General features: G+C 45.4%; 3 protein-coding genes across 3 annotated transcripts; all 3 read left to right on the plus strand.

Moving 5' to 3' along the window:
- The first annotated feature begins 1,376 nt into the window (after positions 1–1,376).
- LOC142249051 (olfactory receptor 5I1-like) lies at positions 1,377–2,315 on the plus strand. Its single transcript, XM_075320672.1, has one exon. It carries the CDS (start codon positions 1,377–1,379, stop codon positions 2,313–2,315), a length of 939 nt encoding a protein of 312 aa, XP_075176787.1.
- An 80,779-nt stretch (positions 2,316–83,094) lies between these two features.
- LOC142249142 (dehydrogenase/reductase SDR family member 4-like) lies at positions 83,095–226,758 on the plus strand. The gene is made up of 10 exons (XM_075320780.1): positions 83,095–83,199; positions 85,990–86,094; positions 86,364–86,470; positions 86,592–86,769; positions 90,556–90,656; positions 141,759–141,830; positions 182,543–182,594; positions 195,679–195,813; positions 195,956–196,008; positions 226,595–226,758. Exons 1-10 carry the CDS (start codon positions 83,095–83,097, stop codon positions 226,707–226,709), a joined length of 1,023 nt encoding a protein of 340 aa, XP_075176895.1. The 3' UTR covers positions 226,710–226,758.
- A 41,818-nt stretch (positions 226,759–268,576) lies between these two features.
- Positions 268,577–269,524, plus strand: LOC142249232 (olfactory receptor 11H4-like). Its single transcript, XM_075320882.1, has one exon. It carries the CDS (start codon positions 268,577–268,579, stop codon positions 269,522–269,524), a length of 948 nt encoding a protein of 315 aa, XP_075176997.1.
- The last annotated feature ends 18,834 nt before the right edge of the window (positions 269,525–288,358 follow it).

Consider the following 288,358-nt stretch of genomic DNA (forward strand, 5'->3'; position numbering starts at 1 on the left):
CTTCATAAAAAAAATGCAGAATTTACGCTATGTGGGAATATGGCATAAGGGTTATTTATTATTATTATTATTAATAATAATAATAATAATAATAATAATAATAATAATAATAATAATAATAATAATAATATTAGGGAATTGAAATGTCAGGAATTTTATAATATTATATGTATACAGATTACATAGTTACATAGGTTGAAAAAAGATATAGGTCCATCTAGTTCAACCTTCCTCCACCAATTATACATTTTGTCATTAAAATATATAATTGTCATTTATTAAAAAAAAAAAAAAATCTCAGCACAATTGGTCCCTTTGTGATTCATGATTTGGGAGTCAATTGTCTAGGGCAAAATGCGATTCAGAAAGGTATTGCAATCATTTTATATTCCCTCTTGATGAAGTCCCTACTGTTCATGAATCAATGTATATATATTGGACACCTAGCATTCACAGTAAGAATTGATTTTGTATCTTCCAGAGAGCATGTGAGTGTTGTTATGTAGAATATTGTCTTATATAATCTCTCAAATGGCATTTTTTAATAAATATGGTAGCATCTATTATAATGTCTTTGGTATAGTATTCGTGATGAGCGAGCACTACCATGCTTGGATGCTCGGTACTCATAATGAGCAGTTGAATGCTGGGATGGGTGCTACTAGAGTACCCGAGCATAGTGGAATTCAAGGGCAAACTCCAGCATTTTTCCAAGAAATCTTCAGGAAAATACTCGAGTTCACCATTGACTGCCATTATACTTGGGTACTCGAGTCAAGCCCATCTGAGCGTCCCACTGCTTCGTACGAGTAACAAGCACCCAAGCATGGTAGTGCTCAATCATCACTATTAGTAAGTTTTTATTGATGCAACTATACAAACTGTTAAAATATATATGAATCCACTATGTCAATCTACTGATCATGCATCAATAACGCCTGAAAAGAAACAGCCCTTGATTCAAACTAATATTTGATTTAATACATTTTGTTGTTTTTAATATATTTGTACTTAATCAATGTTCTAGCAAACATTTTGACAAAACCTCTTACTATTGTAAGTCTTATGTTTTGCTAAAAATACTGCAAATTTGTTAAAGCTTTACTGCTTAGACATTCCAACAATAAAAAGAAAAATTATATTCTGTAACTATTCTTTGCATTTTATTGGTAGAATATCTTTTTCATACAAAGTTGTAGGTCATAATTTGATTATCTCCATTATAAACTTAAAGAAGTGATGGACAATTTTAGACGAATTTTATTATATACAGTATGTTGAACCTGATTTATGATGATTATAAAATTAATTTAGAAAATAACTTTTTTTTCTGTTTTTTTCTTCATGTTTACTTATCTATCAAAATAGACTATATGATGAACAATGGGTCCCGCATTTCTGAATTTATTCTTCTTGGACTTTCCAACCCTCCAGAATTGGGAATCCTTTTGTTTTTGGTATTTCTTACAATGTACTTAGTAGCTATAGTCGGTAATCTGCTGATTATTTTTATCACAAATTTAGACCCAGCATTAAACACGCCAATGTATTTCTTCCTTGGTAATCTCTCCTTTCTGGATATAATCTGCACTACGTCAGCTGTCCCAAAAATGTTGTTCAATTTATTTACTCAGCAAAAAGGCATATCTTTCAATGGATGTATTGTTCAGATGTTTTTTTTCACTGTTGGTATGGACACTGAATTTCTTCTGCTAACATTTATGTCACTTGATCGATACTTGGCTATCTGTAATCCTTTAAGGTACAAGAGTATTATGAGTAAACAATCTTGCTTTGCTATGTCAGTTGCTGTTTGGGCCTTTGGTGTTTCGAGTTCTTCTTTTCATTCTTCTAGCACTTTGTGGTTGTCATTTTGTGGACCAAATGAGATCAATCATTTTTTTTGTGAGGTCCCCCAAGTACTGGCATTATCCTGCTCAGATATTTCATTAAACAAAAACGTACTTATAGTGACAGATCTTATACTTGGACTTATTTGTATTATTCTAATTTTTATTTCATATGTATTCATAATGTTTGCTATATTAAACATCCGTTCAGCTGAAGGAAAGAAAAAAGCCTTTTCTACTTGTGCCTCTCATATCACCGTTGTTCTGTTATTTTATGGAACTTTAATTTTTGCCTACTTTAAACCCTCTGATGAAAATTCAAATTTAGACAAAGAGATTGCTGTATTTTATACCATTGCAATACCAATGCTGAACCCAATCTTATACAGTTTAAGAAACAAGGAAGTGAAACAGTCCATTCAAAAAGTTATTTTGAGAAAAATATTGACTACAAGAAATTTCTAGTCTGTAACACCATAATCCAGATTACAAACAAGATTTGTATAAATATTGCTCAATCTATTGTCTCATCGGTTCTCCATGCTCTTTTTTTGAGAATTGTTTTTTTTTTTTTTAAAAAAAAAAATGCCACTTACTGTTAACAAAAGTGTGTTATTCAATATCCAGTATTATAAGTATTTATAATCAAAGATGGGAAAATATGAAAAAAATAAATACAAAAATTATAATGTGCAAATTACACTACTTTTTAAATATTAATTTAACATTAAAATATATTTTCGCCCTTGTATTTTAAGTGTTCTACTATTTGTGATTATACTAATTTATAAGAAAAAAGGAACCCAAGTAATGGATTCATTTATTTTGTTTACATTGTTTACTGGGTGATTTCATCTCCTATGGTTTAGTGCTGCCATCCTGTGTGCCATCCTGTCATGACACCTTTTGTATTGCTTTCACAATAAAGATTATTTGTTTTACTCTTACGTGGGTTCCTTTTTTCTTATAAATTGGTTTGGTAATGTTTTTGGAACTTTCTGTATAACCATTTATTTTTGAGTTTGGGTAATGGATATTATTTTCTTATGTTAACATTTTCTGATACTTTATTAATTCGCCACCCTTTCCAAAAACTGTTATGGTTGAAATTGGTAGTTGTTTATTTGTGATATTTAGTATATGTAAAGCAGAAAGAAAGGGTTATCCCGATATCACTTGTAGAAAGAGTGGATCACTCGGGAATAGAATCATGATTTTATTATTCAACGCATTTCAGAGTCTTGAGAACTCCTTTTTGTCCATCAGTGATTTTGATTCCTGAAGAAGGAGCTCTTAAGACTCTAAAACAGATTGAATAATAAAATTACAAATCTAATCACAAACCCTTTTCTTCTGCTTTGCGTATACTAATTCATATTCAGGGTCTGCAGCAGCCATCATGGTATTTAGTAGTTGTGACTCTCACAACTACCTCAAGTGAGTGTTTCCCTGTTATTTTACTCTGGTACCACCATGATAACACCCTATTTTGCCTTTGTCTCTTCCAGCAATCAATATTTGTGATTATAGTAGATTTAAAATGTAATTTTATGTAATGAAACTGGCAAAATATATCAAACTGTTACAGTGGAAAGTAAAAGTGTTTTGTTATAAATTTAAATACTTGCAAACTGAAAAGTTGTCAGTGCATAATCATTCACCGCCTTTACTATGAAGGCTCAAAATAAGGACTAGTCAAGTTAATCAATTTTGGAAGTCACATAAATAGTTGAAAGGGGTCTACTTGGGTGCAATAAAAATGCCCCATCATGTTAGAACTAGAGTTGAGCGAGTTCCTAACTATTCATATTCGCTATACTCATAACGAGTACTTTCTAATACTCGCATATTCATTCCGAATAGCGTGTGCAATGCAAGTCAATGGGGAAAAACTTGCAAAGTAATGAGTACAGCCGGTTTCACATTTGCATCATTTTGACTGAAACGCAATCCAGCACACATGCAGTACAGTTCATATATTTACAGTGGAAGCGCGACACCATGTGGACACATACGGTAGTGTATGAAGCAAACAACCCGCATAGTGTTGCACTTCCACTGTAAATAAATGAACTGTACTGCATTTGTGCTGGATTCCGTTTCCGTCAAAATGACGCAAATGTGAAACCGGCCTAACAGGATTGCCATACTATTCGGGCGAGTAGCAAATAGTGCAGAATTCGGGTTACTCGTTACATTGCCAGTATTCCTCATTGACTTGCATTGCACATGCTATTCGGCATGAAGACGCGAGTATTACACAGTAGTCGTTATGAGTATAGTGAATATGAATAGTTAGGAACTCGCTCAACTCTAGTTAGAACCAGTACTCCTGTTGTAAAGTCCACTGCATCTGTAACATTATTAAATGAGCAAAAGATAAAAAAAATCCTAATCTTTAAGCATCACATCGAGTACATTAAATCCAATATAGCAAAAGACAAAATTTGAAACAAATGTAAATATGACATGAGAAAGCTGCAGACCAAAATTTACTGAATATGCAAGTAAGGCATTTAACAAAGACCAGTAATAAAACTGAAGGCGCTCCAAAGATCCACAGAAGTGTCTGTATGTGACTCCATTATATCAAATACACAGCGTAGAGCTTTATAGACGAACAGTGAGAAAAATAGCCGTAGCTTAATAAAAGCCCCATTTGAAGCTAATCAAAAACAATGTGGTAGACTCCACAAACATCAAGAAGAAGGTGTTTAGATATGTTAACCCATTCACTCCCAAGCATGTTTTCACCTTTTTTATCAGACAAAATTTTACAACAATTCTGACTAGTGACACTTTATAAAGAAATAACTCTGGAATGTATCAATATTTAACAGTGATTCTAAGACTTTTTTCTTGTGACGCATTGTACTTAGTGTTATTGATAAATTTTGGTTGATATATATGTTTGTTGTATATATATGTTGTTGAAAACAAACATCTTTTAAGATATAATTCAAAGCTCTGAAAGGAAGGAGCACCATACTTGAGTTCAGATTTAGTGGGAATGATTTGGAGGTGCCATGTCATATTGGCAGAGCCCCTGCCATGCCAGAAAAGTAGAACCCCATAAGTGAAACCCTTTTACAAGCCACACTCATCAATAAATTCATCTAAGGATGCAGTGAGCATTTTGACACCACAGGTTTGCGAATTAATTTGATTCCATTGGACGATGAAGACAGAATATTTTTTTTTTCACTAAAATGTTTTTTTAGCTCTGTTTTTAAGTAAGAAAAAAATGGACTATTCAGTTTATGGTGTAAAGTTTCCTGAGCCCATCAACATCTTCCATGTAATCAGGAATTACGTTTGAAGTACAGTGCAAAGCTGACAAAGGAAGGAGCACCTTATTGGACTTTAGAATTTGCTGGAATGTTTTTTCGGGTACCATGTCATATTGGCAAAGCCCAAGAGGTGCTAAAACAGCAGAAATCATTCACAATTGATCCATTTTACAAACTGCAAACTTCAATGAATTTTTCTACTGGTCCAGTGACCATAGTGACACCACAGGTGAGTCATAAAAGTTTATACTATTGGGAGGTAAAAAATACAAGTTCATTCTTACCACTAAAATGTTGTTTTATCCAAAGATTTTCAATTTTCACAAGGGGAACATAAAAATGGCCCCATAATGTTACACATTGTCTCCTAAATGTGGAAATGCCCCACATGTGACTATACAGTATTGTTGGGCCACACAGCAGGGATCAGAAGGTGAGGAGTTCCAGTTAACTTTTGAAGCATAGCTTTTCCTAGAATAGTTTGCAGACTCCATTTACAGAGCTCCTAAGTGTCAGAACAGCAGAGACACCCTTCAAGAACCCACATTTAGGAAATCACAATCTTCTGGGAATTCATCTATGAAGGTAGTGATGATTTTGTCTCTGGAAAACACTCATAGAGTCAATAGCAATGAATGTTGCAGACTTCAAAATTGAATATAGTGCCCATAAATTGTGCCCAGCTCTTGCTTTTGGAGACACAACCCCATACATTAAGCTGGCATTCCTCTCTACTACAATGCCAAAGAAGTTGAATTAATTTTGTTTTATGTCCATTGTGGTGGTCAGTAAGGAGGGGGAATTTGATATTAGAAGTGCAGATTTTGCTGGATTTCTTTTTTTGCAAGTGAGCCATAGCACTTTTCCAGAGTCATTGTACTACAATTACCGTTAAAGTCTACTATATTTCCATTAACAGATGACGAATCTAAGTTGGGACTTGTTTTATTTTAGGTAAGGTGAGTGCTATTGGTAGCAACTAGAGGTACAGAACATTTTGGATCTGTTTATATTTATCCTGTGCTCCATGCTAAGCACTTACATTAGAGTTTCCATCTACATCTCTGAAATATGTGATTCAGGTGACATCCTTTATGGATACATTTACTAATGTGGCAGCAGAGCTTGGCTTTGTTTCCATGTCATGTAATCATTCCATTTTTGGATCCGTTTGGAATTTGTTAAAACGGATCACTTTTATAACTGACCCGTTAATGGACCCATTATAATAATACTCAATGGTTCAATTAGCGGATCCGTTATGGTCTTATATCGCTAGCTAGCTACATAGATTGCTTGATAGATAAAATAGATAGCTAGATAGATAGATAAATAGATAGCTACATGAATAGATAGATAGATAATAGATGGATAGATAGATAGATGATAGATAGATAGATAAAAAGTTTGAAGCAGCACAAAAACAAAAGACTTTTTTAGGATGCAATGTTCCCATCTTGCGATTTCTTCAGATAACCATCCATGAAAAAGGCAAAAATAGGCAGGCAGCACTCCACAGATTTTTAAATTACCTGACCTTTATTTGTCCCATAGTTATAGTCATAGTCATAACTATGCACCTATGTGACCAATAAAGGTCAGGAAATTTAAAAATCTGTGGAGTGCTGCCTGCCTATTTTTTTCCTTTTTAGATTGATAGATAAATAGATAGATAGATAGAACAGATACATAGATAGATAGATAGATAGATAGATAGATAGATAGATAGATAGATAAGAATAGAATAGAATAGATTGATAAATAAAAAGAGAAAGATATAGCTAGATAGCTTGGATAGCTGAATAAAAATTTATAAAAAAAAATTATATGAGGTTCCCCCCAATTTTCATATCCAGCACAGGTACAGCAGCAGCTGCGGTCTGCAACTCCCAGCTCTTAGCTGTACCTTGGTTGGTTATCCAAAATGGAGGGGATTTCACACTTATTTATTTAATTATTTGCATTAAGAATTAAAAAAATGGTGTGTGTTCACAAAATTTTTCCAAAACCAGCCACTAGACAGCAAATAGCTGGGGGATGATATTATTATAGTGGCAAGGGCCATGAATATTTGGCCCTTCCCAGCCTAACAATAACAGTCTACAGCTTCCCCAGAAGTTGTGCATCCATTAGATGTGCTAATTCTGTACTCAGCTCTTTCTATTGCCCTGGTGCAGTGACAAACGGAGTAATATATGGGGTTGAAGCCAGCTATTAATTGCCAACTGGCATCAAGTCCTGGTATTAGTAATATGTGGGCATCTAGCAGACATCCCCATTACTAATTATAGTTGTAGTTAAAAGAAAAAAACATTTCTTTGGTCAAAAAAACCCGACCCAAGCCCTCATTCACTAATTTATTAGAAAAGTTCCAATGTAATCAATCTCGATGTCCCAAGACAATCCCCAAAAGCATACCTGAAAGACATGAGGAGAGAAAATTAGTAAAGAAATAAAGACAAGAAACATCCTCTTTCACTAAATTATATCCCTGTCAAATTCCTAATCCATGTCCGATGTAATCCAATAAGGGAGTCCCACAAAAATCCTATACTCACCATCGCAGTCAATGAAGAACAGAGCCTTTTCCATTTACTGTCAGAGCACTCACTGAAGGCTCACACACTGCTGTGCCTTTTGAGCTAGTACATCAATGAGTCTTCATGTGAATGATTTAACAAGTTTCTTACATCTGGATTTTGGGATTATCTGCCATTCATCCTCTCCAGTTCCGTCAGGTTGGATGGTGCACGTTGATGGACAGCCATTGTCAGGTCTCTCCAGAGATGCTCAATTGGGTTTAGGTTAGGGCTCTGCCTGGGCCAGTCAAAAATGGTCACAGAGTTGTTCTGAAGCCACTCCTTTGTTATTTTAGCTGTGTGCTTAGGGTCATTGTCTTGTTAGAAAGTGAAATTTCGGCCAAGTCTGAGGTCAAGAGCACTCTGGGAGAAGTTTTCTTCCAGGATATCTATGTACTTGGCCACATTCATCTTTCCTTCAATTGCAACCAGTCATCCTGTCCCTGTAGCTGAAAAACACCATCCTGGCATAATGCTGCCACCACCATGTTTCACTGTGATGAGGTACCTGGTTTTCTCCAAACATACTACTTAGAATTATCACCAAAAAGTTCTATCTTCATCTCATTAGACCAGAGAATCTTATTTCTTATAGTCTGAGTCCTTCATGTGTTTTTTTACAAACTCTATATGGGTTTTCATAAGTCTTGCTATGAGGAGAGGCTTCCGTTCAGCCACTCTGCCATAAAGGCCTGACTGTTGGAGTGCTGCAGGGATAGTTGACTTTGTGCAACTTTCTCCCATCTCCATACTACATGTCTGGAGCTCAGCCACAGTGATCTTGGGGTTCTTCTTTAACTCTCTCACCAAGGTTCTTCTCCGATGATTGCTTAGGTTGACTGAATGAAGAGTTTTGGTAGTCCTAAACGTCTTCCATTTAAGGATTATGGAGGTCACTATGCTTTTAGGAACCTTGAGTAACTGCAGAAATTCTTTTATAACCTTGGCCAGAGCTGTGCCTTGCCACAATTCTGTCTCTGAGCTACTTGGGCAGATCCTTTGACCTCATGATTAGAGATGAGTGAACCTCTAGAGGCTCGAGTTCGACTCGGTTTGTTGAACGGAGGCCGCGTTCGAGTTCGGTTCTGCGAGCCATTCGACGAACCTCTCGAACCCCATTGAAAACAAAGGGAGGCAAACAGAAACACATAAAGACACATTATAAATGTAAACATACAGTTAATAAACATTGCCATAACACTTACCTGTCCCTGCGATCCGTCCTGCACTCTGTCTCCAGCCGCTGTTCCTTCCAAAATCACTGCGTCCTTCCTGTAACAAGCACTGATGATAGGACCTATTGTGACGTCAAAATAGCATGTGACCAGTCATGTGTCTATTATCTCATTGGCTACAGACTGGTCACATGGCTTTGACGTCACACTAGGACCTGTCAGTGCATCTCTCCAGTACGTGGTGATCGTTTGTGTATCTCTGTGTACCGGCGACATGCTTTGACACACGGTCGACTCCCCGTTCTACTTCCCCATTCCATTATTCACCTGCTGCCACAACCGGTTAATAACGGAGATCATCGTTATTATAGCAACGCGCCTTTCAGCGGTGACGTCACCGCTTACAGCCGCAGTGGCACCGGGAATCACGTGATCGGAGCACCGTTGCTATAGCAACGCGCCTGTGGGGGGTGACGTCACCGCTTACAGCCAGCAGCACTGATAACTCACGGAGTGAAATCTGCACGGGGAACAGCAGCATCTTCCCTCATGCAGTGCTGCTGATGTAGCAGAGCTACATGAGTTGAAGGAGAAAGAAGACAGAAGACCATGGATCGTGGAGGGATAAGAGGGAGTAATAAACATGGAGTCTCTAACTGTGTCTGTGTATTTATTTCTATTAAAGTATTTTTTTTCTGTGTGGTGTCTTTTTTATTAACCCTTTATTGGAGATTCTTAATGGCTGGGTCAAACCTGCCTGACATTAAGAATCTCTGGCTTAACACTAGCTAGTATAACAAAGCTAGTGTTAACTCATAATTACCAAGCGAGCCACCGGCATCAGGGCAGCTGGAAGAGTTGGATACAGTGCCAGATGATGGCGCTTCTATGAAAGCGCCATTTTCTGGGACGGCTGCGGACTGAATTCGCAGCAGGGGTGCCCAGAAAGATCGGGCTAACTTTTGCTGCGGATTCCAATGCCCAGCTGCCTAGTTTGACCCGGCTGGACACAAAAATGGGGCGAAGCCCACGTCGTTTTTTTTTAAATTATTTCATAAAATTCCTGAAATAATTAAATAAAGGGCTTCCCTATATTTGTAGTTCCCAGCCGAGTACAAATATGCAGCTGGGGGTTGGGGGCAGCCATACCTGCCTGCTGTACCTGGCTAGCATACAAAAACATAGCGAAGCTCACGTCATTTTTTTGCAGTTTTTTGGCAAAAAAAATTAAAAATGCCTCCCTGGATTTTCCATTGCCAGTGAAGGTAACACCAAGCAGTGGGGGTTAGCAGCTAGTAGCTGCTTGGATTACCCTTAGCTAGCAATACAAAAAATGCAGCGGGAGAATATATATATATAAATATTTTTTTTTTTTAATTATTTACTTAAATAACTAAAAATAAATGGGCTTCCCTATATTGCCTGACATCACAGTGCTGTAAAAATAAATATTTTTTTAAAAAAAATGACGTAGCGCTCCGCGGTATTTTTGATTCTCAGCGCAGATAAAGCAGACAGCTATGGGTTGCCACCCACATCTGCCTGGCGTTACCTTGGCTAGCAATCAAAATACAGGGAAGGCCATTAATTATTCTTTTTTCAAAAAATAGTTAAAAAAAAAACGACGTGGGGTCCCCCCATTTTTGATAGCCAGCTAGGGTAAAGCAGACGGCTGTAGCCTGAAAACCACAGCTGGCAGCTTTACCGTGGTTGGTGATTCAATGTGGAGGTCACCCCAGGCTCTTTTTTCATAATTATTTTATAAATATTAATAATTACAAAAAAAAATAGGGTCCCCCCCAAATTGGATCACCAGCCAAGGTAAAGCGGACATTTGTGGTCTGCTATTCTCAGGGTGGGAAGGTCCACAGTCATTGGCCCTTCACAGCCTAAAAATAGCAGGCCACAGGCACCCCAGAAGTGGCGCATTCACTAGATGCGCCAATCCTGGCGCTTCACCCCAGCTCATCCCGTGCCCTGGTGCGGTGGCAAATGGGGTAATAAATGTGGTTGATACTAGCTGTAAGGTCACCTGACATCAAGCCCAGCAGTTTGTGATGTCATGGCGTCTATCAGATACCTGACATCACAAACTGTCAGTACTAAGAAAACAAAGACAACAAAAAATGTATTTGAAAAAACACTCCCCAAAACATTCCCTTTTTCACCAATTTATTTTAAGGAAAAAAAATAAGGGGGTCCCACGATGACTCTGGACCGTCTAGAAGTTGGGGGGACATGCTCAGAGAACGTATCCCCATTTTCTAGGAGTGCAGACCCTCCATGTGAGGAGTGTGGGTGTAATGAATCTGCACCCACTCTCCCCGGGTCCACAACAGCAGAGTCCATGTCGTAACTGTTGCTACCAAAGCTGCAATGCCCTGCTCATGAGGTAAGGGCATGCCTAATCAGGAGAACTATTCTACATTTCCAAATATTGCTATTTGCTGATATTTTTGCTATTTCACCTACGATATAATGGGTATAGGGTCTTGGTGATGGAATACCCCTTTAAGTCTAATTATCCATCTGAATAAATACTAAATAACAGAGATCGCTATTTGGACATGTTTTCTTGTGGCGTATAACGGACTCTCATGTTTGTCAGTCATTCAGCAGGGCAACTATAAAATCAAATACCTCCATTTGGAAATGTAGTATAGCTCTCCTGATCAACTATGTTCCTTACCTTATGAGCAGGGCATTGCAGTAGCTTACAGATGCATGGTTACCGCCACTCACTGTGTCTGAACACAGGAAGCTGAGCTGACAGCTGCTCTGTGCATGCGGCAGTGTCTATTGTGAAGGAGGGGTTGCGGGGGATCAACACTGCACAGGTACCGTGGGACACCGGGGAACACCGGTGGTTTTATAGGGGGTGACCTGGCAGGGCCTGGGGAGGAGTTTTCTGTCGCATGTGTCATGGCACATGCAACAGAAAAAAGAGGAGTAGGGTGAATGCGGCTGGTGCGCTGCTGTGCGTGCGGCCATCTTGGATTTCCGGGAGAGCATCGGGGAGGGGCACTTTGTTGACACTGGGGGACCGGGGAGGAGATTTATCTCCCATCTGACATGTTTGTTCATGCCAGATGGGAGATAAATATTTTTTTATCGGCGCTGTCATTTACTGTAACATGATCATCGGTATATGTGGTATACAGGTGATCACATGAGCTGGGACCGGAAAAACAGTCCTGAATGATGATCTCCAGAGTTTTAGCTACCCCCTGAAACACCGGAGATTTTCTGACGCCGGGGGCGCTATTCACTTATTTCTGCCTGCTATTTATAAACGGCAGATCAGAATAAGGTTACATTCACACGACCGATCCGGTTTTGCGGTCCGCAAAAAACGGTCCTTTTTTTCACGGATGCATCCATCTGGCATCTTTTTCCGTTCCATATACAGTCCGTATGTCATCTGTTTGTCATCCGTGTGCCTTCCGTTTTTTTTGCGTACTGCAAAAAAACTGATGGAGGGAAAATACATAAATTTACCTAGGATCCATGGCTTCAACCTACATGAGGCGGTCACATGTTCACCTCAGTGTTATTTTCTTTTGCTTTTCACAGCGTAGAGCGCTCTGGTGATTTTCTTGTGCTTATACACTTCATATCAGTCTTTTCTGTCATTATAATGGCAGAAAGACACAATGTCCCACTCTCCTGCATTTTGTAATTTTGCACCCGTTTGGTGCCTTTCATGTGGCACTAAGGGGTGCTTAGCCTTGTATTTAGCCAAAAAAATAAATACATTTAAAAAACAAAATGACGTGGAGTTCCCCCTATTTTTGATAGCCAGCTAGGGTAAAGCAGACGGCTGCAGCCTGCAGACAACAGATGGCAGCTTCACCTTGGCTTGTAATCCAAAACTGAGGGCACCCCACACTGTTATTTTAAATTAAATAAATAATTAAAAAAAAAACAAAAACACGTGGGGTAGATCACCAGCCAAGGTAAAGCGGACAGCTGGGGGTCTTATAGTCTCAGACTAGGGATGTCCATGGTTATTAGACTCTCCCCAGCCTAAAAATAGCAGGCCGCAGCCGCCCCAGAAGTGGCGCATCCATTAGATGTGCCAATCCTGTTGCTTCGCTCCAGCTCATCCCGTTGCCCTGGTGCGGTGGCAAACGGGGTAATATATGGGGTTAATACCAGATGTGTAATGTCACCTGGCATCAAGCCCTGGGGTTCATGATGTCAGGCGTCTATCAGATACCCGACATCACCAACCCAGTCAGTAATAATAAAAATATAGACGACAAACACATTTTTATTTGAAAAAACCCTCCCCAAAACATTCCCTCTTTCACTAATTTATTAGAGAGAAAAACACATCCAGGTCTGGTGTAATCCAAGGGGGTCCCATGACAATCCATACCATAGTCAATGTCCCAGTCAATGAAGAACAGAATGTTCCATATTGGCTGGGAGAGCAATGCAGTGACCTGAGCTAACATCAATAGGTCAGCCCAGGTCACTACAGGGCATGAGAAGTGCTGCTGTCAGGAGGATAGCAAGGTACATTACCTGCGGTGATCGCTGCACTCCTTATAGCAGAGCTGTCACTGAGTTCAATGACCGCTGCCTTCACAACCAAGTATCGCGGGTGCCTGTGACATCACCGCTAGTGACAGTCTTTGGTCGGCAGCGAGAGGAGATGTGACAAGCGGCGGCCATGGAGGAGAGTGACAGCGCTGACGTCGGGAGCGCAGGACATCACCGCAGGTAAGGAACTTCACTAACCTCCTGACGGCAGCGCTTGTCATCCCCACGGCTGCTATCACTGCAGTGTGGGCAGCTGCGGACACAGTACAGTGCGGGCAGCTGCAGACACTGCTGAGTGGGCAGCCGCGGGGCTGAAGCTGGAGCGGAACACAGACTGCAGCGGCATCTGACGGAAGTCACACGGAAGTGCTTCTGTGTGGCTTTCGGGGATTTTTGCACACGTAGCCAGGGTAAACATCGGGTTACTAAGCAAAGCGCTTTGCTTGGATACTCGATATTTACCCTGGTTACCAGCTTACCGCAGGCTGCCAGAGATGGCTCCCTGTGCACGTAGCTGTAAAAACCCACGCTTTTGGTGATCGAACCGTTCTCAAACGTAACTCAAACTGCCGAACTTTTAGCAAATCGTTCGAGTTCGCTAAATGACTCGAACACCCCCCAAAATCACTCGAACATGAAATTGGCGAACCTCAAACATCACTCATCTCTACTAATAAACTGCTGGACTTTTGGGAAAGACTGTCTTACTTGTGTATGCCCAAGCTACCTCGCACCGCTGCAAGCGAGTGAAACCCCCAGGTTGCAGTGTGCAACATCACAATATATATACAGTATGTATTATACAATAGGAACAAAACAGAATGAAACAGGGGTTCTCTTGCTGGTTTCCCACGCTGGTACTAACCTGACTGTACTGGCAGCACCTTTAGAATTGTGAACAGGTGCGTATCTGGATGATGTATAATATAAGAAAAGAAAGGGGACCAGTCACACACTGTGAAAAAACAAAATAAATTCTACCTTAAACATAAATGGAGGTATTTAGAATATTATAATGGTCATTGTAATACTAGCCCAGCGCCCCTTCACGGCAGTAGGAGGTCTAATGTACCCTTCACTCAAGAGTGACCAACTAAAGAAGAATTGTGGTGCTCCCCCAAAATCTTAAGCCAAATGTTCAGAGACACAAATAACTTGTTCACAGAAACTCCCAATGGTGCCCCATCCTGAGCCTCAGCAATCTCAGCTTCCACCTCAGTACTGAGTGCTGACAAAACTACCCCTTTCTGTAGGATGGGCAATGGTTACTCCTGAGGTTCTCTCCCAGGAAAACACCTGGGCAAGGCATCTGCCTTGGTGTTCTTAAAACAGAGGTGGTAGGTGACAAAAACGTTGAACCTGTTAAATCAAAGAAGCTGTGGAGAGAAAGCGCACATAGGGTCTTATCTGATAACAATGCTGTGGATGAAAAGACAAAGAGCGTAACAATTAGATTCCCAACCGAGAGCAGAATGCTTTCCAACAGTTTGCAACAAAGTACCCCTATCAGATATGATGTCAGACACAACTCCATGGAGTCTGACTATCTAAAGAATGAAAATCTTAGCATTAGGCAGAGATGGTAGGGCAACAAAGTGGGTCATTTTAGAGAACTTGTCAACCACCACTAAAATAACCATGTTGTCAGTAGAGGGGTGCAGGTCTGTAATGAATGTAAAGGATAGGACAGGTGCTCACCTGTGGTGGTTGTGACATGCATAACTCCTATGAAGGCATAAAATAAATGCAGAGATGGTCAAGCAGCAGCCACGATGATACAGTGGAAAGGCACAACGGTGGATAGGAGAGTCGGGTTCACGCTGCGCTAAAAACCATGATATCAGACGATATGATGAATTCTTTTCTTTATTTAGGACAAGTCAACACGTTTCAAAGGCATGTCCGCCTTCTTCATCAGGACAAGGAAAAGAAAAGCGTAATACATGTTGCTGCCAGGGGATACATATATACTACTGAAGAGAGGTGCCACGTATACGAAGATGACGTCAGCCAGCCAGTGACTAGTAGAGTTGAGTGCGGTTCGTGGTTCGTGGTTCTCCAGTTCACGGTTCGAGTGATTTTGGGGGGTGTTCTAGATCGAACTAGAACTCGAGTTTTTTGCTAAAGTTTGTTAGCTCGAGTTACGTTCGAGAACAGTTCTATCAGCAAAAAGCCTAGCTAATTACTAGCTGGCTTTTCACTGTAAAAGTGTAAGTCACTCTGTGACTCACACTATTATGAAATTTCAGCGTATAGTGTGCGGGGGCTGTGCGTTCAGATCACTGCTGCAGGGATAATGGTGATTTTTTTCTTCCTTCCTAAGTGTGCATGTAGTGGGGCGGGCCAGCATGTCAGCCAATCCCAGACACACACACAGTTAAGTGTACTTTTTGCCAGAGAAGCAAGAGCATGTGTCATAGGCTGTCCATGTCACATGTCCTTGCATTATAAAAATGGACATTTTGTTCCAGCACGGCATTATCTGCCTTCTGCGTCTGGGTGTCAGTCACCTCTCATGCAGCTCCTGTTGCCGGTCCTGTTGTGTACGCTATACACACAGCATCCTACAGATTAGGGACAGAATTTTATTTCAGCCCTTTTAAGGGCTAATTACAGCTGGCTCAGAGCCACAGGTGACAGTCAGGTCCATGGAAACAGTTTTTAACAGCTACAGATAACAGCGTCTGTGTAGCTAAGCTCAGGGACTTCCTTGCTGCATTTCACCATTAGGAGGGATAGAAAGTGAGACTTCCTTTCCTCTACACTGACCCACAACCCGGCCACTGTACCCTCCTGCCGTTTTTAGCAAAGCCATTTTAATTGCAGAGTGCTGCCAGTTAGTGCCATCCAAAGAGTGGCTGCTGTCCTCCATTATTGTGGCACTTGTGCCAGCAAGTCGCACCACCTCTGCATTCTCCCCGCCTGCACATTTTTGCAAAGCCATTTTAATTTAAAAGAGTGCTGCCAGTTAGTGGCATCCAAAAAGTGGCTGTTGAACTCCATTATTGTCTCACTTGTGCCAAGCAAGTCCCACCACCTCTGCATTCTCCACTCCTGCACATTTTTGCAAAGCCATTTTAATTTGAAATAGTGCTGCCAGTTAGTGGCATCCTAAAAGTGGCTGTGGGACTCCATTAGTGTCCCACTGGTGCCAAGCAATTTCCAGCACCTCTGCATTACACCCTCCTGCTCATTTTTAATAAGCTATAATAATAGCAAAAAATGCAGAAACTCTGCCTCAGAAAATAGATAAAGAATAGCAAGCCCCCCACATTCAAAGACTGCGGTGATATAGGAAAACACAATACACAGATAGATGATAGGATTAGCAAAAAGTGAGGCCCCCACTGACTAAAATAGGAAAGGACAGGAAAGGGGCTGATGGTGGCCAGAGAAAAACCCTGCAAAATTCCAAATTCCTGATAGTACAAAAAGGCCCTCAGATCGCACGATCTGCACTCCGTCCTATACCAGGCGTTCTTGTCATACCAATGAACAGAAAACAAGAATCATTACAAATTCAAAAAGCCACAAACACATGGACATAAAGGAGCTATACTCCAAACATAACTGCAGGGAGTTTCCCAGCTAAGCAACTGAAAGGGAAGATCCCTGCATGCAAATAAACTGAAAACAACCCCAGCAAATGACAAACTCAGATAAGAGTAAAAGAACCAAACAACAAATAAAGAGCAAGCACTTAACTGAGGTAGATGTGGTGTGGAGCAGAATGAAGCAGGCTGATCATAGTATCATAGTTTTTAAGGTTGAAGGGAGACTCTAAGTCCATCTAGTTCAACCCGTAGCCTAACATGTTGATCCAGAGGAAGGCAAAAAAACCCCAATGTGGCAAACAAGTTCCAATGGGGAAAAAATTTCCTTCCTGACTCCACATCCGGCAATCAGACTAGTTCCCTGGATCAATACCCTGTCATAAAATCTAATATACATAACTGGTAATATTAAATTTTTCAAGAAAGGCATCCAGGCTCTGCTTAAATGTTAGTAGTGAATCACTCATTACAACATCATGCGGCAGAGAGTTCCATAGTCTCACTGCTCGTACAGTAAAGAATCCTCGTCTGTGATTATGATTAAACCTTCTTTCCTCAAGACGTAGCGGATGCCCCCGTGTTCCAGTCGCAGGCCTAGGTGTAAAAAGATCTTTGGAAAGGTCTCTGTACTGTCCCCTCATATATTTATACATTGTGATTAGATCCCCCCTAAGCCTTCGTTTTTCCAAACTAAATAACCCCAAGTTTAATAGCCTGTCTTGGTATTGCAGCCCACCCATTCCTCTAATAATCTTGGTGGCTCTTCTCTGCACCCTCTCCAGTTCAGCTATGTCCTTCTTATATATCGGTGACCAGAATTGTACACAGTATTCTAAGTGCGGTCGCACTAGTGACTTGTACAGAGGTAGAACTATATTTTTTTCATGAACACTTATACCTCTTTTAATACATCCCATTATTTTATTAGCCCTGGCAGCAGTTGCCTGACACTGTCCACTAAAGTGAAGTTTACCATCCACCCATACACCCAAGTCTTTTTCTGTGTCTGTTTTATTATTATTATTTATAGAGCACCATTGATTCCATGGTGCTGTACATGAGAAAGGGGTTACATATACAGAACACATATACAAGTTACAATAGACACACTAGTACAGAGGGAAGAGGGCCCTGCCCTTGCTGGCTTACATTCTAAAGGATTTTGGGGAGGAGACAGTAGGTGGGGTGGGGGGGGGGGGGTCGGGCGGCAGCTCCGCACGGTGGTCGGGCGGCAGCTCCGCACGGTGGTCGGGCGGCAGCTCCGCACGGTGGTGAAGCAGTGATGTCATTGAAGGTTATAGGCATTTCTGAACAGATGAGTCTTTAGGTTCCGTTTGAAGTTTGCAAGTGTAGTAGATAGTCTGACGTGTTGAGGCAGCGAGTTCCAGAAGACTGGGGATGTTCGGGAGAAGTCTTGGAGGCGGTTGCATGAGGAGCGAATGAGAGAGGAGGAGAGAAGGAGATCTTGTGAGGACCGGAGATTACGTTTTGGAGTGTAGCGAGAGATTAGTTCAGAGGTATATGGAGGAGACAATTTGTGGATGGCTTTGTAAGTCAGTATTAGTAGTTTGAATTGGATACGATGGAAGATTGGGAGCCAGTGAAGGGACATGCAGAGAGGAGAAGCAGGGTGGTAGTGAGGCGAGAGGTGGATCAGTCGGGCAGCAGAATTAAGGATGGACTGGAGAGGGGCGAGTGTGTTAGCAGGGAGACCACAGAGGAGGATATTGCAGTAGTCGAGGCGGGAGATTATGAGAGCATGCACTAGCATTTTTGTAGATTGAGGATTGAGGAAGGGACGGATTCTGAAAATATTTTTGAGTTGAAGACGACAGGAGGTGGTGAGGGATTGAATGTGTGGTATGAAGGACAAGGCAGAGTCAAAGGTCACTCTGAGGCACCGAACTTTGGGTGCTGGGGAGAGCGTGATGTTATTTATTGTAATAGATAGATCAGGTAGAGAGTGTAGGTGAGATGGAGGAAAGATGATCAGTTCAGTTTTGGCCACATTGAGCTTTAGGAAGCGAGAGCAGAAGAAGGAAGATATAGCAGATAGGCACTCTGGGATTCTGGACAGCAGAGATGTGACATCTGGGCCAGAGAGGTAGATCTGAGTGTCATCGGCATATAGGTGGTACTGGAAACCATGGGACTTTATGAGTTGTCCCAGGCCAAATGTATAGATAGAAAAAAGTAAGGGTCCCAGGACAGAGCCTTGAGGGACACCAACAGAGAGAGGACGGGATGAAGAGGTTGTGTGGGAGTGGGAGACACTAAAAGTGCGGTTGGAGAGGTATGAAGAGATCCAAGAGAGGGCGAGGTCTCTGACACCAAGGGAAGAGAGGATCTGTAGTAGGAGGGAGTGGTCAACAGTGTCAGTGTTTTACCCAGTGTTCTACAATTAAGTACATAATCATAAATGTTATTTCCTCTCCCCAAGTGAATGACCCTACATTTATCTACATTAAACTTCAATTGCCACTTTTCAGCCCAATCCTCCAATTTACATAAATCCCCCTGTAATATAAAATTATCCTCCTCTGTATTCATTACTCTGCAGAGTTTAGTATCATCTGCAAATATTGAATTTCTACTCCGCATGCCCCCAACAAGGTCATTTATAAATATGTTGAAAAGAAGCGGGCCCAATACTGACCCCTGTGGTACCCCACTATGAACTGAGACCCAGTCCGAGTATGTACCATTAATAACCACCCTTTGTTTCCTATCACTGAGCCAGTTTTTAACCCAGTTACACATATTTTCCCCTTTCCCCATTATTCTCATTTTATGTACCAACCTTTTGTGTGGCACCGTATCAAAAGCTTTTGAAAAGTCCATATACACAACATCCACTGCATTTCCCTGGTCCAGGCTTGAACTTACCTCTTCATAGAAGCTGATGAACAAAGAATAACTGACATCCGGCATAGCCTGCTATCAGACCAGGATTTAAATAAGCAGAGAGTTAGCAATGGAAACGCCCATTGCTCAACACACCTGTCTATGTCAAACCATTCCTGGCCACAAGAGGGAGCCTCCCAGGAGTCAAAGCATAACTGACATTCACAACATGCCACACTAGTGCCAAGCAATTTCCAGCACCTCTGCATTACACCATCCTGCTCATTTTTAATAAGCTATAATAATATAAAAAAATGCTGAAATTTAGTGCCATCAAAAAAGTGTCTGTTGTACTCCATTTGAGTCCCACTGGTGCAAAGCAATTTCCAGCACCTCTGCATTACACCCTCCTGCTCATTTTTAAAAGCTATAATAATAGCAAAAAAAGCTGAATCTTTATGGCATCCAAAAAGTGGCTGTTGTACTCCATTTGTATCCCATTGGTGCCAAGCAATTTCCAGCACTTCTGCATTGCACCCTCAAGCTCATTTTTACTAAACCATTATAATAGCAAACACTGAGGAAACTTAGTGGCATCCTAAAAGTGGCTGTGGGACTCCATTAGTGTCCAACAGGAGCCAAGCAATTTCCAGCACCTCTGCATTACACCCTCCTGCTCATTTTGATACGCACATTTTATAGCAAACTCATGGAATTCCTTGCTGCATTCATCATTAGGAGGGATAGAAAGTGAGGCTTCCTTTACTGTCCTGGTACCCACAGAACACAGCCACTGTACCCACCTGCCCACTTTTGCCACGCTATTTAATTTGCCCAAAGAGCTGACTCTTTTGCTGCCATCCTAAAATTGTTTGGAATACTAAGTTAGTGTTCCTTTGCTGCCAAGCAAGGTGCAACACACGGGCATTCTACACTCCTTTCCATTTGTGGAACACATTTATTAACTGCAGGTAGACCAGCCAATCTTTGACGAAGGTGCAAGCGTGGATATAATGTTTCCTTCATCCAATGGTGGTTATCTCGATATCTGACAGCTCAATAGTACCATCTGTTTTCACTTCCAAAACAAGTGACAACCTGACAATCACACTCCAACTTACGGGTATGCAGTTGGGTTAATAAATGATTGTTTAACTTTACCAAAACAAGCAATAAGAACCATGCATAAAATTGAAATAATAGACAATCTATTCAGTTGCCTACTACCTGCTAATCCCTCTGCGTAGCAGCAGTAATAGCGTGTGTGTGTGTGTGTGTGTGTGTGTGTGTGTGTGTGTGTGTGTGTGTGCGAACACGACTTACTAGTGGTGCATCACAAGAGCTTCCCAGTTATCTACCTAAACATAGACAAAACACATGACCCCCACTGAATACCCTTGTTAGCTGAAGCCTCACAGATAAGGCAGATGATAACAGTGTGAATGCAAACCACACAGCTCTGCAACACAGTCATGGAAATCTTGAAAAGCAACAGTCAATGCAAACATGTGTCGCTGTCCCTCTATGATTTAAACTGTACGTGACAATTTGACAGTGCAGAGGCAGCAAGTCTCATTGTCTATATAGTCTACCCAGAATAGATATGTGTTTTCATAATAAAACAAAGTGTTGCGTGCACGCATTACTGTCTGGGCACAGCCTAACGTACCCGGGTACTGTGATGTCCATTTGCCATAAATACAGACTTTACGCTCCTATCATGGTAAACAGTATAGACAGCACCGAAAGAATGTTGGTATGTGGCACAGGATGCTGATCACTGGCGTTACGGTACTCCTCACCAAACTCCAAAACGACTCCCCTAAGAATTGAACGAAGTGTTTCTGCGGTTGGTCCTTGCTGTAACACACACCTTTATCTTTTCATTCTGTTCATAGACAGCATCTCCAAGTCCACATCCGAAGATCGTTTTGCTATTACTATAGTGACCAAACAGACAAAGGCAGCTCCAAAAAACCAGCAGCCCCTTGTGTGTAGTCTGCAACAATGCATGCAATGAACGGCAAATAAGCATGTTGCATTGACAGTGGCTAAAGCTGAGCAATACATCCTCACGCTATCAATTCATATCCATGTGACACTTCATGGTGGAAGTACTCAAAGTTGAGATTTTTTGCCTTCTACTTAGAGATTGTTACAGATTACATGACTTGGGTGATCCATTGCTATGTCGAAAAAATTACCAGGCTAGGCAAGGCTTTCAGCCCATGCGAACTGCATAGCCAACATGACTTATGCTCATAGGCAGAGTTGTGGCCGAGGATTCAGTTGTTGACGTGCTTCCAGTACTTTGTCTCTGTAAAGGAAGGCACAACGTAAACTCGTCGTCAGTAGCATCCTCCTCCACCTCCTCTGCTGACGCCATCAATTGGCTCACTTTGGTTTGACAGTAAGTGGTGTCTCCAACGTCATCATCACCCTGTGTGTTTTCATTCACCTCGTCCTGAGTCCTCCGTGACAACCTCTTCCTGCCCTGACCGAATAGCAAAGTTGACGTTACAATCAGGTATCTGAGTCTCCTCATCATGTTACCCATTGTCTCCACCAGGATGATGTACGGTTTGGAAATGAGGGTGTACATTATGCTCAGCACCTTCTTCATCGGGGCCTGGATCCGACTCACAAACCTTCTGGCCATCTGTGCAGATAATTTCCCCTGTCTCCTGTAACTCGCTGCCTCAACACGTCAGATTATCTGCTACACCCTCAAGCTTCAAACGGAACCTGAAAATTCATCTGTTCATAAATGACTATAACCATTAAATGACACCACCACCGTGCGGAGCTTCTGCCCAACCTACACCCCACCTACTGTCTCCTCCCCAAAATACTTTACAATGTAATCCCGCAAGGGCTGGGTCCTCCGCCCTCTCTAAACCAAGCTGTCTTTTGTTACTTGTATATGTATTCTGTATGTAACCCCCTTGTCATGTACAGCCCCATGGAATCAATGGTGCTCTATAAATAAATATTAATTATAATAATAATAATAATAATAATAATAATAATAATAAGAAGAAGAAGAACTTCTTTGTCTATACTCACTGCAGCTTTGAGCAGACCTCTGAGTCCCAGGCTATAGTGTGACTGAACGGCTCTGCAGACTCAAAAATTTCTGCTACCCCATATTCAGCAGGGCTGGTGGAAACTTGATAGCAGTTATGAAGCAAGTGCGATTGGGTTTACACCACTGTGGAATGTAGTATTTGTGATATTGAACTTTAGGTGGAGGAGAGCCCACTTTATGGCGCACTTGACATCCATTGAAGCAGCTGCTGTTTTGGTGCCTCATCAACTTTTGTTAACGATGGTCGTGTCCGTGAAAAAATGATCATATCAGATTTTCTACGGGAAGAAGTACATCTGTTATTTTAGCTGTTATTTGTTGTTACGAATTGGTGCCGCCGTAAACGCAAGCAACCTGCTGCGGTTCCAGTTGCGCCCAGGCGTCAGCTGCCATTTAGGGCTGTGCCTCGGTTTGTCCAGCTGGCTGCTTTCTCAACCACGTGTAAGTGTGGAGAAGCAACCAGTGCGCATGCGTGTGCCGATTTACCCCAGCCACGGCCTAACTACAGTGTTTCGTCTACTGAGTATGCACTGCCTGACTGTGTCATTCCTGAGGCTAATACCTAAAAATAAGAAGCGCTAATAATGTAACACCAAAAGGACAGTGTGGTATATATAGAAAATATACACTCACCTAGTGTAGTTGTGAAAGTCACAACTACTAATACGCATGAGATCCTGGCGTCTGCTGCAGCCCCACGTGGAAGAACATTCAAGAGATATATAGAAGGGATTAAAACCGCGCATCAGCCACATATAAAACTGTAGAAACGTTGATGAAGGATAATAATCTTTTTATTTCATCGGTCCGATGAAATAAAAAGATTATTATCCTTCATCAACGTTTCATATGTGGCTGATGCGCGGTTTTAACCCCTTCCATATATCTCTTGAATGTTATTCCTGAGGCTAAGTCTTCATTTTGGGCTACAGTGCATGCTCGTTTGGACTGTGCCTGAGTCATTCTGCGACCTACGGTTCCACACACTTACACAGGGCCCTGGGGCTTGCCTCACTCTCGGGAGGCCACTACAACTAACTGCACCCAACATCAGCCCCAGGTGTCCCCTTACACTGCAGTGGCGGTCCCTACTGACCGCAATACCAAGAGTGGCGTCACGACAATACATATAAAGAAGCAACCTGCCTGTGACCAGTCTGTTCCTCCACGTGGAGTCCCTGAAGGTAATGCACCAACACAACACCTGTGGGGCTTCACACTTAGTGCGAAAAGCCTCTTTGCACAGGTACTTGCACTCCATGACGGGTCTAAGTTCTGTGTTGTGCCTAGACAGCATGCTGAAGCGGATAGTTTTTTTTTCTGAGACTGTATTTCATGCTACTGAGCATGCTCAGGCACTTACTGCATCAGAGGCTAGGTCCAGTAATGAACTCTTTGGACCTGCCCCTGATGTAGGGGCCCATATATACCACAGGGCATCAGGTGTCCTAACGATGTGGTCAGGCCACTCCCAACTGGCTTGCAGAGGCCCGCCCCTATGACTTGTCACCTTATTATTGTTGGTCAGACGATGACTGGTGAGGTGTTTGGGTCGTGGAAGCCATGAGGTCATCATTGAAGTGGAGGTTCCGAATAGGACGCTAGTTATGCCACTCATCACGTGTCACTCTGCTTTTGTCTCCAGGAGGTGCATTGTTGTCCACCCTGGTTTGGGGTGGACCCAGGTTATAAAAGGGGCTGGAGCCAACAAGAAGGTGCGTAGTCTTCTATTATGCTCCGAAAGAGCACACCTCCATGTGTTGAACCCATTGCAGCTTTAGGCCAGAGGTAGGCAGGGATAGGGCGTCGATGCAGGCCGCCACCACAGTTGGTAACGCAGAACGTTTAAGACCAGCTCCTGTCCTACCAGTCCTGCTAGTGCAGCCCAGTGGCATTAACAAGCCTGCTTCTGCTAATGCGCCTGCTGCCCACAGGTGTGTCCCCTACGCACACGGACAGCGTACCCAATGGCCCCTGTGTTGTTAACAGTGATTTCCTTGGCTGGGTGGACGTGTGGACCCTGTGACGCTAACAGGGCTCCCAGTCTCCAGATCCGAGTGGCGTCTAACTCGGTTCAGACTACTATTTGTTTCAGAGTCAACCTGCTCTGTATCCTCCATCTAACCTTCCAGTTGCCAACCTCTCCTTTTCCATCTGGGAGCACGGAATGGCGATTGGGATATATACCTTTCTCTTTCTTTTCTTCTTAATTTTTTTATATAGCGGTAACATAGTATATACCACCTTATCCAAATCTGCCAGTCCCACCATAACAGATGTTGTTTATTCAGCAAATGTTACTGTTGCTTAACCACCAAACCCACGGACACAAACTTTTTTCCCCTTTCCAACACACCTATTCCCCTTTCCACCAGCATCTGTCCTTTTTCAACTCATTTTGTATATGACCAAAAGTGCAACTCTACAGGGACACCGTACTCAATGCCGACTCAGCACAGCAGCCAGCCCTCGGTCCCTCAGATGTGGACAAGTAAAAGACCATTTCATCCTATCCATGACAAAGCGTTGAGATTCACTCTGTGCACCACTGGGGTTTAGTGGAAAAGCATATCTAAGATTGGGTACCACCTTCTGCTGATACTCCTGCATACATGCGTCCCTTTCTATAGCAGGAATTATTTCGCAAAATTTTGTGTTTTACTGGGGATCTAACAGTGTGGCAACCCAGTAGTCAGCATTACTTCGAATTCGTACAATCCGAGGGTCATGTTGTAGGTAGTGCAGCAAGAAGGCGCTCATGTGTCTTGTGCATCCAGGAGGGCCAAGTCCTTGGTGTGTTGGTGGCAGAGAGGTGAGAATCATGCCTCCTTCCTCTGCCCTCTCCCCCCAACCTCACACAACCAAAATGTGAGCAAGCTCTCATTCATCTGCTGAGTCTTCCATGCCCATCGCCAGTTCGTCCTCCGTTTCTTCCTGGGCTCCTGCACCTTCCTCAACAGTTTTGCTGATACTATGCGCCCTTGATAATCACTCTCCCCCAATGTACCATGACTGCCGCCTAGGTGCCGCTGACCGTCTGGACCTTGGAGATCTTGTTATCCCTTACACATATGACTCCTCCTGTACTTCCTCCCCTTCTATCTTGTTCCAACACCTGACTCCGAATAATGCTTACAGTGTGCTCCATCATGTAGATGACCAGAATTGTCACGCTGAGAATGGCATCGCCAGTGGTAAACATCTTCGTCGACATTTGTAAACTGTGTAGAAGGGTGCATAGGTCCTTGATCTGACACCACTCCAGCAGCGTGATCTGCACCACCTCTGGATCAAGTTAGCCCAGGGTATACGTCATAATGTATTTCAGCAGGGCTCGGCGGTGCTGCCACAGACGCTGCAACATGTGCAGATTCCAATTCCTGCGTGTCGGCACATCGCATTTCAAGCGTTTAACTGCCAGACCTTAAGACTTCTGTAGCGATGAAAGATGTTGAGCTGCTGGGTGCGAACGATGGAAGTGAGCACATAGCGAGCATGCCCGCTGCACAAGGCCATGTAGCCTGGGATGGTGTTTTAAAAATTGCTGGAGAATCAGATTCAACACGTGAGCCATACAAGGCACGTGTGCCACATTGCCCTGAAGAAGGGCCGCAGACTGTTTTGCATCATTTTCGCACCCGGCATTCCCTGGCTGCTGGTTGAGTGGAGACAACCATTGATGAAACTTGGTCTCACTCTCCATAGCTTACCGTCCACAGCTCCTCAGCGGTGTGACTCACATTATCCAGACATTTCTAAGTAAAGAGTCGACCGCATCATGCTGTTGAGCTCTGCTGCCAGCATAGTAAAGAGGTGTGTGGGATTCCTTGGGCGCAGTTACAAGGAAGGGTGGCTTGAACACACAGGGTTTGGCCTGAGGTGCAGGACCAACACGAGGTTGAGGAGGCAGATGCAGTGGAGGAACTTGTACATACAGAGGAAGGATTGACACACAACTCGTGGGGACGGAAAGACTTGTACAGCAGACTCTTCTCCATCTCTCACCATAGTTACCCAGTGCCCAATCAGCAACATGAAACTCCCCTGTCCATGCTTACTTGTCCAAGTATCTGTGGTGAAATGCACCCTGTCAAATGTTGTGTGCGACCTGCTGTGGTAGTGCTATGGTAGCACGGGCACCCCTTTCTTGGAGAAGGAGGGCAAATGGCCATCGGCTCTTGGGGCACTGCAATGGGCATGAGGTCTCGAAAATCCTCGGTCTCAAAAGGGTGTAAAGGCAGCCTTTCTGTAGCCAACAAGTTTGAGATGCTGAAACTCAACCTCTTAGGCATGTCATGCCCTTGGAAAATCATGTAAAACACAGTGAGGGGACTCCAACCACAGTCTCTCTCGTTGCCACTAATTGGGCCACACCCCCCCTCACTTGACTGGCATCAGTTGACCCCCTATTCAAAATGAAAAAGATGCTTTGCATGAAGCACTCTCAAAAATACGCATTCCTTTCGCCTCCCCTGGATGACCCAGGGGAAGAAAAGTCCTCTGAGAGCCATGTCCACATTGTCAGTGGACAGACTCGTGTGCTTATTTGTCAGCAGACCCCCCAGCAGCACTGAAGACAGTTCCGAAAGAACGCTGGCTGCAGGACACGACAAGATTCCCAAGGCGTACGTGGCGAGCTCAGGCAATTTATCCAGATTGGAAGCGTAAAATGAGCAGGGCTCAAGTTGCACAGTAATGGCATCGATGTTCCCTTGCATATACTCATATATCTGTGTCTCCTCCTTTTTTTCCTTGACCAGCTCTTTTGTTTTCGCATGAGTATATGTCCTTGTCACTTTCCCATGTGTTTGTGTTGTGTTGTGAGTTGTTTGTCACCTTTTGGACACCTTTGAGGGTGTTTTCTAGGTGTTTTTATGTGTTTGTGATTGCTTCCTATTGTTTTCTATGGGTTCTGTTCGGTTCACCGAACCGGTTCGCCGAACCGAACTCGAACTAGATATTCTATTTAAAATATATATTTTTTTTTATACCATCAGACATTTTTTTTTCATCCTTGATCATGTATCATTGGTATATAATTAATTCTCTAGATTATTCTATTTATCTTCTTATATAATTTATCTCCCTATATACTCTAATTTTTCCCTTACCTATTTTTCTTGTATTTTTTCATTCCCACTCACTGAACCCTGTTTCTGCTCCTGCTTCTGCTAGCTTCTTGTTTCTTAGACAGATACAAAATTCTTTCACCCCGTTCTGGCTCCTTTCCAGGCGCACGCATGCGCAAAACCTTTTTTTCCCACGGTTTGAACTCATTTCACCTTTGTCAGTGCCTCTCATTACACAGTGGAGTTTGCCCGCACATGCGCGGTTTGGTTTTTTCACACGCTACTGACCTTTTTTTACCTTCTACTGCCGGATAATCTCCAGAGGAATTCCCTGCATTATATGCAGAGTGTTTCTTGCTTGCGGTCTGACACTACATGCTCTTGTGGGCTTAGACACATGATTATTAAATTGAACACACTTTTTTCACTTTATATTTGATATATAATTGTATTATTATTTGTTGCAACACATTATAAAGTCATTTTTCACACTCTTCTCATTTCTCCTTTCGGGTTGAGTAAAATTTAACCATTTCTCATCCCACTCCTCCCCTCTTTTTTCTCTTCATTTTTTTATTTCTTTCACTGTTTTTTTCTACTCCTTCCTGCTTTTCTCCACGTGACGCCTAGTCACTGGCTGGCTGACATCATCTTTGTATACATGGCACCTCTCTTCAGTAGTATATATGTATCCCCTGGCAGCAACATGTATTACGCTGTTCTTTTCCTTGTCCTGATGAAGAAGGCGGACATGCCATTGAAACGCGTTAACTTGTCCTAAATAAAGAAAAGAATTCATCATATCGTCTGACATTGTGGTTTTTAGCGCAGCGTGAACTTGAACCTGTTAAATAACACCAGAATTGCCTCGGGGAAAGGCACTTAGTGGTCTCAAGATGCCAGAGATGCCTATCTTAAGCGGGCTTTACACGCTACAATATCGCTCAAGTGATCTCGTTGGGGTCACGGAATTTGTGACGCACATCCGGTCGCTTTAGCGATGCCGTTGCGTGTGACACCTATGAGCGATTTTGCATCGTCACAAAAACGTGCAAAATCGCTCATCGATGATATGGGGGTCCATTCTCAAATATCATTACTGCAGCAGTAACGAAGTTGTTCCTCGTTCCTGCTCACACATCGCTCCGTGTGACACCGCAGAAACGAGGAACCTCTCCTTACCTGCGTCCCGGCCACAATGCGGAAGGAAGGAGGTGGGCGGGATGTTACGTCCCGCTCATCTCCACCCCTCCGCTTCTATTGGGCGGCGGTTCAGTGATGCTGCTGTGACGTCGCTGTGACGCTGAACGAACTGCCCCCTTAGAAAGGAGGTGGTTCGCCGGTCACAGCGACATCTCAGGGAAGGTAAGTCCGTGTGACGGGTCCGGGCGTTGTTGTGCGACACGGGCAGCGATTGGCCCGTGTCGCACATCCGATGGGGGCGGGTACGAACGCTGGCTATATCGGTACTGATATCACAGTGTGTAAAGCGACCTTTAGTCATATTGGCCAGAGGGGTCTGGCAGTGGCAGAAAAAATTCTTGATACATTTTCTGTAATAGTTAGCAAACCATAAGAACCACTGTAGCGCCTTAAGGTTCTCTGGATGGTTCTAATTTAATATAGTCTTCACCTTGGAGAGATCCATCCTGATCCCAGATGCAGAAATAATGTAACACAAAAAAAGGTAACTCCTGAACCATGAAGTCACACTTTTCAAGTTTAGCATAACGCTTGTTTATCCTAGGTACTTGCAACACTTCTCTAATGTGTTCCTTGTTTGACTCTAGATTTTGAGAGTAAGTAAGGATATTATCCAGGTAAATTATTATTATTATTATTATTATTATTATTTATTATTATAGCGCCATTTATTCCATAATGCTTTACAAGTGAAAGAGGGTATACGTACAACAATCATTAACAGTACAAAATAGACTGGTATACGAGGAGAGAGGACCCTGCCCGCGAGGGCTCACAGTCTACAGGTAATGGGTGATGGTACAATAGGTGAGGACAGAGTTGGTTGCGCAGTAGTCTACTGGACTGAGGGCTATTGTAGGTTGTAGGCTTGTTGGAAGAGGTGGGTCTTGAGGTTCCTCTTGAAGCTTTCCACGGTAGGGGAGAGTCTGATGTGCTGAGGTAGAGCATTCCAGAGTATGGGGGATGCACTGGAGAAATCTTGTATGCGATTGTGGGAAGAGGAGATAAGAGAGGAGCAGAGAAGGAGATCTTGTGAGGATCTGAGGTTGCGTGCAGGTAGGTACCGGGAGACTAGGTCACAGATGTAAGGAGGAGACAGGTTGTGCATGGCTTTGTATGTCATGGTTAATGTTTTGAACTGGAATCACAACAAATCTATCCAACAGGTGAGAAAACACATCAATCATAAATTCTTGGAATACTGTAGGAGTGTTGGTTTGCTCAAAAGGTATAACCAGATTCTCATAGTGATCCTGTGTATTACACGCAGTCTTCCACTCATCCCCCTCCTGGACCAAGATGAGGTTGTAAGCCCCCAGAGATCGAGCTTAGAAAACTATGAAGCACCAGTGATCTGGTTAAAAAAAGTCCAGATTAAGAGGCATGGGATATGGATTACGAACCTTGTTTTTGGTTCAGCTTCCTAAAATCAAGACACGGTTGTAATCCACCATTTTTTTTTTTTTTAAAAGAAAGAACTCAGTCACTACCGGAGAGGACGAGGGACTAATGTGCCCAAGCTCTCAGTAATATACTCCTTGAGAGCAAGTCTCTACGGACTAGACAAATTGTATAGTCTGCACCTGTTCTTTGGCTTTAAAGTTATCGTGCAGTTGTACGGTCTGTGCGGCGCCAACTCCTGACAACCCTTCTCTGAGAACACATGACTCAGGGATATTCGGGGTAACTACAGAAACACAGGTCCCCAAACAGGGAGCCTTATAGTACAGGCTCCACTGTATGATATCTTGAGTCTTCCAGACAACTACAGGGTCGTGTAATGTCAGCCACGGGTACCGCAGCACGACAATGTGGACAACTCCAATGTGGAGTTCCAAATCGTGAACACACTACTTAAAGATCCCCTGAGACAGAGGAGACAAGTCAGTGGACATGATCCATATAGTTTTGGGTAACTCATCCACCGTTAACCCAGAAGAGCGGGCAAAGTGATCATCAATGATATTTGCCCCTGCACCACTATCCAAAAATACCTTAATAGCAACCTCATGGCACCAAATCTTTAGCTTGGCAGGTAACAAACACTAAGTAGCCATTATGGAGGAGATGCATGGGCCCAGGCAGGAATTCCCCAATCCCCCTGAGCCTATCAGTTTTTTGACAGCCGGCACACAAGTTAATGAAGTGACCATTTCTGCCACAGAACAAACATGCCACACCAGATTTATAAGCAAGGGACACCCTCTTCATCTGAGTCATCCAACCGAGCTGCAGAAGCTCACCTGAGGTCTCCAGGGGTGTCCAAGGGGATGTTGCCCCCAAGAAAAATGTAGTATCATGAGTCTTCTGACAGAACTTGCGATCTGTATGGATTATACTAACGCTATCGCAGACTACAGAGATGGAGGAGTCTCATAAATACCAAGGCCTCCTTAACCCACTCCAAAACATCCTAAAAATCTAAAACTGTCTAGCAACCAGTGCCGGAATTTGGCGCAATAATAGTTCATTGGTCAATTCCCCTGTTTAGGTGAATGGATCTGGGACTCAGCCAATGACACCTTATTGGGGTCATCACAAGAGACCGAGTGCCTCCGTAAAAGTTCACTGAACCAAACACATGAGAATCATCGAGTAACAGAAAAGCCCATGATTGTGGATCACCACTTAGCAGGGAAACTACTATACCCACCCGTTGGGCCTTGTTCCCCGAAGAGAGAGGACGCAGTGGGAAGTACAATTACAGGCCATCATGGAAGAGACAAACCGATTGTAATCCCCATTAAACAACTCCGGAAGAGGCAGTTTGGGCTCTGGAGCGTTGGCCATCAATCCTGTCTGCACTGTATAAAGATTGGGCTTGCAGCTGAACTGCCCACTCTCAGATCCACTACCTGGAGTGTCAATGCCTGCATTTGTTTAGCTAGGCTGGTGACAGAATCCATGGTTATATTAGGTTGGGCCCATAATGTCACAACATATGAAATGACTGCACAGGGGCTCCTAAACTGATGCTCAGACTGGAGACCCTGTGCTTCCCTTAGTTCAGAGGTATGCTTTATGGGGAAATGTTTAAGGATATATTGCTAGAGTCCTGTAAAAAACTTATACCCTCTGGTAATAAAACGTCCCGGAATAAAAAGAAACCACTATGGATAAATAAGACTGTACAAAGTATAATAAAACAAAAACAAAGGGCGTTTAAAATCTTGAAGGCTGAGAATACAGAAATAGCATTGCAGGAGTATAAAGATATCAATAGGCAATGCAAAAAAGAAATCAAACAAGCAAAACTAGCTACTGAAACAAAAATCGCCAATGACATTAAAATAATTCCCAAAATATTTTATAAATACATTAATGCCAAAAGGAAAACAAAGGATAGTATTGGCCCCTTAAAATATAATAACAAGTTAGTTATAGAGGACAAACAAAAGACTGAGATATTAAATAGGCATTTCTCATCTGTGTTCACCAAGGAACTGACTGTACCAGGCATCATTCAACAAGTGAAAAATCAAAGTTCACCACCCGATATAATTAATTTAACACAAGAAGAAGTACGCCTACGTCTGAGTAAATTAAACATTGACAAATCCCAGGGGCCAGATGGCATTCATCCACGAATATTGAGGGAATTGAGCTCCGTAATTGACAGACCGCTGTATCTCATCTTTTTAGACTCTCTTGTAACAGGGTTGGTGCCTCAGGATTGGAGGATTGCTGATGTGGTACCGATATTTAAGAAAGGTAAGAGGGTAGATCCAGGCAACTACCGTCCAGTAAGCCTGAGATCAGTAGTATGCAAAGTTTTTGAGGGCATTTTAAGGGATGACATGCAAAAATATGTTGCAGAAAATAATATAATAACTGACAGACAGCATGGATTCATGAAAGATAAGTCGTGTCTAACCAACCTGTTGGGGTTCTATGAGGGGGTAAGTGCAAACCTGGATATTGGTAATGCAGCTGATGTGATTTATTTGGACTTTGCAAAGGCATTTGATACTGTACCACATAATAGGCTTATACTAAAGCTCCAGAAGCAAGGACTGGGGGAAACTATATGCAACTGGGTAAGGAATTGGCTAAAAGATAGGAAACAAAGAGTAGTCATAAATGGAACAGTCTCTAAATGGGCCATAGTCAGCAGTGGAGTGCCGCAGGGATCTGTGCTAGGACCAATTCTTTTTAATCTCTTTATTAATGACCTTGTGGATGGGATTGATAGTAAAGTGTCAGTCTTTGCTGATGACACCAAACTATGTAGGATATTAAAAACTGACCTTGATAGTATAATATTACAAAAAGATCTGGATAAGATGTCAGAATGGGCAGATACTTGGCAAATGAGATTTAATGTTGATAAATGTAAAGTAATGCACCTAGGACGGAGTAATCCTATAACTGCATATACATTAAATGGAAGTAAACTCGGGACTACAGAACAGGAGAAGGACTTGGGTATTCTCATTACAAATAAGCTGAGCAGCAGCACTCAATGTCAAGCAGCAGCTGCAAAAGCAAACAAGATTCTAGGGTGTATAAAAAGAGAGATTAGATCCCGCGATCCCAACGTATTATTACCCCTCTATAAATCACTTGTAAGGCCACATCTGGAATATGGGATCCAGTTTTGGACTCCACATTTTAAAAAGGATATTCAGAAGTTAGAGTCAGTTCAAAGGCAGGCAACTAGACTACTACAAGGAATGGAAGGCCTCCCATATGATGACAGGTTGAAAAAGTTAGATATGTTTAGCTTAGAAAAAAGACGTCTCAGAGGAGATCTCATTTATATGTATAAATATATGTGTGGTCAATATAAAGGACTGGCACATGACTTATTTCTTCCGAAGACAATACAAAGGACCAGGGGACATACAATGCGAGTGGAAGAAAAGCGATTCCGGCAGCTAAATAGGAAAGGGTTCTTTACAGTTAGAGCAGTCAGACTGTGGAATTCCCTACCACAAGAAGTAGTAATGGAAGATACTTTAACAGCTTTCAAAAAAGGGCTGGATGATTTCCTCAGTACACACAACATTGTTGGTTATAAATTACTTAGTGACCAAATGTAGAACTGGTGGAGGAAGGTTGAACTAGATGGACCTAGGTCTTTTTTCAACCTTAGTAACTATGTAATTATATGTAACTATGTAACTATGTAGCAATTAGAGATGAGCGAACCGATCCCGGTTCGGCTCGAGGTCGGTTCGCCGAATGGAGGTCCCGTTCGAGTTCAGTTCGTCGAACGTTCGACGAACCGAACTCGAACCGCATAGGAAACAATGGCAGGCATTCACAAACATATAAAAACACCTAGAAAACACCCTCAAAGGTGTCCAAAAGGTGACAAACAACTCACAACACAACACAAACACATGGGAAAGTGACAAGGACATATACTCATGCGAAAACAAAAGAGCTGGACAAGGAAAAAGAGGAGGACACACAGATATATGAGTATATGCAAGGAAACATCGATGCCATTATTGTGCAACTTGAGCCCTGCTCATTTTAGGCTTCCAATCTGGATAAATTGCCTGAGCTCGCCACGTACGCCTTGGGGATATTGTCGTGTACTGCAGCCAGCGTTCACTCGGAACCTGTCTTCAGTGCTGCTGGGGGTCTGCTGGCAGATAAGCACACGTGTCTGTCCACTGACAATGTGGGCATGGCTCTCAGAGGACTTTTCTTCCCCTGGGTCAGCCAGGGGAGGTGAAAGGCACGCGTATTTTTGAGAGTGCTTCATGCAAAGCATCTGTTTCATTTTGAAAAGGGGTATCAAGTGATGCCAGTCAAGTGGGGTGTGTGTGGCCCAATTAGTGGCAACGAGGGAGACTGTGGTTGGAGTCCCCTTGCTGTGTTTCCGAAAAGAACCAAGATGAACAAGTCATGGCTCTCAGAGGACTTTTCTTCCCCTGGGTCAGCCAGGGGACGGGAAAGGCACGCGTATTTTTGAGAGTGCTTCATGCAAAGCATCTTTTTCTTTTTTAAAAGGGGGGTCAACTGATGCCAGTCAAGTGGGGTGTGTGTGGCCCAATTAGTGGCAATGAGGGAGACTGTGGTTGGAGTCCCCTCGCTGTGTTTCCGAAAAGAACCAAGATGAACAAGTCATGGCTCTCAGAGGACATTTCTTCCCCTGGGTCAGCCAGGGTACGGGAAAGGCACGCGTATTTTTGAGAGTGCTTCATGCAAAGCATCTTTTTCTTTTTCAAAAGGGGGGTCAACTGATGCCAGTCAAGTGGGGTGTGTGTGGCAAAATTAGTGGCAATGAGGGAGACTGTGGTTGGAGTCCCCTAGCTGTGTTTGCGAAAAGAACCAAGATGAAAAAGTCATGGCTCTAAGAGGACTTTTCTTCCCCTGGGTCAGCCAGGGGACGGGAAAGGCACGCGTATTTTTGAGAGTGCTTCATGCCAAGCATCTTTTTCTTTTTCAAAAGGGGTGGTCAACTGATGCCAGTCAAGTGGGGTGTGTGTGGCCCAATTAGTGGCAACGAGGGAGACTGTGGTTGGAGTCCCCTCGCTGTGTTTCCAAAAAGAACCAAGATGAAAAAGTCATGGCTCTCAGAGGACTTTTCTTCCCCTGGGTCAGCCAGGGGACGGGAAAGGCACGCGTATTTTTGAGAGTGCTTCATGCAAAGCATCTTTTTCTTTTTCAAAAGGGGGGTCAACTGATGCCAGTCAAGTGGGGTGTGTGTGGCCCAATTAGTGGCAATGAGGGAGACTGTGGTTGGAGTCCCCTCGCTGTGTTTCCGAAAAGAACCAAGATGAACAAGTCATGGCTCTCAGAGGACTTTTCTTCCCCTGGGTCAGCCAGGGGACGGGAAAGGCACGCGTATTTTTGAGAGTGCTTCATGCAAAGCATCTTTTTCTTTTTCAAAAGGGGGGTCAACTGATGCCAGTCAAGTGGGGTGTGTGTGGCCCAATTAGTGGCAATGAGGGAGACTGTGGTTGGAGTCCCTTCGCTGTGTTTCCGAAAAGAACCAAGATGAACAAGTCATGGCTCTCAGAGGACTTTTCTTCCCCTGGGTCATCCAGGGGATGGGAAAGGCATGCGTATTTTTGAGAGTGCTTCATGCCAATCATCTTTTTCTTTTTCAAAAGGGGGGGTCAACTGATGCCAGTCAAGTGGGGTGTGTGTGGCCCAATTAGTGGAAACGAGGGAGACTGTGGTTGGAGTCCCCTCGCTGTGTTTCCGAAAAGAACCAAGATGAACAAATCATGGCTCTCAGAGGACTTTTCTTCCCCTGGGTCAGCCAGGGGACGGGAAAGGCACGCGTATTTTTGAGAGTGCTTCATGCAAAGCATCTTTTTCTTTTTCAAAAGGGGGGTCAACTGATGCCAGTCAAGTGGGGTGTGTATGGCCCAATTAGTGGCAACGAGGGAGACTGTGGTTGGAGTCCCCTCGCTGTGTTTCCGAAAAGAACCAAGATGAACAAGTCATGGCTCTCAGAGGACTTTTCTTCCCCTGGGTCATCCAGGGGACGGGAAAGGCACGCGTATTTTTGAGAGTGCTTCATGCCAAGCATCTTTTTCAAAAGGGGGGGTCAACTGATGCCAGTCAAGTGGGGTGTGTGTGGCCCAATTAGTGGCAACGAGGGAGACTGTGGTTGGAGTCCCCTCGCTGTATTTCCGAAAAGAACCAAGATGAACAAGTCATGGCTCTCAGAGGACTTTTCTTCCCCTGGGTCAGCCTGGGGACGGGAAAGGCACGCGTATTTTTGAGAGTGCTTCATGCAAAGCATCTTTTTCTTTTTCAAAAGGGGGGTCAACTGATGCCAGTCAAGTGGGGTGTGTATGGCCCAATTAGTGGCAACGAGGGAGACTGTGGTTGGAGTCCCCTCGCTGTGTTTCCGAAAAGAACCAAGATGAACAAGTCATGGCTCTCAGAGGACTTTTCTTCCCCTGGGTCATCCAGGGGACAGGAAAGGCACGCGTATTTTTGAGAGTGCTTCATGCCAAGCATCTTTTTCTTTATCAAAAGGGGGGGTCAACTGATGCCAGTCAAGTGGGGTGTGTGTGGCCCAATTAGTGGCAACGAGGGAGACTGTGGTTGGAGTCCCCTCGCTGTGTTTCCGAAAAGAACCAAGATGAACAAGTGATGGCTCTCAGAGGACTTTTCTTCCCCTGGGTCAGCCAGGGGACAGGAAAGGCACGCGTATTTTTGAGAGTGCTTCATGCAAAGCATCTTTTTCTTTTTCAAAAGGGGGGTCAACTGATGCCAGTCAAGTGGGGTGTGTGTGGCCCAATTAGTGGCAACGAGGGAGAGTGTGGTTGGAGTCCCCTCGCTGTGTTTCCGAAAAGAACCAAGATGAACAAGTCATGGCTCTCAGAGGACTTTTCTTCCCCTGGGTCAGCCAGGGGACGGGAAAGGCACGCGTATTTTTGAGAGTGCTTCATGCCAAGCATCTTTTTCTTTTTCAAAAGGGGGGTCAACTGATGCCAGTCAAGTGGGGTGTGTGTGGCCCAATTAGTGGCAACGAGGGAGACTGTGGTTGGAGTCCCCTCGCTATGTTTTACATGATTTTCGAAGGGCATGACATGCCTAAGAGGTTGAGTTTCATCATCTGCAACTTGTTGGCAACAGAAAGGCTGCCTTTACACCCTTTTGAGACCGAGGATTTTCGAGACCTTATGCCCATTGCAGTGCCCCAAGAGCCGATGGCCAGTCGTCACTCCTTCTCCAAGAAAGGCGTGCCCGCGCTACCACAGTAGGTCGGACACAACCTCACCAATTCCTTGAGAAGCTCTGTGTGTGACAGGGTGCATTTCAACACAGATACTTGGACCAGTAAGCATGGACAGGGGAGTTACATGTTGCTGACTGGGCACTGGGTAACTATGGTGAGAGATGGAGAAGGGTTTGCTGTACAAGTCTTGCCGTCCCCACGACTTGTGTGTCAATCCTTCCTCTGTATGTACAAGTTCCTCCACTGCTTCTGCCTCCTCAACCTCGTGTGGGTCCTCCACCTCGGCCCAAACCCTGTGTGGTCAGGCCACCCTTCCTTGTAACTGCGCCCAAGGAATCCCACACACCTCCTTACTATGCTGGCAGCAGAGCTCAAGGCCATCAGGCGGTCAAATGTTTACTTTGAAATGTAGGGGAAATGTGAGACACCGCTGAGGAATTGTGGACGGTTAGCTCTGGAGAGTGAGACCGAGTTTCATCAATGGTTGTCTACAGTCAACCAGCAGTCAGGGAAGGTCGGGTGCGACAATGATGCAAACCAGTCCGCGACCCTTCTTCAGGGCAATGTGACACACGTGCCTTGTATGGCTCACGTGTTGAACCTGGTTGTCCAGCAATTTTTAAAATACCATCCCGGCCTACATGGCCTTGTGCAGCGGGCACGCTGCTGTGTGCTCACTTTCATCCTTCGCACCCAGCAGCTCAACAACTGTCATCGCTCCGGAAGTCTTAGGGTCTGGCGGTTAAACGCCGGAAATGCGATGTTCCGACACGCAGGAATTGGAATCTGCACATGTTGCAGCGTGTGTGGCAGCACCGCAGAGCCCTGCTGAAATACGGTATGACGTATACCCTGGGCTAACTTGATCCAGAGGTGGTGCAGATCACGCTGCTGGAGTGGTGTCAGATCAAGGACCTATGCACCCTTCTACACAGTTTCCAAATGTCGACGAAGATGTTTAGCACTGGCAATGCCATTCTCAGCGTGACAATTCTGGTCATCTACATGATGGAGCACACTGTAAGCATTATTCGGAGTCAGGTATTGGTCCAAGAGGAAGGTGAGGAAGTACAGGAGGAGTCATATGCAGAAGGGATAATAAGATCTACAAGGTCCATACGGTAAGCGGCACCTAGGCAGCAGTTATGGTGGGGGATAGGGATTAACAAGGGCGCATAGTTCTAGCAAAAATTGTTGAGGAAGGTGCAGGAGCCATGAAGAAATGGAGGACGAACTTGCGATGGGCATGGAAGACTCAGCAGATGAGTGAGAGCTTGCTCACATTTCGGTTGTGCGAGGTTGGGGGGAGAGGGCAGAGGAAGGAGGCACGATTCTCACCTCTCTGCCACCAACACACCAAGGACTTGGTCCTCCTGGATGCACAAGACACATGAGCGTCTTCTTGCTGCACTACCTACGACATGGCCCTCGGATTGTAGGAATTCGAAGTAATGCTAACTACTGGGTTGCCACACTGTTAGATCCCTGGTACAAGACAAAATTTGGCGAAATAATTCCTGCCATATAAAGGGACGCACGTGTACAGGAGTATCTTCAGAAGGTATTACGCAATCTTCGATCTGCTTTTCCACTAAACACCAGTGCTGCACAGAGTGAATCTCAACGGTTTGTCATGGATAGGAGGAAATGGTCTTTTACTTGTCCACATCTGAGGGACCGAGGGCTGGCTGTTGTGCTGAGATGCCATTGAGTACGGTGTCCCTGCAGAGTTGCACTTTTGGTCATATACAAAATGAGTTGAAAAAGGACAGATGCGGGTGAAAAGGGGAACAGGTGTGTTGGAAAGGGGAAAAAAGTTTTGGTCCTTGGGTTTGGTGGTTAAGCAAAAGTAACATTTGATGAAGAAACACCATCTGTTACAGTGGGACTGGCAGATTTGGATAAGGTGGTATATACTATGTTACCGCTATATAACGAAAATTAATAAGAAAAGAAAGAGAAAGGTATATATCCCCATCAGCAGTCCACCGTGCTCCCAGATGGAAAAGGAGAGGTTGGTAACTGGAAGGTTCGGTGGAGGATACAGAGCTGTGTGGCTATGAAACTAATAGTAGCCTGAACCAAGTTAGACACCACTCGGATCTTGAGACTGGGAGCCCTGTTAGCGTAACAGGGTCCACACGCCCACCCAGCCCAGGAACTCCCTGTTAACATCACAGGGGCTATTCAGGACGCTGACCGTGTGCATTGGGGCCACACCTGTGAACAGCAGGCGCATCAGCAGCAGCAGGCCTGTTAATGCCACTGGGCTGCACAAGCAGGACTTGTAGCACAGGAGCTGGTCTTAACCGTTCTGTGTTACCAACTGTGGTGGCGGCCTGCATCGATGCCCTATCCCTGCCTAACTCTGGCCTAAAGCCGCAATGGGTTCAACACATGGAGGTGTGCTCTTTCGGAGCATAATAGAAGACTGCGCAGCACCTTGTTGTCTCCAGCCCCTTTTATAACCTGGGTCCGCCACAAACCAGGGTGGACCACAATGCACCTCCTGGAGACAAAAGCAGAGTGATACGTCATGAGTGGCATAACTAGCATCCTATTTGGAACCGCAACTTCAATGATGACCTCATGGCTGTCATGACCCAAACACCTCACCAGTCATCGTCTGACCATCAATAATGAGGTGACAAGTCATAGGGGCGGGCCTCTGCAAGCCATTTGGGAGTGGCCTGGCCACATTGTCAGGACACCTGATGCCCTGTGGTCTAAATGGGCCCCCACATCAGGGGCAGGGCCAAAGAGTTCATTACCGGACCTAGTTTCTGATGCAGTAAGTGCCTGACCATGGTCAGTTGCATGAAATACAGTCTCTGAAAAAAGACTATCAGCTTTAGCATGGTGTCTAGGCACAAAACAGGACTTAGACCCGGCACGGAGTGCAAGTACCTGTGCAAAGAGGCTTTTCGCACTAAGTGTGGGAGCATGCGCTGTAGCCCGAAATGAAGACTTAGCCTCAGGAATGGCACAGTCAGGCTGAGCATACTCACTAAGCGAAACACTGGAGTTAGGCTGCGGCTGGGGTAAATCGGCACACGCATGCACACTAGCTGCCTCTCCACACTTAGACGTGGAGGAGAAAGCAGCCAGCTGGACAACCCGAGGCACAGGCCTAAATGGCAGCTGATGCCTGGGCGCAACTGAAACCGCAGCAGGCTGCTTGCGTTTAAGGCGTCACCGTTTTGTAACAACAAATAACATCAAAAAGAACAGGTGTACTTCTTCCCATGGATAATCTGATATGATCCCTTTTTTCATGGACACGACCATCGCTAACAAATGTAGATGAGGCCAAATCAGCAGCTGCTTCAATGGATCTGAATTGCTCCATAAAGTGGCCTCTCCTCCACCCCAATTTCAAGATCCCAAATACTCCATTCCTCTGTGGTGTCAATCCAATAGCACTTGCTTCCTAACAGCTCTCAAGTTTCCACCAGCCCTGCTGAGTATGGGGTGACAGAGATGGTTGAGTTTGCATAGCGGTTCAGTCGCACTATAGCCTGGGAATCAGAGGTCTGCTCCAAAGCTGCAATGAGTACAGACAAGGAAGTTATTATTATTTTTACTATTATTGATTTATAGAGCACCATTGATTCCATGGTGCTGTACATGAGAAGGGGGTTACATACAGAATACATATACAAGTAACTATAGACAGACTGGTACAGAGGGAAGAGGGCCCTGCCCTTGCGGGATTACATTCTAAAGGATTTTTGGGAGGAGACAGTAGGAGTTGTTTAGGTTGAGCGTCAAGTACGTATGGTGGTGGTGTCATTGAAGGTTATAGTCATTTCTGAACAGATGAGTTTTCAGATTCAGTTTGAAGCTTGCGTGTGGAGCATATAATCTAACGTGTTGAGGTAGCGAGTTCCATGAGACAGGGGAAATGATCTGCGCAGATAGCCTGAAGCTTTGTGACTGGGATCCAGGCCCCGATGAAGAAGGTGCTGTGCCTAATCTACACCCTCATTTCCAAAAATTAAATCCTCCTGGTGGAGACAATGGGGAACATGATGAGGAGCACAGATACCTGACTGGAAGGACAACTTTACTATTCGGTCAGGGCAGGAAGAGGTTGTCTCGGAGGACTCAGGACGAGGGGAATGAAAACACACAGGGTTTTTGATGAGGTTGGAGACAACACTTACTGTCAAACCAAAGTCAGCCAGTCGATGAGGTCAGCAGAGGAGGTGGAGGAGGATGCTACTGACGACGAGGTTATGTTGCGTCTTCCTGGCAAGAGACAAAGTACTGGAAGCACGTCAACAACTGAATCCTGGACCACAACTTTAACTCTGAGCAGATGTCGTGTTGGCTATGCAGGTCGCATGGGCTGTAAGCCTTTCCTAGCCTGTGAATTTTTGGACATCGCAAAGGATCACCCAAGTCATGTAATCTGTAAGATTTGTCAACAATCTGTAAGTAGAAGGCAAAAACTCACACTTTTGAGTACTTCCTCCATGAAGTATCACATGGATATGAATTGACAGCGTGAAGGTGTATTGCTCAGCTTTAGCAACTGTCAACGCAATATGCTTATTTGCCGTTCATTGCATGCATTGTTGCAGACTACACACAAGGGGCTGCTGTTTTTTTGGATCTGCCTTTGGTCACTATAGCAATATAAAATTGCTCTTCGGGTGTGGACTTGGAGATGCTGTCTATGAACAGAAGGAAAAGCTAAAGGTGTGTGTTACAGCAAGGAGCCACCGCGGAAACACTTCGTTCAATTGTGAGGGGAGTTGTGTTGTACTTTGATGATTAGCACTGTAACGTCAGTGAGCAGCATCCTGTGCCACAGACCAACATTCTTACAGTGCTGTCTATACTGTTTACCGTGAGAGGAGCGTAAAGTCTGTATTTCTGGCAACTGGACATCACAGTACCTGGGTACGGTAGGCTGTGCCCAGACAATAATGCAGGCACGCAACACTTTGTTTTATTAGCAAAACACATATCTGTTCTGGGTAGGCCGACTATATAGACAATAAGACTTGCTGCCTCTGCACTGTCAAATTGTCACGTACAGTTTAAATCATAGAGGGACAGCAACACCTGTTTGCATTGACTGTTGCTTTTCAAGATTTCCATGACTGTGTTGCAGAGCTGTGTGGTTTGCATTCACACTGTTATCATCTGCATTATCTGTGAGGCTTCAGCTAACAAGGGTATTCAGGGGGGTCATGTGTTTTGTCTATGTTTAGGTAGATAACTTGTAAGCTCTTGTGATGTGCCACTGGTAAGTCGTGTTCGCACACACACACACACACGCACACACACACAATTACTGCTACACAGAGGGATTAGCAGGTAGTAGGCAACAGAATAGATTGTTCAATTATTTTAATTGTATGCATGGTTCTTATTGTTTGTTTTGGTAAAGTTAAACAATCATTTATCAACCCAACTGCCTAAAGTCCTTTTCCTTTTGGTTTTTGCTGCATTCTGGGGAGCCCACCCTGTACACGACTTAAAATGAAGCATAAGTCGCAATGTGAATTTCACTGTGCTACAATGCGGCCTAGCGTGCCTTTGCAACCACCGCCTGCCCCATCAAGTGCATCTGCGTGCTCTTCATCCTCTGTGACTGTGGGGACAGCAGTCACACATGGTTTTTCACACTGAACTTCCACTCCTTAACCCGCAACAGGGAGTGTGATTGGCAGGTCATCACTTGTGTTGGAAGTGGAAACAGAACGTATTGTTGAGCTGTCAGACATCGAGAGAACCATCATTGGATGCAGGCTACATTATATCCACGCCTGCACCTTCGTCACAGATTGCCTGGACTACCTGCAGTTAATAATTGCATTCCAGAAATGGAAAGGAGTGTAGAATGCACATGTGTTGTACCTTGCTTGGCAGCAAAGGAACACTAACTTAGTATTCCAGACAATTTTCGGAAGGCAGAAAAAGAGTCAGCTCTTTGTGCAAATTAAATAGCGTGGCAAAAGTGGACAGATGGGTACAGTGGCCGTGTTCTGTGGGTACCAGGACAGTACAAGAAGCCTCACTTTCTATCCCTCCTAATGATCAAATGCAGCAAGGAATTCCCTGAGTTTGCTATAAAATTAGCATAGCTAAATGTGCAGGAGGGTGTCATGCAGAGGTGCTAGAAAAAGCTTGGCAACAGTGGGGCACTAATGGAATACAACAGCCAGTTCTATGATGCCACTAAATGGCAGTATTTTTTGTTTGCTATCATTATAGCTTATTTAAATCAGAGCAGGAGGGTGTCATGCAGAGGTGCTAGAAATAGCTTGGCACCAGTGGGGCACTAATGGAATACAACAGCCAGTTCTATGATGCCACTAAATGGCAGTATTTTTTGCTATCATTATAGCTTATTAAAAACAGAGCAGGAGTGTTTCATGCAGAGGTGCTGCACATAGATTTGCACCAGTGGGGCACTAATGGAGTACAACAGCCACTTCTTGTATGCCACTAGGTACACTGAGTGTTTGCTAGTATAATGGCTTAGTTATAATGAGTTGGAGTGTGCAATGCAGGCAGAGGTGCTGCAAATATCTTTGCACTAGTGGGACTAGACAAAAGTCCAATAGCCACGTTTAGGATGCCACTAGGTTCACTGAGTGGTTGCTAGTATAATGGCTTAGTAACAATGAGTTTGAGTGTGCAATGCAGGCAGACGTGCTGCAAATATCTTTGCACTAGTGGGACTAGACAAAAGTCCAATAGCCACGTTTAGAATGCCACTAGGTACACTGAGTGTTTGCTAGTATAATGGCTTAGTAACAATGAGTTTGAGTGTGCAATGCAGGCAGACGTGCTGCAAATATCTTTGCACTAGTGGGACTATAGCAAAGTCCAATAGCCACGTTTAGGATGGCACTAGGTACACTGAGTGTTTGCTAGTATAATGGCTTAGTTATAATGAGTTGGAGTGTGCAATGCAGGCAGAGGTGCTGCAAATATCTTTGCACTAGTGGGACTAGACAAAAGTCCAATAGCCACGTTTAGGATGCCACTAGGTTCACTGAGTGTTTGCTAGTATAATGGCTTAGTTATAATGAGTTGGAGTGTGCAATGCAGGCAGAGGTGCTGCAAATATCTTTGCACTAGTGGGACTATAGCAAAGTCCAATAGCCACGTTTAGGATGCCACTAGGTACACTGAGTGTTTGCTAGTATAATGGCTTAGTTATAATGAGTTGGAGTGTGCAATGCAGGCAGAGGTGCTGCAAATATCTTTGCACTAGTGGGACTAGACAAAAGTCCAATAGCCACGTTTAGGATGCCACTAGGTTCACTGAGTGTTTGCTAGTATAATGGCTTAGTTATGAGTTGGAGTGTGCAATGCAGGCAGAGGAGCTGCAAATATCTTTGCACTAGTGGGACTAGACAAAAGTCCAATAGCCACGTTTAGGATGCCACTAGGTACACTGAGTGTTTGCTAGTATAATGGCTTAGTTATGAGTTTGAGTGTGCAATTCAGGCAGACGTGCTGCAAATATCTTTGCACTAGTGGGACTAGACAAAAGTCCAATAGCCACGTTTAGGATGCCACTAGGTACACTGAGTGTTTGCTAGTATAATGGCTTAGTAACAATGAGTTTGAGTGTGCAATGCAGGCAGACGTGCTGCAAATATCTTTGCACTAGTGGGACTAGACAAAAGTCCAATAGCCACGTTTAGAATTCCACTAGGTACACTGAGTGTTTGCTAGTATAATGGCTTAGTAACAATGAGTTTGAGTGTGCAATGCAGGCAGACGTGCTGCAAATATCTTTGCACTAGTGGGACTATAGCAAAGTCCAATAGCCACGTTTAGGATGCCACTAGGTACACTGAGTGTTTGCTAGTATAGTGGCTTAGTAACAATGAGTTTGAGTGTGCAATGCAGGCAGACGTGCTGCAAATATCTTTGCACTAGTGGGACTATAGCAAAGTCCAATAGCCACGTTTAGGATGCCACTAGGTGCACTGAGTGTTTGCTAGTATAATAGCTTAGTTATAATGAGTTGGAGTGTGCAATGCAGGCAGAGGTGCTGCAAATATCTTTGCACTAGTGGGACTATAGCAAAGTCCAATAGCCACGTTTAGGATGCCACTAGGTACACTGAGTGTTAGCTAGTATAATGGCTTAGTTATAATGAGTTGGAGTGTGCAATGCAGGCAGAGGTGTTGCAAATATCGTTGCACTAGTGGGACCAGACAAAAGTCCAATAGCCACGTTTAGAATGCCACTAGGTACACTGAGTGTTTGCTAGTATAATGGCTTAGTAAAAATGAGTTTGAGTGTGCAATGCAGGCAGACGTGCTGCAAATATCTTTGCACTAGTGGGACTATAGCAAAGTCCAATAGCCACGTTTAGGATGCCACTAGGTACACTGAGTGTTTGCTAGTATAATGGCTTAGTAACAATGAGTTTGAGTGTGCAGTGCAGGCAGACGTGCTGCAAATATCTTTGCACTAGTGGGAATATAGCAAAGTCCAATAGTCACGTTTAGGATGCCACTAGGTACACTGAGTGTTTGCTAGTATAATGGCTTAGTTATAATGAGTTGGAGTGTGCAATGCAGGCAGAGGTGTTGCAAATATCTTTGCACTAGTGGGACTATAGCAAAGTCCAATAGCCACGTTTAGGATGCCACTAGGTACACTGAGTGTTTGCTAGTATAATGGCTTAGTTATAATGAGTTGGAGTGTGCAATGCAGGCAGAGGTGCTGCAAATATCTTTGCACTAGTGGGACTAGACAAAAGTCCAATAGCCACGTTTAAGATGCCACTAGGTTCACTGAGTGTTTGCTAGTATAATGGCTTAGTTATAATGAGTTGGAGTGTGCAATGCAGGCAGACATGCTGCAAATATCTTTGCACTAGTGGGACTATAGCAAGTCCAATAGCCACGTTTAGGATGCCACTAGGTACACTGAGTGTTTGCTAGTATATTGGCTTAGTAACAATGAGTTTGAGTGTGCAATGCAGGCAGACGTGCTGCAAATATCTTTGCACTAGTGGGACTATAGCAAAGTCCAATAGCCACGTTTAGGATGCCACTAGGTGCACTGAGTGTTTGCTAGTATAATGGCTTAGTTATAATGAGTTGGAGTGTGCAATGCAGGCAGAGGTGCTGCAAATATCTTTGCACTAGTTAGACTATAGCAAAGTCCAATAGCCACGTTTAGGATGCCACTAGGTACACTGAGTGTTTGCTAGTATAATGGCTTAGTTATAATGAGTTGGAGTGTGCAATGCAGGCAGAGGTGCTGCAAATATCTTTGCACTAGTGGGACTATAGCAAGTCCAATAGCCACGTTTAGGATGCCACTAGGTACACTGAGTGTTTGCTAGTATAGTGGCTTAGTAACAATGAGTTTGAGTGTGCAATGCAGGCAGACGTGCTGCAAATATCTTTGCACTAGTGGGACTATAGCAAAGTCCAATAGCCACGTTTAGGATGCCACTAGGTGCACTGAGTGTTTGCTAGTATAATGGCTTAGTTATAATGAGTTGGAGTGTGCAATGCAGGCAGAGGTGCTGCAAATATCTTTGCACTAGTTAGACTATAGCAAAGTCCAATAGCCACGTTTAGGATGCCACTAGGTACACTGAGTGTTTGCTAGTATAGTGGCTTAGTAACATTGAGTTTGAGTGTGCAATGCAGGCAGACGTGCTGCAAATATCTTTGCACTAGTGGGACTATAGCAATGTCCAATAGCCACGTTTAGGATGCCACTAGGTTCACTGAGTGTTTGCTAGTATAATGGCTTAGTTATAATGAGTTGGAGTGTGCAATGCAGGCAGAGGTGCTGCAAATATCTTTGCACTAGTGGGACTATAGCAAAGTCCAATAGCCACGTTTAGGATGCCACTAGGTACACTGAGTGTTTGCTAGTATAATGGCTTAGTTATAATGAGTTGGAGTGTGCAATGCAGGCAGAGGTGCTGCAAATGTCTTTGCACTAGTGGGACTATAGCAAAGTTCAATAGCCACGTTTAGGATGCCACTAGGTACACTGAGTGTTTGCTAGTATAATGGCTTAGTTATAATGAGTTGGAGTGTGCAATGCAGGCAGAGGTGCTGCAAATATCTTTGCACTAGTGGGACAATAGCAAGTCCAATAGCCACGTTTAGGATGCCACTAGGTACACCGAGTGTTTGCCAGTATAATGGCTTAGTAACAATGAGTTTGAGTGTGCAATGCAGGCAGACGTGCTGCAAATATCTTTGCACTAGTGGGACTATAGCAAAGTCCAATAGCCACGTTTAGGATGCCACTAGGTGCACTGAGTGTTTGCTAGTATAATGGCTTAGTTATAATGAGTTGGAGTGTGCAATGCAGGCAGAGGTGCTGCAAATATCTTTGCACTAGTTAGACTATAGCAAAGTCCAATAGCCACGTTTAGGATGCCACTAGGTACACTGAGTGTTTGCTAGTATAATGGCTTAGTTATAATGAGTTGGAGTGTGCAATGCAGGCAGAGGTGCTGCAAATATCTTTGCACTAGTGGGACTATAGCAAGTCCAATAGCCACGTTTAGGATGCCACTAGGTACACTGAGTGTTTGCTAGTATAGTGGCTTAGTAACAATGAGTTTGAGTGTGCAATGCAGGCAGACGTGCTGCAAATATCTTTGCACTAGTGGGACTATAGCAAAGTCCAATAGCCACGTTTAGGATGCCACTAGGTGCACTGAGTGTTTGCTAGTATAATGGCTTAGTTATAATGAGTTGGAGTGTGCAATGCAGGCAGAGGTGCTGCAAATATCTTTGCACTAGTTAGACTATAGCAAAGTCCAATAGCCACGTTTAGGATGCCACTAGGTACACTGAGTGTTTGCTAGTATAGTGGCTTAGTAACATTGAGTTTGAGTGTGCAATGCAGGCAGACGTGCTGCAAATATCTTTGCACTAGTGGGACTATAGCAATGTCCAATAGCCACGTTTAGGATGCCACTAGGTTCACTGAGTGTTTGCTAGTATAATGGCTTAGTTATAATGAGTTGGAGTGTGCAATGCAGGCAGAGGTGCTGCAAATATCTTTGCACTAGTGGGACTATAGCAAAGTCCAATAGCCACGTTTAGGATGCCACTAGGTACACTGAGTGTTTGCTAGTATAATGGCTTAGTTATAATGAGTTGGAGTGTGCAATGCAGGCAGAGGTGCTGCAAATGTCTTTGCACTAGTGGGACTATAGCAAAGTTCAATAGCCACGTTTAGGATGCCACTAGGTACACTGAGTGTTTGCTAGTATAATGGCTTAGTTATAATGAGTTGGAGTGTGCAATGCAGGCAGAGGTGCTGCAAATATCTTTGCACTAGTGGGACAATAGCAAGTCCAATAGCCACGTTTAGGATGCCACTAGGTACACCGAGTGTTTGCCAGTATAATGGCTTAGTAACAATGAGTTTGAGTGTGCAATGCAGGCAGACGTGCTGCAAATATCTTTGCACTAGTGGGACAATAGCAAAGTACAATAGCCACGTTTAGGATGCCAATAGGTACACTGAGTGTTTGCTAGTATAATGGCTTAGTAACAGGGAGTTTGAGTGTGCAATGCAGCAGACGTGCTGCAAATATCTTTGCACTAGTGGGACAATAGCAAAGTACAATAGCCACGTTTAGGATGCCACTAGGTACACTGAGTGTTTGCTAGTATAATGGCTTAGTAACAATGAGTTTGAGTGTGCAATGCAGCAGACTTGCTGCAAATATCTTTGCACTAGTGGGACTATAGCAAAGTCCAATAGCCATGTTTAGGATGCCACAATGTACACTGAGTTTTTGCTAGTATAATGGCTTAGTTATAATGAGTTGGAGTGTGCAATGCAGGCAGACGTGCTGCAAATATCTTTGCACTAGTGGGACTAGACAAAAGTCCAATAGCCACGTTTAGGATGCCACTAGGTACACTGAGTGTTTGCTAGTATAATGGCTTAGTTATAATGAGTTGGAGTGTGCAATGCAGGCAGAGGTGCTGCAAATATCGTTGCACTAGTTGGACTATAGCAAAGTCCAATAGCCACGTTTAGGATGCCACTAGGTACACTGAGTGTTTGCTAGTATAATGGCTTAGTTATAATGAGTTGGAGTGTGCAATTCAGGCAGAGGTGCTGCAAATATCTTTGCACTAGTGGGACTAGACAAAAGTCCAATAGCCACGTTTAGAATTCCACTAGGTACACTGAGTGTTTGCTAGTATAATGGCTTAGTAACAATGAGTTTGAGTGTGCAATGCAGGCAGACGTGCTGCAAATATCTTTGCACTAGTGGGACTAGACAAAAGTCCAATAGACACGTTTAGGATGCCACTAGGTACACTGAGTGTTTGCTAGTATAATGGCTTAGTTATAATGAGTTGGAGTGTGCAATGCAGGCAGAGGTGCTGCAAATATCTTTGCACTAGTGGGACTATAGCAAAGTCCAATAGCCACGTTTAGGATGCCACTAGGTACACTGAGTGTTTGCTAGTATAATGGTTTAGTTATAATGAGTTGGAGTGTGCAATGCAGGCAGAGGTCCTGCAAATATCTTTGCACTAGTGGGACTATAGCAAAGTCCAATAGCCACGTTTAGGATGCCACTAGGTACACTGAGTATTTGCTAGTATAATGGCTTAGTTATAATGAGTTGGAGTGTGCAGAGGACAGGAGGGTACAGTGCCAGGATTGTGGGGCTCTGGGTAGAGGAAAGGAAGCCTGCCTTTCTATTCCCTCCTAATGGGGAAATGCAGCGACGAAATCCCTGACCTTAGCTACACAGACGCTGTCTCTGTTTTCAGGACCTGTCACCTATGGCTCTGACCCTGCCGGTTTGAGCCCTTAAAAGGACTGATAGAAAGTGCTCTCCCTAAGCTGTCCAGCGCTGTGGATGGAGCGCATACAGCTGTATCGGTGATAGGATTTAGGACGGAGCTGCGCCAGTGATGTCTGACACCAAGGACGCAGAAGGCAGATAATGGCGTGCTGGAGGAAAATGTCCGGTTTTATAATACAGGGACATGTGACATGGACATCCTATCACACATGCCGTTGCTTCTCTGGCTAAAAGTCCACTTAGCTGTGTGTGTGTCTGGGATTGGCTGACATAATCGCCCTCCCCACTACAAGCGCGCGCTTAGGGAAGGACGACAAGGAAAAAAAAAAAAAAATGGCGATCGCCATTATACAAACAGGAATGATCTGAAGGCGCTGTTCACGCATACTATACACTGAAATTTCATAATAGTGTGAGTCACAGAGTGACTTACACTATTACAGCGGAAAGCCAGCTAGGAATTAGCTGTTTTTTTGCTGCTAGAACCGTTCTCGAACGTTTCTAGAACTATCGAGCTTTTGCCAAAAGCTCGAGTTCTAGTTCGATCTAGAACAGGCCCCAAAATCACTCGAGCCTAGAACTGGAGAACCTCGAACCTCGAACCGCGCTCAACTCTAGTAGCAATGTATGATCCCCCAGTATGACCCTGACACCTGTCCAAGCTCTGATCTTACTCCCCCCTTCTCCCACCCTTGGTGCAGGTCAGAAAACACAGTAACAAAACCTCACAAAAATGACACAGACAGGGAAGAAGCAAAACTTGCACAGACTCACTCAAAACATGAAGGAGAGACTGTACGTGTAAAGAGGGAATAAAGAAAAACTAAAGTAAACGCACAACAGGGGAAACTTTCACATCACTCAAAATTGCAAACTACCAGTCACAAAGAACTGGATTACCACAAAAAACTGTAATCACTGGCAGTGGCGTAACTAGAGTTTGATGGGCCCTGATGCGAAATTTGGACCGGGGCCCCCCTCTACGTACCCCGACACTTAGGGTACGGGATAATGACACTGACACTTGGTGTACAGGATAATGACGCTGACACTTGGCTTTTACCCACAGCACCCAGGTTTCCCATGATCTGAAATCCCTCTATCAGCACCCAGCTTTGCTATGTTCTGATATCAATCTTACCCTCAGCACCCAGCTTTCCCATATCAGAGCATGGGAAAGCTGGGTGCTGAGAGAAGATGTATAGCAGAGCATGGGAAAGCTGGGTGCTGAGAGAAGATGTACAGCAGAGCATGGGAAAGGTGGGTGCTGAGGGAAAGAGCCTTTTCCCCTTCACCACAAAACATTACCATCCCATGCTTGTATCTTTGTCCCCCTTGTATATAGTTCTCCAAATACTATAATCCCCCCCACATAGCCTTCCATATAGTATAAAGGGTCCCACATAACCCGTCATATATTAGAATGCACTCCCATAGTCCCCCATGTATTACAATGCATTTCCCATAGTTCTCGATGTATTATAATTCACCCCATAGTTCTCCATATTTTATACTGCACCACAGTCCTCCATGTTTTATAACCCCCATAGTCCATGTATAAGGTAGGCTCCATAGTCCTCCATGTATTATAATGCAGCCACATAAATCATCATATTGTATTATGCAGCCCCATACTCCTCCATGTATAATGCACCCCTATATTCCATGTATAAGGTGTCCTTCATTTTGTATAATGCAGCTCCATACTCCTCCATGTATAATGCACCCCTAGTCCATGTATAAGGTGTCCTTTATGTTTATTATGCAGTCCCATAGACCTCCATGTGTCATGCAGCCAGCCCCCCAGGACCTCAATGTGTCATGCAGCCAGCACCCCCAGGTGTCATGCAGCCAGCCCCCCAGGGCCTCAATGTGTCATGCAGCCAGAACCCCCCTGGGCCTCAATGTGTCATGCAGCCAGCACCCCCAGGTTTCATGCAGCCAGCCCCCCAGGGCATCTGTGTCATGCAGCCAGCCCCACCAGGGCTTCCATGTGTCATGCAGCCAGCCCCCCCAGGGGTCATGCAGCCAGCCCCACCAGGGCCTCCATGTGTCATGCAGCCAGCCCCCCCCCCCTGGGCCTCCATGTGTCATGCAGCCAGTACCCCCAGGTGCCATGCAGCCAGCCCCACCAGTGCCTCCATGTGTCATGCAGCCAGCCCCTCCAGGACCTCCATGTGTCATGCAGCCAGCCCCCTCAGGTGTAATGGAGCCAGCCCCACCAGGGCCTCTGTGTCACACAGCCAGCCCCACCAGGGCCTCCATGTGTCATGCAGCCAGGGCCTCCATGTGTCATGAAGCCAGCCCCACCAGGGTTTCCATGTGTCATGCAGCCAGCCCCACCAGGGCCTCCATGTGTCATGCAGCCAGAGCCTCCATGTGTCATGCAGCCAGGGCCTCCATGTGTCATGCAGCCAGCCCCACCAGGGTTTCCATGTGTCATGCAGCCAGCCCCACCAGGGCCTCCATGTGTCATGCATCCAGTACCCCCAGGTGTCATGCAGCCAGGGCCTCCATGTGTCATGCAGCCAGCCCCACCAGGGTTTCCATGTGTCATGCAGCCAGCCCCCCCCCCCGGTCCTCCATGTGTCATGCATCCAGTACCCCCAGGTGTCATGCAGCCAGCCCCCCCAGGGCCTCTGTGTCACGCAGCCAGCCCCACCAGGGCCTCCATGTGTCATGAAGCCAGCAAAATAAAAAAACAAGTACCTCTCTTCTCCTTCCGACCCCTACGACCGCGGTAGTTACGCCCCTGTCCCCATATGTCACACGCCCTGTACTCCCCATACAGCCTGCACCCCCCCATATCACACACACTACACTCTCATATGTCTCACACCCTGCTGCCTGTACCTCAACTTACCCCTCTCAAACACTCTGCACCCCTTCACAACCTTCTGTCAAAGTCTGCAGCCCTCATCTGCCACTCACCCTGCACACCCCTCATGTCCTCTTTTTTTCATTACGAGTCATCTGTCCAAAATCGTTCAGGAATCAGTCTCTTCTCCTGCTTTCTCCCCGGCAATCCTGTGTCTCCTCCCACACAGTCACATGGGCGTGACATCATCACAGGTCCTGGAAGGATGGATTCCGTGTGCTGTGCAGGAGTACTTCTGCTCTGCCGAAGGTCAGAGAGCCCCTCTCACAGGCCGGCCCCCTGACGGTCGCGTAGTCGGCCACTGCACAGCGGCACTACACATAGGGGCCCGGCAGCCGGCTCTGCAGAGCGGCTGCCGGGCCCCTATAACCCTGCGGGCCCGGTCGCGGTGGCGACCTCTGCGACCGCGGTCGTTACGCCCCTGATCACTGGGGCTTTGCTAAAGCAATTATCGGCTCTGAGAAACACACTTCCATACCTCAAATAGAAAGGAGATGGCTGTGAGTGGTAATCAGCAACCTGAGCTCCAAGGAACCGCACACCAATCCACAGGAATTAACTCCTGCAGGACTGAGAAATGGAAATTAATCAGCCAATGCATGTGTCGCGGGCGGGGAGGAGGGTGTCAGCACACTATGCTCACCCCCTTCTGCTCGGGTCCGGCGGCTGCTTCTCAGTGGTGGCTCGAGCTGTGGGCCGGATCCTGGGGGTTCTCGAGCGGCACTCCTCGCCCGTGAGTGAAAAGGGGTTTGTTGGGTGTGGGGATAGTTTATTGTCCGTGACGCCACCCACGGTTGTGGTGATTTCACCACCGCTGCTCAATATGGGGATCCCGGGGATGGTGATGCGGAGCAGCCAGGTGTTGTGTTGCCCCTCCGTGGGTAGGGGTTGGTGATCCCGGGGCCCGGTGATGAGATAGGAGATGCAGGGCCTGGTGGGCGCAGGGACGCGGGGGCAGCGCTGTGCCTTGCGGCACTGTGGTACTCACTCAGCCTGAGACGTTGACACAGTTTTACGGTAAACCACACGGCTGGAAAGACGGTTCTCACGGACGGCTGCACTTGCTCTCCCAGTAGGTAACGGTGATGTCCCTCTGACCTGCACCTGATGTTTCTAAGTTGGTAGCGATGGGTTCCCACCGGTAACCCGCTCCCCGGCTTCAAGCTGGACCGGGGGAGCTCTACTTTGCCCGCAGACGCTGGCCCTGAGGAGCTGGTGCCTTGGCGGTGGCGGTGTTCCTCCTTAATGGTCGGACTGTTGCCTTCAATCGGGACTTGGTTGTTGGGGGATCGACGTCCCCTTCACTGACGGATTCGGCAAATTATGGCGACTCCTAGCCTTGCCGGGGTCCGAGAGGCCCCTGCCCTGGTGCTGACTGCCCTTTGCACGCTGCTCCAGACCGCCGGGTCACTACCCGTCCGCGGTCCTTCCAGGAACTCCCGAACAGTCACCCCTCTGGACAGTCACCGTCGTTGCTGACCTTGCTGACCCTGTCCTGCACTCAGCTGGACTACTTCAGGCTTTTCACTCTCTTTCTTTTCTGTCACCACTCTTGCTTTCCTCCTTTACCACTTTACTTCCTGTTTACTCCTCCACTTAGCTCCTCACTCAAGTTCCCCCTGAGCTAATCTGCCTGGATCTTCCCGCCTCCAGAGCTGTGAACTCCTCGGTGGGCGGAGCCAACCGCCTGGCCCACCTCCTGTTGTGAACATCAGCCTCTGGAGGAAGGCAACAAGGATTTCTGGTTAGCTTTGGTGTTCCTAACTGGGATGTGGGGTGTGGTGGTGTGATGACCTGTGACCCCTGGCTTGCCCAGGGCGTCACATTCCCCCTTAGCAAAATGCAGACCGTCCGCGGGCTGCCCGTCCAACACCGGTTTTATTTTTCTGCAAAATATAACATGGTAAACGGTAACATATATACATTTTTAATGAATCTTCCCATAACGGGAGGCACATTTCTTAAACGTTGCAAACGGTTTACGGTTACGGTTTCCGCTCTCTCCCACCCAAGCAACCTGGCCCTGATGCTGCCCCTAAAGCCCAGGCAGCACCCCTTGACCCACAGTCCAGCACAAATTACCCGAGCGGGATCTGTCCTTCCCCTCCAGAGGGTAGCCACCTGTTCCTTTGGTGGCTGGGCCCCAGCCTGCTCTGCTGAGGGCCCTCCCTCCAACCTGCCTCTCCGGAGGCGGCATTGCGGAAACGGTAACGGCAAACAACTTATTTACAAGCCACTTAACGTTTGTGGTTGCCCTGCAAGTTCATGGGCTTGTCCATGGATAGTTCCCATGCTAACTTTTCAAACGGTCCCCACTGGGACAACGGTGCCGGCACCGGCCGGTTGCAAATCAAGCAGACAATCATGTTACTGTTCGGTAATCATCTTATCATCAGCAGAACTTTCAAACAAACAAACAACTCTTTACATTCCCTGACCCCTTTTACTCACAGGACGGTCTCCCTGTACCTAAGTGGGGATCTACCTAGGTTGGGATGGGTGGACCTCCGGGGCCCGGTGTCAGTGAGGCTAGACAGTGGGGTAGAGGGAACAATCAATTCCTCCTCCCTGCTATAGTGTGGAGCAGGCGGAGGTATAGGGGAGCTGGGTACAGGTTCATCCCTGGGTACTGGCACTGGTTCTGGCTCACGGTTGACCGCTTCCACTACTTCTTCATCCACGGGTTGTGGGAACAGTATCACTGGAAGGATCACCGCGCCGTTCTGTGTAGGCCAGTTTGCTGGGAAGTCACCCATTACAGTGTGGATTACCTCTGCTGCCTTCTCTGCTGGTGGAGGAACCGGTACTTCAGCCTCTGCCCTCAATGCTGGTGGGCACCTTTTTAGATGGTCCCGGGAAACTGTGGCCAGAGTGCCCCCTTGGTCACGACTGATCTGGTAGGCCTTCCCATCTCCCCATTCTGTGGGTTGTATGACGTAAGGAACTTGTTCCCACTGATCATCCAGCTTGTGGGTCTTCCTCTTCCGCTTCAACACTACATCTCCTGGCTGGAAAGGACCCGCGGACGCCTTCTGATTGAACCGGTGCTCCTGCTGTTCTCGACTTCGACTGAGGTTTTTCTCCACATACTCCTGGATTTGCCGGTATTCTGCTTTCCTCCGACTTTCCCACTCCGCTGTCGAAGGGAGTGCTTCTGGGGCCTCCAACCCCATCTCCAGATCCACCGGCAGGCGGCCAGGCCGAGCCCTCATCAGATACGCTGGGGTGCACTTCGTCGAGCTAGACGGGATATTATTGTACATGTCGACCAAGTCGGGTAACTTTTCCGGCCACAGGTTCTGTTCTTCCAGTGGTAGCGTCTTAAGGAGCCCCAGGACCAAGTGGTTCATTTTCTCACACATGCCGTTGGTCTGGGCGTGGTAAGGAGTGGTCCGGATCTTCTTGCAGCCATACAACTGGCAGAATTCGTGGAACACCTCTGCTTCAAAGGCCGGGCCTTGGTCAGTCAGCACCTTTTCTGGGTACCCATGGGGTCGGCAAAAATAAGCCTGGAACGCTCGAGCAGCAGTTCGACCAGTTAGGTCCTTAACGGGGACTACCACCATAAATCTTGAGTAGTGGTCTACAATGGTCAATGCGTAGGTGTACCCACTTTGGCTGGGGGTGAGCTTGACATGGTCTAGGGCGACCAGCTCCAGCGGCTGATGGGTGACTATTGGATGTAAGGGCGCCCTCTGGCTAGTCTCGTCCTTTCTCCTCAGCGTACAAGGACCACACTCTCGGCACCAGGCTTCCACCGATTCACGCATCCCACTCCAATAGAACCGCTCCCTCAACAGCATCTCCAGCTTCTTCCACCCGAAGTGCCCAGCACCATCATGGTATGCCCGTAGGACAGTAGCCACGTCAGCTTGAGGAACGACCAACTGGCGTATTTTCTCATGGGTCTTTGGATTGATCAGCTCACGGTACAGCCTCCCTTGGTGTAGGTAAAGCAGTTTCCGTTCCTTCCACAAGCGTTGGGCTTCGGTTGGAGCGGCAGGGTCTATTCCCACAGCACCCTGTTCCACCAGAGTCTTGACGAGGCGAACAGCCGGCGCCTGGTTCTGAGCTTCCTGCCACTCTTGACTGGGCCGTGGGTCCAAATCCACCCGTTGCTGATGTACTTGTACCCTCTCAGTAGGCGGCTGGTGAAACGCAAGCAACTCGATCTCCTCGAGGTCATCATCCTCGCACCCCTCTTCTGACAAATGGGGCATTCGGGAGAGTGCATCAGCATTTATGTTGACACGACCGGCTCGGTACTTTATGGTGAAATCATAGTTGGCTAGCCGGGCTACCCACCGCTGCTCCAGCGCGCCCAACTTGGCCGTGTCCAGGTGAGTCAACGGATTGTTGTCCGTGAACACGGTGAATTTTGCTGCAGCCAAGTAGTGGCGGAACCGCTCCGTGATAGCCCATACCAACGCCAAGAGCTCGAGCTTGAAGGAGCTGTAGTTCTCAGGGTTCCTTTCAGTCGGCCGGAGTTTTCGGCTAGCATAGGCAATCACCTTCTCCTTTCCATCCTGGACCTGGGATAGGACTGCTCCTAGTCCCACGTTACTGGCGTCTGTGTGGAGGATGAACGGGCGCCCATAATCAGGGTACGCCAGGACCTCTTCTCCGGTCAAGGCCGCCTTCAGCTGGCAAAAGGATTCCTCATGCTTGTCCTCCCACAACAGTGGGGCTCCAATGGGTCTACCACCTTTGATCTGTCCCACGAGGAGATCCTGCATGGGGGCAGCCATCTTCGTGTACCCCTTTATAAAGCGCCGGTAGTACCCCACCAGGCCCAGAAACTGCCTTACTTCCCTCACTGTGGTTGGTCTCGGCCAGCTCTGGATGGCAGTAATCTTCTCAGGGTCGGGGGCGACACCGTCTGCACTCACCACGTGCCCTAGGTAATGCACCCTGGGTTTCAGCAGGTGACACTTAGAGGGCTTCAATTTCATCCCGTACTTGGCAAGGGACGCGAACACCTCGGCCAGGTGCTCCAGATGGGCTTCGTACGTCTGGGAATAAACAATCACATCATCCAAGTACAACAGGACGGTCTCGAAGTTTAGATGTCCCAGACAGCACTCCATCAGCCGTTGGAAGGTTCCGGGGGCATTGCACAGCCCGAACGGCATGCTATTAAATTCACAGAGCCCCATCGGAGTGGTGAAGGCGGTCTTCTCCCGGTCCTCTGGGGCCACGGCCACTTGCCAGTACCCACTGGTGAGATCAAGGGTAGAGAAGTAGTTTACAGTTCTTAGGGGCACTTTGCACACTGCGACATCGCAGGTGCGATGTCAGTGGGGTCAAATTGAAAATGACGCACTTCCGGCATCGCATGCGACATCGCAGTGTGTAAAGGCTGGATGATACGATTAACGAGCGCAAAAGCGTCGTAATCGTATCATCGGTGCAGCGTCGGCGTAATCTATGATTACGCTGACGCGACGGTCCGATGTTGTTCCTCGCTCCTGCGGCATCACACATCGCTGTGTGTGAAGTCGCAGGAGCGAGGAACGTCTCCTACCGGCCTCACTGTGGCTTCCGTAGGATTTGCGGAAGGAAGGAGGTGGGCAGGATGTTTACATCCTGCTCATCTCCGCCCCTCCGCTCTGATTGGCTGCCTGCCGTGTGACGTCGCAGTGACGCCGCACGACCCGCCCCCTTAACAAGGAGGCGGGTCAACGGCCACAGGGACGTCGCACGGCAGGTGAGTGTGTGTGTGAAGCTGGCGTAGCGATAACTTTCGCTACGCCAGCTATCACCACATATCGCTGCTGCGACGGGGGCGGGCACTATCGCACTCGGCATCGCAGCATCGGGCTGCGATGTCGTAGTGTGCAAAGCCCGCCTTAGTGCAGCCAAAGACTCTTCGATACGAGGCACTGGGTAGGCATCTTTATGGGTTATTTGATTAATCTTCCGGTAGTCCACACACATCCGCATTGTACCATCCTTCTTCTTGACCAGTACCAACGGAGCGGCCCAGGGACTACAGCTGTCCCGAATAACCCCTGCCTCCTTCATATTCCTCAACATATCTTTGGCACACTGGTAATGTGCAGGGGGAATAGGTCTATACCTCTCTTTGATAGGGGGATGTTCACCGGTGGGGATGTGGTGTTGGACCCCTTTGATCTGCCCAAAGTCTAGGGGATGCTTACTGAAAACCTGTTCGTACTCCTGCACCACCCTGTATACCCCTGCCCTGTGATGTGTAGGGGTATCATCAGTGCCTACATGTAGCTGTTGGTGCCACTCCTTTGTCTCCCCTTGGGGTGGGGAAGTGCTAGTGGTAGGTGGGAGTGTTGATGGACTGGCTTCATGGATAGTGTGAGGGTCCAGGGTGAGCAGCTTGGCAATGGTGGCATACCGGGGAAGCCTAACTTCTTCCTCTCCACAGTTCAACACCCTCACAGGCACTCTCCCTTTCTTCACATCCACCACCCCTCGGGCGGCCATTACAGTGGGCCAATGCTCAGAGGGTATGGGCTCCATCATGGCCAGGTAATCACGCCCCTGAGGCCCTACTGCTGCCCTACACCAAATCATCATCTCACTCCTAGGGGGTACAGTCAACGGAGCTACATCCATTACTCTCACTCCACCAATCTCCCCTCCTGTTGAGCTTACATGCTGGTGGTACATCAAAGCCCGGATCTCACGCTGCACAGCTCTCTGCCGGCTTCCTGCTGCTGTGGCGGCCAGCTGTTGTAATAGGGACAACACATCAGTCATACAGTGCTCCATCACATTGGTTCCTAGCACTATCTTCGGGTTATGATCACTGGGTTCATTCATGATCACAATCATACCCTGATGTTGTAGTTCAGCTTGCCCCACAGTCATAGCCACTTGTTTATACCCCACTTGAGTCAATGGAAGTCCATTGGCAGCAATCAGTGTTATACTAGTATCTGGGGGTGTCAGTTCGTCCGTTCCCCAATACCGCTGATACAACGTGTATGGTATGGTGGTTACCTGTGATCCAGTGTCCAAGAGAGCCATCACCGGTATACCGTCCACAGCCACGGAGATGATGGGTCGGGCCCTGATATATCGATCTCGCCAGTCCGGGGGGCCACGATGTTCTACTCCTGAGGATTGGCCCAGAGCCCCAGGGGTTGCTCGTTTAACGGGAACTGTCGGAAGTAGTGACCAGGCTTACGGCACTTGTAGCAGATTGGAGGTCTGCTCCGTGGGTTATTAGCACTTCTCCGCTGCATCTAGGGAACATCCTCGGGGCTGTCAGCAAGCTGTATCTGCGCTGGAGGCTGAGATCTGGTCAGAGGTTGTAGTGCAGCAAGGATCTTGGCGAGGTCTCCGTCCATGCGACGGACCTGGGCTGCCAGTTCTTCCACTGTGCTGCTTGGAGCTGTAGGCATTGGAGAGGTTGGTAGGGCAGGGGCCGCCACAACGGGGGCCGTCTCGACGGGCCACGGGGCAGGTTCCCGAACTTCTGCAGCTGGGGGCTGTAGCGCTTTAATGGCCCGTTCCTTTAACACAGCAAAGACCACATCAGGGTGTTCCAGGACCCACAGCCGGAGTTGTTTACGATCCTCGGGGGACCTCATCCCCTGCGCAAATTGCTCTACCAACATCTTGTTGCTATCCGCCTCATTAATAGGGTTCACCCGCTTCAGCGTGCGGAGGGCGGTTTGCAGACGTAAAGCATAGTCCCGAATGCTATCCCCAGCCCGTTGCCGGCACTGGTAAAACTGCATCCTCAGCTCAGCTTCAGTCCGGGTCTCGAAGGCAGTCTGTAGCTTCTCAAAGATGGTGGCTACAGAGAGCCAGTCCCCCTCGGCCCAAGTCTCCGCTTCCTGCTCAGCCGCACCGGTTAACTGGCCTAGCACTATCGCTGCACGTTGCTTATCAGTCAGGGGGTACAGCTCTAGCAACGGGTTAAGCTTTTTCCGGAAGGCCTGTAAGGCATCCGGTTTCCCGTCATACTGCGGTAGCCAGGCAGCTCCGGGCGCATAGGGTAAGGAGAACGGCATGACCTGAGCGAGCGGCACCTCCAGCCAGTACGGCCGGGACCTGGGCAGGCCCATTCCCATCCGCGGGTGCCACTGCGGCTGTGACCACCGCTCCTCCAGCGGCTCCGTCGGGCGCAGACATCTTGTTTCCGTCCCCCTTAGCTCTTTCCGGCCCCTCCTCTCTCGGGGCGGGGTTTTGGCCTTCGCGCCTCTGCTACTCGAGAAGACGCTCGAGCGGGAACTTTTCGCGCCAAAGATGGCGACTTCTGAAATTTTTCAGCCGGATACCTCCGGCGGTAACAAGGCGCACCTCTACCAAATGGCAGAGCGGTAAGATCCTGTTCGTGACGCCAAGTTGTCGCGGGCGGGGAGGAGGGTGTCAGCACACTACGCTCACCCCCTTCTGCTCGGGTCCGGCGGCTGCTGCTCAGTGGTGGCTCGAGCTGTGGGCCGGATCCTGGGGGTTCTCGAGCGGCACTCCTCGCCCGTGAGTGAAAAGGGGTTTGTTGGGTGTGGGGATAGTTTATTGTCCGTGACGCCAACCACGGTTGTGGTGATTTCACCACCGCTGCTCAATATGGGGATCCCGGGGATGGTGATGCGGAGCAGCCAGGTGTTGTGTTGCCCCTCCGTGGGTAGGGGTTGGTGATCCCGGGGCCCGGTGATGAGATAGGAGATGCAGGGCCTGGTGGGCGCAGGGACGCGGGGGCAGCGCTGTGCCTTGCGGCACTGTGGTACTCACTCAGCCTGAGACGTTGACACAGTTTTACGGTAAACCACACGGCTGGAAAGACGGTTCCCACGGACGGCTGCACTTGCTCTCCCAGTAGGTAATGGTGATGTCCCTCTGACCTGCACCTGATGTTTCTAAGTTGGTAGCGATGGGTTCCCACCGGTAACCCGCTCCCCGGCTTCAAGCTGGACCGGGGGAGCTCTACTTTGCCCGCAGACGCTGGCCCTGAGGAACTGGTGCCTTGGCGGTGGCGGTGTTCCTCCTTAATGGTAAGACTGTTGCCTTCAATCGGGACTTGGTTGTTGGGGGATCGACGTCCCCTTCACTGACGGATTCGGCAAATTATGGCGACTCCTAGCCTTGCCGGGGTCCGAGAGGCCCCTGCCCTGGTGCTGACTGCCCTTTGCATGCTGATCCAGACCGCCGAGTAACTACCCGTCCACGGTCCTTCCAGGAACTCCCGAACAGTCACCCCTCTGGACAGTCACCGTCGTTGCTGACCTTGCTGACCTTGTCCTGCACTCAGCTGGACTACTTCAGGCTTTTCACTCTCTTTCTTTTCTGTCACCACTCTTGCTTTCCTCCTTTACCACTTTACTTCCTGTTTACTCCTCCACTTAGCTCCTCACTCAAGCTCCCCCTGAGCTAATCTGCCTGGTTCTTCCCGCCTCCAGAGCTGTGAACTCCTCGGTGGGCGGAGCCAACCGCCTGGCCCACCTCCTGGTGTGAACATCAGCCTCTGGAGGAAGGCAACAAGGATTTCTGGTTAGCTTTGGTGTTCCTAACTGGGATGTGGGGTGTGGTGGTGTGATGACCTGTGACCCCTGGCTTGCCCAGGGAGTCACACATGGCTCTGACTGAGCAATTAGGAGACATCAGGTAGCCTTTCAGACTCTACAATGTGAACAGACCCCACGAGTGTAGAATCGATTACTGCATGACATGGTGGTTCTTGTGATTTATTTCTGCACTGCTGGTGATTCTGATGCTGTGTTTTGACACTGATGGGGGTTCTTGGGATTGGTGATGTATTTCTGTAATTTCTGTGGTTCTGGTGATATTTTCTTGCTCTGTTATTGGTTCTGATTCTTCACACATGTAGCAAAACATAACTTATACCATGGCTATGTTAATAAATTATTATGCCATCTGAAAAGTTAAGGGTTACTACATTTGTATTTATTTTAGGTGCATTTTAGGGGTTGTCCAAGTTTGTGATGAAAGTCTGCAGTCACTCTATGTGACTAAAATCATAGTCCAGACATGAGTCAACAGTAAAAGATTGGTGTCATAAACAGTAGGAGAGAACAATTAGTGGAGCACACATTGTACTTTATTGTTATAGTCTATATTGCAGCTATAAGCAGGATAGAAGCAGAATGACACTTAGGCAAGACTTTGAGCAAATTTGCTCAACTAATTGCAAAGTTAAGCATGCAATAACATCCACATAATGGTTCTCTCCTGCTAGATCAACACCATCCCAGCAATATTTTATAAGGGTTGTTTTTCCAAAATTATTATTGTTGTGGGCACATTACCATTTTTTTTCTTGGTTTTCTCTTCTTTCTACTTCCTCTGCTCTATACAAAGCCTGTCTAAACTGCCCCTGGTGTATAACGTGCTCCCTTTCTATACTACTCTTCTCTATACTGCCCCATTTTTACACTATGTCGCCTATCTATGCTATACCCCTTTCCATTTTATGCCACCTTTTTCTACTGTTACCCCTTTCTATACTATGTACCCTTTCTATACTGCCCAGTATATTGTGCTCCCTCTCTATATTTTGCATCTTCTCTATATTGTCCTCTTAACACTACCCCTCGCTATTCTATCCCTAATCTCTACACTGTTCCTTGTCTGTGCCTCTTTTCTCTACTGTGCTCTCTCTATAGTAACCCCTGCTAAACTCTCCTCCCTCTGCCACCCTGTATATTATGCCTCATCTGTGTACTACACCAAATTAATACTTTCCCCTATGCTTCCTCTCTATATACCCTCTCTATATTGACACCATTTATACTGTGCCTTCTATTTGAACAGCCACTATGTCTATACTATGCCTCCTCTCTTTATTAAACTTCTTTAAGCTGTCTACTACACTCCATAATGCCTCTATTTATCCTGTGCTCCCTCTCTGTCCTGTATTTCCTCCTTATACCGCACCTTCACTCTCCTGCCCATATACAGTTAGGTCCAGAAATATTTGGACAGTGACACAAGTTTTGTTATTTTAGCTGTTTACAAAAACATGTTCAGAAATACAATTATATATATAATATGGGCTGAAAGTGCACACTCCCAGCTGCAATATGAGAGTTTTCACATCCAAATCGGAGAAAGGGTTTAGGAATCATAGCTCTGTAATGCATAGCCTCCTCTTTTTCAAGGGACCAAAAGTAATTGGACAAGGGACTCTAAGGGCTGCAATTAACTCTGAAGGCGTCTCGCTCGTTAAGCTGTAATCAATGAAGTAGTTAAAAGGTCTGGGGTTGATTACAGGTGTGTGGTTTTGCATTTGGAAGCTGTTGCTGTGACCAGACAACATGCGGTCTAAGGAACTCTCAATTGAGGTGAAGCAGAACATCCTGAGGCTGAAAAAAAAGAAAAAATCCATCAGAGAGATAGCAGACATGCTTGGAGTAGCAAAATCAACAGTCGGGTACATTCTGAGAAAAAAGGAATTGACTGGTGAGCTTGGGAACTCAAAAAGGCCTGGGCGTCCACGGATGACAACAGTGGTGGATGATCGCCGCATACTTTCTTTGGTGAAGAAGAACCCGTTCACAACATCAACTGAAGTCCAGAACACTCTCAGTGAAGTAGGTGTATCTGTCTCTAAGTCAACAGTAAAGAGAAGACTCCATGAAAGTAAATACAAAGGGTTCACATCTAGATGCAAACCATTCACATTCAATTCCAAAAATAGACAGGCCAGAGTTAAATTTGCTGAAAAACACCTCATGAAGCCAGCTCAGTTCTGGAAAAGTATTCTATGGACAGATGAGACAAAGATCAACCTGTACCAGAATGATGGGAAGAAAAAAGTTTGGAGAAGAAAGGGAACGGCACATGATCCAAGGCACACCACATCCTCTGTAAAACATGGTGGAGGCAACGTGATGGCATGGGCATGCATGGTTTTCAATTGCACTGGGTCACTTGTGTTTATTGATGACATAACAGCAGACAAGAGTAGCCGGAAGAATTCTGAAGTGTACCGTGATATACTTTCAGCCCAGATTCAGCCAAATGCCGCAAAGTTGATCGGACGGCGCTTTATAGTACAGATGGACAATGACCCCAAGCATACAGCCAAAGCTACCCAGGAGTTCATGAGTGCAAAAAAGTGGAACATTCTGTAATGGCCAAGTCAATCACCAGATTTTAACCCAATTGAGCATGCATTTCACTTGCTGAAATCCAGACTTAAGACGGAAAGACCCACAAACAAGCAAGACCTGAAGGCTGCAGCCGTAAAGGCCTGGCAAAGCATTAAGAAGGAGGAAACCCAGCGTTTGGTGATGTCCATGGGTTCCAGACTTAAGGCAGTGATTGCCTCTAAAGGATTCGCAACAAAATATTGAAAATAAAAATATTTTGTTTGGGTTTGGTTTATTTGTCCAATTACTTTTGACCTCCTAAAATGTGGAGTGTTTGTAAAGAAATGTGTACAATTCCTACAATTTCTATCAGATATTTTTGTTCAAACCTTCAAATTAAACGTTACAATCTGCACTTGAATTCTGTTGTAGAGGTTTCATTTCAAATCCAATGTGGTGGCATGCAGAGCCCAACTCGCGAAAATTGTGTCACTGTCCAAATATTTCTGGACCTAACTGTATACTGTTCTCCATACTATGCCCCCTCCCTATACTGTTCTATCTATATACTCTGCTCTCCATACACTTTGCCCTTGCCTAGAAAACACAGAAGGATAAAGGAGTATATTATGCAAACAATGAATTATTTATTGTACAAACACTTTGATGGTAAAGTTCAAAACAGTAATACAAAAGATAAAATCAAGTAAATGGGGCTGCCTGACTGCACATGGGAAGACAAGGAACCGTGTGTCAGGGATCAAAGATAAATAGATTTGGCATTATAGCGTATTAAGTGAATAAAATTGCAACGTATAAGACATTGGGGCTGTTGTTTCATTACCCTTGCACAGGTATGCCTGTTCTTTTGATTTTACTACATTATGGGTATGCACTTTCCACACATGTGAGCTATGGCATTTTCTTAACCTATATTTATGGTTACAGTCATTTAGACCTACTAATGTTTTATTTTCTGTTACACCTATGCCCTATACAACCTCAGTGGACATGCACTATTGCGCTTTTATTCATTGAATACGTTATAATACCATGTCTATGTATCTTTGATTCCTGATACACGGTTACACTTGTTTCCTGCACAGTCAGGTAGCCTCATTTGCTTGAAATTTTCTTTTGTTTTACTGTTTTGTACTTTACCACCTAAGTGTTTGTTCAATAAATTATTCATTTCTTGCATTATATACTAAATTTTTGTTCTGTGTTTTCTAGTCAATTTGGAGTAATTGCTTTACTGCTGGTTAGTATAAACTTTCTGACCACAAGTATTACTCAAAATTCTGACATTTTTTTTTACCCTGCCCTTGCCTGTAGGAAATGTGCATTAAATTTTTGACTGTAATGTGATGCCCTGGCAAAACCAAGTAGTCACAGATGACTGTACCCCCCCACCAAGGGTGCAGGAATCACTTCCTCCTTGTGATTACACACACACACCCCCACATGGTACATATGAGCAGCTGCCCCTCCCCCCCCAGTTAGGAGCTGAAAAGATTAGCAGGGGAGGAGTTCAGTCAGTCGGAGGAGAGCAGCAGGGCAGTCAGGAGTGTGTCTCCTGGGCTGCAGAGAAAGTTGCAGAGCGGTCGGGGGTTGGAGCCTCTGGACTGCGGGAACAGGTCAGGTACTAGGACGGGATCCAAAGTGGACCGGGGCAAGGTAGTGGCCCGCCGACATCGGGAACCCGGAATAGTGCGGGGAAGTGGACTTCCCCCATTCCAACCAGAGGAGCTAAGCAGACTACAAGGTGCAGTGCAACAAAAGAGGGCTCCTGCTCATTGCACCGTGTGTGCGACCAGCACACCCCTCCAAAAGGCTCCTGGTCACCGGCAAGTTGTTTTACAAAGGACTCTGCGTTTCCTGACCACACACATCAGCCTAGCTTCATCCAACACCAAGAAAACCGAACTGTGAGTTTTCTGCTCCCTGCAATCCCTGCCACCACCACAACTCCCAATTGGGCCCCGGGACTACACCTCCCCTACCAGTGGAGGGGATTCCACCTTGCTTCCCCACACCACTAGTCCCGGGCACGGTCCCCAGAGGCAGCGGCAGTGCCACCATCTCATCACCGCAACCCACGGGTGGCGTCACGGATAATCTCCCTTACCTAATCCCAATTTTGTTGTGGAGCCTGGGATCACAGACCGGTCACGCCACCGTGATACTTACAGAAGTGACCCCTTGGCCCGGATCTGAGTACCCCCTATCCCTGGGCGACACAGTAACAGAGGGCTTCCCTTTCCTGATAACTTAATTTCTACCTCGGTGCTTTAGTGAAGTCAGCAGGGTGACAAGGGGACCTCATCCCACCACTGCATAACAGCATATTTGAGTGGGGAACTGACTATTGCTACTTTGCCCCTATTGTGCTGGAGCACAACTCGTATCTTTATTTTTATTATTCCGGTCTGGAACACAATACCTATGATTTTTCTCAGTGGTTAGCACTGCAGTCTTGGTCCTGGGTTCTATCACGCTGTACAAAGGGCTAGTAAGACGTAGTACAGTGTATTCCCCACTAGTTGGCAGCAGAGTAGTGAAGTAGAGTCAAAGTTACACTGTAACAGAAAGGCGGCTGACGTACAGCAGAATAACTCCATAAAGCAGTTAACTGGTGAACCACCAGGGGGCAATAGAGTAGTCAAACAGTCAGGCTCTAGCCAGGAAGTCGTCACTGCAACGGGAGGATCAAAATCAAGTCAGAAAACACAACCGAGTTAGAAGCCGGGAGATCAGGAATGCAGGGGGAAACACAAACAACAGACAGGAAAGGAAAGTCAGGGACTGGGACAAAAGGGATGAATGGGGGAGGGTACAGGTCAGGGCACAGTAACAAGGAGTCTGATAAACCAGGAAATCTCACCAGAGCAAGTCACAGGCTGCAGAGCAAAACTATAACCAGCACAGGAATGCAAGTGCAGAGAACAGATATAGTGTCTTCTGAAACCAGAATGAGGCTGATTGGAGTAACCCCTGACATGACCAGACCAGGTCTGTGAAACTCTGGAGTGGAGAATACCAGTCCTGGATCATGAAAGGTTCAAATCCCACTAAAGACAGCATCTGAAAGGTGTTTGTATGTTCTCCCTCTTTCTCTATGGGTTTCCTACCACACCCCAAAGACATACTGATAGTGAATTTAGATTATTAGTCCCAATTGGTACAGTGATGATCACATCTGTAAAGCACTGTGGAATTAATAGTGCTATTAATGTGATTAAAATAAATAAATACAATTGAATGCAAAGTGCAGGGAAATAACCAAATTTTAATCTCTAGGTGTGTCAAAATGCTGACCCTGAGCATCAACTTAAGGCCACTTTACACATAGAGATGACTCTGCGGCAGATCGGTGATTGCAGTGAAATTGTGGACAATCAGTGCCAGGTTTGTGGCTGTGTACAAATGTAACAATATGTCCATGATTTCACTGCAACCACAGATCTGCCAAAGATTTAACTCTGTGTGTAAAGTGGCCTTTAGACTCATCTCTCCTCATGGCAGAATCTGGCCTTACTGTGATGTTAACATAGAACTACAGTATAGGTAACCTCTTCTACATTATCTCTCTCCATAGACCTGTCACTGTTTTCTCTGGTGTTAAGTGCAAGTAATGTTACCAACATTATGTTTTCATTAATATCTGTGGTGTTTACATAGGCATCAGATGACAAGAAAAGTGCCTTTTAGTTTGGTAACTGCATTATTTCATGAGTGTGCCAAATTTGTTTTTTGTTTTATCTGTTTTTAAAGGTTATGAGGTTTGGGCTCAGTTGTGTCTCCAAAAACTTAGCAAAAAGACATCTTGTGCACATAGCCTAAAGGGTACTTTACACGCTGCGGTACCGATACCAGTACCGATTTCGCTAGCGAACATACCCGCCCCGTCGGTTGTGTGTCATGGGCAAATCGCTGCCCGTGGCGCACAACATCACCAACACCCGTGACACGGACTTACCTTCCCTGCGACGACGCTCTGACCGACGTTCCGCCTCCTTTCTAAGGGCGCGGTTCATGTGGCGTCACAGCGACGTCACACAGCAGCCGTCCAATAGCAGAGGAGGGGCGGAGATGAGCGGCTGGAACATGCCGTCCACCTCCTTCCTTCCTCATTACCGGTAGACGCAGGTAAGGGGATGTTCGTCGTTCCTGCGGTGTCACACATAGCGATGTGTGCTGCCGCAGGAACGACGAACAACATCGTACCTGCAGCAGGAAAAATATTTGGAAAAGGAGCGGCGTGTCAACGAGCAACAATTTTTCACGTTTTTGCACTCATTGATCGTCGCTCCTTGGTGTCACACGCTGTGATAGCGCCGGATGTGTGTCACTAATGACGTGACCCCGACGATATATTGTTAGCGTTGTTGCACCATGTAAAGCATCCTTAAGGCTAAGTTCTCACTATGAGTATGATGCGAGGGTTAAGTGATGCCCTGGACCAGCCAGGTAGTCACAGATAGAGCCCCGCACAACACCAGTCCTCTCACTAGGTAACACCAGCCAACCACATAAAACCCTAGTCACCACTAGGTGGTTGGCCACGCACACCGAGGAGTTCAGAAAGCCTGAGGCAAGAAAGCAGTTCAGTTTTTGAGTTTTGAGTTGAGTTTGGAGTGAAGTTTGAGAGTGCAATGGAGGAGGACAGGCCTGTGTGACAGGCCTGTAACAGACTGACAGGTGCCAGGGTTGGAGTTCGGGCACCTTTGGCTAGGAGGCTGTCACGCTCCCCGGGTCCCCTGCCCTGCTTCCCGGCTCCCCTGCCTCGCTCCCCCGCTCCCCTGCCTTGCTCCCCGGCTCACCTGCCACGCTGCCCGGCTTCCCTGCTTCGCTCCCCGGCTCCTCTGTTAGATGTCCCCCGCTCCACAACCTCCAGCCCCCATCACCTGCGGTCCCCAGGCGGCCCGGTCCCCGCTCCCGGCGCCCGTCGGCAGCTCTGCTCCAGGCCGGCTCCCCTGCTTCCTATTCACCGCTCCCTGCCCTGGCTTCTGGCACCCGGGCCTCGCGCATGTGCATTAGGGCGCGCGCGCGGTCATTGACCCTCTCTTAAAGGGCCAGCGTCCACTGACAGGATATTGAACACACAGGTACAGGGTATAAAGGGGTTTAATGTCCAAGTGGGCGGGGCCTGTTCTTCGTGTTTTCCTAAGCTAGGAGTCAGGTCTCCTTGCGTCTGCTGGTATACTTACCTATCTCTCTTCTAGAGCCGCTCCTGCCTCGCCATCCGGTCCTGACGATTCCCGAACCCCGAACGCTGACTGTCTGCCATCCCGTCAGTCCGTACCATCTTTGATCCCTGTGGTGATCCGTCCTCTCGCTCCATCGGTTCCGGAATCTGCCTGACAACATCTCGGCCTCCGAACCTGAGCTCCGTCACCCGGACTACCATCAGTGACTCCGTGGTCCCAGGGACTTCTCCACTCCACTCTTTTGAACGGACTGTCCTGCTACCTGTAGTGCTCCGGCTACCGGACCCCTTGCCTTCAGTAAGGTGTTCGGCCCAGTGGATCCACCTGGCCCTAACAGTAAGAAGAGGCCATGGATCCCGCCGAAGCACTAGCGGCCTTGCAGCAGGAACTCACATGCCAGCGTGAGACCCAGACCCGCATGCTGAACTTCATGACTTCTGTGGATACCCGCCTGAACGCGCTACAAGCAGCGGCCACATCCTCGGCATCTCAGGTTTCCACTGTACAATCCACGGCCACTGCTCCCGTGGCAGCCTCCTCGGATGCCTCCAGTCTTCGTTTGGCCTTACCACCCCGGTACGCCGGAGATCCCAAGACCTGCAGGGGATTCATCAATCAATGCTCCCTCCATTTCAAGCTGCTGCCGCACTTGTTTGCCTCCGACCAAGCTAAGGTCGCGTTCATGATGTCCCATCTGGAGGGAGAGGCACTGGCCTGGATGAACCCCTTGTGGGAGAAGGAGGATCCGGTGACCACCAACATCCAGGAATTCCTGCAGGCATTTCGTGGCACCTTTGACGAGCCCGGACGCGCCTCCGCGTCTGCCTCATCTCTCCTCCGGCTACGTCAGGGGACTCTGACGGTGGGCCAATATGCCATCCGTTTTCGCACCTTGGCTTCGGAACTCGGGTGGAACAATGAGGCTCTAACCGCCGCCTTCTGGGAAGGACTCTTGGGTCGAATTAAAGATGAGCTGGCTGGTCGTGACGTGCCGTCCACCCTGGATGCCCTGATTGCCCTAGCGACTCGAGTGGATCTTCGCTTTCAGGAACGATCCAAAGAGGTGTCCTGTGAGAGACGTCCGATACGGCATTCCTCTCCTCCGCAGAAGCCCGCCGTACTTCAGTCAACGTCGTCTGGTGTCTCCGTCCACGAGCCCATGCAGATCGACCGTTTGCGGCAGTCCGAACAACGCCGAGCAGAACGGCTCGCCAAGGGTCTCTGCTTCTACTGCGAAGAGGGTACACACCTTCTACGCTCCTGTCCAGAGAGGCCGGGAAACTCCAAAGCCTAGGGTTGGTAGGAGAGGCCACCCTAGGTGCTGGGACTCTCTCAGACCCGGTTACGTGGACTGTTCAAGTGACAACGGGAGAGACGCGGTTCACGGCCGAGGCGTACCTCGATTCTGGGGCAGCAGGCAATTTCATCCAGCAGGCCACAGTGGACAAGTACCAGGTGCCTGTTACTCCACTCGACAAACCCCTCGTGATTGCCTCAGTAGATGGGAGACCCCTCTCTGACACCATCTCGTGGATCACCAAGCCGGTGGAACTGCGTATCGGTGCCCTGCACACCGAGAACATCGCTCTCTACGTCCTCCCACACATGTCTCATCAAATCCTGCTGGGACTCCCCTGGTTACGGACACACGAACCGTCAGTCAGCTGGGGTACTGGTGAAATCACCCGATGGGGCTCCTCTTGCCACGAGAACTGTCTGAAGACTATACAACCCATCCGACGACCTCCGGTTCCAGAGTCCCTACCGGGACTGCCCTCGGCCTATTGGTCCTTCACAGACGTCTTTGATAAAAAGGAGTCAGAGGTACTGCCGCCACATAGTCCTTACGATTGTGCCATCGACCTGCTCCCGGGAACTACACCACCTCGAGGACGGATATATCCGCTGTCTCCTGCTGAAACAAGGGCCATGTCTACCTACATCACAGAGAACCTGGCAAGGGGATTCATTCGGGGATCCTCCTCTCCTGCTGGAGCAGGCTTCTTCGTTAAGAAGAAAGAGGGCGACCTACGCCCATGCATTGACTACCGGAGATTGAACCAAATCACCGTGAAAAATAAATACCCTCTGCCGCTCATCCCCGAATTGTTTGATCGGCTTAGAGGAGCTCGTGTGTTCACCAAGTTGGATCTTCGGGGTGCCTACAACCTGGTCCGCATCCGCTCTGGGGACGAATGGAAGACCGCGTTCAATACTCGCAATGGGCACTATGAATACTGTGTGATGCCCTTCGGCCTGTGTAACGCACCAGCAGTCTTTCAGGAATTGGTGAACGACGTGTTCCGGGACCTTCTCTACGTCTGTGTGGTGGTGTATCTTGATGATATCCTGGTCTTTTCTCTGGACCTCCAGACCCACAGAGAGAACGTGCAGCTGGTACTACAAAGACTGAGGGAGAATCGTCTGTACGCCAAGTACGAGAAGTGTGTCTTCGAGCAGTCTTCTCTTCCCTTCCTGGGTTACGTAATCTCCGATACCGGCCTGCAGATGGATCCAGAGAAGGTCTCTTCCATTCTCAACTCCCCCCCCCTTCCGGACTGAAGGCAATCCAACGCTTTCTGGGATTCGCAAACTATTACCGTCAGTTCATCCCTCCCTTCTCTGCTCTGACTGCACCTCTCTCCGCCTTGACCAAGAAGGGGGCTAATCCAAAGGACTGGTCACCTGCGGCCGACGCTGCGTTTGGCTCCCTGAAGCGGGCATTTGCTTCCTCCCCTGTGCTCCACCGTCCGGAGTTAAACCGACAGTTCACCTTGGAGGTGGATGCCTGCTCCTCGGGAGCCGGAGCAGTGCTCATGCAGAAGTCCTCCTCCGGGAAGATGGTTACTTGCGGTTTCTTCTCCAAGAGCTTCTCAGCGCCTGAACGCAACTACACCATCGGTGACCGAGAGTTATTGGCAGTCAAACTGGCTCTGGAGGAATGGCGCTACCTTCTGGAGGGAGCAGTGTACCCCGTGATCATTTACACGGACCACAAGAACCTGGAATACCTGCGGTCTGCTCAGCGACTGAACCCACGGCAAGCCAGGTGGTCCTTGTTCTTTGCCAGGTTCGATTTCCAGCTCCATTTCCGACCCGCGGACAAGAATGTACGCGCAGATGCCTTGTCCAGGTCATTCATGCGTCATGGAGCAGGAGGAGGAGACATCCCAGCCCATCATCTGCCCTAGTAAAATCATTCCGGTGGCCCCTGTCACCCTGGCCCAGATACTGCCCGGGAAGACCTATGTCTCTGAGACTGACAGGCAAAAAGTGTTGCATGGGGCCATGCCTCGAAAATAGCCGGCCATGCTGGTCAGAAGAAAACATGGAGTACAATTGTACGTCACTACTGGTGGCCCTCCCTTCGCACGGACGTCGCTTCTTTTGTCTCAGCCTGCTCCTCTTGTGCCAGGAACAAGACGCCCAAACATCTGCCATATGGCCGTCTTCTGCCTCTGCCTATACCCTCTGTTCCGTGGCAACACATTGCAATGGACTTTATTACGGACTTGCCCCTGTCCTCCGGACACACAGTCATATGGGTCGTGGTGGATCGGTTCTCCAAAATGGCTCATTTCATCCCTATGGCTGGACTGCCCTCAGCCCAGGAACTCGCTGACGCTTACATACAGCACATCTTCCGGTTGCATGGCTTTCCATCACAAATTGTGTCCGACAGAGGAACTCAGTTTACCTCCCGCTTCTGGAGGGCTCTCTGCAAACATCTGGGAGTGACTCTGGACTTTTCTTCAGCCTACCATCCTCAGTCGAATGGCCAAGTGGAACGAGTCAATCAGATCTTGACCTCCTTCTTACATCACTACGTCAACGCCCATCACGACGACTGGTCCACGCTTCTTCCTTGGGCTGAATTCTCCCATAACCACCACGTCAGTGAGTCCTCCTCCAGCTCTCCCTTCCATGTCGTTTACGGTCTTCAGCCTTCCGTCCCTTTACCTGTATCCTCTTCCTCGGATGTCCCTGCTGCTGATGCTGTAGTCCGTGACTTTGCAACAATTTGGGACTTTGTCAAGGCGTCCCTTGGACGTGCTTCCCTGCGGATGAAGAGACACGCAGACAAGAGGCGTCTGGATCCTCCGCGTTTCTCTCCAGGAGATCTGGTCTGGCTTGCATCCAAGTACGTCCGATTGAAGCTACCATCATACAAGCTGGGTCCTCGCTACATCGGGCCGTTTAAAGTCCTCAGCAAAATAAATGAGGTCTCCTACAAGCTGCAGCTCCCGGCCACGATGAGGATACCCAACTCCTTCCACGTCTCCCTGCTCAAGCCAGTTGTCCTTGGTCCCTTCTCTGCTGCTGCCAGTTCTGCTCCTCCTCCTATTGCTGATGATGACATCTATGCAATAAGGGATATCGTGGCCATGAAAACCATACGGGGCCGACAGTTCTTCCTGGTGGACTGGGCAGGGTATGGTCCTGAGGATAGGTCCTGGGAACCCCGGGAGAATGTGGGTACTCCTCTGATACGTGCCTTCCTGTCCCGGTTGCGGGGAGAAGGGCGTGGGGGGGGGTGCTGTCACGCTCCCCGGGTCCCCTGCCCTGCTTCCCGGCTCCCCTGCCTCGCTCCCCGGCTCCCCTGCCTCGCTCCCCGGCTCACCTGCCACGCTCCCCGGCTTCCCTGCTTCGCTCCCCGGCTCCTCTGTTAGGCGTCCCCCGCTCCCCAGCCTCCAGCCCCCATCACCTGCGGTCCCCAGGCGGCCCGGTCCCCGCTCCCGGCACCCGTGGGCAGCTCTGCTCCAGGCCGGCTCCCCTGCTTCCTATTCACCGCTCCCTGCCCTGGCTTCTGGCACCCGGGCCTCGCGCATGCGCATTAGGGCGCGCGCGCGGTCATTGACCCTCTCTTAAAGGGCCAGCGTCCACTGACAGGATATTGAACACACAGGTACAGGGTATAAAGGGGTTTAATGTCCAAGTGGGCGGGGCCTGTTCTTCGTGTTTTCCTAAGCTAGGAGTCAGGTCTCCTTGCGTCTGCTGGTATACTTACCTATCTCTCTTCTAGAGCTGCTCCTGCCTCGCCATCCGGTCCTGACGATTCCCGAACCCCGAACGCTGACTGTCTGCCATCCCGTCAGTCCGTACCATCTCTGATCCCTGTGGTGATCCGTCCTCTCGCTCCATCGGTTCCGGAATCTGTCTGACAACATCTCGGCCTCCGAACCTGAGCTCCGTCACCCGGACTACCATCAGTGACTCCGTGGTCCCAGGGACTTCTCCACTCCACTCTTTTGAACGGACTGTCCTGCTACCTGTAGTGCCCCGGCTACCGGACCCCTTGCCTTCAGTAAGGTGTTCGGCCCAGTGGATCCACCTCTTGGGTCTGCCTGTCCACCTGGCCCTAACAGAGGCATACGGAGGCCTCTGCCTGCAGAAGCCAGGAAGACGGCTCAGTGGAACCATTGTGAACCGGGACAGGGTAGTGGCCCGCTGGTACCGACCTGGGGAACCGACTCGGAAACTGGAGCACAAGAAGTAGTACTCAGACCCTAAAACGAGGTCTAGAAACTACTGGACTGAGTAAATTAACTGATTGCGGTCTGGACTTTAGGTCCTTTCCCACCCAAAGTCCCTCATAGAAGACAACAGCCCAACGAGGGGGATAAGCAGCCACCGCCACGGCTCAGAGATCCCACAAGCCAGCGTCTGTGGGAAAACGGGCTCTTCCGACATCCACAAGCCGGGGAGCGGACCCCTGACGCTGCAAGCGTAGGTAGTCCAACATCTCAAACAGGTGCAGGAGAAAGGCAGAGACCACCAACCGGTTGGGGGAAGCCGACTGCAGCCGGCTGCAGGCACCGACCATCATCATCTGGGTTTACCAGAGACTCGAGTCTTTCATTCTAATAGTGAGTACACCAGTGCCCTCCGGTCGCCCATCTCCCTGCACCGCCAAAGCACTCCCAATGGGTCCCGGGGCCACCATCCTTGCCCACAGAGGGGTTAACAACTTGCTGCATACCATCTCCCCCGGGTGACTGCAGCGGTGGTGTCCACCTTCACCACATCCCGTGGGTGGCGTCACGAACTTAAAACATGGCTCCGGCCATACACCTACGTCCCCAAACCGCCAATCCCTTTTTGGTCGGAGTGACCACAGGACCCCCGGGTCTGGACACCCTCAAGCCACCCACTGAAGGTCCAGACCCGAGCGGCTCGGTTGCAGCCAAGCACGGGACGGCACACCCTGATTTCTGGCGTCACAAACAGGATACTTACCCATTCACTTACCTAGTGAAGTGCGCCTTGAAGTGAAGTCAACGGTGAACCATTGCAAAATTTTCAAAATCCGCGATCTTGCCGCCATTGTTTGGCGCAAAGATTCCTGCCGGAGTCTTCTTCCCCGCGAAAATAGCGCAAAAACTGAAGCCCTGCCCCCTGGGAACACAGCTATAAAGCAAGGCTGGAGGTTGAAAAACGAAACTTGCCGGCAGGAGAGAGGAAGGCCGCGAAAAGGCCAAGGGGGAAAAGCGGGAAGATGTCCACACCGAACCCTGATGGTGGAGCGGCGGCGCCCGCAGGTGCGCCCGATGACGGGAATGTGGCGGCGTCCGCTCCGGTTGCAGGAGCGGGACAGGCCGTGGCTCCAACGGTCACCCAGGTAATGCCAATCTCCTGCCCTACGTGCCCGCTGCTGCCTGGCCACCCCAATGCGATGGGAAGCCTGATGCGTTGCAGGTGTTCCGGTAGAAAATATGCACAATCCTTTACTTGCATGCCATGACTGGAAAGCAGCGTGCAGCAGTGGTACTCAGGCAGCCGCCGAGCAGGAGGTGGAGATCTGGGCAGACGTGGACCGGGCCTCAGTAACCGCCATTTTCGATAAACTCTTAGTCGCCTTTGAAACCCGCACTGAAGCGGAGTTACGGATGCAGTTTTATCATTGTCGACAGCGACCAAAGGACAGTTTCCGAGACTATGCCTTGCGGCTGCAGACGGCCTTGCGTACACTGAGGCGGGTGGACCCCATCATGAGACTGACAGTAAAAAATGCTGGTAGAACAGTTCCTGCAGTTCCGCTGAAGATCGCAAACCACTGCGGCTGTGGTCTCTAGAGCATGCCGATCTGGACTTCGCAGTACTAAAAGAGCGGGCCATCAAAGCCCTGCAAGCGCTGGATGTTGGTGTCCCTGATCCGCCACCTTGGCCGGCTGACACCACTCCCGTCTCGGTCGTAACCCCCTTGCTGGCCCTGCCGGCCCCCGCTGCACCCACTGGGGTTCCGGAAGATCTGTCATCGCAAGTTCAGCGCCTGAATGAGGACGTCGTCAGGATCCTTGCCGCCCTGCAGCTACCAACAAAAGTCAAGCCAGCGGAGAAGGTACAGCTCGCTGACAGCCCGGAAGATGTCCACTGGATGCAGCGGAGGAGGAACAACGACCCCCGGTATGGACCACCTGCTTGCTACAAGTGTAACAAGACCAGGCACTATTGCAGACGGTGTCCATTAAACGAGCAACCCCTGAGGCCAAGGGCCAATCCTCAGGAGTAGATTCTCAAGGCCCAGCTGATTGGCAGGATCGGTATGTTGGAGGTCGCCCCATCATCTCCCTGGCAGTGGACGGTATCCCGACCATGGCCCTGCTCGACACCGGATCGCAGGTAACGACTATCCCTTACACGTTGCACCAACGGTATTGCTCTTATAGTGAACGTGCCCCTCCGGACGATAGTTTAACAATCATTGCAGCCAATGGACTCCCTATGACCCAAGTGGGGTTCAAGGAAGTAACTTTGACCGTAGGGCAAACAGTGCTGAAACGTCAGGGGATGATTGTGGTGCTGAATGATTCCTGTTACCGTAACCCAAAAGTGGTCCTAGGGACCAACGTGATTGAGAACTGCATGGGGGATATGTTGAGCCTGTTGCAACAATTGTCTGCCACAGCGAGAGGGGGCTGGCAGAGGCTTTGCAAAGCGAAATCCGGGCGCTCCTGCAGCGGCAACCGGGGAATCTGACAGGTGGAGAGATTGGTGGCATGCGAGTGATGGACGCAGGGCCTTTGGTGGTGCCTGCCACGGAGTGAGATGATGATTTGGTGTAGGCCAGCAGTAGGTCCCCAAGGACAGGATTACCCGGCAATGGTGGAGCCCTTGCCTTTGGAGCATTGGCCCACAGTGATGGCAGCCAGAGGGGTGATTGATGTCAGGAAGGGGAGAGTGCCCGTGAGAGTTCTGAATTGCAGAGAGGAAGAGGTTAGGTTTCCTCATTACGCCACCATAGCCAAGCTGTTCACTGTAGACACACACGCTATCCACGAAACAACCCCCACGGCCACCACCTCACATTCGGGCAGCGACCCTCCACCCAAACAGTTAGAGGAGTGGTGCCGGGAGTTGCATGTCGGCACCAAGTCCACACCCATGCACCACAAGGAAGGGGTATACCGGGTAGTGCAGGAGTACGGGCAGGTTTTCAACAAGCACCTGTTAGATTTTGGGAGAGTTAAAGGGGTTCAACACCATATCCCCACGGGTACCCATCCACCCATTAAAGAAAGGTACCAGCCAATTCCACCTGCACACTACCAGTGCGCCAAAGACATGATGAGGGACATGAAAGAGGCAGGGCAGGGTCATCTGGGATAGTTGTAGTCCCTGGACAGCTCCCTTGGTGCTGGTGAAGAAGGATGGTACCATGCGAATGTGCGTGGATTACCGGAAGATCAATCAGATAACGCATAAAGATGCATACCTTCTCCCCCGCATTGAATAGTCCCTGGCTGCGCTGAAGACTGATAACTATTTCTCCACCCTTGACCTTACTAGTGGATACTGGCAGGTGGCGGTTGCAAAAGAAGACAGCTATAAGTGTTACGGTTGCTGTGGTACTGGAGTCTATGTCCAGATTTCTTGCTACTGCACATGTGCGAGCACTGGAGGCTATGTCCAGATTTCTTGATACTGCACATGTGCAAGCGCTGGAGACTAAGTCCTATCTTGGAGCTATTGCACATGTGCGGGTGACATCATCGCTGACATGAGGTCACATGTCTCTGACACCTTCTATGCCGATTGGCCGCTGGTCATGTGCTTGTGACATGTGGTCACATGTCTCTGATACCTTCTGTGCCGGTTGGTCGCTGGTCATGTGCTTGTGAGGCTTTGCTCGGTGATAGGCCAGAGTGACGTCATTCTTGTCATTCTGGCAGCGGATTGGCTCTGGTGTCCTCCATCTTGGATGAGGCACAGAGTCTATATAAGACCCTGACGCACACCGCACGGCGCTCAGTCCTCTTGGTTTATGCATGAGAGTAGACGCTCTGTGCACGTTCCTCTAGGCATCTCTCTGTCTATGCTAGGTGAGCGCTACCGGCAGGGTAGCGTTCTTATACCTTACAGCTTTGGCTGCAGTCCGTATCCTTACCTCTTAGGGGAGCGGACATAGGCAGGTGCCTGAGGCACATGGTCCGGCTGGGCCTTGTGATTCTACTCGTAGGTGGATGTTGCCGCTAGGGTAACGTTCCTTATACTGCGTCTGGCAGTTGTTCGTATCCTCGCACAGTAGGGGAGCGAACAGAGGTAGGAGCTTTGTGCAGCTTATGCTGCTGTCTGTCTCTTTTGCACCACTAGAAGAGCGGACCTAGGCAGGTGCCATATCTAGTGGTTCGTGTCCTCGCACACTAGTGGAGCGAACGCAGGTAGGAGCTTTGTGCAGGTTACGCTGCTGTCCGTCTCCTGGCACCACTAGAGGAATGGACCTAGGTAGGTGCCATTTCACACTCACTGCCTTTGTATCTGTGATTATTAACAGAGACCATTCCACACACCCTCCAAGTAAGGGAGGAATTGCCTTTTTTACTAATTATATTCCTCTGTGAGTTTAACAGAGGTATTGCACTCTGCCATAGTCTGCAGCAGAGTCTTTGCACGGTGGACCCTGACTGTCTGATACTCCTTTAGGTTTTATTATCAGACAGCCTCCCGTAACAATAAGACTGCGTTCGCTACCCCAATGGGACTCTGCGAGTTCAACAGTATGCCGTTCGGGCTGTGCAATGCCCCGGGATCTTTCAGAGGCTCATGGAATGCTGTTTGGGGCACCTCAACTTTGAGACTGTTCTGCTGTATCTGGACGACGTGATTGTGTATTCCAAGATGTATGAAGCCCACCTGGAGCACCTGGCTGAAGTGTTCGAAGCCCTCTCCAAGTACGGGATGAAATAAAAACCCTCTAAGTCCCACCTGTTGAAACCCAAAGTGCAGTACCTCAGGCATGTGGTGAGTGCGGAAGGCGTAGCCCCGGATCTTGAGAAGATTACCGTTATCCAGAGCTGGCAGCAGCCGACCACGGTAAAGGGGGTTATACAGTTCCTGGGCCTGGTGGGCTACTACCGCCGTTTTATCAAGGGATACACGAAGATGGCCGTGCCCATTCAAGACCTCCTCGTGGGACAGACCAAGAGTGGTAGATCTCCTGGACCCCCGTTTGTCTGGGGGGAGAAGTACGAGGAGTTCTTCAAACAGCTGAAGTCGGCCCTGACGGGAGAAGAAACTTTTCTTATCCTGACTACGGCCTCCCGTTCATCCTTTACACCGATTCCAGCAATGTGGGCCTGGCTGCAGTTCTGTCCCAGGTACAAGATGGAAGGGAAAAGGTAATCGCCTACGCCAGCAGGAAGCTCCGGCTGACGGAAAGGAACCACAAGAATTACAGCTCCTTCAAGCTGGAGTTCCTGGCCCTCGTGTGGGCAATAACCGAGAGGTTTAAACATTACCTAGCGGCGGCGAAGTTCACTGCTTACACGGACAACAACCCATTGACACATTTGGACACGGCCAAGCTGGGCGCCCTGGAGCAGCGGTGGGTGGATCCCCTATCCAACTACGACTTCATCATTAAGTACAGGGCTGGCCAAAAGAATATCAACGCATACGCCCTGTCTCAAATGCCACACCTACCCGAGGAATGGGAAGGGGAAGATGGTCTGGAGGAGATCGAGCTTCCTGCGTTTCATCAGCCAAAATGAAAAAAACCTTGTGTTGGCCAGCAGCAGGTGAACCTCGACCCAATGCCCATCTGGGGGTGGCAGGAAGCCCAGGATCAAGAGCCTGCAGTCCAGCTCGTCAAAATGATGATTGCCCTAGGTGCCTCCAGGCTGGACCCTACCGCTCCCTCTGAGGCTCAGCGGTTGTGAAAAAAGAGGGACCGTCTCTACCTGCATCAAGGCAAGCTGTATAGGGGGTTCATTAACCCAAAAACACATAAAAAGGTTCGCCAGTTGGAGGTCCCCCAGGCATGTGTGCCCAAGGTCCTGCAGGCCTACCATGATGGCGCAGGGCACTTCGGCTGGAAGAAGCTGGAGATGCTGTTGAGTGAACGCTTCTACTGGAATGGAATGCGGGAGTCTGTGGTGGAAGCCCGGTGCCGGGAGTGTGGTCCCTGTGTGCTGAGAAGACAGGACAAAGCCAGTCAGAAAGCCCCGCTACAGCCAATCGTCACCCACCAGCCGCTAGAGTTGGTCGCTTTGGACCATGTCAAGCTCACGCCCAGTCGGAGCGGGTACACCTATGCCCTGACCATTGTGGACCACTATTCAAGATTCATGGTGGTCATCCCCGTTAAAGATTTAACCGGCCGCACTGCAGCCAGAGCCTTCCAGGTCTACTTTTGCCGGCCACATGGCTACCCGGAAAAGGTGCTCACGCATCAGGGCCCAGCCTTCAAAGCGGAGGTGTTCCAGGAGTTCTGCCACTTGTACGGGTGCAAGAAGATCCGGACCACGCCTTACCATGCCCAAACTAATGGGATGTTCGAGAAAATAAACCATCTGGTCCTTAATCTCCTCAAGACACTGCCCCTGGAAGAGCGGAATTTGTGGCCCGAGAAGTTGCCCGACTTGGTGGACATGTACAATAACATCCCTTGCAGCTCCACCAAGTGTACACCTGCATACTTGATGAGAGACTGGCCAGGACGGCTGCCAGTGGACCTAGAATTGGACATAGAAGTGCCTGAAACTCTTCCTCCCACTGCCTCTGGGATGCCAGATGACAGAAGCAGTACTGACAGATCCAGGAGTAAGTGGAGAAGAATCTGCATCAAAGCCGAGAGAGGAAGGAACAACGCTTCAACAAACGGGCTCAGGCTGCCCCTTTTGGACCTGGAGATGTGGTGCTGAAGCGTAAAAGGAGGACGCACAAGCTGGATGATCAGTGGGAGAGGACCCTTTACGTCATACAGCCAACCGGATGGGAGGACGAGAAGACCTATCTGATTAGTCGCGACCAGGGAAAGACCACGGCCACTGTTTCCAGGGACCACCTGAACAGATGCCCAGGGCCCGTGAAGCTGATGGACGAGATTCCTGTTCCCACGCCGAGCGTGGAGAAGAAGAAGGAGGTGATCCATACAGTGATGGATGACTTTCCAGCTGACTGGCCTATGCAGAATGGCACGGTGATTGGTCCCGTGATAATGTTCCCACAACCCGTGGAAGAAATGGAGCCGGACATGCCCGCCAGCGAGCCACCCGAGCAAGCACCCAGGGATGCACCTACACCATGCCCCCGCAGGTCTCTACCTACCACACCTGACACTCGGGAAGAGGGACCGGTCGTCCCCTCTCCCCCATTGCCTCCACCTGAGAGTATTGGGCCCAGGAGGTCCACACGCCCTAATGTAGGTCAGCCCCCATTTAGATACAGAGAGACTGCCATCTAGGGGTGCCGCATGTTGATTGTGTAAATATGTGTGTGAATGAATGCCAATTAACCGAATTATCATCAGATTAAAAATGTTGAAAGAGGTAGCGGTTTCCGGCTACCGTACTGCCCGTCCCTGTTGGGACCAAGTTAAGTTCCTGTTGTAAAGAGTTAAAATAGAGACAAGGCCAAGAACTTACAGGCCACCTAAAAACATTATTGGGCCTTGTAAATAATCCCTGGACCACCTTTTCATTGTCCTACAGTCTCCGGAGAGGCTGGTTGGGGAAAGGGCCTGCGGGATGTTGTAGGCTGAGGTCCCGTCACCATGCAGACCGGTGACAACCCTCCAGGTCAGGGGTCCCCTGGACATGGGGCCTTTGAGAGACTGCCGGGCAACACCTGGACCCAAACCCGATTCCTGGACTGGGGAAAAGGAGTGCTGACCTGTTTTTAGAGGCAGCATCAAGGTTTAGGTTTGCTTGGGTGGGCAAAAATGGAAAGGACCCGGTCCCGTCCTTTTCCCGGTTAAAAAAAATGTTGGCAACGATTAAGTAAACTGCCTCCCGCAAGGGAAGAACATATGCTTTCATATAATGTAAATATGTTATTATTCTTGTAATATATTGTTTTTATCTTTTACAGTTCAAAACAAAATAAACCGGTGGTGGTCAGACAGCCCACGAACGGTCTGTGGTTAACCAACGGGGAGTGTGATGCCCTGGACCAGCCAGGTAGTCACAAATAGAGCCTCGCACAACACCAGTCCCCTCACTAGGTAACACCAGCCAACAGCATAAAACCCTAGTCACCTCCCTCAGTGCTGGATGGACACACAAGGGGGCGGAGCCAGATGGTTGACCACGCCGACCGAGGAGTTCAGAGAGCCTGAGGCAGGAAAGCAGTTCAGTTTTTGAGTTTTGAGTTAAGTTTGGAGTGGAGTTTGAGAGTGCAGTGGAGGAGGACAGGCCTGTGTGACAGGCTTGTAACAGACTGACAGGTGCCAGGGTTGGAGCCCGGGCACCTTTGGCTAGGAGGCATACGGAGGCCTCTGCCTGCAGGAGTTGGTAAGACGGCTCGGTGGAACCATCGTGGACCGGGACAGGGTAGTGGCCCGCCGGTACCGACCCGGGGAACCGACTCGGAAACCGGAGCACAAGAGGGGGTACTTAGACCCTAAAACGAGGTCTAGAAACTACTGGACTGAGTTAATTAACTGATTGTGGTCTGAACTTTTGGTCCTTTCTCACCCAAAGTCCCTCATAAAAGACAACAGCCCAACGAGGGGGATAAGCAGCCACCGCCACAGCTCAGAGATCCCACGGGCCAGCGTCTGTGGGCAAACGGGCTCTTCTGACATCCACAAGCCGGGGAGCGGACTCCTGATGCTTCAAGCGCAGGTAGTCCAACATCTCAAACAGGTGCAGGAGAAAGGCAGAGACCACCAACCGGGTGGGGGAACCCGATTGCAGCTGGCTGCGGGCACCGACCACCATCATCTTGGTTTACCAGAGACTCGAGTGTTTCATTCTAATAGTGAGTACACCAGTGCCCTCCGGCCGCCCATCTCCCTGCACCGCCAATGCACCCCCAACGGGTCCCGGGGCCACCATCCATGTCCACGGAGGGGTTAACAACTTGCTGCATACCATCTCCCTCGGGTGCCCCGTAACTGCAGCGGTGGTGTCCACCTTCACCACATCCCGTGGGTGGCGTCACGAACTTAAAACACGGCTCCGGCCGTACAACTACGTCCCCAAACCGCCAATTCCTTTTTGGTCGGAGTGACCACAGGAACCCCGTGTCCGGAAACCCTCAAGCTACCCACTGAAGGTCCAGACCCGAGCGGCTCGGTTGCAGCCGAGCACGGGGCAGCACAGTTACACGACCGTATGTTCTCCATCCAAATGGTCAGGCATGGATCAGAGTTTGGTCACAGTGCCATCTATTTTTCTTCGATGAGGAGAATGAAAAAGAAGAAAGGTTTCTCTATGTTCTCCATTCTGTCGACCGAGCCTGATGAAGAGAACTGAGTTGTCTCGAAAGCTTGCTATTTATTACCATCTTTTCAGTTAGCCATTAAAAAGTACCACTGAGGATTTTCAGTTTTTTTAAACATTTTTTTTTCCTTTGGTAAATATACATTTTATTTGTGCGTTTTACTCATAGACTTGAATGAGATGAGGAAAATTTGCAGATAAAAAACACTGGACACCAATTGGTTTTATTGAAAACTTGACATAGCAAAAGGAAACAAAACCAGAGGCATAAAAAAAAATGTAAAAATGCACAAATACACAAGGCAAACATTCAAGTAACTTAATTAAGCTAAATACTACAGCTTCAAAGCCTCAGCAAATTCTGATCATGGGAACAAAGCCTCAGGGTTAACTTCTGCATCATTATACAGTACAGTGTGTGTTAGTTCAAGAAAGGCTACATCCGTATTGTAACAAAATTCTATTTTAATATCCTGTGTGTGTTCAGTTTTATCTTTGATGACCCATATCATTCACTCTACATGTGGTCTGAGTCATTTTAGTAGGTGGGGATTTTTTTCCTTCCCTATTTTATTTTGGCCGATGTGTTAAATAGTGAGAGCAGCTTTCAAGTCCCAAGCGGCTGGAATAACATCTCTGATCAGAATCAGGTATTTTTTTTTTATCTGGAGAAATTACCTTGATAGTAAAATGTTGCAATTTACAGAGTTCTATAGTCCATTCTTACTTATTATTGAGTGATATTTGCTTCTGTTTATGTTAGTGTTTTAATTTGTACTGTGATTGATTTGTCTAGCCTCAAATTAATTTTAGATTAACTTTTTATCCTCTGAAAGCATGAAATATAGTTCATATATTGGGATGTATTTATTTTTTTCTATGAATAGAGTATTCTTATTTTTTCCTTCTTTTTTACTAGACAGATCATAATTTGGATATTCATTTTGAAGCCACAATGAAACCATGCAATGAAAGAAAAAAACCTTTACATGAAAAGGTTGCAATCGTGACAGGATCTACATATGGGTATGCTTGTCATCAGATAACATTTGTGACATTATTATATCGTAATACTGAAACACAAAAACATTTTTTCTATTTTTGTTAACTAGTGATGTCCTCCAAACCTTTTTTTTTCCTATTTTAGAATTGGCTTTGCGATAGCGCGTCGCCTAGCTCAGGACGGTGCTCATGTCTTACTGTGCAGTCGTAAGCAACACAATGTAGACAAGGCTGCTGAACAACTGAAAGGTGAAGGACTCAGCGTCTATGCCATGGTGTGTCATGTTGGCAATAAAGAAGACAGAGAAAAATTAGTGGCTACGGTAAGACAACTGGGATGTAGAACATATTCAATATATTATTCTTTTAACTGTTTTTGTTCTTTGAATGTTAACTAAAATCCTTTTGTTTTCTTTTTTTTTTTCCCATAAAATGGGTTATACAATGCATCTTCTTTATAGTTATATCATTTTCTTCTTTTTTTATTATTATCCTTTGTTAAACTAAACACATATACAGTATGGTAAACCTTTTTCTTTTTGCGCATAGATATATTGAAAAGCACCGTTTACTGAACTTTTCAATCTAATTAAGTTGTACTCCCATCTGAGACATTTATGTTATATACCCTGCACTCTGGGACTCAAATCTTTCTTCAAAATGGAATCCCAGACTCAATTACCATATCATTTGGTGAGGCAGGATAGATTGGAGTTCAGGCAACTGGTATTTATAAGGTATTATAAGATGATCATGACATGTAATATAAACATGACAAAAAATACCTATTTACAGTAAAGCAATGCATGTATATGATCCTATTATGTTCATCGTTTACATATCAATATATTTACATTAACACGTAACATACTTAGGTTACCAACAGCCAGACTTATGGCCAAACAGCCCACCATGCATACATTCAATCTAGACATATATATTATATAAATATACTATATATATATATATATATATATATATACATTGAACATAAGTACATATACAGGTGCATCTCAATAACTTAGAATATTATCAAGCAGTTAATTTAAGTAATTTAATACAAAAATATTATCATTATTATATAGAGTCATTACACACAGAGTGATCTATTACAAGTGTTTACTTCTGATAATGGTGATGATTGTGGCTTGCAGCCAATGAAAACCCAAAAGTCATTATCTCACAAAATTAGATTATATAAGACCAACTGAAAAACGATTTTAAACTCAGAATTACTGCATCATTGTGGCGTGGCATGGAGGCGATCAGCCTGTGGCACTGATGAGGTGTCATGGAGCCCAGGTTGCTTTGATAGCAGCCTTCAGCTCGTCTAGAGTCTGGCGTCTCTCATCTTCCTCTTGATAATACCCCATAGATTCTCTATGGGGTTTAGGTCAGGCAAGTTTGCTGGCCAATCAAGCACAGTGACACTTTGGTTGTTAAAGCAGGTACTGGATAGGTGTGGACAGGTGCTAAGTGCTGCTGGAAAATTAAATCTCCATCTCCATAAAGCTTGTCGGCAGAGGGAACCATGAAGTGCGCTAAAATTTCCTGGTAAATGGCTGTGCTGACTTTGGTCTTGATAAATCACAGTGGACTTAAACCAGAAGATGACATTGCTCCCCAAACCATCATTGATTGTGGAAAATTCACACTAAACCTCAAGCAGCTTGGATTGTGGCCTCTCCATTCTTCCTCCAGACTCTTGGACCTTGATTTCTAAATGAAATGTAAAGTTTACTTTCATCTGAAAACAACACCTTGGACCACTGAGCAACGGTCTAGTTCTTTTTCTCCTTGGCCCAGGTAAGATTCTTATGGCATTGTCTATTGGTCATGAGTGGCTTGAAGTTTTCCATCAACACTAGAAGTCCCAGAGAGGGGTCATTTCTACCTTTGGAACCCAGAGACGGGTCGAATGGCCTGAAGGATTTTAGCTAACATCCTATAATCACCGTCTTTTGTTCTGTAATTAAGGCCATTACTGTCGCACCACAGGAGGTTGTTGTTTTCCATTGAGTTTAGCCATTTAGTTTCTAGATAGTTCTATTCAGTTTATTGTATGTCATTTGATCCTCTTTCGGGTCTTCAGGGGGAGCTTGAAACTTCTAGTGTTAATATGCTTGGATACAGCACTCCGTGAATAGCTAGCTTCTTTAGCAATGACTATATATATATATATATATATATATATATATATATATATATATATATATATATATACTGTATATATATATATACACACATATATATATATATATATATATATATATACATACATATATTCATATTATGTTATATAAAAAGACATGTACAGGTTGAATACAATATGGAAAAGAAGAATACATATATACAGTATGTATATATGTACAGGTTGTACATAATGTAAATACATCAACACAATATGTATTTGTGTGTATATGTATATATATATATATATATATATATATTTATATATACATACACTGCGTATATGCAAGGAGGGCTGTTTGGGAATAAATCTGGCTATTGCCAGCCTAAATATGTTATGTGTTTTTTTTCAGTGTATGTTGAATATTAACCATAAATTTGGTAAGAAACTAAACTGTTTTTGTTTGTATTTCTGTAAAAAAAGAATATACATTCTTTTTAACTGAAAGTGTAACTTCTACCATATTGATATTTTAAGTTTGGATAAAAGAATTGATGAACAACTAGTAGGGCTAAGCGGATCCGGACTGTAAAAGTCCGAATCCGCGCAGTTTCAATGGTCTCTGTGTGCCGTACCTGGGCTCAGGATTCCGGGTGCACAATCCGGATTCGGCAATTAAAGTAAAAATAAACAAAAGAAGAAATAAGTGAGAGTTTCATACTTACCGAGACTCGGTGTCATGGTGGCACACTGCTTCCGGTTCGCACATTCACTTCCTGTACTGCCCATCACATACACACAGCTTTCCATGTTTTCCACGCCCACTGGCCATCCTCTTGTCTGTGATTGGTTGCAGGCTGATGCGCCCCCCAGCCTGTGACAGTCATCACTCATCGCGGCTCAGTCATAGGCTACACTCAGAGCTGGCAGTCTTCTCTATGGCTGCTTGCTCTGAGATGTAGCAGAGATGGATGTGTATTCGTGGGACCTCGTGTGGATTACGGCAGAGCTGCAGGGTGTTTGGGCTTAATAAAGTGGTGAAGGAGGGTGTGTGTTTTGTACATTATTCCAAATAAAGGATTTTTCTCTGTGTCTGTGATTATTTACATTCATTTACAGGTTTGTGTGATGCAGGTATCTGATAGACGCCTGTGCCATCACAAACCTAGGGCTTAGTAGCAGCTGTGCGCTGCTATTAACCCCTTATCACCCCAATTGGCACCACTCCAGGCTAATGGGAAGGGCCGGTATCGCACCGGGATTGTCACATCTAATAGATGCGGCAATACCAGCCAGCTTTATCATGAATGAGGATGAGAATTAGGAGGAACTGCACATCTTTTTTTTTAGCTATTTTTTTAAATAAAAAAAAGCCAAAGTCACACTTGCAAGGGATGCACTGCTTTCCCCGCGCACCGGCCGTCTTGGCATCTGTGATTGGTTGCAGTCAGCTGACACACTGCCACTCAGGGTGGGGGTGAATCTAACTGCAACCAATTACACGCGCCGGTGGGTGGGCAAAGTAGTGATTATTAAATTGTTGGCTCCATAAGGGAAAAGCGTGACCCGTAAGGATTGTTCCGCTATGACACCGCCTTGGTGAATATGCCATGCTCGCTCCTACCCCCCCCCATACCCTCCTCAAATATTTTTAATCTCCGGATTCTGGTCCCTATTGAATTATATGGGCACCGGATTCTGGAGCAGATCAGACTATTTTTAAAATTTGGATGTGATCCGCCAGTCCTGTTTTTTGGCATGTTTGATCAACTCTGATAACTAGCATTGTGATTAAATTGGGGCAATACTTCACAATGCTTTAAAATATAAAATAACTACATAATTGAATTCTGGTTTATCCAGCTTACATGATTTTATACAACTTCATGTTTTATTGCCATTATTTATTGTTTGTTAATGAAGTAATATAGGAAAATGCTTAGGCTCCAACATTTCAATCTGTTGCTACCTTTTATAGGCTATTGAAGTGTTTGGCAAAATTGACATTCTAGTCTGCAACGCTGCTGTAAATCCATTTATTGGACCAATATTTGATACCACGGAAGACATGTGGACAAAGGTGGGCATAAATTTCTAAGAAATCTAAAAAGTAGTGAATGTTTCACTAGATAAAATTTATGATGGAATTTTCTCATATATCTTAAAGCTACGCAAATTACATTTGGAAAAGCTTAATTGCACTAACTAATTTCTAAGGAATTAGTCTAATCATTTTGCGAGTTTATTTTCCTATACTTTAGACACATAGTATTGTATATCATACTTTCTAAAGATTAGAAAAAACAACTTTGTTTATTATTTAAAGTGAAATATGTTCTTTGGTTTAATTGAAAATTTATGTTGACTCATTACAAATAAATGTACAAATATTTTTGCACACGCATTTTTGCTTTTAGTCATTATTATTTAGATTGCCAGTTCCAAGTTGACGGTTTTTGAGTCTCCATACAATATATATAATGGACCCATGATTTATCATGAAAGGTTCCATTTTCAATACTGGTGTGCTCTGAAGTGACAAAAAAATCCCCAATAAAATAAATTATTAACATCTTAGATAAAATTTATATTGTTTTTCCGATGATGGCAGGTGGAACCTTTATGTAATACATTGTTTTAAGTGCTGACAACTCTAACTACTTCAATTACATTCCTCTTTCTGTTACTTTTACATAGATGACATTTGGGTTCATATCATCTTGGGGCTGAGGTAGAAAATTATGCTTGCCTAACATTTGATTCATTCTTTATCCCCCTTTCTGACATTAGCCGTACCAGTGAGTCCTATTTTCCATGTAGTTTAGGCAAATGAATATTCTTATACTTCATGTTATCATCCAAGCCCCGAATTTTGTGTTCGGCACAATCATGAAAACTTAGCTAAAAATATCACTCCCATTTTTTTTTCCATTAAATATATGTATGGTGTGTAGTTAGAGTGTATTATTATACTTACCCACCGCTGTTCTACGCTTCTCAGCTACATCACCTGACTCTCCAGGTCACATTGTGCTCTGCATCACCGGGAAGTAGGTTTTACATTGTAAAGCGGGCTTTACACGCTACAAGATAACTACAGCGATCTCGTTGGGGTCACGGATTTTGTGACGCACATCCGGCCGCTGTAGCGATCTCGTTGTGTGTGACTCCAAGGAGTGATTTTGGATTGTTGCAAAAACGTCCAAAATTGTTCCTCGTTGACATGGGGGTCCATTCTCAAATGTCGCTGCTGTCGCGTGGGCGAAGATGATCCTCGTCCCTGCAGCAGCACACATTGCTACGTTTGACGCCGCAGGAACGAGGAACCTCTCCTTACCTGCCACACGCCAGCAATGAGGAAGGAAGAAGGTGGGCGGGATGTTCGTCCTGCTCATCTCCGCGACTCCGCTTTGATTGGCCGGCCGCTTAGTGACGTCGCGGTGACGTCGCTGTGATGCCGAACGTCCCTCCCCCTTGAGGGAGGGATTGTTCGGCAGTCACAGCGACGACGCCGACCAGGTAAGTGCGTGTGACGCTGCCGTAGCAATAATGTTCGCTGCGGCAGCGATCACCAAATATCGTCATAACGATAGGGGCGGGTGCTATCACGCTCGCCATCGCTAGCATCGGCTAGCAATGTTGCAGCGTGTAAAGCCCACTTAAGTCTATGGCATGTGATAATGAGGCAGAGCATCATTCCACGCCCCATCAGAACACTGTGACTTGATCACAAGGTGCCCATGGGTTGCCATGAAAGCCGGGATAAGGCTGATGACCCCTGTCACTGTCCTGATATGAAGCACCACACTGTACAGCAGAAGCAATTGGACTATATTAGCTTCAAGTCACCTAAGGGAAACAGTAAAAACAATAAAAAGTGTAAAAGAAAATATTTAAAAAATATAAATAAATTAAAAGACACCACGAAAGTTCAAATCACCCCCCTTTTGCCCTATTAAAAATAAAACAATAAAAAGATACACATATTTGGTATCACCGCTTTCAGAAATGCCCATTCTAAAAAAATGTAAAATTAATAATTCTAATCATTAAAGGGCGTAATAACGAGGAAAAAAATGAAACTGTAGACTACGATTCTTGGTCACTGCAACATTGCAATGAAATGCAACAAGAGGCGAAAAAAATATTCCAGCTACCCAAAAAGTGAATAATTTAAAATGTTAGCTCAGTACACTAAAACTAAGCCATAACACAGCTCCAGATCCCAAAAAATGAGACCGCTAAAGGTCTCAGAAAATGGCCCCAAAAGCGCAAATTTTTTTTGACAAATTTCAGAATTTTTTTATATATGTTTAGTATCTACAAACTCATACTGACTTGGGGAATGATTCTGCCAGGTCAGTTTTCCCATATAGGGAACATGGTAAATAATAAAAAACTAATATGGAATTGAACTCTTTTTTGCAATTTCACCGCACTTGGATTTTTCTTCTCTTTCCTAGTACAATATATGACAAAATAAATAGAATCATTCAAAACCCCATCTCATACCACAAAAAAATAAGCTCTCATATGGTTATATTAGAATAAAACTAAAATATTATGGCTGTTGGAAGAAAGGAAAGAAAAAATGAAAACCAAAAAAAAAAATCGCCGGGTGGTAAAAAAGTTTAATATAGTTTCCAATGTAGAGAATTACAATGTATCCTTCAAAACGGATGCTGTATGGTGGATTCATATGGGATCTTTTTTATGCAGATATTCAGTATGAGTGAAGATTAAAATTATCATCCACTGAATAATGTTTTTGTGAGTACTGTCAGATTTTTTACACATAGCTCACACACAGAAAATACGGGTATGTTAACATAACCTCACAGTGGGAGGTCTAATACCCTGATCTAAAAGTATTGCAAAATATTAGACCCATAGAGGGACTAGGTAAAAAAGTTAGAAAGCATGGTTAAGGAAAAATGTGAAAAAATTTAAAAGCCCTAAAAATAAAGAATGCAGAAATCACAAAAAATGTTTTTCCGATGAATACACAATTGTTTATCTAAGATAAAATTTACAAAAAAGTGTACATATTTGACATGCTGTCATGAATGAATCAAGCTATACAACTGCCACATTATTTTGCCCATACAGTGAACACAGTAAAAGAGACTGTAGTAAATTATTTGAAACTTTTTGAACTCTGAATTTGCCAGCTTCACCAAGTTTGATTAGTAGCAAACATATTTGGGAATTGCATAATTATTATTATTAATTATTATTATTATTATTATTATTATTATTATTATTATTATAGCGCCATTTATTCCATGGCGCTTTACAAGTGAAAGAGGGTATACGTACAACAATCATTAACAGTACAAAACAGACTGGTATAGGAGGAGAGAGGACCCTGCCCGCGAGGGCTCACAGTCTATAGGGAATGAGTGATGGAACAATAGGTGACAATTATAATGCCTCTAATTGCCTGGAAAATATGTGTAGAGCACTGTGAGTTTTCCTTGGAGTCAACGGAACACGTTTTGAGTTCTGCAATGCAAGCACAGCTTTTAATTTCCAAATTACTTCAACCTACGGAGGTTCAGAAGACAGATCATGTACACGTCTTCTGAACTTCTGGTCTTGTGCAGTGCATTTAATGAATCCGGGAAGTGTACATACGGCTTCATTGGTGCACTGACGAGGCCGAAAAAAGTCACGAGGATGTGGAAGATTTCCCTGAGTTGTAGGTAACACAAGCTCTCAGAAATCATGTTAAGGGCATGATAACAAGGAAAGAGGGCCAAGTCTGGGGAAATTACACTTCTTCCACTAGTCAAGTCATTAATTAACATAAAAATAGTGCTGTTTATAAGTCGTAAGCATTCAAATTAGTGAAAAGCATTATGCAGGGCTTGTTATTCAGGGAATTTGGGCATAGAATTATGAATGCTGCTGGGCTGGAAGGCATAAGGGACCTGACAGGTTCCCTTTAACCTCAGTAATAAGATGAGCAGGTTCATTTACAGTTTATCTAGCTTCATGATAGGCCTGGTTCCTTGTTCGCAAATCCACATTCCCCCTAATTAAAAAAAACACTCTAATATACAAACAGGAACTGCTCAATATAATGTGTGTGTAGGGTTAGCATCATGGTCACTGAATTATAGGCATAGTCCCCAAGGGTATTTGTGTAGGTTGGTGGATATATGTAGCTGTAGCAGAGTTGTTCTTATGCATATACACAGATGAAACAGTGATTTGTAGCACAGTCAGCTGTGGATTAAAAGTAGCTAGGGCCCAAGGTAGTTCAGAGATTAGGGCCCCTCCCCTCAGCACCCTATGTATTGCGTAATATGTCACATGATTTTCCTAATAGATTATGTGATAGGTCACGCGATTGACACACGGGATTTGGTGCACATTGGTACATGTAAAACGAGAGAGATGGTCTCATAGGTTGCAAACCGCACACATATTTTTCCCTTATATACAGCGCTATACATGACATAGTGCTTTATATAATATAGCAGGGGACAGCAATTAATTTTCCCTAGGGGCCACATGAGAGACTGTGACTCGGGATGAGTGAACCCAAACTGTAAAGCTCGGGGTCTTTTTCGAACACCATGTGTCCAGTGCTAAACACTGAACATAGAGTTTTACCTGTACGTATGCTTCCTGTTCATATTTGTCACCCAAATAAAGCTTGATGAAAGGTTGCAGAGCAGCCAATCAGCAAGTTTTAGGCTGTGGGCACTTATGGAGCCATTGCAGCCATGCAAAATATTGGAATGGCTATGTGTGATTGGCCAGTGCATCTCATGGCTTGGCCTGTATAAACGTCGGATCACGGGCTGCAACACCCTTTTGACTTCACTAGAATAGGGAGAGTATGCTGTAGCAGTGAGGGACATTGATAGGTGCATTTAATTGTAAATCAAAAACAGCACTGCATCCCACAGTTTTGTGTGTCAAAAACAGCAGTGTACAGGCAATGTAATCTATTAGCTTATATTAGCCAAAAAAAAGGCATTTTCACAGCGTGCCTTACTGTGGCAATATCTGTCCACAGCTTTGCATAGCGTCACCAAACAGCATACAGGTGGTGTAATCTATTAGCTCAATCTAGCCCAAAACATGTCTTGCTGTGCCAACAACTCTGCAATCTTATATTGCGTTACATCCTGCAGCTTTGCGTAGCATTACTTAACAGTGTACAGGCAGTGTGGTTTATTAGCTCAATCTAGAAAAAAGAATCTTCACAGCATGTTTTGCTGTGCCAATAGTTCTGCAACCTTATACTGTGTTACATCCTGCTGTTTGCGTAGCGGTGCAAAACAGATGCATACAGGTTTTGTTATAATAGTTATCTGTATACATTCCATGTATTAAAATTTGAACTAGTTGTTGTGTCAAACAATGAGGGGCACCTGTAATAAAGGCCCCATTACACGCAATGACATATCTAACAATATGTCGTCGGGGTCATGAATTTCATGACGCACATCCGGCATCGTTAGCAACGTAGTTTCATGTAACAGCTCCGAGCGAGTGTTAACGATCAAAAATACTCACCTAATCGTTGATTGTTGACACGTCGTTCATTTTCAAATCTCGGTCATTGTGGACGTAGCTTGTTTGTGGTTCCTGAAGCAGCACACATCGCTACGTGTGACACCCCGGGAACGATGAACAACAGCTTACCTGCGTCCTCCGGCAGCGAGGTGCGCGCGTCGTTAATGCAGCTGGTCTCCGCCCCTCCTCTTCTATTGGTCGGCTGCTGTGTGACGTCGCTGTGACGGCGATCAAACCTCCCCCTTAATGAAGAGGTTGTTCGACACCCACAGCGACGTCGCTAGGAAGGTAAGTACATGTAATGGGTGTTAACAATATTGTGCGGCACGGGCAGCGATTTGCCTGTGACGCACAAACGACAGGGCGGGTGCTTTCACGAGCGACATTGCTAGCAATGTCGTTGCGTGTAAAGCCCCTTTTAGGGCCATGCCATGGTGGTGTGTCGTCCCTGTGTCAGCAGCCGAGCTGCTCGGATCCGGATCTGCGGTGGCTCGAGGGGTCTCTGAACATGGGTGTCATGCGGCCACTCGAATCAAAGGGGGGTTATGTACAGGGGACTGTGTGGAAAGTTTGTGACGCCACCCGTGGTGTGTGGTAAAGTACCATCCCTGCGACTGGGAGTACCTAGTGGTGATGGTGTGGGCAGCCAGGTGTTTAACCCCTCCACGGGTAGGGGGGATGCGCCGGGACTCGGTGATGGTGTCGGGGAGGTGCCGTCGGGCCGGTAAGGGTTAATTGCATACTCACTCAGGCCAATAATGCTGACAACCGTCGTAAACCAAAGTTCTTGATGCCACTGCAGAAAAGAGGGAGCACGCCTGGATCCCGTGCCCGTTGGTGTTGCTTGTTAGCCTGTGACCTTGACCTTGGTACCTCTTTCTGTAGTTGGTCCTTTGCAGCTTGAAAGTAAATGTGTCCCATTCACCCGTATGGCTAACAGAGTGAGCTTGCTCTCAGGGATCACGTTTGGGATTTTCTAGACTAGGCAGTGAGAAAGTCCTATCCCCCTCATTGCGCTAATACCCCAATTTTGGAGGGGGTTGAGAACGGATCTTGAAGGCTCCATCCTCATCGGGTGAATTACCAGGATGCCTGGAGCTACTTCCTGGCCTGGGGTCCACATACCCTGTCGTGCCCTGGCCCCTGCCCGGTGATGGCACAAGGCCGCCAGCTGTCCTCCTCGACAGTCCCTGCCCCTTGTCATGATCCCCTACGACCAGGGTCAAGCTCCTACCAGGCCCAGACCAATGTCTGCCACCTAGTAAATGAGGAGCCCAGCTCCTGACCCCTCCACTTGAAAGTCACTCCACTACTCACTTGTGATTTCTCCTCTTGAGAGTCACTCCTCAACTGACTTGTGACCTCTCCTCTTGAGAGTCATTCCTCAACTGACTGCCTCCTAACACTCCTGATCTGCCCTTAACCAACCCCCCAAGTGGCCAGCCCTATTCCCTTCAGGCTGTCCACTGGTGTGTCTGGTGGGTGTGGTGCAGAGTGTTCCTAGGGTTTTGATTAGCTTGTTCTTAGCAACACCAAAGGTCAGGGACCCATAACCAAGGAGGAGATGGATATCATGCAGAAGGGCAGATTGCACAATACCCTGTAAAGACCTGATAGGCCAGGGCGTCACAGTGGTGATGCTGGTGGTGTAGCTGATTCAGGGAAAGGACATGGTAGATATGTGCATGCTACGCTCCAATTTGAAACACCTTCCTCATCTGCACACAGGCTACAGACTGGTGTTTGTGTGGTGCCCTGGACAAGCCAGGTCGCCACAGGTACTGCAACAACACACCCCACACCCCGGATAGCCACACCGAAATCAGACAAAAATCCTTGTTGCCTCCCTCCAGGGGCTGATGTCCACACCAGGGGGTGGAGCCAGGCGGTTGGCCCCACCCACCGAGTTCACAGTCCTGGAGGTGGGAAAAGGAAGTCAGATCAGTTTAAAGAGTAGTGTGGAGTGGAAGAGTGAAGTGGTAGCGGAGCAGACTGACGGTGTCCGGGTGCGTGGCCCGGGCACATACGGCAAGGTTGGCAGACGGTGGTGACCGTCTGCAGGAGAGGCTGATTGACGTGAACCGTAAGGACCGGGGACGGGCGGTGGCCCGCCGGTACCGGATCGGGGAGCGAAGAGAAGCCAGCACCATTCGGCAGGGCCTACGGACCCTGACCAGGCTTGGAGTCGCCGTAAAACCAGTCAAATCCGTTAGTGAAGGGAACCTCCGGGGTTTCCCAGCAGTCAAGACCCGATTAAAGGCAACGTCTCAAACCGTAACGGGAAATACAGTCACTGCCAAGGCTACAGTTCCCAGGGCCAAAGCTTGCAGGCAAAAGGGGCTCCCTCAGCATCCATCCAAGCTGGGGAGTGGGTTACCGGTGGGAAGCCACCAGAACCGAGAACATAACACAGGTGCAGGGAAAGGCAGTCACCGCCAACCTACCGGGAGAAGAACCACCGCAGCCGTCTGTGGGACCCGTCCATCCAGCCGTTTGTTTTACCGGAGACTTTTCATTCATCATTGGCTGAGTGAGTACCACCGTGCCGTGTGCCACCGCGATTCCCCCGCGACCCTGCACCTCACCAGGTCCCGTAACCCACCTGCCATTCCTCCCTCACAAGGCCCCGGGACAACCAACCCCCCTACCCACGGAGGGGAAAAACAACATCCAAGCTGCTCCCTGTCATCGCTCCCGGGATCCCCGTCCAGAACAGCGGTGGTGTCACAACCTCACCACAACCGTGGGTGGTGTCACGGATAGAGATGAGCGAACCGGTCGCGGTTCGGCTCGAGGTCGGTTCGCCGAACGGAGCTCCCGTTCGAGTTCGGTTCGTCGAACGTTCGACGAACCGAACTCGAACTGCATAGGAAACAATGGCAGGCAATCACAAACACATAAAAAACACCTAGAAAACACCCTCAAAGGTGTCCAAAAGGTGACAAACAACTCACAACACAACACAAACACATGGGAAAGTGACAAGGACAAATTCTCATGTGAAAACAAAACAGCGTTACGAGGAAAAAGAGGACGAGACACAGATATAGGCATGGCACGCCCTTCTAAAATCATGTAAAACACCGCAAGGTGACTCCAAGCGGAGTCTCCCTTTTTTCCAAAAATTGTGCCCCACACACACCCACCCATTCAGTGGCAGCACTTGTGCCCTAGTTGTACACTTCACTGCTAGATTTGCATCAAGCACATTCAAAAATACGGAAAGTAGAGAACAAAAGTATTCAGCTCACCCATGTAAGGTCCTCCAGTCTGCGGTTGATGCACGTAGTCCTGCGGACAGGCAGGTCCAGCTTCAGAGTAAACGGTAATAGAAAATGAGTGGGACTCAGCACCAATATGGATGAATAAAAATCTTCATGCTTTATTTGAAAAGTTTAAAAATAAAGAAAAGGGTCACAAATCATCCAAAATCGCCATGCGACTTGCCGTGCGGCTTGACGCGTTTCGGACACAAAAGGGGAATTTAAAAACAGTCCTTAATCATAAGCCATGTAGAATGGGAGGCAAGAGATATATATAGCACCTTAAGAAGCAATGAAATACAAGAGCAAAATGGAAAACAGGAAGGGAGTCCACCCGAAAACATGCAAATTAGTAAGAGGGTTGGTATATCATTGGATTCTCTAAACCCCATATGCGTATGTATATCTACTGGGGAATTCAATGAAAAACAATTCTTAGATTACAAAAAGACCTCAAAATAAGGTCAATGCAAGCATACATGTGTATATGTGCACCATTGCACCCACCCATATATTTCGTATAGCAATTATTTCACTAAGGAAACAAAAAGATTATTTCATTGGTCTATGAAAAGATGTTCATGCAGATATTATAATAAGTGGATATATCTTATATAGATGGTATGTGTACACATGCATATAAATGCATGTGCTCTGTGGGTGCAGGGCAAAGAAAAAGATAGATAGAAATAGAAATACATGTATGTGGACTAGATATTATATCGTCTCCAGTATAGGATTTTATATATTATAGACATATGAAAAAAAAAAAAAAAAAAAAAAAATATATAATATTTTTATTTTAGTCTTTATTTTTATTTCTATATTTTGTATGTGTAGCTATATGAGCTCTATGTACACATGTGTGCAGTGTGTACACATGTGTACAATGGAAGAAACATATAAAACATAGGATATCCAGGAACTCAGAATTATAAAAAAAAAAAAAAAAAAAAATATATAATATTTTTATTTTAGTCTTTATTTTTATTTCTATATTTTGTATGTGTAGCTATATGAGCTCTATGTACACATGTGTGCAGTGTGTACACATGTGTACGATGGAAGAAACATATAAAACATAGGATATCCAGGAACTCAGAATTATAAAAAAAAAAAAAAAAACACACATGATTATATTTCATATATATATATATAATAATCATATGACATAGCGTAGATCGGAACGATAATTAAGTCCCTTTGGATGCCGGGTATCGAGCCGTAATATCCATTTGGCCTCGGTGTAGAGAAGTTCACGAAACCAATCGCCTCCTCTTAGAGGTTTTTTGACTTGCTCGATGCCTACAATGTTCATAGTGGAAAAATCACCGTTGTGAAGGTCAAGAAAATGTCTGGTGAGACCTGAAATAGATCTTTTATATTTCGGCGGATTCGAAGAAAGAGTTGGGAGTGGGATGTGGGTATGCTCGGATATCCTTTTTCTGAGAGGCCTGGAAGTGCAGCCTATGTAGTCCTTCGAGCATATGGTACAAGAGGCCTTATATATAGCATATGTAGTAGAGCAATTTATGAAAGTGGAAATGTTATAGGAAATGTCACCCACTGGAAAAGACAGCGTTTTTCTCATAAATTTACAAAGTCCGCATCGTGGCAAAGCGCACTTGTGGGAGCCTTTTGTACTAAGCCAGGTCTCTGTTTTATTTTGAGAAATGAAAAGACTAGGAGATATCATATTGCCTATGGTTTTGGCCTTCCTGGCCACGACATTGACACCATTGGATAATATTTGAGCTAACTCCGGATCCTGTTGGAGAAGGGTAATATAGCGTAAAAAAACTTTTTTTATTTCAGAAAAATCAACACTGTAAGGAGTAGAGAAGACAATGCGGCAGTTTTTTTCATCAGATTTGACTTTGTCAGAGAGTAGATCATTGCGGGTTCTTTCTCCAGCGTTTTTTTCAGCACGAGAGAGGATCTTATTCTTATAATCTCTGTATTGTAGACGCTTCTTCATAGTTTCCAATTCCAGGGAGTAGGCAGTATCTGTAGAGCAAAGCCGGCGTGCTCTGAGGAATTCGCCAAGGGGTAGATTATTTATGGTATGTCTAGCATGATTGCTATTTGCATGCAAGATAGTGTTCCCACTAAGCGGTTTTCTATATAAAGAAGTATTAATGGAACCTGTTTCGGGGTCACCGGTAAGATATACATCCAAAAAGGGGGTAGAATTTCCAGAAAACATTACAGTAAAGCTCAAATTCATGTGGTTTGAATTCAAATAAGAAAGAAAATTATCTGATAGGTTTGTGATGGGTGCGTTTTTCTTGCGTTTCCAGATCATTATGAGATCATCTATGTATCTCGCGTACCAAAAAATTTGATCCAAAAAGGGATTGTCAGGAGTATGTATGTATATGGCTTCCCAGGAAACCATGTATAAATTAGCTAGAACGCAAGAAAAACTAGCACCCATAGGGCATCCATTAACTTGTAAAAAGAACTGTTGGTTAAAGCTGAAAAAATTATGTTTCAAAAGAAACTCACAGATCAAAATGACATAATCTTTGTGTATGTCACTCATATTGGTCAATCGATTTAAATGGTGAGATAAGGAATTAAGAGCGGATTTATGTGGAATGCATGAATATAATGATGCAACATCACTTGTGACCCAGAAAAGGTTGTCAGTCCAGGTAAGGGCAGGAAGAATTTGTAACAAATGTTTAGAATCCCTGATGTAGCCAGCTGAATCTTTTACAAGAGGCTGTAAGATGTTATCTAGCCAATCTGAGGTCCGACTTGTGAGAGAATTGGTGCTGGCTACAATAGGTCGTAGTGGTGGTGGAAAGAGACCCTTGTGGGTTTTGGGAAGTCCTTGAAAGATCGGACACACAGGAACATCATTAATCAGGAAATCACGGGTTGATTTATCAAAAATACCCAAAGACAATCCTTGGTCAAGAATGGTATTTAATTTCCTGGAAAAGGCTTCTGTAGGATCAGATGTGAGCCGTTTATAAATGGTAGGATCCTCCAACATGTGCATAATTTCTCTCTCATACAGCGAACTGTCGAGAATGACCACTGAGCCACCCTTATCGGCTGCTCTTATGGTGATATAAGGGTTTTTACTCAAATCCTTAAGAGCTTTGCACTCATGGGTGGTAAGATTGTTGGACGATGCAGAACTGGAGGAAAGAATATTTTTTATTTCGGTTTCCATTAGATCCTGGTATGTGTCCATAATGGGAACACGTGAAGCCACTGGATAAAAATCTTTATTCGTTGTTTTAAACGGAGAAATATGAAGTTCAGGACTATTGGAGTTGTCCATTTCAGACAGGATTTTTGTGGAGATATGTTCCCTGAGACTCATATGTAATGGAAAGGAGGATACTTCAGTGGCGGCACTGGAGGTGGAAGCAGTATCAGCACGGCTCTGTTCAGATGAAAGAAAATGTTTTTTAACTGTAAGGTTTCTGATAAATATGTTGATGTCCTTAATGGTCTGAAACAAATCGGCCCGGGATGTAGGGGCAAAATTCAGACCCTTTTTAAGAACCTGTAATTGAGCAGAGCTGATAGAACATGCAGATAGATTTATAACGGAAAACTCAGCATGATTGGATGTACTCAATACCTCTGATGCCGGTTTCTGTTGGTGCGTCGAGGAGTGAATTTTACCGCACCTCTGGTGCTTCCTTCCTCCTCGATGGCCATTCCGTTTTTTGACTTCTTGGGAATCGCACCTTCAGCAATATTTGAACTCCTATCTGAATCCAATGAACTGCCACTTCCACCTGTGGTATCCAGGTCGGTTGAAGTGAATATTACAGACTTTTCCTTAGGATTATAATCCTTGCGGTATTTCAAGATGGATCTTTTTGACGTATTCCAAGAATAAACTTGGTTGGTACTGTAATCATTAGTATCCCTCTTATACTTTCTTTGTTTGTATTGAATGAGATTATCTTCAATTCTATGGATATTAATGAGGAATTTATCATGGAGTTTTTTATAATCCACTGCATCATAATTTTTGTTCAAGAAATCTTGAATTTCATTAAGAAAAGATAGATAGAAATAGAAATACATGTATGTGGACTAGATATTATATCATCTCCAGTATAGGATTTTATATATTATAGACATATGAAAATAATATATGTCTATATATGTCATATATATGTCTATATGTCATATGTCTATAATATATAAAATCCTATACTGGAGACGATATAATATCTAGTCCACATACATGTATTTCTATTTCTATCTATCTTTTTCTTTGCCCTGCACCCACAGAGCACATGCATTTATATGCATGTGTACACATACCATCTATATAAGATATATCCACTTATTATAATATCTGCATGAACATCTTTTCATAGACCAATGAAATAATCTTTTTGTTTCCTTAGTGAAATAATTGCTATACGAAATATATGGGTGGGTGCAATGGTGCACATATACACATGTATGCTTGCATTGACCTTATTTTGAGGTCTTTTTGTAATCTAAGAATTGTTTTTCATTGAATTCCCCAGTAGATATACATACGCATATGGGGTTTAGAGAATCCAATGATATACCAACCCTCTTACTAATTTGCATGTTTTCGGGTGGACTCCCTTCCTGTTTTCCATTTTGCTCTTGTATTTCATTGCTTCTTAAGGTGCTATATATATCTCTTGCCTCCCATCCTACATGGCTTATGATTAAGGACTGTTTTTAAATTCCCCTTTTGTGTCCGAAACGCGTCAAGCCGCACGGCAAGTCGCATGGCGATTTTGGATGATTTGTGACCCTTTTCTTTATTTTTAAACTTTTCAAATAAAGCATGAAGATTTTTATTCATCCATATTGGTGCTGAGTCCCACTCATTTTCTATTACCGTTTACTCTGAAGCTGGACCTGCCTGTCCGCAGGACTACGTGCATCAACCGCAGACTGGAGGACCTTACATGGGTGAGCTGAATACTTTTTTTCTCTACTTTCCCTGTTTTTGGCGTTTTTTATTCGCGCCCACCCTTGAATTTGTTCTAACATATACTGGATTTATAATGCTACGAAACGCTTTAATATATATCTCCAGCTATGCACATACAACTATAAGAATCTAACATATATAAGAGTTTTTCTACTATTTTGGTCACAAATCATACCTGACGCCTGCCAAACATCAGCACTTTTTTGTCATCAAGCATATATATACATATATATATTTTTTACAAAGAGCAAATTATGGATATTTCATCATTTGACAATGAGGAGAGGCAAAAAAAACTTGAATCCATTTTTTCTGATAATATTGTGGACACACCTGATTTTCCCCTTGGCTCAGAAAAAACGTATACCTTTTGGGACCTTGAAAAAGTGTTCACACAGAGACTCAGGACCTGGTGGGACTCAGCCACTCTCAAAAAGTACATTGAAAAATCCATAATCCCACGTGGCTTAAGAATAAAGAAGTTCCCCACCTTTATATTCCACCAAGATTTTCAGACAGAGTGGAATAATATTCTTACCACCTGTTCACTCAACCTCATGAATCTCATCATCAAGGAGGAGGAAGAAAGACTAAAATCTTTTGACATACAAATTAATGAAATTCAAGATTTCTTGAACAAAAATTATGATGCAGTGGATTATAAAAAACTCCATGATAAATTCCTCATTAATATCCATAGAATTGAAGATAATCTCATTCAATACAAACAAAGAAAGTATAAGAGGGATACTAATGATTACAGTACCAACCAAGTTTATTCTTGGAATACGTCAAAAAGATCCATCTTGAAATACCGCAAGGATTATAATCCTAAGGAAAAGTCTGTAATATTCACTTCAACCGACCTGGATACCACAGGTGGAAGTGGCAGTTCATTGGATTCAGATAGGAGTTCAAATATTGCTGAAGGTGCGATTCCCAAGAAGTCAAAAAACGGAATGGCCATTGAGGAGGAAGGAAGCACCAGAGGTGCGGTAAAATTCACTCCTCGACGCACCAACAGAAACCGGCATCAGAGGTATTGAGTACATCCAATCATGCTGAGTTTTCCGTTATAAATCTATCTGCATGTTCTATCAGCTCTGCTCAATTACAGGTTCTTAAAAAGGGTCTGAATTTTGCCCCTACATCCCGGGCCGATTTGTTTCAGACCATTAAGGACATCAACATATTTATCAGAAACCTTACAGTTAAAAAACATTTTCTTTCATCTGAACAGAGCCGTGCTGATACTGCTTCCACCTCCAGTGCCGCCACTGAAGTATCCTCCTTTCCATTACATATGAGTCTCAGGGAACATATCTCCACAAAAATCCTGTCTGAAATGGACAACTCCAATAGTCCTGAACTTCATATTTCTCCGTTTAAAACAACGAATAAAGATTTTTATCCAGTGGCTTCACGTGTTCCCATTATGGACACATACCAGGATCTAATGGAAACCGAAATAAAAAATATTCTTTCCTCCAGTTCTGCATCGTCCAACAATCTTACCACCCATGAGTGCAAAGCTCTTAAGGATTTGAGTAAAAACCCTTATATCACCATAAGAGCAGCCGATAAGGGTGGCTCAGTGGTCATTCTCGACAGTTCGCTGTATGAGAGAGAAATTATGCACATGTTGGAGGATCCTACCATTTATAAACGGCTCACATCTGATCCTACAGAAGCCTTTTCCAGGAAATTAAATACCATTCTTGACCAAGGATTGTCTTTGGGTATTTTTGATAAATCAACCCGTGATTTCCTGATTAATGATGTTCCTGTGTGTCCGATCTTTCAAGGACTTCCCAAAACCCACAAGGGTCTCTTTCCACCACCACTACGACCTATTGTAGCCAGCACCAATTCTCTCACAAGTCGGACCTCAGATTGGCTAGATAACATCTTACAGCCTCTTGTAAAAGATTCAGCTGGCTACATCAGGGATTCTAAACATTTGTTACAAATTCTTCCTGCCCTTACCTGGACTGACAACCTTTTCTGGGTCACAAGTGATGTTGCATCATTATATTCATGCATTCCACATAAATCCGCTCTTAATTCCTTATCTCACCATTTAAATCGATTGACCAATATGAGTGACATACACAAAGATTATGTCATTTTGATCTGTGAGTTTCTTTTGAAACATAATTTTTTCAGCTTTAACCAACAGTTCTTTTTACAAGTTAATGGATGCCCTATGGGTGCTAGTTTTTCTTGCGTTCTAGCTAATTTATACATGGTTTCCTGGGAAGCCATATACATACATACTCCTGACAATCCCTTTTTGGATCAAATTTTTTGGTACGCGAGATACATAGATGATCTCATAATGATCTGGAAACGCAAGAAAAACGCACCCATCACAAACCTATCAGATAATTTTCTTTCTTATTTGAATTCAAACCACATGAATTTGAGCTTTACTGTAATGTTTTCTGGAAATTCTACCCCCTTTTTGGATGTATATCTTACCGGTGACCCCGAAACAGGTTCCATTAATACTTCTTTATATAGAAAACCGCTTAGTGGGAACACTATCTTGCATGCAAATAGCAATCATGCTAGACATACCATAAATAATCTACCCCTTGGCGAATTCCTCAGAGCACGCCGGCTTTGCTCTACAGATACTGCCTACTCCCTGGAATTGGAAACTATGAAGAAGCGTCTACAATACAGAGATTATAAGAATAAGATCCTCTCTCGTGCTGAAAAAAACGCTGGAGAAAGAACCCGCAATGATCTACTCTCTGACAAAGTCAAATCTGATGAAAAAAACTGCCGCATTGTCTTCTCTACTCCTTACAGTGTTGATTTTTCTGAAATAAAAAAAGTTTTTTTACGCTATATTACCCTTCTCCAACAGGATCCGGAGTTAGCTCAAATATTATCCAATGGTGTCAATGTCGTGGCCAGGAAGGCCAAAACCATAGGCAATATGATATCTCCTAGTCTTTTCATTTCTCAAAATAAAACAGAGACCTGGCTTAGTACAAAAGGCTCCCACAAGTGCGCTTTGCCACGATGCGGACTTTGTAAATTTATGAGAAAAACGCTGTCTTTTCCAGTGGGTGACATTTCCTATAACATTTCCACTTTCATAAATTGCTCTACTACATATGCTATATATAAGGCCTCTTGTACCATATGCTCGAAGGACTACATAGGCTGCACTTCCAGGCCTCTCAGAAAAAGGATATCCGAGCATACCCACATCCCACTCCCAACTCTTTCTTCGAATCCGCCGAAATATAAAAGATCTATTTCAGGTCTCACCAGACATTTTCTTGACCTTCACAACGGTGATTTTTCCACTATGAACATTGTAGGCATCGAGCAAGTCAAAAAACCTCTAAGAGGAGGCGATTGGTTTCGTGAACTTCTCTACACCGAGGCCAAATGGATATTACGGCTCGATACCCGGCATCCAAAGGGACTTAATTATCGTTCCGATCTACGCTATGTCATATGATTATTATATATATATATATGAAATATAATCATGTGTGTTTTTTTTTTTTTTTATAATTCTGAGTTCCTGGATATCCTATGTTTTATATGTTTCTTCCATCGTACACATGTGTACACACTGCACACATGTGTACATAGAGCTCATATAGCTACACATACAAAATATAGAAATAAAAATAAAGACTAAAATAAAAATATTATATATTTTTTTTTTTTTTTTTTTTATAATTCTGAGTTCCTGGATATCCTATGTTTTATATGTTTCTTCCATCGTACACATGTGTACACACTGCACACATGTGTACATAGAGCTCATATAGCTACACATACAAAATATAGAAATAAAAATAAAGACTAAAATAAAAATATTATATATTTTTTTTTTTTTTTTTTGTTCATATGTCTATAATATATAAAATCCTATACTGGAGACGATATAATATCGTCCACATACATGTATTTCTATTTCTATCTATCTTTTTCTTTGCCCTGCACCCACAGAGCACATGCATTTATATGCATGTGTACACATACCATCTATATAAGATATATCCACTTATTATAATATCTGCATGAACATCTTTTCATATACCAATGAAATAATCTTTTTGTTTCCTTAGTGAAATAATTGCTATACGAAATATATGGGTGGGTGCAATGGTGCACATATACACATGTATGCTTGCATTGACCTTATTTTGAGGTCTTTTTGTAATCTAAGAATTGTTTTTCATTGAATTCCCCAGTAGATATACATACGCATATGGGGTTTAGAGAATCCAATGATATACCAACCCTCTTACTAATTTGCATGTTTTCGGGTGGACTCCCTTCCTGTTTTCCATTTTGCTCTTGTATTTCATTGCTTCTTAAGGTGCTATATATATCTCCTGCCTCCCATCCTACATGGCTTATGATTAAGGACTGTTTTTAAATTCCCCTTTTGTGTCCGAAACGCGTCAAGCCGCACGGCAAGTCGCATGGCGATTTTGGATGATTTGTGACCCTTTTCTTTATTTTTAAACTTTTCAAATAAAGCATGAAGATTTTTATTCATCCATATTGGTGCTGAGTCCCACTCATTTTCTATTAACATTCAAAAATACGCCATACTTAACCGTCCCCAGGATGACACCGGGGTAGGTAGCAAAGTCTTTCCTGATTTCAGCTCTGTTCATCTTGGATCATTTTTAAAAAACACAGCAAGCAAGGGTTACTCCAAGCGGAGTCTCCCTTTTTTTCCAAAAATTGTGCCCCACACACACCCACCCATTCAGTGGCAGCAATTGTGCCCAAGTTGTACACTTCACAGCTAGATTTGCATCAAGCACATTCAAAAATACGCCATACTTAACCGTCCCCAGGATGACACCGGGGTAGGTAGCAAAGTCTTTCCTGATCCCAGCTCTGTTCATCTTGGATCATTTTTTAAAAACACAGCAAGCAAGGGTTACTCCAAGCGGAGTCTCCCCTTTTTTCCAAAAATTGTGCCCCACACACACCCACGCATTCAGTGGCAGCACTTGTGCCCTAGTAGTACACTTCAAAGCTAGATTTGCATCAAGCACATTCAAAAATACGCCATACTTAACCGTCCCCAGAATGACACCGGGGTAGGTAGCAAAGTCTTTCCTGATCCCAGCTCTGCTCATCTTGGATCATTTTTAAAAAACACAGCAAGCAAGGGTTACTCCAAGCGGAGTCTCCATTTTTTTCCAAAAATTGTGCCCCACACACACCCACCCATTCAGTGGCAGCACTTGTGCCCTAGTTGTACACTTCACAGCTAGATTTGCATCAAGCACATTCCAAATCCACAAACATTTACTCTCCCCAGGATGACACAGGGGTAGTAAATTCCTGGTGGATCCATGACTTGTTCATTTTGAGGAACGTTAGTCTGTCCACATTGTCACTGGACAGACGCGTGCGCTTATCTGTCAGCACACACCCAGCAGCACTGAAGACACGTTCAGAAACAACGCTGGCAGCTGGACACGACAAAATCTCCAAGGTGTAACTGAAGAGCTCTGGCCATTTTTCTAGATTTGAAGCCCAAAATGAGCAAGGCTCCATTTGCAAAGTCATGGCATCGATGTTCATTTGGAGATACTCCTGTATCATCCTCTCCAGCCATTGACTATGTGTCAGACTTGTTGTCTCTGGTGGCCTTGCAAAGGAGGGTCTAAAAAAATTATGAAAAGATTCCATAAAATTGCTGTTACCAGCACCAGATACAGTCCTACTGGTACGGGTAGACTGTTGAAGATGACGAGACCGTCCCATGTTTGTCAAGTTACAACTGGGAGATTCACTCCCTGCACCTGCACGGTTGTTTGGTGGAAAAGCAGAGCTAAGATCGAGTAACAGCTTCTGCTGATACTCCTGCATACGTGCGTCCCTTTCTATGGCTGGAAATATGTCACAAAATTTGGACTTGTACCGGGGATCTAATAGTGTGGCAAGCCAGTAGTCATCACTTCTAATTTTGACAATACGAGGGTCATGTTGGAGGTAGTGCAGCAAGAAGACGCTCATGTGTCTTGCGCAGCCATGCGGACCAAGTCCACGCTGTGTTTGTGGTATAGAGGTGCTACCCATTCTTTCTTCCTCTGACATCTCCCCCCAACCTCTTTCAACTGAAATTTGACCAAGGTCTCCCTCATCCGCTGAGTCTTCCATGTCCATGGACAGTTCGTCCTCCATTTCTTCATATTCTCCTGCACCTTCCTCAACATTTCGCCTGCTACCATGCGCCCTTGTTGATTCCTGTCCCCCATGGTCCCATGCCTGCCGCGTTGGTGATGATGAACGTCTGGACCTTGGTGATGTTGTTGTGTCTTGCACATATGAATCCTCCTGTAGTTCCTCCCCTTCCTGTTGTCTCACCCCCTGACTCCGAATAGTGTTTAGCGTGTGCTCCAGCATGTAAATGACTGGAATTGTCATGCTGATAATGGCATTGTCAGCGCTAAACATGTTCGTCGCCATGTCGAAACTGTGCAGAAGGGTGCATAGGTCCTTGATCTGAGACCACTCCATCAGGGTCATCTGCCCCACCTCTGCATCTCGTTGGCCCAGGCTATACGTCATGACGTATTGCACCAGGGCTCGGCGGTGCTGCCACAGTCGCTGTAACATGTGGAGAGTCGAATTCCAGCGTGTCGGCACATCGCATTTCAGTCGATGAACCGGCAGGCCGGAATACTTCTGTAGCGATGCAAGTCGCTCAGCTGCGGCGCTTGAACGGCGGAAGTGAGCAGACAGTTTTCGTGCCCTGGTCAGAAGGCCATCTAGGCCGGGATAGTGTGTTAAAAATTGCTGGACAACAAGGTTCAACACGTGAGCCATACAAAGTACGTGTGTCACCTTGCCCAGGCGAAGGGCCGCACCCAGGTTTGCAGCATTGTCGCACACGGCCTTACCAGGCTGCAGGTTGAGTGGAGACAACCATTTATTAATCTCGGACCGCAGAGCTGACCACAACTCCTCAGCTGTGTGACTCTTATTCCCAAGACATGTCAAGCTAAAGACCGCCTGATGCCGTTGCGCTCTGCTGCCAGCATAGTAATGAGAGGTGCGTGATTCCTTCTGCGCAGTGAGAACGCGGGTGGCTTGACCAGGCAGGGTTGGGGCAGAGGTGGAGGACACAGATGAGGTGGAGGAGGCAGAAGCAGTGGCGGAACTTGGACAGACAGAGGATTGACACACAAGTCGTGGGGACGGCAAGACTTGTGCAGCAGACCCTTCACCATCTATCACCATAGTTACCCAGTGCCCAGTCAGCGACATGTAACGTCACTGTCCATGCTTACTGGTCCAAGTATCGGTGGTGAAGTGCACCCGATCACACACAGAGTTTCTCAAGGAAGCGGTGATGTCGTGTGCGACATGCTGGTGTAGTGCGGGCACACCTTTCTTAGAGAAGTAGTGGAGACTGGGCATCTGGTACTGGGGCACAGCAAAAGACATAAGGTCTCTAAAATCCTGTGTGTCCACCAGGCGGAAAGGCAGCATTTCGGTAGCCAAGAGCTTACAGAGGGATAAAGTCAACCTCTTAGCTTTGTCATGGGTCGCAGGAAATGGCCTTTTATTTGACCACATCTGAGAGACAAAGATCTGGCTGTTGTGTGTAGACAGTGTTGAGTAGGGTGTCCTTGGAAAAATGCAGGTTTGTGAGGAAAGTGCAGGCGGAGACATGATGTTGCCTTCATCCAACGTTGGTGCTATCGATGTCTGAGAGAGCTGTACACACTCACTTGTTTCCCCTTCCAAACCAACTGACGACCTACCAAGCAAACTGCCTGTTGCGGTTACAGTGGTGGAAGTTGTGCGTGGAAAACCAGGTGTGACAGCTGTCCCCACAGTCCTAGAAGATGAAGAGGGCACGGATGCACTGGAAGGGGCAGGCCGTGGATGGTTCGCTCCGCTAGGCCGCATTGCAGCACGGTGAACTTCCCACTTGGACCTATGATATTTATTCATGTGACGATTCATGGAAGAAGTTGTCAAACTGCTGAGGTTTTGACCTCTACTAACAGAATCACGACAAATTTTACATATCACATAATTTGGGCGATCTTTTTCTATGTCAAAAAAGGACCAGGCTAGGCAAGGTTTAGAGGGCATGCGACCTGCTGAGCCACCCCAACTAGTGCTCAGAAGCAGAGTGGTGGCTGATGATGCAGTTGTAGACGTGCTACCAGTGCTCCGAATCTGTCCAAGAAGGCGCAAGGTAACTTTGTCATCAGTTGCATCCTCCTCCACCGCCTCTGTTGACCTCCTCGAGTGCCTGACTGGGGGTTGACAGTAGGTGGGATCTAGAACTTCATCATCAATTGTTGTGTTTGCACTCCCCTCCCCCTCAGACCGAGCCTCTTCTTGCCCTGACCGAATATTTAAGTTTTCATCCCAATCTGGTATCTGCATCTCATCGTCATCAGTATGTTCCTCATTGTCTATAACCACAGGTGTTACAGTTTGTGACAAAGGCTCAACATTGTGCTCAGAAACTTGGTCCTCACGGCCTGAATCAGAGTCACAAAGGTTCTGGGCATCACTGCAGACCATTTCCTGGTCTGTACTCACTGTAGCTTGGGAGCAGACCTCTGATTCCCAGGCTATAGTGTGACTGAACAGTTCTGCAGACTCAGCCATCTCAGTTCCACCATACTGTGCAGGGCTGATGGAGACTTCAGAGCTGGGAGAAAGCAAGTTTGATTGGGATGACACCTCAGAGGACTGGTGTTTTTTGGATGCGGTACTTGAAGTGGCTGAGAGGGCACTTGTTGGACCACTTGAGATCCATTCAAGCATTTTCCTTTTTTGGCCATCATCTACCTTTGTTACTGTTGTTCGTGTCCGTAAAAAAGGGAGCACATCGGATTGTCCACGGTAAGTAGTAGACATCTTACTTTTGCTGGTAGATGGTCTATCTTCAGCAGATGATAATGGAGCTTTGCCACCTTCCCCACGGACAAACCCTTTTTTTCCTTTTCCACCACGCCTCTTCCCCTTTCCACCAGCATCTGTCATTTTGCCACTCATGTTGATTGCGACAAGATTGTGCACTGAAAATGTGGTAGTAAAAATTGAGAGGTGGTGTAGATTGCAGCGGTGGTCTAGCTTTATTAACAGCAGAATAATAAAGAATAAATATCCCTGACAATGCAACTACGGCCCTTAAACTGGCAGCATAAATTGCTAGTATAATGGCTTAGTTATAATGAGTTTGAGTGTGCAATGCAGGCAGACGTGCTGCAAATATCTTTGCACTACTGGGACTATACAGAAGTCCAATAGCCACGTTTAGGATGCCACTAAGTTCACTCAGTGTTTGCTAGTATAATGGCTTAGTTATAATGAGTTTGAGTGTGCAATGCAGGCAGAGGTGCTGCAAATATCTTTGCACTACTGGGACTATACAGAAGTCCAATAGCCACGTTTAGGATGCCACTAAGTTCACTTAGTGTTTGCTAGTATAATGGCTTAGTTATAATGAGTTTGAGTGTGCAATGCAGGCAGAGGTGCTGCAAATATCTTTGCACTACTGGGACTATACAGAAGTCCAATAGCCACGTTTAGGATGCCACTAAGTTCACTCAGTGTTTGCTAGTATAATGGCTTAGTTATAATGAGTTTGAGTGTGCAAAGGGCAGGAGGGTACAGTGGCAGGGTTGTGGGTCTCTGGGTAGAGGAAAGGAAGCCTGCCTTTCTATCCCTCCTAATGGGGAAATGCAGCGAGGAAATCCCTGACCTTAGCTACACAGATGCTGTCATCTTGTGTAGCTGTTAAACTCTGTTTTCAGGACCTGTCACCTATGGCTCTGACCCTTCCGGTATGAGCCCTTAAAAGGACTGATATAAAGTGCTATCTCTAAGCTGTCCAGCGCTGTGTTTGGAGCGTATACAGCTGTATCGGCGATAGGAGCTGCGCCAGTGATGTCTGACACCAAGGACGCAGAAAAGATAATGGCATCCGGACGGGCAGATACTCGATTTTATAATGCATGGACATGTGACATGGACATCCTATCACACATGCCGTTGCTTCTCTGGCTAAAAGTCCACTTAGCTGTGTGTGTGTCTGGGATTGGCTGACATGCTGGCCCTCCCCACTACACGCACGCGCTTAGGGAAGGAAGACAAGGAAAAAAAAAAAAACAAATGGCGATCGCCATTGAAATGTCATAATAGTGTGAGTCACAGAGTGACTTACACTATTACAGCGGAAAGCCAGCTAGGAATTAGCTGGGTTTTTTGCTGCTAGAACCGTTCTCGAACGTATCTAGAACTATCGAGCTATTGCAAAAAAGCTCGAGTTCTAGCTCGATCTAGAACAGCCCCCAAAAATCACTCGAGCCACGAACTGGAGAACCACGAACAACGAACCGCGCTCAACTCTAGTCACGGACAATAAATCCCCAAAACCATTCCCCTTTTCACTCACGGGCGAGAAGCGCCGCTCGAGTCCCCGGATCCGGCCCACCGCTCGAGCCACCGAGAAGCAGCAGCGCCGGACCCAAGCGTGGTGACCGCAGCGTCCCTTCCTCCACCCGCGACAACTTGGCGTCACGAACAGGATCTTACCGCTCTGCCGTCTGGTGAAGGTGCGCCTTGTGTCCAGCCGAAAATCTTGAGAATCCGCCATTTTGGGCGCAAAAAGTCCCAGCTCGAGCGTCTCCTCGAGCAGTGGAGGCGCAAAAGCCAAAACCCCGCCCCTGTAGAGGAGGAGCCGGAAAAAGACTAAGGGGGACGGATGGCGTCTGGCCGCATGTAGCTCGCGGCTATAAAAGCAGGGACACCAGGACTCTGCGGCCATACTGGGTTCCTGGAAAGCACCATGGCCAAGATGCACAGTCCAACCAACAGCCTCGTAGTCCCCGCGCCAGGCACGGCGGCGTGGGTGAAGGACCGGACTGCCCCGCTGAGTAACCGTCTGCAGGCCCGCATGCAGCTCCTCCTGGTTGAGTGGGAGGCCGACATGGTGGACGTGGTGGCTGCTATGCGGAGACGCGAGGTGGAGGAAGATTTGGAGGAGCGGGTAAGGGACCCACGCCCCTGTATTCCCGAGGGATCAGCCACTGCGGCTGGGGGGACCGGCCTACACCCGCTCACCCTGCCGCCTATCCCCCCTACCCGTGTTAGTCGCTGCCGCCCCGCCACTAGAACCGCTACCCACCCAACCGGTAGCGGTACCCTGCGAATCCGCCCTGGCGGACCGACCGGCTGCAGACGCTCTGGGCCGCCCTGAACCGCTCCTCTGGGAGCCGCCGAGGCCGCGGCCCCTTAACAAAGATGTATCAGAGGCCCCGGCAGGGATCGAGCCAGGTTCCGTGCCCGAGCCCGGGATCGTGGCGTGGATGAAGGCCAGAGTAATTGAATTCAATCAACGCCAACAGAATCAGATATACCTCATTATGGAGCAGTGGACCAATGAGGTGGAAACGCTGGTTGCGACTGCCCCGATGTATGAGATGGGAGCCGACGTGACGGAGCCGGCGAGTGACCCACGCCTCCATGTCCCACAAGGACCGGCCACTGCAGCTGGGGGGCCCGGTCTGGTCTCGGCCCTCGTGTCGTCCCTGCCATTACCCATGGGGCGCCTCAGTGTTGACCGACCTGACCTTCTGCCCCGTGCTACCACAGTAGATCCTGACGTACTGAGTGACCACCAGTACAGTTAAAAGTGTTTAAATGATAAGATTGAATCAACAGAAGAAGTTTATCTGATTGAAACCGTGATTGAACCGACCGTTGCCGGCAACTAGTCCCCGTAGGGACTTTCTGCAACCGTTGCGTAAGGAACTTCTTACGGACAAGCCCAAGAACTTGCAGGGCAACCACGAACTTGTGGAATGTAAATAATTGTTGGCTTGAAACCGTTACCGCCTCCGGAGAGGCTGATTTGGAGGATGGGCCTGGAGGAAAGGGATGGCCCAGGCCCGCCACTACCGTAACCGGTGGCGATCCTCTGGGGGTTCAGGGGTCCCCATGGACGTGGGTCCCCTGAAAGAGACAGTACCCGCTCGGGCAACTTGTATCTGGACTGAGGTCAAGGGGTGCTGCCTACTTCTTAGGGGCAGAATCAGGGCCAGGTTGTTTGGGTGGGAGAAGAGGGGAAGCCGTACCGTTATAAAACGTTTGTGATTTTTACATGTTTTTACCGTTTTCTATCTTTTGCAGTTAACAAAAATAAAACCGGTGATGGACGGGCAGCCCGCGGACGGTCTGCATTTTACTAAGGGGGAATGTGGTGCCCTGGACAAGCCAGGTCGTCACAGGTACTGCAACAACACACCCCACACCCCGGATAGGCACACCAAAGTCAGACAAAAATCCTTGTTGCCTCCCTCCAGGGGCTGACGTCCACACCAGGGGGTGGAGCCAGGCGGTTGGCCCCACTCACCGAGGAGTTCACAGTCCTGGAGGCGGGAAAAGGAAGTCAGATCAGTTTGGAGAGTAGTGTGGAGTGGAAGAGTGAAGTGGTAGCGGAGCAGACTGACGGTGTCCGGGTGAAAATCTTGAGAATCCGCCATTTTGGGTGCAAAAAGTCCCTGCTCGAGCGTCTCCTCGAGCAGTGGAGGTGCAAAAGCTAAAACCCCGCCCCTGTAGAGGAGGAGCCGGAAAAAGACTAAGGCGGACGGATGGCGTTTGACCGCATGTAGCTCGCGGCTATAAAAGCAGGGACACCAGGACTCTGCGGCCATACTGGGTTCCTGGAAAGCACCATGGCCAAGATGCACACTCCAACCAACAGCCTCGTAGTCCCCGCTCCAGGCACGGTGGCTTGGGTGAAGGACCGGACTGCCCCGCTGAGTAACCGTCTGCAGGCCCGCATGCAGCTCCTCCTGGAGGAGTGGGAGGCCGACATGGCAGACGTGGGGGCTGATATGCGGAGACGCGAGGTGGAGGAAGATTTGGAGGAGCGGGTAAGGGACCCACGCCCCTGTATTCCCGAGGGATCGGCCACTGCGGCTGGGGGGGGACCGGCCTGCACCCACTCACCCTACCGCCTTCCCCGCTACCCGTGTTAGTCGCTGCCGCCCCGCCACTAGGCCCGCTACCCACCCAACCAGTAGCGGTACCCTGCCAATCCGCCCCGGCGGACCGACCGGCTGCAGACGCTCGGGGCCACCCTGAACCGCTTCTCTGGGAGCCGCCGAGGCCGCGGCCCCTTAACGAAGATGTATCAGAGGCCCCGGCAGGGATCGAGCCAGGTTCCGTGCCCGAGCCCGGGATCGGGGCGTGGATGAAGGCCAGAGTAATTGAATTCAATCAACGCCAACAGAGTCAGATATACCTCATGATAGAGCAGTGGACCAATGAGATGGAAACGCTGGTTGCGACTGCCCCGATGTATGAGATGGGAGCCGACGTGACGGAGCCGGCGAGTGACCCACGCCTCCATGTCCCACAAGGACCGGCCACTGTGGCTGGGGGGCCCGGTCCAGTCTCGGCCCTCGTGTCGTCCCTGCCATTACCCATGGGGCGCCTCAGTGTTGACCGACCTGACCTTCTGCCCCGTGCTACCACAGTAGATCCTGACGTGCTGAGTGCCGGAAACCCGGAGAATGCGGCAGCTGGTGGCAATTCCCCTGGTGCAGGGACAATTGATAATGACTCCGGCCCTGGCGCCGAGCCCACCTCTGAGTTCGAGAAGGCGAGTGAGCGTCTCCGCTACGAAGGAGGGCCAGTGGTTTTCTATAGCCCGCGCACCAGTGGAAATGGATACCGGGCACCCCTCTCCCAACAAGCCTGTCACTGCATGTTCAAAATGTTAGTAGCAGAGGATGAGGTCACCTCAGCGGAAGAGTCAGAGTGAGGGCAGCGGAGCCCCGCTGCAAGTTGTCCCCGTTGGGACCACCAGTACAGTTAAAAGTGTTTAAATGATAAGATTGAATCAACCGAAGAAGTTTATCTGATTGAAACCGTGATTGAACCTGCCGTTCAAGAAGGGACTTTCTGCAACCGTTGCGTAAGGAACTTCTTACGGACAAGCCCGAGAACTTGCAGGGCAACCACGAACTTGTGGAATGTAAATAATTGTTGGCTTGAAACCGTTACCACCTCCGGAGAGGCTGATTTGGAGGATGGGCCTGGAGGAAAGGGATGGCCCAGGCCCGCCACTACCGTAACCGGTGGCGATCCTCCGGGGGTTCAGGGGTCCCCATGGACGCGGGTCCCCTGAAAGAGACAGTACCCACTCGGGCGACTTGTATCTGGACTGGGGTCAAGGGGGCTGCCCACTTCTTAGGGGCAGAATCAGGGCCAGGTTGTTTGGGTGGGAGAAGAGCGGAAAAGGAAGTCAGATCAGTTTGGAGAGTAGTGTGGAGTGGAAGAGTGAAGTGGTAGCGGAGCAGACTGACAGTGTCCGGGTGCGTGGCCCGGGCACATATAGCAAGGTTGGCAGACGGTGGTGACCGTCTGCAGGAGAGGCTGATTGACGTGAACCGTAAGGACCGGGGACGGGCGGTGGCCCGCTGGTACCGGATCGGGGAGCGAAGAGAAGTCAGCACCATTCGGCAGGGCCTACGGACACCGACCAGGCTTGGAGTCGCCGTAAAACCGGTCAAATCCATTAGCGAAGGGAACCTCAGGGGTTTCCCAGCAGTCAAGACCCGATTGAAGGCAACAGCTCAAACCGTAATGGGAAATACAGTCACCGCCAAGGCTACAGTTCCGAGGGCCAGAGCCTGCAGGCAAAAGGGGCTCCCTCAGCATCCATCCAAGCTGGGGAGTGGGTTACCGGTGGGAAGCCACCAGAACCGAGAACATAACACAGGTGCAGGGAAAGGCAGTCACCGCCAACCTACCGGGAGAAGAACCACCGCAGCCATCTGTGGGACCCGTCCATCCAGCCGTTTATTTTACCGGAGACTTTGCATTCATCATTGGCTGAGTGAGTACCACCGTGCCGTGTGGCACTGTGCTGCCCCCGCAACTCACCAGGTCCCGTAACCCACCTGCCATTCCTCCCTCACCGGGCCCCGGGACAACCAACCCCCCTACCCACGAAGGGGAAAAACAACATCCAAGCTGCTCCCTGTCATTGTTCCCGGGATCCCCGTCCAGAGCAGCGGTGGTGTCACAACCTCACCACAACCGTGGGTGGTGTCACGGACAATAAATCCTCCAAACAATTCCCCTTTTCACTCATGGGCGAGGAGCGCCGCTCGAGTCCCCGGATCAGGCCCACCGTTCGAGCCATCGAGCAGCAGCGCCGGACCCGAGCGTGGTGACCGCAGCGTCCCCTCCTCCGCCCGCGACATTTGCAATTTCTTAGGCTCAAATTTCATTGCACAAATTTTGAGGCCAGAACATGTTGATGGCGGTTTTAGATTATATGGCTATCAGTGCCGCCAGTTTCTTTGTATTGTCTTCCACCTGGTCCACAGCTAAAAGCTTAGAGTAATCTCTAAGTTTCATGGTCATCTTCCTTCCACCTCAACCAATTCAAAATCAGCCAAGCAGTAAGAGCCACAAGTCATGCAGCAGCTACTTCTGCTTTTTGATGACTTTGCTGTTCTGTGGCCCATCCATATGGTCCTGCCCCAGAGTTGGATGAGACCAAGTTCACTGGCACCCAACCACTTGTTGTGTGGGAATATGACTCCATGAGAGGGCTGGTGGAAATGGTCTGCATATTATCGCACCAGGTGTAAATTGCTGTGACTTTTATCAGTGCAAAGACTGTGAAGGAGGGCAGGGCTGAGGAGTGAGTGGAAGATGATGTGAGGGCTGACGATGAGGTGCTTGACCACACCTGGAGCGAAGGTCTTGATAGTGACTTATGCAGTTCTGATTAAGAGGAAGTGTTCAGCCAGATGAACCAGCAGCACAACAAAATAGGGGGTATGGGGCAAAAGCCCCAGAAATGGCCCAGCGCTAGTAAGTCAGCTGTTATCAGCCATCACGTCAGTGAAAATCTCCCAGCAAAGCTAGCTCAAGAGACTTCCCTAGCATGGCATAGCTTCAGGGAATGTGCTGATGACAAGAGAGTGGTGGTTTGCATGATGTGCCATCAGAGCCTGAAGTGAGAGAAAAATCTCAACTTGAGCACCACCTGAATGATGCGTCATCTGACTTCCAAGCATGAGGTACAGTGGGCTAGTTTCCTGAGAACTCTGGCTCCTCCTGCTCCCTCTTCTGTTGCAGTGTTGGTCTCTTCGTCTGCAGTGTCAGCATCTTGCATCTCCTCACGATCACCAGGACCACCTTCATCACCACAAGCACATGATGTAGCAGAAATAGCAGCACCAGCATCTACTACTATATCGATCCACACCATCTCATGGCAGTCTGCAGTTCTCCATCCTCCAAACCCTTGATAGAAAGAGGAAATACCTTCCTGGCAACAAATGAGCCCTAGTCCTGAATGACAGCATTTCCAAAATGTTTCTCTTTGAATTGCTGCCATTGAGGCTAATGGAGACACAGTTTCCAACAAATCATGTCTGTGGCTGTACCACAGTATGTTGTTCCCAGCTGACACTATTTTTTCCAGGTTTGCTCTCCCTGCCATGTACACAAATATAGACATGCAAAATCCCAATAGTACATATTTAACATTTGCTGGATTTACCATACCATGTATAATAATAATAATAATAATGTGTTATTATTATTATTATTATTATTATTATTATTATTATTATTATTATACAGGGTATGGTAAATCCAGCAAATGTTAAATATGTACTACTGGGATTTTGCATGTCTATATTTGTGTATATTATGTATATTACTGATCTGGTACAATCCATAAGACCACTCCAAAGAACATATATGTAAACAAGAGGAACAGGAGTTTTTGTGGCCAAAAACATGCAAAGTCTTAACAACAAGTTAAAATTAGAATCCAAAAAAGTAGTCTAAACACAGACATTATATATAGACAAATACAAGGAAGATGTAACAGGTGAAGCACCAATTAGCACTGTTGTGTATGATGTCTAAAATAGTCATTTAGTACAGATCATATGTATCACTGACAAAGACACAGTGGTCAGATAGTTGTTGCTAAAGAGAGACATATTAAATACATCACATACTTATTTAAGTGCCATGTGCAAAGAGATGGTATGAAATTAAGCCTCCATAAAAGCCTCCGACGCGCATTTTGCATGTGTGTATGTGTTAGTGCTTATTCATTCATGGGGATGAATCAGAATTTACCAAACAGATCTTTAATCACCATAGCAGCAGTCATGTGACAGCTGCTTAGACCAATCCAGACAGGTTTGTTGGCACATGAGTGCCCTCGTCACCCATTGCACACGCCTCCCCACTGCATCAGAGTTAGCTCGTGTGCCATAGGACTTGGTGGTAACGATATCGATGTAGCGATGACGAGCGCGATAGTACCCACCCCTGTCGCACATGCGATATATTGTGATATCTGCCGTAGCGAACATTATCGCTACGGCAGCTTCACATGCACTTACCTGCCCTGCGACCTTGCTCTGGCTGGTGACCCACCTCCTTCCTAAGGGGGCGGGTAATGCGGCGTCACAGCAACGTCACACGGCAGGCGGCCAATAGAAGCGGAGGGGTGGAGATGAGCGGGACATAAACATCCCGCCCACCTCCTTCCTTCCACATAGCCGGTGGAGGCAGGTAAGGAGATGTTCCTCGCTCCTGCGGCTTCACACACAGCGATGTGTGCTGCCGCAGGAACGAGGAACAACATTGTATCTCCTATTGGTGCGACATTATGAAAATGGCCGACGCTACACAGATCACTGATTTACGACGCTTTTGCGATCGTTTATCTGCGCATCTAGGCTTTACACGTTGCGACGTCGTTACCGGCACCTGATGTGCGTCACTTTCGATTTGACCCCGACGATATCGCAGTAGCGATGTGGCAACGTGCAAAGTACCCCTTAGACTGTCCACCGCTGGAGCAGAAAATTGGCTTCTGTATAGGAGCTGCTTAAACAGGCAGTCTAAAGGCCACTTTACACACAGAGATAAATCTCTGGCAGATCTGTGGTTGCAGTGAAATCATGGACATATTGTACCATTTGTAGACAGCCATAAACCTGGCACTAATTGTCCACAATTTCACTGCAATCACAGATCTGCCGCAGATTTATCTCTGTGTGTAACGTGGCCTTAAGAATCAATGTTCTGTTGAAGCCTTTTTTAAATATTGGGTGCTGTGTGGTAGATCTCAGAGAATCTTGGCTGTGAGAGGTAAATTGTTAAAGAGGCTGTTTGGTTGCCTTTTACAATTCGGTGGACTGTGGTGGAACTCTGTCAATCTTGGCTCTGTGGGGCAACTGTTTAAAAAGGCTCTGTTAAGGCCTATGTTTTAAACTTATGCTCTGTGGTTAAAAGTTGGCAAACTCGACTGTGTGGGGCAACTGAGTAAAGAGGCTCTGATTTGAAATGTACACTCTGTGGTTAAATTGGCAATCTTGACTGTGTGGGTGAACTGTGAATACAGGTTCTGTAAGGGCTTTTTTTAAATTGTTGGTTGTTGAGAATCTCTGAAATACATATCTGTGGAGTAACTGTGAAAATTCTGAGTTTCTTAATTTATTTGCTATGTAACCATCGTTATTAGGGTGACAGAAGCGCTTTTATTTACCTATTTACATTTATTTGCAGAGCAATTGGCATGCTTTTATCCCATTCAGATCCCTTTTGCAGCCCCATAGAATTTACTACAACAGTTTTACAGACCGAACTTGGGCTTCCCATTGTCTTGTATGGGGTTTGTTGTACGTTGTTCAGTGTCATGTTCGCTCACCGATCCTGATTTTTTTTCCCCGAGGGGGGGTCACCGAACATGAAGATTCTCGGCTCAGCTCATCACTAGCCATGACTGTTGTTGAGTGCTGAACCAATGGATTGAAATTAATTCTGCTCAACGGTAATATTAACATATGTAATATGTAAAGCTGAGTGTGTGTGTGTGTGTGTATGTTTGTCCGCTAAAGGAATCCGCACCAGCGCATGTACAACTATGAAATTTTGCACAGACACCCCATTTGACTCAGGGAACGTCATAGACTATGTTTTGAGGGGAAAATTTAACCCCGTGCTTTACAGTTATTTGCCAAAAAGCCTGCCTCCATTAAAGTCATTGGAGCTGGGAGCCAGAATGCAGCCAGAACTTCAGAAGAATATTGGCGTGTCCCAATGCAGCCAGTAAAAGAGACAAAGAGACCGACAAAGAGACAATGAGACAGACAGACACAGACAGACAGGGAAAGAGACAGAGAGGGAAAGAGACCGACAAGCAATGAGACAGACATAGACAGACAGGGACAGATGGGGAAAGAGACAGATGGGGAAATAGACAGACAGACACAGATAGATACATACAAAGAGATAGACAGGGAAAGAGACAGAAAGGGAATGAGACAGACAGGGAAAAGACAGACATGTTTGGTGCATGGCCCATTCCTCACTGCTGGGCAAATTGTGTTTTGGCGCAGCAGTGAGGCATGGCCCATGCACCAGACAGGGTCTGGCTCAGAATTCACAGCTTTCAAATGAAGATGTGAATGAGTGACAGGAGTAGGCCTGTTCCTCTGAGACTCCAATAACTACAGAGAAGACACAACTTGGACTTCCAACTTAAGGCCCTGTCACACACAGAGATAAATCTGTGGCAGATCTGTGGTTACAGTGAAATTGTGGACAATCAGTGCTAGGTTTGTGGCTGTGTACAAATGGAACAATATGTCCATGATTTAACTGCAACCACAGATCTGCCAAAGATTTATCTTTGTGTGTGATGGGGCCTTTAGAGTCTCCAAATTTCTAAAAATTAGGGGCAGATAACAGGACAGTGGCATCAATTCTCTCACAGTACCCATAGTGTTTTGGCCCAGCAATAAGGCATGTGAGATGCTCCAGATATGGATGGTTGGGATTCAAAAGGAAGAAAAAGGAGGAGGAATAGGAAAAATATTAGGTTTTTTAAAAATACAAATTTAAACGTAACAGCAGTAGGCCACCATTTGATTGTTGCACCACCAAATATTTTTTTTTAACAATAGCAATAGTAGCAGCCACAAAAGCCACACAAAAGGTGTCACAAACTGAAATAACACAAGATCACTGCAGCACACTGAAAACTATACCATTGCCTAGTCTTCATAGTCTGTGACTGGGGTGGAAAAGTCATTGTAGATCCATGACTTATTTATCTTGATAAAAGTTAGGTGGTCTACACTTTCAGGTGGCAGCCAGATGCGCTTATCCATCAGGACACCAACTGGTTTGTCAGGGTTCCGAAAGGAGAATAGTTTCTTTTGTGAGATATAAAAACTCAAATGTAATGGTGAAAAAACAGAGATAGGACGACTGAGAGAACAGCCAAATGTGCATGTTATATAACGAGCATAAATGAGGGGGAGAAAAAGACATACAGAGACTGAGAGAGACAGACAGACAGAGACTGGGAGAGAGACAGAAGCTGGGACAGAGACAGACAGAGACAGACAGACAGAGACTGGGAGAGACACAGAAGAGACAGACAGAGACTGAGAGAGAGACAGACAGACAGAGACTGGGAAAGAGAATGACAGACAGAGAGAGACAGACAGACAGAGACTGGGAGAGAGACAGACAAAGACAGACAGACAGAATCTGGGAGAGAGACAGATAGATACAGACAGAGACTGGGAGAGAGACAGACAGAGACAGACATAGACTGGGAGACAGACAGACAGACAGAGACTGGGAGACAGTCAGACAGAGAAAGACAGAGACTGAGAGAGAGACAGACAGAGACAGACAGACAGAGACTGGGAGAGAGACAGACAGACAGAGACTGGGAGACAGCAGACAGAGACAGAAAGACAGAGACTGGGAGAGACAGACAGAGACAGACAGAGACTGGGAGAGATACAGACAGACAGAGACTGGGAGAGAGACAGACAGAGACAGACAGAGACTGGGAGAGAAACAGACAGAGACAGACAGACAGAGACTGAGAGAGAGACAGACAGAGACAGACAGAGACCGGGAGAGAGACAGACAGAGACTGAGAGAGAGACAGACAGACCGACAGAGACTGGGAGAGAGACAGACAGACAGCCAGACAGACAGAGACTTGGAGAGAGACAGACACAGACTGGGAGAGAGACAGACAGAGAGAGACTGGGAGAGAGACAGACAGACAGAGACTGAGAGAGACAGACTGACAGAGACAGACAGACAGAGACTGAGAGAGACAGACAGAGACTGGGAAAGAGACAGACAGAGAAAGACAGACAGAAGCTGGGAGAGAGACAGATACAGACAGACAGAGACTGGAGACAGACAGACAGAGACCGACAGAGAGACATACAGACAGAGACAGACAGAGAGACATACAGACAGAGACTGGGAGAGAGACAGACTGAGACTGGGAGAGAGACAGACAAAGACAGAAAGACATAGACTGGGAGACAAAAAGACAGACAGAGACTGGGAGACAGACAGACAGAGACTGTGAGACAGACAGACAGAGACAGACAGACAGAAACTGGGAGAGAAACAGACAGACAGAGATTGAAAGAGAGACAGACAAAGACAGAAAGACAGAGACTGGGAGAGAGACAGACAGAGACTGGGAGAGAGACAGACAGACAGAGACTGGGAGAGAGACAGATACAGACAGACAGAAAATGGGAGACAGACAGACAGAGACTGGGAGAGAGACAGACAGAGACAGACAGACAGAGACTGGGAGAGAGATAGACAGAGAGAGACATACAGAGACTGGGAGAGAGACAGAGACAGGAAGAGACTGGGAAAAACACAGACAGACAGAGACTGGGAGAGAGACAGACAGACAGACAGAGACTGGGAGAGAGACAGACAGAGACTGGGAGAGAGACAGACAGACAGAGACTGGGAGAGAGACAGTCAGACAGAGACTGGGAGAGAGACAGTCAGACAGAGACTGGGAGAGAGACAGTCAGACAGAGACTGGGAAAGAGACAGACAGACAGAGACTGGGAAAGAGACAGTCAGACAGAGACAGGGAGAGAGACAGTCAGACAGAGACAGGGAGAGAGACAGTCAGACAGAGACTGGGAGAGAGACATACCGACAGAGACTGGGAGAGAGACAGACAGACAGACAGCGACTGGAAGAGAAACAGACAGACAGAGACTGAGAGAGACAGACAGAAAGACAAAGACTGGGAGAGAGACAGACAAATACGGACAAGAAATATCAAAAAACTGACCCACACATCCAACAAATGTGAACAGGTGCTAACTGAAAAAATAGTAACTATAAATGCAAACAGTTGCACACTGAAAAAGCCAAAAATGTACTAGGGAACATATGGCACTGCATTACTGCAAAAGAGAGATATTTAGTTTATGTATGGGCCAATGCATGTAAGCCCGGACACCAAATGGCAAGGTATATCTCTGTAATCCGTGAACCTAACTTAAATGCCACTATCTAGGTTAAAAACATCCATATCTGGGAAAAATGCCACTATTTAGACTGCAAACCTCCATGTATGGGCAGCTAGGCTCCTGCTATAATGGCTATGCACAGCCATGTCTTAGGGCGGAGTGCCCAGTCAGAAAGAGACTCACTAGAAATATCAAAAAACTGACCCGCACATCCAACAAATGTGAACAGGTGCTAACTGAAAAAACATAGTATGTTTTTAACCTAGATAGTGGCATTTAAGTTAGGTTCCTGGATTACAGAGATATACCTTGCAGTTTGGTGTCCGGGCTTACATGCATTGGCCAATACATAAACTAAATATTAGTGTTGAGCGAGTATGCTTGTCACTACTCGGTACTCGCACGAGTATCACTGTACTCGGGCTACTCGGCGGGGACCGAGTAATCTCGCGATACTCGTGCTGTACTCGTGGTCTTCATCCCTGCATGTTGGCGCTCTTTTGAGAGCCAGCCCTCATGCAGGGATTGGCTGGCAGACCACTGCAATGCCACAACCCTGTTAGTTGTGGAATTGCAGTGATTGGCCGGCCTGCATAGCGTGACCGAGCCTTTATACCGGCAGGCGCGCTGTGCTCTGCACACAGCCATCCAGACAGTCAGTGCAGGGAGAGTGTTGCTGCTTCAGGGAAAGGTTTGCGGCCCTTTATAGTTATTTCCGTAGCAGGGCTGCAAACAGTGTGACCAGAAGTCCTTCTCAGGACTATTGTAGTTGTATACAGGCAGGCAGGGTATAGCCAGGTCGGAGTACAGGAGCAGAGTCCTTCTCAGGACTATTGTTGCTATATACAGGCAGGGCAGGCAGGGTATAGCCAGTTCGGAATACAGGCTAGTGACCAGAAGAGTCCTTCTCAGGACTATTGTAGCTGTATACAGGCAGGCAGGCAGGGTATATAGCCATTCCTAGTGTTGACCGTATACCAGCCTTCATCACCATATCTGAGGCTGGTGTACACAGTCTAAAACATTCCTGATAGTGTCAGACTTCTCAGTAATTCTCGCTCCTAAAAACCTGTTAGGTTCTTAGTGCGTCCATGCTTGCATTTAAAAACCGCACGTGTGTGCCTGTCAGTGGCAGCGTACTTGGATATAACGCACAAGTTTAGTGAATAATACACGTCAGCACAGCATTGCAAAATGCGCAAGGGCGTTGGCAACGAACAAGGAAGTGGACGTGATGGTGGTGCAGGCAGAGGCCGAGGTCGTGGGCAAGCTCTAATTTCGCCACAACAAAGGGCCACATCTACTCGCTCGCACGTCCTGTCCCAAATTCTTGGGGACCGCAGCAGTACACCGCTCTTGAACCAAGATCAGTGTCAACAGTTTGTTAGTTGGATAGCGGATAATGCTTCCAGTCAGATTGGCACCACCACAAACACTCTGTCTTCCACACGGTCAAGTGTCAGTAGCCGTGATACTGCACCGCACATTTCAGAACCTGATCCTCCTTCCTACCAGAAGGCTGAGTACACGTCCACGGACATTACTGATCCCAAACTTGGACACTCGGAAGAGCTGTTCACGTTTCCATTCGCACATTCTGGCCTCTCGCCAGCTCCTGTTGAAGTGGGTCATGAGGAGATCGTATGTACAGATGCCCAAATATTTGAGCAGCCACGTTCTCACGAAGTTGGCAATGAGTCTCAACAAGGGGTGGACGATGATGAGACACAATTGTCAGGAAGTCAGGAGGAGGAGCAGGGTGCGGAAGAGGAAGACGATGTGGTGGATGATCCAGTAACTGACCCAACCTGGTAGGAGGATATGCAGAGCGAGGACAGCAGTGCACAGGGGGAGGGAGGCGTAGCATCCCAACATGCAGTAAGAAGCAGGGTGGTGGCCCCAGGCAGAAGTCAGGCAACCGTTCCCCGGAACAACAACACGACACAAGGTGCCTGTACAAATGTTAGGTCTTCCCGAGTCTGGCAGTTTTTTAAGTTGGCTCCAGATGATTCTAAAAAGGCCATTTGCAACACCTGCCATGCCAGCATCAGCAGGGGTACCAAAACTAGCAGCCTGACCACCACCAGCATGATCAGGCACATGTCAGCCAAGCACCCGACTTTGTGGGAGGTACAACAGAGTCGAGGAGCAGTGCTTGCTGATGTCACTGCTACGTCTTCGCTTGTTGTGCATGCGAGCCAATCCCCTGTCCATGCTGCCTGCGAACAAGCCTGCTCCGGCCCTGCACCTGCAGTTGCCTACGCAGAAATAACACCATCATCAAGCACGTCCTTGTCCCAGCGTTGCGTTCAGTTATCCATTCAGCAAACCTTTGAACGCAGGCGCAAATACACTGCCAACGCCCCACATGCCACAGTTCTAAATGCTAACATTTCGCGACTGCTTGTGCTGGAAATTTTGCCTTTTAGGCTGGTGGAGACAGAAGCATTCCGCGACCTGATGGCGGCAGTTGTCCCACGTTACTCGGTCCCCAGCCGCCACTATTTCTCCCGGTGTGCCATCCCCGCGTTGCATAACCACGTGTCACAAAACATCACACGTGCCCTGAACAACGCTGTTTCAGCCAAAGTCCACCTAACCACAGACACGTGGACAAGTGCTTGTGGGCAAGGCCGCTACATCTTGTTGACGGCACACTGGGTTAAAATTGTGGAAGCTGGGACCCAGCCTGAGCGAGGGACGAAACACGTCCTTCCCACACCAAGGTTTGCAGGCCCTACCTCAGTCAGGGTTTCACCCACACTCTACAGCTTCGGAATGTCATGCTCCTCAGCCTCATCCTCCTCCTGCGCATCCTCATCCACTTTACCCTCCACACCAGTCCCAAGCTGGAAGCACTGCAGCACTGCCTCGGCGAAGAGGCAACAGGCTGTGCTGAAGCTAATCTGCATAGGTGACAAACCCCACAATGCAGAAGAGGTGTGGACAGCTCTGAAACAGTAGGCAGATCACTGGCTCACACCTCTGAACCTAAAGCCAGGAAAGGTCATGTGTGACAATGGCCGGAACCTGGTGGCGGCTTTGAGGCGAGGCCAGCTGACACATGTTCCATGCGTGGCCCATGTGCTCAACCTCTTGGTTCAGCGGTTTCTAAAGTCATACCCAGAGCTGTCTGATCTGCTGGTAAAAGTTCGCCGCCTGTCTGCACATTTTCGAAAGTCACCTACTGCTTCAGCCGGCCTTGCCGGCTTTCAGCGCCGTTTGCATCTTCCGGCTCACAGACTGGTGTGTGATGTCCCCACGCGTTGGAATTCAACTCTGCACATGTTGGTCAGGATATGTGAGCAGAAGAGGGCATTTGTTGAGTACCTGCATCACCTAAGCCGTCGGGAAATGGGTCAAACTCCACACATAACACCTGAGGAGTGGAGATGGATGTCCGACCTATGTACCATTCTCCAAAACTTTGAGGACTCCACCAAGATGGTGAGTGGGGATGACGCCATTATTAGCGTCACCATACCGCTTCTCTGCCTTCTAAAACGGTCTCTGCTCAAAAACAAACATGATGCATTGCAGGCGGAGCGCGATGAGTTGGAGCAAGAAACAGTAGTGGGTGTGGGTGATAAAACACAGCCGAGCCTCGTCTCATCACAACGTGCAGTGGAGGACTATGACGAGGAGGAGGATGAAGACATGGAGCAACTCTCCGGCCAAATTGAGGATATGACATGCACACCAGTCATATCCTCGGTTCAGCGTGGCTGGCCAGAGGACAGGGTAGATGAGGAGGAGGAGGACAGCATGTTCAGTCATCGTGCTGGTCAGGATACTGAAGTACTGGCTGTTAAGAGTCTGGCGCACATGGCTGACTTTATGGTAAGCTGCCTGTCTCGTGACCCTCGCGTTAAGAACATCTTGGCCGACAATCATTACTGGTTGGTAACACTGTTAGACCCACGCTACAAGCAGAACTTTATGTCTCTTATTCCCGAGGCGGAGAGGTCAGCCAAAATGCAGCAGTTCCGGAAGGCCATAGTCACGGAAGTAGGCAAAGCATTGCCCTCACAAAACGCTAGCGGCATAGGTCAGGAATCAGTGGACAACCAAGGCGTACAGCTGAGAGGGGCACAAGTCCAATCCGCCAGAGGTAGGGGAACAGTCTTTAAGATGTGGAATAGTTTTCTCAGCCCCTCACGTACCACAGCCCCTGAGGTGCGGGGTAGTGCCACAAGAAATCCTAAGTTTGCCCAGATGCTCAAGGAGTACCTTGCAGATCGAACAACTGTACTCCGACATTCCTCTGTGCCTTACAATTATTGGGTATCCAAGCTGGACACGTGGCATGAATTGGCTCTCTACGCCTTGGAAGTCCTGGCTTGCCCTGCCGCTAGCGTTTTGTCAGAGCGTGTTTTTAGTGCCGCAGGTGGAATCATTACAGATAAACGAACCCGCCTGTCAACTGAAAATGCTGACAGGCTGACTCTGATCAAGATGAACAAGGGTTGGATTGGGCCAGACTTCACCACACCACCAGCAAATGAGAGCGGAATTTAACGTTTGTAACGGGAATTTGCCATGTACCTACACTCACCCATGGGTACACACTTCTAGACTTTGGATAATCGCTGGACTGCTCCTCCTTCTCCTCATGCGCCACCATGATGACCGTTACAATAGTTAGGCCGTTGTTTCAGGTATACCCCCAGTGGTAAATTTTTTCGCCCATTCTTTCAGAATGGACATTACAACGACAGGAGACCCGCTCCTTTGCAATGGGAACAATGTTTTGAGGCCCTCATGCACGTCTCTATCCAGGGACAATGTGGAGCCTCCCAATTTTTGGCTGCCCTGCCTAAGGGCTATACTACAATAGACCCACTTTCTTACAATGGGCATTTCAGGTTTACAGGCCCTCATGCACGTCTCTATCCAGGGACAATGTGGAGCCTCCCAATTTTTGGCTGCCCTGCCAAAGGGCTATACTACAAAAGACCCACTTTCTTACAATGGGCACTTCAGGTTTACAGGACCTCATGCACGTCTCTATCCAGGGACAATGTGGAGCCTCCCGATTTTTGGCTGCCCTGCCAAAGGGCTATACTACAATAGACCCACTTTCTTACAATGGGCACTTCAGGTTTACAGGCCCTCATGCACGTCTCTATCCAGGGACAATGTGAAGCCTCCTAATTTTTGGCTGCGCTGCCAAAGGGCTATACTACAAAAGACCCACTTTCTTACAATGGGCACTTCAGGTTTACAGGCCCTCATGCACGTCTCTATCCAGGGACAATGTGGAGCCTCCCAATTTTTGGCTGCCCTGCCAAAGGGCTATACTACAATAGACCCACTTTCTTACAATGGGCACTTCAGGTTTACAGGCCATCATGCACGTCCCTATCCAGGGACAATGTGGAGCCTCCCAATTTTTGGCTGCCCTGCTTAAGGGCTATACTACAATAGACCCACTTTCTTACAATGGGCACTTCAGGTTTACAGCCCCTCATGCACGTCTCTATCCAGGGACAATGTGGAGCCTCCCAATTTTTGGCTGCCCTGCCAAAGGGTGTATACTACAAAAGACCCACTTCCTTACAATGGGCACTTCTGGTTTACAGGCCATCATGCACGTCCCTATCCAGGGACAATGTGGAGCCTCCCAATTTTTGGCTGCCCTGCCTAAGGGCTATACTACAATAGACCCACTTTCTTACAATGGGCACTTCAGGTTTACAGGCCCTCATGCACGTCTCTATACAGAGACAATGTGGAGCCTCCCAATTTTTGGCTTCCCTGCCAAAGGGCTATACTACAAAAGACCCACTTTCTTACAATGGGCACTTCTGGTTTACAGGCCCTCATGCACGTCTCTATCCAGGGACAATGTGGAGCCTCCCAATTTTTGGCTGCCCTGCCTAAGGGCTATACTACAATAGACCCACTTTCTTACAATGGGCACTTCAGGTTTACAGGCCCTCATGCACGTCTGTATGCAGGGGCATTGGTGAACCTCACAATTTTAGACTGCCCTGGCAAAGGAAAATACTGCAAAGACTCACTTCCTCAAAATGGGTACATTAGACTCAAGAGGCCTTCATGTACGTCTCTTCTCAGGGACATCGGAGTGCCACACAATGTTTTCACGTAAAATCTTTCATGTAATCTCCAAAAGTAACATACACCAGCTCTATCTCACTATTGGGTATGTGCCCTTAACATTTCCGCCATGAAAATTCATTTTGGTGTCATTTTTGAAGGTTTTCTGGTGAGTCCATAAAAATGGCGTAAAACGCGGACAAAATTGTTCACAGCTGTGACTTTTGAGTGATAAATGCTTCAAGGGGTCTTCCCCATGCTGTTGCCTTGTCATTTGAGCACTCTTCTGAGACTTTTGTGACATTTTTAGGGTTTCTACATGCTGCCGGGGGTCATTTCAGAAAAATACTCGGGTCTCCCATAGGATAATATTGGGCTCGGTGCTTGGGCCGAGTACACGAGTATCTTGGGATGCTCGGCCCAAGCTTCGAGCACCCGAGCTTTTTAGTACTCGCTCATCACTACTAAATATATCTCTTTTGCAGCAATGCAGTGCTATATTTTCCCTAGTACATTTTTGGCTTTTTCAGAGTGCAATTGTTTGCATTTATAGACAAATACGGACAGACAGAGACTGGGTGAGAGACAGAAAGAGACAGACAAAAACTGGGAGACAGGCAGACACACAGAGACTGGGAGAGAGACAGACAGAGACAGACAGAGAGAGACTGGAAGACAGACAGAGACAGACAGAGAGAGACTGGAAGACAGACAGAGACAGTGGGAGAGAGACAAAGACAGACATACAAAGACTGGGAGAAAGACAGACAGAGACAAACAGACAGAGACTAGGAGAGAGACAGACAAATGCAGACAGACAGAGACTGGGAGAGAGACAGACAGACAGAGACTGGGAGACAAATAGACAGACAGAGACTGGGAGACAAACAGACAGACAGAGACTGTGAGACAGACAAACAGAGACAGATTGACAGAGACTGGGAGAGAGACAGAGAGACAGAGACTGGGAGAGAAACACACAGAGACAGACAGACAGAGACTGTGAGACAGACAAACAGAGACAGATTGACAGAGACTGGGAGAGAGACAGAGAGACAGAGACTGGGAGAGAGACACACAGAGACAGACAGACAGAGACTGTGAGACAGACAGACAAAGACAGACAGACACAGACTGGGAGAGAGACAGAGAGACAGAGACTGGGAGAGAGACACACAGAGACAGACGGACAGAGACTTGGAGACAAACAGACAGACAAATTGGAAGACAGACAGACAGAGACTGTGAGAGAGACAGACATACAGAGACTGGGAGAGAGAAAGACATACAGATTGGGAGAGAGACAGACAGAGACAGACAGAGACTGGGAGACAAACAGACAGACAGAAACTGGAAGACAGACAGACAGGGAAACTGTGAGACAGACAGACAGACAGACAGAGACAGACAGATAGAGACTGAGAGAGAGACAGACAGACAGACAGAGACTGGGAGAGAGACAGACAGAGACAGACAGAGACTGGGAGACAGACAGACAAACAGAAACTGTGAGACAGACAGAGACAGACAGAAACTGGGAGAGAGACAGACAAAGACAGAAAAACAGAGACTGGGAGAGAGACAGACAGAGACTGGGAGAGAGACAGATAGACAGAGACTGGGAGAGAGAGAGACAGAGACAGACAGAGATTGGGGAGAGACAGAGACAGGAAGAGACTGGGAGAAAGACAGGCAGACAGACAGAGACTGGGAGAGAGACAGACAGACAGACAGAGACTGGGAGAGAGACAGACAGAGACTGAGAGAGAGACATACAGACAGAGACTGGGAGAGAGACAGACAGAGACAGACAGACAGAAACTGGGAGAAAGACAGAGAGACAGAGACTGGGAGAGAGACAGACAAAGACAGAAAAACAGAGACTGAGAGAGAGACATACAGAGACTGGGAGAGAGACAGACAGACAGAGACTGGGAGAGAGACAGATAGAGACAGACAGACAGAGACTGGGAGAGAGAGAGACTGACAGACAGAGATTGGGGAGAGACAGAGACAGAAAGAGACTGGCAGAAAGACAGGCAGACAGAGACTGGGAGAGAGACAGACAAAGACAGACATAGACTGGGAGACAGACAGACAGAGACTGAGAGAGAGACAGACAGACAGAGACTGGGAGACAGTCAGACAGAGAAAGACAGACAGAGACTGAGAGAGAGACAGACAGAGACAGACAGACAGAGACTGGGAGAGAGACAGGCAGAGACAGAAAAACAGAGACTGAGAGAGAGAGACAGAGACTGGGAGAGAGACAGACAGAGACAGACAGACAGAGACGGGGAGAGAGACAGACAGAGACAGAAAGACAGAGACTGGGAGAGAGACAGACAGACAGACAGAGACTGGGAGACAGACAGACAGAGACAGACAGACAGAGACTTGGAGAGAGACAGACAGACAGAGACTGGGAGAGAGACAGACAGAGAGTGGGAGAGAGAAAGACAGACAGAAATAGAGAGACACAGACAGACAGAGACTGGGAGAGAGACAGACACACAGAGACTGGGAGAGAGACAGACAGAGACAGACAGAGACTGGAGACAGACAGACATAGACAGACAGAGAGACATACAGACAGAGACTGGGAGAGAGACAGACAGACTGAGACTGAGTGAGAGACAGACAGAGACAGACAGAGACTGGGAGACAGACAGACAGAGACAGACAGACAGAGACTGGAAGAGAGACAGACAAAGACAGAAAGAGAGAAACTAGAGGAGAGACAGACAGAGACTGGGAGAGAGACAGACAGACAGAGACTGAGAGATAGACAGATAGAGACAGACAGACAGAAAATGGGAGACAGACAGACAGACAGAGACTGGGAGAGAGATAGACAGAGACAGACAGACAGAGACTGGGAGAGAGACAGGAAGAGACTGGGAAAAAGACAGACAGACAGAGACTGGGAGAGAGACAGACAGACAGACAGACAGAGACTGGGAGACAGACAGACAGAGACAGACAGACAGAGACAGACAGACAGAGACTGGGAGAGAGACAGACAGACAGACAGAGACTGGGAGAGAAACAGACAGAGACTGGGAGAGAGACAGTCAGACAGAGACTGGGAGAGAGACAGTCAGACAGAGACTGGGAAAGAGACAGACAGACAGAGACTGGGAGAGAGACAGTCAGACAGAGACAGGGAGAGAGACAGTCAGACAGAGACTGGGAGAGAGACAGTCAGACAGAGACTGGGAGAGAGACAGACAGACAGACAGACAGACTGGGAGAGAGACAGACAGTAAGACAAAGACTGGGAAAGAGACAGAGAGATACAGACAGACAGAGACTGGGTGGGAAACAGACAGACAGAGACTGAGAGAGAGACAGACAGAAAGACAAAGACTGGGAGAGAGACAGACAAATACGGACAAGAAATATCAAAAAACTGACCCGCACATCCAACAAATGTGAACAGGTGCTAACTGAAAAAATAGTAACTATAAATGCAAACAGTTGCACACTGAAAAAGCCTAAAATATACTAGGGAACATATGGCACTGCATTACTGCAAAAGAGAGATATTTAGTTTATGTATGGGCCAATGCATGTAAGCCCGGAAACCAAACGGCAAGGTATATCTCTTTAATCTGTGAACCTAACTTAAATGCCACTATCTAGGTTAAAAACATCCATATCTGGGAAAAATGCCACTATTTAGACTGCAAACCTCCATGTATGGGCAGCTAGGCTCCTGCTATAATGGTTATGCACAGCCAGGTCTTAGGGCGGAGTGCCCAGTCAGAAAGAGACTCATTAGAAATATCAAAAAACTGACCCGCACATCCAACAAATGTGAATAGGTGCTAACTGAAAAAACATAGTATGTTTTTAACCTAGATAGTGGCATTTAAGTTAGGTTCGCGGATTACAGAGATATACCTTGCCGTTTGGTGTCCGGGCTTACATGCATTGGCCAATACATAAACTAAATATCTCTCTTTTGCAGTAATGCAGTGCTATATTTTCCTTAGTACATTTTTGGCTTTTTCAGTGTGCAATTGTTTGCATTTATAGACAAATACGGACAGACAGAGACTGGGAGAGAGACAGAAAGAGACAGACAAAAACTGGGAGAGAGGCAGACAGACAGAGACTGGGAGAGAAACAGACAGAGACAGACAGAGACTGGGAGACAGACAGACAGAGACTAGGAGAGAGACAGACAGACAGAGACTGGGAAACAAACAGTCAGACAGAGACTGTTAGACAGACAAACAGAGACATACAGACAGAGACTGAGAGAGAGAGAGAGACTGACAGACAGAGATTGGGGAGAGACAGAGACGGAAAGAGACTGGCAAAAAGACAGGCAGACAGAGACTGAGAGAGAGACAGACAGAGACAGACAGACAGAGACTGGGAGAGAGACAGGCAGAGACAGAAAAACAGAGACTGGGAGAGAGACAGAGACTGGGAGAGAGACAGACAGAGACAGACAGAGACGGGGAGAGAGACAGACAGAGACAGAAAGACAGAGACTGGGAGAGAGACAGATAGACAGAGACTGGGAGACAGAAAGACAGAGACAGACAGAGACTGGGAGACAGACAGACAGAGACAGACAGACAGAAACTGGGAGAGAGACAGACAGACAGACTGGAAGAGAGACAGACAAAAACAGAAAGAGAGAGACTGGGGGAGAGACAGACAGACACTGGGAGAGAGACAGACAGACAGAGACTGAGATATAGACAGATAGAGACAGACAGACAGAAAATGGGAGACAGACAGACAGACAGAGACTGGGAGAGAGATAGACAGAGACAGACAGACAGAGACTGGGAGAGAGACAGAGACAGGAAGAGACTGGGAAAAAGACAGACAGACAGAGACTGGGAGAGAGACAGACAGACAGACAGAGACTGGGAGACAGACAGACAGAGACAGACAAACAGAGACGTGGAGAGAGACAGACAGAGACTGGGAGAGAGACAGACAGACAGAGACTGGGAGAGAGACAGACAGACAGAGATTGGGAGAGAGACAGACAGAGACAGACAGAGACTGGAGACAGACAGACATAGACAGACAGAGAGACATACAGACAGAGACTGGGAGAGAGACAGACAGACTGAGACTTGGAGAGAGACAGACAGAGACAGACAGAGACTGGGAGACAGACAGACAGAGACAGACAGACAGAAACTGGGAGAGAGACAGACAAAGACAGAAAGAGAGAGACTGGGGGAGAGACAGACAGAGACTGGGAGAGAGACAGACAGACAGAGACTGAGAGCTAGACAGATAGAGACAGACAGACAGAAAATGGGAGACAGACAAACAGACAGAGACTGGGAGAGAGATAGACAGAGACAGACAGACAGAGACTGGGAGAGAGACAGAGACAGGAAGAGACTGGTAAAAAGACAGACAGACAGAGACTGGGAGAGAGACAGGCAGACAGACAGACAGAGACTGGGAGAGAAACAGACAGAGACTGGGAGAGAGACAGACAGACAGAGACTGGGAGAGAGACAGTCAGACAGAGACAGGGAGAGAGACAGTCAGACAGAGACTGGGAGAGAGACAGTCAGACAGAGACTGGGAGAGAGACATACCGACAGAGACTGGGAGAGAGAGAGACAGACAGACAGACTGGGAGAGAGACAGACAGACAGACAGACAGACTGGGAGACGGACAGACAGAGACTGGGAGAGAGACAGACAGTAAGACAAAGACTGGGAAAGAGACAGAGAAATACAGACAGACAGAGACTGGGTGAGAAACAGACAGAGACTGAGAGAGAGACAGACAGAAAGACAAAGACTAGGAGAGAGACAGACAAATACGGACAAGAAATATCAAAAAACTGACCCGCACATCCAACAAATGTGAACAGGTGCTAACTGAAAAAATAGTAACTATAAATGCAAACAGTTGCACACTGAAAAAGCCTAAAATATACTAGGGAACATATGGCACTGCATTACTGCAAAAGAGAGATATTTAGTTTATGTATGGGCCAATGCATGTAAGCCCGGAAACCAAATGGAAAGGTATATCTCTTTAATCCGTGAACCTAACTTAAATGCCACTATCTAGGTTAAAAACATCCATATCTGGGAAAAATGCCACTATTTAGACTGCAAACCTCCATGTATGGGCAGCTAGGCTCCTGCTATAATGGTTATGCACAGCCAGGTCTTAGGGCGGAGTGCCCAGTCAGAAAGAGACTCACTAGAAATATCAAAAAACTGACCCGCACATCCAACAAATGTGAACAGGTGCTAACTGAAAAAACATAGTATGTTTTTAACCTAGATAGTGGCATTTAAGTTAGGTTCCCGGCTTACAGAGATATACCTAGCCGTTTGGTGTCCGGGCTTACATGCATTGGCCAATACATAAACTAAATATCTCTCTTTTGCAGTAATGCAGTGCTATATTTTCCTTAGTACATTTTTGGCTTTTTCAGTGTGCAATTGTTTGCATTTATAGACAAATACGGACAGACAGAGACTGGGAGAGAGACAGAAAGAGACAGACAAAAACTGGGAGAGAGGCAGACAGAGACAGACAGAGAGAGACTGGAAGACAGACAGAGACAGTGGGAGAGAGACTGGAAGACAGACAGAGACAGTGGGAGAGAGACAGACAAAGACAGACATACAAAGACTGGGAGAAAGACAGACAGAGACAAACAGACAGAGACTAGGAGAAAGACAGACAAATGCAGACAGACAGAGACTGCGAGAGAAACAGACAGAGACAGACAGAGACTGGGAGACAGACAGACAGAGACTAGGAGAGATACAGACAGACTTAGACTGGGAAACAAACAGACAGACAGAGACTGTTAGACAGACAAACAGAGACAGACAGACAGAGACTGGGAGAGAGACACACAGAGACAGACGGACAGAGACTTGGAGACAAACAGACAGACCAATTGGAAGACAGACAGACAGAGACTGTGAGAGAGACAGACAGACAGAGACTGGGAGAGAGAAAGACAGGGACAGACAGAAGCTGGGAGAGCGACAGCTAGAAAAAGACAGACAGAGACTGGGAGAGAGACAGACAGATGCAGACAGAGACTGTGAGACAGACAGAGACAGACAGAGACTGGGAGAGAGACAGACAGACAGATTGGGAGAAAGACAGATAGAGACAGACAGAGACTGGGAGACAAACAGACAGACAGAAACTGGAAGACAGACAGAAAGGGAGACTGTGAGACAGACAGACAGACAGAGACAGACAGACAGAGACTGAGAGAGAGACAGACAGACAGAGACTGGGAGAGAGAAAGACAGACAGAGACTGAGAGAGACAGACAGACAGAGACTGGGAGAGAGACAGACACAGACAGGCAGAAGCTGGGAGAAAGACAGATAGATACAGACAGTCAGAGACTGGGAGAGAGACAGACAGACAGAGACTGGGAGACAGACAGACAGGGACTGAGAGAGAGACATACAGACAGAGACTGGGAGAGAGACAGACAGAGATAGACAGACAGAGACTGGGAGAGAGAGAGACAGAGACAGACAGAGATTGGGAGAAAGACAGGCAGACAGAGACTGGGAGAGAGACAGACAGACAGACTGGGAGAGACAGACAGACTGACAGAGACTGGGAGAGAGACAGACAGAGACTGAGAGAGAGACATACAGACAGAGACTGGGAGAGAGACAGACAGAAACAGACAGACAGAGACTGGGAGACAGACAGACAGAGACAGACAGACAGAAACTGGGAGAGAGACAGACAGACAGAGACTGGGAGAGACACAGACAAAGACAGAAAAACAGAGACTGGGAGAGAGACAGACAGAGACTGGGAGAGAGACAGACAGACAGAGACTGGGAGAGAGACAGATAGAGACAGACAGACAGACAGAGACTGGGAGAGAGAGAGACAGAGACAGACAGAGATTGGGGAGAGACAGAGACAGAAAGAGACTAGGAGAAAGACAGGCAAACAGAGACTGGGAGAGAGACAGACAGACAGAGATTGGGAGAGAGACAGACAGAGACTGGGAGAGAGACAGACAGACAGAGACTGGGAAAGAGACAGACAGAGACTGAGCGAGAGACAGAGAGACAGTTACTATCCCAGGCAACGCCCAGGTACTACAGCTAGTTATTAAATAAAAAGAGAATGCTGAATAGTGAGTAATAAAGAGAATAAAAAGAAAAAAATTAAACTACATGAAAAGGAAGGGAGTATGGTTTAAAAAGAATAAAAGAGGTAGAGAAGAAGAAGTAGAAATAAGAGAAGTAAGTTAGTGAAAACAAGAGCAAGAGAGAGAAAAAAATTCTAAAAAATCACAATTAATTTGTATTCTTGAGCCAAAGAATTATAACATGCTGTAGACCTCAACACAACCTTAAAATAATAGGGGAACCAAAAAGAATAAGTTTGAACCCATTAAAGGTAAAGTATAATGATGAATCCTAAAGTGAGAAAACTTTGTATTTGGATCATTTCTTTTTGCTGATTCTGTGGTTGCACAGAGATCAGTTATGACATTTAGGTCTCATTTAGACATCAATAATTTTACCTGAATGCAAAAACTGACCGATTTTCATCAGTTATGAATCAGATTTTCATATGTGTTTGGTTAATTTGTCTATTTTTACCATAGGTTTCATCTGTTTTTCTTGTGTGTAAAAGAAAAGTGAAATTACAAACTTTATTTTTTTATCACAAACCCATAGACTTGAATTGGTGTGTTGGATCTGCAACGTGAATCAAAAGTGCACGCCACTGTTTTTTGTTGCAGACCACACAGTTAGCAAAAATAGCAGACAACTGATTGGTCCCAAAGTTGATATTTATGATCAAAGGAAAAAACAAACATGAATTCTATGAAAATGACACCTGAAAGAGCCCTTAGAAACATACGTGGAGACTCATACATAAAGTGTTCCACATTATTAGATTTTCAGCAATCTGCAATGAATTTCTTTTATGTAAATTTTACATACCAATTGCATGTTTATTTATTTACTTATTTATTTATTTCTCTTTAGGTACGGTATTTCATATAAATGTAATATCCACATTCTTTATGATCAAGCTTGTAGTTCCTCACATGCAAAAGCAGGGGTAAGAAAATAGATATAAAAGATTGAAACTGCAATGGCTTTGTTCATACTGGTATCTTGGTGAATCCCATTAATTTATAGTTTTGGGGGTTTTGTCTGTATTTTTTTTTTTGGGTGTAGCAAGATATTTACAGATTATGTTATACTTGACTATGAAAAATACTGCTGAGTAGAGTTGGTGCAAATTGATTGGTAAGTAATCTCTGGGTGTTGGATGGGAGTCCTGAGAACTGCCTATTTCCTGATGGCATCGGTAGCTTCTCTTTTAGTTAGCCAGGCTGTAATGGTGTCATCATTGCCATGTGATGTGCCGCACATGTGACATCTCATCAGCCCAACTAATCAAAAGAGCTGTTAATGTTGTCTGTGAAAATTTGGTCTTCAAGACTACTGTTCAGGGTCCAAAGCCAACTGACAAAGTCCCAAGAATAGATTCATAGCGGCTCTACTGCTAAAGGGGGCTTTACACGCTACGACATCGCTAATGCAAAGTCATTGGGGTCATGGAATTGATGATGCACATCTGGCCGCATTAGCGATGCCGTTGCGTGTGACATCTTTGAGCAATTTTGCATCATTGCAAAAACGTGCAAAATCGCTCTTCGGTGACATGGGGGTCCATTCTCAAATATCGTTACGTTGTTCCTCATTCCTGTGGCAGCACACATTGCTCCGTGTGACACCGCAGGAACGAGGAAGCTCTCTTTACCTGCCTCCCGGCCACAATGCAGAAGGAAGGAGGTGGGCGGGATGTTACGTCCTGCTCATCTCCGCCCCTCTGCTTCTATTGGGCAGTGGTTCAGTGATGCAGCTGTGACGTCGCTGTGACACTGAACGAACCGCCCCCTTAGAAAGCAGGCGGTTCGCCGGTCACAGCGACGTTGCCAGGCAGGTAAGTAGGTTGTGTGACAGGTCCGGGTGATGTTTTGCGCCACGGACAGCAATTTGTCCGTGTCGCACAAAAGATGGGGGCGGGTACCCACGCTAGCAATATCGGTCATGATATCGCAGCATGTAAAGCGGCCTTTAGTCCAAACACTCCATGACAGGTATGCACAGTGGCTTTAAATATTGATACATGCTTGTTATAGTGTCGAGTTTTTGTCATGTAAAAAAAAAAATCAGATGCAGAACAATTATTTTAGAACTTTTTCCATTTTATATATTTTATTATTATTTTATTTTTATTATTATTTATTATTATTATTTTTATATATACTACCCAAAATGTATACAAATCCATTGAGAATCTAAAATTATTTTGAGATGGAAAATAAAAAAGTAGAACCAAAATAAGTTGCATGAGTATGAACACCCTTTTCTATTTGGGGATGTGGTAGTGTTAAGAATTAGCCAATCACATCAAAAATAATGTTAAATAGTAGTTAGCACACAGGTGCCATAATTTAATGAGATTCTGATTAACCCCACATAAGGTTTGACTGTTCTACCGAATTTTCCTGACGATTTCTTAGTTCCATATTACAGGAAAAGTCATGGTTCGTAAATAGTTTAAAGCATAGAAAAGGGATTCCATTGTTGAAAGATATTAGTCAGAAGAGGATAACTATTTTTTGCAAAAACATTAGATATACCATGGAACACTGAGAAGGAGATCATCAAGAAAGGGTTTAAATTTGGCAGCATACAGTGACATTACCTAAAACTGGATTTTCCCACCAAAATGTATGATCCGACAAATATATAATTGGTCTTGGAGGCTGACAAAAGGCTTACAGCAACAATAAAGGACCTTCATTAATTTCTGGCAAGCAATTGTTACATACTACATGTGACAGTACAAGTTTTTTTTATATATCTAGCCTATGGTATCGAGTGTCAAGAAGAAAACCTCTACATACAAAGCAAGAGCCATATATATTTTACCTAAACCTATATCAAATCTGCTAAAATCATTTGTAAAAACATGATATACTGTGATCACACCAAGGTTGAACTTTTTGGCCATAATTCTAAAAGACAATTTTGTTTCAGAGCTAACACTGCATCACCAAAAGAATAGCATAACCATAGTGAAGCATGGTGGAGGTAGCATTGTTCTTTGGTTCTAATTTTTTCAACAACTGTAGCTGAGGCTTTAGTAAAAGGGGGGGCATTATAAACAGTTCCAAACATCAGTCAATTTTGTATTTAAAACTTCCAGCTTTAACTAAGACAGCCCAATCCTGAATCCAGTTGAAAATGTGTTGGTTTACCTGGAGAGAGATGTATATAAAGGAGATGGTCTCACAGTCTGATAGATTGGAGTGCGCCTGTAAGGAAGAGTGGGCAAAGATTGTCAATTCTAGAAGTGTCTTGCTGACTCCTTTATAAAAAGACTGAAAACTGACATAAATTCAAAGCATCCTTCAGAAAAGTATTGGTTTTTGCATTTACATATTTATGCAACTGCAATATTTTAGTTCTTTTTTTTTAAACTTGAAAGTTTTTCAGATTATTTTTTATTTGATTTGTTTGGATTATGGGTGACAGTAAATGCAGAAAAAGTTCTGAAATGATTTATCTTGATAAGCTTTTTTTACATGACAAAACCTAGTATATTAACAGGGGTGTGTAGACTTTTTACACATCATGGACTGAGTCAGGGTGAATGAAGTTGGCTCATGACCTAGGTCCGCTGCATGTTTAGCAGATGCTGGTGCCAATCACTGTTGCAAACCCCATAGATGTTGAATAACAATCATTGACATTGTAATTTTTCTGATGCGATCCTGCCCGAGAATTTATTTGGGTGCCCTTCTTTCCTCTGTAATGCAATTGCAGGGCGAAAGATGGGTTCCCAAGACACATGAAGGCCATAGCTCCCATTTTCATTCGCTTGTTAGGCGTCAGGCTAGGCGGTAAGGGAAATTGTGATTTTTAGTATGCACTGGCATCTCTCCCCAATGCAATTGCAGGGGGCTGATGGGTTCCAATTACACATGAAGTTCATCGCTCCCATGTTCATTCTCCTGTTAGGCGTCAGGACAGGCATCATGGGAAACTGTGATTTTCACTATGCACTGGCATATTGCTAGTTCAGTTTTAGTATGGGTAGTGAAAAACAATTATTATGATAAAGAAAAATAAAATAAAATCACCTTCCATTTCCTCAGTTAAATGTAGATGTAAAAAAATAAAAAAAACAGATTTGATATTATTGTATTTGTAAAAGTCTAATTTATTAAAATAAAAATTGCTTAACCTGTACAGCTATTGTGCACCTGTTTTAAAGGAAAAAATAATGAAATTCCAGAATTGCCTTTCCTTTTGCTTGCCATGCAAAAATATATCCTCACACAGTTCTAGAGACTGAAAGATTAAAAAGTTTTGGATATTGGAAAAATGGCAAAAACACAATTTTTTAACCCCTTCCCTACTGGGCGATTTTCCATCTCTTCACTTTAATTTTTTTTCCCATTGTCACTTTGACAGGTTATAACTCTGGACCATATCAACAGATCCCAGTGATTCTGAGGTTGTTTTGTGCATATAGTACTTCATGATAGTGGTAAAATTAGAACAATATTTGTTGCGTTTATATGTGAAAAAATCAAACCTGTGCGAAAACTTTAAAAATTACACAATTTGCGTTTTTATGCCTATAAATCCAGAGATATGATGCACAAAATAGTTAATAAATAACATTTCCCACGTGTCTACTTTACATAACTGCCAATTTTAAAAGAATTCTTTTTTTCATTAGAAGGGTTATAATAATAATAAAACTTATTCATTTATATAGCGCTACTAATCCCACAGCGCTTTACATACATTGGCAACACTGTCCCCATTGGGGCTCACAATCTAAATTCCCTATCAGTATGTTTTTGGAGTGTGGGAGGAAACCCACACACACACGGGTAGAATATACAAACTCCTTGCAGATGTTGTCCTTAGTGGGTGTAGAACCCAGTACCCCAGCACTGCAAGGCTGCAGTGCTAACCACTGAGCCACCGTGCCGCCCAAAGTTTCAAAGGGTTCACAGTTTACCAGCAATTTCTCATTTTTCCAACAAAATTTACCAAGCCACTTTTCCATATGATGATTAGTTTTGCAAGATAAGTTGGAGTTTAAAGTGAAACCATTCATTTTACCGTTCAATATATTGCAAAACATAATTCTGCCATTCTTTTTGAGGTTTTGTTATTATAGCTTTATGGCAATGCAATCCTGCAGATCACAATTATGGCATTGTCCAACTTGTTAAGGGCTTTGTTTTTGTTGTAGATAAGAAATAAGCTTTGAAATTTTGTAAGAAAAAATTAAGTTTTTACTTACAAAAGTAAAAAGTTTTAAGTTTTTACTTACATGGCCTATCACAGCTATTATCTGCTGATAAAAATGCAGGCTCAGTTTTTAAATCAGTCCTATGACAGAAAGTGAATGGGAAACAGGTTGTAAATCTGCACCAAGGACTCAGAAGATTTCAAATCTCAGAGATTTGATGTTCCTTGCCTGCTGTCCTGATCAAGGGAGCTGTGACTCCTGAAACGCGTAGACATGTGCATACCAATAAAAGAAGCATAAATCTCCTTTGAATCTTCTGAGTCCTTGGCGTGGATTTACAACCCGTTTCCCGTTCACTTTCTGTTATCTGCCAAATTTAGGACTGCAGCCGGACTTGGATTCCTATATGCATGACTGGCACAACCATTATAGGTGAGTGTAAAGCCTGCTTTACACGGTACGACCGATTGTGCGATTTCACAATCGATCGTACCCGCCCCCGTCCTTTTTGCGTCACGGGCAAATCGCTGCCCGTGTCGCACAAAGGTAGTAACCCCCGTCACACATACTTACCTCTCGTGCGACCTCGCTGTGGGCGGCGAACGTCCACTTCCTGGAGTGGGAGGGACGTTCGGCGTCACAGTGACGTCACATGGCCGCCGGCCAATCAGAGCGGAGGGGCGGAGATGAGCAGGATGTAAACATCCCGCCCACCTCCTTCCTTCCACATAGAGCCGGCGGCGGCCGCGGGAGGCAGGTGAGCTGCTCATCGTTCCCGTGGTGTCACACGGAGCGGCGTGTGCTACCACGGAAACGATGGTCAACTAAATTAAACGATTTTATGGAACCTAACGAGCAGTACCCGACTCACGATTTGTGAGCGATACTGCGTCGCTAGGAGGTGTCACACAGGCCGGCATCGCCAGCAATGCCGGATGTGCGTCACAAAAACCGTGACCCCGACGATCTATCGCACGATAGATTGCCTGGTGTAAAGCAGGCTTAATACTTGTTTTCACCCTTTCCATCACCTTGGTAAACCCTATTGCGCTTTTTTTTCCACCGCTTTTTATAAATCAGTCCTATAGGAGAGAAAAACAGGACAGGAGGTCTTTATAGAGTTTTCACAAGGTATTTGGCTCTAAACTTGCCCGGTTTCATGGCGGCATCAGACGCTGTTTAGACTACAGACTCTGACACTCCTCACTATGCCTCCTTTGGTGCTTCTGAGTTACACAGGCAGGCTTGGACATCGACCAGCTGTGTGCTCATTAGAGATCAGACAAGCAGGAGTTAGTTTATGCTAGACTACTGGTTACCTTTTGGATCACATGTTGTGGGAGGCCTATCAGCCTTGCTCTCTGCATTTTTAAAATGGAGGAATTTTTCTTCAAATGCCAACTATAGCTTTTTACTTAACTGGTCTGTGTGCTATTGTGTTCCAGTAACTGGTGATCAGCTGTGTGTTGCTTGGTGTACTGTGGAATTCCTTATGTTTTCTGGTTATTTCTTACCTGCTTCTTGTTTCCCCCCTTATCACTTGTTGTCTGATAACTCTGTGTGAGCATGCTGTGTGAAAGAGTTTTGGTTTCTCTTCTTTGTCTATTACTGTTGATGTTTACACACTCCTGTCCCTGCCCCCTCTGGTCTAGGGAGGGAGGGGGTAATAGATCAGGGTTGCTCAGAAGCAGGGTTAGGCTTGGGGCTGAGACATCCTCACCATCAGAGGTAACTGTAAGGTAAGTGATAGCCAGGGCCCCCTAGTCTGAGGGTCAGTCTAGGAGCCCCAGTCTCTACTCTCCCCGATCATCCTGACAAGAGTAGTATGTTCTTAAATGAGATACTACTTGATACTAGCAAGAAAACGTTTTATTGCTCACCATGTTTAGATTTGCTGAAGACACAACAGTCTTAAATTCATGTAAAATGTGATGGCTAAGTCTTTGATGACACGTTTTGGAATTTTCAACAAAGCAGACTGTCAAATAAGGAGACCAAAAAATGTACAAAAATGTGTACTAATATGTACTGCACAATCAAAAATTAGAATTAAAATACATTTAATATTGAACAACAGTTTATTAAAATCTGAAAAGTATTAAACTTCAGAGGTTCAACTCTTTATTCAGACAAAGATATTGATCATTTGAGCCCTGTAATGTAAAATCCTTTTGAAGTTTTTAACCCCTTTACCCCCGAGCACTTTTTCACTTTAATGAACTGGACATTTTTGGCAATTCTGACCAGGGCCGGCGTCAGCACCCGGCAAGCCCGGTCAAAAGCTGGGGCCCTGAGCTGCCGGGGGGGGCCCACTCGCGGTGGCAGGAGTGGCACACCAATACTCAGGAGGGGGGCCCGGCGCCCGCGCTGTCGCAGCCCCACCTCCCCCCACCGAGGATCACACTTTCAATTGTATCGGCATCGCAGTTGCCGATACAATTGAGAGCAATGATGACAGCGGGAGCAGCGCACTCCCTCTCTTATCATTCTCCCCACTGTGACTGTCGGCGCTCTGACAGCTGTGCAGCGGAGCGCAGTGACATCATCACTGTGCGCCTGCAGTGAGGTCAGAGTGACAGCAGTGGACACGCCAAGGAGACCGGAGCAGTGGGGGAATGAGGAGAAGTGAATATTAATCACTGTATGCTACATGAGGGTGCCTACTAGAGATGAGCAATGTTCGAATTGAACCGTTCGCCAATTTCAAATTCGAGTGATTTTGGGCGGTGTTCGAGTCGTTCGACGAGCTCAAACGATTTGCTTCAAGTTCGGCAATTCGAGTTACTGTTCGATAACGGTTCGATCGCCAAAAGCGTGGCTTTTCACAGTCAGGCTATGTGCGCACGTTGCATATCTGCATGCGTCCTGCATCCCCAGCACAATCCCTCTCTCTTTCTCACTCACCGATCACGGGCGCGGCGCTGCACGGCTGTAACAAAGCTACGGCGGCTTTTCCTCTTTTGAAAATGGCTGCCGCTCATTATTCAATCTGGTACTTCCTGCCTTCCCTGCCCACCGGCGCACATGATTGGTTGCAGTCAGACACCCCCCCACGATGAGTGACTGCTGTCTCACTGCAACCAATCACAGCCGCCGGCGGGTGGGTCTATATCGTGCAGTAAAATAAATAAATAAATAAAAAAAAAACCTGCGGTTCCCCCCAAATTTGATACCAGCCAAGATAAAGCCACATGACTGGAGGCTGGTATTGTCAGGATGGAGAGTGCCACGTTATGGGGAGCCCACCACCCTAACAATATCAGCCAGCAGCCGCCCGGAATTGCCGCATCCATTGGACTCTACCCGGCTCATCCCGAATTGCCTTGGTGCAGTGGCAATTGGGGTAATAAGTAGAGTTGAGCGCGGTTCGCGGTTCGCGGTTCTCCAGTTCTAAGCTCGAGTGATTTTGGGGGCTGTTCGAGATCGAACTAGAACTCGAGCTTTTTGCAAAAGCTCGATAGTTCTAGATTCGTTCGAGAACGGTTCTAGCAGCAAAAAGCAGGGCTTTTTACAGCTACAGTGTGCAGGAGCCATCGCTGGCAGCCTGCCACAAGCTGGTAACCAAGATAAACATCGAGTATCCAACCAAAGCGCTTTGGTTAGTAACCCGATGTTTATCCTAGTTACGTGCAGGAAGCCGACACTTCCCCGCTCAGCTCACTCCGCCCCCTCCTGCCCGCGTATTAACACAACGTATGCTTATTGTGGCATACTCCCTTTGGTAACAGTTCACATCACTTTGATTGTTATGCATTTGCATATGTATTTTCTAGGTCACTTCCATCATGGGAGCATTATAATGTAGCACTCAAGTAGTGTTTGTTGATAAGAAAAAAAAAAAAAAAAATTTTATGCAACTATAGTTCTTGCTCTGGTGATACAGATAAGGTATATAAACCCACCATAACGCCTTTTTTTTTTTTCCCTCTTTCTCTGGATTAAATTGTATTTGTGCACTGATCATTGGGTACTTGCTACATAAGCTATTGCATCACTCCTAAGAAGTAGGGCAATTATAACAATGCATTTGTACGGTGATACACTCCTCTGGGCAAAGATTCATATCACTATGTTTGTCATGTAATAATTTTTATTGTATGAATATTATCATGTAATTTACAAGCAATGTATTTTGATATGGAAGTAATGTCATATAATGTGCATATCGTTTGTTTTCTTCATATTGTATTTTAACCCATGTACCTGCAATGTGCTGTGATATATTCGAAGCCAGTGGATCAAGAGTTAATTCTGAGGATCTCAGCAAGAATCTACACCTGTTTGTTTTAGAGGACTTTTTCATGTATGGGTATAAAGAGGACTCAGTTTACATAGTAAAGCCACTTGACAAAGGCTACAGTCCTGTAGCCGAAACGCGTCGCTGTTGTGTCAGTATCCATGGAGGACATTGTCTTAACTGTTCATATGTTTATATGATCGTTTTTACTGGAAACCAAGCAGAATAAAGCATCTGGAAATTTACTGGCATACCTCTCCTTCTTGCGCTGGGCAGAACTCTTCTTTCTTCATTATACACAGGTAGCAGCACCTGCAGCCCGAGCAGCAGAAGGAAATTTGAGCACATGGAATGGGTGAGCTGAAAGTTTTTTCTCTTTGTCTCTACAAGATAAACATCGGGTATCCAAGCAAAGCGCTTTGGTTAGTAACCCGATGTTTATCTTAGTTACGTGCAGGAAGCCCACACTTCCCCGCTCAGCTCACTCCGCCCCCTCCCCACACACACACACACACACACATGGTCCCGCTCGGCTTACCTGCGGTGATGAAGTCCCGCCATCCCGACCTCAGCGCTGTCACTGTCCTCCATGGCCGCCGCTTGTCACATCACCTCTCGCTTCTGACCCGAGACTGACTAGCGGTGACGTCACGGGCCTCTCGCGATATTTGGCTGTGAAGGCGCCGGTCATTGAACTCAGTGACAGGGGCTGTCAGTGTGCTGGAGATCAGCGCAGGTAATGTACCTCGCTGACAGCAGCACTTGTCATGCCCTGCAGTGACCTGGGCTGACCCATTGATGTTAGCTCAGGTCACTGCACTGCTCTCCCAGCCAATGGGGAACATCCTGCTCTTCATTGACTGGGACAGTGTGGATCGTCATGGCAACCCCTTGGATTACAGCAGACCTGGATTTGTTTTTCATTCTAATAAATTGGTTAAAGAGGGAATGTATTGGGGAGTGTTTTTTCAAATAAAAATGTGGTTGTCGTCTATTTTTTTTTATTACTGACTGGGTTGGTGATGTCGGGTATCTGATAGACGCCTGACCTCACCAACCCCAGGGCTTGATGCCAGGTGACATTACACATCTGATATTAACCCCATATATTACCCCGTTTGCCACCGCACCAGGGCGCGGGATGAGCTGGGGCGAAGCACTAGGATTGGCGCATCTAATGGATGCGCCACTTCTGGGGCGGCTGCGGCCTGCTATTTTTAGGCTGGGGAGAGTCCAATAACCATGGACCTCCCTAGTCTGAGAATATCAGGCCCCAGCTGTCTGCTTTACCTTGGCTGGTGATCCAATTTTGGGGGACCCCTACGTGTTTTTTTTTTTTAATTATTTATTTAATTTAAAATAACAGCGTGGGGTGCCCTCAGTTTTGGATTACCAGCCAAGGTGAGGTTGCCAGCTGTGGTCTGCAGGCTGCAGCCGTCTGCTTTACCCTAGCTGGCTACAAAACTAGGGGGAACCCTACGTCATTTTTTTTTTTCATTTTTTTGGCTAAATACAAAGCTAAGCACCCCTTAGTGCCACATGAAAGGCACCAAAGGGTGCTCCACTTTTTCTCCATTTTTTCTCCACTTTTTCTCCACTTTTTCTCCACTTTTTCTCCACTTTTTCTCCACTTTTTCTCCACTTATTCTCCACTTATTCTCCACTTTTTCTCCACTTATTCTCCACTTATTCTCCACTTTTTCTCCACTTTTTCTCCACTTTTTCTCCACTTTTTCTCCACTTATTCTACACTTTTTCTCCACTTTTTCTCCATTTTTTTCTCCACTTTTTCTCCACTTTTTCTCCATTTATTCTCCACTTTTTCTCCATTTTTTTCTCCACTTTTTCTCCACTTTTTCTCCATTTATTCTCCACTTTTTCTCCACTTTTTCTCCATTTTTTCTCCACTTTTTCTCCACTTTTTCTCCACTTTTTCTCCATTTATTCTCCACTTTTTCTCCACTTTTTCTCCATTTTTTTCTCCACTTTTTCTCCACTTTTTCTCCACTTTTTCTCCACTTTTTCTCCATTTTTTTCTCCACTTTTTCTCCACTTTTTCTCCATTTATTCTCCACTTTTTCTCCACTTTTTCTCCACTTTTTCTCCACTTATTCTCCACTTATTCTCCACTTTTTCTCCACTTTTTCTCCACTTATTCTCTACTTATTCTCCACTTTTTCTCCACTTTTTCTCCACTTTTTCTCCACTTTTTCTCCACTTATTCTCCACTTATTCTCCACTTTTTCTCCACTTATTCTCCACTTTTTCTCCACTTTTTCTCCACTTTTTCTCCACTTATTCTCCACTTATTCTCCACTTTTTCTCCACTTTTTCTCCATTTTTTTCTCCACTTTTTCTCCACTTTTTCTCCACTTATTCTCCACTTATTCTCCACTTTTTCTCCACTTTTTCTCCACTTATTCTCCACTTTTTCTCCATTTTTTTCTCCACTTTTTCTCCACTTTTTCTCCATTTATTCTCCACTTTTTCTCCATTTTTTTCTCCACTTTTTCTCCACTTTTTCTCCTTTTATTCTCCACTTTTTCTCCACTTTTTCTCCATTTTTTTCTCCACTTTTTCTCCACTTTTTCTCCACTTTTTCTCCACTTTTTCTCCATTTATTCTCCACTTTTTCTCCACTTTTTCTCCATTTTTTTCTCCACTTTTTCTCCACTTTTTCTCCACTTTTTCTCCATTTTTTTCTCCACTTTTTCTCCACTTTTTCTCCATTTTTTCTCCACTTTATCTCCACTTTTTCTCCATTTTTTCTCCACTTATTCTCCATTTTTTTCTCCACTTTTTCTCCACTTTTTCTCCACTTTTTCTCCACTTTTTCTCCACTTTTTGTCCATTTTTTTCTCCACTTTTTCTCCACTTTTTCTCCATTTATTCTCCACTTTTTCTCCACTTTTTCTCCATTTTTTCTCCACTTTTTCTCTACTTTTTCTCCACTTTTTCTCCATTTATTCTCCACTTTTTCTCCACTTTTTCTCCATTTTTTTCTCCACTTTTTCTCCACTTTTTCTCCACTTTTTCTCCATTTTTTTCTCCACTTTTTCTCCACTTTTTCTCCATTTATTCTCCACTTTATCTCCACTTTTTCTCCATTTTTTCTCCACTTATTCTCCACTTTTTCTCCACTTTTTCTCCACTTTTTCTCCATTTTTTTCTCCACTTTTTCTCCACTTTTTCTCCACTTTTCTCCACTTTTTCTCCACTTATTCTCCACTTATTCTCCACTTTTTTCTCCATTTTTTTCTCCACTTTTTCTCCACTTTTTCTCCACTTTTTCTCCACTTATTCTCCACTTATTCTCCACTTTTTCTCCATTTTTTTTTCTCCACTTTTTCTCCACTTTTTCTCCACTTTTTCTCCACTTTTTCTCCACTTATTCTCCACTTATTCTCCATTTTTTTTCTCCACTTATTCTCCACTTTTTCTCCACTTTTTCTCCACTTTTTCTCCACTTATTCTCCACTTTTTCTCCACTTTTTCTCCATTTTTTTCTCCACTTTTTTTCCATTTATTCTCCACTTTTTCTCCATTTTTTTCTCCACTTTTTCTCCATTTTTTTCTCCACTTTTTCTCCATTTTTTTCTCCACTTTTTCTCCACTTTTTCTCCACTTTTTCTCCACTTTTTCTCCACTTATACTCCACTTTTTCTCCACTTTTTCTCCACTTTTTCTCCATTTTTTTCTCCACTTTTTCTCCACTTTTTCTCCGTTCTTTTTCTATGGTCGGTCTACCCATTAGCTCTGCCATGCTTACTGTAGCTCTACACCTACTGCACATGTTACTTTATGATTGACATCTCTTTCGTACCAGAGCTGTCTAAGCCTACTCTGACCCCATATTTGTCATTACTATATTGTCCTTGTACTGTATTATGACATTTGTATCATGTGTTTCATTTCTTGCTGTGTTGCAATTTTTTTGCTGCATCCCAATTGTACCTCTACATTGTTCGAGTTTATGTTATTGTTCTCTCACTCTTATGTGATACTGATTTTTGTCATTTTTCATGATTACATGCAGATAAGTCCAATCTGACGAAGGCTCAGGCCGAAACGTCATTTGTAACTTGTTTTGGACAAAAACATATATGCTTATGAAAAAAAAAATTCTTAATACGGACCAATAAAGAGTGATTTTGCATTACTATCCATTGTGACTTACTGACTTAGTCTGGGAGATTTAGAGTGCCGAGGTTACTCACTAATTTTATCTATTATTACCTCTGAGCACCTATATACCAGTGAGCAGAGCTTCCTCTACAGTAGTTCTCCTGATTAGGCATGCCCTTACCTCATGAGCAGGGCATTGCAGCTTTGGTAGCAACCATTACGACATGGACTCTGCTGCTGTGGACCCGGGGAGAGTGAGTGCAGATTCATTGCACCCACACTCCTCACATGAAGGGTCCGCACTCCTAGAAAATGGGGGATACGTTCCCTGAGTGTCTCCCCCCCATATTCTAGACGGTCCAGAGTCGTCGTGGGACCCCTTTATTTTTTTTCTTACAATAAATTGGTTAAAGAGGAAATGTTTTGGGGACTGTTTTTTCAAATAAATTTCTTTTGTCGATTTTTTGTTTTTGTTAGTACTGACAGTTTATGATGTTGGGTATCTAATAGACGCCATGACATCACAAACTGCTGGGCTTGATCTCTGTGACTTTACAGCTAGTATCAACCCGATTTATTACCCCGTTTGCCACTGCACCAGGGCACGGGATGAGCTGGGGTGAAGCGCCAGGATTGGCGCATCTAGTGGATGCGCCACGTCTGGGGTGCCTGCGGCCTGCTATTTTTAGGCTGTGAAGGCCCAATAACTATGGACCTTCCCACCCTGAGAATACCAGACCACAGCTGTCCGCTTTAACTTGGCTGGTGATCCAATTTGGGGGGGACCCTACTTTTATTGTGTAATTATTAATATTTATAAAATAATTATAAAAAAGAGCCTGAGGGGACCTCCACATTGGATCCCCAACCACGGTAAAGCTGCCAGCTGTGGTTTTCAGGCTACAGCCGTCTGCTTTACCCTAGCTGGCTATCAAAAATGTGGGGAACCAACGTCATTTTTTTAACTATTTTTTAAATAGAAAAAATGAATGGGCTTCCCTGTATTTTGATTGCCAACCAAGGTAACGGCAGGCAGATGGGGGTGGCAACCCATAGCTGTCTGCTTTATCTGCGCTGAGAATCAAAAATACCGCGGAGCGCTACGTCATTTTTTTAAAGATTTATTTTTACAGCACTGTGATGTCCAGCAATCAAAATACAGGGAAGCTCATTTTATTTTTAGTTATTTAAATAAATAATTAAAAAAAATATATATGGGCTCCCGCTGCATTTTTTGTATTGCTAGCTAAGGGTAATCCAAGCAGCTACTGGCTGCTAACCCCCACTGCTTGGTGTTACCTTCACTGGCAATGGAAAATCTAGGGAAGCATTTTTTATTTTTTTTGCCAAAAAACTACAAAAAAAGGACGTGAGCTTCGCCATATTTTTGTATGCTAGCCAGGTATAGCAGGCAGGTGCTGGAAGAGTTGGATACAGCGCCAGAAGATGGCGCTTCTATGAAAATGCCATTTTCTGAGGCGGCTGCAGACTGCAATTCGCAGCAGTGGGGCCCAGAAAGCTCGGGCCAACCTGTGGTGCGGATTCCAATCCCCAGCTGCCTAGTTGTACCTGGCTGAACACAAAAATGGGGCGAAGCCTACGTCATTTGTTTTCTAATTATTTCATGAAATTCATGAAATAATAAAAAAAGGGCTTCCCTTTATTTTTGGTTCCCAGCCGGGTACAAATAGGCAACTGGGGGTTGGGGGCAGCCGTACCTGCCTGCTGTACCTGGCTAGCATACAAAAATATGGCGAAGCCCACATAATTTTTTCAGGGGGCAAAAATCTTCTGCATACAGTCCTGGATGGAGTATGCTGAGTCTTGTAGTTCTGCAGCTGCTGTCTGTCTGTATGGAGAAGAGCAGACAGCAGCTGCAGAACTACAAGGCTCAGCATGCTCCATCCAGGACTGTATGCAGAATTTTTTTGCCCACCAAAAAAATGACGTGGGCTTCGCCATATTTTTGTATGCTAGCCAGGTACAGCTGGCAGCCACGGGCTGCCTCCAACCCCCAGTTGCCTATTTGTACCCGGCTGGGAACCAAAAATATAGGGAAGCCCGTTTTTTTTTAATTATTTCACTTATTTCATGAAATAATTAAAAAACAAATGACGTGGGCTTCGCCCCATTTTTGTGTCCAGCCGGGTACAACTAGGCAGCTGGGGATTGGAATCCGCAGCACAGGTTAGCCCGAGGTTTCTGGGCGCCTCTACTGCGGATTTCAGTCCGCAGCCATCCCAGAAAATGGCGCTCTCATAGAAGCGCCATCATCTGGCGCTGTATCCAACTCTTCCAACAGCCCTGGAGCCGGGTGGCTTGTTGGGTAATCATGAGTTAATACTGGCTTTGTTTTACTAGCCAGTATTAAGCCAGAGATTCTTAATGTCAGGCACGTTTGACCCGGCCATTAAGAATCTCCAATAAAGGGTTAAAAAAAACACCACACAGAGAAAAAATACTTTAATAGAAATAAATACGCAGACACATTAGAGACTCCATCTTTATTACCTCCTGTCAGCCCTCCACGATCCTGCTCTTCTGTCTTCTTTCTTTCTAGTGTAGTAGTAGTGACGATTGTAGTGAGGATGAGGTTCACCAGCCCATCATGGGCTGGGGCATCTCATCCTCACTACAATCCTCACTAGTGTAGTAGTAGTGACGATTGTAGTGAGGATGAGGTTCACCAGCTCATCACTTGGGGCTGGGGAACCTCATCCTCACTACAATCATCACTACAATTGGGAAGCAGCGTGCAGCCTTCACTCCGTGAATGATCAGTGCTGGCTGTCAGCGGTAACAGCGGTAACGCTGACAGACACGTTACCATAGCAACGGTGCTCTCGGAGCCGCGGTTAGCGGTGACGTCACCGCTAACTGCGTTGCTATGGCAACGGTGATCTCCGTTAATGACCGGCTGTGTCAGCCGGTTCCTAACGGAACGGGGAGTCGACCGTGTGCTAGAGCATGTCGCCGGTACACGGCGATACACATATGTGCACCGTGTACCGGAGAGATGCACTCGCAGGTCCTACATGACGTGTCATAGTCATGTGACCAGTCTGTAGCCAATGAGATAATAGCCACGTGACTGGTCACATGGCTATTTTGACGTCACGATAGGTCCTGCATCTCTGCTGGCAGTGCAGGTCACAGGGAGGATTCAGCGATCATCGGATGGAATAGCGGCAGGAGACAGAGTGCAGAAGGGATCGCGAGGACCGGTAAGTGTTATGGCAATGTTTATTAACTGTTTGTGTACATTTATAATGCATTTTTATGTGTTTGTGATTGCCTCCCATTATAGCCTATACGTTCGAGTTTGGTTCGTCGAACGTTCGACGAACCGAACTCGAACGGGACCCCCGTTCGGCGAACCGGCCTCGAGCTGAACCGGGACCGGTTCGCTCATCTCTAGTAATAAGGTTAGGTTAATCATCACACGCGTCTCCCCGAGATACCTTCCAAGATTAACGTGTAAGTGAAAGTAAATAAACAAACACAACAAAAAATCCTTTTAATTTAATATAAAAGACAAAAAAACCCTCATTTACCTCTTTATTAATCCCCAAACACCCATCCAGGTCCGACGTAATTCACAGAAGTCCCACGACGCTTTCAGCTCTGTTACATGAAGCTGACAGGGAGCGCCGTAGAACACTGAGCGCTCTGTGTCAGCTCCACGCAGCAACTGACGTGAGCCATGCTGTCACCAGAGACTTCACTCAGGTAGTGCTTCTCTATTTTCATTAGAGGCAGTGGCTCAATCGGTAGAGCTACTGCCTAAGGAGAATTAGTTCACATGTTCGAGTCCCGGCCGTCCCCGTAAAGAATTTAAATTATTATTATTTATTTATAATTATAATTAGAGATGAGCCACCCCCCTAGAGTTTGAGTTCGGTTCGGTTCGTCAAACGTAGGACAAGTTCGACGAACCAACTCGAACCCCATTGAAAACAATGACAGGAATATTAAATCACATTATACATGTACACATACAGTTAATAAACATTGCCATAACACTTACAGGTAACCGCGACACATCATGCACTCTGTCACCCGCCGCTTTTCCTTCCGATAATCAGTGCGTCCTCCCGGTAACCAGCACTGATGATAGGACCTTCCGTGACGTCAAAATAGCCATGTGACCAGTCACATGTCTATTATCTCATTGGCTACAGATTGGTCACACGGCTAGATGTCATTGTAGGTCCTGTCAGTGCATCTCTCTGGTATGCGGTGCTCGGTGTACCGGCGAGATGCTCTGGCACATGGTCGGCTTCCCCGTTCCTGCATGTGGGCGCTCTTTACAGAGTCAGCCCCCATGCAGGGACTAGATGTCACAGCCGGTGAATAGCGGCACCTTGAATCACGTGATCGGAGCACCGTTGCTATGGTAACCCGCCTGTCAGCGGTGACATCACCGCTTACAGCCCGCAGCCTCTGCTCACTCTCACTGAGTGATTAGACTGCACGGAAAAGCAGCGTCTTCCTCCCATGCAGTGCTGTATGATGTAGCAGAGCTTCATGGGTTGAAGGAGAAAGAAGACAAAAGACCAGGATCGTGGAGGGTTAAGAGGGAGTAATAAACATGGAGCCTCTAATGTGTCTGTGTATTTATTTCTATTAAAGTATTTTTTCTATGTGTGGTGTCTTTTGTTTTATCCCTTTATTGGAGATTCTTAATGGCCGGGTCAAACTTGCCTGACATTAAGAATCTCTGGCTTAGTACCAGCTAGTAAAACAAAGCTAGTATTAACTCATTATTACCCAGCGAGCCATCCGGCTTCAGAGCAGCTGGAAGAGTTGGATACAGCGCCAAATGATGGCGCTGCTATGAAAGCACGATTTTCTGGAGTGGCTGTGGACTGCAATTCGCAGCAGAGGGGCCCAGAAGCCTCGGTCCAACCTGTGCTGAGGATTCCAATCCCCAGCTGCCTAGTTGTACCTGGCTGGCAACAAAAATGGTGTGAAGCCTATGTCGTATTTTTTTTAATTATTTCATGAAATTCATGAACTAATTTAAAAAAGGGCTTCCCTATATTTTTAGTTCCCAGCCGGGTACAAATAGGCAGCTGGGTGTTGGGGGCAATCGTACCCGCCTGCTGTATCTGGCTAGCGTACAAAAATATGGCGAAGCTCACTTCTTTTTTTTTTTAGTTTTTTGGCAAAAAAAATAAAAAATGCTTCCCTGGATTTTCCATTGCCAGTGAAGGTAACATCAAGCAGTAGGGGTTGGCAGCCAGTAGCTGCTTGGATTACCCTTAGCTAGCAATACAAAAAATACAGCGGGAGCCCATATATATTTTTTAAATTATTTATTTAAATAACTAAAAAAAAAATGGGTTTCCCTGTATTTTTATTGCCTGACATCACAGTACTGTAAAAATAAATCATTAAAAAAAATGACGTAGCGCTCCGCGGTATTTTTGATTCTCAACGCAGATAAAGCAGACAGCTACGGGTTGCCACCCCCATCTGCCTGGCGTTACCTTGGCTGGCAATCAAAATACAGGGAAGACCATTAAATTTTTTTTATTTAAAAATAATAGTTAAAAAAAAAAATGACGTGGGGTCCCCCCATTTTTGATAGCCAGCTAGTGTAAAGCAGACAGCTGTAGCCTGAACACCACAGCTGGCAGCTTTACCGTGGTTGGTGATTCAATGTGGAGGTCACCCCAGGCTCTTTTTTATAATTATTTTATAAATAATAATAATTACAAAAAAAAAGTAGGTTCCCCCCCAAATTTGATCACCAGCCAAGGTAAAGCGGACAGCTGTGGTCTGGTATTCTCAGGTTGGGAAGGTCCATAGTTATTGGCCCTTTACAGCCTAAAAATAGCAGGCCGCAGGCGCCCCAGAAGTGGCGCATCCGCTAGATGCGCCAATCCTGGCGCTTTATCCCAGCTCATCCCGTTCCCTGGTGCAGTGGCAAACGGGGTATTAAATGGGGTTGATTCTAGCTGTAAAGTCACCTGACATCAAGCCCAGCAGTTCGTGATGTCATGGCGTCTATCAGATACCCGACATCACAAACTGTAAGTACTAACAAAAAAAATAGACAAAAAAAATGTAATTGAAAAAACACTCCCCAAAACATTCCCTATTTCACCAATTTATTGTAAGGAAAAAAAATAAGGGGGTCCCACGAGGACTCTGGACTGTATAGAATATGGGGGGACACACTCAGGGAACGTATCCCCCATTTTCTAGGAGTGCAGACCCCTCATGTGAGGAGTTTGGGTGGAATGAATCTGCACCCACTCTCCCCGGGTCCACAGCAGCAGAGTCAATGTCGTAAGTGTTACTACCAAAGCTGCAATGCCCTGCTCATGAGGTAAGGGCATGCATAATCAGGAGAACTGTTCTACATTTCCAAATATTAGTATTTGCTGATATTATTGCTATTCCACCTACTATATATTGGGAATAGGATCTTGGAGATGGAATACCCTTTTAAGTCCAGTTATCCTGCTGAATGAATACTAAACAACAGAGCTCGCTATTTAGACATGTTATTTTTCGGCGTATGACGGACTCTCATGTTTGGTATTCGGTCAGCAGGGCAACAGAAATAGCAAATACTTCCATTCGGAAATTTAGTGTAGCACTCCTGATTAACTTTGTTCCCTACCTCATAAGCAGGGCAATGCAGTTGCTTACAGATGCATGGTTACCATTATTCATAGAGACAGTGGGTTGTTCTTGGTCGTAACTGTTGCTACCAAAGCTGCAATGCCCTGCTCATGAGGTAAGGGCATGCCTAATCAGGAGAACTATACTAAATTTGCTAATAAAGGTACGTCCTAATATTATTACTATTTCACCTAATATATATTGGGGATAGGATCTTGGAGATGGAATACCCCTTGAAGTCCAGTTATCCAGCTGAATGAATACTAAACAACAGAGCTCGCTTTTTAGACATATTTTCTTGTGGCATATAACGGACTGTCATGTTTGGTAGTCGTTCAGCAGTGCAACTATAAAATAAAATACCTCCATTTTGAAATGTAGTATAGCTCTCCTGATCAACTATTTTCCTTACCTCATGAGCAGGGCATTGCAGGAGCTTACAGATGCATGGTTACCGCCACTCACTGTGTCTGAACACAGGAAGCTGAGCTGACAGACGATCTGTGCATGCGGCAGCGTCTATTGTGAAGGAGGGGGCCGCGGAGGATCAACGCTGCACAGGAACCGTGGGACACCGGGGAACACCGGTGGATTTATAGGGGGTTACCTGGCAGGGACTGGGGAGGAGTTTTCTGTTGCATGTGTCATGGCACATGCGACAGAAATCAGAGGAGTAGGGTAAATGCGGCCGGCGCGCTGCTGTGCGCGCGGCCATCTTGGATTTCTTGGAGGGTGTCGGGGTGGCACTTTTTCCGACACCGGGGGACCGGAGGGGACCAGGAGGAGATTTATCTTCCATCTGACATGTTTGTTCATGCCAGATGTAAGATAAAAAAAATTTTACCGGCGCTGTCATTTACTGTAACGTGATGATCGGTGTACGGTGTATACCTGTGATCACGTGAGCGGGGACCCGAAAAAAACGGCCTGAATCATGATCTCCAGTGTCTCAGCTACCCCTTGAAGCCCCGGAGATTTTCTGACGCTGGGGGGCGCTATTCAATTATTTCTGCCTGTTGTTATAAACGGTAGATCAGAATAAGGCTACATTTACACGACCGATACGTTTTTGCAGTCCGCAAAAAATGGTCCGTTTTTTCACGGATGCATCTGTGTGGCATCCGTTTCCGTTCTGTTCCGTGTACAGTCCGTATGTCATCCGTTTGTCATCCGTGTGCCTTCCGTTTCTTTGCATACCGCAAAAAACTGAAGGAGGGAAAATACATAAATTTACCCAGGATCCATAGTTTCAACCTACATGAGGCGGTCACATGTTCACTCCAGTGCCATTTTCTACTGCTTTTCACAGCGTACAGCGCTCTGGTGATTTTCTTGTGCTTGTGCACTTCATATCAGTCTTTTCTGTTATTATAATGACAGAAAGACACATAATGTCCCACTCTCCTGCATTTTGTAATTTTCCACCCTTTGGTGCCTTTCATGTGGCACTAATGGGTGCTTAGCCTTGTATTTAGCCAAAAAAGAAATAAATTTTAAAAAAAATGACGTGGGGTTCCCCCTATTTTTTATAGCCAGGTAGGGTAAAGCAGACGGCTAGGGTCTGATATTCTCAGACTAGGGAGGTCCATGATTATTGAACTCTCCCCAGCCTAAAAATAGAAGGCCGCAGCCGCCCCAGAAGTGCGCATCCATTCGATGCGCCAATCCTGGTGCTTCGCTCCAGCTCATCCCGTTGCCCTGGTGCGGTGGCAAACGGGGTAATATATCAGGTTAATACCAGATATTTAATGTCACCTGGCATCAAGCCCTGGGGTTTGTGTCAGGCGTCTATCAGATACCCAACATCACCAACCAAGTCAGTAATAAAAAAAAAATAGACGACAAACACATTTTTATTTGAAAAAACACTCCTCAACACATTCCCTCTTTCACCAATTTATTAGAAAGCAAAACAAATCCTGGTCTGGTGTAATCCAAGGGGGTCCCATGATGATCCATACCATAGTCAATGTCCCAGTCAATGAAAAACAGAATGTTCAAAATTGGCTGGGAGAGCAGTGCAGTAACCTGAGCTAACATCAATAGGTTAGCCCACGTCACTGCAGGGAATGACGAGCGCTGCTGTCTGGAGGTTAGATGAGATAATTACCTGCTGTGATGATCTCCTGCACTCCTGATGTCAGCGCTGTCACGGCAGGGCAAAACGAGCGCTGCTGTCAGGAGTAGAGATGAGCGAACTGGCCGTGGTTCGGCTCGAGTTCGGTTCGCCGAACGGAGATCTCGTGCGAGTTCGGTTCGTCGAACGTTCGACGAACCGAACTCGAACCAATAGGCTATAATGGGAGGCAATCACAAACACATAAAAACGCATTATAAATGTACACAAACAGTTAATAAACATTGCCATAACACTTACCAGTCCTCCTGCACTCTGTCTCCTGCCGCTATTCCATCCAATGATCGTTGAATCCTCCCCGTGACCGGCACTGCCAGCAGTGATGCAGGACCTATCGTGACGTCAAAATAGCCATATGACCAGTCACGTGGCTATTATCTCATTGGCTACAGACTGGTCACATGACTATGACGCGTCATGTAGGACCTGCGAGTACATCTCTCCGGTACACGGTGCACAATTGTGTATCGCCATGTACCGGCGACATGCTGTAGCACACGGTCAACTCCCCGTTCCGTTAGGGACTGGCTGACACAGCCGGTCATTAACGGAGATCACCGTTGCCATAGCAACGCAGTTAGCGGTGACGTCACCGCTAACTGCGGCTCCGGGAGCACCGTTGCTATGGTAACGCGTCTGTCAGCGTTACCGCTGTTACCGCTGACAGCCAGCAGCACTGCTCACTCACGGAGTGAAGGCTGCACGGGAAGCAGCGTCTTCGCCCATGCAGCAGTGATGGAGCAGAGCTGCATTTGTTGAACGAGAAAGACCAAAGACCATGGATCGTGGAGGGCTGACAGGGGGTAATAAAGATGGAGTCTCTAATGTGTCTGTGTATTTATTTCTATTAAAGTATTTTTTCTCTGTGTGGTGTCTTTTTTTTAACCCTTTATTGGAGATTCTTAATGGCCGGGTCAAACGTGCCTGACATTAAGAATCTCTGGCTTAATTCTAGCTAGTAAAACAAAGCTAGTATTCACTCATTATTACTCAACAAGCCACCCGGCTTCAGGGCTGTTGGAAGAGTTGGATACAGCGCCAGATGATGGGGCGGCTGCGGACTGCATTTCGCAGCAGAGGCACCCAGAAACCTCGGGCTAACCTGTGCTGAAGATTTCAATCCCCAGCTGCCTAGTTGTACCCGGCTGGGGGTTGGAGGCAGCCCGTGGCTTCCTGCTGTACCTGGCTAGCATACAAAAATATGGCGAAGCCCACGTCATTTTTTTGGTGGGCAAAAAACTTCTGCATACAGTCCTGGATGGAGTATGCTGAGCCTTGTAGTTCTGCAGCTGCTGTCTGCTCTTCTCCATACAGACAGACAGCAGCTGCAGAACTACAAGGCTCAGCATACTCCATCCAGGACTGTATGCATAAGTTTTTTGCCCCCTGAAAAAATTATGTGGGCTTCGCCATATTTTAGTATGCTAGCCAGGTACAGCAGGCAGGTACGGCTGCCCCCAACCTCCAGCTGCCTATTTGTACTCGGCTGGGAACCAAAAATAAAGGGAAGCCCTTTTTTTATTATTTCATGAATTTCATGAAATAATTAGAAAACAAATGATGTAGGCTTCGCCCCATTTTTGTGTCCAGCCAGGTAAAACTAGGCAGCTGGGGATTGGAATCCGCAGCACAGGTTGGCCTGAGCTTTCTGGACTCCACTGCTGCGAATTGCAGTCTGCAGCCGCCTCAGAAAATGGCACTTTCATAGAAGCGCCATCTTCTGGAGCTGTATACAACTCTTCCAGCACCTGCCTGCTATACCTGGCTAGCATACAAAAATATGGCGAAGCTCACGTTCTTTTTTGTAGTTTTTTGGCAAAAAAAATAAAAAATGCTTCCCTGGATTTTCCATTGCCAGTGAAGGTAACACCAAGCAGTGGGGGTTAGCAGCCAGTAGCTGCTTGGATTACCCTTAGCTAGCAATACAAAAAATGCAGCGGGAGCCCATATATATTTTTTTTAATTATCTATTTAAATAACTAAAAACAAAATGGGCTTCCCTGTATTTTGATTGCTGGACATCACAGTGCTGTAAAAATAAATCTTTAAAAAAAATGGCTTAGCGCTCCGCTGTATTTTTGATTCTCAGCGCAGATAAAGCAGACAGCTATGGGTTGCCACCCCATCTGCCTGGCGTTACCTTGGTTGGCAATCAAAATACAGGGAAGCCCATTAATTTTTTCTATTTAAAAAATAGTTAAAAAAAAAATGACGTTGGGTCCCACCATTTTTGATAACCAGCTAGGGTAAAGCAGACGGCTGTAGCCTGAAAACCACAGCTGGCAGCTTTACCGTGGTTGGGGATCCAATGTGGAGGTCCCCCCAGGCTCTTTTTTTATAATTATTTTATAAATATTAATAATTACACAAAAAAAGTAGGGTCCCCCCCAAATTGGATCACCAGCCAAGGTAAAGCGGAGAGCTGTGGTCTGGTATTCTCAGGGTGGGAAGGTCCATAGTTATTGGGCCTTCACAGCCTAAAAATAGCAGGCCGCAGGCACCCCAGACATGGCGCATCCACTAGATGCGCCAATCCTGGCGCTTCACCCCAGCTCATCCCATGCCCTGGTGCAAAGGGAAACGGGGTAATAAATCGAGTTGATACTAGATGTAAGGTCACCTGACATCAAGCCCAGCAGTTTGTGATGTCATGGCATCTATTAGATACCCAATATCATAAACTGTCAGTACTAACAAAAAAAATCGACGAAAGAAATTTATTTGAAAAAACAGTCCCCAAAACATTCCCTCTTTCACCAATTTATTGTAAGGAAAAAAATAAAGGGGTCCCACGATGACTCTGGACCATCTAGAATATGTGATGGAGGCACTCAGGGAACGTATCCCCCATTTTCTAGGAGTGCAGACCCTTCATGTGAGGAGTGTGAGTGCAATGAATCTGCACTCACTCTCCCCAGGTCCACAGCAGCAGAGTCCATGTCGTAATGGTTGCTACCAAAGCTGCAATGCCCTGCTCATGAGGTAAGGGCATGCCTAATCAGGAAAACTATTCTACATTTCCAAATATTGGTATTTGCTGATATTATTGCTATTCCACCTACTATATATTGGGGATAGGATCTTGGAGATGGAATACCCCTTTAAGTCCAGTTATCCAGCTGAATGAATACTTAACAACACAGCTCGCTATTTAGATGTGTTTTCTTGTGGCATATAACGGACTCTCATGTTTGGTAGTCATTCAGCAGGGCAACTATAAAAGCAAATCCCTCCATTTGGAAATGTAGTATAGCTCTCCTGATCAATTATGTTCCTTACCTCATGAGCAGGGCATTGCAGTAATAATAATAATTTATTCATTTATATAGCGTTATTAATTCCATAGCACTGTATGTCTTTGGAGTATGGGAGGAAACTCACGCAAACACGGGGAGAACATACAAACTCCTTGCAGATGGTGTCCTTGGTGAGAATTGAACCCAGGACCTCAGCGCTGAAAGACTGCAGTGCTAACCACTGAGCCACCATGCCGCCCATTTAGCTTACAGATGCATAACCACCACTCACTGTGTCTGAACACAGTAAGCTGAGCTGACAGCCGCTCTGTGCATGCGGCAACGTCTATTGTGAAGGAGAGGGCCGCGGGGGATCAACGCTGCACAGGTACCGTGGGACAACGGGGAACACCGGTGGGGTTATAGGGGGTGACCTGGCAGGGCCTGGGGAGGAGTTTTCTGTCGCATGTGTCATGGCACATGCGACAGAAATCAGAGGAGTAGGGTGAATGCGGCTGGCGCGCTGCTGTGTGCACGGCCATCTTGGATTTCTGGGAGGGCATCAGGGGGGGCACTTTGGCGACACCGGGGGACCGGGGAAGAGATTTATCCTGTTTGTTCATGCCAGATGGGAGATAAATAATTTTTTACCGGCGCTGTCATTTACTGTAACGTGATCATCGGTGTACGGTGTATACCTGTGATCACGTGAGCGGGGACCGGAAAAACCGTCCTGAATCATGATCTCCAGGGTCTCAGCTAGCCCTGAAACCCCGGAGATTTTCTGATGCTGGGGGGCGCTATTCACTTATATATGCCTGCTGTTTATAAACGGCAGATCAGAATAAGGCTACATTAATACGACCGATCCATTTTTGCGGTCTGCAAAAAACAGTCCGTTTTTTTTCACGGGTGCATCCGTGTGGCATCCATTTCCATTCCGTAGACGGTCCGTATGTCATCTGTTTGTCATCCGTGTGCCTTCCGTTTTTTTTGTGTACTGCAAAAAAACTGAAGGAGGGTAAATGCATAAATTTACCCAGGATCCATAGCTTCAACCTACATGAGGCGGTCACATGTTCACTCCAGTGCCATTTTCTACTGCTTTTCACAGCGTAGAGCGCTCTGGTGATTTTCTTGTGCTTGTACACTTCATATCAGTCTTTTCTGTCATTATAATGGCAGAAAGACACATAATGTCCCACTCTCCTGCATTTTGTAATTTTGCACCCTTTGGTGCCTTTCATGTGGCACTAAGGGGTGCTTAGCTTTGTATTTAGCCAAAAAAATGAAAAAAAAAAATGACGTAGGTTTCCCCCTATTTTTGTAGCCAGCTAGGGTAAAGCAGACGGCTGCAGCCTGCAGACCACAGCTGGCAACCTCACCTTGGCTGGTAATCCAAAACTGAGGGCACCCCATGCTGTTATTTTAAATTAAATAAATAATTTAAAAAAAAAAAACACGTAGGGGTCCCCCCAAAATTGGATCACCAGCCAAGGTAAAGCAGACAGCTGGGGTCTGATATTCTCAGACTAGGGAGGTCCATGGTTATTGGACTCTCCCCAGCCTAAAAATAGCAGGCCACAGCTGCCCCAGAAGTGGCGCATCCATTAGATGCGCCAATCCTGGTGCTTCGCCCCAGCTCATCCCGCGCCCTGGTGCGGTGGCAAACGGGGTAAAATATGGGGTTAATACCAGATGTGTAATGTCACCTGGCATCAAGCCCTGTGGTTGGTGAGGTCAGGCGTCTATCAGATACCCGACATCACCAACCCAGTCAGTAATAAAAAAAAATAGACGACAAACACATTTTTATTTGAAAAAACACTCCCCAAAACATTCCCTCTTTAACCAATTTATTAGAAAGAAAAAAAAATCCAGGTCTGGTGTAATCCAAGGGGTTGCCATGACGATCCACACTGTCCCAGTCAATGAAGAGCAGAATGTTCCCCATTGGCTGGGAGAGCAATGCAGTGACCTGAGCTAACATCAATGGGTCAGCCCAGGTCACTGCAGGGCATGACAAGTGCTGCTGTCAGCGAGGTACATTACCTGCGCTGATCTCCTGCACTTAGTTCAATTGAGTTCAATTGAGTTCAATGACCGCCGCCTTCACAGCCAAGTATCGCGAGAGGCCCGTGACGTCACCGCTAGTCAGTCTCGGGTCGGAAGCGAGAGAAGGTGATGTGACAAGCGGCGGCCATGGATGACAGTGACAGCGCTGAGGTCGGGATGGCGGGACTTCATCACCGCAGGTAAGCCGAGCGGGACCATGTGTGCAGAGTGCAGTGTGCAGAGTGTGTGTGTGTTTGTGTGTGTGAGTGTGTACACGTACATGCCGCATGCAGGAGGGGGCGGAGTGAGCTGAGTGGGGAAGTGTGGGCTTCTTGCACGTATCTAGGATAAACATCGGGTTACTAACCAAAGCGCTTTGGTTGGATACCCGATGTTTATCTTGGTTACCAGCTTCTGGCAGGCTGCCAGCGATGGCTCCTGCACACTGTAGCTGTAAAAAGCCCTGCTTTTTGCTGCTAGAACCGTTCTCGAACGTATCTAGAACTATCGAACTTTAGCAAAAAGCTCGAGTTCTAGTTCGATCTAGAACAGCCCCCAAAATGACTCAAACCGCGAACTGGAGAACCTCGAACCGCAAACCGCGCTCAACTCTAGTCAGGAGGTTAGTGAGGTACATTACCTGCAGTGATGAAGTCCTGCCCTCCTGATGTCAGCGCTGTCACTGACTCCAATGACTGCTGCCTTCACAAACCAAGTATCGCGGGAGTCTGTGACATCACTGCTAGTGACAGTCTCAGGTCGTCAGCGAGATGAGATGTGACAAGCGGCGGCCATGGAAGACAGTGACAGCGCTGACGTCAGGAGGGCAGGACTTCATCACCGCAGGTAAGGAACTTTACTAATCTCCTGATGGCAGCGCTTGTCATCCCGGCGGCTGCTGACACTGCAGTGTGGGCAGCTGCGGATACTGCTGAGCAGGCAGCCGCGGGGCTGGAGCTGGAGTGGGACACAGACTGCAGCGGCATGCGACGTAAGTCACACGGAAGTGCTTCTGTGTGGCTTTCGGGGATTTTTGCACACGTAGCCAGGGTACACATCAGGTTACTAAACAAAGCGCTTTGCTTGGATACCCGATATTTACCCTGGTTACCAGCTTACCGCAAGCTGCCAGCGATGGCTCTCTGCACACATAGCTGTTAAAAGCCACGCTGTTGGTGATCAAACTGTTCTTGAACGTAACTCAAACTGCCGAACTTTTAGCAAATTGTTCAAGTTCGTCGAACGAATCGAACACCCCCCAAAATAACTCGAACGAGAAATTGGCGAACCTTGAATCTCGAACATCGCTCATCTCTAATTATAATTGAATTTAATTATGCACTGAGGGGAGGAGCTGGACATCAGCTTTGAGCCAAAGGACACACCTCTAAAATCGGAGCAGTTCACGGAATGAGACTGCCTTGCTCTCTCTTCTCTCTCTTCTCTCTCTCTTCTCTCTCTCTCAATCTCTTTTTCTCTCTCTGTTTTTCTCTCTTTTTCTCTATTTCTTGTTCTCTCTTTTTCTCTATTTCTTGTTCTCTCTTTTTCTTTCTTTCTCTCTCTGTATCTCTCTTTCTCTCTCTCTTTTTCTCTCTTTCTTCCTCTCTCTCTCCTTTTTCTCTCTTTTTCTCTCTCTTTCTCTGTTTGATGTTCAGAGTGTGCTCAGACAGGTGCCATGCAGTGGCTTTCCTGCTTCTTTTTCATTGTTTGTTCCTCTTGCATAATGTCTAATATTGCTGTGACACCATGAATTTCGGGCTTAGGGCCTGTTGATAATATAAAGCTAGCCCTAACCCCATTATTAACCAGCGAGCCACCCGTCACCAGGGCAGCTGGAAGAGTTGGATACAGCGCCAGAAGATGGCGCTCCTATGAAAGCGCCATTTTATGGGGCGGCTGCGGACTGCAATTCACAGCAGGGGTGCCCAGAAAGCTTGGGCACCCTGCGCTGTGGATTCCAATCCCCAGCTGCCTTGTTGTACCTGGCTGGACATAAAAGTGAGCAAAGCCCACGTCATTTGTTTTTTAATTATTTCATGAAATTTTTGAAATAATTAAAAAAAAAAAAAAGAAAAAGGGCTTCCCTATATTTTGGTTCCCAGCCGGGTACAAATAGGCATCTGGGGGTTAGGGGCAGCCTGTAGCTGCCTGCTGTACCTGGCTAGCATACAAAAATATGGCGAAGCCCACATAATTTTCTTGGGGGGCAAAAAATTCCTGTATTCAGTCCTGGATGGAGTATGCTGAGCCTTCTAATTCTGCAGCTACTGTCTGCTGTCTGTCTCTATGGAGGAGAGCAGACAGCAGCTGCAGAACTACAATGCTCAGCATGCTGAATCCAGGACTGTATGCTGGAGGGAGAGACAGTGGGAGCAGATCTACAAGGCTCAGCATGCTCCATTCACTAGTGTATGCAGGAGAGCAGACAGCAGCTGCAGAACTACAAGGCTCATCATACTCAATCCAGGTCTCCATGCAAGAGTTTTTTGCCCACCAAAGAAATGACGTGGTCTTCGCCATTTTTTTGTATGCTAGCCAAGTACAGCAGCTGCCTATTTGTACCCGGCTGGGAACTAAAAATATAGGGAAGCCCTTTTTTTAATTATTTCATGAATTGACTTTTCAAGCACAAAATTATCTGGAATTATTAACGGATGCCATGTTGCGTTTGAAGAGTCCCTGGTGTGACTAAGCAATGGAAGCCCTCCAAGTGACCCCATTTTGGAAAATAGACCCACTAATAATAATAATTTTATTAATTTATATAGCGCTATTAATTCCACAGCGCTTTACATACATTGGCAACACTGTCCCCATTGGGGCTCACAATCTAGAGTCTCTATCTGTATGTCTTTGGAGTGTGGGAGGAAACTGAAGTACCTGGAGGAAACCTACGCAAACACAGGGAGAACATACAAACTCCTTACAGATAGGGTCCTTGGTGGGATTTGAACCCAGGACTCCAGCGTTGCAATGCTGCAGTGCTAACCACTGAGCCACCGTGCTGCCCATAAGGAACTTATGTAGATGTGTAGTGAGCATTTTGAACCCCCAAGTGCTTCACAGATTTCTAGAATATTGAGCCGAGAAAATAAAAAAAATCCCATTTTCTCCACAAAAATGTTTTTTAAGCTCAAAATTTTTAATTTTTTTCATAGTAACAGAAACAAATTGCACCCTAAACATTGTTGTACAATTTCTCCTGAGTACAATTATTCCCCATATGTGGTAAGGAACCACTGTTTAGGCGCACAGCAGGGCTCAGAAGGCAAGAAGCGCCATTTAACTTGTCAAATACAAAATTGTCTGGAATTGTTAATGGATGCCATGTTGCATTCCCATTTTGGAAACTAGACCCCCTAAGGAACTTATGTAGATGTGTGGTGAGCATTGTGAATCCCCAAATCCTGCAGGGAATTTTTGCAATGTTGCTCCATTAAAATAAAAAAAAAAATACCACAAACATGTACTTTAAAGGGTGCTTTACACGCTGCGACATCGCTACCGATATGTCGTCGGGGTCACATCGTTAGTGAAGCGTCCGGCGCTGTTAGCGACATCGCAGCGTGTGACACCAAGGAGCAACGATCAGAAAATCGCTCAAAAACTGTGATCGTTGACACGTCGCTCCTTTCTTTAATATCGTTGCTGCTGCAGGTACGATGTTGTTAGGCTATGTGCCCACGCTGCGGAAAATGCACGGATTTTGCCGAGGATTTCTCGTTGAAAAGCCACGGATTTTCCAGAAATCTGCAGCACAGCTACTCCCCAGCCATTTCTATGGCATTTGGGAAATGCTGTGCCCACGCTGCGGATTTTTCCGCAGCGGAAATCGTGCGGATTTTCGTGCGGAAAAATCTGCAGCATGTCAATTAGGCTATGTGCCCACGCTGCGGGTTTTGCGCGGATTTTGCCGCGGATTTGCCGCGGATTTACCGCGGATTTTCCGAAAATCTGCAGCTGCGGCACTTCCAAGCCATTTCAATGGCATTTTGGAAATGCTGTGTCCATGCTGCGGATTTTTCCGCAGCGGATTTGCCGCGGATTTTGATCCGGAAAAATCTGCAGCATGTCAATTATTGTTGAGGATTTTGGTGTGGATTTTGGGTAGAGAATGGGAAAAAAAAAATCTGCATCAAAATCCGCGGCAAATTCGCGGTAAATCCGCGCAAAAATAAGGTGCGGATTTGCCGCGAAAGTCGCGGATTTTCATGCAGAAAAATCCGCAGGTACATTCTACCGTGGACACATAGCCTTATTGTTGCAGATTTTCGTGCGGATTTTGCCTATTCCAAAAAAACGCATCTAGCATGATTTTACTGGCCAATACTAATTTGTCGTGATACCAGTGATCCCCCAGTCAAGCTAAACAGTGTGCTGGGTTCAGCGCTCCACAGGGATTCTGGCAGTATGTTTTTCATTTTTCTAGCATTAACGGGCCACGTAAAAAACTGTATTAGGAGATTTCCCTCCAACAGAACAAAGGATTGTCAAGGATTGTCTTTTCTGTGCATCTTTTGGCTGTAGCTCTACCATCCCCGAGTCGTAAATTCCTAAACTTTCAGGCCGATGAGATAATCGTCATGACGATCTGTGGCTGATGGTGTGGAGTGGGGTAAGTACCCTTCAAGAGTTTTACATGACATCTACCCCTTTTTGAGGTAGCATGGGAGATTGATTTGCTGATTGTCTCCTAAGCCTACCTCGTTGCCATGCTCCTGCCGGGACAGCCCTTCAGCGTTGCCATGCTCAACATTCTTCTTGTGTTGAATGGTAAAATCATACTGCTGTAGTGCTAAGCTCCACCGCAGTAGCTTACCATTGTCGCCAGCCACCCGGTGTAGCCAGCTGAGAGGGTTGTGGTCTGTTACTATGGTGAAGTTGTAGGGTTCCAGCTTCCGCAAGGCCCACACTATAGCGAGACACTCCTTCTCCACAGTGGCGTAGGACACTTCCCGGGGTAAGAGCTTGCGGCTGAGAAACACCACCGGATGCTCTTCTCCCTCCCCATTTACCTGGCTGAGTACTGCACCAAGGCCAAATGTACTGGCATCTGTCTGAACTATGAACCGTCGGGTGAAATCTGGGGCTTGTAGGATTGGGGAACTGGCAAGGGCAGCTTTCAATGCTTTAAAGGAGCGCTCACAGTTATCTGTCCAGGTGACTACTTGCGGTAGCTTCTTTTTAGTGAGGTCCGTCAATGGCTTAGCAAGAGCACTATAGTTAGGAACAAACCTCCTATAGTACGCTGCTGTACCAAAGAAGGACATCACTTGCTTCTTTGACTTGGGGGTAGGCCAGGAGGTCATGGCATCAACCTTCCCTGGCTTTGGTTTCAGGGTCCCGCCATGCTGACAGGGGGTGGGTACGTCTGTCCCATCCATCTGGCAGACAGTGGATCCAACTTTCCCATCATCTGGACAGGCGATAGGTACAACTGTCCTATCATCCTGGTTGACTGGGGAAAAATCCTCCTCACTACCTTGGCATTTTATGGGTTCTGCTTCCCCATCACGTTGACAAGTAGTGAGCACAACGTTCCTATCTCCCTGGGAGGTTATGAGGGCTGCCTGCCCCTCCCCCTGACAGGCAGTGAGCACCATACTCTCATGCTCCATATAGGCGATGGGCACAGCTTTCCCATCATCCTGACCAGCTGTGTGAGACACTTTCGCACTACCATGACAAGTTATGGGGTCTGCTTTCCCACCACCCTTGTGTGCTGCAGTGAGTAGTGTCCGGGTAACCCGCCTAACCTAATAGTAAGGGCGTGATAATAGGTTGCTGGCTGGATACCATGTGCATACGAGTGTGAACAGTGCCCTATGCACGCCACTAGTGTGCAATTTACCTTGCACCTGTGAAGTGTCCATCATGTTGAGAGGTTTGTCTGCATCCTCTTGGTGCATTAGATGTGTTGGCCTGGGCTAACTGGATTGGTTGCCCTCTTTTTTGCTGTGAGTATATATTAAATTTTTGGAGGAGTTTTTATCTCCTCTTTCTGTTGCTATTTTCTAAATCCTTGGAGTCAACTGATACTTCCGTATTAGGGCCTGCTTTATGGCCTCATAGTCTCCACTCTGCTCCTGATGGAGACTGGCAAACGCGTCCAGGGCCTTGCCTTGCAGCCCTGGGGTTAAGTATTGTGCCCATTGTGCTGGGGGCAACAGGTACTTCAAGCAAGTCTTTTCAAATCCCCTCAGAAAGGTGTCCCAGTCCCCATTCTTTTCCATCACAGGAAAGTGCTAAGGTTGGGGCTTAAAACTGTTGGCATTATTGGACTCACAGTTCAGTAGGGAAGATGTCTGCTTCCAGGCTTGGAGGACCTTCAATTCATGGTCTTTCTGGGCCTGGCGCTCTCGCTCGGCTCTCTCAGCCTCTCACTTGGCTCTCTCAGCCTGGGCCTGGTGCTGATTGAGCTTCAGCTGTCCCTCCCGGTCATCTGCAGCGAGTTGCTGTAGGGCCATCTGCAGGTAGGAGTCCATGCTGCTCAGGTCGCTGCTCTGGCTTGAAGCTGCAGAAGAGGCCCTGGCCGCAATATCATCCAGGGCTTGGCTTGTCTCCCCGTCATCAGCACTGGAGGATCGGACTTGCTCTGCGTCCCATTGTAACAGTTCTTTAATTAGGTCCGGCTTGTTTTTGTCATTGACATCAATCTCTCTGGTCGTGCAGATGGCAACCAGAGTCTACTTCGTCAGTTGGCTGTACCAGGCTTTGATCAATGCAGCCATAATTGAGAAATAAAAGATAGGATAGCAAAACAAGAGAGGAGGGAGGGGGTGCTCAAGTACAGTATTGTTCCAGGTATATTTAAACACTGAGTTCGATCCTCAAAACTTTTGAAAGTTTTTAGTGAAAGGGATGATTGCTCAAACCAGATCACTAATGCTCTATATCCCACCGCTTGCCACCAATTTGTCACGAACAGTCGGGGGAGTCACTCAGATATCCCGCAGCTGTTCACTAATTTGTCACAAACACGACTACTCTCTAGCGCCCCCCTTGTCGGCAGGCCACTTTTGGTGCTGCAGGACCATGCATAAAATGAGGCTGCTGAGCTAATAATGCCAAATATTGGAGGTCTCACAGCAAGGGTAAATGTATATATCACTGATTCCCGCTAATGGAATATATATATACCTCGGTACCCTTAATGATAACACTCCAATAATTCTATGCAATAATAATTACGTTGCCACCACCCAGACTTTCTACAGGTAGCTGGGGAGCCGTTTCAGATAGCAGAAGGCTTTTCGGATGGGTTTGGGTTCGTATATAGAACAGAAGGAAACGAACTATTAAATTTTATATATTTAATCCAAAAATAGGCAGTGTTTAAAAAAATATAAAAGAATTTACAAAAGTGAACAATACAAATACAGTATAGACAGTTGCATAAAATAAAAGGTATAAACATAAAACTTACTAAACTCGTGCCATAGATGTGATGTCCGAATATAGGGAGGGAGGGGCTCCAAGAGAAGAAGATGGTAGAAAGATGGCCAGCATCACCACTTACTGATGCCCTCCAGTACTGACTCCCCCTAGCATTAACGGGCAATGTAAAAAACTGTATTAGGAGTTTTCCCTACAACAGAACAAAGGATTGTCAAGGATTGTCTTTTCTGTGCATCTTTTGGCTATACCTCTACAATCCCCGAGTCATAAATTCCTAAACTTTCAGGCCGATCAGATAATCATCATGACGATCTGTGGCTGATGGTGGGGAGTGGGGTAAGGACCCTTCAAGAGTTTTACATGACAAGCACCCTTTAGTCTCTATGTTTTTCATTTTTACAAGGAAAACAGGATACAATAGATCCCAAATGTGTTGAGCAATTATTCCTGAGTATCTTGATACCCCATATGTGAGGGGAACCACTATATGGGTGCATGGCAGGGCTAGGATGGGAAGAAATAACCTTTTGGATTGCAGATCTTGATGGAGAATGATCTGTGGGTGTCATGTCACATTTGAAAAGCCCTTGGTGTGTCTAAAAAGTGGACACCTCACAAGAAGTTTGGAAACTAGACCCCCAATTAACTATATAGTTGTGAGGTGAGCATTTTGAACCCCCAGATGCTTCAGGGAACATGTTCATCTAGAGGAAGGCAAAAAAAACCCCATGTTCCAGGCAAGCTCCACATTAGGGGAAAAAAAATCCTTCCTGGCTCCACATACAGCAAATAAACTAGTTCCCTGGATCAAAGCACCATCACAGAATCTGTTACACCATGAAAATGTTTTTCCTTTTTTTATTTTCACAAGGGTAACAGAATATCCTGACACCCCATATGTGGTGGGAACACAATGTTTGGGTGCACGGCAGTAAGGAGAAGGAGTGACGTTTTGGAGTGGGAACCTGGTATATGAATTTTATGTGGTGGCTTGTGTGAGTTGTGTAGAGTACGTCAGGTTGGCATGTGTGAGTGCTGATTTTTTTTTTAATTCTATTTATTATGCATGAGTTGTGTAGAGTATATCAGGTTGGCATCTGTGAGCGCTGCTTTTTTTTTCCTTTTTGTTATGTGTGAGTTTTGTAGCCTATATCAGGTTGGCACATGTGAGTTTATTCTGTGGATGTGTGGTAGAGTATGAAGCAGCCTCTCATGCATAGTTCAGGATTGTTAGGGCACGTATTTCATTGCCATGTGGTGTTCTTCCTAATACTTCTCAAGTAGAACACTTGGCACTTTTTTGTGATCTCCCTGTTTTGGCTGTTTGAGGGTCCTCACCTTGGAAATGTTGCCCTGGTACAACATGATTCTTTAGTTCCAGAGTTACTGGGGCCCACTCCTTCCTCACCTCCAAACATCAGGGCCTTGACCACTACCTCCTGGAACTGAAGGAAGGAGTCGGTGCGGCCTGCACATCATGATAGCACAAACGCGTTGTACAGTGCCATCTGTACAAGATGCATGACTATCTTCTTGTACCACACCTTAGCCTTTTGAATTGCACTATAGGGCTGGAGGATTTGATTAGAGAGATCAACACCCCATATGTTTTTGTTCTACCCCAGCACACAATCCGGTTTGCTGACCTGTGCAGAGGTACTTCAAACAGCAGTGGCGGTAATGCCAGGACCATGGACTGTGGTCAAGAAAAGAATGTGTCTCTTGTCCTTGAACTTGACCACAAGTATGCTGTCCCTACATTGGGTTCTGCTTTTGCCTTTTCAGAGCAGCTGCCCAGTTAGTGATATAGGGAGGCACCTCTGGTTCTGCACACAGTACCAAATGCTGTGGTAGCTCTGGTAGAGAGAAAGCTGAAGAGTGAGATACTGGTGTAAAAGTTATCAACATACAGGTGATAACCCTTATCCAGCAGTGGGTGAACCAAATCCCACAGAATTTTCCCACTCACTCCCAGAGTAGGTGGGTTGGATCTGGGTGTCTTTAACTTCATAAGCTCTAAACCTCTGAGTGTACCCTGAGGTACTCTCGTACAGTTTGTAGAGTTTTATTCCATACCTGCCACTATTACTGAGCAGGTACTGGCAGAATCCCAGCCTCCCCTTGAAGTAGATGAGAGTTTCATCCATGCATATTTCCCATTGGTAATGTACACTTCAGCAAACTTGTTATTGAAGTGCCTGATGACCTGCTGACTTTGGAAAAGTCGGTCAAATTTCAGGTCATCTTGAGGAAGATACTCTGAATTGTCCCTGAAATGTAAAAATGTATGAATGGCCTCAAAACGCCTATGGGTATAAACCATGTGGAATACTGGCGTGTCCTATAAAATATCAACACTCCAGTATTGGCGAAGTTCAGGCTTCTCCACCAACTACATATGAAGATCCTGACTCTAAGGGCTGCTTCTCACTTGCGAGTTTCTCGCAGTAGAGCAATGCGAGAAAAACTCGCATTGAAATCGGACATATGTTAGTCAATGATTCAGCTCTCATCTGCGATTTTTTTCTCAGTCCAAATCGGACCGAGAAAAAAATCGCAGCATGCTGCTTTTTTGTGAGTTTCTCGCACCATTTGTCCCAATGATTTCCTATGGAAGGGGATTAAAAGTAGCATCACACACGCGCACCACCGTTCACATTTGCGAGTGTGGCAGTAACTTCGCTCATTAGATGAATGTGACAGCACATTCCCATAGGTTAATTAAATGACACATGTGTAATAACTTTTATCTAATTAAGATGTTGCATGAAACTAGCATCGCAATCGCAACACACACGCGAGCAAAAAGCATCGCACTTGCGTTGCACTCGCACCTAACGTGAACTAAAATCAGCCGAGTTTTTTTCAGCCCAGTCGAACCGATTTTACTCGCATAGATGTGTTTCCACCCTAAGGGTATGTGTGCACGTTGCTTTTTACCCTCTTTTTACCTGCTTTTTTGCTGCTTTTTCTTCTGCGCTGTTTAATGCCAAAATGGATGTGTTCTTCTATTCAAGCAAAGTCTATGGGAATTTGGGTTTCTTGTTCACACTATGTTGTTCAAAATGCTGCCTTTTTGTGGCAGAACTTTGGTCAAAAACTCAGCTTTTCAAAGAAGCAACATGTCAATTGTTTTTGCCATTTGGGTTTTGCACTGCAAAGCTGAGTTTTTGACCAAAGTTCTGCCTCAAAAAGGCTGCAGTTTGAACAGCATAGTGCGGACAAGAAACCCAAATTCCCATAGACTTTGCTTGAATAGAAGAACACATCCATTTTGGCATTAAACAGCGCAGAAGAAAAAGCAGCAAAAAAGCAGGTAAAAAGCAGGTAAAAAGCAACGTGCGCACATACCCTAATACTTCATCATTTCCACTGTGTCAATTGGAGACCAGCTAGAAAATGAAGAAGCACGGACACTGATCAGTGATATGCATCACTGATCAGTGGCTCAATAGTTGAAGGATGCACACATGAATGAGATGTAAAAAGGCAGGGGGAAAATGGAGGGGAAAAAATAGTCCTGGCAAAAAATTGATTACGGACACCGATCAGTGATATGAATCACTGATCAGTTCCTTGGCAGCTGCAGGACATACTCATTGATGAGGTGCAAAAAAGCAAGGAGAAAACAGAATAAAAAAAAGTCCTGGTGAAAACTGAGCAGGGACATCGACCAGTGATATGCATCACTGATTACTGACTTGACAGCTACAGGATGGATGAGGTGTAAAAAGGCAGGGAGAAAACGGAGGTAAAAAAAAGTCCTGGCGAAAATTGAGCACCAACACCAATCAGTGATGTGCATCACTGATCAGTGGCTCAGCAGCTGCAGGATGTGGTGCAAAAGAAATTTAAAAAAAAATTGCCAAGTCAAGTCACATACCTCATCGGCGCTGAGTGGCAGAGGGGTGTGGGGGTGGGGAGGAGGGAAAAGAATCGGGACAGGAAAAAAAATATTTATACTCACAGGACTAGAAGAAAAGCAGGAGGATCACTGATCAGAGGAACAGCAGTAGGCAGGATGACCCGGCAGGACCACATTTGGAGGGAGCAGGCAGCAAGAGGGACAGGCTCACCAGAGGACCCAGTTGGACAAAGATTAGAGGCAGCAGGAGGGAGCAGGAGCAGGATCAGGGGCAGAAGGAACTGGATCACGACTCGCCCGCAGGCAGGACACGATCACAGTGACAGCAGCAGCACGAAAACTGGGAGTGGTGTCACAAGCATAAATCACTTGTGACACTACAAATCCCAGCAAGATCTCAGTGCAGATGGGCAGGAAGACGGCTCTCCTTTAGTCTCAAAACCAGAACAAGGCTGAGGAGAGCAGTCACTGCTGAGTTAAACCACCCCCCCGTACGCTGATCGGAGCAATGATCGCTCCAATCAGTGCTGGATGGGGGGGGACTCCATTTTTGCCAGGCACCAGCCTATGATCGTCGCTGTTATAGCATCGATCATGGCTGGATCTCAATGTTTCAGGCAATTTTATTGCCTGAAACATTGAGATCGGTGTGAAGCAGGCACCATCATGTGATCAGACTTGCTTTGGCCACGGTGATCGCATGAATGCTAGGACATACCGGTACATCCCTGGTCGTTAAGTCATGCTAAAATAAGATGAACAAGTATATATGTGGTCGGAAAGGGGTTAATAAACCAATGTTCAACATTAAAATACTGTCATTTTAATTCTAATTTTTGAATCTGTATTCAATATTTAGTGACACATTATATAAAAAATTGTCTCATCATTCAGTTACTTTGTCAGCATCATACATGGGAATCCAACGTATAGCAAACCAGTATGCTATATGTCGAGATGGTGTTAAATTACTACAATAGTAATAGATCTATACATACTTGATATCTCCATAACCATACTGATCTGGAGAATCATGTTGCCAGTTATTTTTACTGCACAATTAATTACCATGGAAATTAAACCTAAAAAAAAACAATGTGGAATTGCAGTTTTGTTTCCAATAGATTACCTAATTTGGAATGCTTTTTTCCACCATTGGTAAAATGAATGTATCTTGCAAAATTTCAACTTGCCCTGGAAAAACCAAGACCTCATATTTCTAAATCAATGAAACTGTTATAAAAGTTGTGACACTGAGACTGGTAAGGAAAATATTAAAGGGCAAAAAAAAATTGTCTGCATCTGTAGGTAGTTAAACAAACAGTACCATCCTATTATATAAAGCTGAGTATATATATATATATGTGTATGTGTGTGTATGTCCGCAAAAGGATTTTGCACCGTCACATGTACAATCAAAAGTTTTGCACAGACACTCCATTTGACTCAGGGAAGTCATAGACTAAGGGGTACTTTGCACACTGCGACATCGCTAGCCGATTGTAGCGATGCCGAGTGCGATAGTCCCCGCCCCCGTCGCACATGCGATATCTTGTGATAGCTGCCGTAGCAAACATTATCGCTACGGCAGCTTCACACTTACCTGCCCTGCGACGTCGCTCTGGCCGGCAAACCACCTCCTTCCTAAGGGGGCGAGTCGTACAGTGTCACAGCGACGTCACACGGCTGGTGGCCAATAAAAGCGGAGGGGCGTAGATGAGCGGGATGTAAACATCCCGCCCACCTCCTTCCTTCCTCATTGCAGCCGGGACGCAGGTAAGGAGATGTTCCTCACACCTGCGGCTTCATACACAGCGATGTGTGCTGCCGCAGGAACAAGGAACAACATCGTACCTGTCACTGCAGAGACATTATAGAAATGCCCAACACTACACCGATCAATTTCGACACTTTTGCGCTCGTTAATCGTAGTAAAAACGATTCACATACTCCAATGTCGACAACGACGCCGGATGTGCGTCACTTTCGATTTGACCCCACCGACATCGCAGCTGCGATGTCGTAGTGTGCAAAGTACCCCTAAGTTTTGAAGGGAAATTTTAACCTGCTTCCATTAAAGTCAATCAAGCTGGGAGCCACAGTGCAGACAGAACTTCAGAAGAATGTGCAGCCACGCCCTTAAATAGATTGTTGGCATGTCACAATGCAGCCAGGGAGAGAGACAGACAGACACAGACAGACAAACAAAAAGACAGGGAAAGAGACAGGCAGGGATAGAGACAGGCAGATGGAAAATGACAGCAGAAAAAGAGACAGACAGACAGGGAAAGAGACAGATAGAGACGGGCAGAGACAAACACAGACAGAGACAGATAGGGAAAGACAGGGAAAGAGACAGACAGGGAAAGAGATAGAGAGAAGGACAGGGAAAGAGAGAGAGACAGACAGGGAAATAGACAGTCAAAAGAGATAGAGATAGAGAGAGACAGACAGACACAGACAGATAGAGACTGGGAGAGAATCAGAGAGACAGTTACTATCCCGGGCAACGCCAAGTGCTACAGCTAGTTAGTTATATTTCTTAATTTCAACTGCAAATTACACTAACGCACACTATTATTATTATTACATATTATGATTATTAGCACATTACTACTATTGTACAACCAAATAGATGGCTGGGAAGTTGAAATATTATTCTATTTTTGTCGATTTTCATATGGCAGGAGATTTATCAATTCTATTATTGTGTCCTAATGTGTCCCGATGTCTATAAATTTGTTCACTTTTATCAAGACTCTTATAAATATACATTTTATTTTTGTGTAATAGGGGAGGATCAATCATTTTATGTTCATCTTTTCTTGGATACATACCACAACCGGTAAGTTCCCTGAAAATTTCAATTCAACTTAAAAAAAATGTTTATCACTCATTTGTTCTTAGTAAAACTGTCTAGGCTATAATCTATGACATTTGCAGCAGTAAATTTGTTACAAATGTTAAATTGTATAGATGAGCAAATTTGTTGACATTGAAATAATATTCAGAATAATTCAGTGAAAACTGAATTGGGTGGAAAGGGATTCTAAAAAAATGCTTTTATTTTGTGCGTCCAAAATTAGTTTTTGGTGAGTTTATGACGCCCATATATTCACTGCATCGGAAATGCAGTATCTTACAGTTACAGGAAAGTGGATGGGATATATAGAATTCTCATGACCACTGAGCTGCGGTGTATGTTTCAAATCTGTAGCATCTCTATTTTTCTTGCCGGTACACTGAGTTTTATGTGCAGATTTTCTCTATAGACTTACATTAGATGCAGAAAAAACACAGATAAAAAATGCATGCAATCCGCACATGATTGTATCAATAAAGTTTTTTTTAAAAACAGCTTTTTTAAAATATGACATACCAAGAAGAGTCAAAAACCACAGCATCAAAAACAGATTAAAAACGCATAAAAAAACCCCCATATCATCTCATTTACATAATAGTTGACGAAATCCTGCAAACAATTTGCAGCTTCAAAAACTTACTAAAAGCTCATCACAGGAACGGAGCCTTGGGGTAAGTTCACACAAGCGTAAAATTGTTCAGAGTGTCATTCAGAAAACTTTTTGATTTTATGATTTTTGTCATCTGTATGAAGTCTGAAAACAATCTTTTTTTACAGCAGCAAAAATTAAAAATGTACAAGATCACTTGCAGTTTCATGCAAATGCGTCTCTCTACTCTGCTAGTCTCACTGTGCAGAGCTGTATGTGATTACAACTGACACATCTGCAGGTTCCTCTCAGCTTCAGCTTCCATCTCACAGGAAGCCAGTGTAGCAATATTGTTGAAATATAGCAGCGCTATGAGAGCTGCAGCAAATGTGTTTGTAGGAAGACAAAATTCCATTCTACTGTTCTGTGTTAGTTACATGTCTCACACTGGTAATACCTCCATTCCTTTAAAGTAAGTCCTGGAAGCATAAGGTGATGTAGATCCATGCTCTGCCCATAGCCTGCAACAGCTCATTTAAACAAAAATAATAAAAAAAAAATATATATATGTATATATATATATATATATATATATATATATATATATATATATATATATATATATTGCTTACTATAAGATGCACCAGACTATAAGATGCACCCTTGTTGTAGAGGAGGAAAAAATAGAAAAAAATTGAAGTAAAAGAATGTGGTCATGACTAGAGATGAGCCACCCCCCTAGAGTTCGAGTTCGGTTCGTCGAACGGTGCCCCATTCGACGAGCCGTTCGAAGAGCCATTCGACGAACCTCTCAAACCCCATTGAAAACAATGGGAGGCAATCACAAACACAGGAAAATACATTATAAATTTACACATACAGTTAATAAACATTGCCATAACACTTACCGGTCCCCGCGACCCGTCCTGCACTCTGTCTCATGTCGCTATTCCTTCCGATGATCGCTGCGTCCTCCCGGTAACCAGCACTGACAGGACCTTCCGTGACGTCCAAATAGCCATGTGACCAGTTACGTGTCTGTTATCTCATTGGCTACAGACTGGTCACATGACTATGACGCGTCATGTAGGACCTGTCAGTGCATCTCTCCAGTACGTGGTGATCGTTTTTGTATCTCCGTGTACCGGCGACATGCTCTGGCACACGGTCGGCTTCCCGGTCTGCTTCCCCGTTCCGTTATAAACCAGCTGCCACAGCCGGTCAATAACGGAGATCACAGTTGCTATAGCAACGCGCCTGTCAGTGGTGACGTCACCGCTTACAGGCAGCAGCTCCTTCTTACTCACAGAGTGAAAACACTGCAGGGAGAACAGCATCTTACCCCATACAGTGCTGCTGATGTAGCAGAGCTGCATGTGTTGAAGGAGAAAGAAGACAGAAGAGCCAGGTCGTGGAGGGATAAGAGGGAGTAATGAACATGGAGTCTTTAAGTGTGTCTGTGTATTTATTTCTATTAAAGTATTTTTTCTCTGTGTGGTGTCTTTTTTTAACCCTTTATTGGAGATTCTTAATGGCCGGGTCAAACGTGCCTGACATTAAGAATCTCTGGCTTAATACTAGCTAGTAAAACAAAGCCAGTATTAACCCATTATTACCCAGCAAGCCACCGTCACCAGGGCTGTCTGAAGAGTTGGATACAGCGCCAGATGATGACGCTTCTATGAAAGCACCCTTTCCTGGGGCGGTTGCGGATTGCAATTCGCAGCAGAGGCGCCCAGAAACCTCGGGCTAACCGGTGCTGCGGATTCCAATCCCCAGTTGCCTAGTTGTACCTGGCTGGACCCAAAAATATGGCGAAGCCAATGTCACTTGTTTTTTAATTATTTCATGAAATAAGTGAATTAAAAAAACGGGCTTCCCTATATTTTTAGTTCCCAGCCGGGTACAAATAGGCAGCTGGGGGTTGTGGGCAGCCGTACCTGCCTGCTGTACCTGGCTAGCATACAAAAACATGGTGAAGCCCACGTCATTTTTTTGGTGGGCAAAAAACTAATGCATACAGTCCTGGATGGAGTATGCTGAGCCTTGTAGTTCTGCAGCTGCTGTCTGCTCTCCTGCATACACTAGTGAATGGAGCATACTGAGCCCTGTAGTTCTGCAGCTGCTGTCTGCTCTCCTGCATACCCTAGTGAATGGAGTACGCTGAGCATTGCCATTCTGCAGCTGCTGTCTGCTCTCCTCCATACAGACAGACAGCAGATGCAGAACTACAAGGCTCAGCATACTCCATCCAGGACTGTATGCAGGACCTTTTGCCCCCCAAAAAAATTATTTGGGCTTCGTCATATTTTTGTATGCTAGCCAGGTACAGCAGGCAGCTATGGGCTGCCCCCAACCCCCAGCTGCCTATTTGTACCCGGCTGGAAACAAAAATATAGGGAAGCCCTTTTTTTATTAATTACTTCATGAATTTCATGAAATAATTCAAAAACAAATGACGTGGGCTTTGCCATATTTTTGTATGCTAGCCAGGTACAGCAGGCACCAACGAGCTGCCCCGAACCCCCAGCTGCCTATTTGTACCCGGCTGGAAACAAAAATATAGGGAAGCCCTTTTTTTATTAATTACTTCATGAATTTCATGAAATAATTAAAAAACAAATGACGTGGACTTCGCCATATTTTTGTGTCCAGCCAGGTACAACTAGGCAGCTGGGGATTGGAATCCATAGCACAGGTTGGCCTGAGCTTTCTGGGCCCCTCTGCTGCGAATTGCAGTCCGCAGCCGCCCCAGAAAATGGTGCTTTCATAGAAGCGCCATCATCTGGCGCTGTATCCAACTCTTCCATCAGCCCTGGTGATGATGGCTTGCTGGATAATAATAGGGTTAGGGCTAGCTGTATATTATCAACTGGCCCTAAGCCCGAAATTCATGGTGGCACGCCAATATTAGACATGGCCACCATGAATTTCTTGTACCGATAAAAAGAGCCACAACACACAGAAACATATTTTTATTATAAATAAAACACAACACAATTAGTGACTCCATCTTTATTGAAATAAAGAACCCCACTCCGCAGTAATCCTGGGTCAAGAGGCCCGCGCCGTCCAATCCAGATCCAATATCATCTGATCGGTTTGCTGGAAGGCAAAGCGATCAGATGATGTGTCAGGTTCAAGGGCCTGAATCCCATGACACAGCAGCTGATTGTATAAATGGCTTTTATACAATCAGCTGATGCATCAGTGCAAAAAAAAAAAAAAAACACACTTCAGTGCAGACTCCTGTACATCAGCATCAGCTGATAGTTTAGCCGGCCGGGCGGTAACAAGCCGGCCTCACCGCTTGACTTATAGTGTCAGCTTATACTGTCAGGTGACCGCATCAGCTGATCATCGCCAGGTCTGAGAAAGAGAGCGAGAGAGAAAAAAGATAGAGAGAAAGATAAGAGAGAGAAAGAGAGAAAGAAGAGAGAGAGAGAAAGAAGAGAGAGAGAAAGAAAAAGAAGAGAGAGAAGAGAAATAGGAGAAAGTAGAGAAAGAAGAGAAAGTAGAGAAAGAAGAGAAAGAAAGGAGAGAGAGAGAAAGAGAGAAAGAAGAGAGAGAGAGAAAGAAGAGAGAGAAAGAAGAGAGAGAGAAAGAGAAAGAAGAGAGAAAAAAGCGAAAGAGGAGAAAGAAGAGAAAGAGAGGAGGAAGAGAGAGAGAAAGAGAGAGAGAAGAGAGAAGAGAAAGTAGAGAAAGAAGAGAAAGTAGAGAAGGAAGAGAAAGAAAGGAGAGAAAGAAGGGAGTGAGAGAAAGGAGAGAGAGAGAGAAAGAAAGGAGAGAGAGAAAGAAAGGAGAGAGAGAAAGAAAGGAGAGAGAGAAGGAGAGAAGGAAGAGAGAGAGAGAAAGAGAGAAAGAAGAGAGAGAAGAGAAAGAGGAGAAAGAAAGGAGAGAAAGAAAGGAGAGAAAGAAAGGAGAGAGAGAAAGGAGAGAGAGAAAGCAGTGAGAGAAAGGAGAGAGAGAGAGAGAAAGGAGAGAGAGAAAGAAGAGAGAGAGAGAAAGAGAAAGAAAGGAGAGAAAGAAAGGAGAGAGAGAAAGGAGAGAGAGAGAAAGGAGAGAGAGAGAGAAAGGAGAGAGATAGAGGAGAGAGAGTTCACAGCTGATGTCTGGCTCCTCCCCTCAGTACATAATTAAATTATATTTATAAATATATTATAAATATAAATTAAAATTAAAAAAAATTTTTTTACCTGGTCTAGAAAGGATTTTTTTGCGGTGTGTGTTTATTTACTTTCACTTTATAAATAGATAATAATTATAATTTAAAATTATAAATTAAAAAAAAAAAATTAATTCTTTACCGGGACTAGAACTTTCAACATTATGCTGCTTAGGCGGGCACTTTATCCACTAGTCTAGTGCCTCTTACGAAGTCTTTGCTAACAGCGTGAGTCACTTCAGTGCCACTACATCTTGAAGGATTAGAGCTGACAGTGTTATGTGGATTACTTCCGACCTGGAGGGGTATTTTTGGGATTAATAAAGGGGTAAATCAGGGTTGTTTTTTTGTCTTTTATTACAAATAAAGGATTTTTTGGTGTGTGTGTTTCTTTACTTTCACTTTAAGTTTAATCATAAAAGGTGTCTCGGGGAGACGCCTGCTATGATTAAACTCATTATTACCCCAATTGCCACTGCACCAGGGCAATTCAGGATGAGCATTCTGATCGGCTGCTGGGTGATATTGTTAGGCTGGAGGGCTCCCCATACCGTGGCACTCTCCATCCTGACAATACCAGCCTCCAGCTATGTGGCTTCATCCTGGCTGGTATCAAATATGGGGGGACTGAATTTTTTTTTTATTTATTTATTTTAATCCACGATATAGTACCGCCCACCGGCAGTTATGGTTGGTTGCAGTGAGACACCTGTCACTCATCTTGTGGACGTGTCTGACTGCAACCAATCATAAGCGCCGGTGGGCGGGGAAAGCACGGAATAACTAACTGACTAATGAAGTGGCAGCCATTTTCTAAAGAGGAAAAGACGCCGCAGATTTGTGACAGCCATGGAGCGAGACGCACGTGATCGGTGAGTAGGAAAGGGAGAGGGATTATGCTGGGGACGCAGGACACATGCAGATAGCAACATGTGCACATAGCCTTACTGTGAACAGCCACGTTTATGGTGATCGAACAGTTTTCGAACGTAACTCGAACTGTCAAGCTTTTAGCAAAAAGCTCAAGTTCGACTTCGATCTCGAGCACCCCCAAAATCACTCGAACATGAAATTGGCGAACCTCGAACATCGCTCAACTCTACTCATGACACACTGTTATGGGGGGGGGAGTCTGCTGCCGACACTGTTATGGAGGTAATAATATCCCCAAATTCTGTACTCATGTCTCCTATTCTAGGTCCCTTCCAGGTATATATGGCCCCCATTGTGGAATATGTATGTTCCCCATCCTTTTATGTGTGATCTTCCAACGTGTGTGTGTGCATGTGTGTGTGTGTGTGTTTGTGTGTGTGTATGTGTGTGTGTTTATATGATCCAACCCCATCCAGGTGTACAGTAATGCCTTTATATACTATATTTACTTATTGCCTTAATATTGAAAATGTGATGCTCACCTAGCTTTAAGTTTGGTCCTGCCTCTGCACTAGAAACAAAATCTCCCATATTTCAAGAGGACCTGCAGTGATGTAGGCGGTTCACTGTGCTATTCTGTGCTGTTCTGGACCACCCCTCTTCATTACATCACTGCAGGTCCTGTTGCGTTACAAGAGACTTTGTTTCTAGTGCAGAAGCAGGATCAAACAAAGTAATGTGAGCACTCAGCACAAAGACTGTGGGCTGTGCTGTGATGGTATGCCGTGCTCTGGCCCGGACACTGCAGTGATCTGCACTTACTCCGGGTCAGACATGACTGCAGTGGAACCCTGCTCCTGGAGCCTCCTTCTTAAACAGCTGACACACAGTCTCCTCAGACGCTGCAGGAAGTTGGCGGTTGGAGCACCCACGTGTGTCTGCTGTTTAAATTAAACAAGAATTGATTTGCTGCTCCTCACACCCACTTCTAGTCACTGACTGAAGAGAGCAGAGAGAGGTGGGCGGGGCGAAGCTGTATATTATCAACAGGCCCTAAACCCGAAATTCATGGTGTCACACCAATATTAGACATGGCCACCATGAATTTTTAGTACAGATAAAAAAAACCACAACAGACAGAAAAATATTTTTATTAGAAATAAAACACAACACAAATAGTGACTCCATCTTTATTGAAATAGAGAACCCCCCTCCACAGTAATCCTGGGTCAAGGGTCCCGCGCCATCCAATCTGGATCCAATATCATCTGATCGGTTTGCTGGAAGGCAAAGCGATCAGATGATGTGTCAGGTTCAAGGGCCTGAATCACAAGACACAGCAGCTGATCATATAAAGGGCTTTTATGCAATCAGCTGATGCATCAGTGCAAAAAAAACACCAAAAAAACTACACACTTCAGTGCAGACTCCTGTCCGACAGCATCAGCTGATAGTTTAGCCAACCGGGCGGTAAAAAGCCGGCCTCACCGCTCGACTTATAGTGTCAGCTGATTCCGCAGGTCTGAGAGAGAGAGAGAAGAGAGAGAGAAGAGAGAGAGAGAGAAAAGAGACAGAGAAGAGAGAGAGAGAAGAGAGGAGACAGAGAGAGAAGAGAAAAAGGAGAGAGAAGAGAGAGAGAAGAGAGGAGACAGAGAAGAGAGAAGAGAGAGAGAAGAGAGAGGAGAGAGGGAGAGGGAAGAGGGAGGGAGAAAAGAGAGGAGAGAGAGAAGAGAGAGAGGAGAGAGAGAAGAGAGGGAGAGAGAAGTGAGAGAGAGGAGAGAGTGAGAAGAGAGAGAGAAGAGAGAGGAGAGAGGAGAGAAGAGAGAGAGGAGAGAGAGAAGAGATGGAGAGAGGGAGAGAGAAGAGGGAGAGAGAAGAGAGAGAAGAGAGAGAGAGAAGAGGGGAGAGCAATGCAGCCTCATTCCGTGAACTGCTCCGATTTTAGAGGTGTGTCCCGCGGCTCACAGCTAATGTCCGGCTCCTCCCCTCAGTGCATAATTAAATAAATTATAATTATAAATAAATAATAATAATTATAATTTAAAACTATAAATAAATTAAATTCTTTACCAGGACGGCCGGGACTTGAACTCGTGAACTAATTCTCCTAAGGCAGTAGCTCTACCCATTGAGGCACTGCCTGTAATGAAAAGCATATCAAGATTTGGTAATATTGATCTTTGTATTGCAGTAGAAAATCCAGAAGTAGATTAGTCAGCTACAAAGATGAGAGAGAGAGTTGAGTGAGTGAGAGAGTGAAATGAGTGAGAGAGTGAGATGAGTGAGAGAGAGGAGAGAGAGGAGAGAGTGAGAAAGAAAAGAGAGAGAAGAGAGAGAGAAAAGAGAGAGAGACAAGAGAGAGAGAAGAGAGAGGAGAGAGAGGGGAGAGAGAGAGAGAGAGAGAGAAGAGAGAGAGAGACACGCAGGCACTACCGCCCCCATCCTCATCAGCGCACACACAAGCACTACCACCCCCATCAACATCCTCACACACATGCAGGCACTACCTGGGTGAAGTCTCTGGTGACAGCGCGGCTCACTTCAGTTGCTGCATGGAGCTCACAAAGAGCGCTCGTGTTCTACGGTGCTCCCTGTCAGCTTCATGTAGCAGAGCTGAAAGCGTCGTGTGGATTACTTCGGATCTGGATAGGTGTTTGGGGATTAATAAAGAGGTAAAAGAGGGTTTTTTTTGTCTTTTCTTCCAAATAAAGGATTTTTCATTGTGTGTGTTTATTTACTTTCACTTACAGGTAAATCATGGAAGGTATCTCGGGGAGACCCCTGTCATGATTAACCTAACCTTATTACCCCGATTGCCACCGCACCAGGGCAATTCGGGATAAGTCGGATAGAGTTGGCTGATATTGTTAGGGTGGTGGGCTCCCCATAACGTGGCGCTCCCCATCCTGACAATACCAGCCTCCAGCCGTGTGGCTTTACCTTGGCTGGTATCAAAATTGGGGGGAACCGCAGGTGTTTTCTTTATTAATTTATTTTACTGCACGATATAGACCCGCCCGCTGGCGGCTGTGATTGGTTGCAGTGAGACAGCTGTCACTCATTGTGGGGCATGTATGACTGCAACCAATCATGGGTGCCTGTGGGCGGGGAAAGCAGGGAATACCTGATTGAATAATGAGCGACATCCATTTTCAAAAGAGGAATAGCCGCCGGAGCTTTGTACCAGCCGTGCAGCGCTGCGCCCGTGATCGATGAGTAGGAAAGAGAGAGGGTTTGTGCTGGGGACGCAGGACGTATGCAGATACGCAACGTGTGCACATAGCCTTACTGTGAAAACCTACGCTTTTGGTGATCGAACCATTATCGAACAGTAACTCAAACTGCTGAACTTGAAGCAAATTGTTCGAGTTCGTCGAACGACTCGAACACCGCCCAAAATCACTCGAATTTGAAATTGGCGAACGGATGGAATAGAACATCGCTCATCTCTAATAGCGTCATTTCAAACAGAGTGATCTAGTTCAACTGTTTAATTCTGATAATGTTGATAATTACGGCTTATAGCCAATGAAAACCCAAAAGTAATTTTCTCAAAAAATTAGAATATTTTATAAGACCAATACAAAAAATGTTTTTTAATTCAGAAATGTTGGCCTCCTGAAAAGTATGTACAGTAAATGCTCTCAATACTTGTTTAGGGCTCTTTTTGCATGAATTACTGCATCAATGTGGTGTGGCATAGAGCATAGTGGCAATCAGCCTGTGACACTGCTGAGGTGTTATGGAAGCCCAGGTTCTTTTGATAGCAGCCTTCAGCTCATCAGCATTGTAGGATCTGGTGCCTCTCATCTTCCTCTTGGCAATACTCCATAGATTCTCTATGGGGTTTAGATTAGGGGAGTTTCCTGGCCAATCAAGCACAGTGATACTGTGGTTATTAAACCAAGTATTGGTACTTTCGGCAGGGTGGACAGGTGCCAAGTCCTGCTGGAAAATGAATTGTCCATCTCCAAAAGGCTTGTCGGCAGAGGGAAGCATGAAGTGCTCTTATATTTCGTGGTAGACGGCTGTGCTGATTTTGATCTTAATAAAACACTGTGAACCTAGACCAGCAGATGACATGGCTCCCCAAACCATCACTGATTGTGGAAGCTTCACACTAGACCTCAAGCAGCTTGGATTGTGGCCTCCCCACTCTTCCTCCAGACTCTGGGACCTTGATTTCCAAATGAAATGCAAAATTTACTTTCATCTGAAAACAATACCTTGGACAACTGAACAACAGTCTAGTTCTTTTTCTCCTGCGCCAGGTAAGGCACTTCTGGCATTGTCTATTGGTCATGAGTTGCTTAACATAAGTAATGCGACAATTGTAGCCCATGTTCTGGATACATCTGTGTGTGGTGGCTCTTGAAGCACTTACTCCAGCAACAGTTCACCCGTTGTCAATCTCCGCCAAATTTTTAAATGACCTTTTCTTAACCATTAGGGATGATTGAATACCAAAATATCCGCTTCGACGAATATCCGACGAATAGGTCGCCGCTATTCGACTATCATGAATATTCAATGCGCAATGTAAGTCTATTGGAAACTCGAATAATTTCACGTTGGACCTAACGGCTAGCTGTGGTGACTGAGGAAAAGGCTGAACTGGATGGGAAATGGCAGAAACAGTATGGGCACAGCCTGTAGAAGGTGTGTGACTACATTTCGGGTGTCTTGGAATAATGTGCTCAGAACAGCACATGGCTTTTACGTAGTCGCCAGAATAGCTCTCAAACCAAAGTAATCGCTTTTTTGACAAACAGAATGCAGGTATTTCAGTCTCTCTCTGTCTGTCTGTCTCTCCCTTTCCTCCCCTCTCTCATACTTACCGATCACTGACTGATCACCGGCGTTGCGCTGCACAGCTGTCACACTGCTCCGGCGGCTTCTCTAGCTTTTTAAAATGCCGGCCGCTCATTATTCCATCTCGTATTCCCTGCTTCCCCCGCCCACTGGTGCCTATGATTGGTTGCATTCAGACGTGCAGCCACGCTGAGTGACAACTGTCTCACTGCAACCAATCACAACCGCCGGTGGGCGGGTCTATGTAGTGCAGTAAAATAAATAAATAATTTAAAAAAAAGAATGTTCGGTCCCCCTCAATTTTGATACCAGCCAAAGTAAAGCCACACGGCTGAATGCTGGTATTCTCAGGATGAGGAGCCCCACGATATGGGGAGCCCCCCCAGCCTAAAAATATCAGCCAGCATCCATTAGATGCGACATTCCCGGGTCTCTACCCGGCTCATCCCAAATTGCCCTGGTGCGGTGGCAATCGGGGTAATAAGGAGTTAATGGCAGCTGCCACAAAGTCCTAGGTTAATCATGGCAGGCGTCTATGAGACACCCCCATGATTAACCTGTAAGTCGAAGTCCTCTGCGTGTTTAATCACGGACATATTTGGCACAAACATTCATAGTAATGTTAATGATACTGAGAGTGTTATGTATGCTGTATCACATGCAATACTCTGCTCAAAAAATGAAGATGTTGCACTTCAAACTCTCAAATTATGGACCAATTGAATAGCCAGTATGTCTTATATACAAGTGATGATTCCATGGATGCTGATGATGCTAATGAATGTGAACACCACCCGGTCGAATTTTTAAATTCTTTGACACTATCTTGAATGCCACCACATCACCTACAACTAAAAATTGGAGCAATTGTCATGCTACTGCAAAATCTGAATACAAAAAAAGGATTATGTAACGGAACTCAGCTCATTGTAACATCCTTAAATCCATAAATCATACAGGCAAAGGTCAACACAGGATTAGCTGAAGGAGACTGTTTTTATTCCACACATTGATTTGGGTTACCATTCAAACTACGAAGACAACAGTTTCCTGCTAGGCCAGCTTGCGCAATGACAATTACCAAAACACAAGGGCAGATTCTACATTGAATGGGTATTTTTCTACCTCAACTAACCTTTGGCCATGGACAGCTATATGTTGCTTTCTCCAGAGTCAAGCAACACTCCCATATCAAAGTGAAAGTTTTAGATACACCACTACAAGGACAGTTGTTACATGGTAGTGATAAAATGTTCACTAAAAATGTAGTTTATAAAAATGTTTTAAATTAATTTATTTCTTTAGTCATCTCAATAACATGTACATAGTATTATATCTCATCAATAATGATTTACTTTTTTACATACATTAATATGCCTTAGATACATATCTATAGATACATATTAGATACATATCTATGCATGTATATACATACACAGATACATAGCAGAATATGTACATTGCTATATGATTTTATATATATATATATATATATATATATATATATAACATATATTTTGAATCATTCATTTTGTGCAAAATGCATATATATAAAAGCATTTAAGGTCATCACAGGGGAGATGTGTATCATAGACTTTAAACAGTTAGTGATAGAAACCCACATTTCTAACTACAGTGCTAAAGATGCTGAGAGACTTATTTGTCTTTTCACTGGGCTGTTTTTTTGTGAACAGCTGAAGAGATGGGCGGGACAGCTGTTCACCATATCTCCTCTTCGAGCTCTAATCCATATGGATAGAGACATCGCTACATAGATATATATTCATACATACCTAGATTTATACCTTAAAAATTGCATATTTTAGACATATATTATACATAGATATCTGACACATAATATATAATCATTTAAAGTATATAATATTAGCACATATATTCATCACAGCTAAATAAATAGATGTATCATTTCTTAATATGATGAAATACATGATAGATATATAGGCATATATAGATCGAGAAGACATTATAGATACAGATATACATCGTTTACCCATACATACATAAATAATATATTTATATAAATATACATAATACATAGAAATAGAATATAATAAAATTTCCATTTATTGTCTTTCTGTTACTGTTATGTAAGAGAAAGAAGCTTTGCCATTATTTTTGGCATGTTAATAAATTGTATCCTCTCATTTCCTTTGTGTTTTTTAGTCCACTTTGGGAACGGACAATCACACACACATTAAACTGCACAAAACAATGTACCACCTCCAATTATAGTCACAACAGCTTACAAGAGACCCTATAGTGTAAAAACACACACAACACACAGGGGAGACACTACATAGTGAACACAGCTCAAGAAACACAACACCAGATACCAATATACAGCACACAACAAGGAAGAGACAGTGCCAGGGGTGAAAGAGGTAAAATGACGCAACACATACAATACACAAATGTGGAGGGATGACATACAACAGATATGTTGGAAAGCGCAGTGTGACACATGTCCACTGCTCCTGTCTGCACCACTAAGCATAGACAGATGTTCATTTCACCGAATTCCTGATGCGGTAACATCGGGCCTATTTCTAGTATAGTATAAATTGTAGTTTGATACTTATCCTTATGATGATCTCTATGTTTTGTAGCCTTTGGGGCCATACGCTATAACTAAGACAACGCTTCTAGGACTAACAAATGTTCTGGCTACTGCATTGCGCTGTATGAACATCAGGGTGAATGGACTTGCGCTAGGATTAATCAATACGAGCTTCAGCAAAGTGGTTAGTGAATATATGTTTTTGGATTATTTTTTTTAATAACCAACATAAATGATGTTGTGGAGTGGGTCCAATATGTTTTTTTAATAATTACATTTTACTAATATTATTAAAGTAGACTTTGTTTTTGATTTACTTTACATAGATGCGGAAAACTCCTGAGTTTGAATCTAAGTGGAATGCCGTAGGCGTTAACAGGTGAAATACTTTGTTTCCTCTTGTATCAAATATATTAAAATATAAATATATATGTTTTTAAATGTCTTCCCAGTTTGTTTGATTCTAATTTTAATATTTTAATATTAACATCACTTATTATTATATTGAATTATAATTCATCGTTTAGACTATATATTTTCTTAAATTTCCTTTATGTTCATTGAAGTTTTTTTTAACTGATTGAAAAACAAATTATTTTGTCAGCATAAATTATTTTTTTTAATTGCACCATTCACTATGTCAAATAATGTATTATAAACAGGAAAAACAGAATATATATATTATTGTAAAATGATTAAAAAAACTGTAATTGCACTGTGGTTGCTAAAGTTATCAGTAAAAATGGCAGCTTTATCCTAAAAGGTCAACATAATTTATGAGGAGGCCAAATTCACACACTGTTGATTTTTTTATTTATCATTTTTAGAGATGCGTGAGTACCGTAATATTCGTAATCACTATACTCAAAACGAGTACTTTGTAATATTCATGTATTCATAACGAATAACGAGTACAATGCAAGTCAATGGGAAATGCAAGTAATTTTCTACTGGACCCAACAAAGAGGTCTGGGGGTCTGAAGAAAAGGCTGAAATGGATAGGAAAGTGATGAAAACTGAATGGGATGATCCTGGAGAATATGCCTGCATGCATTTCTGACTTCCTTGTGGTTTCTGGAATCCCTTGAAGCCAGATGGAAAAAGTTTTGTCTGGGTTCAGTCTATCGGTGCCCCTGCAGTGTATGTTGCACTGCCCTGGCCAGCCCTGTAGTGGCTCACACAGCAGTGTGCAAGCAGTTGTGGGATTACTAGCGCTGACATTAGGAGGTTAGCTCAGATCATTACCGGCTGTGATGATCTCCGCTGAACTCCTGACATCAGCGCTCGACGTCAGCACTCGTCACTGACTTCCATATGATGCCGCATTCTTACATCAAGTCACACAGATGGCCCAGACTGTGGCTAGCGGTGATGTCATGGGCTCACGGAACAGTTCATGTGAGAACGCGGCGGCCATAGAACTCAGTGACAAGCGCTGCTGACCCCATGAGTTCATGATGTCGACACTCTTTATGCCCTGCGGTGACCTGGCCTGACCTAATGATATTAGCTCAGGTCATTGCACTGCTCTCCCAGCCAATGGGGAACATTCTGTTCTTCATTGACTGGGCCACTAAGTATGATTTAGATTGTTGTGGGACCCCCTTATTGGATTACGCCTGACCCAGATTTGTTTTTATTTTCAATAAATTGGTGAAAGAGGGAATGTTTTGGGGAGTGTTTTTTCAAATCATTTCTTTCTGTTGTCTATTTTTTTATTACTGACTGGGTTAGTGATGTCGGGTATGTAATAGATTCCGTGACATCACTAATTCCAGGGCTTGATGCCAAGTGACATTAGACATCTGGTATAAACCCCACATATTACCCTGTTTGCCACTGCACCAGGGCAACGGGATGAGCTGGAGGTGAAGCGCAAGGATTGAGGCATCTAATGGATGTGCCACTTCCGGGGTGGCTGCTTCCTGCTAATTTTAGGCTGGAGAGGGTCCAATAACCATGGAACTCCCTAGTCTGAGAATACCAGACCACAGCTGTCCGCTTTACCTTGGCTGGTGGTGATCCAATTTGGGGGGCCCCACATTTTTGTTTTAATTTATTTATTTACTTTAAAATAACAGCGTGGGGTGCCCTCTGTTTTGGATTACCAGCCAAGGTGAAGCTGCCAGCTGTGGTCTGCAGGCTGCAGCTGTCTGCTAAACCCGAGCTGGCTACAAAAATTAAGGGACCCCACGTCATTTTATTTAATTAGTTCTGTATTTATTTTTTGGCTAAATACAAGGCTAAGCACCCTTTAGTCCCACATGAAAGGCACCAGAGGGTGCAAGATTACAAAATGTAGAGGAATGGGACATTATATCTATCCAGCAATCTATGTTTCCAGCAATCTATCTTTCTAGCTTTTGACTGTATGTAACCCTCTTTTCATTTTTTTTTTTTTTGGCGGTCCGCAAAAAAAAAAAAAAAAACAATGGAAGGCACACGGATGTAAAATGGACCATATACAAAACAGAAAGGATGCGGTTGTCACACGAATGTGCATTGTTTAAAAAATTAGCACTATGGCCTGAGTCATGGTTGACGCAGGAGTCCCCATCACAAGGGCCTCCAATGACAAAAAGTAGTTAGGCTGGAGTAAGAGTACTCTGCTAGTTTGTCCGCCACAGCACAATGTGCATCGTGTTTACACAAATTAGCCCTATGGTCTGAGTCATGGTTCACGCAGGAAGTCCCAATCACAATGGCCTCCAATGACAAATAGTAGTTAGGGTGGAGTAGGAGTACTGGCTTTTTTTGTCTACTGCGCACAATGTGCAAAGTGTTTTCAAAAATTAGCCCTATGGCCTGAGTCATGGTTAATGCAGGAAAGAAACGGCTTTATATGGCAAAGGTTGGATGTTACACAGCAGTAGCCAAAATGAATAATTTGGGGGAATTTAGTTTGGCTTGCTCTGATCTGGATGGATTGCAAAATGTGGATAAATCCAGTCCTTGTTGAATTTAATCAGAGTAAGTCTGTCTGCATTTTCTGTAGAGAAATGTGTGCACCTTTCAGTGATGATTGCCCCAGCAGAACTGAAAACACACTCTGACATCACACTAGCAGCCAGGCAGGCCAGCACCTCCAAGGCGTATAAGAGGTCGGGCCAAGTGTTCAGCTTTGACAACCAATAATTGGCTACATGCGCACACTGCAGTTTTTTCTGTACACAAACTGCAACCAAAACTGCATCCAAAACTGCACCTTGTCGCAGAGAGCCTGGAAATGTCAAAAGTGTCAAAACAAATTCTTGTAATGATGGTGCATTTTTGTTGCTTTTTTGGTGCTTTTTTGTCACGTTTTTTTCTATTCTAACTTCATGTGTTTGTCAGTGTGACAAAACTGCAACAAAAAAGCAAGAAGAATGAACGTGCTGCAGTTTTTTTGTCAGTAGTGTGTGACAATTAAACTGCAGACAAAAGAACTGCAACATGCGCACAGTAAATCTGATTTCTCATAGACTGTGCTGGGAAGTCAAAAGTCAGAACATGCTGACAACAAAACTGCACCAAAAAAGCAACAAAGACTGCAGCATGTGCATGTAGCCTAAAGGGAACTGAAGCATCAGAAAGGACGCAGGTATGGTCACTTAAGTACCCATTGACCATGCCGTGCAACTTCTCCCTCCTTGGTATTGTTACAGGCACAGATAGCCTTTGCTGATGTCCTGCTTTATTGAAAATGGCCCAGTTTGCATACATTTTTCTCCCACCTCTGTTGGACCTGGAGTTGGTGTCTCTCCCCATTAATCCTTGGTGTTGAAAAAAGTCGATAACTCTTCCACCAACGTTGCCTGAGGGTGATGTTTTCATCAACTCATCTACAACGACCATCTTGAAGGATTCCATTGTACAGCCCTTTGGTGACTCCAAAAGGAGAGAAGGAAATTTCTCCTTGTACCGTGGGTCCAGAAAGGTGGACAACCAGTAAAGGTTGTTGGATAAAATGTATATTACACGAGAGTCTTGCCACAGACACTTACACATGAACTGTGCCATATGAGCCAAGCTGCAAACAGGCAAAGGTTCTGTATACCCACCAGGAGGATCAAAAATATCCATTCTCTCCTCATGCTGTCTCATCTACTCCTCCTCTTCCTCTCCAGCTCATCCATGCTGGACAGACTTGAAGCTGGGGTTGAGAGTCCCCTGTGTAGCATTGGGAGACCCCTGGGTAGCACAGAAAGAAAGTCTTCTTTCTCATCCTCCTCTGTATCTTCCTCATCATCACACAATGTTGCCTCAAAATATTGGCTGGGCTGGGTAGCATCACCCATGGGGAAATCTTGCTCCATAGCCACATGCTGGGTTCTCAAAGCTTCCTCTTTGAGATTATGCAGTGATTGTTTCAACAGACACAGCAGCAGGATGGTTAAGCTTATAAGCTTGGTGCACTACTCAAAGTTCTCAAGAACCTCACAAATGTCAGTGATCCACATCCACTCAAAAGTTGTTATGTGCGGTGCCTGACTTTCAGTCTGATGGGCATGTTGGAGCTGATATTCAGCTGCTGCCCTCTGCTGCTCAGTAATCCTCGCCAACATATAGAATGTTCAGTTCCACTGCAAGGGTAGTTAACACATGAGTTTGTGACTTGGCAAATTAAAGTGCCTTACACTTTGCAAATTACAGTGCAACACTGTAAAGAAATGGGCACTAATACGACGCACCTTCTCAAGTAGGTATGGCAAATCAAGGTATGTATTCATAAATTTCTGAACAACTAGGTTCAGCACATGTACCAGCTTGCCGAACTTTGAAGCTGTCACCAGGTTATGCCTATTGTCACAAATGACCAGACCAAGTAGGAGGTGCAGTGGGAAGAGCTAATGATTGGTCTGCTCTTTTATACCTTGCCACAGCTCTGCTTTGGTTTGTGACTTAAACAGATCAGCTTCAACAGAGCATGTTGCTGCTTTACTAATGTGCTGCTGCACAGATCCCAGCTTGGCAGTGATGGGGAGTGTAATTCAGCAGAGGATGAGGAGCAGGAGAAGGAGGTGGAGGGGAGACAGGAAGTGGCATATGATGAGATGGAAAAGCTGGTAAATGGCTATAGTGGACAGAGGGCACAAGCCAAACTGTGAAACCCAGACTATTGTGAAGCAAGTCCAGATTCCCTATCTAATCCACATTCTCTGCCTCCCTGCTGTGAGTTTGTTCAGTGCTATCAGCTCTTAAAATAACTAATGTATTCTGGTTTCTGGACAGTACTATGGAGGTAGTGACATACACTGCTTAAGGCTATGTGCGCACGTTGCATTCAATTCCGCAGCGTGGAAAGTCACTGCATGTGCGTCTCAGAACGCAGCCGAAAAGCTGCATTCTGAAAAGCATTGTTACTGCAGAATTCCTGCAGAATTCATGTGTTCTGGATTCTTGCTCTGCCATAGGCAGAGTGGGAAAAGCATCCAGGACTAGAGATGAGCGAACTGGCCGTGGTTCGGCTCGAGTTCAGTTCGCCGAACGGAGGTCTCGTTTGAGTTCGGTTCGGCGAACGTTCGATGAACCAAACTCGAACCAATAGGACATAATGGGAGGCAATCACAAACACATAAAAACGCATTATAAATGTACACATACAGTTAATAAACATTGCCATAACACTTACCAGTCCCCGCGATCCCTCCTGCACTCTGTCTCCTGCCGCTATTCCATCCGATGATCGCTGAATCCTCCCGGTGACCAGCACTGCCAGCAGTGATGCAGGACCTATCGTGACGTCAAAATAGCCATGTGACCAGTCACGTGGCTATTATCTCATTGGCTACAGACTGGTCACATGACTATGACGCGTCATATGCGAGTGCATCTCTCTGGTACACGGTGCACATTTGTGTATCGCCGTGTACCGGCGACATGCTCTAGCACACGGTCGACTCCCCGTTCCGTTAGGGACCAGCTGACACAGCCGGTCATTAACGGAGATTACCGTTGCCATAGCAACGCAGTTAGCGGTGACGTCACCGCCAAGCGCGGCTCAGGGAGCAACGTTGCTATGGTAACACGTCTGTCAGCATTACCGCTGTTACCGCTGACAGCCAGCAGCACTGATCACTCATGGAGTGAAGGCTGCACGGAAAGCAGCGTCTTCCCCCATGCAGCAGAGATGGAGCAGAGCTGCATTTGTTGAACGAGAAAGACAGAAGACCATGGATCGTGGAGGGCTGACAGGGGGTAATAAAGATGGAGTCTCTAATGTGTCTGTGTATTTATTTCTAATAAAGTATTTTTTCTCTGTGTGGTGTCTTTTTTTAACCCTTTATTGGAGATTCTTAATGGCCGGGTCAAACGTGCCTGACATTAAGAATCTCTGGCTTAATACTAGCTAGTAAAACAAAGCTAGTATTAACTCATTATTACCCAACAAGCCACCCGGCTTCAGGGCTGTTTTAAGAGTTGGATACAATGCCAGATGATGGCGCTTCTATGAAAGCGCCATTTTCTGGGGCGGCTGCGGACTGCAATTCGCAGCAGAGGCGCCCAGAAACCTCGGTCTAACCCGTGCTGCGGATTCCAATCCCCAGCTGCCTAGTTGTACCCGGCTGGACACAAAAAGGGGGCGAAGCCCACGTCATTTGTTTTTTAATTATTTCATGAAATAAGTGAAATAATTAAAAAAAATGGGCTTCCCTATATTTTTGGTTCCCAGCCGGGTACAAATAGGCAACTGGGGGTTGGAGGCAGCCCGTGGCTGCCTGCTGTACCTGGCTAGCATACAAAAATATGACGAAGCCCACGTCATTTTTTTGGTGGGCAAAAAACTTCTGCATACAGTCCTGGATGGAGTATGCCGAGCCTTGTAGTTCTGCAGCTGCTGTCTGCTCTTCTCCATACAGACAGACAGCAGCTGCAGAACTACAAGGCTCAGCATACTCCATCCAGGACTGTATGCAGAAGTTTTTTTCCCCCTGAAAAAATTATGTGGGCTTCGCCATATTTTTGTATGCTAGCCAGGTACAGCAGGCAGGTACGGCTGCCCCCAACCCCCAGTTGCCTATTTGTACCCGGCTGGGAACCAAAAATAAAGGTAAGCCCTTTTTTTATTATTTCATGAATTTCATGAAATAATTAGAAAACAAATGACGTAGACTTCGCCCCATTTTTGTGTCCAGCCAGGTACAACTAGGCAGCTGGAGATTGGAATCTGCAGCACAGGTTGGCCTGAGCTTTCTGGGCCCCACTGCTGCGAATTGCAGTCTGCAGCCGCCTCAGAAAATGGCACTTTCATAGAAGCGCCATCTTCTGGCGCTGTATCCAACTCTTCCAGCACCTGCCTGCTATACCTGGCTAGCATACAAAACATATGGCGAAGCTCACGTCCTTTTTTTGTAGTTTTTTGGCAAAAAAAATAAAAAATGCTTCCCTAGATTTTACATTGCCAGTGAAGGTAACACCAAGCAGTGGGGGTTAGCAGCCAGTAGCTGCTTGGATTACCCTTAGCTAGCAATACAAAAAATGCAGCGGGAGCCCATATATATTTTTTTTAATTATTTATTTAAATAACTAAAAACAAAATGGGCTTCACTGTATTTTGATTGCTGGACATCACAGTGCTGTAAAAATAAATGTTTAAAAAAAATGACGTAGCGCTCCGCGGTATTTTTGATTCTCAGCGCAGATAAAGCAGACAGCTATGGGTTGCCACCCCCATCTGCCTGCCGTTACCTTGGTTGGCAATCAAAATACAGGGAAGCCCAATAATTTTTTCTATTTAAAAAATAGTTAAAAAAAAAAAATGACGTTGGGTTCCCCCATTTTTGATAGCCAGCTAGGGTAAAGCAGACGGCTGTAGCCTGAAAACCACAGCTGGCAGCTTTACCGTGGTTGGGGATCCAATGTGGAGGTCCCCCCAGGCTCTTTTTTTACAATTATTTTATAAATATTAATAATTACACAAAAAAAGTAGGGTCCCCCCCAAATTGGATCACCAGCCAAGGTAAAGCGGACAGCTGTGGTCTGGTATTCTCAGGGTGGGAAGGTCCATAGTTATTCGGCCTTCACAGCCTAAAAATAGCAGACCGCAGGCACCCCAGACGTGGCGCATCCACTAGTTGTGCAAATTCTGGCGCTTCACCCCAGCTCATCCCGTGCCCTGGTGCAGTGGCAAGCGGGGTAATAAATCGGGTTGATACTAGCTGTAAGATCACCTGACATCAAGCCCAGCAGTTTGTGATGTCATGGCGTCTATTAGATACCCAACATCATAAACTGTCAGTACTAACAAAAAAAAAATCGACAAAGGAAATTTATTTGAAAAAACAGTCCCCAAAACATTTCCTCTTTCACGAATTTATTGTAAGAAAAAAAATAAAGGGGTCCCACGACAACTCTGGACCGTCTAGAATATGGGGGGGAGACACTCAGGGAACGTATCCCCCATTTTCTAGGAGTGCGGACCCTTCATGTGAGGAGTGTGGGTGCAATGAATCTGCACTCACTCTCCCCGGGTCCACAGCAGCAGAGTCCATGTCGTAATGGTTGCTACCAAAGCTGCAATGCCCTGCTTATGAGGTAAGCGCATGCCTAATCAGGAGAACTATTCTACATCTCCAAATATTGGTATTTGCTGATATTTTTGCTATTCCACCTACTATATATTGGGGATAGGATCTTGGAGATGGAATACCCCTTTAAGTCCAGTTATCCAGCTGAATGAATACTTAACAACAGAGCTCGCTATTTAGATGTGTTTTCTTGTGGCGTATAACGGACTCTCATGTTTGGTAGTCATTCAGCAGGGAAACTATAAAAGCAAATCCCTCTATTTGGAAATGTAGTATATAGCTCTCCTGATCAATTATGTTCCTTACCTCATGAGCAGGACATTGCAGTAATAATAATAATTTATTCATTTATATAGCATTATTAATTCCATAGCGCTGTATGTCTTTGGAGTGTGAGAGGAAACTGGAGTACCCGGAGGAAACCCAAGCAAACACGGGGAGAACATACAAATTCCTTGCAGATGGTGTCCTTGGTGAGAATTGAACACAGGACTTCAGCGCTGCAAGACTGCAGTGCTAACCACTGAGCCACCGTGCCACACATTTAGCTAACAGATGCATAAGCACTACTCACTGTGTCTGAACACAGGAAGCTGAGCTGACAGCAGCTCTGCGAATGCAGCAGCGTCTATTGTGAAGGAGAGGGCCTGGGGGGATCAACGCTGCAGAGGTACCGTGGGACACCGGGGAACACCGGTGGGGTTATAGGGGGTGACCTGGCAGGGCCTGGGGAGGAGTTTTCTGTCGCATGTGTCATGGCACATGCGACAGAAATCAGAGGAGTAGGGTGAATGCAGCCGGCGCGCTGCTGTGCGCGCGGCCATCTTGGATTTCTGGGAGGGCATCAGGGGCACACTTTGGCGACACCGGGGGACTGGAGGGGACCGGGGAGGAGATTTATTATGTTTGTTCATGCCAGATGGGAGATAAATAATTTTTTACTGGCGCTGTCATTTACTGTAACGTGATCATCGGTGTACGGTGTATACCTGTGATCACATGAGCGGGGACCGGAAAAACCGTCCTGAATCATGATCTCCAGGGTCTCAGCTAGCCCTGAAACCCCGGAGATTTTCTGACGCTGAGGGGCGTTATTCACTTATTTCTGCCTGCTGTTTATAAACGGCAGATCAGAATAAGGCTACATTAACGCGACCGATCCATTTTTGCGGTCTGCAAAAGACAGTCCGTTTTTTTCACGGGTGCATCCGTGTGCCATCCGTTTCCGTTCCATAGACGGTCGTATGTCATCTGTTTGTCATCCGTGTGCCTTCTGTTTTTTTTGTGTACTGCAAAAAAACTGAAGGAGGGTAAATGCATAAATTTACCCAGGATCCATAGCTTCATCATACATGAGGCGGTCACATGTTCACTCCAGTGCCATTTTCTGCTGCTTTTCACAGCGTAGAGCGCTCTGGTGATTTTCTTGTGCTTGTGCACTTTATATCAGTCTTTTCTGTCATTATAATGGCAGAAAGACACATAATGTCCCACTCTCCTGCATTTTGTAATTTTGCACCCTTTGGTGCCTTTCATGTGGCACTAAGGGGTGCTTAGATTTGTATTTAGCCAAAAAAATGAAAAAAAAAATGACGTAGGGTTCCCCCTATTTTTGTAGCCAGCTAGGGTAAAGCAGACGGCTGCAGCCTGCAGACCACAGCTGGCAACCTCACCTTGGCTGGTAATCCAAAACTGAGGGCACCCCACGCTGTTATTTTAAATTAAATAAATAATAAAAAAAACAAAACACGTAGGGGTCCCCCCAAAATTGGATCACCAGCCAAGGTAAAGCAGACAGCTGGGGTCTGATATTCTCAGACTAGGGAGGTCCATGGTTATTGGACTCTCCCCAGCCTAAAAATAGCAGGCCGCAGCCGCCCCAGAAGTGGCGCATCCATTAGATGTGCCAATCCTGGTGCTTCGCCCCAGCTCATCCCGCGCCCTGGTGCGGTGGCAAACGGGGTAATATATGGGGTTAATACCAGATGTGTAATGTCACCTGGCATCAAGCCCTGGGGTTGGTGAGGTCAGGCGTCTATCAGATACCCGACATCACCAACCCAGTCAGTAATAAAAAAAAATAGACGACAAACACATTTTTATTTGAAAAACCACTCCCCAATACATTCTCTCTTTAACCAATTTATTAGAAAGAAAAACAAATCCAGGTCTGGTGTAATCCAAGGGGTTGCCATGACGATCCACACTGTCCCAGTCAATGAAGAGCAGGATGTTCCCCATTGGCTGGGAGAGCAGTGCAGTGACCTGAGCTAACATCAATGGGTCAACCCAGGTCACTGCAGGGGATGACAAGTGCTGCTGCCAGCGAGGTACATTACCTGCGCTGATCTCCTGCACTGCTGACAGCACCTGTCACTGAGTTAAATGACCGCCGCCTTCACAGCCAAGTATCGCGAGCGGCCCGTGACGTCATCGCTAGTCAGTCTCGGGTCGGAAGCGAGAGAAGGTGATGTGACAAGCGGCGGCCATGGAGGACAGTGACAGCGCTGAGGTCGGGACTTCATCATCGCAGGTAAGCCGAGCGGGACCATGTGTGCAGAGTGCCAGGAGGACGTCAGTGTCGTGGACTGTATGGCTGGGGACGTGTTTGTGTGTGTGTGTGTGTGTGTGTGTGTTTGTGTGTACATGCCGCGTGCAGGAGGGGGCGGAGTGAGCTGAGCGGGGAAGTGTGGGCTTCCTGCACATAACTAGGATAAACATCGGGTTACTAACCAAAGCGCTTTGCTTGGATACCCGATGTTTATCTTGGTTACCAGCTTCTGGCAGGCTGCCAGCAATGGCTCCTGCACACTGTAGCTGTAAAAAGCCCTGCTTTTTGCTGCTAGAACCGTTCTCGAACGTATCTAGAACTATCGAGCTTTAGCAAAAAGCTCGAGTTCTAGTTCGATCTAGAACAGCCCCCAAAATCACTCGAGCCGCGAACTGGAGAACCTCGAACCGCGAACCGCGCTCAACTCTATCCAGGACACGCATTTTTGACAGTGCGGTACCACTCGGCTCTGCTGTATCCCCAGAGACTAGCAGCAGAGCCGAGTGGGACCGCACTGGCAAAAAGAGCATGGCTGGCTGAGAGACAGAGCCACGCGATCAGAATGAACTCGGATGAACTTCATCCGACTTCAATGTGATTGCGCGGCTCTGTGCATGTACTGCGGCTTGATTTACGATCACAGGTGAAGGACTTACCGGTGACCGCAAATCTCCTGAGTGACTGAAGTGAGCCACGCGAACAGCAGTGCTATTACTCAGGTTACCCGCAGCCAGCTCGAGCAGAGCAGGATGCATCGTGGGACCTCGTGAGGATTACGCCGGACCTGGAGGGGTGTTTGGGGATTTTAATGAAGTGGTGAAAGAGGGCGTTTTTTTGTCTTTTGTTTCAAATAAAGGATTTTTTGGGTGTATGTGTTTATTTACTTTCACTTACAGGTTAATCATTGGGGGTGTTTCATAGACGCCTGCAATGATTAATGTAGGACTTATGTATCACACAGGTAGAAGAGAAGACCGGGTTTATGCCGCGCTAAAAACCACTGATGCGTGTAAAATAAAGGATTTCCTTTTTATTGGACAGTTCCTACGTGTTTCAGAGACATCCGTCTCCTTCCTCAGGAAAAGAAATCAAGTTGATTTATTTTCCTGAGGAAGGAGACGGATGTATCTGAAACCCTTTAATTTACACGCATCAGTGGTTTTTACCGCGGCATAAACCCGGTCTTCTCTTCTACCTGTGTGATACAAAATTCCTCTCCCGGGGCTGCAGCTAAACCACCGGGCACTCACAGGCTATCATAAGGGGTTGTGACTGGCACAACCTCACCAGGTGAGTGCTTCTTTGTCTTGTCTCTCCACCCTCATACCGGGTAAGACCCTATTGCACTTTTTTCCCCTTTACAGTTTTATAATGTAGGACTTAGTGACAGCTATGGGCTGCCATTAACTCCTTATTACACAGATTGTCACCGCATCAGGCCAATTCTAGATGAACAGGGTAGAGTCCCGGGACTGTCCCATCTAATCAATGTGGCAATTCCGGGCGGCTGCTGGCTGATATTTTTAGGCTGGGGGGCTCCCCATAACATGGGGCTCCCCATCCTGAGAATACCAGCCTTCAGCCGTGTGGCTTTATCTTGACTGGTATCAAAATTTGGGGGGACCGCACGCCATTTTTTTTTTTTATTTATTTATTTACAGTGCCTACAAGTAGTATTCAACCCCCTGCAGATTTAGCAGGTTTGATAAGATGCAAATAAGTTAGAGCCTGCAAACTTCAAACAAGAGCAGGATTTATTAACAGATGCATAAATCTTACAAACTAACAAGTTATGTTGCTCAGTTAAATTTTAATAAATTTTCAACATAAAAGTGTGGGTCAATTATTATTCAACCCCTAGGTTTAATATTTTGTGGAATAACCCTTGTTTGCAATTACAGCTAATAATCGTCTTTTATAAGACCTGATCAGGCCGGCACAGGTCTCTGGAGTTATCTTGGCCCACTCCTCCATGCAGATCTTCTCCAAGTTATCTAGGTTCTTTGGGTGTCTCATGTGGACTTTAATCTTGAGCTCCTTCCACAAGTTTTCAATTGGGTTAAGGTCAGGAGACTGACTAGGCCACTGCAACACCTTGATTTTTTCCCTCTTGAACCAGGCCTTGTTTTTCTTGGCTATGTGCTTTGGGTCGTTGTCTTGTTGGAAGATGAAATGACGACCCATCATAAGATCCTTGATGGAGGAGCGGAGGTTCTTGGTCAAAATCTCCAGGTAGGCCGTGCTATCCATCTTCCCATGGATGCGGACCAGATGCCAGGCCCCTTGGCTGAGAAACAGCCCCACAACATGATGCTGCCACCACCATGCTTGACTGTAGGGATGGTATTCTTGGGGTCATATGCAGTGCCATCCAGTCTCCAAACGTCACGTCTGTGGTTGGCACCAAAGATCTCGATCTTGGTCTCATCAGACCAGAGAACCTTGAACCACTCTGTCTCAGAGTCCTCCAAGTGATCATGAGCAAACTGTAGATGAGCCTTGACATGACGCTTTGAAAGTAAAGGTACCTTACGGGCTCGTCTGGAACGGAGACCACTGCGGTGGAGTACGTTACTTATGGTATTGACTGAAACCAATGTCCCCACTGCCATGAGATCTTCCCGGAGCTCCTTCCTTGTTGTCCTTGGGTTAGCCTTGACTCTTCGGACAAGCCTGGCCTCGGCACGGGTGGAAACTTTCAAAGACTGTCCAGGCCGTGGAAGGCTAACAGTAGTTCCATAAGCCTTCCACTTCCGGATGATGCTCCCAACAGTGGAGACAGGTAGGCCCAACTCCTTGGAAAGGGTTTTGTACACCTTGCCAGCCTTGTGACCCTCCACAATCTTGTCTCTGATGGCCTTGGAATGCTCCTTTGTCTTTTCCATGTTGACCAAGTATGAGTGCTGTTCACAAGTTTGGGGAGGGTCTTAATTAGTCAGAAAAGGCTGGAAAAAGAGATAATTAATCCAAACATGTGAAGCTCATTGTTCTTTCTGCCTGAAATACTTCTTAATACTTTAGGGGAACCAAACAGATTTCTTGTGGTTTGAGGGGTTGAATAATAAATGACCCTCTGAATAAACTTTTCACAATTTAAAAAAAAAAATGAAAAAAGAAATGCTTTACAATCCGCTGCTGGATTTTGCTAATTTCTACTGAGCATGCCCAGAATGAAAAAATGAAAAAAAAAAAAAAAGAGCCGACGCATTCTGTTAGACGGACGCCAAACGGATGCAACGGGTCCGTTATTTCACAGGAATCAGCTAACTTATTCCTGTGAAATAACAGATCCGTTGCATCCGTTGACACCACAAAAATAACGGATGCGTCAAAACAACGCAGCAACGGACCCAGTGGATTTTGCCCAACAGAAGTGTGAAACTAGCCTAAAACGTTTTTTTTCTACTATCTGACTTGTGTCTCCAACCATTCAGATTAATTCCATTTCTTCTAGTCTTTCCTTGTGCAAGTGAGAATAGGGCTAATCTCTCTACAAGGTGACATCCCTTCAGATATTTGTAGATAGCTATTGTTTTCTCTGGGGCAGATAGTGATGCAGTTTAGATGGTGCAACTCTCCACAACAGCAAAAGGAATAGATCTGTCAACCTTCGTGCCAAGCACAAGAATGATCTGAATAACTGGCACCCCCTGCTGGAGGCAGGGTTTTTTTTAGCCAGGATGGAAGTGGTCATCAGCAGTAACAGCTGAGCTGCCTTCTGGATTCTGCTGCTGCAGCAGAAACTGACATTAACCCCTAGAGTGCCTAAAGAAAGAAACATTTAACCAACATAGTAATAGAAGGCAAACAGACAAGGCCTTGAGCCCATCACAAGACAAATGTGACATTACCTTCCCTTTAAAGAGAGGCCTCAGGATTCTCAAAACAGCTACTTAAAACCAATTGTTCACCTACAATGTGAACATGTCCTTCAGATCTAGGGAAATGCACACAGCAAATAAACTTATTAGCATCAACCTGTGTATAATGGATAGGGTATAATATGTTGGGGTAACACCAGCCACACGAAAGAAGGGTCGCTAATGTAAGCGACAAGATATGGACCAAGAAAACTGGAACCTCCTACCCCCAAAAAACACCTTCACTAGAAGTTACTCGTGGAACCCACAAGAAAATATTCAAAACACAGGTCTGCACCTGCACATTTATTAAAACCATACATGTGTTTATTTCTTCCAAGAGATGTCACAGAGGACTACCACCTGAAGGTAAATCCATACACTCAGACATGCCAGCTGCTCCCTTCACCTGTCCAGGGGGAACACCAAAGCTAAGCTTCCTGAGGAATTGAAAGGTGAACCCCATTTTCCTCCACTATCCACCGAGACTATGGAAGAAAAAGCAGGAGTCACGGAGGAAAAAATACACCCCGATCACCATCCTTGAAACGGTCAGGAGAGATGGATTTCACAAAGAAGAAACCGTATAATTTCCGTGCACTCAGGAAAAATCCTGAGGAGTGGGAAAATTCTGCCCCTCCCCGATTTAGCCCACATGGCCAAAGGACAAGGTGACAGAACAAACAGAGGAAAAATACACTCCCAGACTGCCTTCCTCCATGCAGTCTGGGGAAGCAGTTTTCGAGATGTAGGCAAGTAAAAAACAGACTTCAAAAAATATATGGGCCAGTTAATAAGTCATGCCAGAACATGACCGGATGGGAGAGTGACTGGATCGGGAGGCCCTGCCACATACCCTCAAGCTTAAGGGTAGCAACTTCTTAGCCACTAGCCTCTCCCTGTCTCCTGTCCTGGCCCTGATGGTAATGTCCTCTCAACACTGACCACCCAAGGGGACCGACAAGGACAGAGATCCCCAAGACACGCATCAACATCAAACAACAGACAGGGAGTAAACAGCACACAGACACATATAACCAAACAGCAGGGGAACACATATGGAAGTGAACTGGAACCAAAATCAGAAAGGAAAAGTAACTACACCAGGAAACGCTCACACCACTTATCACCAGACACCAATAGCTGAAGCAGCAGCAAAACTAATACATCCGTCCACCTCCGGGCCAAGAACCACAATGATCTGTATAACCGGCACCCCCTGCTGGAGGTGTTTTTTTTTATCCAGGCCGGAAGTGGCCATCAGCAGGAATAGCTGAGCTACCTTCATGAGTCTGCTGTAGCAGAAACAGACATTAATCCCTAGAGTGCATAAAGAAAGAAAAACATTTAACCAACATAGTAATAAAAGGTAAACAGACAACGGCCCTGGGCCCATCACGTGGTGCATAGTGACAAATGTGATAATTAGGCTGAAAGGCCTATAGTTCCATGTGTCCACTTTTTTCCCATTTTTGAAGATGGGCACATTTGGTTTTCTAAAGTCTTCTGGGACTTCTATTCTTCATGATTTTTCAGATTCTGGAGAGTGGTTCAGAAATTTTCTCTGCTTTCTCCTTCAGTACACTGGGGTTTAATTCATATGAATCTGGAAATATGAATTAATTTATATTAGCTAAGTTATCTCTCACTTTCTCTCTGTGTATAGATAGCCTGGATTCTTCTATTACTTCAATAGTACAGTGAAGATTAGAGATGAGCCAACCTCTAGAAGCTCGAGTTTGGTTCGGTTCGTCGAACGAAGCCCGCTTTCGAGTTCAGTACGGCGAGCCGTTCGACGAACCTCTCGAACCCCATAGAAACCAATGGGAGGCAATCACAAACACATAAAGACACATAGAAAACACCTTCAAAGGTGTCCAAAAGGTGACAAACAACTCACAAGACAACACAAACACATGAGAAAGTGACAAGGACAAATACTCATGCGAAAACAAAACAGCTGGACGAGGAAAAAGAGGAGGAGACACATATATAGGCATGGCATGCCCTTCTAAAATCATGTAAAACACAGCAATGAGACTCCAAGCCGAGTCTCCCTTTTTTCCAAAAATTTGACCCCACAGACACCACTTAAGTGGCATCACTTGTGCCCCAGTTGCAAACTGGACAGGTTGATTTCCATCAAGCACATTCAAAAATACGCCAGCCTTAACTGTCCCCGGGATGACACCGGTGTAGGTAGCAAAGTCTTTGCTGATCCATGATTTGTTCATCTTGGATCATTTTTAAAAACACAGCAAGGGGACTCAAAGTGGAGTCTCCCTTTTCTCCAAAAATAAGGCCCCACAGACACCACTTCAGTGGCAGCACCTGTGCCCCAGTTGCAAACTAGACAGATTGATTTGCATCAAGCACTGTCAAAAAAACGCCAGCCTTTACTCTACCCAGGATGACACAGGGGTAGTAAAGTCCTTGCGGATCCATGACTTGTTCATCTTGATGAACGTTAGTCTGTCCACATTGTCACTGAACAGACGCGTGCGCTTATCTGTTAGCACACACCTAGCAGCACTGAAGACATGTTCAGAGACAACGCTGGCTGCGGGACACGACAAGATCTCAAAGGCGTAAGTGGCGAGCTCAGGCCACTTTTCAAGATTTGAAGCTCAAAATGAGTAAGGCTCCAGTTGCAAAGTCATGGAATCGATGTTCATTTGGAGATACTCCTGTATCATCCTCTGCAGCCGTTGACTATGTGTCAGACTTCTTGTCTCTTGTGGCCTTGCATTGGATGGTCTAAAAAAATGATGAAACGATTCCATAAAATTGCTGTTACCAGCCCCAGATATGGTGTTGCTGGTACGGTTTGACTGATAATGATGAGACAGTCCCATGCTTGGCAAGTTACAACTGGGATATTGACACTGTGCATCACTGGTGTTTGGTGGAAAAGCCGAGCTAAGATTGAGTAACAGCTTCTGCTGATACTCCTGCATAAATGCGTCCCTTTCTATGCCTGGAACTATTTCACCAAATTTGGACTTGTACCGGGGATCTAATAGTGTGGCAACCGAGTAGTCATCATCACTTCTAATTTTGACAATCAAAGGGTCATGTTGTAGGTAGTGCAGCAAGAAGGCGCTCATGTGTCTTGCGCATCCATGCGGACCAAGTCCTCGCTGTGTTTGTGGCGTGGAGGTGTTAACCGTGCTTTCTTCCTCTGACATCTCCCCCCAACCTCGTTCAACTGAAATTTGACCAAGGTCTCCCTCATCTGCTGAGTCTTCCATGTCCATCGAGAGTTCGTCCTCCATTTCTTTATGGTCTCCTGCACCTTCCTCAACATTTTGACTGCTAGCATGCGCCCTTGTTAATCCCTCTCCCCCACCGTCCCATGCCTGCCGCCTTGGTGATGATGAACGTCTGGACCTTGTAGATGTTGGTATCCCTTGCGCATTTGAATCCTCCTGTACTTTCTCCCCTTCCTCTTGTCACACCCCCTGACTCCAAATAGCGTTTAGCGTGTGCTCCAGCATGTAAATGACTGGAATTGTCATGCTGATAATGGCATTGTCAGCGCTAAACATATTCGTCGCCATGTCGAAACTGTGCAGAAGGGTGCATAGGTCCTTGATCTGAGACCACTCCAGCAGCGTGATCTGCCCCACCTCTGCATCTCGTTGGCCAAGGCTATACATCATAACGTATTGCACCAGGGCTTGGCGGTGCTGCCACAGTCGCTGTAAGATGTGGAGAGTTGAATTCCAGCGTGTCAATACATCGTATTTCAGGTGGTGAACCGGCAGGCTGAAAGACTTCTGTAGCGATGCAAGTCGGTCAGCTGAGGCGGTTGAACGGAGGAAATGAGCAGAGAGTGACCGTGCCCTGTGCAGAAGCCCATCTAGGCCAGGATAGTGGGTTAAAAATTGCTGGACAAGAAGGTTCAACACGTGAGCCATACAAGGCACGTGTGTCACCTTTCCCCGGCGAAGGGCCGCACCCAGATTTGCAGCATTGTCGCACACGGGCTTCCCTGGCTGCAGGTTGAGTTGAGACAACCATTTATGAAACTCGGACCGCAGAGCTGACCACAACTCATCCACTGTGTGACTCTTATTTCCAAGACATTTCAAGGTAAAGACCGCCTAATGCCGTTGTGTTCTGCTGCCAGAATAGTTAGGAGATGTGTGGGATTCCTTGTGCGCAGTTACAACGCGGGTGGCCTGACCAGGCAGACTTGGGGCAGAGGTGCAGGACCCAGACGAGGTTGAGGAGGCAGAAGCAGTGAAGGAACTTCGACATACAGAGGATTGATGCACAAGTCTTGGGGACGGCAAGACTTGTTCAGCAGACCCTTCTTCATATATCACCATAGTTACCCAGTGCCTAGTCAGCGACATGTAACGCCCCTGTCCATGCTTACTGGTCCAAGTATCGGTGGTGAAATGCACCCGGTCACACACAGAGTTTCTCAAGGAAGCGGTGATGTTGTGTGCGAGATGCTGGTGTAGCGCAGGCACACCGTTCTTGGAGAAGTAGTGGCGAGTGGGCATCTGGTACTGGTGCACTGCGATGGACATAAGGTCTCAAAAGTCCTCTGTGTCCATCAGGCGGAAAGGCTGCATTTCGGTAGCCAAGAGCTTACAGACGGATAAAGTCAACCTCTTAGCTTTGTCATGGCTCAGGGGAAATGGCCTTTTATTTGTCCACATCTGAGGGACAGAGATCTGGCTGCTGTGTGGAGACGGTGGTGAATAGGGTGTCCCTGGAAAAATGCAGGTCTGTGAGGAAAGTGCAGGCGGAGACATGATGTTGCCTTCATCCAAAGATGGTGCTCTCGATGTCTGAGAGAGCTGTACACCAGCACTTGTTTCCCCTTCCAAACCAACTGATGACCTACCAAGAAAACTGCCTGTTGCAGTTAAAGTGGTCGAAAGTCTGCATGGAAAAGAGTTGTGACAGCTGTCCCAATGTCATAGAAGATGAAAAGCTTGCGGAGGAACTTGAAGGGGCAGACGGTGTTTGGCCCGCTTCGCTAGGCTGCATTGCAGCACGGTGAGCTTCCCACTGGGACTTATGCTTGTTATTCATGTGACGATTCATGGAAGATGTTGTCCAACTGGTGAGTTTTTAGCCTCTACTTATAGATTGCCGACAAATTTTACAGATCACATGATTTGGGAGTCCTTTGCAATGTCAAAAAAGGACCAGGCTAGGCAAGGCTTAGAGGCCATGCGACCTGCAGAGCCACCCTGACTTGTGCTCAGAGGCAGAGTTGTGGCTGAGGATGCAGTTGTAGACGTGGTTCCAGTACTCATCGTCATCAGTATGTTCCTTATTGTCTCCACCAACAGGTGTTACAGTTTGGGAATGACGGTGTACATTATTCTCAGAAACTTGGTCATCAGGGCCAGAATCTGAGTCACAAAGCTTCTGGGCATCACTGCAGACCATTTCCTGGTCTGTACTCACTGTAGCTTGGGAGCAGACCTCTGATTCACAGGCTATAGTGTGACTGAACAGCTCTGCAGACTCAGCTATCTCTGTTCCACCATACTGTGCACGGCGGGTGGAGACTTGAGAGCTGGGAGAAAGCAAGTGGGATTGGGATGAAAACTCAGAGGACTGTTGTTTTTTTGGATGTTGAAGTTGAGGTGGAGGAGAGGGCACTTGTTGGAGCACTTGAGATCCATTCAAACACGTTCTTTTTTTGTGCATCATCTACCGTTGTTACAGTTGTTCGGGTCCATAAAAAAGGGAGCACATCGAATTGTCAATGGAAAGTAGTAGACATCTTACTTTTGCTGGAAGATGGACTATCTTCAGCAGATGTTAATGTAGCTTTCCCACCCTCCCCATGGACAGAATTTCTTTTTCTTTTTCCAACACGCCTGTTCCCCTTTCCACCAGCATCTGTCCTTTTGCCACTCATTTTGTTAGCGACAAGATTGGCCACTTAAAATGTGGATGCAAAAATTGAGAGGTGGTGTAGATTGCAGAGGTGGTCTAGCTTTATTGACAGCTGAAGAACCAACACTGACTATCCCAGACAATTTTAGTATGCCCCTAACAGTCGCAGCACAGTATGCAAATAAAATAGCGTGGCAAAAGTGTGTAGGTGGGTACAGTGCCCAGGTTCTGTGGGACAGTGGACAGGAAAGGAACACTAACTTAGTATTCCAGACACTTTTAGGATGGCAGAAAAAGTGTGAGCTCTTTGGGCAAATAAAATTGCGTGGCAAAATTGGCCAGGTGGGTACAGTGCCCGGGTTCTGTGGGTCAGTGGACAGGAAAGGAACACTAACTTAGTATTCCAGACATTTTTAGGATGGCAGAAAAAGTGACAGCTCTTTGGGCAAATAAAATTGTGTGGCAAAACTGGGTAGGTGGGTACAGTGCCCGGGTTCTGTGTGTAGGTGGACAGGAAAAGAACACTAACTTAGTATTCCCGACACTTTTAGGATGGCACAAAAAGTGTCAGCTCTTTGGGCAAATAAAATTGCGTGGCAAAATTGGCCAGGTGGGTACAGTGCCCGGGTTCTGTGGGTCAGTGGACAGGAAAGGAACACTAACTTAGTATTCCAGACACTTTTAGGATGGCTGAAAAAGTGTCAGCTCTTTGGGCAAATAAAGTAGCGTGGCAAAACTGGGCAGGTGGGTACAGTGCCCGGGTTCTGTGGGTCAGTGGACAGGAAAGGAACACTAACTTAGTATTCCAGACACTTTTAGGATGGCAGAAAAAGTGTCAGCTCTTTGGGCAAATAAAATATCGGGGCAAAACTGGGCAGGTGGGTACAGTGCCCAGGTTCTGTGGGTACCAGGACAGGAAAGGAAGCCTCCCTTTTTATCCCTCCTAACGATGAAATGCAGCAAGGAATTCCCTTTGCTGAGGCACACAGACGCTGTTATCTAAAGCTGTACACAGCATTTGCACTGACCTGCCTAGCAGCTATGGCTATGAACGCCCTGAAATCAGCCCTGAAAAGGGCTGAAATAAAAAGCAGTCCCTAATCCCTACAGCGCTGTGTAGCTTGCACTATGTCTATAGCGCACACAGCAGGATCGGCAGCAGCAGTGTGAGCAGTGAATGTCACCCACACGTAGAATGGAAATAATGGTGGTGACAGGGAAAATGGCCATTTTTTATAAGCCAATGACATGTGACATTCACAGCCTATGACACATGGCCTTGCTTGTCTGGCAAAAATCCACTTAGCTGTGTGTGTGTCTGTGATTGGCTGACATCCTTGCCCGCCCCACTGCACGCGCGATTAGGAAAAGAAAAATGTCGATCGGCATTCTCTCAGCACCACAGATTTAAACTGTGTCCCCCCCGCACACTATAAGCTGAAATTTGATAATAGCGTGAATCACAGTGACTCACACTATTATAGTGAAAAGCCAGCTAGTAACTAGCTAGGCTGTTTGCTGATCAAACCGTTATCGAACGTAACTCGAGCTATCAAGCTTTTAGCAAAAAGCTCGCGCTCGAGTTCGATTTCGAGCACCCCCAAAAATCACTCGAACATAAAATTGGTGAACCTCGAACTTCGAGCATCGCTCAACTCTAGTGAAGATCAGTTGATGATATTTTTACTTTCTAAAGCGGACTTTACACGCTGTGACATCGCTAGCCGATGCTAGTGATGCCGAGCACGATAGCACCTGCCCCTGTCGTACGGCCGATATGTGGTGATCGCTGCCGTAGCAAACATTAACGCTACGGCAGCGTCACATGCACTTACCTGCTCTGCGACGTTGCTGTGACCGGCGATCCGCCTCCTTTCTAAGGGGGCGGTTCGTTCAGCATCACAGCGACGTCACAGCAGCGTCACTGAACCGCCGCCCAATAGAAAAGGAGGGGTGGAGATGAGCGACCGGAACATGCCGCTCACCTCCTTCCTTCCTCCTTTTCCGGTGGAGGCAGGTAAGGGGATGTTTGTCGCTCCTGCGGTGTCACACACAACGATGTGTGCTGCCGCAGGAACGACAAACATCGTACCTGTTGCTGCAGCGATATTAAAGAAATGAGCGACGTGACAACGAGCAACGATTTTTGATGTTTTTGTGCTTGTTGATCGTTGCTCATTTGTGTTGCACGCTGCGATGTCGGTAACGTCGCCGGATGTGCGTCACTAACGACGTGACCCCGACGATATCTCTTTGCCGATGTCGCAACGTGTAAAGCCTGCTTAAGAGAAAACAGATGCAAAATAGGAATTTAAAAGTTGAATTTTCTCAACATCATTTTTACTACTTCCCATTCTCATCCTGTAAGCCGTATAGCATTTTTGACTTTTCTTTTAGCATACTACAAAAATCCATTTTTTATTGCTTTTCAGTTCTCTTGAAAGCCTTAAAGCGTTTTCACACCTGCGTTGTGTGGCATCCGTCACAATGCGTTGTGTGATGCATGTGACGGATGCCTTGCAAATAGTGTGATAATAAAGGCAACGGATTCCTGTGAAAAAACGCGTAGCGTTAAGTTTTCTAGCCGCGCGAGAGAGAAAGAGAGCCCCTATCATCACCGCACAAGCGGGCACTACTGTCCCCATCATCATCGCACACACAGGCACTACCGCACCCATCATCACCGTGCACACCCCGACATTACCGCCCCATCATCCCCGCACACACCCCAGCACTACCGCCCCTATCATCACTGCACAAGCGGGCACTACCGCCCACATCATCATTGCACACACAGGCACTACCGCACCCATCATAACCGCACACACCCTGGCACTACCGCTCCCATCATCACCGCACACACCCTGGCACTACCACCCCTATCATCACCGCACAAGAAGGCACTACCGCCCCCATCATCATCGCACACACAGGCACTACCGCATCCATCATCACCACACACACCCTGGCACTACTGCACCCATCATCACCACACACGCAAGCACTACCGCACCCATCATCACCGCACACCCCGGCACTACTGCACCCATCATCACCGCACACACCCCGGCACTACCGCCCCTATCATCACCGCACACACCCCGGCACTACTGCACCTATCATCACCACACACACCCCGGCACTACCACCCCCATCATCACCGCACACACGCAGGCACTACCACCCCCATCATCACAGCACACACCCCGGCACTCCCGCACTCATCATCACCGCACGCGCAGGCACTACCACACCCATCATCACCACATACACCGGCACTACCGCCCCCATCATCACCGCACACACTCCGGCACTACCACACCCATCATCACCGCACACACGCAGGCACTACCGCCCCCATCATCACCGCACACACCCTGGCCCTACTGCACCCATCATCACCACACACACGCAGGCACCACTGCACCCATCATCACTGAACACACCCCGGCACTACCGCACACATTATCACCGCACAAACCCCGGCACTACCACCCCCATCACCACACACATCCCAGCACTATCGCCCCCATCATCACCGCACACACCCCGGCACTACTACACCCATCATCACTTCACACACCCCGGCACCACTGCACCCATCATCACCAACCACACAGCCCGACACTAGCGCCCCCATCATCACCGCACACACCCCGACACTACTGCACATATCATCATTGCACACACACCGGCACTACCGCACCAATCATCACCGCACACACAGACAGGACCGCACCCATCATCACCGCACACCCCGGCACTACTGCACCCATCATCACCGCACAAGCAGACACTACCGCACCCATCATCACCACATACACCGGCACTACTGCCCCCATCATTACCACACACTCTCCGGCACTACCGCCCCCATCATCACCGCACACACTCCGGCACTACCGTACACATCATCACCGCACACACGAAGGCACTACCGCCCCCATCATCATCGCACACACCCTGACACTACTGCACCCATCATCACCGCACACACCCCGGCACTACCGCACACATCATCACCGCACACACTCCGGCACTACCGCACCCATCATCACCGCACACGCAGGCACTACTGCACCCACCATCATCGCACACCCCGGCACTACTGCACCGATCATCACCGCACACACCCCGGCACTACTGCACCCATCATCACCACACACACCCGGCACTACCGCCCCCATCATCACCGCACACACCCTGACACTACCGCACCCATCATCACCACACACATTCCGACACTACCACCCCCATCATCACCGCACACACCCCGGCACTACCGCTCCCATTATCACCGCACACACAGGCACTACCGCACCCATCATCACCACAAACACCGGCACTTCCACTTCCATCATCACCGCACACACCCCAGCACTACCGCCCCCATCATCACCGCACACACTCCGGCACTACCGCACCCATCATCACCGCACACACCCCGGCACTGCCACACCCATTATCACCATACACACCCCGGCACTACCGCCCCCATCATCACCGCACACACCCCGACACTACTGCACCCATCATCACCACACACATTCCGACACTACCACCCCCATCATCACCGCACACACGCAGGCACTACCACTCCCATCATCACCGCACACACCCCGGCACTACCGCTCCCATCATCACCGCACACGCAGGCACTACTGCACCCATCATCACCACACACAACCCGGCACTACTGCACCCATCATCACCGCACACACCCCGGAACTACTGCACCCATCATCAATGTACACACCCCGGCACTACCACCCTCATTATCACCGCACACACCCCGGCACTACCACCCCCATCACCACACATATCCCAGCACTATCGCCCCCATCATCACCACACACACCCCGGCACTGCTGCACCCATTATCACCGCACACACCCCGGCACTACAGCACTTATCATCACTGCACACACCCTGGCACTACTGTACCCATCATCACCACACACACGCAGGCACTACTGCACCCATTTTCACCGCACACGCAGGCACTACCGCACCCATCATCACCGCACACACACAGGCATTACCTCAGTGACGTCCCTGCTGACAGCGCGACTCCCTTCAGTTTCTGCGTGGAGCTCACAGGAGTGACGGTGTTCTATGGCCGCTCCTGTCAGCTTCCAATGTAGCAGAGCTGCATGCGTCGTGGGACCTTGTGGATTACGTCGGACCTGGAGGGGTATATGGGGATTTTAATAAAGTTGTGACATACAGTTTTTTTTGTCTTTTATTCCAAATAAAGTATTTTTTCAGGTGTATGTGTTTATTTACTTTCACTTACAGGTTAATCATGGAATTTGTCTCATAGACACCTGCCATGATTAACCTAGAACTTAGTGGCAGCTATGGGCTGCCATTAACTCCTTATTACCCCGATTGCCACTGCATCAGGGCAATTCGGGATGAGCATGGTAGAGTCCTGGGACTGTCGCATCTAATGGATGCGACAATTCCGGGAGGCTGCTGGCTGATATTTTTAGGCTGGGGGGCTCCCCATAACGTGGGGCTCCTCATCCTGAGAATACCAGCCTTTAGCCATGTGGCTTTATCTTGGCTGGTATCAAAATTAGGGGGGACAACATGCCTTTTTTTTCAATTATTTATTTATTCATTGTACTGCATGATATAGACCCGCCCACTGCTGGCTGTGATTGGTTGCATTGAGACAGCTGTCACTCAGCGTGGGGACGCGTCTTAATGCAACCAATCATAGGCACCGGTGGGCGGGGGAAGCAGGGAATATGAGATGGAATAATAAGCGGCCAGCATTTTCAAAACCAGGAGAAGCCGCCAGAGCAGTGTGACAGCTGTGCAGCGCCATGCCCGTGATCTGTGAGTATGAGATAGGGGGTTAGAGGGGGAGAGAGACTAGGAGTGATTTTAAACGATTTAGATTGTTCTGCTAGACATGCTGAGCATGCGCAGTAGAATGTGATGGAATCCGTCAGCGGATTCCGCCGCTTAATGTATTGCGGCGGAATCTGCCCCCATAGACAATCATTAGACACCTTGGCGCATTCTAACAGAATCCATCAAGGTGCGTTATTTTAACGACCCAAAAAACGCTACATGCAGCGTTCCCTCTGCCCGACGCTGCATTAAAATAACGACTCAGCCTCGTCCAGCATTGCGTTATGGTGTGTCGTCAATACAAGTCTATGGACAATAGCGCAGTGCGTTAACGCACTGCGCTATTCTCCATAGCGGCGAATTTCACTGAACGCAAGTGTGAAAGCGCCCTTAATTCATTATCAGCTTTAGCTAATCTGATTTGTGCCTTGCAGGTTCTACAGACTCCATTATATTCTTCCTTATATATGCTCCCCTTCTTTCAAATTGCTAAACATCTCTTTCTTCTTTTTTAGCAATATCATTAGGGTTCGAGCGCACACACTCCCCATATCTTAAAGGGGCAGCAGGCAAGCTCAGGAAGTGTTCCCCAGCCTATGCCAGGAAGACACTGTGTATTTAAAGGTGTTTCTTCTGTAGGGAGGAGTATGAGCAATTAGCTTTCTGGTTAGTCTGATCCTATTTGTATTCTAGTCTGCTGTTTACCTGTTGCCTTAGTTCCTGAACCCATCCTGCCTCTTCGTGTTCCCAAACCTATTTTACCTGTCTCAAACCAAAACAACTCCTATCAGTCTGTGTCCAGTACCTGTACCCGTCCTGCCTGTCTCCAGTTCCTGAACCCATCCTGCCTTTCCGTGTACTTGAACCCAATCTGCCTGTCTCCAGAACCTACCCATTCAGCTTGCTTCCTAAACATATTTCGTCCTGTCAGCCTCCACTACCTGCTCTGTCCTGCCTTCTCCTTTTACCTGCATTCCTGACCTTTGGGTCGGCTTCTCGTATTGGCGATCAACCTTGAATTTGTACCTGGTGTCTACCAGCATCCAATCCCAACCTTCCCATCAGAGCCTCTGGTAAAAACCTGCTAGGCACTTAGTCAAATCCCTCCAGGTCAAGCCCGGTCCCTGGCGCAGTGGGTCCACACCCACTAGAGTAAGAATTGATACCACAGGTGTGTCACAGATGTATATACCATTGGATTGTGAAGAAAAATATGTACATTTTTACCACAAAAAAAGTTGTAGTTACAGATTTTACATCATTACATAAGGAAAATGGGTAAAAATGGCAACACAATTTGGCATACAGTTTCTGCTGAACATGGTAATACCTCATATGTTTCTGTAGAGTAGTGCTTAGCCACACAGCAGGTCTCGGGATGGAAGGAGCGCTATTTGACTCTTGGAACACAGATTTACCTAGAATTGTTTATGGACTTCATATACAGATCCCCTTTGTGCCAGAAAAACACCCTCCCTATTTTGGAAACAACACCTCTCTGAGAATTTATTTACAGGTGTAGTGACAATTTTGACTCCATGGGTGTTTTCCATAAACAAGCAAAAATATATGTTGCCAATTGAAAATTACAAATCTGCCAATGTATTGCTCAGTGCATTGTATTGCCATTTCATCGTACTGCTGAGGATATTGTGCCCAGCTCATGCTTCTGACGAACTCCATAAATCAAGCAGGCTCTCCTCACTACAGTAATGCTAAACATGTGGATGCTAAATAAGATTAAGGCACACAGTGGGACTCAGAAGGAGGAGCGCATTTGGATTTTAAATATTTCACTTGATTTCTTTTGGGGGAGCCATTTCACGTTGACAAAGCCATTCTTTTGCCAGTAAGATGGAAATTTCATTTATTACAGTTAACAGATGACATACCTGAGTGGATTAAGTTGAAGCCTTTATTGTGAACATTTTAAATAAAAGTTTGGATCACATTTACCTTGTACTCTACGCTGAGCACTTACATCAGTTTCCATATAAATCTCTCAATGACCTGATTCAGATAAAACCCCAGAGGGATTCATTCCCTGTAATGAAACAGCAGCTCTGGATACTGTCTGGCCTCTGTTCAGTGGTGCTTTCTTTTCAGAGGTGCAGAAAATTGTGGTCAACCACATTTTTATGCAGCACTGAATAGATGGACACAGGTCACAGTCCATGGTGACTCTATCTGTCTCATTATAGGGAATCTTCCTTTTGGGGGTTTCGTCCGAATCATGTATTTCAGAGAATTGCACAGAAACACTGCTGTAATTGCTTACCAAAGAGCGCAGGATAAATGTGAGCTGAGCCTTACTTTAATCTTTGGAAGGAAGAATTAACAAATCAACAGCGGTTCAAAAATTGGTTTTATATATTATCTACACCATTCCTCATGTGTTTTAAATGATATGACAGCTTTATTCCTAGGGTCAGTGCAATTACATCGATACACGATTTTTATAGTTTTTTTAAGGTTTTGCTAATATCACACCATAAAAAATACTATTTTTACCATAAACTTTTTGCATCAACATATTTTGAGAACTATATTTTTTCAATAGTTTTGCTGACACAGACACTTAAGCGCTTGTTTTTTGTTGGATGGCTTAAAGTTTTGTGTGGTAACATATTTAGGCACATATCATTTTTTAATCACTTTCTATTCTGATTTTTGGGAGTCAGAATAAACAAAGCAAGAAATTCAGGATTTTTTATGCTATTTAACTTGAAGTTAAATTGATAAGACAGCTTACTTCTTTGGGTCAGTATGATTACAGCAATACCACATTTATGTCTTTTTTATATGCTTTGCCACTTTTAAGGCCACTTTACATGCTACGACATCGCTTATGCGATGTCGTTGGGGTCACGGAATTTGTGACGCACATCCGGCCGCATTAGCGATGTCATTGCGTGTGACACCTATGAGCGATTTTGAATCATCGCAAAAACGTTCAAAATCACTCATCGGTGACATTGGGGTCCCTTCTCAAATATCGCTGCTGCAGCGTGTACGATGTAGTTCGTCGTTCTTGCAGCAGCACACATCGCTCTGTGTGACGCCGCAGGAACGAGGAACCTCACCTTACCTGCCGCCACTCGCAAAGGGCGGGATATTACGTCCCGCTCATCTCCGCCCCAGTGCTTTGATTGGGCGGCCGCTTAGTGACGTCGCTTTGATGCCGCATGGACTGCCCCCTTAGAAAGGAGGCGGTTCGCCGGTCACAGCGCCGTCGCAGAGCAAGTAAGTAGTGTGACGGGTCCGGGCGATGTTGTGCGCCACGGACAGCGATTTGCCCATGTTGCACAACCGATGGGGGCGGGTACCCACGCTAGCGATATCGGAACCAATATCGCAGCGTGTAAAGTGGCCTTTACACTATAAACCAATTTTAGAAAAATAATTTTTGTTCCATTGCATTATTCTGAAAGCTGTAATTTTTCTCTACTCATAGAGTTGAATAGCGGCTTGCTTTTTGTGAGACAGGATGACGTTTCCAGCTTTATAATTTTTATTTACATTTGATGTGTTAACCACATTTTATTCCACTTTTGTTTTGGAAAATAATGAACAATTGTTTTTTGTCAAATGTTGTCATTTGTTTTATGATGTTCAAAGCTTGTGTGACAATTTAAAACGTCAGGTAATTCTGGACTCAAACGTGTACTTTTTTGCTTTGTTTTTTCTCCCACATAATTATATGTATTTAATGTATAATTTTTTTCATTTATATTTATTTTGTGATTTTTTTTTTTAAATATTTATTTTATTTTTTACTTTTTTACCTAGTCCCTTCAAAAAACTCCAACCTTCCCCGCCCTATTTGCTGGTCTAATACCCAGCAATGCTTTTACATTGCATTGTATTAGAGCTGTCCGCTGTCAATCTTACAGAGACAGAAGGCATGTCAAGTTCTGCTCAAGGCATGACCTTTCAAGCAACCATGCCTGGGTGACCCCGTGGCCATTATTCAGTCACCATGGATACCATGCATTCGCATCAATTCTGACGTATGCTCATTAGGCTCTTGTCACTCGTGCACTGTTCTTCTCAGTGCACAGTAACAATATACTCCCTCGCCCGCTGGTTCTAAGCAAAAATGATGAGCTAGCAACAGAGTGCACTGTCATTGCACATTGTAAGAAGAGAACAAGTGAGCAGACACCAGCACTGCCCCTGCAAGTGAAAAATATTATTACTGTATACTACAGACTTCACTACTTATTGTCCAATTATGCTCTACTTTCTTCTGTGATCTAATATAACAAAATAACCGTGATCATTATTGCTATTTTAATTACTATTTTCTAGGCTTGGTGAACCAGAGGAGTGTGCTGGCATAGCATCATTTTTATGTTCTGATGATGCTTCGTATATCAATGGAGAAAATATTGCTGTGGCAGGTGGAATGCAAGGAAGGCTATGATCCACTATAAAAGAAACACTAATCAGATATTTATAACTGTATATCATTAAAAGCCATTTCATTAAATATATCTATATTGTTCTTTCATATATTCAAATTACTCTTTAGTTAGGTTTCTAAAATATACAGTATATATATATATATATATATATATATATATAATTATTTATTATTTATTATTATAGCGCCATTTATTCCATGGCGCTTTACAAGTGAAAGAGGGTATACGTACAACAATCATTAACAGTACAAGACAGACTGGTATAGGAGGAGAGAGGACCCTGCCCATGAGGGCTCACAGACTACAGGGAATGGGTGATGGTACAAAAGGTACAATTTATATATTGCCACTTTATTTAACTTGTCCTTAGAATATATACTTACTAGACAGTTTATGAAGATCTTTTTAGCACATATTATTTAGAGACCACACTCACCCTTTACACCAACTTCCTATAGTTGCTAATTGACTTGGCCTTCAATGACAACTCAGATCTCAGTCTATTAACACACGGTACAATGCTAGAGTACATGATGTAGAGATGATCAAAGGGTCATCATTGTTGATAAGCAAAGTAGGAAGTAACAAAGTATTAGATAAATAAACCAAATTAGTTTCATGCACTAATGTCATGCATAGATCCTCCCCTCTTCATAGTGTGTGGAGGAACACCACATTGGCACTCCTGTGTTATGACAAAATTAAACTTTTTTGGTATATGCTGGGGGGAAGAGACCATCTCAATATATTTGGAGCTTGTGTTAGGAGGAGAACTGGGCAGACTCGCAAAAAACTGCTCTTTTTTAAAAAATATCTGAATCCATTCCGTAATCCAGCCCCATATAAGTCTATGGGGATCAGAATCTGGAGATTATTAATGGTGGTATAAAGGATAGAGGAATGGGAGCGCAAGCGGTGGACTTACCAAGTCTCCAACATGGCTGTACGCTGCTCCCAGGACTCGCATTCAGTTCCTGGGCCACTAATTACAGTCAGATGTGCCTACACCCTTTTGTCAGCGTGTCAGCTAACTGCATCCAATCACAGTCGCCAGGACAGCCAGTGGGCCGGGAAAGCAGTGTAACTGAACGAGTCCATACACTCTACTTTCTACCATGAGCCTAGAATATATAATCAAAAACTCCGCAGAAAGTCACTATAATATCATGCAAGATCCGTCCACCAAGCATAGGCATGTAACCCGTGGAGAGAAAAAGTGACCGAAGAAAATTAGATATAAAATTATTTTATTGAATTAATCAATTAAAAAACATGTAACAGCAAAACAGAAATAATAAAAGACAGGGAAATTCCCAGATAGTGGCAGCGGAAACAAATCCAAAATGACAGTGCATGTACAGAACCTTTACTTAATACCATATAACATACATTAAGAAGAAAGTGCAAAAAGTGCTGTGCAAATATGCCAAACATCTTTAAAATGTATATTAATGGTAGAGGTAAAAAAATTAGTAAACTGTGTTAAGATATAATAACCCAACCACAAGGTAAGTATGTAAGTAAGGAGAAAAAAATAGCCCAAAAAATCACCAAGGGGGATATCTGCTGACAATAGCAGGAAAATCGCTAAATGAATATACCTCAGTATGTTGATCTGTGTGGTCCAAGTGGTTGGTGCGTCCGCTGCTGACCTTGACACGTGTTTTGTGACTTCCTCAGGGGGTGCTGGGTTAATGCACCTGGAATGTATGAGCTCATTCCAGGTTAGTGGGCATGACTGTCTTGGCTAGTAGAAATGGTGATGTTTCCTCTCGTCCACCATAATCATGCAAGGAGGGCTTCACCCCCTCTGCAATCCCCCTATCTGGGGGTCTCACCCCAGACCCTCACTACTATTATAAACAACTCCATGCACACCTAGACTTAGAAAAAGATTGTTTATTCTGGCTGGAAACATAAAATAGCATTTGGAACATGCCCTTATCATGTGATAGGGGCATGTTGAAATTATGTCTTATCTGGAAGGAGCCCATACACTCTAGCATCCACCGTTAGTATTGTAGTATGAACAAAATAAATAAAACAATTGGTGTAAGGTCCCCCCGAAATTCTGATACCCAGTACAGATAAAGCTGACAGCTACAGCCCCAGCCTTGCACTTGTCTTGGCTGTCACTCACAAGAAGAGGAACCGCATGCGGCTTTTTCTTATTATTTAAATAAATAATTTAAAAAAAGCCACGTGCAGTGGCCCCCCATTTTGATACCCAGCCAAGATAAAGCCAGCTGAGAGCTGGTATTCTCAGGCTTGGGAGACCCAGCCTAAAAATATCAGTCTCCAGCCGCCCAGAATTGTCGCATCCATTAGATGCGACAATCCCGGCGCTTTACTGGCTCTTCCTGATTGCCCTGGTGCAATGGAAATCGGAATAATGAGAGGTTAATAACAGCCCACAGCTGCTACTAAACCCTAGATTAGTAATGGCAGGCATAAATGATACCCGCATCACTAATCTATAAGTGAAAGTAAACAAACACAGACACCAAAAAATTCCTTCATTTGGAATAAAATACAAAAAAAATCTTCTTTCACCACTTTATTAACCACTAAACACACTTGCAGGTCCAAAGTAATCCACATGAGATCCCATGGCGATTCACTTCTGCTACATCCATGTCACAGCGAGCGGCCACAGAACATGTCTGTCCGCTGTGAGTGCAGAGAATAAATGAGATGTGCAATGAGCGGTGACATCACTAAGGTCATTTGCAGTCACAGATGGATGTTCCCAAAGTCTTTCACCTTTGATTGCAAGTAACCTAACCTCAGGTGAAGTCACTGAGTTAACAAGGAACCAAAGTCGCAGCTAGTAATAACAAGGGAACCAATTTACTGAAGATAAGAAAAAATTCCCATAAAAAATAACCAGCTGCTGTGATTGGGTGCAATGAGACAGCTGTCACTCAGCGTGGGGGGCGTGTCTGACTGCAACCAATCATAGGCGCCGGTGGGTGAGGAAAGCAGGGAATACGAGATTGATTAATGAGCGGCCGGCATATTCAAAGTAATTGTTGCCGTGTATTCTCTGCACAGCTGTTCCTCGTCGCGCTGGTGATCGGGGAGCGGTATGAGCCGGGGGAAGAAAAAAAATGAGTGCCAATGTAAGTATGACTGAGAACAGCAGAAAAAAAGGTAAGTATACTGAATTTAATTTAAAAAAAAATAAAAATAAGATCGCTAGTGTAAAAACGCACACGCACGAAACGTGCTGAACACGGACATACTCCGTGTGCGGTCCGTGCAAGCACGGACCCATCGACTTTAGCGGGTCCGTGCCTGCGTGCTGCCGGCCAAAAATGGACATGTCGTCCGTGCAGAAAAGCGCACACACGTACTTATCACACGGACACACGTTCCATGTGATTTTACGTGTGTGTACCATCTACCATTGAATAACATGGGTCTCCGTGTGTACGTGTCTCCGGTATGTGCAAATACGTACCGCACACGTACAAAAAAAACAGATGTGTGTTGCGAGTCTCTAATAGTGAAAGGGCAAAAAGCAGGTAAATAACAGGATTTTTTTAAGGGACAAGGGGAAAGAAAATATGAAAATAGAAACTCTGGGATACATTGAAGTATTCCAGAGTTATTACCATTTGCAATTCCGTGCTGTAATGTCCATATACTTTTTTTCCTTTTTCCTCTGGGCTTAGGAGATGTGGTATGACTCAACCATGCCCTTGTACGGATAGACACGGCCATTATACAGTATATAGCAGGCAGACATTTATAAGATTAACTCAGCACATGAGCATTTTTTTAAACACATCCAATTATGGATATTATTATTATTCCAGGATATTTAAGAAATATTTTGTTTGTGGGAAAACCACTTTATCCTTGTGATATCCATTATTTAGTGCTGATGAAACTAAGTATACAAATGTTGCAATTATTCCTTGTATATCTCTTGCTGTGTATTAATCTGACTTTTTGTAATCGCTTGTGTTGCTCCCTGATCGTACCTTACTACTGCTACTCCTTTGGGTGAAATAAATTTACCCAGTACAGCGAGAATACACTGATGAAGTGCAAAATTATACTGAAAAGTGAATGCTTTGAGTATGCAAGAACATTTACAATAAATATTCCACTGAATATACTGTACAAAAACAGTTACTTTCATTTTCATAAGGCCTTTTAACAGCTGCAAGGTCTTTATTTATTATAGGTAGGGTGTTACGATTAAAATATAGTTATTGCCAATAAAGTTTATACAATTGAATTGCACTATGATTATATTTGTAAAATATATAAAATGTTATTTAATAATGATAACATACATTATCTTTACATCCCATGTCAGATAAATACAATTTTGAAATGATTTCTCTTAATATGAAATATGTGGTTTAGTCTATAATTGGGATACTGTTAATCTGGCTAAATATCTTCAAATTTTCTTTTTAAGTCATGATGTAGAAAGGGCGACCTCTTGTGGTTGTTACATGAAAAACAGTAGTGTTAACTAAATATTACCATTGGTATAAAATGTATAATTTGTATAGAGTGTATAGTTGAAATTAAGACAAATTTACAAAGTGATGGACAACTTTCTTCAAACTACTGCTAAACCTTTTTGTTGTCCTGACCATTATAGGAACAGAACAATGGAAATCAGCAGGGTCTTATTTGTCATTGAATGCAAAGTAGAGCACAAAGTTTTTCACTGACTATAATGAGCTCCGTCAATTTTTTGTGCAGGTGTCCATCATATTTCAAAGTTAATTTCTTGTTCTAATCAGTTCAGTCTCATGCCTTTTCCATGGCACTCATCTCTTCTCTCAGGCCTTCTCCTAGGTGCTCCTCGCTGCCCTCTGACCATCTCCCTTGGCTCTCCTTTCTGCCCTTAAGCCATTTTCTCTGTGCTCCTCTCTGCACCTCGGATAATCTCCTTGGCGCTCCTCTCTGTGTTTTTCCCCATTTTGCATGTCCACAAGAACTATATTTTTTTTGTTTTTTTAAACACTGTTTTTATTAAATAAACATACAGAAAAAGCATCTACATACGCATGAGAGATAGCTGTAAACTTTGCTCCACGCAGACTATCTTGACATGGAAAGTTGAATGGTAAAACTTACTTGTCACGCCAAATAGTTTCTGTAAAAACAAAGATTTTTAGAAATGAAAACCTGAATAAACACATAATCAGTTATTAATTTAGTACTGCAGAAGCAATACACTTTTACCTGAGATTTGCGAACCTTCTTCTGTCTGTGTATTTTGTTTATAAATAGTGATAAGCAAACCCAGACTGTAAAAGTCCGGATCTTCGCGGTTTCAAACATACATGAGCGCCGGACCCGGAATTCTCAAGGAATTTTGGCTAATGATCCATATCTGGATCTCAGGTAATACAAAAAAATAAAAGGAAAAATAAAGAAAATAAATAATAAAGCTAGTTGCGATATACTGTACATACCGAGCCTCCGACGCAGCTGTACCTGCTCCCGCGGCCTCTCTTCATCTTCCAGGGCCACTCATTAGTCCCACTGCTTTCATCACCCATTTGTGTCTGTGACTGATTGCAGTCAGATGCATCCCCATGCTGAGTGACAGCATGTCTGACACTGGGTCTGTAGCGTAATGTAAAAATAAATAAATAAATAAAAACAATTGGCATGGGGTTCCTCATATTATGATACCGAGCACAGATAAAGCCTACGGCTACTGGCTGCAGCCCCCAGCCGTGCGCTTATCTTGGCTGTGTATCAAAACTAAGAGGAACCACATGCTACTTTTTTATATTATTTAACTAACTAATTTAAAAAAAACAGTGTGTGGTCCTCCAGTGTGTGGTCTGATACCCAGCCATGATAAAGCCCGACAGCTGGAGGCAGGTATTCTCAGGCTTGGGAGGCCCATCGTTATTGGGAGCCCTCAGCCTAAAAACAGCAGCCTGCAGTCACTCAAGATTGTCACATCCATTAGATGCGACAATCCCAGCACTTTATTCGGCTCTTCCAAATTGCCCTGATGCAGTGGCAATCGGGGTAATAAGAGGATAATGGCAGCCCACAGCTGCCACTAAGCTCTAGATTAGTAATAAGATGTGTCTATGAGGCTCTCCTCATTACTAATCAGTAAGTGAAAAGAAATAACAAACACCTCAAAATCCTTTCGTTGGAATAAAAGACAAAAAAAGTCTCTTTTACCACTTTATTAATCCTCAAAACACCCCTGTAGGGCTGACGTAATCCACACAATGTCACACGATGATTCAGCTCTGCTACATCTGAAATGACAGCAAGCAATCGTGGAACATGTCCACATGCTGTAACTGCAGGCAAAGAATGAGCCACGATCATGTGACATCACTTTGGTAAGGTGTAGCCACAGCTGGAGGTTCCCACGGTCCTCCACCTGTGACTGCAGGTAACCTGGCCTCAGGGTACTTAATTAAACTCAGTGACCCCACCTGAGTACAGGTTACCTGTGGTCACAGATGGAAGGCCGTGGGAACCTCCCAGCTCTGACTGCAAATTACATGAGTGATGTCATCGCTGATCATGCTCATTCTCAGCCAGCAGTTGCAGCATGCAGACATGTTCCATGACCATGCAATGTAATTTCAGCATTGAATGGGCAGCCGTGGGAGCAGTTACAGCTGACCCAGAGCCTTGGTTAGTACAGCTTACTTGCTTCTATCCCCCTATCACTTCTACCACAATTTTTAAGCCTCGGATTCTGATCCCCATAGAATTATATGGGTTTGAGAATCTGGCCAAATACCTAGGAACAATCCCTGGCCAGAACCGGATATTTTTTTTAAATTCGGTTATGTCCACCGGTCCCAGTTATTTGCGAGTCCACTCATCACTATTTATAAAACATTATTAAAACTTGATTCAATTGTATCCACTTCTTAACATTGAGTCAAAATAAGGCCTGTGTTAGTTAGATGAGTTTGACAAATAGTTTAAAAGGGAATTGCACTTTCATCAAATTTTGCATAAATCAAGAGTGCATGTGTGTTACAGTTGCTGCGAGCACTGGAGACTAAGTCCAGGTTTCTTGCTACTGCACATGTGCGAGCGCTGGAGACTAAGTCCAGATTTCTTGCTACTGCACATGTGCGAGCGCCGGAGACTAAGTACTATCTTGGAGCCATTGCACATGTGCGGGTGACATCATCGCTGACACGAGGTCACATGTCTCTGACACCTTCTATGCCGATTGGTCGCTGGTCATGTGCTTGTGACGCCTTGCTCGGTGATAGGCCAGCATGACGTCACTCCTGTCGTTCTGGCAGCGGATTGGCTCTGGTGTCCTCCATCTTGGATGAGGCACAGAGTCTATATAAGACCCTGACACACGCCGCATGGCGCTCAGTCCTCTTGGTTCATGCATAAGAGTAGACGCTCTGTGCGCGTTCCTCTAGGCATTCCTCTGTCTATGCTAGGTGAGCGCTACCGGCAGGGTAGCGTTCTTATACCTTACAGCTTCGGCTGCTGTCCGTATCTTTACCTCTTAGGGGAGCGGACATAGGCAGGTGCCTGAGGCACATGGTCTGGCTGGGCCTTGTGGTTCGACTCATAGGTGGACGTTGCCGCTAGGGTAACGTTCCTTATACTGCGGCTGGCAGTTGTTCGTATCCTCGCACACTAGGGGAGCGAACAGAGGTAGGAGCTTTGTGCGGCTTACGCTGCTGTTCGTCTCTTTTGCACCACTAGAAGAGCGGACCTAGGCAGGTGCCATATCTAGTGGTTCGTGTCCTCGCACACTAGTGGAGCGAACGCAGGTAGGAGCTTTGTGCGGCTTACGCTGCTGTTCATCTCTTTTGCACCACTAGAAGAGCGGACCTAGGTAGGTGCCATTTCACACACATTGCCTTTGTCTCTGTGATTATTAACAGAGATCATTCCACACACCCTCCAAGTAAGGGAGGAATTGCTTTACTTACTTATTATATCCTTCTGTGAGTTAACAGAGGTATTGCACTCTGCCATAGTCTGCAGCAGAGTCTTTGCACGGTGGACCCTGACTGTCTGATACTCCTTTAGATTATTATCAGACAGCCCCCCGTAACAATGTGATTATAATAAATGATTTGTAATTTATCTTTTTCCGCTTATAAGCCACTTATTCCCATCCTTCTGCCTCCTGAACTCAACATCCCCTTTGCAGACACAACTTAACTCCAACTTGCTCAAGATAAGTTGGACTACCTGCACACTGTGATGGTAGGTTACACAGTTCATTATAAGGAAGGTGGAAGGAGGATTGAAAAGCAGAGTGACAAAAGAAGTAGAAGGAGACACAAAAGGACTAAGCTGAGCTTTCTATCAAAAGTCTTTTACATACCTTAAAGCTTGATACAGATGTAAGCTGTTCAGAGCTGCTGTATAATTTTCTGCATGTCTTTTCTGCTTTTATGTATGCGATAAGGAATTTAGAGTAGGAATCACTGTCTGTGGACTTTGCTGCTCATGAGAAACATAACAGGAGCAGGTGTTTGAAGTCAGAACAAAACACTGCTCACAAAACGCTGGACATCTGAAGCTACAAGAAGCTTTGAAATGATAGATCACCTTCACAGGAGCAAAAAGAATGATCATATGGCTTAATATGTTTTGGGGTGCTAAACTAGGATTTTTTGTGTACTGTTTCAACTGAGTTCAAGCTCGTCAGATGTTTTAATTTTTATAATTTCGTCCATATTTAGTATTTAGTTTACTTTTTCTCTCTGAGCAGTCCAGCCATGCAGACATCACTCATATACAAGTATATCTTAATAAATTAGAATATCATCAAAAAGTTAATTTACTTCAGTAATTCAATGCAACAAGTTGAAACACATATATTATATACATTTATTACAAACAGAGTGATCTATTTCAAGTGCTTATTTCTGTTAATGTTGATGATTATGGCTTACAGCCAATGAAAACCCAAAAGTGATTATCTCAGAAAGTTAGAATAATTACCACAAAACACTTGCAAAGGTTTTCAAAGCATTTAAATGGTCCCTTAGTCTGGATCTGTAGGCTACAGAATCATGGGGAAGACTGCTGACTTGACAGATGTCCACAAGGTAGTCATTGACACACTCGAGAAGGAGAGTAAGCCACAAAAGGTCATTGCTAAAGAAGCTGGTTGTTCACAGAGAGCTGTATCCAAAGTATATTAATGGAAAGTTGACTGGAAGGAAAAAGTGTGGTAGAGAAAGGTGCACAAGCAACCAGGATAACCACAGCCTTGATAGGATTGTTAAGAAAAGGCCATACAAACATTTTGGGGAGATTAACAAGTAGTGGACTGTTGCTGCAGTCAGTGCTTCAAGAGCCACCACACACAGATGTATCCAGGACAACATGGGTTACAAGTGTCACATTCCTTGTGTCAAGGCACTCTTGACCAATAGACAATGCCAGAAGCTTCTTATCTGGGCCAAGGAGAAAAAGAACTGCACTGTTGCTCAGTGGTTCAAGGTGTTGTTTTCAGATGAAAGTAAATTTTTCATTTCATTTGGAAATCAAGGTCCCACAGTCTGGAAGAAGAGTCAAGAGGCACACAATCTATGCTGTTTGAAGTCTAGTTTGAAGCTTCCACAATCAGTGGTGGTTTGAGGAGCCATGTCATCTGCTGTTGTAGGTCCACTGTGTTTTATGAAGACCAAAGTTAGTGCAGCCGTCTACCAGGAAATTTTAGCTTCAAAAATCAAAGTAGAGGTGGACTAACCAGCTCAGTTAAAATAGGCAGCTATGGACTGCAACCCTGAGATGTCAGCTATACCATGACTGTTTTTGAAAAATAGAGATCTCATGCCATTTTTTTAATTTGTTTAAATAAATAAAAAAAACTTGGGGTCCCTCACATTTTTCATAACTAATCATGGTAAAGCTGACAGCTGGGGGTTGGTGCTCTCAGGCTGGGAAGAGCCATGGTTATTGGCCACTCAAAGCCTGAAAATACTAGCTTGCAGCTGCCCAGATTTCGTGAATCCATTAGAGATGCCAATTCATTTGCTTTACTTGGCTTATCCCGATTTCTCTGGTGAGGTGGTAATTGGGGTAATATATGAGGTGGATGTCAACTGTAATTTTTCAAAAGTCACAGCAGGCATCAAGCCCTAAGTTAGGAATGGGGAATCATCTATGAGACACACCAATTACTAACCATGTAAGACATATAAGTAAACACACAGAATTTTTTTTTTATCTGCAATTAAAAATATACACACTTTTTTTTACAGCTTTTAGTAACCCCCCAAACACTACTAGTCTGATGTAACCCACACAATATATCATGATGATCGCGGCTACAGTGCAGTGAGGGAGCCTGGTTGGGAAAAGCAATGATCTCATCAGTTCAGCGAAGATAACAACTGTGCTCCCACAGTACTAACTGTGACTGCCAGTGAACCCGCTGTCGGAATGCTGAACTGTCGTAACACAGCGGCATAGCATTCCAAAAATTGAGGCAGCTGGTTCAACTCAGTTCACTGAGGGCAGTGGGGGAGCCTCCAGTGTGAACTTTGGTGATCTGATCATCAGATTGCCAAACTGTCGATTGCAGGACACAGCACTACAGCAGTCCATCAATTTGGCATTAAGGTCACTGGAGTTCACACTTGGGGGCTTCACCACTGCCATCAGTGAACTTAGTTGAACCTGCTGTCGGATTGCCAGGCAGTCGGATTGTTGGCACAACAGTCCAGCAATCCAGCAGCAAGCATAACTGAGTTCACAGAGGGCAGAGGGGAGCCCCCAAGTGTGAACTCCGGTAAGCATACTGATTGATTGTTGGACTGCTGTGCCACCATGTCCCACAATCTTACAGTCCAGCAAAATGGCAGCAGATTTAACAGCAGAGGAGCCCCAGTGTGAACTCTGGTGACCTGACCGTTACACACATGGTACTGTTGGAACCCGGTTATGAGTTTCGGTGAACTGAGTTCCATCACTGCTTTTCACAATTGGTCTTGACTGCTGCCCTCAATATTTCTTGGAAGCTGTAGTGATCAGTAATGTTTTCTATCACTGGAGCCTCTGGATGTATCAAAGCTGAGATCGTCGCATAGTGGGACATCGTGTGGATTACCTCGGACCTGCAGGGGTGCTTTTGGTATTAATGAAGGGGTGAAATAGAGTGTACTTTACTTTTTTATTTCAAGGATTTTTCTGTGTTTATTTTTTTGACTTACAGGTTAGTAATGGTAGTGTCTCATAGACGTCTCCCCATTACTAACCCAGTGCTTAATGGCAGCTGTAATTTTTCACAAATCACAGCTGACATCAACCCCACGGCACCATGGCAAACAGGATGAGCCTGGTAAAGTGCAAGAATTGGTGCATCTAATGAATGTGAAATTATGTATTTGGAAAGAGCTGTTTTTTAAACTTCTAGGTCAAATACAGTGCCTTGCGAAAGTATTCGGCCCCCATGAATTTTTCAACCTTTTTCCACATTTTAGGCTTCAAACATAAAGATAAAAAATTTTTAATTTTATGGTGAAGAATCAACAAGTGGGACACAATTGTGAAATTGAACAATATTTATTGCTTATTTTAAATTTTTGTAAAAAATAAACAAGTGAAAAGTGGGACGTGCAATATTATTCGGCCCCTTTAAGTTAATACTTTGTAGCGCCACCTTTTGCTGTGATTTCAGCAGCAAGTCGATTGGGGTATGTGTCTATCAGTTTTGCACATCGAGAGACTGAAATTCTTGCCCATTTTTCCTTTGCAAACAGCTCGAGCTGAGTGAGGTTGGATGGAGAGTGCTTGTGAACAGTAGTTTTCAGTTCTTTCCACAGATTCTCGATTGGATTCAAGTCTGGACTTTAACTTGGCCATTCTAACACCTGTATACGTTTATTTGTGAACCATTCCATTGTAGATTTTGGTTTATGTTTTGGATCATTGTCTTGTTGAAAGACAAATCTCCGGCCCAGTCTCAGGTCTTTTGCAGACTCCAACAGGTTTTCTTCAAGAATGGTCCTGTATTTTGCTCCATCCATCTTCCCATCAATTTTAACCATCTTCCTTGTCCCTGCTGAAGCAAAGCAGGCCCAAACCATGATGCTGCCATCACCATGTTTGACAGTGGGGATGGTGTGTTCAGGGTGAAGAGCTGTGTTGCTTTTATGCAAAACATATCATTTGGCATTGTGCCCAAAAAGTTTGATTTTGGTTTCATCTGATCAGGGCACCTTCTTCCACATGTTTGGTGTGTCTGCCAGGTGGCTTGTGGCAAACTTTAAATTATACTTTTTATGGATATCTTTGAGAAATGGCTTTCTTCTCGCCACTCTTCCATAAAGGTCAGATTTGTGCAGTGTACGACTGATTGTTGTCCTTTGGACAGACTCTCCCACCTCAGCTGTAGATCTCTTCAGTTCATCTAGAGTGATCATTGGCCTCTTGGCTGCATCTCTGATCAGTTTTCTCCTTGTTTGACGTGACATTTTTGAGGGACAGCCGGGTCTTGGTAGATTTGTAGTGGTATGATACTCTTTCCATTTCAATAAAATCGCTTGCACAGTGCTCCTTGGGATGTTTAGAGTTTTGGAAATCTTTTTGTAACCAAATGTAGCTTTAAACTTCTCAATAACAGTATCACGGACCTGCCTGTTGTGTTACTTGGCTTCATGAAGCTATCTGCACTTTAAACAGGACACTGAGTCTATCACAGAGCAGGTGCATTTATACAGAGACTTCATTACACACAGGTGGATTATATTTATCATCCTCAGCCTTTTAGGACAACATTGGATCATTCAGAGATCCTCAATGAACTTCTGGAGTGAGCTTGCTGCACTGAAAGTAAAGGGGCCGAATAATATTCCACGCCCCACTTTTCAGTTATTTATTTTTTACAAAAATGTAAAATAAGCAATCAATATTGGTCAACTTTACAACTGTGTCCCACATGTTGTTGATTCTTCAGCATAAAATTTAAATTTTTTATCTTTATGTTTGAAGCCTGAAATGTGGGAAAAGGTTGAAAAATTCAAGGTGGCCAAATATTTTCGAAAGGCACTGTATTTGCCACTAAATGTGGTGTAGCCAATTGCAAAGAAGATGAATGTAAATCTAATATAAAAGGGCAAATATATTGCTCCTTTTTATGCCTGTTTTTTTTTTTTATTTTATACATACTTGTCTATATGCTGGCTGTACATTCTGATCTAATATAAAGTAACATACAGTATGATAAAATTTAAGCCTACTGGCTGTGTTGAAAATTATGCAATTCTTCCATTATATTCATGGTTATTAGTAGATAAATTGAAACAAACACTATACTTGTGTTGTTTTTACTCATTTGACAAAAGTTATAAAGCTTAGACTTGGAACATAAGCCTTTGTGATAGAGGATAAATTGACTGGTTTTGCCTGGAACAGAAAAGTTTTGGAAGAAGTGATAAATTATTCTCTATTTCCAAATTGCTTTTTACTTCACTTATAAAGCTCTCGTTCTTGCCAGGAACATATGGCTTTTGGAGAAAAATAAATCTGCTGTTCTTGATCAGAACCATAGTGTTCAAAGCTATAAATAATTTTATTTTTCTGTATTATATCTTATTGGGCATAAACCACAGTTTTGCTGTGATCATTTTTATATTTAGATGAACAATAGATACCGAATCAGTTTGCTCAAGCCTTCTTTATAAAAATATATTGTATGAGTTTTGTAAAAATATGTAGTGCTTCTACAATTGTATTTTTAAAATCATACTTAGAAAAATATTTCTGTTTATTGTAGCATTTTATTTTGGCAGTTCGTAAGCTGATAATAGTGTTGAGGAATATTATAAAAAAATTTCATTTAACATTTTTAGATTCTAGCGCTGTCATTAGTATAGCGCAAAAATGGTGAATACCAAGGCACACAAAGCGCCAAGGAACTATGTGGATCTGTTATCCTTGTCACGTCAAGGCTGCTGCCCACTGTGATTGTGTCACTTGAAGAACAACATGAACCTTGGTCTAAATACAATTGTATCCACCTTGGTTGTGATTTAAATCGTTTGACAACATAAAGGCACATAAATCATAAACTTCTCCCAAGAGAAAATTGCAAAATTGTTTGTTGACATATCTTAGAGCATGTATCTCAAAGTGAAACAATAAGGAAAGAAACATTTGTAGGCTAATTTAGTTTTAAATATATACAGTACATGAAAGCTTTCAGCAAAAATGAGGATACCATTAACCCAACAGATTTGCTGGAAATGCTTTATTTTCCTTTCAGAATAAAAAATATTCTATGGGATGTGTTTTTTGCATACCTAAAAAATAATTTTCGTAACAAAGGTATTCAAGAGTATGTTGCGAAAATTACAGCTTCTCTCTCTCTCTCTCTCTCTCTGTGCCACAAATTGGCACATTAAATCATAGAAATAGGGATTAGAGGTACCTGTAGTGCCTGAAAAACAGTTGCCAGTGAGGCATCCAGATAGGTATTGCTACCTGATCCAAATTACACAGGCCAACACATTTATAAGTTTTGTTAGTGCAATATCTACATGTTCTATCTTGGCAAAGAAAAGCCCGGACGCCTGCCCTGAAGGGGCTCAAGGGAGGGCAACATGACTAAAGTGGGAGGTGGAGTTATAGGGGCTGTGGGGCCATGTAATTGGTCAGGGGGTTGTTAGTTGTAGGGGAGTATATATAGGGCCAAATTTGAGGTGGGAGGCTCATTCACTACCTGGAAGACGTCCCGAATTGTTGCTGAATCTCTTGGATCCTGAAGATGGAGGGCCTCGTGGCACAGATGAAGAGGATGGTGGAGCAGCTGCAGCGATCGGCCGGTGGCGCTGAAGACGGTACCCTCTGCCTCCGAAGCGGCAGCGAAGATCACGGCCTCCTGAGCGCATCAGCCCAGAGACTACACCAAGGAGCCGGCAGTGGAGCAGGAGCCCCAGCGGAAGACCCACGGCAACGGAGGCGGATCCAGGAGACGAGACATCGCGGGGCCTGGGCCAGAAGTCGGGCCGTGGGCATCAAGGCAGCGGGGCGGTGAGTGAGGTGGCTGGCCTCCCTTCCACTTATGGTTTGCGGCGCACAGTGGTGCAGCTCGCGACGCGGCGGTGAGAGACATCGCGGCGGCGTGGCCCATCACGCTCACCTGCCCCGCCGCGCTCACCTGGCCCGGCGCACTCGCCTGACCCGCCGCGGTCACGTATGTCGGCGCGGTCACGTGGGCCGGCGGTGTCATGTGGGCCGGTGGCGCGGTCGCGTGTGCCGGCGGCGCGGTCACGTGCGGATCCAGGAGAGAGGACATTGTGGAGCCTGTATCGGACGTCGGCAGCAAGGCAGCGGGGCGGTGAATGACGTCACCGGCCTCCTGTCCACTTTCGGGTTGCAGCGCGATCTGGTGATGCACGCGTCGCGGCCGCGTGACCCGGCGCGGTCACGTGGTCTGGCGACATTGTCACGTGCTTTGGCGCCGGTGTCAAATGACCCGTAAGCACTCACGCTGGCAGCTGCGGAGCAAGATGTTGAACAGGATTTCACGGACCCGGACGGCAGTCCAACAGTGGTGCGGGCAGTGGTAAGTGACATCACAGGCCCTTGCAGCTTCATATTGGTACGGCGCATGGGTCAGTGTGACACCATGGGCGGCGCGGCCACGTGACCCATGGCACAGTGCGTGGTCTGGCGGCGTGAGCACATGCTCCTGGCATCTTGGCTATTTGATTCCGCCGGAGATTTAGCTGGAGCGGCCGCACAGGGTCCACCTGCCAGCGGAGCTTTGTCAGGGCTGAGCCGGACCCAGGGGCGGTTGGAACCCTGCACGGTTTTACTTCTGCGTGGCCGGAGCCCCGTCTATGGCTATGGGTCGGTGACCATCTCCTGAGGTGTCCTCCGGGTTGGGCAGCAGGTCGATCTTTCCGGCGGTTGCTGGCGAGGTCCCAGTCGCCTGTTTTTGTCCAGGAGGAGGACAGTCTGCATCGGTCGGTGAGGATACCAATGATGCTCGACGCAGAGATTACGTGGTGGCTGTTCCGGGGGTCACCCCAGAGTCAGCCTGGTAAGCTTAAGGTTAACTTGTACCTCGTATTTATGTTTCAGTTATTTGTAGGCGGTAGGGGTTTTTAAATGCTTTTGGTAGTTGGTTGGTCCTAGGTCTTACGTTCTCGGGCGTTGCGGGGTTTTAATAAATGATGTGGTTGTAAAGGGTGTACAGCCATGGGGCGGTACTATGGTGAGGTCCAGGGTGATTTGTGGGGTCGCGGTGATTAGCCGCACCGCTGGGGGTTTCATAGCCTAGTAGTGGGTGTGTTGGGGGGTCCTTTTGGTGGATGAGTATGCACTCACAATTGGATCGTTAAGGACAGTGGTGTTTTCCCTGAGAGTTTGGCTGTATGTATCTATTCTGGATAGGTGTCTCAAAAAAAGGGATGAGTGGTTGTGCCAGGTTTTGTTGGCTGTTGTTAGTTCGGTTGGTGGGTACAGGGAGGTTGCTTATCATCAGACGATGGAAGGAGGGTGTGTTGTCTGCCGACATGATCTTGGTTTTCTCTTTTGCTGCGGCAGCAGATCTCTTCACTGTTCACTGGGGTTGTCTGAGGCAGGAAGGCTACTGGTTTAGGCATTATCTACTTGCATGCTGTAATTTGAGCTTATTCAGTGCAGCAGGCCATGTCCGTGGATTGGTGCCGGTGTCTATGGCCGGTTATTGGAGCTGTGGGTGGTATAAGGGGTGGTAGGGATCTCCTACTGGCTGAACTTGATCTTCTAGGCCATGTTTCACTGGTTGCCGCTACTGTTAAGCGCCTCACTTTAGGGGTTTGTTGGGGTGCATAAGTATAGAGTGCAGTGTTTTGGGTTGTGGGTTTATCACCCTATTGGTACTTGCTATTGTCTGGGTGCTAGGGTCGGTGGAAGATGGGTGGTATCAGTAAGAGGCTCATGATTGATCTGGATCCAGGGTCCGGGTACCGGGCTTCCGAGGTGCTCCTTGGTGCTGGGTTGTTCGTATACACAGTGGGCTGTTTGGTTTTTATATTGGCCGGTTACTTGGCATAAATGTTGACGGTTGCTAATAGACTTTTGGCGGATAGTGGGCTGCTTTTTGGGGCCCAATTTATATGCGCAAGTAAGGCGCTTGGTGACCTTACTGGCTTTGACGGCGTATTGGGGGTTGCCTATGGAGACGGTTATCAGATGCCACTTTCCGGGTCTGCGTGGGAGAGACCTTCTCTTTGGCTGGCACGCGGGCAGGTAAGGTGATTCTACCTGGTCGTTTACTATGGTAGCAGGTGGGGATTGGATAGGGTGCTGCATTGTTTCCAGCCTTTGGACAAACAGGCACCGTGGCTGCAAGAGGTTCCTTACATGAGATTTGGGTTTATGATCACTATGGGCATGGGGCTTTAGGCCGCTTGCTGGTCTCGAGGCCTAGGTTTGGGCTGGACTAGGCTAAATTCGTGGCAGGGTACTATTGGCCTGGTTGGATTTGTTTCCCATTTTGCAGCCCCGGCAGATTGGGGCTGGGGTGCGTGAAGTTTGGGCTACGAATGTGAGAATAGTTTGGTGTTTTGATTTGGGTGTCTGTGGGATCACAGATGATGTGGTCGGGTTTTATTCGCCGGTCTGGGAGGCCTGATTTGTAACTGGCCATTTGCGCCGGTTCACTGGGCGGGTATTTGAGGCCCGTGGGAATTACGCTTTGTATTGCTTTAGGGGGACCATTTTCGCCTAAGGGCGGTTGTCAAATGGTTGTGTTTCAGTTTGTATGCCTGGTGATGGTGTCTCCGCAACATTCTTATTTTGCATATTTTCCCAGGGGACCTTGTTCTAGTGTCACTGCTTTGAGAAACACGTGATGGTGTCTCCGCGGTGTTAGATGTTGATCTCTATGAGGTCAACCATCTTTACCTATGTAGTCTTCTACTAGGCATTGCTCCCACTAGCTAGTTTCCTACTCCACACTGATGAGGGGCAAATACCCCAAAACAGCTGTCGGTGGATGGATACCATGATTTGGTATAGTCGGTTTCCTTGACTGGAGACTGCCCTTCCTGTGGTTGTTCCTTCCCTGTGAAAGACCTGGCTAGTTCCCTGCCAGCGTTGATAAACATGTGATTGTGTCTCCGCGGCATTCTTGTTTTGCATATTTTCCCAGGTGGCCTTGTTCTAGTGTCAGTGTGTTGAGAAACACGTGATGGTGTCTCCGCAGTGTTGGATGTTGATCTCCCCGAAGTCAACAATCCTTACCTATGTTACAACAAAGAGCCAGCACCAATGTGCACTAAGGCATCAAATATTCCAAACTGCATTATAAAATTTTTTTTTTTTTTTTTTTTTTTTTTTTTTTGAGATTTTTGGCAAAAAATTGCAATTTCTTGAGCTGCTTCGCCACGTCACGGCAAATCTCATTTGAAGCAGTCCTACACTAAAATATTTTTATAAAATGTGCCATGCGGCCTCACATGTAAATAGCAGAACTGCTCTCAGCAGCACTCACCTGGTCTATTGCAGTCCCGTACCCATGACTGAGTCATGGCTGTGGGCGGGACAGGTCCAAGCAAATGCTGCATGAAGTATATATATATAGCCTGTGGACAAAGCCTGATGACCCAATGTGAACAGTCACCAAACGCCAAAATCTATACAGATGGAATACATCCCAAATTGGGGTGCATAGCAAGGTGGAGGTCAACCACCGACCAATTCAACAAAGAAACAACAAAGAGCCAGCACCAATGTGCACTAAGGCATCAAATATTCCAAACTGCATTATAAAAATTTTTTTTTTTTTTTTTTTTTGAGATTTTTGGCAAAAAATTGCAATTTCTTGAGCTGCTTCGCCACGTCACGGCAAATCTCATTTGAAGCAGTCCTACACTAAAATATTTTTATAAAATGTGCCATGCGGCCTCACATATAAATAGCAGAACTGCTCTCAGCAGCACTCACCTGGTCTATTGCAGTCCCGTACCCATGACTGAGTCATGGCTGTGGGCGGGACAGGTCCAAGCAAATGCTGCATGAAGTATATATATATAGCCTGTGGACAAAGCCTGATGACCCAATGTGAACATATACTTCATGCAGAATTTGCTTGGACCTGTCCCGCCCACAGCCATGACTCAGTCATGGGTACGGGACTGCAATAGACCAGGTGAGTGCTGCTGAGAGCAGTTCTGCTATTTATATGTGAGGCCGCATGGCACATTTTATAAAAATATTTTAGTGTAGGACTGCTTCAAATGAGATTTGCCGTGACGTGGCGAAGCAGCTCAAGAAATTGCAATTTTTTGCCAAAAATCTCAAAAAAAATTTTTATAATGCAGTTTGGAATATTTGATGCCTTAGTGCACATTGGTGCTGGCTCTTTGTTGTTTCTTTGTTGAATTGGTCGGTGGTTGACCTCCACCTTGCTATGCACCCCAATTTGGGATGTATTCCATCTGTATAGATTTTGGCGTTTGGTGACTGTTCACATTGGGTCATCAGGCTTTGTCCACAGGCTATATATATACTTCATGCAGCATTTGCTTGGACCTGTCCCGCCCACAGCCATGACTCAGTCATGGGTACGGGACTGCAATAGACCAGGTGAGTGCTGCTGAGAGCAGTTCTGCTATTTATATGTGAGGCCGCATGGCACATTTTATAAAAATATTTTAGTGTAGGACTGCTTCAAATGAGATTTGCCGTGACGTGGCGAAGCAGCTCAAGAAATTGCAATTTTTTGCCAAAAATCTCAAAAAAAAATTTTTATAATGCAGTTTGGAATATTTGATGCCTTAGTGCACATTGGTGCTGGCTCTTTGTTGTTTCTTTGTTGAATTGGTCGGTGGTTGACCTCCACCTTGCTATGCACCCCAATTTGGGATGTATTCCATCTGTATAGATTTTGGCGTTTGGTGACTGTTCACATTGGGTCATCAGGCTTTGTCCACAGGCTATATATATACTTCATGCAGCATTTGCTTGGACCTGTCCCGCCCACAGCCATGACTCAGTCATGGGTACGGGACTGCAATAGACCAGGTGAGTGCTGCTGAGAGCAGTTCTGCTATTTATATGTGAGGCCGCATGGCACATTTTATAAAAATATTTTAGTGTAGGACTGCTTCAAATGAGATTTGCCGTGACGTGGCGAAGCAGCTCAAGAAATTGCAATTTTGTTGCCAAAAATCTCAAAAAAAAAAAATTTTTATAATGCAGTTTGGAATATTTGATGCCTTAGTGCACATTGGTGCTGGCTCTTTGTTGTTTCTTTGTTGAATTGGTCGGTGGTTGACCTCCACCTTGCTATGCACCCCAATTTGGGATGTATTCCATCTGTATAGATTTTGGCGTTTGGTGACTGTTCACATTGGGTCATCAGGCTTTGTCCACAGGCTATATATATACTTCATGCAGCATTTGCTTGGACCTGTCCCACCCACAGCCATGACTCAGTCATGGGTACGGGACTGCAATAGACCAGGTGAGTGCTGCTGAGAGCAGTTCTGCTATTTATATGTGAGGCCGCATGGCACATTTTATAAAAATATTTTAGTGTAGGACTGCTTCAAATGAGATTTGCCGTGACGTGGCGAAGCAGCTCAAGAAATTGCAATTTTTTGCCAAAAATCTCAAAAAAAATTTTTATAATGCAGTTTGGAATATTTGATGCCTTAGTGCACATTGGTGCTGGCTCTTTGTTGTTAATCCTTACCTATGTTGTCTTCTACTAGGCATTGCTCCCAATAGCTAGTTTCCTACTCCACACTGATGAGGGGCAAATACCCTGAAACAGCAGTTCGAGGATGGACACCATGATTTTGTATAGGCGGTTTCCTTGACTGGATACTGCCCTTCCCGTGGTTGTTCCTTCCCGGTGAAAGACCTGGCTAGTTTCCTGCCAGCGTTGAGAAACATGTGATTGTATCTCCGCGGCATTCTTACTTTGCATATTTTCCCAGGGGGCCTTGTTCTAGTATCACTGCATTGAGAAACACGTGATGATGTCTCCGCGGTGTTGAATGTTGATCTCCCCGAGGTCAACCATCCTTACCTATGTACTGTACTCTTTGACCGCACTACAAAGCTCGGGAGGGTAGGAACGCAATTTAATTTTTGCAGCAGAGATTTTCCTAGAATAGTTTGCGGACTCTGTTTGCAGAGCTCCTTAGTGCCAGAACAACAGAAATTCTCTCAAATGACCACATTTTGGAAATTACACCTCTATGGGAATTCATTTATGAGTGTATTAACGATTTAATTTCTGGAAAACACCCATGGTGTCAAACACAGTGAATGTTGCAGAAGTAAAAATGCAAATAATCCCTTGTCATGCCCAGTACATTGTAGTGCCCGTAAATTGTGCCAAGCTTGTGTTTCTGGAGAAACCCTGTAAATTAAACAGGCTCTCCTTACTACATCAGTGCAAATCATGTGGATGCACATTGTGAGGCTCAGAAGAGAGGGGCATTTGGATTTGGGAGCTTAAATTTTGCATTTGGTGTTCGGTACAGACATTGAACTTTACAGTTCGGGTACTCTCGTCCCTACATATTAGAATATATGTTGACTACTTTGGAATAAAGCATCAAATCGCAGATATCAAGGTATCAGTTTATTTGACTTTCTATGCTTACTTGCTTATCGGCTTAGGAAATTTGATTTTATTGAAATTTTCCCAATAAAATCAGGCCAATTTGTCACTCCATGTATTTATCACAATTCATATTGTGCCTAATTTAACTACTGTGTAACTTTACTCCTCCTGGAACTTTTACATGCCAGCTATCAGATGAGTTTCAAATGGAAGAATGCATTATATCAAAATGATAATATATACAGTACAGGATTTGTTTGTAGATTTTAACTAAGGAGACACAGGGAACTACAAAGATGTTAAAAAAATCCAAACTATTTGTAAACATGTTCATTTTTTATTCTTTATATACTGATGCAATACGGTTTGACTGTAAATATGGTTATATTGATACAATTTTATAATCATAAAAAATGTAATTCTTTCCGGACTTCAAATTAAATACATATATATGAAAGAAATTGGAAGGAGTTGTGTCTAGCAGGTTAAAGAACAACTATCACCAACTTACTGCTTGGATTTCTCTGATTTCACACTTTATCCCTTTAATCAATTATAAAGCTGGTGTCACACTAAACGACAGCGACAACGACGTCGCTGTTACGTCACCATTTTCGGTGACGTAACAGCGACCTTGTAAGTCGCTGTTATGATCGCTGCTTAGCTGTCAAACACAGCAGAAGCAGCGATCATAAGGTCGCTGTGCTACATGTTCAGAGAGCAGGGAGCCGCGCTTAGCGCTGGCTCCTTGCTCTCCTGCAGCACACATCGGGTTAATTAACCCGATGTGTGCTGCAGCTACATGTCACAGTTCAGAGAGCAGGGAGCCGCGCTTAGCGCTGGCTCCTTGCTCTCCTGCAGCACACATCGGGTTAATTAACCCGATGTGTGCTGCAGCTACATGTCACAGTGCAGAGAGCAAGGAGCCACGCGCACTGCTTAGCGCTGGCTCCTTGCTCTCCTTGCTACAGTATACATCGGGTTAATTACCCGATGGATACTGCAGCCACATGTCACAGTGCAGGAGCCGGCACTGGCAGCAAGAGCGGAGGCTGGTAACCAGCGTAAACATCGGGTAACCAGGGAAAGGTCTTCCCTTGGTTACCCGATGTTTACGCTGGTTACAGCTTACCGAAGCTGCCAGTGCCGGCTCCTGATCGCTTCATTTCGTCGCTCTCTCGCTGTCACACACAGCGATGTGTGTGTCACAGCGGGAGAGTGACGACCAAAAAATGAAGCTGGACATTCAGCAACGACCGGCGACCTCACAGCAGGGGCCAGGTCGTTGCTGGATGTCACACACAGCGACAGCGACGGGACGTCGCTGCAACGTCACAGAAAATGGTGACGTAGCAGCGACGTCGTTGTCGTCGTCGTTATGTGTGACACCAGCTTTATTGTCCAAGGAATAAATGCAATTAGAAAACCAATCTAATTATCAAGGCAATTGAGGGCTTAATGAAGGTCCCCATATCTACCGAATTAACTTTTTTATTAACCCCTGCCATAGGAAGTGCTTGTTAGGTAAACAGTACCAATAAACTGCATTTAGCACTGATTGAATGATCACTAGTGATGGGCAGGCTGGCTGGTACTCGATTGAGCATCAGGGTGCTCAAGATGCTCGATACTCAAATCGAGAATTCTGTTACTCGGGCTCCACATCACGTTTCCCAGCCTTATTTTAGCCACTAAACATGTAGGGATTGCCTGCCAATCATGGTAATTCTGTAGCCGTGTTGGTTACTGGCATTATTGTGATTAATCCGCCACATCGCTTCATTGGGTTTCTAAGAACCAGAGACACCATCTCTGCCACACTGTACCGGGAAATAGTGTAGGGCGTAGGGAGAGATTTTGCTGGAGAAGAAACAGTGTCTTATGCCATGAGCAGCAATAAACAAACTGTCCTTTTCAGGGCTAAATAAAATAATACCACTCTTATTGTGCATTTAGTGTAGAGTGAGACTTCTTGAATGCGGATAGTGTATTAGATGCCTGTAGGCAGGGATTCTAGCTTTACACACTGTTCTGCTGCTACATAAAAAATGTAATTGATAATCTAATAATACTGCTCTTAGCAAAATTTAATGTAGAGTCAGCTTCTGGAGTAGGGATCATGTACAGGCCTAAAGGCAGGGATTCTTCCCTTGAACACTGTGCTGCTGCTAGCTAAAAAATCTATTCTATTCTCTAATAATACCAATCCTAGCTATGTACATAATTTAAAATGTGCACGGCCTTTTGTAAGGTACATGGAAGTGGACATTTTGCTGATGGTAGTGCATGCAGAGGCCGTGGCCATTAGCGAGTGAAAACTGGGCCTGCTGTGTGAGCACAGCAAACACACTTACCATCTAGACCTTTCTTTCTGTCTGACTTTGCATGGGGTATGGGACACCACTGTTGAAACCAGAACCGTGCGAGCAGGTTGTGGGCTTGGTGACAGATAATGCTTTAGGCTGTTTACCAGCACCAACCTTTTCCCCACAGTCTGACTAATCAAGTATCAGGATCACATAATCCTCACCCTGATCCTCCTTCTTCCCACCTTGGAGAGTCCCAGGGGACTCTACACTTGAACACTCGTTGCTCTTTACCTTTACATACTGGCCTCTCACCATGCATGTTTCAAGAACCACATGACGAGATTGTATGTGGTGATGCACACATTTTTAAGCAGCCATAGTCAGAAGCAGTTGACAGTGAGGAACAGCAATTACTGTCTAAAGAGGTGGATGATGATCAGATACAGTCTCCAACAAGTCATATAAGGTCTACAAATCAGGAGGAAGGCTACAGTGTGAAAGCGTAAGAAGGGGTGGTGGATGATGAAGTCACTGACCCAAATTGACAAGGTGGCATGCAGAGTGAGGACAGCAGCTCAGAGGGGGAAGAATCTGGAGAAATGCAAAAGGCAGCATGAGGCAGTGGGGAGGCAAGAGGGAGTAGATGGACAACTGTAGCCTAGAGCACCCACATGTGGGAAGCTCACTGGCCAAGGCTAAAGGCCACTTTACACGCGGTGATTTATCATGCGATCGCATGTGTGATTGCACCCGCCCCCATCGTTTGTGCGGCACAGGCAATTTGTCGTCCGTGTTGCACAAACTCAGTAATCACTGTCACCTGTACTTACCTTCCAAACGACCTCGCTGTGGGTGGTGAACATCCTCTTCCTGAAGGGGAAGGGACGTTCGGCGTCACAGCGACGTCACACAGCGGCTGCCCAATCGAAGAGGAGGGGCGGAGATGAGCGTGACGTAACATCCCGCCCACCTCCTTCCTTCCGCATTGCCGGCGGAACGCAGGAAAGCTGTGTTCGTCGTTCCCGGGGTGTCACACGGAGTGATTGTGCAGCCCCGGAAACAACGAACAACCTGCATCCAGGAATTTGACCGATATTTTGAAAATGAATGATGTGTCAACAAGCAACGATAAGGTGAGTATTTTTGCTCGTTCACAGTTACTCGTAGCTGTAACATGCTACCATATGTCAAACGATGCTGGATGTGCGTCACTAACGACGTGACCCCGACAACATATCGTTGGATATATCGTAGCGTGTTACAGGGCCTTTAGATATTTCCCAGTGTGACACTTTTTTTTACAGACACTGCAAAAGACAAGAAAATGGTCATTTGCAACAAAAGGTTTTTTCTCTTTATTAATTTTCCACACATGTCATTACACAAGAAAGAATGTTTCCTTATATTTTGTCCTTTAAAATCCATTTTATCTTTGATTTTATATGTTTTATTGTCAGTCCATAAAACTGCTTAATACTCTGACAACATTGTTCCCAGCAGCAACCAGGGAATCATAGATGTGTTCAGGCATATTCCCCATGCTGTTCTCATTCCATTTCAGCATTGCTTCCATCCATTTCAGTGATTTTCAGGCCCCCAAGACCTCCCGGGGGATTGTCCACCGGAAAAATGCTTGAGTCTCCCTTTGACTTCCATTACACTCATTACTCAAGACGAACACCTGAACATTAGAAATTTCTTGACTTAATTGGTAGTAAAAAATGTTAGTGCTCGCCCATCACTAATGATCATATGTTGAAGTTTTCAACTTGAAATGACAAAAAAAAATCTGCTTTCTTATCAAAAATCTTATAACAGTTTAAAGTTTAAATCAATGTCACTATGCTTCTTGTATAATTATTAGATTATCACTCTAATAATTCATAAGATAACCATATAAATAAGTTTGTCATGGGACTATTTCATTGCAATTCCATTTAATTTATACCCAATTGGGTTTGATTGCCTCCTTTTCCCCAAAGGAATAAGTAAGGGTTTAAATGAGGCTGATTGATATCATTGTTTGTAACTACATATTATAACAGTGCATGTCACTGCGTGTATTGGATAATGTACTGGATGAATAGTTTATATACATTCTAGAATATTAAATCGTTCCAAAATGTACTATCCAAAATGTTTTCATACAGAAAAGAGATTGTCCAGAAGGCAGATATGAAATCTCGAGAATGAAGACAGACTTTTTTGTTTATGCATTTCTTCTGATCATTTGGTGAGTTTGCAAATAAATGACAGCAGCTCTATTTTATATAAAAATGCAGCACAAGATAAGGCATATACGTACAAGAATCTATAATGATTTATTGTGGTTTGGCCACATTTTTCCAAAAAGCAGCATGAGATTCATAATGTTCAGTTTTATAAAACTATTTAAAACAAACCTGACAGCTTATATGTGCTGCTCAATACATGGCCATTATGTATTAGACCATGTCTGTATTATATCAGCCAGATATATTTGACTCTGAAACACTGCAACATTTCAGAGGAAATCATACTTTAAAAGTCACTGGCCCCCTCACCGCCCCCTTTACTGGATTGACAGGTCTCTGCCTATGTGTGCATATAGGCAGCAGAAAGTTTGCATTTTTCTGAGTCAAACATACCTGGCTGAGATCATACAGCCAATGCCTGATCCAATCTATATGAATCAGCTCACCGCGCAAGGCTCAATCGCGATTCCGTCCTGGAGCACGGACAGGCACTGCCACAGCCCAATGAAATGCAGAAAAAAGAGGATGTCCAGCTCTTCAGGCAAAGAATCACGTCTTTATTTCATCATGCAGACACAGAGAATGACATGACCAGCACTACGCGTTTCAGGTGAAAACACTCACCCTTAATCATGATGATGAGTTCATGATTAAGGGTGAGTGTTTTCACCTGAAACGCGTAGTGCTGGTCATGTCATTCTCTGTGTCTGCACGATGAAATAAAGACGTGATTCTTTGCCTGAAGAGCTGGACATCCTCTTTTTTCTCCAATGCCTGATACTGTATATGCTGTCAGTGTATCGGTCACCATGTTTCAGCTGTTAGTAGCTTTACGTCTACTTGTCTCTTCAGAGTGACCTCTTCAAAGTAAGTTCTTACTTATTCCAAAAAAATCTCTACAATCACATAAATCCCAACCTTACTACATGCCCAGTAACCCAAACCAAAACTCCATTGATCTTTACGATACCCCAGGTTAACCTACCATTAGCCAAGCTGTGACTACAGGAATGAACTTCTACTTTGGCAGAGTGAAATTGACTCAAAATAAAAAAATATATAATTTTGACATAACATCTACTTTCATATTAATCCCCTTTCCTGGCCCTGAACCACCTCTGTCCCCACAAGAACACTATATCACTGGACCTTTTTCTAAAGAGTTTCATAATTAAAGCACCTTATGCCAGATGGGTGAACAGTAGTACCAAAGCAATAACTAGAAAATAAATAAACAAGTTAAACAAAAGACAAGCATATTTAGTAATACAAAGTAATTCTTTGTTTCTTTTAATTAATGATAATAATAACTATCTTACCTATTTTTAAAAGGTAAAGTATGACACATGTAGATAAAAATTGTGTGGTGTCCAGGCACCACACAAATTTTGTCTACATGCATTATTGTTTCACTCCCCTCTGGTTGTGGGAGTGACAAAAATCATAAGTGTCACTGATCCATCCAGGCTTTAAGGAGCCGTCATCCACCTGCAGGCAGCTGGGTTGACTTGGTGTGTTGGGGGCGGCACATGTCAGCTCCGGTCATCCACAGATTCCCTGAAACAACATGTTTGGACTGAACTACATACAGTACTGTCTTTGGCCCAGGATCCTTTGACCTCTAGGATGTCTCTGTTCTGTGCTTGAGTCCAGTCTTGTGCCTGATTAATCACACAACTTACTCAGGTGAGTGGGTTTCACCTTTACGTCACACATTGTTCCATTCAGGTACACACATAGGGCTCCTGTTTTCAATATTTTGTTTAAAATTTAAAGTATAAATGAGGGAATCGGCTGAAATTTGATTATCCAAAATGTTTTTTATGTAAATGTATAATAAATTGACCACTTAACCCCTTTAAGACTAAGGACATACCTGTATGTCCTTGGTTGCCTCCCTGCAGTTACCACAAGGTCTGGCAGTGAGACCGCAGTATTCCCCGTACATCTCTGCTGATTTCTTCAGAAGAGATGTGTGGCTAAGAGGAGCAGGTGGATTGGACCTCACCTGCAACTGTTAACCCCTTAGATTGCGCTGCCAAATGCTGACAGTGCAATTTAAATGGCCACGGCCCGGATCGCGCATTTCTCACTGCCATTGGTGGCTTTGGGGTGCCTTAGTGTTGTCATGGTAGCGTGTGGTCAGCTGATAGCCCCTGGCACTGCCATGACTCGCTTCCTGTGAGAGCCAAGAGAGTGCCGGCCCTCACAGGAAAGCAGCATTTCTCCTGATTAGTGCGATGCTGCTCTGATAAGGAGAAATGCACAGGCGATTGGACTGTGCAGCCATAAAGTTCCCTAGGGGACTAGTTAAGTAAATAAAAAATGTAAAAGAAAACGTTTTTAAAAATATGAAAAATTAAACAAGACTAGAAGTTTAAATCAGAGTCCTTTTACCCCATTGAAAATAAAACAGTTAAAAAAATTAAAAAATATACGCATATTTGGTATTGCTGCATTGAGAAATGCCCAATGTATCAAAATATAAAATCAATTAATTTGATTAGTGCATGGCATTGCGAGAAAAAAATTACAAACGCCGAACTTACGTTTTTTGGTGGCCACAATTTTTTTTAAAAAAATGCAATAATAGGCGATCAAAAAATATTGTGTGCATAAAGATGGTGTGATTAAAAACGCCAGCTCAAGACGCAACATAAAAGTCATTATTGAGCCACAGATTGTGAAAAATGAGAACACTACGGGTCTCGCTATTCTTTTTTTTTACAAACGTCTTAATTTTTATCACCCCTTAGATACAAGTAAAAGTATACGTATTTGGTATCTAAAAACTCATACTGATGTGAGGCATTATACTGTTATGTCAGTTTTACCATATATTGAGCACTGTGGAAAAAAAACCCCACAAAAACTAACGTGCAATTGCAGTTTTTTTGCAATTTTACCACATTTGGAATTTGTTTCCTGTTTTTCAGTAAACTATATGTTATAACTAATTCAAAACTACAACTTGTGCCACAAAAAAAAAACCTTTATATGGAAATATTGAAGGAAAAAAAGGAAAAAAGTTATGGCTCTCAAAATAAGGGGAGGAAAAAACGAAAATGAAAAACGGAAAATTGCCCGGGGGTGAAGGGGTTAAAAAGTTAAAAATATATTATAATCAACTCATCTTACCATTCACTTGACCTGGTTCCACAGTGGACAGCCTAAAACTCTACTGACTCACTTCCTACATATAGTCTTCTCTTTCATCTCCAGTCTTTTTCACTCTTTGACACTAGGACTGGTGTGATATCATGATGCGTGTCACCCCTGAAAAATGTCAATTGAGGTGGAGTCAATGTCAGAAGAACTGAAGAATGAAGATAGAAGAGAAGGAACTAGCTGGAGTGCGGAACAATGATATCAGGTGAGGAAATCGGTGAGTGTGTTTTTTTATTTTAACCCTTCCCAGCCCTAAAAAGAATACAGTGAAATGGAGGACAGCAGGTAACAATTAGGTTTGAGCTGAGCTAGATGAATCCAAACTATCTGGGTTTTGGCAAATGCTATCTTTATTTTTTGTCAAAATGTAATTTGTTTTCATTGACTTCACTCATCTCTACTTAATTAATACTTTAAACTATCAACACATTAGCCAGTAGCCAATTTCCAGATGAGCTATTCCATGGAAGTTTGATTCAGCGGGCTCAGCCGGACTATTCATAAAGTTTGTTTTGTGATCCAGACTTGACCTAAACTTTATTTGTAGTCACTAATTGGGCAGGTCGCATCTACGCTAAGATGTATCCAGTGATAAACAGAACACTTCTGGTGGAGGGTGAGTGACTTTTTTCCATTTTTTTGAGTGCACACTTCATCCGATCACGCTGTTGTTAACCCCCAGTGTGAGTCACTCAAACACTGCAAGTGGCTTGCACTGGGCCAAGCAAAGAGCATACCTGAGCACAGCGATGCTCTCACTACTGGTTTGCATACTTAAAGCTCCCAAACTCCGAACCTGAATTCTGTTTTTTTTGGAAAAGTCTGTGTTCGGACACCAAACACCGATCCTCAGGTTCGCTCATCTCTATCCATCTCACATTATGATTACATGAACATTACTTTGCAATCAAGAGGAGTATTAATGTTTCAGAAGGCAAAGGTTATTTGATTTGTATAAATTTATCATGATTTCCTAGACCTCCTCTATATATTATAGCTAGAAGATGAGAATCTTACCTAGCCTTAGAAGACAGAACTCTGATAACTAATTTATCATTGTAAATGTCTTACCCTAGTTTGATCACATTAAAGGGACTCTGTCACCAGGTTTTTGTCACCAAATCTGAGAGCAGCTTGATAAAGGAAAAGAGCCAATGATTCCAGCGATGTGTCATGTACTGGGATGCTTAGTGTAGCTTTTATAAAATCATTGTTAAAATAGCAGTAGATTACCATTAGAGGACTACTTGGTGTCCTGCCAAGTAGTCCAGCAGCTGCATGAGCTCATTATAACCCTGCTCTACATTCAAATAACTGATAAACTGCAGCATAGAAAACATTGATTTTCACAAAATGACAGCAAGCAGCTGTCAGAGATACATAGCGGAAATGAGTATGGGCGGCACGGTGGCTCAGTGGTTAGCACTGCAGTCTTGCAGAGCTGGGTTCCCACCAAGGGCACCATCTGCAAGGAGTTTGTATGTTCTCCTTGTGTTTACGTGGGTTTCCTTTGGGTACTTCAGTTTCCTCCCACACTCCAAAAAGCATACTCATGGAGAACCTATATTGTGAGCCCCAATGGAGACAGTGTTGCCAATGTACGTAACGTGCTGTGGAATTAACAGAGCTTTATAAATGAATAAATATTATTATTATTATTATTACTCTGTCTCTACATTATGCTGCTCTCAAATGGGGTAGCAAAAACCTGGTTACAGATTCCCTTTGACAGGACATATTTTTGGCCCCTAAAAGTAAATAATGTAGAATCCCATTGCATAACATCGAGTAGGCAAGCCTTCAAAATGGGAAATAGAAAGTTTATTGAAAAATAAAAGAGTTTTTGCGTGTTTAGATAATTTATATGAAATAGTAGATCACTGATCAGCAGATATTTTAAAAATTATGCAAATTAGTTTTAAGTTATTTAATTAGTTGACAAAATACCATTTTCTCTATATCTGCTGATTGCTGGGCAAGCTTACATGAACAATTGTGGGGAACGAGCATAGCCATTGAATTATTTTCTAACAATCATTTGTTTTTTATTAAAGGGAATCTGTCAGGTCATTTTCTAGTACAAAACTAATGGTATCCTGGAATAGAGCTTGGGTAGCCCTTTTAGGATCAGTAACTTTTATTGCTGTACCTTCTCCTGTTATCTTGCCGTAAGCCCTAGAGAGTTCAGTGTCAAGCATATGTAAATCCAAACAAAATATGCACTACTCCTCACACCCGCCTCTTGGCATTGATAGTAGATGACAGTGAAGATTTTTACTATCACTGATGCAAGAGAAGTAAGCATGGGGAGCAGTGCATAACCAGTTTGTATTTACAAATGCTTGACTAGATGGTGTGCCACACTGAATTCTCCAGGGCTTACAGCTAGATAACCTAAGATACAATAATAAAGGACAATTATTCTGAAAAGGCTGCTCAAGCTCTATTCCAGGATGCTATTAGTTTTGCACTAGACGATCACCTTTTAGATTACCTTTAAGGCTTCATATTTAACTGTGCTTAGAATGAAATACACCTTGAAAGATTATTTGACCATGCAAATGTGACGCCCTGGCCTATCAGGTCGTTACAGGACATTGTGCAATCTGCCCTTCTGCATGATGTCCATCTCCTCCTTGGTTACGGGTCCCTGGCCTTTGGTGTTGCTACAAACAAGCCAATCAAAAATCCTAGAAACACTCTGCATCACACCCACCAGACACACCAATGGGTAGCCTTAAGGGTATAGGGCCGCCCACTTGGGGGGTTGGTAAGGGAGGGTCAGGAGTTTCAGGAGCAGTTCAATTGTGTGGTGACTCTCGTGAGGAGAGGTCACAAGTCAATTGGAGGAGGTTAGGAGCTGGGCTCCTCAGTTACTAGGTGGCAGACTTTGGTCTGTGCCTGGTAGGAGCTGGAATCGCAGTCGCAGAAGATCATGTCAAGGGGCACGGAACTGCCAAAGAGGGTAGCCGGCGGCCTTGAGCCATTTCCGGGCAGGGGCCAGGGAACGGCGGAATACATGGACCCGAGGCCGGGAAGTAGCTCCAACCGTCCTGGTAATTTACCCGATGAGGGCGAAGACTTCAAGATTCGTCCTCCACCCGCTCCAAAATCGGGGTACTAGCGCAACGAAGGGGATAGGACTTACCCAATACATAGTCCAGAAAATCCCAAGCGTGAACCCTGAGAGCAAGCTCACTGCGTTAGCCATACGGGTGAGTGGGACCCGACTAGTTCTATACTACAGGGGTGAACCAGTAAAGAAAGTGCCAAGAAAAAGGTCACAGGCTAATAAGCAACACCATCGGGCATGGGATCCAAGCGTGCTCCCTCCCTGCTACAGCGATGCTCAGAATTTTGGTTTACAAGTTGTCGGTGTCAGCGTTATTGAACTGAGTGACCCTTTCCTCCCCAACGGCACTCCCTTCTCATCATCACTGGGCCCCGGGTCATTCCCCCTACCCACAGAGGGGTTAAACACCTTCCCATTGGGGTTAAACGCCATCCCATTGCCACCGGGCACTCCCAACAGCAGTAGTGGAATTTCACCTTACCACGCACCGTGGGTGGTGTCACGAACTCTAAACACAAAATCCCCTGTAAATACCCCCCTTTTTATTTCGAGTGTCCACACGACCCCTCCCGGGTCCGGAGACCCCTCAAGCCACTGCGGATCCGGATCCGAGCAGCGACCGAGCTGCTGACGCTGGGGCGGTACACAAAGAGCAGTGGATTGCATGTTAGTTTAAAAGCAGTTTTCAAATTTCAGACATCTCCTTGTCCTAAGGCGTAGTTTATTTATACTTTAATCTCATTAATGATGTCCAGTGCGGAGTCTTCGCTGCTGTTCCCCATGTCTGTTCTATTTGGAGTATTGACTTCACTATAAACTCAATGGCTTTGTCTGACTTGCCACATGTGTCACTCAGAGCCCCTGAAGTCACTGATTGGCAGCAGTGCTCTTGACGTAACATCAGTGCCGCAGGTAGTAACAGATACAATGAACTTTGAGAAGAAACTAAGTGCTGGACCTGAGAAAGGTAAGGAACTGTTTGCATTTCTAGATCAAACTATATCTGGAGAGAGGGGTTTCCTGAAACTGGAAGCCTCATTTAATCCTTAACGCAAAATTATGTATATGCTAGTCTTGTGTGTAAATTATGATCACACAGTACTGCAGCTTTGTCGATGCAATTACCATAGGAGGTATCTAAAAGGTAAGTTCAGATGCAATAGTTGAAATAAAAATTCTAAACATTGTTGTTATCAATGAGGTTATTTATGATCATCCGAGGCATGTTCTGCCATGTTGAGAACAAACATCATCGATAGCCACTTTCTGCAATTCACTTTGCAATTGCCGACCAATGATGACAAAGACGATTGCAATGGAAGAAAATTCTAGGAATGCTTTAGGCCATGATAGCACGTTTAGGCTAAACAGGCTGCTCACAGGAGCACCAGCAACATGTGCCCTGGCATTGTTGTATTAAAAAATGACTCTTGTGACATCTTAGTGAAATGGCCATACTACTATTTCCATGAAATCAATAAATGTACTGCTAAGTAATTGTTAGTGTACCTGAAATTAAAACTAAAGTGGTCTGATTAATACACAATATGCTACCCCCATACCATAAATGCATTGAAATATAGGCTACATGTCTGTGTGTGTGACATTTTTTTCTAAAAATCTGAATAGTATTCTTCTTTTCAGTATATATTGTAGTGGTATATATGTATGTCTATATGCCAATAAATGCCAGCAACAATTAAAGGGAATCTGTCACCTCTTGACCTTTTTAAACTGTTAATATGGGCATATGTGTCACCCCAGGGACATCGATGCAGCTTCAGGGACACCACAGGGTCTTCTTCTGTATATATGGCAAGAGGTAAGTTAGTTTTTATTATCGTGACGCCACTCACGGTTTGCGGTCAGGGATATGGGTGACCGCCACTGCAAATTTAATGAGCGTCTGGGGCTGATGGGGTCTGTAGTTGGATGGTGTGGCCTCCCGTGAGTGAGGCAGGCCCCAGGGGCTCGGGTGTGTACAACAATAGGTCCCAGAATAACTCAATTTTGTTGTTATTGTGAGGTAACCCGGGCGATGCTTCAATAAACCAGGTGAGAACCAGGAGCTCCTTCAGGCCGGTTTGAGGGTAACCATTAACTCGCCTTCCTAGCACTCTTTGTTCGGAAAACCCCTGACTTGAAGTACCGTGGGGTCTATCCAGGGAAGTTGCTACTGCCTTTTCTCCCCTTTTTGGACCGTTTGCTCTCAGCATGGACCAGGTGAGATGGCTTCTGGCTCTGTCTCCTTATGGGTCCCTGCGTTGCTGCTGAGGCTCGGACTCAGTATCATTGGTGAGGTACTTGTAGTACCCTCACCAGCAGGTTTAGCAAATCAGTAAATTGAAGTCTACTCAAGGGACCTGCACCCCGTACATGCCTAGGCACCGGCAGTCCCTGTACGCGACTGACTCTCAGTCTTTCTGACTGACTGGTAACCGTTCTCCCCCGCTAACGGCTACTCCACGTGCAGGGTCTTACTAGTGTAAGCGCGTGTCTGCGTCTCCTAGCAACCGCCGCTTACCACTTCCAGACTGGCTCTCTCCACTCCTTTCCTGACAGCCTCTGCAGTTTAGCTCCCAGCCCCTCCACTACACCTCCTTAAAAGAATTGAAGGCTAGACCCCCTCTGGAGACTACCCAAGGGTTCCCTCTAAAGATGTGGGAGACATGGTTGCTATGTGTCTGTGCGTACACTCCTCATTTTGGCTTTTAGGATTACCTGGAAGCACTGTTCCAGCATGGGTGCAGTACTCAGTGGTGCCTGACCGGGTCAGGGGCGCCACACATACAGGTTATAGAAAGCTGAAAAAAATCCATACCTTTATGTCTCATATCATGCCTTGTTGAAATATTATCTTTTATCACTTTTTGTAAATGAGCTCTTCCAGGCTATGGGGCGGATGCTGCCTGGAAAATAACTGTGCCTCCGGAGATTATTTTAAATAAAAGGGGAGTTACAAAGTAACTGATATAGAACAGGAGAAATGAAATTTGACTTCTTGCAAACACAAACTTTTTGCTGCTCCCCAAGCTCTGCTTCATTGCATCTATATTGTAATACTCTCTTCCTGTGAGATAGAAGCTGAAACAGAGAAGCACCTGTAGAAGTGTCAGTTATAATCACATACAGTTCTGCAGTGAGAGAAGAGAGCGTCCATCATACATCACATTGGTAACGCCAGTTTTATTTAAAATAATCCCTGGAGGCGGAGTTATCTTCCAGGCAGCATCCGCCCCATAGCCTGAAAGAGCTCATTTATATAAAGTGATAAAAAGATGATTTATCCACAACAATTCATCTTCTAAAAGACAAAGTATGGATTTTTTAAGCATTCTATAATATATATGCCCATATTAAAAGTTTAAAAAGGTTAAATTGATGACAGATTCCCTTTAAGTGGCTTGAGGGGCTTCCTTTCATTATCCATTTACCAATGATCACCCACACCCTCCAACAGGGTTGTGGGGTACCAATTGTGTTGTGATAGCAAGCAGAAAAACATAAACAAGATTTACTGTCACAATATCCATACCATTTCATAGAACAAAACTAAAGTTACATACTACAAATTGAACATCTCAGAAACTAAGCCCAAAAATAGTGGCTGGATTGCTGTTTTTATTTTCTTCGATTCCATCCAAAATAGAATTTTGTGCTGTTTTTTAGCAAGTTATATGGTAAATATAATTGTGTCATTCAAACCTACAATATGGCTAGAATTGAGCGAGTTCCTAACTATTCGTACTCATTATATGCATAACGACTACTGTGTAATACTCAATGCCCAATATCATGTGAAATGCAAGTCAATGGGGAAAAACTTGCAAAGTAACGAGTAACCCGAATGCCGTACTATTCATGCAAGTAGCAAATAGTTCGGAATTCGGGTTACTAGTTACATTGCGACTTTTCCCCATTGACTTGTATTGCACATGCTACTCGGAACAAATTCGCAAGCAGTAGACAGTACTCGTTATGAGTATAGAGAGTACGAATAGTTAGGTACTTGCTAAACTTTAAATATGGCCCATAATAAGTAAGGCCTGATATTGTTTTGTATTTCTATTACTTTTCTTTAACCTCTTCATTGGCCAAATAAATGCAGTATATAGTTATAAAGTATAGGTTCTTACATCTATATCATCTCTTGCAACCATCAAAGATTAATGGATCTATGGACATTTTGATAAACTTTCATATTTTTCTCTGCTTTATAAGAACTATTTAATATCTGTTTTTAATATTTTTTATGAGCAAGCCTTTCTAATGTTGTAAATGGGGAGAAAAAGGGAACTTGTCTAAAACTCCTCCCCCTCAATCATTTATATGAGTGCATAGCCCTTAAGAGAGAAACAAATCAATCCCTCAATGTACCAGTGTTCCAGCTGTAAGAAATCACATTCCAAAGTTGTGTCTAGAAATGCGTTGGGCCTTGACGATGCATTTCTAGCACTATTCTCTGCTGGCTGATTGACAGGTAAATTGTAGTGTACCAGTGCACATAACCTGTCCATCACCCAGGTTTGGATGCTGCAATCCTTTATGGACCTGAGAATTTATCATTTTTGGGCTTCCTCTTTTTCTATCATTATTCCAAGAGCCATAACTTTTTTTTAAAAAAAAACAGCCAAATGAGGGCTCATACGTGTGGGACAAATTGTAGTTTTATATGATATATTTCATTTTACTATACAATATCCTGGAAAAAAAAATCAAATTGCAATGAAATGCAATTCCACCATTTTTTGGGGAGTCTATACAGCATTCATTCTGTATTACAAATGACCTGGCAACTTGATTTTCCAGGTACATTTACAATGATAACAAACTTGTCCAGTGTTTTTATTATTTTAGTGATGAAAAATGTTAAAATATGTGGGGAAAAAATTTGTGTCACCTTTTTCTGTAACTTTTTTATATTTTTTATAGTCAATGGAGTTTTGTGTATTTTTTATGCACCATGAGCTCATTTTTTATCAATACCATTTTTGGTTAAATATAACATTTATTTGCTTTATATGGCACTTTTTAGGAGGAAAGTGGAGTGACTAAAAATATCAAATTTAGCATTCTAATTTTTTAATAATTTTATATTTGAATAATTTTGACTTTTTTGGGACTTTGAACAATAACAATGTACCGGTTATATTTAGAAATAGTGCAGGGAATACATGGCCATGGTGTAGCCACATTATTTGTTCCTTGTATACTATTGATTTTTGTGCACATAGTCTTTTAAGGCTCCCTTCACACGTCCGTGAAAATCACGCACGTGTTTCACGGACGTATCAAAGCTGCGTATTCCCCTACGTGTGCCGTGTTTATGGCACTACGTGTGTTCTCAATGTGTAATCCGTGATAACACACGGAGAATGGGAACTTTCAACTCACCTGTCCCTGGCGTTGCTGTCCGTGGTGCTGATCTTCGGTCTCCAGCCCTGCCGACTCCCCGCTGCTGCTGCTGCCGGCCGCAGTGAAGTGAATATTCAATGAGCATAATGAGCGGCAGTTGGCAGCAAGTGACAGCAGCGGCAGAGACAGGTGGGCTGGAGAAGATGAGTAAAGTTTTGTTATTTTTTTCTTTGACACATGAGTTTTCTCTGGCGCATGTCACACGGGACCATATCCACACTACATCTGTATGGTCCATATGCGGGCCGTGTGACACCTGTGCTGCCGGAGAAAAACGGACATGCATCCGTGTGGAGCACACGGGCACATGTCTGCTCCACACGGAGGCATGGGCCAATAGCTGCACACATGTGTGCACATAAACCCATTGATTTTAATGGGTTTATGTGTGCCCGTGTCTTCGGTACATGCAGGCACGGACCTAGCACGTACCGGAGACACGTGCGTGTGAACGGGGCCTAAGAGGAAGAGAACTTGAACTCTAATGTTATCTGTAAGATGAAGCACCTCTAAATGTCTATATCAATTCTTTAAGTTGCCCTGTCAAATGACTTAAGGCACCATCACACTAAGCAACATCGCTAGCAACATCGCTGCTAACGAACAACTTTTGTGACGTTGCTAGCGATGTTGCTGTGTGTGACATCCAGCAACAACCTGGCCCCTGCTGTGAGGTCGTTGGTTGTTGCTGAATGTCCTGGGCCATTTTTTAGTTGTTGCTGTCCCGCTGTGAAGCACAGATAGCTGTGTGTGACAGGGAGACAGCAACAACTAAATGTGCAGGCAGCAGGAGCCGGCTTCTGCGGAGGCTGGTAACCAATATAAACATCGGGTAACCAAGAAGCCATGTCCTTGGTTACCCGATATTTACCTTTGTTACCAGCCTCCGCCGCTCTCACTGTCAGTGCCGGCTCCTGCTCCTTGCACATGTAGCTGCAGGACACATCGGGTTAATTAACCCAATGTGTGCTGTAGCTAGGAGAGCAGGGAGCCAGCGCTAAGCATTGTGCGCTGCTCCCTGCTCTGTGCACATTTAGCTGCAGTACACATCGGGTAATTAACCCGATGTGTGCTGTAACGAGGAGAGCAGGGAGCCAGCGCTAAGCGGTGTGCGCTGCTCCCTGCTCTCTGCACGTGTAGCTGTGTGCCTGGTAACCAAGGTAAATATCGGGTTGGTTACCCGATATTTACCTTAGTTACCAAGCGCAGGATCTTCCACGCGGCGCTGGGGGCTGGTCACTGGTTGCTGGTGAGCTCACCAGCAACTCGTGTAGCCACGCTCCAGCGATCCCTGCCAGGTCAGGTTGCTGGTGGGATCGCTGGAGCGTCGCAGTGTGACATCTCACCAGCAACCTCCTAGCAACTTACCAGCGATCCCTATCGTTGTTGGGATCGCTGGTAAGTTGCTTAGTGTGACTGGACCTTTAGGATAAGAAGACAAACCAGACACTCCATTTGCAGACACAAGATTCAGGGTGTTTGCCTTCTCATCAATGTAAAGTACAAGGTCTGATTTGCCAGATATGACTTGGTGAGAGCCATTTCACAGTGTATTTAAGAATAAACATTTCTCCATGTGGAAAGTGCCAAGGAGGCATACTGCAGGTCATGCAATACTGTTCTAGAAATTTAAATATGGAAAGTCTTTTTAGAGAGGAATTTGACTTGAACTCTAGTGCCATCGATAGGGGTAGCAATCCTAAAAGTCAAATTTAACCCTTAATGAGCTTTGCTGTGTGACTTAGGACAAAAAGCCAAACCAGACAATATATTTTCATTCATGTGATTAGTGGTCTTTGTTATTCTGTTATTATTACTAATATCTTGATATATTGTACATTGCTTAGTATTTGCATGAGAGTAATATTTATTTGATAACTTTATGACTGTATAATAAGAAATATATTTTAGAAAATAATCTCTGCTGCATTTTCTGTCAAATTTATATATTTTATTTTTTATAAGCAGATACATCTTTTTAAACTCTGGAAACATCATGGACCCATGCATCTCTGCATCATACTGGTTTGGGAAAAGGGAGAAAAGTCCAACTGTTTCCGTAATGTCTTATAAAAAGTGGAGAAAAAGAAGAACGGAAAACAAAAATTATCGTGAAATATTTAATTTTTATTAAAGATTTTTTTAAATATGCAAAAAGTGATTTGTACAGAAATGTTAGAGAAAATGAAGATCAGGTACAAAGGTGGGAGGGATCCCCCCTCCCACCCACCTTGACCACTCATCATTACAGGTAAAATACTGGTACTTATAAGGGAAAGACAATAGTTAAAAGGTTGTGTATATGAAAACGCTGACACTATAATGGATGAGGGATAGAAAAGTCACTAAGTGCAAGAGTTTCCCATATGTATGGGAGAAATTACGGTTCCAATGGAGTAAGATAAAGGACAAACAGTAAATTACACTTGTTTGTAAACAAACCAGTATTTTACCTGTAATGATGAGAGGTCAAGGTAGGCGGGAGGGGGGATCCCCCAACGATCGTTTCGCTAAGACGCTTTTTCCAGGGGCAGTATCATACTGCCCCTGGTAAAATACTGGTTTCTTTACAAACAAGTGTGTTTGTAAACAAGTGTAGTTTCAGCCTTTTCATATACACAACCTTTTAACTATCGCCCTTCCTTTATGATGTTTTAGTGCATACAATATTTAGCTATATAACAGGCATGCTAATAGCCCCTTCAAACTGTTGCACATTAATACAGAACTATTATATTTAATTAGTTGTTGGGCTATAGTTATAATAAATGCTGACTGACATAGTCATTTTTGCAATACTATATGCATGACAATTTGCTACCTGCTCTGCTCTTTTACCCACAATGGGAGAAATATATGAGGACACTTTGACATCCAATACCATAACACTTGAAACATATACAGCTCATCGTTTATATACTTTTTCCCAGTGGTCAAGCTGCCTGGGAGGGGGGCTCTACTCCTTTTTTCCTGTCTATTTTATGCAGGTTACTATGCAACTTAGCCATTATTGTCTTTGCACCTGATCTTCATTTTCTGTAACATTTCTGTACAAATCACTTTTTGCATATTTAAAAAAAAATTAATAAAAATTAAATTGTATTTCACGATAATTTTTGGTTTCCGTTCTTCTTTTTCTCCTCTTTATATAATGTTTATCGAAGAACATACCCGCTTGGGGGCCACTACATAGTGGTACCCCGGTGTTTATGCCGAGGTATTATGGCCTATTTTCTATTGTGTTTAATGTTTCCGCAATGCCCATAACTCTCCAGTTACATCACTCCTTCTATTCTTAACAGTTAGTGGATTTAGTTCAAATGTATAATTTTTCTTACTACTACAGTTTTCTGTATTTTTTTTTACAACTTTGCCCTTAACCTGATATAGTTAATCTCTCTGTATAATTAAAGCACCACTCCAGCGTTTTTTTATTATTTTACAGCTGGAGTGGCGCTTTAACTCTAAACTCCATGACCCCTGTCTTAAAGTTACATTTCAACATCTTCATCTTCTACCACTGCCTTTCCCATCGATCTCCTACAGTTTCTTATTTGGCAGCTGCTCCAGTGTTTCCAGAGGTCACAACTCAATAGAAGTCTATGAGAGCCTCATTATAGTTCTCATAGACTTACACTGAGCTTTTGTGATGTAACTTCTTAATAGAGTTAAGTTGCCGTCACAAATGGCACCAGAGGACTGGAACGTTGTTAGTAAAAGGTGAAGATACTGGAGGGTAGTTATATTAATAGGGACAGAGACCTCAGATTAAAAGTGCCAGTGGTGAAAAAAAGAGAAAAAAAACCCTCTACAATGATGCTTTAAAGGATAGTTCACAATTTTAAAAAAAAATATTTTTTTTTTTTGCAGAAATAACACCATTCTTTTACAACATTTTATCTGTGTCCAGTACTGCAATTCCTTCCATTCCCATATGGATCGGACATGGATAGATAACAGCATTTCTTAAATGTCACGCAACCTTTTTGGCCACCTATACACACAACAATATATATAAAAAGTTTTTTTCATTATGTATTTTTTCTATTACATAATACAACCCAGTATTATTGAATTTGTACTATGCAGGTACTTTACATTTCTTCCTTCCAGTTAAATACACAGAACAATCAAAATGTTCCCTGGAAATGTAACTGAATTTCTCCTTAATGGATTTAAAAATCTTCACAGTATTGAAATCTTTATTTTTAGTTTATTTCTCATTATCTACATTTCCACATTATTTGGAAATCTTTTAATCATCCTATTGGTGGCATCCAATGCCCGTCTTCAATCCCCAATGTACTTCTTCCTTAGCAACTTATCTTTATCGGAGGTTGTTTTCACTACTAATATTGTTCCTAACATGTTATACAACTTACTTTCAGAAAATAATTCCATATCCCTTGTTCGGTGCCTGACTCAATATTACTTCTTCAGCAGCACTGCCACAACTGAATGCTTGTTACTTGCAGTTATGTCATACGACCGATATTTAGCGATATGCAGGCCGCTACATTATTCTTCTCTTATGAATTTTCAGATGTGCTGCTGGACTGCCTTATGGGCTTGGTTAATTGGTTTAATAATATCAATGGTAACCCTTATTTTACTATGCAAGTCCAATTTCTGTGGTCCAAACGTCATAGATAATTTCTTCTGCGATCTTTCACCTCTTATCGAACTTATCTGTTCAGACACATTTCTGATAGAGATTGAATCATTTGTATTTGCATCCCTATTAACATTATTGCCCTTTGTATTTATTATTACGACATACATTATAATTCTCTACAATATTTTCAAAATCCCTTCATCAACTGGCAGAAAAAAGGCTTTTTCCACATGTAGCTCTCATCTTGCTGTTGTATCCACATATTATGGAACTCTCATCACTATGTACGTAGCACCATCTCGAAAGCAAATATTTAGCATAAGCAAAGCACTCTCATTGCTTTATACCGTCGTTACTCCACTGTTGAATCCAATTGTATATAGCCTTCGAAATAAAGAAATTCATATAGCCCTTAACACAATGTTAAAACATTGTAGAAGACCATTTCATACAGGGGCCATTTTATAAATGTAAATTCTCAAACAATCGTATTTCTGCAAAGAAAACAATTGTTTGTCACTAAATAGATTTTTTTTTTCAAATTAAAACAATAAGTAACATTAAACTAAAAAATGGTATAAAGTGGTTAAATTAATGGGAAAATAATAATACAAAAATAGTTCCATGGAATGTGAACCATTAATGCTTGGTTAATTGCTAGTAAATTTTCAATAACAAGCAACAAAAAGAGGAGATATAACTCCCCCATAAATTTAATATACTTACAACAGAAAAGAGGGCAACTAGTCCAGTCAGCCCAGGTCAAAGAATCTAATGTACTGACAGAATGCAGCCAAACCCCTCAATATGACGGAGGCATCACAGGTGGAAGGTAAAGCAATCACTCACATGCTACCACAAGTGGAGGGGGCGATGCTAGATGATAAAATTGCACACTAGTGGTGTGCATAGGGCGCTGTTCACACATATATGTGCATTGTGTCCGGCTAGCAACCCATTGGTCATGCCCATACTATTAGATTAGGCGGGTTGCCCGGACACTACTCAAATGCAGCACACAGGGACAGGGGCTCCATTATTCATGGCCTGTTTTAAGAGGCCTGGCTGCACCCTGTACAAAAATGTGCAAAAAAGATATATAAAATATATATGAGGTATTAGTTAGTAAATTGGCCAATGTACATATACAGGATGCAGGCAGGCCTCTTAATACAGGCCGTGCATAATGGAGCCCCTGTCCTTGTGTGCTGCATTTGAGCAGTTTCCTGGCAACCCGCCTAATCTAATAGTATGGGTGTGACCAATAGGTTGCTAGCCGGACACCATGCACATACATGTGTGAACAGCACGCCACGAGTGTGCAATTTTATCATCTAGCATCGCCCCCACCACTCGTGGTAGCGTGTGAGTGATTTCTTTACATTGTACACGTGAAGCCTCCATCATATTGAGGGGTTTGGCTGAATTCTATCAATGGATTAGATTCCTTAGCCTGGGCTGACTGGACTAGTTGCCCTCTTTTCTGCTGTAAGTATATTACATGTTTAATGAGATCAATGCAGTTGGTGGAAAGAATAGCAAAGATTGTAGTGCTACTCTCTCTGTCAAAAATGCAAGAGTTTCAATTGACACTTTTAAAAACTATGTGGTTCATTTGCACAAGCCAGTATGAATAAGTGAAGTGATCTCGCATTAATGTCATGCCTCACTGGTGGACACAGACGGAAAAGGGTCCCTGTGCAAGAACAATATAAAAGGCTCTTTACAGCACAAGAGCTCATAAAAATGCACAATTTCACCTTCTATGGATTTAGAAATAAACCCCCAACCTCTTGGGCCCCTGTATGGCTGCACAGATTGTGTGACACCCTGGACTAGCCAGGTAGTCACAGACATAACACCACACACACCCCCTACCCTAGACAGTTACAGCAGTCAAACAAAAACACTTGTTGCCTCCCTCCAGGGTCTGATGTCCACACCAGGTGGGGCGGAGCCAGGTGGTTGGCCCCACCCACCGAGGAGTTCACAGGCCTGGAGGCGGGAAAAGCAGTCAGTCTAGTTTGGAGGTAAAAGTGTGAGGAGTAGAAACTGCAAGTGTCTGGGTCGGAGCCCAGACACAAACAGCAAGGTTGGCAGACAGTGGTGGCCATCTGCAGGAGTTAGTGGATCTCCGTGGAACCGTAGGACCGAGGTCGGGCGGTGGCCCGCCGGTACCGAGCCGGGGAGCGGAGTGAAGCTAAGCACACAGGCAGGGCCATCGGACCCCGCCCAGACTTGGAGCCGCCACAACTGTCAAATCCGAGTGTGACCGGAACCCCAGGGGTTTCCTAACAACAAAGACCCGTCAAAAGGCAACAGTCCACACCGTGAGGATATACAGCCACTGCCATAGGCTAGAGCTCCAAGGGCCAGCGCCTGCGGGCAAAACGGGCTCCTACGGCACCCATACGCTGGGGAGCGGACTACCGGTGGGCAACCGCAGGAGTTAGAACATTCTAACAGGTGCAGGGAAAGACAGCCACCATCAGCCATCCGGGGAGAGTACAACACTGCACCCGTCCATCCAGCCTTTTGGTTTACCAGAGACTCTGTCATTGACTGTCTGAGTGAGTACACCAGTGCCATCCGGCACCGCGCCGCGCTGTCCCTGCAACCCTGCACCCCCAGCCATCCAGCCTCCCCGTATCACCACCGGGCCTCGGGATCACCAACCCCTACCCACGGAGGGGAAAACATCCTAGCTGCTCCCTACCATCCTTCCCGGGATCCCCGTCACCAGCATCGGTTGTGCTAATAATCACCACGACCCGTGGGTTGCGTCATGAACTATCTCCCTAAACAAACCACCCCTTTTCACTCGTGGACGAGGAGCGCTGTTCGAGTCCCCGGGTCCGGCCCACCGCTCGAGCCACCGAGCAGCAGCAGAAGCCCCGGACCCAAGCGTGGCGAGCGTGTCCCCTCCGCCCGTGACAATTTCACTAATGATATAATGATAGCTTCATCATAAAAAGAAGCCATGACATCAGTGTGAACAGAATATTATTCAAAAACAAACATTCCATTTTCTTAATCCTGTAATGCTTACTGCAACTCAGGAGCAATATAATAACACATTTCAAACGTTGTCAGGTTGTTATGAGATCAACCATTTATTAATGATTTTGACCTCCTTAATTCAAATCTGACAATGAAAATTTGTAGTTGGCTCATGTATTTATGATATCAAAGAGTGTTCCTTTGAATGCTATATATATATTGTTTCATAGTGTCATAGTTTTTAAGTTTAAAGGTAGCCTTAAGTCCATCAATTTCAACTTATAGCCGAATATTTTGATCCAGAAGGCAAAAAAACCCCAAGGAGTAGACAGTAAGCTTCATGTTAGGAGAAAGATTCCTTCCTGACATCACATACAGCAAACAGAATAGTCCTCATCATAGAATCTAGTGAACATAACCAGTAATATTATACTTTTCAAAAAAGGCATCCAGGCCTTTCCTAAATTTTAGCAAAAAAAATCAGCAACTTATAATTATACCTTCTTTCCTCTATAGCTGCAACCTTGTCCCCTCATATATTTGTACATTGTAATAATAAGATCGCCCCTAAGGCTTTGTTTTTCCAAACTGATTAACCCCCAGTTTAATAACCTGTCTTGGTATTGCAGTCCACTCATTTCTTTATTAACCTAGCGATATTCAAAACAATGGTGGTTATTTGAAAAAAATATAATTCCAATGAAAATGCAATAAGGGACACTCCCATAGAATGCCTAACAGATACAAAGACCAAGTAGATTGTAAGAATCCCCCAAAACTTGTCATAAAGCAATTGTCACCCCTTTTTGTCTAAAAATAAAGTTTTATTAAGCACGTAAGTCGATACAAAAAAGATAAAAAAAAAAACATTTTCCATACAAAAATACAATGATATAGTGGACGGTTCTAGACGTAAACTTGTGAGAATAGTCAGAGGAACAATAGCCCATGAAACAACACTTGCCTGCATCCCAAACAGGGCAGTGTCCTATACAAATAAACTCAGTCTTTTGTAGTCCTGAAGCAGATCATAAAAAGCTGAATCATAAGCATTACTGTCAAAAAGTCACCAGATGATGCTAGTGAGCTGGAACATAACAACAAGGTGTGCTGCAGCAGAGATGAACCAGGACACTTTGTGTAGACTAATCCAGAGCTAAGCAGGACATCAAATGCAGGACAATGCCCAGGATCACTTAACCATGTCAGGGGTGTCAGGAAGTGTTGATGAGACTCACTCACCTCAACTCACTTTTCACAATGTCTTTCTCCAGTGGGCTTCATGGCTGTGTGGCGCACTGCATTATCTACTGTATTTTTCAGGCTATAAGATGCACCAGACCATAAGACGCACCCTGGTTTTAGAGGAGGACAATAGGAAAATAACATTTTAAGCAAAACGTGGTCATGACACACTGTTATGGGGCGAGGATCTGCTGCTAACACTGTTATGGGGGTAATATCCCCAAATTCTCTACTAAGGGACCCCATCCTGGTAATGATCCTCCTGCCTTGTATATGATCCCCATCTTTGGTTATACAGTATTTCCAAGATCATGATATGTGCCAACATCCAAACATCCAGGTATATACCCACATCCTGATATGTGCCCCCATCCTGCTATATACACCCATCCTGGTATATGGCCCGCATCCTGTAGCACACAAAAAATAAACATTTATACTCACCTTTCCTCACTTCATACAGCATCGCTCATCTTCCTGTCTGTGCCAGCAGTGTCGCTGACTTATGTTAAGCCATGCGTACAGTGATGACATCATCACTGTGTGCACCGCTCTCAACACACATCAGCGGGCTGGCAGACAGGAGGACATTGCAATGCTGCAGGGATCGGTGGCCGGTGAGTATACTTATTATTCGCGCACATCTCCCACCCATCATTCCCACCCACCTGTCCGCGCCAGCTTCAGTGCTGAGAGATGATGGGCGGGAGGATGCAGTGCGTATAAAAAGAGGCTAATGAGTGGGCCCAAGTGGTCACAGCAGGTGCTGCTACAGTCTGCTTCTGCTTCTGATGACCTGCTCCACCACCACTGCACCCCCCTTCCCCGCAGCCATTGGACTATAAGATGCACCCCCCACTTTCCCCCAATATTTTGGGGGGAAAAGTGAGTCTTATATTCTGAAAAATAATGTATACACCTAACCTCAATCCAGGGGCTGGATTGTCACATGAAGGGCCGGAAACCCCGTCAGCGGTATGCATTTCTCAGAGGTGGCACAGGTCAAAGAAACACTTTATGTGTTTTTACATAAGACCCGAATTCCTCCCTAAGGAAGCCTCCTGAAGTGGACATGTATGTACCACGGCCCATGTGTGCCCAACAGCAGTGGCCATATTTCTTAAGGGCAAATGTGAGAGCATGTTATATACTAGTATATGTTCTGGACCAGGTTCTGGAATCACTGTCTAAGTATGTGGGAGATGAAGACATGTTGTAATTACATAAGGTGAGTGCCCAGCTATATGAAGAGAGTAAAATCAGGTAGCCTATCTAAACATATGTATTATGGCTGACAAACTTTCTAAGCACATGAATCCCTAACGATTGGCAAAGTCTATATGGTATCTAGATATTATCATATGACTAATAGTATCACATATAAAAAGACCATACTAGCATTTTCATCTCAAATTAAAGAGGGGACAGTTATATGCATAATTACCCAGACCCACAATCTCTCCCCAACCCCCAATTGCTAGCAATCACCCCCTTCCCAAGCTGGGTATTCATCACCAATAGTTTATCCTCCCACATATATTGTACGTCTATATTGAAGAAAAAAATCATTGTGACGTGGGGCACTAAACCCAGTCCTTAAAACGATAAAGGTACAGTGGTCCATATGTAAGAAGATGAATTTATACAGCATAGTATGGAGTGGGGATAAAAATAAATTATACAAAAGAGAAAGAAAAACACAGATTAAAATCCAGTATTTGGTATATTACCAAAATGTAATAAGCAAAATAAATGGGTAAAAGAAAGGCCAGTATATGGAAAGTCAAAAGACCATTCAAAAAATGATCTCATAGAAATGAAGAAAATGTTAGTTTCTCATTCAGGCCTAATGGAGACATTGTGCCCAGTATAACGATCCAACTGCGCCAAAGTCCACTTATAATTGCCTCTTCTAGAGCCCAGAAAAAACTTGACAATACCTCTCACTCTCAGCCCATCAGGATTAGAATTGTGGTGCAGCTGCAGCTTGAAGTATTTTAAGGGTCTCCAGGTCGTCCATCTTTTACATGCTCACAGACTCGAACATGGAGTTCCCTTAATTATGCCAAACATAAAATTAAATTATAGCTACACCTTGCAAAGTACACAACGTAATCCATGCTGCAGGAGATATAGTGTCTGATCTCATATTCCTTGAAGCCATTAGCCGATTTAAAAGTGGCTGTTCTCTCAGTAATTTTACAACATAAACAGGAGCCACATGGGTAACAATACCATTTAGTTTTGCCAATATTAAAAGGGAGAGCAGTCTTAGACATATAGTGGATTTGTGGTGCCCCTGAGGCTACCGTCACCACAGAGATATTGCACCTCAGCCAGAGGTATGATATCCCATCCCGGGTAAGAATGGAGTCAACTACCGGTGTACAGACAAAGCTCACACACACCAATTGGTAGGCATACACTGGGTCAGGAATAGTGGCAGCAACCCCCATAGATGTATTCATGGGGCCGTAAGTCCCATTTCTGATCCCAATAGAGTGAGTGGGGCCTAGTCAGTGGGTGTGTTGGAGAAGTCAGAAAGTGAGAGTAGAAAAAGGAACTAGGAAGTTCAAGTCTAGGCAGTCTAGGCGAGTAGTCTGTCAGAAGGAGTAGAGGAGTGAGGAGGTGGGCTGTCAGGAGAGGACAGCAGACAGAAAGTACAGAGACAGAAGGAGGTTCCTGGTGAAGATCCTGGGGTCTAGTTAGGCCCAGGTAACACCTAAAGAAAGAAAGGATTCCAGGGCCATGGAAGGGCAATTGTTCCACTGATAACATCGGGTGGAGGGATCTGGCTGCATTCAGGGACGGTCCCTAGACAGAGGGAAGAAAGACGATTCCTCAAAAGTAAAACCGAAGGCCTGGGAGATCGTTGCAAGCGCCCAGGGCCACATCCCACCACAGACCCCCGGTGAAGAGGGCAAGATACGACTGTGGTCAGCCCCCTTTGTACAGGCCCTGTGGTGGAGGCCAAGACCATCTAAAACAGTTGAAGGCTAGGAAGCCAGTCAGAAAAGGACACACACAAAAAGGGGTACAACGGGACTGACCCTTGACCTATCCGGGATCGGCAGCGTCCCCTGACAGCGGATCCTGGCATCCAATGGGTAACCGGGTAGCTATCGCATTGAACTGAACAGTGAGTAAACACCTTAACTGCAAGCCGTGTGTCGTCTGGTTTATCCTACACCTCATCCATAAACACCATAGACTTTACCAAGCACCCAAAGGTTGCCCCGGGGTATCCGCTCTACCTGTGGAGAGCAAGAAACACCTGAGTTGCCATAACATCAGCCCCGGAGGTCCCTTCCAGCAGCTGCGGCCCCATAGCCGCAAATTACCACAGGTGGCGTCACGAATATTCATATAAACATTATCAAAATCCCCCCCCCATACCGCCACATTAACTGACTCCACCAGGGTCACGGAGTTGGGTCCCGCCACCGCTGACTACCCTGGACTAGTCCGGCCCGACACCGAGTCACCTAAGGCCCTGGGGTGGGCGAGTTAGATTCGTACCAGTAGGTCCCTCCATGCTGTTAATAGTCGACGATCCAGTAAGATGTTATTCAGACTGGACTCAGTTGTTAAAACTGACCAATGCTTGTTAATAATGCATCTAATATCATTCCACTGATTATTATATGTGGAGATAAATTTAATCCCTGGGGCTCTTGTTATATTTCTTCTCCCTGAACCAGATAACAGTTGTTTTCTGGGGGTGGCCCTCATTCGTGAATAGCTCTTTCTTAAAGTCCTTAAACTATAGCCTCTGGTACGGAATCTTTCATGAAGATCTGTCACCTGTTTTTTTAATGATTTATCCATGAAACATACTCTATGAATTCTCAGAAATTGTCGGATGGTTTTTTTTATGATGGAGGGTGTATGTGCGGAGGAGGCATGTAGGAGGGCGTTTACTGGTGTCTCCTTCTTATGTATATCTGTTTGAACAGATCTGTCTTGTCTGATCAACACTTTAATGTCAAGGAAGTCCAACTCAATTGGGTGACTTTTAAAGGTTAACCTAATAGTAATGGACTTTGAGCTGAGTGAAGACCTGAAGCTCTGTAATTCAGGATTGGTCCCCCACCAGATGATGAAAATGTCATCTATATAACAAAGCTAGCATTGCGCCTAGGAAGTGGCAGGAGTGCCATCTCCAAAAACCTCCCTCTCCAAAAAAACAAGAAAGAGGGTAGCATAGGATGGTACACCAGAGGTGCCCATTGCAGTGCCATGCTTCAGGAGGAAGAACAAGTTCTTGCATAGCAAACCATAGTTGCTCTTCTCTGCACCCACTCTAGTTCAGCTATGTCCTTATACACCAGATACCAAAATTGTGCACATTATTCTAAGTGTGGTGGCACTAAGTGACTTATAAAAAACTATATTTTTGTCATAAGCATTTATGCCTTTTTTAATGCATTCCAATATTTTATTAGCCTTTGGAGCAGCTGCTTGACACTGATCAGTAAAGTTGAGTTTGCCATTCATCCATACACTCAAGTCTTTTTCAGTGACCATTTTACCCAGTGCTTTACAAAAACGTACATAATTATAAATGTTATTTACTCTGCCCAAGTGCATGACCTTACAGTTATACACATTAGACTTCAATTGCCATACCTTAGCCCAAGCCTCCGAATTCAATAAATCCTTCTGTATTAAATTATCCTCCTTTGTATTGCTTACCATGATGGGAAAGCATGATCGGCACTACATGGTATTCGAGGCACCATGCGTGAATCATCTTCCTGTTTCTTTTTTGGATTTTTTTTCAGCCAATAAACATGCATGGATTGCCTGCATATCATGGCAATGCCGAAGCCATGTTGGCTACTGGCATTGCTGTGATTCGCTTGCCCCATAGTGTCATTGGGTCAGTGACGCCATGCTCAGTGTACTGAACCCGTAAATATTGTAGGGAGCATTTCTGCTGGAGAAGGGACAGTGTTTTACAGCTTTACGATATCTGCTGGTGCAACATTAAACCAACAGTCCTTTTCAGGGCTAATTCAAATTGATTCTATTCTATCATAATTGTGCTCTTAGCTGCATTTTGTATAGGGTTAGCTTCTGGATTAAGTATAGTGTATTATAGGCATTTAGACAGGGTTCATAGCGTTACAGTCCTTTGTGCTACCATGGATAACCAATAGTCACTTTTAGGGCTAATTTAAAAACATTTTATTCACTAATAATATCATTCTTAGTCTGCAATAAGTGTACAATTAGCTTCTGGAGTAGGGATAGTGCATTAGAGGCAGTAGGCAGGATTCATTGCATTATAGTCCTTGGTGCTGCCATATACAAGCAATTCTTTTCAGGGCAAATTTAAAAAAAATAAGTGGCCGTCCCTCTGATTGTGCATGCAGAGACTATAGGCCAGGGCAAACTGGGCCTGCTGCGGGAGCACACTAAGCACATGCATCCTCAAGAACTAGTTTCCTGAATACCAATAAGACAACCACTCACAGCCTATCATTTCAAAGAGGGGGTGGTTGTTGGTATTAAACATGCACAGTAATGGAGCTTACGTAGGGCACCAGTCCACAGGTATGTGTGATGCACAGTGTCTGACTTACAGCCTATTTATGATGCCCATACTATTAGATCAGGCAAGCTGCTGAGCACTATATAAGTGTGTCGACACACATTACAGACAAAGGGCCCAGCTGCATCCTGAAGACCATTGTGCAATAGAAAATTGTACAAAAATGACAATTAATATGAGGTATTGGTCCATATTTTAGCCAAAATTTGTAAGCTCATAACCCAAAGGTCAAGGGTGCCCATGCCTAAAGATCCCTACACTAAATTCAAATAATTCACCACAAAGGACATGCTAGGGTCCCTTACCATGAGAGACAGCATAGGCAACCCTGTCCCTCTTTATCCTACAGTCACATTGTGACATTTACTTTGTATTTTAGGGTAAAAATATACAGCTTGTACAGCATGGTCCAGCAGAGGGTGCGTGAACTACAGCTGTTACTAGAATACAGACATGAGTGATTAATACAGCAAAACAGCAATAAAGCAGCAGCACAAGGGACCTCACAACTTGCAACACATCTCTAATGAATAGACCATGTTTCCCGGGCACCTCCCATAATGGGAGGATGCCTTAAATACCTAGTGCCTTTCACCCATAGGCTTAGAGGCACTTCTAAGTTAGGGTGCACTGGCCCTTTAAGAATAGGTGTTCGTACACCAACTCTCAGGAAACTTGTGTGGAATGCACAGGCCCTGGGACCTGGCAGCAGGGACCAAAGACAGAGCAGACAGCACTGAGGTGCGTGGAGATGAGTGTTCCAACAGCGCCGTCGAGAAAGGGGGGCAAGACAGTGCGGGGACACTGGTAACGGAATTACACAGTTCTTACATATACAGCTTAGGGAACAGTAAATGTTATGTCATAATTAGAGTTGAGCGTGGTTCGCGGTTCTCCAGTTCACGGTTCGAGTGATTTTGGGGGGTGTTCTAGATCGAACTAGAACTCGAGCTTTTTGCTAAAGTTCGATAGTTCTAGTTACATTCGAGAATGGTTCTAGCAGCAAAAAGCAGGGTTTTTTACAGCTACAGTGTGCAGGAGCCATTGCTGGCAGCCTGCCAGAAGCTGGTAACCAAGATAAACATCGGGTATCAAAGCAAAGCGCTTTGGTTAGTAACCCGATATTTATCCTAGTTACATGCAGGAAACCCACACTTCCCCGCTCAGCTCACTCCGCCCCCTCCTGCACGCGGCATGTACACACACACACACACACTCACACTCACCTGTCCCCAGCCAAGCAGTCCATGACACTGACGTCCTCAGCTCCACATGACCCCGCTAGGCTCCACCCACATCACACTCCGCCGCCAGCACACATGGCTCCGCCCACCTGGAACTCTGCACACATGGTCCCGCTTGGCTCCGCCCACCTGTCACTCTGCACACATGGTCCCGCTAGGCTCCGCCCACCTGGCACGCTGCACACATTGCCCCGCTAGGCTCCGCCCACCTGGCTCTCTGCACACATTACCCAACTAGGCTCCGCCCACCACGCGCTCTGCACACATGGCCCCGCTAGGCTCCGCCCACCTGGCACTCTGCACACATTGCCCCGCTAGGCTCCGCCCACCTGGCACTCTGCACACATTACCCCACTAGGCTCCGCCCATCTGGCACTCTGCACACATGGTCACGCTAGGCTCCGCCCACCTGGCACTCTGCACACATCGTACCGCTAGGCTCCACCCACCTGGCACTCTGCACACATTACCCCGCTAGGCTCCGCCCATCTGGCACTCTGCACACATGGTCCTGCTAGGCTCCACCCACCTGGCACTCTGCACACATATTCCCGCTAGGCTCCACCCACCTGACACTCTGCACACATTACCCCGCTAGGCTCCGCCCACCTGCCACTCTGCACACATGGTCCCGCTAGGCTCTGCCCACCTGGCACTCTGCACACATTGCCCTGCTAGGATCCGCCCACCTGTCACTCTGCACACATTACCCCGCTAGGCTCCGCCCACCTGGCACTCTGCACACATGGTCTCGCTAGGCTCCACCCACATGGAACTCTGCACACATGGTCCCACTAGGCTCCGCCCACCTGGCACTCTGCACACATTACCCCGCTAGGCTTCGCCCACCTGGCACTCTGCACACATGGTCCCGCTAGGCTCCACCCACCTGGCACTCTGCACACATTGCCCCGCTAGGCTCCGCCCACCTGGCACTCTGCACATATTACCCCGCTAGGCTCCGCCCACCTGGCACTCTGCACACATCATCCCGCTTGGCTTACCTGCGGTGATGAAGTCCCGACCTCAGCGCTGTCACTGTCCTCCATAGCCGACGCTTGTCACATCACCTTCTCTCGCTTCCGACCCAAGACTGACTAGCGGTGACGTCACGGGCCGCTCGCGATACTTGGCTGTGTTGAAGTGTGATTGAAGTCAGTGTGCAGGAGATCAGCGCAGGTAATGTACCTAGCTGACAGCAGCACTTGTCATGCCCTGCAGTGACCTGGGCTGACCCATTGATGTTAGCTCAGGTCACTGCACTGCTCTCCCAGCCAATGGGGAACATCCTGCTCTTCATTAACTGGGACAGTGTGGATCGTCATGGCAACCCCTTGGATTACACCAGACCTGGATTTGTTTTTCTTTCTAATAAATTGGTTAAAGAGGGAATGTATTGGGGAGTGTTTTTTCAAATAAAAATGTGTTTGTCGTCTATTTTTTTTTATTACTGACCGGGTTGGTGATGTCGGGTATCTGATAGACGCCTGACCTCACCAACCCCAGGGCTTGGTGCCAGGTGACATTACACATCTGGTATTAACCCCATATATTACCCCGTTTGCCACCGCACCAGGGCACGGGATGAGCTGCGGCGAAGCACCAGGATTGGCGCATCTAATGGATGCGCCACTTCTGGGGCGGCTGCGGCCTGCTATTTTTAGGCTGGGGAGAGTCCAATAACCATGGACCTCCCTAGTCTGAGAATATCAGACCCCAGCTGTCTGCTTTACCTTGGCTGGAGATCCAATTTTGGGGGGACCCCTACGTGTTTTTTTTTTTTTAAATTATTTATTTAATTTAAAATAACAGCGTGGGGTGCCTCAGTTTTGGATTACCAGCCAAGATGAAGCTGCCAGCTGTGGTCTGCAGGCGGCAGCCATCTGCTTTACTCTGGCTGGCTATAAAAATAGGGGGAACCCTACGTCAATTTTTTTTTTTCATTTTTTTGGCTAAATACAAAGCTAAGCACCCCTTAGTGCCACATGAAAGGCACCAAAGGGTGCAAAATTACAAAATGCAGGAGAGTGGGACATTATGTGTCTTTCTGCCATTATAATGACAGAAAAGACTGATATGAAGTGTACAAGCACAAGAAAATCACCAGAGCGCTCTGCGCTGTGAAAAGCAGTAGAAAATGGCACTGGAGTGAACATGTGACCGCCTCATGTAGGATGAAGCTATGGATCCTGGGTAAATTTATGTATTTTCCTCCTTTAGTTTTTTTGCAGTACGCAAAAAAAAAACAGAAGGCACACGGATGACAAACAGATGACATACGGACCGTCTACGGAACGGAAACGGATGCCACACGGATGCACCCGTGAAAAAAAACTGACTGTTTTTTGCAGACCGCAAAAATGGATCGGTCGTGTTAATGTAGCCTTATTCTGATCTGCCGTTTATAAACAGCAGGCAGAAATAAGTGAATAACACCCCCCAGTATCAGAAAATCTCTGGGGTTTCAGGGCTAGCTGAGACCCTGGAGATCATGATTCAGGACGGTTTTTCCGGTCACCGCTCACGTGATCACCAGTATACATCGTACACCGATGATCACGTTACAGTAAACGACAGCGTCGGTAAAAAATTATTTATCTCCCATCTGGCATAAACAAACATGATAAATCTCCTACCCGGTCCCCTCCGGTCCCCCGATGTCACCAAAGTGCCCCCCCTGATGCCCTCCCAGAAATCCAAGATGCATTCACTCTACCCTTCTGATTTCTGTCGCATGTGCCATGACACATGCGACAGAAAACTCCTCCCCAGGCCCTGCCAGGTCACCCCCTATAACCCCACTGGTGTTCCCCGGTGTCCCACGGTACCTGTGCAGCGTTGATCCCCCGCGGCCCTCTCCTTCACAATAGACGCTGCCGCATGCACAGAGCGGCTGTCAGCTCAAGTTCCTGTGTTCAGACACAGTGAGTGGTGGTTATGCATCTGTAAGGTAAATGGGTGGCATGGTGGCACAGTAGTTAGCACTGCAGTCTTAAAGCGCTGAGGTCCTTGGTTCAATTCCCACAAAGGACACCATCTGCAAGGAGTTTGTATGTTCTCCCCATGTTTGCGTAGGTTTCCTCTGGGTACTCCGGTTTCCTCCCACACTCCAAAGACATACAGCGCTATGGAATTAATAACGCTATATAAATGAATAAATTATTATTATTACTGCAATGCCCTGCTCATGAGGTAAGGAACATAATTGATCAGGAGAGCTATATACTACATTTCCAAATGGAGGGATTTGCTTTTATAGTTTCCCTGCTGAACGACTACCAAACATGAGAGTCCGTTATACGCCACAAGAAAACACATAGCGAGCTCTGTTGTTAAGTATTCATTCAGCTGGATAACTGGACTTAAAGGGGTATTCCATCTCCAAGATCCTATCCCCAATATATAGTAGGTGGAATAGCAATAATATCAGCAAGTACCAATATTTGGAAATGTAGAATATTTCTCCTGATTAGGCATGCCCTTACCTCATGAGCAGGGCATTGCAGCTTTGGTAGCAACCATTATGACATGGACTCTGCTGCTGTGGACCTGCCTGGGGAGAGTGAGTGCAGATTCATTGCACCCACACTCCTCATATGAAGGTTCTGCACTCCTAGAAAATGGGGGATACGTTCCCTGAGTGTCTCCCCCCATAATCTAGACGGTCCAGAGTCATCGTGGGACCCCTTTATTTTTTTTCTTACAATAAATTGGTGAAAGAGGGAATGTTTTGGGGACTGTTTTTTCAAATAAATTTCTTTTGTCGATTTTTTTTGTTAGTACTGACAGTTTATGATATTGGGTATCTAATAGATGCCATGACATCACAAACTGCTGGGCTTGATCTCAGGTGACTTTACAGCTAGTATCAACCCGATTTATTACCCCGTTTGCCACTGCAACAGGGCACGGGATGAGCTGGGGTGAAGCGCTAGGATTTGCGCATCTAGTGGATGCGCCACATCTGGGGTGCCTGCGGCCTGCTATTTTTAAGCTGTGAAGGCCCAATACTGTGGACCTTCCCACCCTGAGAATACCAGACCACAGCTGCCCGCTTTACCTTGGCTGGTGATCCAATTTGGGGGGGACCCTACTTTTTTTGTGTAATTATTAATATTTATAAAATAATTATAAAAAAAGAGCCTGGGGGACCTCCACATTGGATCCCCAACCACGGTAAAGCTGCCAGCTGTGGTTTTCAGTCTACAGCCGTCTGCTTTACCCTAGCTGGCTATCAAAAATGGGGGGACCCAACGTCATTTTTTTTTTAACTATTTTTTAAATAGAAAAAATGAATTGGCTTCCCTGTATTTTGATTGCCAACCAAGGTAACGGCAGGCAGATGGGGGTGGCAACCCATAGCTGTCTGCTTTATCTGCGCTGAGAATCAAAAATACCGCGGAGCGCTACGTCATTTTTTTAAAGATTTATTTTTACAGCACTGTGATGTCCAGCAATCAAAATACAGGGAAGCCCATTTTGTTTTTAGTTATTTAAATAAATAATTAAAAAAAATATATATGGGCTCCCACTGCATTTTTTGTATTGCTAGCTAAGGGTAATCCAAGCAGCTACTGGCTGCTAACCCCCACTGCTTGGTGTTACCTTCACTGGCAATGGAAAATCCAGGGAAGCATTTTTTATTTTTTTTGCCAAAAAACTTGAGCTTCGCCATATTTTTGTATGCTAGCCAGGTATAGCAGGCAGGTGCTGGAAGAGTTGGATACAGTGCCAGAAGATGGCGCTTCTATGAAAGTGCCATTTTCTGAGGCAGCTGCAGACTGCAATTCGCAGCAGTGGGGCCCAGAAAGCTCAGGCCAACCTGTGCTGCGGATTCCAATCCCCAGCTGCCTAGTTGTACCTGGCTGGACACAAAAATGGGGCGAAGCCTACGTCATTTGTTTTCTAATTATTTCATGAAATTCATGAAATAATGAAAAAAGGGCTTCCCTTTATTTTTGGTTCCCGTTTTTTTTTAATTATTTCACTTATTTCATGAAATAATTAAAAAACAAATGACGTGGGCTTCGCCCCATTTTTGTTTCCAGCCAGGTACAACTAGGCAGCTGGGGATTGGAATCTGCAGCACAGGTTAGCCCGAGGTTTCTGGGCGCCTCTGCTGCGAATTGCAGTCTGCAGCCGCCCCATAAAATGGCGCTTTCATAGAAGCCCCATCATCTGGCGCTGTATCCAACTCTTCTAACAGCTCTGAAGCCGGGTGGCTTGCTGGATAATAATGAGTTAATACTAGCTTTGTTTTACTAGCTAGTATTAAACCAGAGATTCTTAATGTCAGGCACGTTTGACCCGGCCATTAAGAATCTCCAATAAAGGGTTAAAAAAAAGACACCACACAGAGAAAAAATACTTTAATGGAAATAAATACACAGACACATTAGAGACTCCATCTTTATTACCCCCTGTCACCCCTCCACGATCCATGGTCTTCTGTCTTGCTCATTCAACAAATGCAGCTCTGCTCCATCACTGCTACATGGGGGAAGACGCTGCTTCCCGTGCAGCCTTCACTCCGTGAAGGCTGCACGGGAAGCAGCGCGCAGCCTTCACTCTGTGAGAGATCAGTGCTGCTGGCTGTTAGCGGTAACAGCGGTAAGGCTGACAGACACGTTACCATAGCAACGGTGCTCCGATCATGTGATTCCCGGAGCCACAGTTAGCGGTGACGTCACCGCTAACTGCGTTGCTATGGCAACGGTGATCTCCGTTAATGACCGGCTGTGTCAGCCGGTTCCTAACGGAACGGGGAATCGACCGTTTGCTAGAGCATGTCGCCGGTACACGGCGATACACAAATGTGCACCGTGTACCGGATAGTGCAATGACAGGACCTAGGACAGGACATGACATCAAAGCCATGTGACCAGTCTGTAGCCAATGAGATAATAGCCACGTGACTGGTCACATGGCTATTTTGACGACGTCACGGAAGGTCCTGTCAGTGCTGGTTATCTGGAGGATGCAGCGATCATCGGAAGGAATAGTGACAGGAGACAGAGTGCAGGACGCATCGCGGGCACCGGTAAGTGTTATGGCAATGTTTATTAACTGTATGTGTACATTTATAATGCGTTTTTATGTGTTTGTGATTGCCTCCCATTCTTTCTTATTGGTTCGAGTTCGGTTCGTCAAACGTTCGCCGAACCTAACTCGAACGGGACCTCGGCTCAGCGAACCGAGCTCGAGCCGAACCGCGGCTGGTTCGCTCATCTCTAGTCATAATTTCAATAGTTGAATATTATATATTAATAGTCAAAGCTGACATAATAAATGTTAGAATCCACTTTAACATTGGCAGAGTTTCCCTTTAACAGATCATTGGAAACATATTTCTCATCCCATAAGGCATAGTTCCCTTGCTCTTGGCATACTAATGGCTACAAAACCTATTGGTGTTATTTAACAATTAAAAATGTAAAGCTTTACACATATGTTCAACAGAAGTTGTTTCCTTATCAGACCTACAGTACAGACCAAAAGTTTGGACACACATTCTCGCAGAAGAGACTTGTTTGTGCTAAAGAACACAAGGAATGGACATTAAACCAGTGGAAATCTGTGCTTTGGTCTGATGAGGCCAAATTTGAGATCTTTGGATCCAACCACCGTGTCTTTGTAGAGAAGGTGAACAGATGGACTCTACATGGCTGGTTCCCACCGTGAAGCATGGAGGAGGAAGTGTGATGGTGTGGGGGTGCTTTGCTGGTGACACTGTTGGGGATTTATTCAAAATTGAAGGCATACAGAACCAGCATGCCTACCACAGCATCTTGTAATGGCATGCTATTCCATCCGGTTTACGTTTAGTTGGACCACCATTTATTTTTCAACAGGACAATGACCCCAAACACACCTCTAGGATGTGTAAGGGCTATTTGACCAAGAAGGAGAGTGATGGGGTGCTACACCGGATGACCTGGTCTCTACAGTCACCAGACCTGAACCCAATCGAGATGGTTTGGGTGAGCTGGACCGCAGAGTGAAGGCAAAAGGGCCAACAAGGGCTAAGCATCTCTGGGAACTCCTTCAAGACTGTTGGAAAACCATTTCCGGTGACTACATCTTGAAGCTCATCAAGAGAATGCCAAGAGTGTGCAAAGCAGTAATCAAAGCCAAAGGTGGCTACTTTGAAAAATGTAGCATATAAGACATATTTTCAGTTGTTTCACACTTTTTTAAGAATTTCATTCCACATGTTTTAATTCATAGTTTTGATGCCTTTAATGTGAATCTACAATTTTCAGAGTCCTGAAAATAAAGAAAACTCTTTCAATGAGAAGGTGTGTCCAAACGTTTGGTCTGTACTGTATATGAAAAGGCTGAGTATACAGACTGCCCATAACAATTGCTATTCAGTAGGTTTCTCGCCAATGAAAGTTTGTCAGATTTTGTAAAAAGGCCTTCGTATCAGCTGAATCCTATGGGACATTTGAAAGTAATACCAATAAGAGAACCACTATCTGCCACTATGGGCCATCATGGGGGAAAAAGTAATATAGAGGTGCTAGGAGTTTTGGATCTAAATTAAATAAATTACTTGCCAAAGTTTTTACAAACGTCAGGAAAAATTTTAAATAAGTTATTTTTTTCTACTTGCCTTTGGTAAAATGTGACGCCCTGGCAAAACCAGGTAGTCACAGAAAGAGTTAAACCTCCTTGGTACCACCTGATCCCACACTGGTACAGTGATGCAGCCGCACCTCCCCCCCAGTGTAACAAAAGGAGCAGGAGGGGAGGAGTTGAGTCAGTCGGTGTTAGGAGGGAGAGGAGTGCAGACAGGGTTGTAGCCCCTGTTCTGCAGGGGAAGTGAAGCCAAGAGAAAGCAGAAGTCTTAAAACTGAAGTGGAGCGTAGGTTCAGGGGAACTTGTAGTGGACCGGTGCAGGGTAGTGGCCCGCCAGTAGTGTGCAAGGGACCCCGGACTTGTGCAAAGAGAAGACTTCCCCCATCCGAAACAGAGAAGGTGACTCTTAGCTGGAGTGCAGGAGAGAGAGAGGGCCCTGCTTCTTGTACCGGGTGTGGGATCCAAAACCCCATACCAAAGGCCTACGGACACCGGCAATTTATGGTTAAGTACTGGACTCTGTTTCCTTACCCTACAAATACCGCGGGTGGCGTCACGTACAAACTTTCCAAAATCCCATACACCATAACCCCCTTTTCAATTGAAGTGACCGCGAGACCCCCGGGTCCGGAGACACTCGAGACACCCACAGAAGGTCCGGATCCAAGCAGCGTC

This window comes from Anomaloglossus baeobatrachus, chromosome 1 (genome assembly GCF_048569485.1).
Source record: "Anomaloglossus baeobatrachus isolate aAnoBae1 chromosome 1, aAnoBae1.hap1, whole genome shotgun sequence".
NCBI lineage: Eukaryota > Metazoa > Chordata > Amphibia > Anura > Aromobatidae > Anomaloglossus > Anomaloglossus baeobatrachus.

Bases quoted from the DNA above. Each gene is read 5' to 3' on its own strand.
- LOC142249142 (XM_075320780.1), top strand. From the start codon at position 83,095: ATGGACGAGATTCCTGTTCCCACGCCGAGCGTGGAGAAGAAGAAGGAG. The intron at 86,095-86,363 runs GTATTTTTTTTT...CTTTTTTACTAG, and splicing joins ACATCTCTGATCAGAATCAG to ACAGATCATAATTTGGATAT. The intron at 196,009-226,594 runs GTGAAATACTTT...ACTATTTTCTAG, and splicing joins AATGCCGTAGGCGTTAACAG to GCTTGGTGAACCAGAGGAGT.
- LOC142249232 (XM_075320882.1), top strand. From the start codon at position 268,577: ATGTTCCCTGGAAATGTAACTGAATTTCTCCTTAATGGATTTAAAAAT.
- LOC142249051 (XM_075320672.1), top strand. From the start codon at position 1,377: ATGAACAATGGGTCCCGCATTTCTGAATTTATTCTTCTTGGACTTTCC.